Raw genomic sequence first — 251,885 nt, forward strand, 5'->3', positions numbered from 1 at the left:
TTGTGATCATTTAGTACTACGGTCTAATTATATTTTTTTTATGTGTAAATGAGAGGTCTTAGGTTTGATTCTCGCCAAAAGCGAATTTGAATCACATTATTACTAGCACATTATAAGATTAAGTCCACTCTCCTTCCTTATTAGTATAAATAATATTATTTATTAAAAAAAATAATAATAATAATAATTAGTGGCCCCTGTGACTCGTTGTGGATGAGATAACCACCTCTTCTTTATGTGTATTTGCAGATAGGGCTGGGTTCGGTTCTTTTCGGTTCGGTTTTTTGCCAAAACCGAAATCAAACCGAAATTTCGGTTCGGTTCGGTTCGACCCATATTTTTTTCGGTTTTTTTCAGTTCGGTTTTTTTTTCGGTTCGGTTTTTTCGGTTCGGGTTCGGTTTTTTTTCGGTTTTTTTTTTTTTTCCTCCAAAAAATGCAAAACAACCACAACATAAGATAGAAATAGAAAATATGACATGTTTCCATCTCTCCAGGACGGTTTTTCAATATTCATGAGGGAAGTTACTACTTACTAATTAATCTAAAAACATAAAGTCTCATAAAACTAAAAGTCTTCAAAAAATGAAAATAAACATTTAAAGTTCAACTAGAAATAGAATCAATCATCAATCAAGTTTAAGTCTTCAAAAAGTCCAAATTAAACATCAAAGTTTAAGTCTTCAAAAAGTCCAAATTTAAACATCACACAAGTCAAATAAACCTTCAAGGTTTCATCACTTCATGTCTTGCACAAATAAAATCTTCCAAGTCTTCAAGCTCAAGCTCATCGCATAGGCGGCCTAGGAGGCAACATAACAAATTGCATAAGCTCAGAAGTTCACAACCATGTAAAACAGGTAAGATTAATACAACAAGCATAACGCTATAAAGGACAATACTGAAGGCTAAGAAGAGATGAATGTAATGATTTAAAATGAACTCTCACTCAACCTAAGGCTATATACAATCTCCTTATTAATTTTGTTTAAGTGTCAGCGAGGTAAGACAACCATACCTCTTCAAACCGCTCAGCTTCATTAGCTGATTCAGTTTCAGCAACCACGGCAGGTGGTGGAGGTCCTATAAAATATTCAGAATCTTCTTCCAACTCAGCTTCTCTGTACATATGTAATAAAAACCACAACATTTCAAGCAGTCACAATGAGAAAATACTATAATCCACCACCACGTCAACAGGTAACCCAAATTATAACTGTAATTCAAAATAAACAAGACTAGAGTAATTGCAAAGTTGTTTCAAAATAATTTGCCAGCTGAATAATCTGTCAAATAAAATACCTTAGCTCAGCCTGTGCCTTCGTCAATTTGGCTGCTGCTGCAAGTAACTCAGTTGATGGCATTGCAGGGCCAATTGTCCTAAAATGTAATGCAAGCAATCAACCAAAAAATAACAAATCAAGGTTCTTTTCTTAAGCAATACATAAGTGTCATTAAATATTCGATCAACATATATCAAGCCCATCAGTACCTGATGCAATATGTAAAACTAAAGATAGAAGTATGGTTACATTAAAAACTTTTACCAGTATATTACTTTCAAGAAGAACCCAAATTATGGGGCTGTTTCTCACGAAAAATTACAACTATGCATGTCAATCTCTAACAAAAGCTATTGAAGAAAAACAGATCTCAACCTCATGGCTTGTCTTTAAAACAGTAATGTACCCAAAATTTGAGGAGCTTTTCTTTCTCAAACTCGTACTCTATCTTATGGTTGTCCAACTGCACAATTGAATGAGAAATTACAGTCAGTTACATAAGAAAACTCAGAGAAGAAAAAATTTGCATGTAACGGAAAGTGAAGAAAAACAGATCTCAACCTCATGGCTTGTCTTTAATTCCACATAAAACCTCCTTCCATCATCAGTTGAATCACAGCAATCCATTTCAGCACCCATCAGAATACGATGAGCCCCTAATTTTGTTTTGATCACAGAACAGTATTCAACATTGGCATCAACATTATGTATCGATGAGCCCCTAATTTTTCTTTCTGTTTATCTATTTTCTCAGCAACAAAAGAGAACCCAGAAAATTCACGAGAGAAATTACGGAGAGGAGTCAATACCTGGAGGACTTTGGGGCCGAGGAGGTGAGAGGACTTTCGGAGGGTATGCGGGTCGGGCAAGGACCTGGAGGAGATGGAAAAAACTATAGTCCGTTTTTCATCTTAATATTTTATATGGTTACATGAGTGAATTAATAACACAAAATGATTGTCTGGTTAGTCAAATAAAAGAATTACTGTCTTAAGCTTGATTCGAAAAAAAAAAAATCTATAATGAGTCAAAAAGAATTCGCTATCCTTCACTGACAATAACCTTATTACATGAATAACACGTGACAAATAGACATGAGGAAAATGATATACAAGGACCGCATCATAACCCTTCAAACCAATCTAACTCTCTCACCTGATTATTAAGATTGTTGTGGTGGTGTAGTCCTATGCACTACAAGCACATACTAATGTTTGATTCGAAGACATAATTTGATGATTTAAGCAAACACTTTAACGCTCAAGCCTCATTGGTGAAACGATTGGGAAAACAAATTGAGGGGAAAAGTTGTAGAAGTAAGAGGAAAAGTAATGAAAAAAAACACAATGGACCAATATGTGGGGATACAAAAGCATTCAAGGAAAATCCAGGTTCGGAATTGTTAATTATCATTTGATATCTAATACCTTAACCCTTTGATGTATATATACAATATCATTAAAGGTAATAATTTTTGCACGCTTTTTCTTCTTCTGTAAATTTTTATTTATTTGCGTCTCTTAATCTTTTTATTTATTTATTTAATTTAAATTATAAAAAAAAGAAGTAAAAATTATTTCCTTATCTCGAATTTGTACTCAGTTTTGGATTTTAACTCATTATTTCTTTAAAATTAAAAACTGGAGATCTTGGGTTCGAAACCAGTTGCTGGTGTGGAAGCTAGACTTGTCACAGCCCGTCCCGAGATTCTATTTATCGAGGTTGTGAAATGACGAAAGTACCCTTGACGGTTACTAAGGTATGTGTGTGGCATGTTTTGAATAATGCATATTTTCCTAAGTTTTGGAAAATTTAAGTTGGATTAAAGGATGTGTGTATATTTGTGTGGTTAGGGAATTAAAGAGTGACTTGTTTTGGGTGGACCACACACACACACACGGGACAAACCCTTTCCTTCCCCGTGCCCTCTTTCTCTTCCCTCATAGTTCTCTCTCTTCCCTCGTAGTTCTCTCTCTTCCCTCGCAGTTCTCTCTCTTCCCTCCTGATTCGAATGGTGTTACTTTTAGAACTGGAAACCTTAGAAATCGCGTCGAACCCGTAACCCATTTTGAAATCATTGTTCATGCACACGTGAATTGTTAAATTTCAGGGAATTCTAAGCTTACAGTGAGCTTAGTAAGGTCCTAAGTAAGCTTGGAGAGTTTAGTTTGAAGGTTTTGGACGTCGGGATCGTCGAGTTCGAAGTTGGCCGGTTTTCTTGGAATTTCTCCGGTGAGATTTCGTATGTTTTTTAACCTTAAAGTAGTGTAACGTGATTATACACGCTTAGGGCTTCAATTTGATATAAAATGCGTGAAAAATGGTTGAGAAATGACGGAGAACAAAGAGATTGAAAAATCTCCAGTTTTCCAGTGACTGGAGGAAGAAGGTGACGCGCGTGGGGGCACGTGGGTCTGTGCCCCTCCCAGCGCGTGCGGCCTCGAAATTTTTTTCTAAAAATACCTCGACGTCCGTGACGTCGAGTAGGTTACTGTGATATATTCATATACCCAAATTGAGCATCGTATGAGAAGTTATTACGAATTGTCGGTTATGTGCTTTAAATAACGTTGTTTTAGTTGTTTCGCATATAGGTGATACCTATCCCGAGGACGAGCGCATTCAAGGACGTCACAGGGGTTACGACCCTTCGACTTATCAGTGAGTGGGCAGTTATTTTCTATTATTACCTATATACTACTGAATTTCCCAGAAATTGAATTTAAATGAAAGTATGTTTTTAAAATGCCATGCATGCATATTATGAATTATATGAATTAGTAATTGATGCATATATATGTGAAATGGTGATGTGGACGCACATGTGAGTATCAGGTGAGTTTTATGTTATTCATGTGAACTATCGATTAAGTGAATTGTGTTGAAAGTTCAAACCTGCACCCCTGGTGTTAGTGCTTATATTATTCACCTTGCACCGCACGCTCACCTTGGATCTAAGTAGGTGCATGTCATACAGACCATGAGAAGGTTCCGACATGTCGTACAGACCATAGAGTGGTTCCGACTGTAGGTGATTTTAGATTATTATACAGCTGTTGATGAGATAAGCACTAGAGCGTATTCTTACACCATTCTTATCGTACAGACTACTTCAGGTAGTTCCGATTTATGTGCAGAGTAGTGCCGTACAGGTCACTGTGGTGACTCCGGTTGGTTTGGATATTGAGCTATGGAATTAACCGTACAGGACCAACTGCAGGGTCTTTAGTTGATTCATTATGTCACCTGTTATATTGATGCATTCTTAATCTGTTATTGACATTTATTGCATAGCATACTTTCTGGTTTTGATAAATATTGGTGATTTGAGATATTTGAAGAAGTATATGCATATTATGTTATTTTCTGGGAAAGTATACAGGTTTTACAGCGAGGGGTTAGAAATGTTATTAATTGAAATGTTTTCAAAAGCTTTGTTTTACTGACCCACTCAATTTTGTTTTACACCCCTCCAGGTTCTAGTTAGCAGCATTGGTGGCCCACGAGGATTCCCACGGCGTACTGACATACTACATAAATGTATGACTCACCTTCAGGTGTTGTAATTTAGTTATGGTCCTATTTGACTGCACCTAGTACTTATGCTCTGAATATGTGTGTTTCACACTTAAACTTACTCTAGCATGCCAGTTGGATATTATTGCTAGTATTTGGTTTTTATTTCTTCTTATTTATCTTATCTATTGCTTCCGCGTCGCACTTTTGGTTACGTCACACTCACGTGACGGCCAGTACGCCTTGATTCTAGGATCGGGTTATGTCAAGACTTGTGGCTAGGAAGAGGCTGAAATATCTATGTGAGTCTTTCCGACCTCCAGAAGAGGTGGATAACCGTAGCTTGCCACTAGTTATCTCCTTTTTTTAAAGAAAAAAAAAAGTATATAGTTATACCATGAAAATATATTATAAAATAAAAAAAAAAGGAGCAATTTTTATCTCTAATTCTATGAAGATAGTCAACTTTAGAGGAACTTTTGTCTTCAAGCTAATTCCCATGACAATATATTCTATTTAGTTCTCTCAAATTTTTATATTTGATTTTGTAAAGAAATATAAGAACTATTTTTTTTTTTTTTTTATTTTTGGCCAAAAAATTATTTCCAACATAATGTATTGATCTGAGCCTATCACTTATAGGAAAAATGCAAATGGAAAGTCCAATTTGATGAACCAAAATAGTACTGTGAAGATTTAACTAAATCAATTTGATAAACCAAAATATTACTGTAAAGATTTTACTAAGTCATCAAATGATTAAATATCAAAACACGAACAATTACATGCATGTTGCAACACTTGTCACATAGTTTATTTATTTTTCATTCTAAAATTATCTCCATTTCCATGAAACAAGAAAGATTTTGTAATACAGAAGTTGTAGTGAAGATGGCAAGAGAAAATCAAGAACAGATAAGCAGATTCCACTCCCCATGACTCGTTGGCCGACGTCTGAAGGCGATGCGATCATTGACCTTTTAGCGTAAAAATGTGATTTTTCGTTAAAATATACGAAAGCTTTTCGTTAAAATTCTTTTTATCAATAAATAAAATATCTTGATTTTTTTTATTAGTACATCAATATTTTTAGTCTTCTTTAAAAAAAAAAGATTTCATCCCTATTTTAGCTAATTAGGGACCAGAACAAAAGTTTTCCTTTATTTTTTTAACAAATAATAAGATAATTATATTGAATTCATTTAAACTACGAGAAGAGATATTCAAACACAGAACCTCATGCGCATGAACGAGAATGCTCTTAACCATCATATACTAATTAAATTCCAAATACACCATAGTCATCAACATTCCACAAAAAAATTTAAAAAAAAATTAAAAAGAAAGAAAAGTCACGATCAACACCATATCTTCCGTTCCTCATCATCTATTCAAGCTCAAGAATTGTATTTACAAGAGCCGTGGCTTGGGTCGGTGGTGGTGATTTGTCCGGACCCAGAGAAATCACAGTTGAAGTCGTGACGGCCGTTAGCCTGGTAGTAAGCATTCATAAGGTAAGACGCGCGGGCTCTAACGTCGTTATCAAAGCAAGCGCCGCCTGGCTGGATGGACTTGCAATCAACTCCGGTGCTACAGACGTAGTCAATGTTTGATTGCAATGCTTGGTTGCTGGCTGCTGATTTTGCCACGCACCACTTCTTGCCTCCTGCTACCGGTGTTGTCGGCGTCGCTGGTGTTGATGGTTTTGCTGGTCCGGCAGGCTTTCCTGGAGTTGCACCATCCTAAATCACACAACGATTTAGTATACATAAAGACTAACATCATTCTACCATAACAATATAGCATATGTGAGTTAAGTCAGAATGTTAAGGCAGTATATCCGCCACTCTGAAATATCGATAAAAATACATCTTCGGTACAAATTCAAAATTTGTATGATGAGAATCCAATTTGGTTAATATGTAGCCTAACAGAGAACATTAAGAAACTACTAAAATTATATGTTTGCATCAAATGCCAATTCTTGTATATCCACAAATTTTGTTCAACAAATAAGGTTTGAGTAGTACCGATGACACTACATTTTACTATATTAGCTAAATATGACAATGTTTTATTTGTTTCTTGACCATTATGATACATAATTATTACATTTAAATTAGAAATTTACACATAATTAATAACCGAAAACTGATTATGTCTCTCTAACTAGATGTAATTTTTTATTTTGTGATTCAATAAAGTTCACCTCGTTCGGCTTTAGATTTTCCTAAAAATCATAACTTAAAACTAGGAACATTTTTGCTCCCCACTCTAAACTTTTATGCATGGTTAATTATTTGTCATGTGTCACTTAATCATGATTAATTTTTTTCAAAATAAAAAAGTAACATTTAATATAAAAGTTTACTAAAATTAAATGAAAGAACAAATGATAAATGATTAGACGTATTCATGAACATGCATCTTAATTATAATGGCGAGCAAAAGTATTCGCCTAAAAGCTGAGATCATTTGTTAACTTTACACGTTATTTGGTGAACAATTTAATTCAATAAACAGTATGAATTAAATTAATTTTTTTTTTAATTGGATTTTTACCAATATAATTCATATCACTAGACAGATAATAAGATATGTATGTTAAAAAGTTAATAACTTATAAAATAAAATTTACCGCTATTCTTATTAAAATAAGTAATCTACCATCTATGTTCCTTAAAAATTTCTTGATTTGATGGGGTGCAGAAACGTTCCCTGCAACATTATTTAATTTAACACAAGAAACAAGACACCGAATCTAGAAAATTTGCTTAATCAACGGTGCATGTGACCGACGTTTTAAAGTAAAAAGCCTACGAATTAACAAATAAATATTTAATACAGAAAAAGACAAATAAATATTTAATCAAGAACCAACCTGTTGATTGCGCATAACCCCAGCATTGTAAACCGGAGTCATGTCCGGTTTGAACAGCCCAAAGTTCTTCTCAGCGGCCGAACCGGGTTTCTGGTTCTCATTAAACAAAGCAAAGATGTAAGTCTCGATCGTACGGTTCGGCATCAATGGCGTACCCTTACCGGACTCAATATGCTTGATCAAGTTACCGTTGTAGTCCGCAGCGTTCTGAACCGAGCAGACTGGGAGCTCGCAAGCCGAAGGCCAACCGGTCTCGCCCGCAATCAAGTTCACGTCACCGAACCCGATTGCCTTGGCAGCTGAGTAAACCGCGTCCATCAACCCATCGAACATGTTAGTGTAAAACTTGCCGGTGAATTTATCGCGCACACCACTGTTGGGTCTGAAGAGAGCGTAGTTCTCCTTTTCGGGTGACCACCCGAAAAACGGGTACGGGTTAACCATGAAAGGCGACTTGGTCTGGCGACAGAACAGAAGGATTTGGGCCAGAATTGGATGCACCTCCGGTCTGAACCGGCCTGTGCTGGGCGGGTCGGAAGACAACATCATTCCGAGCGAGTGAGGGGTCGAGACCTTGACGTCCTCGATTCCCTCACGGATCAAAGCGTTGTGGAAGGTCCTCATGGCAGGGACGAGGCTCGCCTTGAGAGCGTCGTCCCCCCAGTGGAGGACCTCGCTGCCCATGGCAATGTATTTGATTTTGGTTGCCGGGTAAAACGGCTTGACGTGATCAATGATCCAATGGCGAGCGGTGCGTAGATTTATGAGGCTCTGGATGTCTCCGTTGGGGATGGTAATCGTCAAGGAGATGTTGGTGTTGGCGAATGCCTTGATGATGTCGGGGTTGGCGTCGAAGAGTTTGACGGCGTCGATGTTGGTTTGGGTTTTGATGAAGTCGGCGACTTGGGCCGGTGGCGGGAGGTTGTCGGCGAGAGTACCGTAGTTTACGCCGATGGAGTAGGCTGTGGCGGCGAGCTGGACGAGGAGGAGAAGGGAGAGAAGGAGCTTGGTGGTGGCCATGGTTGCTTTTTTCTTTTTGTGGTGGTGCTTTGGGAAGGCGGTGGATCCTCTCCTTTTCCTTTGTAGGATTGGGGTGTCGGCAACTTGGTAGTCGTATTTATAGTGGGGAAAGGGATAGGACATAAGGGGAAAGGGATAGGACATAAGAAGATAAGGGACGAATGGGATTGCGACATGTAGTTGGGCAAATATCACTTTTGTTTGTGATTTGGGTAATGAATCTAATGAAAATTTAAAAGTAAAAAACATGTAAGATGATGATTTGTTTATTACTTAAATTTTGATAAATATACGATATATCATTTAATTTATAAATTTTGTTTTTAAATTTAGTTTCACTTTCTTTATCCTTATTATTTTTATTTACTGCTAATTATGTTGAATTTTCTTGAAGTAAGCTAATTGTTAAGATGAATTTGATCTTTTTATTGCACTTTCAAAACCTGAAAACAACAAACCCTAAAACGAATTATCTATTTGGTCATATTACCATATAGATGATAGAAAAAATTTATCAGACAGTTAGAATGGATATAATATCACTGTTCTTTTGATCTCTTGTCTCTTATTATCACGTAAAGAAAAAATACGCCATAACAAGTCTCAGAGCCGTTGTTTGAATCAAAAAGCTCAAGGTAGAATCAAGTGCAATGCATAGAGAAGCATCTCTAGCTGCTGAGAAATTGAAATGTTAACTTTTGACTTTGGGTGATGATACATACCAACTCACCTTTGGCAGTTGACTGGGACAAAACTAGCCGTTGTTGTAAGATTCAAACATCGTTGTATCATACCCCATGTTCTTTTGGCAAAGATGGAATATGATATGATTTTTATATTGATGGTATTGCCACATTGTTACACTGCAGTGTTGTGAGTTTCTTTTGGAATATTTGTTTAAAACATCATTCAGATCGTCCACTCACAATACTATGCCTATAAATTAGTAACACCATATATGATATTAATTTCACACTCATCAATTTCTGTTACATAATCCCTAATCATATATGGTTAAATATATAGGAATTGGATATGCTCCGGACCTTAGTGTTTGGAGCCTAATGATCAATCCATCTTAATCGTTGATTGGTGTGTAAAAAAAATTAGAATTGTTGATTTGTATGTAATGGATCGGAAAAATAAGTTAATAAAAACCGTTAAATTTAATTTGTGTGATCCAAATTAGTTAATCCTTTATGCTTCGAACATTAAGTTCCAGAGCGGATTCAATTCCAATTATATAAACATTTGAGTGGCGTGTTTGATGATGCGTAGTCAAAAACAGATGTCATACTTGACCAGGACCAGAAGCTTTGGCATCCGATACCTCATCGTCATCCTTCCACCATCTTTGATTCCACGCGTTTAAATCTCAGAGTGAGCAAAGCATCTCCAAAACTTCGATGTTCCAACTGGAAAGGATCTCTCCGGATCCTCTCCACCAAGTTTACCAAATCTACTCATTCGAGTTATTGAAATTTGATTTAACGATTAAAATTAGTATAATTTTTTAGAATTTCATGTTTATAATTGTTGGATTAAATTTTAATAATTTGGATGGATGAATTTGGTGAAAGAATCCTTCGTTCCAACTGGGAACACGACAGAAATCTTTTGACCTAAACTTGCCGGTGTAGACACCGTGTTGGATTTCCATTGGTTGCCCAGAAAAATAATTGTCTAAAAGATGGGGCCGCGACAGAAAAAAATGATGCGCTGGAATTGTGCACGTTGATTTTGTTGTCATTTTACTTTTCTTCTTTTGTTGTCAGGAAAGCAATAAAGTGATGTGTTCCGAGTCTGTTCACGCGGTTTCTAGTTTGTAACGTTGTAGACTAACGAGCGGGTGATGGTGAGGGCTAAAATGTCCAGAACACAAAGGTCGGCACGCATTTAGCACACAAGGCACTTACTCTTATTATTTTTCTGCAAGGTACCAAGAAACAGTTTCAATTTTTTTTTTGTCAAGTTAGATATTTTTTTACTACATTAAAAATAAATTTAAAAAAAAAAACTAGTACAAGGCCCCAAATAAAAAACCATGTAAACAATTCCAAATAAAGTAAAAGGTCAAAACAAAATGAGAGTTGCAGTCCAAGATACAACAAGAAACTCACACAAGCTTAGGCCCAAAGGTTGCAAAAACAAACAACAAAAAAAACCTAATCTCTACTAGCATAAACCACACTATCGCCGCCGTCACATTCTCAGAGGAAGCCAAACTCTGAACCTGAGAGAGTATACACCATATCAAAGTCTCATTCACGAACTCCTGCAAATATATACAAACAAAATATCTTATGTGTAGAGACTGGCGCTAAAGGGGTATTTTACATACCAAACACTTGGCCTTGATGGGGATCTGACATGCCAATTGGGGGAAGGACAATGGATATGATATCCAATTTCTTATTGAAGCATACTGATCTTAGCACATGGTGGGATGGGGATGAAGTATATCACAGCTAGGGAGGAGGGAGCAAGGAAAATTAAAAGACAGAAAGTAATAAAAGCAAGCCAAAAAGGCTAGATAAGGGGCATGAAGCCTAAATCTGAGACAAGTTCAGGGATAGTTGAGATCTAGCTTAGGAAAAACTGAGATAAAATTAAAGAGATAACCAATAATGAAAACGAAGGAAGGAGACTAGAAAGGGGGAAGGAAGAGGAGGTGGATGCAAGGAGGGGGAAGGGGCAGAAGAGATGATAAAAGAGGAAAAGGAAGAAAGGCCAAAGAAGAAACAAGGGAAGGAGAAGTAAAAAGAGGAATAGCGGGCTGCCACCTACCCCGAGCAAGAGCAAGGGGCAGCTTCTGAAACTTCAAACTAGGGGGGGTGCTTATGAATCTAGAATTTGGAGTTCACATAGAGAGAAACTGCGTAACTGCAGCCCGCTTCGCCTTGTTTTCTTGTTAAGAGAGTTTCTATTTAGGGTTTCATAATTTTGTAGCCCGATTTGGATCGTCAGCCCAGCTGCTTAATATAATGGGATTGATTGGGATGATTCTGGTTGTTTATATGGTTTTTGGATTTAGTCCAATGCTGCCCTTGACAAATAAGAGCGACATGGATTTTGCTTAAACGAAATGAATTACAATAATGCTCAAGAAATACAACTCCAAAAGAAATAAACTTTGATTAACCTTAAGTTTAGGCTTATAATTAGTTGTCTTCATTCTTTTTAAAGAGCATGAACAAATGGCTGACATGCAAACTATTCAGCTTGTTTTGGGGTAGCGCGTGATTATAGTAAACTTGGTGTGTATGACACCACATAAATTACATGCACACAATTTATGTCTTAGAAGGAGTTTATACCTTGTACATATTTGAATGACAAGGCATTTGCCTCCTTTCAAATGGAACATTAGTGTAAAACTCTAGCTTGGTTTTGTCTTTGTTTTTGATAATTTTTTAAGCAGTGTCTTTTTTATTTTATTTTATTTTATTTTTTAAATGTAGTTCTTGATTTTGACAATCACATTTGGAGTGAGTTCTATAATAATTGGTGATCCCGAATGACTTGTTAAGGATGAGTTAACAACTTCTTTTTAATGTGTAAGCTGTGAGCATGGTAAAAAGAATTAGTGAAGCGAAACTTCCACAACTCTCTCTCTCTCTCTCTCTCTGAAAAAGCTTCAAAAGAAAACCCTTCTCAGCCACCGACCCTAGCCTTTGGCTTTTGGGTCGGTGGCAGTCCTTATTCTCTCTTGCTTTCTTCTGCTTTTCCTTCTTCTCTTCATTTTCTTCTCTGTTTCTCTGTTTTTTTTATGAGCTATGTCTCATCTTTCTGAGCTCTTGTCTCAGTTTTGTACCCGCTCCTCAACCAACTATTGCTCACCGCCATCCCCCTTCTCCCTCCCCATCACACCCTTTTCTCCTACCTCATTCTTCATGCACTTCATCTTTTCCAACTCATAACCAGGAATTAGATTTCGGAGTGTTGGGCTCTATCTTGACACGAGGCCTAACCTTCAAAGTTCACTATCAATCCAGCTTACCGGAAAAATTGGGCGAAGTGTGGAACGATTCACGTCAGAATAAGGGTGTTTTACACACCCCATTCGCCCTTCCCTTTCCTCCTATTACTTGTGGTGACTTTTATTGCAGGCGTGGCTATGGAAACTTTGGCTCTTGGTGGATTGACTTTGCGTAATACTCTCATGTCTAGTTTTTGGTTCGGGTGCATTTTTCAATTTGGTGTTGTGGAGCCAAAAAATAATCAAGAGGCGACACGTGGATTTTTAGGTGAAGAGGACAAAATTACCCTCGAGACACACCGGGTTTCCTACACGCGAGTAGCGGAGAATCATCCATCAACCGAGTCAAGAGTGCCCAAAATAGGTAACAAGTTCAAATTTATCTCATCCATTTTTACTCCATATCCTCTACAAGGAAATCATTCCATAACCTTCAAAACCTTCCATATAAATTAAATTAATTAGGCTAATTAATGGATTAATTCTTAATTAATCCATCAATCACCAAATTAATCACCATTACACCCCAATGCTCTATACATAGGACTCCATTTTCTTTGAAAAACTAAGTCCACACTCTTGCAAAACTCCAAAAACTCTCTAAACACTTTTCTTTCTAAATTCTAACTTTGGCATCAGAGGTTTTTCGGCCAAAGCCCCCTCATTCATCGTGGGCGCGTGAGGCTTTTGGCCTTGACCCGAAGGTGTTAATTGTTTTGTAGGTGCAATATTGTCCAAGATGAAGGAGGAAGAAATTTGCATCCACAAATTGGTACTTTCATTGAGAGTTGACTCCACACTTGCAGAATACTCTCGCATCTAAGGTTTTCTATTTTCTTGTTCATTTGTAGATTTCTCGTACATTCTTATTATTAGAATTTTTTATTTGCAAAAATTCTTTGATAAAATGTAAAAGAGAAGTACAATGGCTAGAAATTTAGAGAATTCAACAAATGAAAATTTCAACATTCAAGAGATGGGACCACAACGATCCACGAGGCTAAATGTGACAATAGGTGGAGCGACACCACCACCATGAGTTTCCACCACGGGAACCACCACGATGGCCACCCACGGCGAGGTCCATGGTGTCACCACCATGACCCGAGACGTGCCATGCAAAACGTCTCACGGCACTAGGGCCACAACCCAAGCCATGTCACGCCACGCCCAATGCAAGCTCAACACGTTGCCAAGCCGAGCCCAAGCCTCGCACCCGCGTGCGTCATACGCCAAGCAACCTACTCTCGTGGCCTAGCCTGCTCCCGCGGCTCAGCCTACTCCTATGGCCCATCCTGCTCCCGTGGTATTCCAAGCAGCCCAAATCTGCCCAAGACTATCTCAACCATCCGAACCAACCATCGAGCCGGGGGCATTTTCACCATGTTTCTCTGCGGATTTGACATTTCCCAATTCAAATCTCGTGCTCGAAGCCTACCACACTTCCACTGCTCAAGGAGGCACATTCCTTCCAAGCTCTTCCAATCCAAATGGCGAACAACACTTATCTCGACAAGCCATAGAGTTGACAAGCGTTCTTGCACAACAGACGACCTTGGTGAATCAACTTTTGCAAAGCATCGAGATCCAATGTGCCCCGGACGAGGTGTCCCGAAGTAGGATAAGGGCAGACGAACCTTTCCAATAGCATCCCGGTAAGTAGCCACGAGCTGAACGTTCGGGTAGTATACATTTTTGATTAGGCTCTCGAGATAGCGTATACTCCCGTTTTAGCGTGCAGAGAAGCGTGCACTCTCGACTAGGCCCGATGAAAAGTATATACTCACGGTTGGGGCCACACTCCGATAATCAACATAAGCAGCCTTCCAGATAAAACATTCATTCGCGGCTAGGCTCGCAAGGAGTGTCCTCCACGTCACATCGGAGTAGGCAACATGATGGACAGAGAGAAGCAGTCACTCAATTCGGCTCAAGTTCAACCGGCAGTATGCGAAAAATTCCCTTGTTTGCCAGGTGTGGACCACATGCACCCTGCCATAGCGTAGACGCGCCGAGTACCAGAAAGACACACTAGCCCAACCACAAAAAACCGGGGGTAGGCTAAGGATTATTTCGGTTGTCCCAGCAATCCATCTTTCCTCAGCTGCACTCACGACAATGATTTCCATGCTCTCCAGTGCGAGAGGATAAACTAATTGCTCTCCAGTGCGAGAAGGTAAACCAATTCCCCGACACCTATATGGGTCTGCTCTCCAGTGCGAGAGGATAAAATAATTGCTCTCCAGTGCGAGAGGGTAACGAATTCCCCGACACCCATATGGGTCTGCTTACCAGTGCGAGAAGATAAACTAATTGCTCTCTAGTGCGAGAGGGTAAACCAATTCTCCGGCACCCGTATGGGTCTCCTCTCCAGTGTGAGAGGATAAACTAATTGCTCTCCAGTGCGAGAAGGTAAACCAATTCTCCGACACACATATGGGTCTACTCTCCAGTGCAAGAGGATTAACTAATTGCTCTCCAGTGCGAGAAGGTAAACTAATTGATCTCCAGTGCTAGAGGGTAAACTAATTGCCTCCAGTGCGAAAGGGTAAACTAATTTCTCGACACTTATCTGGGTAAGCTTTCCAGTACGAGAAGGCCACATAGTTTAAAAGATCGAATGTTTGAAGATCAACTAGGCAGCAAATGGTCATGGGGCAGCAGTTGAAAAGTGACATGTTTGTTACGTTATTGGAAAAAAAATTTAGATTTCCATATTTACTTGTCTTATATGGGAAACTCATTAAATGACCATTCTATTGCATGCGTTTTGGGGTGGGAAACAGGTGAAATGTGAGGTGCACGGCTAGCGTAACGTTTATGTGGACTGCTATTGTAACGGTTATGCTTGGTCTACATCAATTTATGTATTAAATCTTTACAACCGATTTTGTCCATATATGGAAATGGTGTTATCTAAATTTTGGATTCGTAATTATCTCTAATTTTGCACAAGTGCCCGTTAAGTATAAACAAATTAGCAATTTGCCCTTAATTTTCTCTATTTTCAAATAAAAACCGATATTGATCCTAGCTTCCAAAAAACACCCCTATGTTGGTTAAAGTGCCTTCTCAAATATTTTTTCAAATATATTCCTAATTACTAGGTAGAACCTATATCATGAATTTTTTTTGTTAAGTATATTCCTAATTTCTTAGGTAGAATACTATTCAGAGTAGTAAAGATTAACCCTAAAATAAAATTATAAATCAAACATAGACAGAGAGTGACAACAAGTATAGATTTAAAGCGTTTTTAAAATTTATTATTTTTTTCATTTGCCTATAACCGTACAAGTACTGTTTTGGAAGTTGTAAAACCGTACAAGTGGTTAGCCGTCAAAGCCGAGTGCTTTTATAATAAAATCTTACCTAGAAGTTTCAAATTGTTACATGTGAGCGTGCTAATATTACGGCATGCCATATGCATGAACTCTTTTATTTCATGTACTAACGTACGCTTACATTACTTATACTTCTGTAAGTACGCCAATATAAAAAAGTTTGGATCTACTATTCACTCATCTCATGCCACTAAGTTAAAGCTCAAAAACACTAATGTATGCTTAATTAAAAGCTAACATGCAAAGAGCAATAAGTGATTGAATAAACATATGTGGTATGTAGTGAATATTAATTTGTTTTGCCAATATATTTTCCAACCCCATATGTAATTTTCGTATGTATTATTCGTGGTAAATAAACACAAGCACCCATATTATGTAGGTTAATATTTTTCTGGCCACTTGGATATTTAGCAAATAGAACAATATACCAAGGGCATGAACGAAATCAAACTTTTATAAGGTACTTAGTGGCAAAGTTGACAACGAATGCATTTACACATTTGGATATAAATAGGGGATGGGGGTTGAGTAACTCAGAACCGCACCATAAGCTCTAAAAGAAGATGTGCACCAGAGAAGTTGAAGTAGAAGATGCACCATATAAACTGATCTGATCTTCAGCTTCAACTTCTACAGGTACGCATCTTTTATTAGACCTTACAAGAAAGATGCAGCGACTTCTATTAGACACAGACGGGATATAAATAGGGGAGGGGGTTGAGTTACTCAGCGAAGAACCAAAAGCTCTAAAGGAAGATGCACCATAAGCTCTGATCTTCAGCTTCCACTTCTTTTGGTGCATCTTTTATTAGACCTATAACAAAGGTGGATCGACTTCTATTAGATGCAACATCTAGACGCAGCAACCACATATAAGAAAAAGGAAGATATAGTAGTTAGGAAGTGGAAGATGAATCAATAGAGGAGGGACAATTGAAAGAAAAAACGGTGATGGTAAAAGTAAAGATGGAGACAGCAAAAATGGGGGAGCTAGAAAACTGTTCGATGAAGATGATGATTTACAGAGGCTGCTGTGCGGTGAATGCCCTGGACATCTTCATCTTCATTGAACTGTTCTAGCGCACCCATATTTGTTGTCTCCCTCGGTACTTCTACCATCACAGTGTCCTCTCTTAATTCTCCCTCCTCTAGTGATTCATCTTCCACTTCTCCCTCCTCTAGTGATTCATCTTCCACTTCCATTTTAACTACTATATCTTTCTCTTTTTATAGGGGAGGCGAGGAGGAGTGGCGCGAAGCCCTTTACGTACATCCACCCTCTACGTACGTATCTTATGAGTTATGAGGACTCTAATGGCCTTCTGAATTAGGGCAAGATTAGTTAATTGTTAGTGTGTTTTTCTGGGACGACAGGTGATAGTGAGTTTTATGTACTTTTGTACTCTGTAACCAAAAAAAGAAAAAGACTATGGTTTGTAGGCAGAAGCTAAGCCTGTTTGGTATCTTACCAAAAAAATTTGGTTGTTCTTAAAAATAATTTTCAAATAACATCACTTAAAAACAGTATTCTTTTAAGTCTCAAAATTTCAAAAATCTGTTTGGTTGAATTTTTAAAAATAATGTTTTTAGTTTGAATTCAAACTTCCTTGAACAAAAATTGGAGGAGAGAAAGAATTGGGAAAGAGAAAAGAAAGAGGAAATAGTTGGTGAGGGGAGAGAAAGACAGGGAGAGGACGAGGAGGATAGGAAGAGCAAAAAATTACGGTGAGGAGATGAGGAGTGAGAAGAAAGAGAGTGTAATGAGAGAGAGACAAGACAAAGGCTGAGGAGAAAGAAAAAACAAGGTGTGACGTGGGGAGAGAAGAAAGAGAGGGTTGAGAGCGAAAAAAGAGAGGGTTACGAATGAGCAAAAGAAGATGTTGAGGAGAGTATAAAAATTCTAAAAACTCACTTTTAGTGTTTTTAAAAAATAGCTTATGCTTTTAAGTTAGTTTTGAATCCAATTTTTAAAAAGAGTTCTACCAAACAATAATTCAAAATCTAAAACTCAAAAAGTGTTTTTGAGTTAAAAAATTGAACTTAAGTGGAATACTAAACAAGCCCTAATGTTCTTTTCCTTATTATTTCATCAGGACATCAGAATGTGAAGCACATGTTTTTCAGGTGATGGTTTTCATCACTTTCCTTCATTTCTTTGTTCTCTTTAATCTTTACTCTACAGCCGCATCATTTTTTTTATTTCTTGGATATGCAGGTGCATCTGTGCACATAAAATTTGACATAATTAAACTCATTTTTCTTCTTTTTTATTTCTCTCTCTCTCTCTCTCTCTCTCTCTCTCTCTCTAGTCTTCTTCTTTTGTGAGTTTTTCCTCCTGTACTGCCGCAGCTTTGAGATTTCCTGGTTCTTTTGGTTGTCCTCGCCCTAGATTCTTTTTGAAAAACCAGCGATCATGGACAAGCTTGTGGCTTCAGTTTTGGATGCCTCAGACTTGAGCTTATTCAATCCGTAAGGATTGAATTTCATTATAATTCTTACGGATTAAAAAATTATATTTAATGCCATTCTTTTGATGTACATTCATTGTTCTCAACATATCACAAATTATAAAATTTTACACACATATGAACTCAATCTGTCGTTTAACAAAGAATAAAAATGTAGTTGAGTTGGTGAATTGTCATTCTATCGCTTGTGAAGTCATGGATTCAAATTTTTCGATAGACGTTATTTCTATTTTTAATTGAAATATTAATATATAAGCCGCCACCAATCAAGGCAACCAGAAAAGTTTCCGGTGAATATTTATGCGGCCAAAAATTTCCTTGACAAAGATTCAGGTGACTGTGCTAGGTAGGTTGTGGTTTATGTGCAATGAGGGCAAAAATATTAATGTATTATTTTATAATTGTCTTAGCTCACAAAGTGTGGCTTTATCCAAATAAAATGAGTTGGAGTTGTAATCCTAATTCACTTAGATTATCTCCAACTCTTGGAGCCCAAAACATTTAGGGGGTGTATTCAATTGAGATTTTAATTCTTTTAATGAATCTAGGGGTATGCAATCAGGATTTTAAATAATTTTCTGAAATTCAAGATGTATTCAATTAGAATTTTAAGATAGTTTATTAAAATCCTTAGAAATCCGGGTGTATTCAATTAGGATTTTAAAGAAGTTTATAACATTCCAGATGTATTTAATTAGAAATTGATTTTAAAGAATTTGAGAAAGTTGAGGAATTACAGGGAATTTGAGAGATTTCGTAGTGTATTTTAAGCATCCATAAATCTTACCTCTCCCCATGAGATTTCGAGGGAATTGAATCAAAATTTTATATAGAATCTCTACAAATCAATTAAACTCCATAAAAATTCATGGATTTATAAATTCATTAAAATCTCTCAAATTCTCAATTGAATACACCCCCTAGGTTTTAACCCATAAACAACTTTTTTGCTCCAACCCTTCTAGGTTAAAATTTTAGCTCCAGATTATTAAAAAATAAATTTAGACTAATTGTTTTCTTATAAAAACTTTTCTTAAAACAACTTTTTAAAAAGAAAATAATTATGTAGACTATCCTAATTTAATTTTATGAACATTTTAACCTAAAAATATTTAGATTCAGATAAATATTAAAAAATCACTAACCGACACCATGAAACTCGTGAAATACTATGAAAAAAATATGAAACACATAAAAGGTTTTTTTTTTAATTACTTTAGCCGTCGGATTTAAATTTGGACTGTTAGATATTTTTTTACCGTTAGATTTGATCAAATTATATCTTAACTGTTGGCCCAAAAATAATTTTTGAGTTTTAACTCATATTTGCTTCAAGGGTTAGAGTAAGTTGGGGTAAGTTTAGAACCTAAAATTTGAGTTTTACTCCAAGGATTGGAGTAGGTCTTAAAAGAAGTGACACAGAAAGTTAAGGTTTTTTTCCTAAAGATATTTTACTATGTTTACAAATAGTGTGTTAATTATAATTAAGTAAACTTTTATTTAGAAAACTTCATTTTAATCCTTGACAAAGATGACTTTTTGATTAAAACCATGAGTAAGATCAAAATCTAATTTTAGTCCCTTGATACATTAATAACCTCATTTATTAATTATATTTTGATTTTTTAATTATTTATCTTTTTCTTTCTAATTTTTAATGTATTAATTTTATTTCATTATAATTTTTATTTTCATTTCATTCATCGTAATATATTTTGTTGTGAACATTTAGATAAACTAATTTTTGTTATACAATATATTTTGATGTACTTTATCTTCTTCATTTAGGTATATTAAATTCATTATAATACATTTTGGTGCATATATTTAGGTACACACATTTCGGTACATACATTTCGATACAAACATTTAGGTACATTAATTCAATATTAATACATTTCGGTGCATATATTTAGGTACATACATTTCTGTACTAACATTTAAATATATTAGTTCAATATAATATATTTCGGTACTAACATTTAGGTACATTAATTGAGTCTTTCAAGTTTGAAGAATGTTAAATAAAATTAATAAATTAAAATACTCTTTTTTGGTCAAAAAATAAATTAAAATTTGTGTATTAGTAAATTTAAATATTTAATGGGAGACATTAAATAAAATGCACATTAATTATTTTGAATTAAGGTCACATTAGGGACTAAAATCAATATTTAATCTAACACCAGGTTTTTTTTTTAAATTTTAATCTTCTTGAGGGATTAAAGTTCAAAAACCCCCCAATTTTATTCTTTCCTATATTTTTTTTAATTTCTTCTTACATTGAATTTCTACAAAGAAAACGGTTGTAACATTCGTTTCAATGAATTTGTAAGATTCCTTTCAATGTCAAGTAATTAATGTAAAGATAAGGATGAGCCCCTGTCAAATAAGTGCGAAAAAACAAAACTAGATATGTGTATCAAAATTTAATACCGCACACAGATTTTGACAAAACTGTCATTCTAGATTTTTTATCTTCATATATTTACCTTCTAAAGCATGTCGATTCACATCATCACCTTTCTTCTCCATCATATAAATTCACAAATATTATGTGGTCTTCTCTTGACAAAGGTTTTAGTTTACTCTCTCTCACCAAATGGCGAATAATGGTGGTCAAGAAGTTCATTTTGAATTTGAAAGTCATTGTTTGTTGCCAGTATCATTGGTAGCGGCACGCAAAGTGAGCAAGGGGCGAAGCCCTTTACATCCATCCTTAATAACCATATCTCTAGTAAATATAGTTGTTTGCTTTCCGGCTGGATTGTAAAGAATAGGATAATGATGTGAGCCGGCAGGCTCGACAGGTAATATGGAAAGTGAATGTAAAGGGTATCACATCATTACCCTTTCCTCTATAATCCACCCATAGTCAATTATTTATGAATGGTGTGGTCATAGAGGGTGGATGTAAAGGGCATTGCCTTGTGCCTCCTCCCCCTCCCGCGTACCTTCGGTTCAACTTTTCGTACAATTTCCAATGACATTGGCAAGAAGCAGTGATTCTCATGTTCAAAATTCGCAGGGCTGCAGCGGATTTTAGATCATATGTTGGAGTGGCGGATTTTGTGGCGTTGCATGTTGGAGCGTAGATGTGCAATTTTGTCTGGGTCCATAGACCCCCATCTTCGTTTGTTCATGTACTTAACAAGGATGGTCTCCCTTGCCCTCCATCATAGTTTTTTGTATAACGGGTTATAGGTGACAGGAGGATGTCTTTGTGTCGTAGCTTTACCTATTTCTTGTTGCTGTTCTTTGTTGGCCCGCGGTGGCTTTTTGTACTTCTTTGGTCTCAAGTCCTGGTTATGCTATTATCCAGTTTCCAAAAAAAAAAAAAATGAACTTCTTCACCATCATTAACCTCAATTTGGTGACTTCAAGTTCTTCTTTCTTCTCTATGTTTTCTGGTTGAAGACTTCCAAGTTCAATAAGACCTTATGGTCGCTCGAACGAATCATAATAGGCCTTTCATCACAAATTCAATAGTGGATCAATATGTTGAATTTTCTTTATATTTTTTCTTAGGAGCTAGGGAGGAGTGCATGATCACAGAGCTGATTTGGTTCGAGGAACCCCTCAATTTTATTAGTGATGTGTTGGCTAAGGATTGTATTAGTGATGTGTTGGCTAAGGATTGTAACAATTGTTGCTTGTACCCTACTGCCCATGCTAGCCTATTATCTTGTATTCATCTTCAATCAATGAAATTCGAGCAACTCTTCCTAAAAAAAAAAGGATGAGTGCATGATGAATTTTATAGAATGCTAATAACAATTTTTTTTCATGGTTTACAATTCAGTTGATAAGATATCTTTAATAATACATACGATATTTATTTATATCAAGGGACGGGAGAATGAGCTAAATCTCACAATAAACTATAATAATTTTGTTCGAACTGGCTTGGTGAGAATCGAATTTAAAACTTCTTACTTTTTTTTTAGTTTTGTTCGAATTCAACTTTCTAAATTTTTATCACCTCTGTTAAAATAAAAAATGGATCGATAGTTCTCATATATATATTCATCGATATTATGAGCCTCCTTTTTGTTGTGAGTTTGTTCAACTATTATGTCATTGAGAAAGGGAACCAGGTTTTTTATGCATGTGTGCGTTTATTTTGCAAAGTGCCCATTGACCAACTTCTTCAGGCATAAAAGAAACAAAATCAGCATGCTTGTGCTAAATAGCTGATTCTCTCACATGGTAAGGCCAAAAATAATATCATAAAATTACACATCATCAAATTTCATAATTGTGCATATTCTAATTGTCCTGGGGAAGTTATGCAGCTCAACATTTGCAGAAAAGAAAAACAAAAATAAGAAAGATAGAGTGACAAAACTTCCTTGGCCCAGAAAAATTAGGGAAAAGGGATACATTTAGAGGATATCTGTTACCGTTTGGTACGCAGACGGGACGGAACAGGATTGGACGGGACAGAACAGGACGGAACAGATGATGTAAATATTGAAAAAGATAAGGAGAAATTTGTCATAAAATATTATAAATTTGTGTTCCATGGATGTAGAACAGATCGTTCCAGGGGAAAGAGGTGGAACGAAAAATCAGCCAAATTTCGTTCCATAGGACAACCCGTTCCACAGTTTTTAGGTGCACCAAACGTGGGACGAAACGGCTCGTCCCGTTCCGTCCCACGTACTAAACGGTACCTCAAAGAACAAAAAACAGATACGATTGAAAAATTGTTGCACAGTAGTCAAGCAAGAACCGTTACCACCTTGATTGGCCATTGACGCTCTCGGACTTAACCAGCAGAAGTTCCAAAAACCCGATGGTGCTGCTTGATGCGAGTGCAAAGTAAAAGAAAATGAAAGGGCTCCCCAGCAAGAACGAACAGTGAAAAGTTATCAACTATATAGTATGCCTTATTGCTATTCATGTTGGCCTTATGAACCTGGCCATCTTTCTGAATCTCCGATTCACGCTTATTTAAGGTCTGGGAAAACAAAATTCTGAAAAGCCGCAATACAATTAGGGGTGTGATATCTACACACCTATTTTAACTTCTTCCACATCTTTTTAATTTTCGACCGTAGGATCGGATGAATTGAAGAAGATCAACGGACAAAAATTAACCAGTAACGTGTGACAAGTAAAAATAGGTGTGCGGATAGCACATCCCTACAATTAAGTCTCTTCACGATCTCTCACTTCAAGAGCAGAAAAATGTACATTCTAAGGAGTCCTGAACAAAGAGTGCCTCCGTCTATCGGGCTTGTGCCTTCTAATATGATCGTTACAGTCTATCTGCTTCAATTTCAGACTGAAGCAGAGACTGCAGCATCTTCAAATGTGCACTGCATTTCTTGTGGTCAAAATTGTAGGAACCATTAACATTCTGTTCTTCTAGATTAAACTGTCTCTGGTATGGTGACTGCCATTTCGCTTGCAGATATGCAAGCGATCTCCACGGAGGAAGAGGCGTCGAATTCTGCTTTAGGGAAGATCTAGCAGCTTCAGCCATAACTTGAAGGTACTGTTTCAGCCTAGTCAAGGATCCCACATAAACAACTGGTAGTGAATTCAATATTCTAGCATACGATTGGACAGCTCTAGCTATTTCAAAGTGGCTCCGGAAATCAAGATCAATTATGATACGCTCAGAGCTCCCCAAATTATTGTAGTTCACCACATCAATATATTCATGATCCCCTGCACAAAGATGATACGAAAACAAACTCTCAAAATGACTGAACTCGAAAATTCCTACACCTCAATTGCAATCAGAAACCTATCGGACCCAGTTAAATTGAGCGGACAAGATCTCACAAGCCTATGAGACATTTTCTGATGCATTTTCTACTGAATGCTGAACAAAGTTCGTGGGATCATAGAATCGGCATATTGGTAATACAGAAATAAACAGAAAGTGTTTTACGCACCCAACAAAGGAACAACTGCAGGAAAGAACAACCTAAAAATTCTAAAAATTAAGGTTTAGCAGAATTGAGATAAATGGCATACCTCCGGGGACCTTGCCACTGCCTTGCCACCGAGCCGCGCACACGGCAGCGTCATAACCTGAAAGCCTCAGGAGCTTAACCAGAGCAAACTTGATTTATTCTATCTCTTAACCTGTTATAAATAGGCAGTAGTAAGAGTGATAATCTTTGCTAGGAACAGGAACAAATATCACATTGTTTAGTTTCATAACTATAACACAAAAGGATTGCAGGTAAAGAGATGAAGATTGCAGGTAAAGAAATGAACGGAGGGATACTGATATTATTGCTTTCACTTCTTTTCATTGCTGAGTATTGTGTGTTGTGATCACACACGGGGTGCTCTTTAAATAGAACCACACATGTGAAAACTTACAAAGATGAAAAGATTGCTCTTTGAAAAAACTCATACAACAACAACATGGTCACTATTCTAAAGTCTTCCTCTCCTTTTGGCTAAAAATTGTGGGCATTCACTTCCACAATTTTTACAACACTCCTCCTTGGATGCCCACATATCAATATCAGTTGCCTCATTAAAACCTTGCTCGGAAAAATCCAATGGAAAAAACCGTAGCGAAGGAAAAAGAGTACAATAGGCATGTATCATAGATGCTCCCCCTAATATGTATTTCCTCCTAATTCTACACTTTTCAAATTTAATTGATTGGTAAACCGACGTAATCTGATACTATGCATTAGCTTCTGAAATGTGCACTTTGGTAAAGATTTGGTGAATAGGTCTGCCAAATTTTCATTGGAACGAATTTATATGACTTCAATAACTTTAACCTTCTGAATCTCATCTGCACTGAAAAACTTTGGAGATATGTGTTTAGTCTTATCGCTTAGTATGATTTCAGTGGCTACTATGAATGAGAACATGTCGTCAAAGATTATTTCATTTCGATCCCACAATTCATTAGTACATGCATAATTTATAAAAATTTCTTTGCTTTCATGTACTTTTGTCTCTTCAAAGACATGTGTCTCATCAAAGACATTTTGTTTTTTTGAAAGTACAAAATCATGAATTGTGGATTTGTCATTCATTTCCTTTTCCTGAATGATTTCATTTGGATTCAGTTGTGCCCTCATCTTTCTCTTTCGAGGGGCTGAATCTTTTGAACCTGGGAGTCTACCACGTTTCAGGCGTGCACCGGATGAATCATTCATTGCCACTTTATTTTGTCCAACAGGGACATCAATTCTTGCAGGCACATTTGCAGCTGGTATAAGTGATTTTGCCACTTTCGTAGCATCATTAAATACATATGGCATTTGATTAGCAATACTTTGAAGATGAACGATCATTTTCACTTCATTCTCACATCACGAAGCTAGAAAGTTCTTCTAATGGAGACAACCCGAAAAAACAAATAACAAAACCTTATTATAGTATGGCTTATACACAACGTGATAATGAGGATGATTTCAAATGATATCACAATTTCAATGTTATAAAAAATTTAGTGTAGTAAATAGAAAGTGGGAAAATGAAGAGAACAATATTAATAAATGAGAGGCGAGAGAGGGATTTTTTTGTTTAAATGAGGAAACAAGAACAGCTTTGCTAATGTAATATTTGATGTGAGGTATATTTGATAGTAGATATATGTACTTTCTTCAAATATAACAAGTTTATGTATATAACTGCAATCTGAAACTTAACAAATTGCTTGAATGAGGCAGTGGGCCTTCATTAGTTCCGTTCATGTCTCACACAAAATGGCATTGGAAACACTCACTTATACACAGGGCGTGCCTTAATACCATTTTGTGAACATTTCATCAACCCTAACAAGCGTAAGACAAATCCTGTCCTGAGGTCCTCGCCACTAATGCCATTTGATTCGGGAGGATGTTGTCCACAACCAGATTTGTCCAACAAACCAGAGAGCTAAGTTGAAAGAAAATTTTGTAGTGCGGAATCTTCACTAGCAAAGGCAAAAAGATTATCAATCAAGCTGTCATCCAAACCAGCATCGTTCGACATGAAACACAGAAGAGTTCAAAACTTGTACTCTTGGATTTGGATTTTCCCTTGAAACCAAAGTGTTGGAATTCGTTGGAGCCGATCAGGCCATTGTTTTGTGATCCAAATCAATGAAAGCAGCTGAGACAGTACCAGATAATTGGTAATGGGAGTTTAGGTTATTTTATTGGGAGCTTCAAATGGTGTTCTCAAACTTTTTCTTAAATAAAAACCATCTAATAATTTTATTTAATAAAAATAGCTTGAAAAAATAGCTTGAAATTTAATGAAAATGACAAAAAATATACACAAACAAGCCTAAGTCTTAAAACCCACGGGTTGAAAGCAAAGTTCAACATGCAATATATTGTCACATGTTGAAAACAAAATTCAACACGGAATACATTGTCACATCGTCGCTTGCGAAATCTTTAATTCATCAAAGTATGATCATCTTCCCTTCTATTACCATCATTTTTCATCTCATCCTCTCACACTCTTCTTTTTGTCTTATTCTTTATATAAAAAAAATTCAAAACAAGATGTAGATGTGACATAATTGCAACTGTTTAAATAAGAGGGGATAGAATCCTACTCTTTATTCATCACTTCTTTCTGGGTAATGTTAGGTAAACCAAATTTTTTAAATCAAATGAGCAAACCAAATGATGTGATTGTAGATAATAATTGGATTATTAATTAAGTGTCAATTAACGTATTTGTTTCTTATTAGTGACACATTATTTAATTTATAATTTGATTTAAAAATTTTGATCTTCCTAATATTATCTTTTTTTTTTTTTTTTTTTTTTTGGCTTCTTTCTTTGTATTTTTTCCTCCTCTCACTCTAACTCGTCCACACCATTATTTTCACCTACAGGTACTTGTCAGACACTCACTCCATTACTCCCCAGGCACAAACATCCATAGAGCCATAATATGTTTAAATAAGGAAAAAGGAAAATATAAACCTTATTATTTTGGACTCATCTTTTTATTAGGCCAACTACAACCCAGAGCTTAAAATTTATTTTTCCCCATATATTCCCCCCCCCCTCCCAAAAACCCAATCCATAGAGCCATGATATGTTTAAATAAGGAAAAAAGGAAAATATAAACCTTATCATTTTAGACTCATCTTTTTATTAGGTCAACCATAGAGCCATAATATGTTTAAATAAGGAAAAAGGAAAATATAAACCTTATCATTTTGGACTTATCTTTTTATTAGGCCAACTACAACCCATGGCCTAAAACCTATTTTTCCCCTTCTATTCCCCCCTTCCAAAAATCCAATCCATAGAGCCATAAAATGTTTAAATAAGGAAAAAGGAAAATATAAACCTTATCATTTTGGACTCATCTTTTTATTAGGCCAACTATAACCCATGGCCCAAAACCTATTTTTCCCCTTCTATTCCCCCCCCCCAACCCCCAAAAATCCAATCCAACCAAGGTTCTAATTTGGACCTAAAACCTAAAGCCTAAAATAAAGCCAAATACCAGCTAAGATTTAGTTTAGCCCAAAATCCATGATGGAGCCCAGCTATGCACATGGACGCGCTAGGAAAAAATCCAGTCTCGGCCCACCAACGTGCGCCTCATCTCTCACGTGTTGACACGCCATCAGCGCCTGACAGCCCACTGTCAGGGCAGCTATCGACCACCATCATAAGCCCAATGGCTCTATTTTAAATCAAACGGCTGATGTACTAGGACTGTTGGTTGATCCAACAGTCCAGATTCAAATTATTTTTTATAACAAAATCTAATTTTAAAATACATTGAATCTAACGGTTGAGATCAAATATAATCAAATCTAACAGTAAAAAAAAAGATCTAATGGTCCAAATTTAAATCCAACGGCTAAAATAAGTAAAAAAAAAAATTTAACTCAAAATTCATCCAAAAAAATCTATAAATACTTATGTATTTGTTCAAATATCCATACAAAACTCACTTTTCTCTACAATTCTTCCAATTTTTCTTTCTGCCATTTCTTCCCATTTCCAAATTTTTCAAGATGGCAAAAGAGCATATTAGAGGTCGTAATTGGACCTTTAAGGAAGATGTTGCTTTATGTTTGGCATGGGTTTCTATTAGCGAAGATGGTGCCGTTGTCACAAATCAAAATAAAAATGTCTTGTGGGGTAAAATCGTTGATAAGTTCCATGAAAACTCCAACGTTGGCTAAAGGGAAGGTGCTGGCGTTTACGATTGATGGAAGGTTATCAACAAAGCGTGCACTTTATGGAAGGGAAGCTTGGAGAGAGCTGTGGTTGACATGGCTAGTGGAAGGAGAGCCGCAGAAGTTGTGAGTTTCTTAATTTGTTGATATTTTATTTGTCATGTACATAATATTATTTTGCAATTAATTGTTTTTATGTATTTTTTGCATAGGGTGACAAATCAATGGTAATTTACAAGACAAGAACTACACCAAAAAATCAAGCTTTTAAGTTGCATCATGCTTGGAACATCCTCAAGGATTGTCCGAGGTGGGGAACCAATGCAGACCAACAATGGGGAAGATTATTCCACCGTGAAGTCGCACCGACAAATGATGTCAATGAAAGTGTCGATGAATTGACCCCAACTTCTTCTTTTGCAAAGGCCCCGGGAAAAGATAAGCAAAAGGAAGCAAAGAGAAAATGGAAGTCCCAAGATCTGATTAGTGCACAAATTGCTACCGGATTTGCAAGATTGACCGAAAGTCATAGCTCTCAGAAGGAAGAAGCGACCCGAATGCGTTTGGCCATGACGCAAGAAGGGGATAGGGAGAAAGAAAGGTTCAAATGTAATTTCATGATGGAGGACCTCAGCAAATACACTCCATAGAGGAAGAAGTTCTTACGTGATAAACAAAAGGAAATTTTGTGAAGGCATGCCACAAGGAGTATATTTCAAGATAATGATTCATCTCAAGGCTATATCCCAAGTCCACCACCAAGTCAAGATGGTGGATATCATTATTAAGTTTATATAGTTTATGAATTATCAATTGTATTAAGTTTATGTGCTTTATGTGGTTTATTAATTCTCGTTTGTATTAAGTTAATGTAGTTTATTCATTGTTATTTATATTAAGTTTATGACTTATTAATTATCGTGTGTATTAAATGTATGGCTTCTTAATTATTGTTTCTATTAATCTAGATGCCTTCAATAATTATTGTATTTATTATTACACACCTTGAAGTACAATAGATGCCTTCAATAAATCAAACGGTCTTCAATAATTTTGACAACATACTAGACAAAAGACTTGTCACAAGAAGACATTTCAATTTATTACTAGAAAATATCAACATAGTACACTTAAAATTATTACATAAAATAACAACATATCACACTTAAATTTAACACAAGAACACATTAATACAGCAACATCATCAACATTCTCCTTCTCAGGCCATATATGCTCAACCAAATCCTTGAGGAGTGTGTCATAACCTTGAGGAGCTTGAATTCTATTTAAACATCTCATATACTCACTCAGTGTGACCGTATCCTGTCAGGTCTCATATATGGTTGCAGCGAGATATTCAATATCTCTTGTCATAGCTCCCGTATATATTGGTTGGTCATTATCCACATCTTCATCAAAATCTTCTTCAATTTCTACGTACTCATCTTCCACAATCATGTTGTCCAAAATTATGCACGTCATCATGATTGAATGGAGGTCTTCGGCATGCCACAATTGTGCAACCCCTCTAACAATGGCCCATCGAGCTTGTACGATCCCGAACATTCTCTCCACATCCTTCCTGTAAGATTCTTGTTTCTACGAAAATAATTTCATCTTCGCACTATCGGGATGAGAATAACTTTTCACAAAGGTAAACCAACTAGGATAAATATCATCAGTTAAGTAGTAACCTAGCTCATACCTATTACCATTTACCTTGTACCTCCATTCTAGTGCCAATCCATTGACAACATCACCAAACAAAGGAGAAGATCAAAGAATGTTGATATCGTTGTTTGATCTAGGAGCACCGAAGAATGCATGCCAAATCCATGTGTCGTAAAACGCCACAGCCTCGAGCACGATGGTTGGCTTGTTGTGACGGCCCTTGATTTGGCCAGCCTAAGCAGTAGGACAATTCTTCCACTCCTAATGCATACAATCGAGACTTTCTGTCATGCCAATGAAGCCTCTTTTGTTTGCCTTGTGTAGAAGCCTCTTCAAATTTTCACGGTTAGGCTTGCTAAGGTATGTGGCTCCATATATGGCCTCAATTGCCTTACAGAAGCGCATGAGGTTCTCAATAACAGTATTCTCCGCAAGTCGACAATATCCGTCGGTTGAGTCTGCAGAGCACTCATTAGCTAGCATCAGAAATGCAGATGTGTGCTTATGATGAGGTGATAGACTTTGTCGGCCTACAACATTTATCTTCCTTGCAAAGTAGTGGTCATGATGGACAACTACATTCAAGATGCTTTCAAAAAGCTTTTTCCTCATCCAATATCGACTCCAAAAATCATGAGGAGGATATCTCAGACGTTTGATGAAATAATCCTTCATCATCCGATCATGACACTTTTCTCTACCACACTGCACAAATGAACACCCTGTGACAGAACCACGATAGCTAGATTCGGCATGGTGCTTATATTGCATAAGCGAGTTTGCAAATTCGACTTATTCGTTGTTCATTTCTGCATCCGCATTTGCAATGCTTGCTTGGTATTGTGTCATATGCATTGCCAAGCTACACCTTCTTCTATTACCCATTGATAAGAATCAGATATTGATGATTTTGAGGAAACAAAAACACTTTGAAATTTGGAAGATTGGTGAATATGTTGTGTGATGGTTAGATATTCAACCTATGCTTATATACAGGATGATTGAAGGTTTGCGTTTCATGTGTGTAGGTTTGTGTTTCATGCATTTCATGTGTTTTGTATGTATTTGGTATGTGTTTCCTGTGTGTCATATGTTTCACATGTTTGGTGTGTTATACATCTCTATCATGTGTTTTGTATGTGCTTTATATGTGTTTTGTGTGTCGTGTGTGTTTCATGTATTTTGTGTTTATACATCTCTATCATGATTTTCATATTCTTCCATAGTGTTTCATGTATCGATTTAATGATTTTTCAATATCTATCGGAATTGAAATATTTTTAGGTTAAAATGTTCATAAAATTAATTTAGGATAATCTACATAATTTTTATTTTTAAAAAAAAATTAGCCTAAATTCATTTTTTTAATAATCTGGGGCTAAAATTTTAGGCCATAATGGTTGGAGCAAAAAAGTTGTTTCTGGGATAAAACCTAAATTTTCTAGGCTAAAAATTTTAGATTTTAGGTCATGGGTTGAAGATGGTCTTATTAGTTTTTCTTTCCTTTTTCATTTTTTTCAACTTATTAGTTTTTCATTATACTAAGTATTTCATTTGGTGTTTTACCACATTTTTCTTCAACACATAATAAAAGGAGTGACATATAAAAATTTACATTTTTCTCTTTAAAGATATTTTCCTATGTTTACGAATGGTATGTTAATTATAAATTACGCTAAGTTTTATTCTTTCTTATTTCTTCGTACAATGAATTTCTCTATAAAAAAAACGCATGTAACATTGTTTCAATGAATTCGTAAAGATTCCTTTCAACGTCAAGTAATCAATGTAAAGATAAGGATGAGCCATTGTTAAACAAGTGTGGAAAAACAAAACTAGATACTGTGTATCAAAACTTAATACCGAACATAATTTTGATAAAAAAATACCGCACACAGATTTATGCCCACAATACTTTCAAAATTGCCATTCTAGATTTTTCCTCTCATATACTTACCTTGTAAAGCATGCCGATTCACATCATTCGCCTTTCTTCTTCATCATATAAATTCACAGATATTATGTGGTCTTCTCTTGACAAAGTCTAGTTTCCTCTCTCAAGGGAGTCACCAAATGGCAAATAATGGTGGTCAAAAAGTTCATTTTGAATTTGAAAGTCATTGTTTGTAGCTAGTATCATTGGCGGCTGCAGGCAAAGTGGAACCAAAGGTACGCCAGGAAAAAAGGAAGCATAAGGCGAAGTCCTTTACATCCACCCTTTATGACCACACCTCCCGTAAATATAGTTGTCTGCTTTCCAGCTGGATTGTAGAGGAGAGGATAATGATGCAAGCCAGCAGGCCCTACAGGTAATATGGACGATGAATGTAAAGAGCTTCACATCATTACCCTATCCTTTATAATCCAGCCGGAAAATAGCCAGTTGTGTTTATGAATGATGTGGTCATAGAGGGTGGATGTAAAGGGCATTGCCCTGTGCCTCCTTGCCCTCCGGCATACCTCTGGTTCAACTTTTTGTGCAGTTGCCAATGACATTGGCGACAAGCAATGATTCTCATATTCAAAGTGAACTTCTTCACCGCCATTATCCTCCATTTGGTTGAAGACTTCAAATTCAATAAGAGCTAATGGTCACTCAGACAAATCATAATAGGCCTTTCATCACAAGTTCAATAGTAGATCAATATGTTGAATTTTCTTTTTTTTCTTTTTTCCTTTTGGAGCTAGGGAGGATTGCATGATCACGGAGGAGATTTGGATCGAGGAACCCCTCGATTTTATTAGTGATGTTTTGATTGAGAATGGTAATTGCTGTTGCTTATTTTGGCTTGGGTTGTAGGTCGTTGTTGTTATAGTCTAATTCCCTACTGCCCATGCTGTCTAGCTATTATCTTGTACTCATCTTTTTTTTTCTTTTGGTAAACAAAAATTTAGGGGAGATTGACTACTCTTAGCATCAGCACCAAGGCATATCCACAACCTCAAGCCAGAAAGACTTACGTGTAGCACCCAATTTTCAGCTGCTACCGGTATAGATTTACGTAGAAATTTACAGATCACACACTAACGAGAACTGCTAATAGCGGGGAATCTTGTACTCATTTTCAATTAACGTAATTCGACCAATTCTTCCTCAAAGGGATGAGCACATGATGAGTTTTAAAGAAAGCTAATAACAATTTTTTTTTCATGGTTTACATTTCAATTGATAAAGATAATTTTTTCAATACATACGATATCATCTACATAAAGGGGTGAGGGAATAAGTTAACCCTCACAATTAGCTAGCCATAATAATTTTGTTCAAATTTGCATTTTGGTGAGAATCGAACCTATAACATCTTACTACTAAATCTTGTTTGAATTCAACTTTCTGAATTTTTATCACCCCTGTAAACAAAAAAAGAACAAGAAGAAAAAAAATATAAGCAGATAGTACTCGTATATATTCATTGGTATTATAAGCCTTTTTTCTTTGTTATGAGAGTGTTGAATTTATTATGTCGTTGTTTCTTTAACTCAATGGATTATGGCGAAAAGTAACCAGGTTCTTCATGCATGTGTGTGTTTTATTTTGCCAAGTGGCTGTTGATCAACTTCACGTATACAAAATTGTTGATCATTACTGGATGGCCGATGAGGTGTATTTAAGAATTGTTCAAGAAATATTCAAGAAAAAAAAGTAGATAAAACAAGGACCCAAAAAAATTTAGGCGTATTTACATTTAGTTATGATCGTTGGATGTTATAAGATTCAAAGGTTACAATAAAGTGTGAAAATATTTGTCTTTTAATCTTATCCCATTTAGGTATAGTATGTTAATTATAATTACGTCACATTTTATTTGTTTATATTTGTCTTATTTTTTTTGTACATAGAATCTATTACATAAAATGCGTGTGATCGTTTAATTTGTAAAGATTTCTTTCAACATACAATAATTAATATAAAGATAAGGATGTGTCATTACAAATAGGTTTGAAAGAATAAAATCTGATAAGATGTAACTTAAACGGCACACAGAATTATGCCCATTGTGTTTTTGAAACGTTATTCTAGATCTTTCCTCTTCATCCAAGACTAAGTTGTTTTATACATGATTAAGAAGTATCTTGATCAATAATTGCTTCATATTTTAAATTACATAGAGAAAATGATACAAAGTCTTGATACATGAAATAACCAAGACAAAGCGGAATACGATGATAGATCTCAAGAGCTTAAACCATGTGGAATTCTCAAAAATCGTACACATAATTGACCACAAGCACATTAATTTTTATAGCTCTTTTTTATTCAGTTTTCATTTTTATCTATTTATGTTTATTTTTCAAGTTTCATCGATTTATAAACCTTATCCACTTGTTCACACGTCTGCTTACACACCCTCTAATGCAAGTAGGCCCTATAGAGAGCAAAACATGCCATTGGAACCCAGAATCTGCTCCAGTACCTAAAGGATATGGACGCTGAGACATTCGAGAACTTTTACTCGCTTTCAGATCTGGATCTTGCAAATGTGATGAGCCTGAAATGCTAGGAGGTGGAGACGTAGAACATCCACTGCCACTTACTGGCAAAGTACTATCGGCAGTTTCTCTAATGGTGGTCACGCTGCTGTCCACAAACTTCGCTAACCCCACAATGTATATACTTAACTCTACCATGTTCGTTTAAACCAGATTCCAACTATAACCTTTGTACAAGCACCCCATTACGTTTTTTATTATTTATAAGTTTTCTCTATTTTTTTTCTAATAAGGGAACACTACCTCAACCTATATGCTCCACTCACAAAGCTTCAACATACAAGCTTCAACAAAAGAAAATTCAAAGAACTTAGCGAAGAAGGCTTTGGTGTATTTAACACAATACGTTGAAATGAAGGAAAGCTTATTTATTGATATCCCCGATAAGTTACAAATATGTACATATACTTGAGTCAAAATAAACAAAAAAGAGGGAGCCTTCACAAAGGTTGCTTAGGAGAAGTCTCAGCAGTCGGTAGAGCCCCAGAAAGAGAAGGCACCGGAGGAGGATCATTCGGAGCCTCAGTACTGGACAAAACCCTAGAAGGAGGAGGCATCAGAGGTTGATCATTTGGAGCTTCATTACGCGGTACAGCCCCAGAAGACGAAGGCAATAAATGCCTTTGGAACAAACCCACAAATCTTTGATGATCAAGTAAAACCTGACCATCAGATTCCTTCATCTGGTCAAGCTTCCTCTTCATGTTTGTAGCATAGTCATGTGCGAGCCGGTGCAACTGTTTATTCTCATGCTTGAGCCCCCTAATCTCCTGTTTGAGACTCATCACTTCAGCCGCCAATGATTCAACTTGGCGGGTTCGAGCAAATAGGCGTTGGGCCATATTAGACACAGAACCTGCACACTGAACACTGAGAGCCAGAGAATCCTTAACAGCCAACTCATCAGACCGTTTGGAAAGTAGTCTGTTATCTTTGGGAGTGAGAAGGTTCCTGGCCACTACCGCAGCGGTCATATCATTCTTCATCACGGAATCCCCAACGGTAAGAGGACCAGTAGGGGAGACGAAGGATGGGCGCCATATGTTGTCTGGAGAAGGCGGGGCTGCCTCTTCAACAAGGTTCAAGTCAAAACGACGGTCGGAGGGGCCAGACATTTTCAAAGGTGTTGAAGAGAGAAGAGGTCGGACAAATCAAGATCTTAGAAGTGCAAGAATGGAGCTTCTACTGGTGGATATTCAAGTGTGCTTTGGAACTTAATGTCAGCCCCTATAAAAATCTGCACTCGACGAAGCTTCAGAAATCGAAGAGGCGCCTGCTCAGAAATCGAAGAGGCGTTTGCTTTCTCAAAAGCTGGGCTGCTCAGAGACCACGAGGGTCGATCTCAAAAATCGAAGAGGCGTTTGCTTTCTCAAAAGCTGGGCTGCTCAAAGATCACGAAGGTCGATCTCAGAAATCGAAGAGGCTTGCTTTCTCAAAAGCTGGGATGCTCAGAGACCACGAGGGCCGATCTCAGAAATCGAAGAGGCACCTACTTTTCCAGCCTTGTCAGCACCTGTCACACGCACACTCAGCTTTGCGGAAATTATGGGCATTCTGTCGAAGATTTCTGACGAAGTAGAAAGCACATGAATCGTACTGTTCAATCACCCACTTCCCACACGCAACAGTAGCTCATGGGTACCACAGATAACTTTGCCAATGTTCTCTGACAAAGTTGAGACACGTGAAGCTTGCAGCTCCCACTACATCGCTCTGACCAAGAAGGGTAAAAGAATTGCAAAGAAACAACACTAACAAAGTTTAAACACATAAATTTTGAAGGTCTAGCTACCATATTATTACCCACAAGGGTAAAGGAACAGTACCACTGCTGGATAATTGGAAAGTCCCGGTGTGTCAACCTCTGTGCTTCGTGGCAAGGTAGACTAGCAAACATGCCCAACCTGTACTCACATTCGAGAAAACACTCCCAACAAGATTGCTTGCTCCAAAATCGAAGAGGCACCGCCCTCCGAATCTCGAGAGCCAGACTCCCAACATGATTACTTTCTCAAAAATCGAAGAGAGGGTAAAGGAACAGTACCACTGCTGGATAATTGGAAAGTCCCTGTGTGTCAACCTTTGTGCTTCGTGGCAAGGTAGACTAGCAAACATGCCCAACCTTTACTCACATTCGAGAAAACACTCCCAACAAGATTGCTTGCTCCAAAATCGAAGAGGCACCGCCCTCCGAATCTCGAGAGCCAAACTCCCAACATGATTACTTTCTCAAAAATCGAAGAGAGGGTAAAGGAATAGTACCACTGCTGGATAATTGGAAAGTCCCTGTGTGTCAACCTCTGTGCTTCGTGGCAAGGTAGACTAGCAAACACGTCCAACCTTTACTCACATTCGAGAAAACACTCCCAACAAGATTGCTTGCTCCAAAATCGAAGAGGCACCGCCCTCCGAATCTCGAGAGCCAGACTCCCAACATGATTACTTTCTCAAAAATCGAAGAGACACCGCTCTCCGAATCTCGAGAGCCAGACCCCCAGCAGGATTGCTTTCTCAAAAATCGAAGAGGCATCGTTCTCCGAATCTCGAGAGCCAGATTCCCGACAGGATTGCTTGTTCAAAAATCGAAGAGGCACCACTTTCCCAACTTCAAGAGCTGGATCTCCTTGGATAAAGCTTGTCTGTAATCTTCACACGCAACATCAGCTTTCCAGATACCACAGACCACTTTTTCAAAGTGCTCTGACAGAGTTAAAACATGTGAAGCTGGCAGCTCCCACTACCGTGCTATAACCAAGCAGGGTAAAGGAATAGCATTATTACTTGATGTTAGAGAGACTCCTATATATGTCGACCTCCATCCCTAACGGACAGGCAGACCTGCAAAAATGCTCAACCCTTTCTCTTATCTGAGAGGGCACTCCCAACGAAGCCTTTCGAAATATTCAGCTTTCTTTCCCCCCGATAATACCTCTGTAAACAAGCTATACTAGAGCAAGAATATCTCATATCATCAGGGTTAAAAGCAAGAGTATCCCATATCATGCTTTTTCCCTGTCTTTTCCTTTGGCCTTGTTCTTACCTGCAAGACAAGGAGAAAGAGAGCAATCAGTCAGCACTTGGAATCAAGCTTCCAGCCAGGAACTGACTGCCTGGAACCCCTTACCTGATTACTTACCTGGCATTGCTCTCGAGTACTCATCTTCAACATCTTATGCTTCCAGGGAAGATACCGCATCTGCCTGAGGAACAAATAGGGCAAGTGAGAAGGATACAAGGAAGCATGTGGAGACAAGCGTAACAGCACACGTGCCGATACATCCACTACTCTGTCAAAAGCAAAAGTATCCCATATCAGCAGGGTCGAACGTACTCTAGATTTGATGGACTTGTTTTGACCCTCAAATTCTTCAGTCGGCCTTATACTCTGGAGGAAACCAGAAAACCCTCCAGCCCAGTTCAAGAATAAGCCTGTGGAAAGTTACTTCTTCAAAAGCAAAAGTATCCCATATCATCTCTCCTCATTTTTCTTCTCTTTATCCTTCATGCTGCCTGCAAGATAGGGAGAATGTGAACAATCAGCCGGAGCTCTGATTGCTTACCTTGTCTGTCACCTCTTTCAGCAGATCCCCTAGCTCGGCGACTTGGGGGACTCCTACTACATGGTTTGTATCGCGCTTGACCAAGCATGAAACTACAAGTAAGCTTCAAGTGAAATTGATACATTACCTTGTGCATCTCCACCAGTTACAGATACCACCCCTGGATGGAGGAAGAGTACTTCCAGAGAAGATGCCACATCTACCTATGAGACAGATAAGGCAAGTCAAGACGATACCACACTCCGGTACTTAGAAGTTTCGTGGCTACGAGATCATTCTCCCACAATATTTCCTAATGTCATTTGTACTAAATCATTCACTTGTACTCACTAAAGGAGAGCTTGAACCTATGTACTTGTGTAAACCCTTCACAATTAATGAGAACTCCTCTATTCCGTGGACGTAGCCAATCTGGGTGAACCACGTACATCTTGTGTTTGCTTTTGTGTAAACCCTTCACAATTAATGAGAACTCCTCTATTCCGTGGACGTAGCCAATCTGGGTGAACCACGTACATCTTGTGTTTGCTTTCCTATCTCTATCCATTTATATACTTATCCACACTAATGACCGGAGCAATCTAGCGAAGATCACAAAAAGTGACCGTTTTCGCTACCTAGGATCTATCTTGCAAGAGAACGGAGAATTAGATGGAGATCTCAACCATAGAATACAAGCTGGATGGATGAAGTGTAAGAGTGCATCCGGCGTGTTGTGTGACCGTCGTAGGCCACTGAAGCTCAAGGGAAAATTTTATAGGACGGCAATAAGGCCAGCGATGTTGTATGGCACAGAATGTTGGGCAGTGAAGCATCAACGTACACAAAATGGGTGTAGCGGAGATGAGGATGCTTCGTGGGATGTATGGGCACACGAGAAAGGATAAGATTGGGAATGAGGTTATCCGAGGTAAAGTAGGAGTAGCCAAAATTGAAGGAAATATGAGAGAAAATCGGTTCCGGTGGTTTGGACATGTGCAAAGAAGGCCTACTGACGCTCCGGTTCGAAAATGTGACTACGGGACAGAGGTTCAGGGCCGAAGGGGTAGAGGAAGACCTAGGAAAACTTTGGAAGAGACCCTAAGAAAAGACTTGAGTACTTGGATCTAACGGAGGACATGACACAAAACCGAGCGCAATGGCGTTCTAGGATTCATATAGCCGACCCCACTTAGTGGGAAAAGGCTTTGTTGTTGTTGTTGTTGTTGTTGATTATTTATATCGAGAACCTATTCTGTATCAAATAAACATGCTAGAGGGCTCGCTCGCTTGCTTTCAAATGCAGGTTGGTGTTCTTAGCTTGTTCAAGTTCGGCACGAGCACGGCTGAACCCGGTTTGTTATCACGACTACCATGACGTTCGAATATCTTTGCTTGATCAGTCTTATTTGCCATTCGCAGAACCTTCGCGTTTGAGAATAATGTGGACGAAACTAAGATTTTCATTCCTCATGGTTTTTTTTTTGTTTGTCAAAACTGGAAATTCATTACCAGCAAAAGCCAATAAGGGAAGTGGTGAAGATAGAGAGATACTGCACCAAGTGCCAAACGTCACTCCACCACTTCCCCGTGGACTTCGCTAGGCGGAGTGCATGTCTGCCTCGCTAGGCGGAGTACATGTCTGCCGTGATGGTTTGAACAAGAAGCTGCGTACCAGATCCCCAAATGACATTGTTAGGTCCTCATCCATGACAAAGCTCGAGAAAACACTGGATGAGCTCTTCCTTTCGATAGTTCAACAATAAATTACCCCGATATCATTCATCTAACCAAAGAAAGTAAACGAAACCCGCCTACTCGCCCAATTCCCTTCTCTTAAAATAGTTTAGAACGCAGAGTAATGAGAAACGATAAGGGGTTCTGTCAAATGCAAGGCTCTTCGTGGACTCCCTGCCACCTTAAAGTTTAACATCAACTTCCGTGCAAAAAGAATGATGAAGCAAAGAGTCTATGGAGAGTTTCACTTTTGAGAAGTGCCCTTAGCATTTCTACAGAATAATAAGAACTTCCAGATCCAATACAATTACAAGAAACAAAATCTGCATGCTTGTGCTAAATAGCTGATTCTCTCACATGGTAAGGCCAGAAATAATAGCATAAAATAACATATCATCGTATTATTGGGGTAAGAACAAAATTTCATAATTGATTATTGGGGTAAGAACAAAATTTCATAATTGAAGTACATATTCTAATTGTCCTGCTGGGAAGTTATGCAGCTCAACATTTGCAGAAAAGGTAAACAAAAATAAGAAAGATACAGTGACAAAACTTCCTTGGCCCAGAAAAATTAGGGAAAAGGGATACATTCAAGAGGATATCAAAGAACAAAAAACAGATACAACTGAAAATTTGATGCACCGTGGTCAAGCAAGAACTGTTACCACCTTGATCGGCCATTGATGCTCTCGGACTTAACGTGCAGAAATTCAAAAAACCCGATGGTGCTGCTTGACGCGAGTGCAAAGTAAAAGAAAATGAAAGGGCTCCCCAGCAAGAACGAACAGTGAAAAGTTATCAACTATATAGTATGCCTTATTGCTATTCATGTTGGCCTTATGAACCTGGCCATCTTTCTGAATCTCCGATTCACGCTTATTTGGGAAAACAAAATTCTGAAAAGCCGCAATACAATTAAGTCTCTTCAAGATCTCTCGCTTCAAGAGCCGAAAAATGTACATTCTTAGTGAATCCTGAACAAAGAGTGCCTCCGCCTATCGGGCTTGTGCCTCCTAACAGGATCGTTATTTATGGGCCTCAACAGTCTTTCTGCTTCAATTTCAGACTGAAGCAGAGACTGCAGCATCTTCAAATGTGCACTGCATTTCTTGTGGTCAAAATTGTAGGAACCATTAACATTCTGTTCTTCTAGATTAAACTGTCTCTGGTATGGTGACTGCCATTTCGCTTGCAGATATGCAAGCGATCTCCACGGAGGAAGAGGCATCGAGTTCTGCTTTAGGGAAGATCTCGCAGCTTCAGCCATAACTTGAAGGTACTGTTTCAGCCTAGTCAAGGATCCAACATAAACAACCGGTAGTGAATTCAATATTCTACCATACGATTGGACAGCTCTAGCTATTTCAAAGTGGCTCCGGAAATCAAGATCAATGATGAGACGCTCAGAGCTCCCCAAATTGTTGTAGTTCACCACATCAATATATTCATGATCCCCTGCACAAAGATGATACGAAAGAAAACTCTCAAAATGACTGAACTCGAAAATTCCTACACCTCAATTGCAATCAGAAACCTATCGGACCCAGTTAAATTGAGCAGACAAGATCTCACAAGCCTACGAGACATTTTGTGATGCATTTTCTACTGATTGCTGAACAAAGTTCGTGGGATCATAGAATCGGTATATTGGTAAGCTCAGGGTTCAGTTTACAACTATTACAGATATAAACAGAAAGTGTTTAACGCACCCAACAAAAGAACAACTCGGGAAAGAACCACCTAAAAAATCCACAAAATAAGGTTTTTGCAGAATTGAGATAAATGGCATACCTCCGGGGACCTTGCCACTGCCCTGCCACCGAGCCGCGCACACGGCAGCGTCATAACCTGAAAGCCTCAGAAGCTTAACCAGAGCAAACTTGAGGCAGCTGGAATTGCATTGACCTGACTTATCAAAATTAAGATCGTTTTCGCTGATGGACAGTATCGAAGAATGAACCACTGAAGTCAAATCGCTTTCGTACTGACCCACTGAACGCTTGAAAAACTGCAATACAACCCAAAACCACCATTCAAAATTCTGGGCAAAATATGAAGCTGAACAACTCAGCACGTCAAATCAAATTGGGAGTAAAAATTATTGCTTTCGCATTCGAAAAGCTGAATTCTAACTTTGAACTTTATGCAATGTTCAAAAATTTGACTCAAATTACAAATTAGTCAAAACCCAATTAACAAACAAGCAATTAACTGCTCTGAAATTACCTTTCTAATTTTACAAAACAAAATAAACAACCAAACAATCGAATTCTTACCGGAATTTTATCGGCAAGGTCTCTGAAATTACCTTTCTAATTTTACAAAACAAAATAAACAACCAAACAATCGAATTCTTACCGGAATTTTATCGGCAAGGTGACCAAGATCGGAGAGAGCAGAATCGCTGTCGCTACTACACCACGACTCAGCTCCAACGCTACCGTTTTCCAAAAAATCAGTGACCATGAGAGCGAGGTCGTGCTCGCTCTCGTGGCTGAAACCCCCTCCGATCTGACCCCTCATCCACACGTCGCCGCCTGCCATGCACACTACCCGGCAGTCCATTCCAACCCCCAAAACGTCTTCGTTTCTTCTCTAACAACGATCACCACGACCCTTCCTCTTCCTCGCGGGTGGCAATCATCTCCTAAATCCAATGTTAGAGCTCGCCGTACCCGATCATATTCCTCCTCCCAAAAGCCCTACCTAGCTCAACCCCCAGCTGGAATTTTAACAACAAAGCCTCCTAATTTCTCAAAAAAGCCGAATAAAATTCCACAAATTTATAAAATTAAAATTAAACTGTTCCGAATTGTTGGGTTCTTTCCAAATTTTGATTTGGTTTTCAGAAACGTGATTTTTTGGCAAAATTTGATTTGATTTTTTTCGGAGGGAGAGAGAAAGAAGCCGGAAGGAAAGCAATGGGATAGGAAGCAAGAACTTACATATAAAGCGGGGGAGAGGGAGGTGTGAAATGACGGAAGTGCCCTGTGGAGTTGCTTTGGGACCAAGAAACCCTCGGGCGCTCCCACCGAAATAATCGAGGCAAAATGGATAAGGCGGAAACTGTATTTGGACGGTAACTAGGTGTGAGTTCTTAACTCGTTTATGGTATTTGGTTGGCTGCTGGATTTTGTTACTTAATTAACGTAAAAATTTGTCATTAGTAACCATTTGGTTCATAATTGGTGTATTTGTTTTGTTTTTTGTCTAAATGGTGTATTTGTGTCACTTCGTATCACGGTCTAATGATATTTCTCTTCACTTGAAAATCAGAAGTCTTAGGTTCTATTCTCGCTAAAGACGAATTTGAACTACATTATTGTTAGCCCATTGTGAGGCTAAGCCCACCTCTTTCCCTTAATGTAGATATTATCATTTGTTAAAAAAAAAAATTGTATTTGTTGGGTGCTAAGAATATTCTAACCTCTCCAATTCAAATCCTAATGGAACTCTAAAAATAAAGAATTATAGTTTTATAACACATGCGTTTGTAGTTAAGTTAGGATTATGCTAAATTCAGAATTCATATGAGATAACATATAGTGTTAAATGAGTAGAATTATTAACAGTTCTCACTGGTCCGCGATCTGTTAATTCTTATGTTAACTGTTACACGTAAGTCCTTCCAACTTGATGTTGTGGTATTTCATGATGCTATCGAATGTCCTTCTAAACATAAAAAATGATTGATTTTGGCCTACCCTTTTCATCAACCAATTGCTCTTACTAAAATTGAAATATAAAACACATACACTTTTTATTGTGACAATTATGTTGATAAGGACATGGGCAAAATGGGAATTCGGGAATACATATATTATGTATATCCCTTGGGCTCGGGGACCAAACAAGGGGAGAAAACGAAAGATGAAAACATAGGCCACGGTCGCCGCTTGAATGGAAGATGACGTGAGCCGCAAGTTACACGGAGATCCCTCCTTTTGTTGACAGCTATTAATTAACTAATTAATCAAATAAATTGCACAGATGTCTAGCATTTTTTTTTTACACCTTTTTACAGGATCAACTTCAAGTATTCGGAAATGAATTCTCTTCCGATGTCTTTCTCTTAATTCATTAAGTTTGGAGATTCGAATTATTAAAAATTAATCTAACAGTTAAAGTTATTATAATTTTTAAAATGAATTTCTGTTTGTAGTCATTAGATCAAATTTCAACGATCTGAATTCTAGAACTTAATAAATTATGAGAAAAGGATCCGAAAACAATTCCTTTCTCAAATAGCACTTGTATTTATTTATTTATTTTTCAAGATATCTATTCATATTATTAGGGGAATATCCTTTTCGGGACAGCGATGCATTTATTATTTGAAAAATATGTAATTATTAGAAGAAAGAAACTTGTGGGAAAAACGATGAGCGATTCAGAAACAATGGATGATGCGTTTGTTGTCGTCGTAGCGCTAGCTACAAACCGGCAGCACTTGGTTAGGTTAGTATGCTTAATTTGTCGAGTGAGAAATAACTTATATGGCACGAATGTATTATTATTATTATGATATTCTGTATCGATTATATGTTACAATGTGTGAGAGTCTTGGGAATTTTATTGTGTCATTAGCACAAAGTACATATAGTGTTGCAGAGTACATGTATCATGTGAGTAATTCCGTCTGGAGTCACTTTTTTTATGTGTGAGGTGGCTCTTGATCTTGTTAAGGTTCAGGACGTTCCTTTAGAGTATGTTGGAGTCTCATTCCCACTTAATATTACAGTTTAATAATATTTTTATTTACTTATGAAAAAAAAGTCTTAAGTTTGATTATCGTTAAAAATGAATTTGAACCACAACGAACTTAGTATAGTATTGCACAAGCCCAATTAACAAAGTGCTTTTTGATTGTCGAGCTCCTAACAATAGCTTCTTTGAGATGTAACGTACAATTAGTGTTTAAAATATTAAATATCAATGACAATACTGATATGTAAATTTAGGGAAGCATCTATGAATTGACAATTTTGTCGATATTAAACACTCTATAGAATAACCAAAATAACTATGAATTAAGTCAATTAGTTAAGACACTGTGTTTCACTCTCTTTGCATCAAGTTTGAGTTCAAAGTTTCCTTCTTGGTACAGTAAGGTTGGTTTAGAATGGATGCATTTTTGCTCACCACACTCAAATGGTGGTATGCTCCCCATCTTATTTATTACTATTAGATGATTTTAAATTTTAATATTTGTGCTTAGGTCAAATCGGATAAATGGTCATTGTGGTCATACAGTGTTCGGAAGATAGTCACTGTGATAAAAAAAATAAAAAAAATCAGATTTAAGCCCTTGTGGTGAAGTATGTTAGGATTTATGTCCCAAAATTAAAACTTTGGTTTTTCCTCTGTTAGTGTGAGGCTAAAACGGTCATTTCATTAATCAGTTTAGTGTTCATAACTAAAACCCTCAATCATACACATTCCCGATTCTAAAGCAAAGAAATCACAAACAAAAATTTTCGATTGAAATCATAACAGTTTGGTTCTTGTATGAATAGTCACATCGAAGTCTAAGAGAAGATTGAATGGAGACGTTGCACCAAAATATTTAGGTATTATTGCAATCTTGATAACCTGCAACACCCAAAAAGGGAAAAAATTATAAGTGACCCATATTTTTAAAACCTAGATGGACAACATCTTCGTGGGCTGGGAAATGGTGGTTCAGAAACCTCAATTGGTTAGAGGAGATGTCTATGGGTTTGGGCAGAGAGAGTGGAAGGAGTAGCTTACATAGCTTCCATTTGAGCTGGGGGAATTGAATCGACCATCGGGAAGATGAAAGTTGCGTTTGGTTCTAGTTCTGGTTATGGGTTCGACGGGTTGCACAGATAGAAGGAAGAAATGAAGAGGAAAGAGAGAGAGAGAGAGAGAGAGAGAGAGAGAGAGAGAGAGAGGGTATGTGTTTGGTTCTGGTTCTGAAATGACGATTTTAGCTCCGGACATGAGGGTCAAGTGCATGCTAGTAATAGAAAAACGACGAAAATTTTAATTTTGAGCATAAATTCTAATAGACTTCATCATAAGGGTTTAAATCCATATTTTTTTTACCACATGAGTTATCTTCCGATACCATATAACCATATGGACCATTTATCTGATTTGGCCTTGTGTTTATCCAATTCACAAATAGCGAAATTTAAACTCATCCAACAATAATAAATAAATAACAAGAATTGCTGATGTAGGTGATGAGCAAAAATATTTCCGTTTAAAATAACGGTTTGTAAAAGAGAAACGCAAAAACAAATCAAATTTGGCGCTAATAAGAGCAGATGAGCCAGCGTGGGACCACACGCGGCTGCAAGGCAGTATATTTCACTTTCTCGCCTTATGCAGGTTTGAAAGAAGATGATGAGGACAATTGCGACCGAGGGCAAGTGCAAATACTCATGCCTTACGTATTGGATGATCGGTCCGTTTTGGACCACCAAGAAGGATCCCATGGCTTTCCTTCCCTCTGCCCATATCCAGCCCCACTTTCAGCTACGTTCACGTGGCTCACGCGCTAGTAGCCATACCCTCAACTTTTTCATTGTCCATAGCCATTTTTATGACAATAAGGCCTCGTTTGGCAGTTCGGACTGTACTGACTATTTAAGTCGGATAGGATAAATAGTGACCGGATAGTACTGACTAAATTAATCGGGCGTTTGGTGAATATCGGACTAATTACTGTATTATTTATACTCTATTTGGTATTGAGCCGGATTTAAAAAAAAAAAAAAAAAAACCACTGATTATAAGTAAGGATGGCAATTGATGAGTATAAAGATGAAATTGATCCTTCCATCCAATTTAATAGATACAGATTATATATTAGAAACCTAATTCTATAAATTCAATGTAATTATCTAGAAATCCATGATTTTAAATCCTATCTTCACGATAAGAAGCAAATGAAAAAGCCCCAAATTAGAGCAAAACCTAATCCACATGCTTTTCAAATCTCATCTTCACGATAAGAAACAAATGAAAAAGTCTCAAATTAGAGCACAACCCAATTTGAAAAAATAAATTGCTCATCGCGGCGCATTGATTCGTCACCACCATAATCACCTTCAATTTCCTTCAAAAACCAATTAAAACCTCAAATTTGGAGAGACCAACCTCCAAATTACAGACTCGGTACTTGCTCACTCAACAAGCAGAAATTTGTTATACAGGTGACTCAGTGCAGCTCCATCTTTCGGGTTAAATTTCAAATCTGAAACACAGAGATATGAGGTGATTTTTTTTGGAATTCAACCTCCTCCATCAGGCCAAAAAACCCAGATAACATCTCTCTGATTCTAGTTCGATCCGCCATCATGGATGTCTGAATAGGGACGCCATGGCCTGGGTTTAATACGCCACCTATGATTTTCTGTTTATATGTGCTTGATGTTGATCGGAGGTGGGGAGGGAGAAAGGGAGAGAAGGAAACTTGGATGAGGATTTAGTGATGCGCAGGAACAAAGGTTGGAGAAAGAAAGAACCGACTAAATTATACGAAGGTATTGGAGTGTATAAATTAGCGGGTGTGAGGGGGATTAAAGTGGTGGGACCAGTTTTGTTTATCCGGTGCTTAATTAGTACGTTGGAACACCAAACGGCTGATACCGTACTACTAATACTATCCGGTCCTTTATACGGCGTGCCAAACGAGGCCTAAATGAGATAATTTATACTGAGCGCTGGTTTGAAATTGTGTTGTTTTAATAAATAAAAAAATAGCTTATTAAAAAATGTGAAACATCAAAGAATATCAGACTAGTCCTAAATTTATCTACATTGGAAAGAGAGATTTTATTTTTAATACAAAAAGAGGAGCATATCTTCGGCCAACTCGTCTAAGCCCAAATCCAACATCTATGTGTCCATGACTGTTTGGTTGATATTGATGACAAGTTACAAGTTCAAACTTTATGAATGGCATTGTTATTTGAGAAATTCTAAGAAGACTCTCTCAAATGTGACTCTTTATGAATTCTTTGAAACCTCATGTTTTTTGCATGATACTTTATAATATTTTCACGGGATTTGTACCAAAAACATAAGAGGACAGAAAGTCTATAAAGAGTCATACTTTTGAGAAAATCTCCGCAATATGAAAAACATGAAGAAAAAAAAAGGAAACTATTGAGACACAGTGCATTACAAATGTATGATCAACCAAATTATTATAGACATGATATATTTGAACACATGTTTTATCTCATTAAATTGGCACACCTTGACCCGAATATCGAAATGGATACCAAAATGAAAGCATGTGGCTAACACTCAGAGAGTGACAAAAGCCATAACTGCATAACATGCTAATGATGTGTAAATGCCACAAATAAGTTAGAAAAATCAAAGCAAAATGTATAAAAGCAGGAAAGCACAAATATCTCAACAATAACATTATGCTCATCAAAATTAGAAAGACACTCGAGTCCATACAGAAAGTAGTTATATGAACAATCTAGGTGTATTAATCTACACTCGAGTACTACATGCACGTGAAATTGACGCTAAGCGTATCACAAACGAGTTTTAATGTAAAAACAACTAGTACAAACTAGCATCTATAATAAATTGAATGAACAAAATTGTGCGATGTGAATAGACACGTTAAAAAACAACTGAGAACCAAATATGAATAAATAAAACGTCATCATCACTGTACATAGTTATTTCCCCCTTTGTTTGGTTACAGAACCAACTTTGAAATAAAAAAAGGTCAACCAAATGCCAAACTTGTATTCTTTTTCTTTCCAATTCAAATACTTAATTCTTGGTCACCATCCAAGACTTGAAATTCAACTAAAAGAAAAGGTCACCATCTAACAAAAAAAATAAAAAAAACGAACAAAGCATACCACACATTTTCTTCAGGATCAATTATTCAATAAATAAAAGTTAACAGCTTCGTTATAGTGTTGGAGGAATTGAGGAATTCGTCATCTCCATTTCAATGTGCCCCTTTCTACTTCTCTCCGCACATCACATGAGAGGAGATATCGTGAGGGGGACGCTAAAACGGGAATTAAAAAGTATTTTCCGTTAAATAGGAATGCAAAAGGTAGATTTTGACCAAATCCCCCTAAACAAATCACTACGCAACCTCCTTAAAACACAGCACACTAGGAAAGACCATGTTGCAATTTACAAACCATTGACTCGCATATCTACTACTATGTTCTATGATCTATCTAACTATTTCGACCTTAAAAAAACACCAACGAATTAAACCAGTGGCCATTTGCCAGGCTGGAAGCCTTGGTAAGCATATGCAACGGCTTACTGGAATTAAACATAATTTAAATACTCACCTATCAATCTGCAATCTCAAAGCTTTTCCCTTTCGGATAAGCTAATGAGCAATATAATAACATTCTTCTGTCAAAGAGAAAGCTAATGATTGCAAAATTGGGACCTCATAAGGGGGAATACAATAATTACCAATAAAATAAGACCTTGAAATTATTTATGAAAAACAACTAGACGTATATCATAATCATACGTTAATCTATGAAGACTCTTAAAAGTTTTTCTCGTAAGTCGTACGCGCTTTTGCTGGAGGCACTTTTATTAAAGACGTCAAACTTTCAATAAAAATTTAAGTACTTCCTAGAGAAGCACTAGTATGAAGCACTTCTAAACGCATTTACAATATACACACTATCAATTTTTTCTTGGTTATCTAAAAACGCTTTTAGCTATCGAAAAAGCACTTTCTAAGTCCCAATATGTCATTCAATTTAATTTTCTTTTCCTATAACTTGAGCATTAGACATCTAAAATCCATCGGTTCCCCTCTGTTTATGGGTTGTACTTTGGCCTAACATTGAACACAAAACTGGACAACCAAAATGCATGTGGCAAACAGACACTCTTATAAATTACCCCTTTAATATAGAGTGGGGGCAGAGGGAACAGGAGGCATGTTATGACCCAATCAACTTGGACCACTGAGGAATATCCAAATGTCAATCCAGTCATTTAGATTCCTATTTATAATTCTGGAAATAAAGATAGACATCAAGCAAATAATTAATTTTTTTTAAAAAAAAAAGTAGCAGAAACAATTATTTACAGTTTTCTATGTTTATTTCTTTTTTATTTGAGGCCACCACAATTATTACAGCTAATTATTCTCAAAACTACTTTTTAGACAGCAAATTGTTCTGTCCTAAAGATATTTCAAAATTATACATTTGGAGCAGTGATTCTCTCCAAAGTGCATGAGAAAGCAACCTATAATGCTATATAAAACTTATTCCCAACTATCTAGGTACACAAGAAAAGCATCAACAATAGAAACAGGCAGAGAGTCTTGATCCAATAGTTTATGCATCAAGCTAATATCTGTTCTTATATGTTTCTGAATACATGAGTACCATGAGAGAGAGAGAGAGAGAACTATAATTTCAACAAAATAAGCTTGCATCATGAGTTACAATCACTCAGTTATCGTTTTTGCAATGTTAAAAATTTGATTGGGAGACTGGTTAAAAGCTTCCAAAGTGCTGTTTGGTTATCAAACACCAATGAACTAGAAAAGGAGGAAGGCCCTAAAGAGATTAGTGGTCTATGGATCGAACACCAAGCAATCAACCAATCACAGGCCAATATTACATAAGCAAAGCGATCCAAAAAGCTAGATCCTAGGTGCCAGGATGAACTAGGCAAAAGAAGACCGGGAAACATGCACCTATGTGTACAATCTTTCTGTAGTCACAGGGTTATTACTAAAAATGGCTTTCGGTGAAAGAAGTACTTTCCTTGCGAGCATACTGAAATTAGTGGTTTGCTGAATTGAAAGGTACGTGTTGCCTCTACAAAAGCTTTTACCGTCTCCGCAGAGGGCGCTGAAAAAAAAGAAAATAGAGTTAATAAACCGTTTATAAACAATATGTGTCTTAGATACACAAATCAAATACAACCAGTCACAGTTGTTAGTGAGACAAATTGTCTCTCCCAACAAATAACACAAATAATCGCTTCACCTTCGCAATTCTACTAAACAAAGAAAAGAGAAGTATGGATCACATAGCCACATACTCTTGGTATATTGTCAGTCGCTTGTGGCCGTCTGGTGGACATTCCATCTGGATTTGGAACCAGCTCTGGACTGCCATGCTTATAAAATGCCTGTAAGGCTCTTCCAACAAATGGGCGAACTAAATTCACTTCCATGGCAGATAGATCCTTCACCTGCAAGTACAAATCAAATCTGCTCAAGAGCACCACTCAAAAGGGGTGTGCAGATGGATATATTACCAACATACATGAATTCCATATTATATAACATTTCATTCGAAGTAGTTCCGAATCAGCTCATCCAATTGCACCATAAAATAAATGCACATACCATCACTGCAGAAGAGTGAGCTTCCTCGAATGATTCTAAGCTACTCTCAACCTTATGAAACCTTACATCCTTTATGTCGTTAATAAGAGACCTCACCTATTAGAAATAACTACAGTGAGATCATTGCAAATAGGGTTGATGGTTAAATACAGGTTGAAAGAGTCCTGAACTCACCATATACATGTCAGGAATGTCACCAGGTGCACTATCATCAAAAAAGTTAGAGATGCCATCAACATATTTTACAATGAAATATAGAATATGTACAATGATTCACAACTTACTATTCAAAAAGAAGGCTAGAGATTTCAACATAATGGAAAGGTAGAACTTGAAATGCTGCCTGCGAATCACGCTCTGCTTCCAAAATCCGAGTCAAGTTTTCTATTCCCAGGACATAATAAGTTAAATGAATGGAATGCATTGGATTACTTGTAGCATATGGCTAGAGAGTTCAACATAATGGAAATTCGTTTGAGTTCCAATCCCATGTTAAGTAATAAGTACTACCAAATTCAACAAATGAACAGGTTCCAATTAATACGAATTATTTTTTTGGTAAAGACCGAAGACAATTAAATACGTATTATTTCAATATTGCATTTACACATTGAAAAAAAACACACGTTAACCTAAAAACTCTCACATATTAACTGCTGATGCGCAAGCATTTCCAACAAAATACCCCACAGCGGCAGCCAAAAGAAGCAAGACGAATTTTGAACTATTTGCAATGAAAAAGGCAGCATGGTAACCACCCAAATCCATCCATCATCAAAGCATAAAAATCTACTAGACATTAAAACAAATCAATCCATTTAAGCACATTTCTTCGACATTCTTAGATTAACATGTCACAAACACAGAACCATTAATCGAACTAACACCAAAGCAGGACTCACCGATAGACATCCACTCTGGGGGCTGAATTGTACATTTCCCTCTCTTCTTCATAGCAATTGCCAGCCACAACGGTACTTGGGTTTTCATTTGTGGGTGGAATGGACCGAAATCTCCCTGTAAATCCATGATACAAGTTACCCACCTGCAGTAAACCAGCTCAATCTTCCATACAATAACATGAACAGAGCGAAGAACATACACAAAGCATGTTGAGAGGGTCCATTCGCATATTGGGGACAATCTCCACCATTTCATCTTCGGCCATAAACTCGACCTGCGATTTCGAATTCAAATTAAATTCACAGAAATGATTGATATTAAAAACAAAACAACCACAGTAAGCTAATAAAACAGATGAACACGAAGTGGGAGAGAGCTGAACCTCTTCGCCGGAAAAGACAGACAGGCTGGGATCGGTTTGGCCGGCCATCCCTTGAAGTATCGACACCGGTGAAGAATTGATAGTGATAGCGTTGCAATTTGAACTCGAGTTAAGTCAATTGGGGTCAAATATTTGGGGATGCGGAATGGAATGGCGTGGACGCGTGTAACATAATTGGCGCTGCGCAATTGGGGATTTATAAACCCTATCTTTGGTGGCGGGAAAATTGGTTTTCATTGCTTAGGCCAACTCCAACGGTCCAACCCATGGCCTAAAACCAATAATTTCCCTTTTATTCCCCCTCAATTCATTCCAACTCAATTCTAGTTTGGACCTAAAACCTAAAACTTAAAAAATAAAAAATAAAAAAAAGGCAGAAATCGGCCCAAATTTTGCCCATAAAATGGTGTGGGCCCAACCAGCGTGAGTGAAACTCGGCGCTTGAGCGCCAAACGCCCCCAGGAGACGTGGGTGACGCGCCAAGGCTAAGACCGGCATGGCCCCACCCATGTGGACATGTCGGCCACTTGCGCCAGAGATCCAACGGCTCATTCTAATCCAACAGCTGAGATAAACAAGCCATTGGTTGATCCAACGGCCTACATTTGAATTTTTTATTTATTTATATATTTATTGAATCCAACGGCTAAAATAATTAAAAATATATTAAACTCAAAATTCACCCAAAAACTCTATAAATACCAATGTATTTATTCAAACATCCACACAAAACTCACTTTTCTCCTACAATTCTTCCAATTTTTCTTTCTACTATTTCTTCCCATTTTCAAAATTTTCAAGATAGCAAAAGAGCATATTAGAGGTCGTAATTGGACCTTTGAGGAAGATGTTGCTTTATGTTTGACATAGGTTTCTATTAGCGAAGATGGTGTCGTTGGTACGAATCAAAATAAAAAGGTTTTGTGGGGTAAAATCGTTGAGAAGTTCAATGAAAACTACAATGCCGACCGAAGGGAAGGTGGTGGTGTTTATGATCAGTGGAAGGTTATCAACAAAGCGTGCACTTTATGGAAGGGAAGCTTGGAGATAGCCGTGGTTGACATGGCTAATGGAAGGAGCGCCCCAAAAGTTGTGAGTTTCTTTGTTGATATTTTATTCATCATGTATATAATATTATTTTGCAACTAATTATTTTTCTGTATTTCTTGGAACACCCTCAAGGATTGTCACAAGACAAGAACTACACCAAAAAATCAAGCTTTTAAGTTGCATCAGCTTGGAACGCCCTCAAGGATTGTCCAAGGTGGGGAACCGATGCAGACCAACAATGGGGAAGATTATTTCATAGTGAAGCCCCACAGATAAATGATGTCAATGAAGGTGTCAATGAATTGACCCTAACTTATTCTTTTGTAAGCCCCCCAGGAAGAAATAAGCAAAACGACACAAAGAGAAAAGGGAAGTCCCAAGATCCAATTAGTGCACAAATTGCTACCGGATTTGCAAGATTGACCAAAAGTCGTAGCTCTCGGGAGGAAGAAGCGGCCCAAATGCGTTTGGCCATTATGCACGAAAGGGATAGGGAGCAGGAAAGGTTCGAAAGTAATTTCATGATGGAGGATCTCAACAAATACACTCCATAGAGGAATAAGTTCTTGCGTGATAAGTAAAAGGAAATTTTGCGAAGGCATGCCACAAGGACTATATTTCAAGATGATGATTCATTTCAAGGTTGTATCCCAAGTCCATCACCAAGGCAAGATAGTGGATATCATTATTAAGTTTATGTAGTTTATGAATTATCGATTGTATTAAGTTTATGTTGTTTATTAATTGTCGTTTGTATTAAGTTTATGACTTATTAATTATTGTGTGTATTAAATTTATGGCTTATTAATTATTGTTTCTATTAATCTATATGTCTTCAATAATTATTGTACTTATTGTTGCACACTTTGATATAGAATAGATGCCTTCAATAATTTTGACAACGTACTAGACAAAAGACTTGTCACAAGAAGACACTTCAATTTATTACTAGAAAATACCAACATAGTATACTTAAAATTATTACATAAAATAACAACATTGATGAGATATTGATGATTTCGAGGAAACAAAAACACTTTGAAAGTTGGAAGATTAGTGAATATGTTGTGTGATGGTTAGATATTCAACATATGCTATATATAGAGGATGATTGAAGGTTTGTATTTCATGTGTTTAGGTTTGTGTTTCATATGTTTCATGTGTTTTGTATGTATTTGATATTGTTTCATGTGTGTCATGTGTTTCACATGTTTAGTGTGTTATACATCTTTATAATGTGTTTTGTATGTGTTTCACACGTGTTATGTGTGTCTTGTGTGTTTCATGTATTTTGTGTTTATACATGTCTATCATGATTTTCATATTCTTCCATTGACACACCCCGACCCGAATCAGGGCATGCTGGTTGTCACGTGAGGGTGACGTAACCATGTGCACAGTGCAGAAGCAATAATGATAATAGAGAATACGAATAAATGAAAACCAACTCATAAGAGTACTAGTTAAGACAAGTGCTAGAATATGTGTGAATACACAATCAGAGCGTAAGTAGCATAAGTTCAGTCTAGAAAACAAGTACTAATTAAACGACACCCAAAGATGCCCTACATTTGTGATAGTCTGTCAGAACCTCCAATCAATCCTCGTGAGCCACAAACGAACAAGCTTATCTAAAACCTGAAGAGACGCAAAACAGAAAGTGTGAGTGGGCAAAAACAAAGCTTTTCAAAACCATTTCATTTATCAAGTGCTCTAACATCTCATATAACAAACATAACTCACTTGGTACTTACCTGAGCGTCCACAACACCAATTCATATTATGCATCATATACTAATTCATATGCTGAATATAAATTGATATGCATGGCATTTCAAAGCATACTTTCATTTAAACACATTTTCTGGGAAAATATCAAGTATATAAATATATACTGAAAACCAAAAGCCCACTCACTGGTATGTAGAAGGGTCGTAGCCCCAAAGTCGCCCTTGACTGCACTCGTCCTCGGGATAGGTCTCAACTATATGCGAAATAACTGAATAAACATTATTTAAAGCACATAGACAAAACTAGTTAATAACTTCTCATACATAAAATTAGTTAATAACTTCTCATACATTGCTCAAATGGGATGTTTGAATATACCAACTTGATCTACACAACCTCACGAACATCCCTATATTTTTAGAAAAAATTTCCAACGTCCCACGTGCCACCACACGCAGAGAATCCTAACAGAATCCCTAACCGCCGTTAGGAATTAGGAATATTCCCTCCAAATTACCTGACGCCGTTACCCTCCGTTAGGAATATTCCGTTAACTTTGACGGAATATTCTTCTTTCTTCTCCGGTGAACCTCGCCGGTCGCCGTCGTCGCCTAAAAACTGGAAAATGTTTAAACCTTCATTTCTCTTCCATTTCTCAACCAAATTTCATGAAATCTTAACCAAAATGAAGCTTAGGACTAGAAGAACACAATCTTACCAATTTCAAGCTCCAAAAATCACGGGATCTTGCTGGAGAAAGCATGATGATTCCGGCCAAATTTCAAACTCGCCAAACTCAACTTCCCGACGTCCAAAACACTTCGTTTTTCTTCTCTGAGCTTCGCGAAAACGTTCTAAAGCTTCCTAGAGGCTTAAAATCTTATAAAAACTTCACATTTACGTGTGCATGAACAGTACCTTGAATCTGGCTTCTCGGGTTCTCGGGAAATCGAGGGTTTCACATCCAAAGAAAGGTGTGGTTGTGATCCTTAGCTTGCCAAGAACTCAAAGACACAAACTTTAGCCTCGATCCATGAATGATCAAGGGGTTTTGAAACTGGTCCGTACGTTGTACGGAAAATGGAAAGAAACCCTAGAAGGAGGAGAGAGAGATAGTGTCAACGGGAGAGAGAGCGTGTGTGTGTGTGTCCATGTGGGTCACCCACCAAAATCAACAAAATCTTACTTCTAATTGGGTCCAATTAATTAGGAATAGAACTAATTGGTCCTCAAGCTTAAGTCTAAACTACACTCCACAATAAAACTTAACATCCAAGGGTATATATTCACGCCATTGAAAATAAATATTTCGGGACGGGCTGTGACATCCATAGTATTTCATGAGTTTCATGTATCGATTTAGTGATATTTCAATATTTATCAAAATTTAAATATGTTTAGGTTAAAATGTTCATAAAATTAACTTATGATAGTCTGCACAATTTTTTTTAAAGTTAATCTAAAAAAAAAAAATAGTCTAAATTCATTCTTTGATAATATGGGGCTAAAATTTTAGGCTAGAAAAGTTGGAGCAAAAAAGTTGTTTATGAGTTAAAACCTAAATTTTCTAGGCTAAAATGTTTAGGTTTTAAGTCAAAAGTTGGAGATGATTTTAATGAGATAATATTTAAATTTTGTTTACTTTCATAGTCACGTTGTATATTTTTTTGAAATATTTGAGCTAATTCCTCATATCTCATTGCTGGTAGAGTGATAAATCGTTATTTTCCTTTAAATTGTTATTTTTTGCTACAAAGTTGATGTATATAATTGTAAATAACCAATCCATAAGTGGTGGATGGACGATCACACTCTTCATCATCAACGCATTGCATCATGGGTTCATTTATTCTCCATTCTTTAAGATCGTTTAGATGTACTTTTAAAATGATTAAAATAGCTTTTGTTTAATATATTTTTTGTACTAATCTTTAGCAAAAATGTAAGTGAATTTTAAAAAAAGAACTTGAAGTGTTTTTTTGCAAGAAACACAAGTTTTGTGTTTCTTGCAGGAAGCACTTCAAATGCTTTTGAAATCCAAAAGTATTTTCTTTAAAACCGCTAATTATTGTTAAAACACTTCCAAATGAGTCTTTAATGTAAGATATCGCTTATAATAAAACAATTGTAAATAACAAAATTTGAAGATATTAAATTAGCAGATTTCGCAGGCCCAAATCATTTTAAATCGGGCCTAACTTAAAATTTTGGATTTAGAAGAGTTAGGCCCAACTCCTTTTGATCAAGGATGGGTGTGGAGGCCCAAATCCATTACGAAATTGCTCATTTCAGAATTAAAGATAATATTTGGTGAATTTTCTTGAACAATTTCACAAACGAGTTAAAAAAAAAAAACTAATGAAAAATGTTTGAAAACTTTGAGTTTTAATGATAAGGACAAAATAAAGGGTAAAGTGGATAGTATCAGGATTGACTTTTTAGTGTAAAAATATGGTTTTTCGTTAAAGTGAACAGTACCAGGAGCTTTTCGTTAAAGTTCCCTTAAAAAAATATAAAAATGGGTTTAACGGGTTTTGCTTAAATATGCGTAATTTTTTTTTTAGTACATGGATATTTTTACACTAAGGGGAGAGAGAGTTCGGCTAAGTCACATAATTGATAGCCTAATTTGGTATCGAATTCGTCATCCACAAGATTTGAATATAAGACCTCTCATTTTCAAGTGAAAAGAAAAGACCGTAGTACTAAGTGGCAAATATGTGTAATTTTAAAATTCTATTACAACGTGGTGTACTTCAACTCTTATTTTATACCTTGCACCAAAAACACAACGAGACTTACAGAAAACAAAAACTTCGAAGTTCTAAACTCATGGCCTAGACCGTTGGACTAGTCGCTTATACTTATATGGTCACATGGAGGCTCGGAGCTTGTGTCTTTGGCATAGGACCCTATACTCATACAATCCAACACCAAACTAATAGATATTACTTAACTCAGTCACATTCAAGGAAGAAAATATCGGTAATATCGGAAATATCGGTAGTCCGAAAACACGAAAATATCGATGGAAATATCGGGATAATATCGATATCGATAAAAATTACATGGAAACCACGGAAATTGTAAGAAAAACTTGGAAATTTTTATTGAAACTTTGCAGGATGTTTATTTAGTCAATTATCTATTAGTTTATCACAAAAAAATGGAAGGAAATGCATTGCATGATGGATTTAACTGATTTAAGTTGATTATATAGCGAGCTGGCAAACATTGTGAATGTAGAAAATATGTAGTAATTAATGAAAGAAGTTTAAATACACCATAATCATTTATATATAATGAATTAGTACAATATTTTACACTTTATACATTACATGGTAAGATACATAAGTGACTTAGTACCACATAGAGTTCCTATGAGGTTCAAAATTTTCACTATCTTCATCATCTCTATTTGTAGAGTAAGTATATTGTGAAGAGTAGTCAGCAACCAGGACAATAGTTTTTGTTGATGCACAAAATCAGCGAAGACTTTGGTACAACAGAAAGTGTCAGGTTTTGTGACCTTCGCTTGGTTGCTTCCGTCACTAGTGAGGATAAGTACGTAAATGAATAGAGACAGAGAAGCAAACACAGGATGTACGTGGTTCACCCAGATTGGCTACGTCCACGGAGTAGAGGAGTTCTTATTAGTAGTGAAGGGCTTACACAAGTACAAAGGATCAAGCTCTCAATTTAGTGAGTTCTTGTGAATGATTTAACACAAAATGGCATTAGGCAATATTGTGGGGGAATGACCCCTATTTATAGAAAAACTTGTAGCTTTGTCACATTGACATGTGTCATGTTATGATTGGTTCTTGATGTCGACACGTGCTGCGCTCTGATTGGCTTCTAATCTTGACACGTGTCGAGTAGTGATTGGCCTCCTGGTCGGAGGGGAACTCTTCTGGGTCCTTGACAGTATAGCGTTGGCCGGTGCTCGGTAGTTTCGGGATTGGTCAAGTATGGTACAAACAGTGCTCCCCTAAGTTCCCGAGTGAGGGAAACTCCTCGGTTGGGGACTTGCAAGATCCAATCCCTTGAGTAATCACGAAACTTCTAAGTACCGAAGTGTGGTCTGATCTTCATCTGCCCTTCTCTGGAAGTACCTTTCCTCCATCCGGGAATGGTGTACTTAGCTGATGTTGACGCACAAGGTAATGTATCAATTTCACTTAAAGCTTAGTTGTAGTTTCGGGCTTAGTCAAGTGTGATACAAACCCTATAGTAGGAGTCCCCCAAGTTGCCGAGCTAGGAGATCTGCCGAAAGAGGTGACAGACAAGGTAAGCAGTCAAACTTCCAAGTAAGCAACCCAGGATCAGAGGTTTAACTTCGGCTTCCGGTTGATTGTTCTCCTTCTCCTTGTCTCTCATTCAACTGCCAGGATAAGGAGAAGCAAATGGATAAGAGATGATATGAGATACTTTTGCTTTTGAAGAAGTAACTTTCCACAGGCTTATTCTTGAACTGTGCTGGAGGGTTTTCTGGTGCCCTTCAGAGTATAAGGCCGACTCAAAAATTTGAGGGTCAAAACAAGTCCATCAAATCTAGAGTACGTTCGACCTTGATGATATGTGATACTTTTGCTGTTGACGGAATAATGAATGTGGTATGGAAAGGTGTCGTGCTGTAGTGATCTGTTTCAGCTCACCGTTGAACCTTCTGCTTCAATCTTTTGCATGGCAGAAGTGGTGTGCAACCTTTGCATTTTAATGGTCCTTCAGAACATTCCTTCATAGTGACTCATCCACGCTTGGCAGCTTCAGTGTAAAGAGCCAATATCTGATCAACTGTCATGAGGTATTTGCCGGTGGAATTCGTGACTTTGACAGCAGTTGAGGATGAGTACTCGAGAGCAATGCTAAGTAAGCAACCAGGCAAAGGCTCCAGGCAGTCAGTTCCAAATTGGAGGTTTGATTTCAGGTTCCGACTGACTGCTCTCTTTCTCCTTGTCCTGCAGGTGTGGACAAGGACAAAGACAAAGATAGGGAGAAAGCATGATATGGGATACTCTTGCTTTCGACCCTGATGATATGAGATACTCTTGTTCTTGGTGTGGCTTATTTGCTGAGGTATTATCGGGGGGAAATAAAGCTGAGTATTTCGAGAGGTTATGTTGAGGGTGCCTTTTCGAATGCGAGAAAGGGTTGAGCATTTTTGCAGGTTTGCCTGTCCGTTGAGGAGGGAGGTCAATGTATATAGGGATTTCCCAATAACAAGTAGTAATGCTATTCCTTTACCCTTCTTGGTCACAGCAATGTAGTGGGAGCTGCCAGCTTCACGTGTTTTAATTTTGTCAGAGCACTTTGAAAAAGTGGTATGTGGTATCTGGAAAGCTGATGTTACGTGTGAAGATTACAGACAAGCTTTATCTAAGGAAATCTGGCTCTCGAAGTTCTGAGAGTTGTGCCTCTTCGGTTTTCGAACAAGCAATCCCGTCGAGGATCTGACTCTCGAGATTCGGAAAGCGGTGCTACTCCGGTTTTTGAGAAAGTAATTATGTTGGGAGTCTTTTCTCGAATGTGAGTAAAGGTTGAACGTTCTTGCCAACCTGTCTTGCCGCAAAACACGGAGGTCGACACACATAGGGACTTTCCAGTTGTCAAGCAGTGGTGCTGTTCCTTTACCCTTATGGGTAATAGTAGGGTAGCTGGAACTTCGAAATTCTCGTGCCTAAACTTTGTCAGAGATCTTTGACAAAGTTATATGTGGTACCCGAGGAGTTGATGGTGCATTTGGAGAGCGGTGATTGAACAGTAAGATTCACGTGCTTTTTACTTCACCAGAAATCTTCGACAGATTGCCCGTAATTTTCGCAAAGCTGATTGTGCATGTGACAGGTGCTGACGAGGCTGAAAAAACAGGTGCTTCTTCGATTTCTGAGATCGGCCCTCGTGGTCTCTGAGCAGCCCAGCTTTTGAGAAAGCAAACGCCTCTTCGATTTCTGAGATCGGCCCTCGTGGTCTCTGAGCAGCCCAGCTTTTGAGAAAGCAAACGCCTCTTCGATTTCTGAAGCTCCGTCGAGTGCAGATTTTTATAGAGGCTGGCATTAAGTTCCACAGCACACCTGAATCTCTACCAGTAGAAGCTCATTTCTTGCACTTCTAAGATCTTGATTTGTCTGACCTCTTCCTTCTTCAACACATTTGAAAATGTCTGGACCCTCCGACTGTCGTTTTGACCTGAACCTTGGAGAAGAGACAGCCACGCCTTCTCCAGACAACATATGGCGCCCATCCTTCATATCCCCTACTGGTCCTCTTACCGTTGGGGATTCTGTGATGAAGAATGATATGACCGCTGCAGTGGTGGCCAGGAACCTTCTCACTCCCAAAGATAACAGACTACTTTCCAAACGGTCTGATGAGTTGGCTGTTAAGGACTCTCTGGCTCTTAGTGTTCAGTGTGCAGGTTCTGTGTCTAATATGGCCCAACGCCTATTTGCTAGAACCCGCCAAGTTGAATCATTGGCTGCTGAAGTGATGAGTCTCAAACAGGAGATTAGAGGGCTCAAGCATGAGAATAAGCAGTTGCACCGGCTCGCCCATGACTATGCTACAAACATGAGGAGGAAGCTTGACCAGATGAAGGAATCTGATGGTAAGGTTTTACTTGATCATCAGCGGTTTGTGGGTTTGTTCCAAAGGCATTTATTGCCTTCGTCCTCTGGGGCTGTACCTGGTAATGAAGCTTCAAATGATGAACCTCCAATGCCTCCTCCTTCTGGGGTTTTGTCAAGTACTGAGGCTCCGGATAACCACCCTCCGGTGCTTTCTCTTTCTGGGGCTCTACCGACTGCTGAGACTTCCCCTAAGCAACCTTTGTGAAGGCTCCCTTTTGTTTGTTTATTTTGACTCATGTATATGTACATATTTGTGGCTTATCGAAAATATTAATAAATAAGCTTTGCTTCATTTCAATATATTGTGTTAAATACACCAAAGCCTTCTTCATAAAGTTCTTTGAATTTTTGCTTTTGTTGAAACCTGTATTGTTGAAGCTTTGTGAGTGAAGCATGTAGTTTGAGGTAGTGTTCCCTTAATTTCCCGAGTGAGGAAAACTTCTCGGTTGGAGACTTGAAAAATCCAAGTCACTGAGTGGTTGTGAGACTGCCGAGTATTAAGGTGCAGTAGCATATGGTGGGAGTCCCCCAAGTCTTCAGGCGAAGAGAGTTGCCGAATGAGGTGTCTCGCTTGTTACTAATTTGTCAAAGTAACGAATCCTTGTTTCGATGTCACACATTCGCATATGCCTTATCTAAAAATATTTCCAACTTTTGTGTGTTTGATGCTGCATGCTATTGACTAGACAAGATTAAGTGCAATTAGTAGCTTTTCTCTCTTTTTCATCTTTTCTTTGGTGGAATTGCTTTTCGTTTCCACTAATCAGCCTGAGTGGATGCAAGATAACACCATTCTCTATAGCTCAGATCGCAAAGTCGTCTTCATGAAAGTTGTTCCTTATCTTGTGAACTACAACATCTCCAAATTTGAGATCCATCGGAGTAGTACAACTCCAGAAATTCAGGTATGATGAGTAACTGTTCATCAATTTTCTGTTAACCCGTCAGACTTGTTGTGAGCTTCTAAACTCCATTGTTTCTTGTTCATCTCAACATACTTTCTTCATCGAAGTTGTTCCTCACCTTGTCAGCTACAACATATCCAAATTTGAGATCCATCGGAGCAGTACAAATCCAGAAATTCAGGTATGATGAGTGACTGTTCATCATTTTTCTGTCAACCTGTCAGACTTGTTGTGAGCTTCGAAACTCCATTTTCTCTTGTTCAGATCAACATACTTTCTTCATCGAAGTTGTTCCTTAACTTGTGAACTACAATATATCCAAATTTGAGGTCCCTCGGAGCAGTATAACTCCAGAAATCTAGGTATGATGAGTGACTGTTTATCATTTGTCTGTCAACCCGTCAGATTTGTTGTGAGCTTTGAAACTCTATTTTCTCTTGCTCAGATCAGCATGCTTTCTTCATTGAAGTTGTTCCTCAGCTTGTGAACTACAACATATCCAAATTTGAGATCCCTCGGAGCTATATAACTCAAGAAATTCAGGTATGATGAATGACTGGTTATTATTTTTCTGTCAACCCGTCAGATTTGTTGTGAGCTTTGAAACTCTATTTTCTCTTGCTCAGATCAGCATGCTTTCTTCATTGAAGTTGTTCCTCAGCTTGTGAACTACAACATATCCAAATTTGAGATCCCTCGGAGCAGTATAACTCCAGAAATCCAGGTATGATGAATGACTGGTTATTATTTTTCTGTCAACCCGTCAGATTTGTTGTGAGCTTTGAAACTCTATTTTCTCTTGCTCAGATCAGCATGCTTTCTTCATTGAAGTTGTTCCTCATCGTCTCTTTCATAACATATCAAAAATTCAGAATGAACTAATGGTTAAATATTTCCAGATCTTCGAAACATCACAGCAGCTTCGAAATCTGCAAGAATCCGACTGTCATGTTTGGAGCTTCAACACTTTAATTTCCGTCGCTCAAACAGAAATGGTTCCTTCTTGAAAGTTGTTCATATGCTCAAGAACTATAGGGTGTCCAAAATTCAGCTCCATTGGAGAAGAGCAGAGGTTGCAGAAATTTGATAGATGAAAGGAGGCGGAAGAGGGAGAGAGAGAAAAAGTCTCTTGGGTTGGATTTCTATTTTGGGGCAGATTCCAATTTTTGTAGCACCTTCATTATTGATGAATTGCTTGTACTTTTGTCCATTATGAAACTTGGGACTTTGGCTTGTTGTTGGATCTATTATAATATGTTTGGGAACATATATAAGTGAATAAATAAGAAGGAAAATTTTGGGCCCTTGTGGGTGTAAAACAAAAAATGTTTATGTTTACCCAAGTGTTTTTGTACAAGTTCAAGGGCATCTTGGGTTTTGTGAACAAAATTTGTTTATTTGGAACAAGGTTTTGTGTTGAAGCTTTGTAGGTGAAGCTTTGGTGTTGAAGCTTTCTAGGTGAAGCTTTGATGGTGAAGCTTTGTAAATGAAGCTTTGTAGATGAAGCTTTCTAGGTGAAGCTTTGATGGTGAAGCTTTGATGGTGAAAGTATGTAGAGGGAGCTTTCTAGGTGAAGCTTTTTTAGGTGAAGCTGTGTAGGTGAAGCTTTTTTAAGTGAAGCTTTTCGGGTGAAGTTTTTTTGGTGAAGCTTTGTGGGTGAAGCTTTTTAGGTGAAGCTTTGTGGGTGAAGCTTTTTAGGTGAAGCTTTGTGGGTGAAGCTTTTTTAGGTGAAGCTGTTTGGGTGAAGCTTTTTGGAGGTGAAGTTTTTTTTTTTTTTTTTTTTTTGGGTGAAGCTTTTTTAGGTGAAGCTTTTTGGGTGAAGCTTTGATGGTGAAGCTTTGTAGATAAAGCTTTTTTAGGTGAAGCTGTTTGGGTGAAGCTTTTTGGAGGTGAAGTTTTTTTTTTGGGTGAAGCTTTTTTAGGTGAAGCTTTTTGGATGAAACTTTTTGGATGAAGCTTTTTGGGTGAAGTTTTGGAGGTGAAGCTTTTCGGGTGAAGCTTTTTGGATGAAGCTGTTTTTTTTTTTTTTTTTTTTTTGGCGCTTGACACGGTCTTCATTTGCTTGTTTTGTAGCGACTGTGGAAGACGGATTGCTTTCTGATTGAGAAGGGTTCCGGCATCGCTTTGCACCATCTTCATGTGGGTAATATAGGAACTTCCTTATGTTTTGATCATGCATGTAGTGATAGAATTTGTTTCTTCTTATTGTAGATGTCAGAGCCTGGAAGTTCTAGTGATGAGGGCTCTTCTAGCTTTAGCTCTAAGTCTGAGTCTGCAATGTCGGAGTCTTCAGGGTCTTTGTTAGAGTCCTGTACTAGAGAAACATTGGATGATCTTCCCAACCGTCAAACTTTAGCTATTGCTAGTTCTTCCTCCATGGCGTTGGGTGAGGGGGTTTCTCCTGATATGTCTTTGCCTCGGCGGAGGCATGGTTATAAGCCTGCGCCATCACCTCAGAGTAAGTCTTCCAAGTATTGGCATTGATCATGTATTTAAAGAAACAATCACGTAGGCCTGCCGTGAAGGCTTTGAGGGCAGTCTTGTCGTCTGCCTCGGCACACCGGGAGTATTCATGGCTGAAGCGGCCAGCATACATACGTAATGACTCGTCTGGCCTCTGGCGGATAGTGTACAGGTCATCTGCAGAGTGCAAGCGATCGGTTTGGAAAATGTGTTGGGAAACAAATAGTTTCCTCAATTCCTCAAATGAGTCTACCGTCTCAGGTGTAAGACGACAATACCAATTTAGAGCTCCGCCAGAGAGGGTGGAGGGGAAGAGAAGACATCGCTCTTCGTCGGTGTGCATCCGGTATGCCATGGTGGACTCAAAGAGGTTAAGGTGCTCAATCGGGTCCTCTTTTCCAGTATAAAGTTGCAAGCCAAGCTTCTGCTTTGTCTTTGCTTGAAGGGGGTGTTGATGATCCTCCTTGTAAGAGGGCCAGGCCTGGGTTGGTTCCAGTCAGGTATTTCAGCCTGACGTTCAGCCTTCAACTTGTTTACTTCCTCAAGAAGTTGTAGGACAAGGAGGTCCTGAGCGGAGTTATGTGCCACTGGAGCTTTCTTTCGTAAATCTCCATCTCCTCTTGGAATTAGGAAGGTTTGATCAAGGGCATGTGATTTTTCCCTGGACTCGCTGTACTGGCTTCCAGGGTATGTCTGTCGGAACACCTCTGAGTCCCCTGTACCCTCATGTCTCTCTAGGACTTGTTGCACCTTCCCCAAGTTGGTGGCCGGCTCGGGCCGTGGCAGGGGACCGAGTCTCTCAGAAATCCTTGGGTCATTGATCTTTGAGCTTATATGGATGGAATTCTCTCGACGTTGCTTCAGGAAATCCCGACAATCGCGAAAGACGGCTTTCGATCCTTCTGCCCCTTCAGCAAAGAGGTGTCTCCCTCCGCTTCTCATGGTTCGGGTCGAAGCAACTGGGTTAAGAGAAGCCTCATGTTGATTATCAAATCGAGGGGTAATTTGTTCCCTATCAGGGATATCTATGTCGAATGCATGTGACCCTCCATGTTGGAGGGCACCCAGTTGATGGTTGACTTCCACGGGGGCAACAAGCTCGCGTGTCTGAGCTTGCCTAGCTTCGTGAAGTGTCTCGAAGAGCTTCTCATATTGCTCCTGGAGGACCTCATTCCTCATTGCTATCTTGTTGTTCTGAGCTTCCAACTCATCGACTTTAGCTTGAAGAAGAACTCGTTTTCCTTCCTTCTTTCGTTGTTTCGCACTATGTGCAAGGGGGGTGTCATTCTGTGTGCTGTGGCTTCCTTCGCTTCCCATGCTGGAGAGGGATGCCTGATTAAAAGAAAGTGTACGAATGATAGAAACCAGCTTGACACAGCTGAAGAGAGTAGGAATAAGTGTCGTTTCCCACAGATGGCGCCAAATGTTGATGCACAAAATCAGCGAAGACTTTGGTACAACAGAAAGTGTCAGGTTTTGTGACCTTCGCTTGGTTGCTTCCGTCACTAGTGAGGATAAGTACGTAAATGAATAGAGACAGAGAAGCAAACACAGGATGTACGTGGTTCACCCAGATTGGCTACGTCCACGGAGTAGAGGAGTTCTTATTAGTAGTGAAGGGCTTACACAAGTACAAAGGATCAAGCTCTCAATTTAGTGAGTTCTTGTGAATGATTTAACACAAAATGGCATTAGGCAATATTGTGGGGGAATGACCCCTATTTATAGAAAAACTTGTAGCTTTGTCACATTGACATGTGTCATGTTATGATTGGTTCTTGATGTCGACACGTGCTGCGCTCTGATTGGCTTCTAATCTTGACACGTGTCGAGTAGTGATTGGCCTCCTGGTCGGAGGGGAACTCTTCTGGGTCCTTGACAGTATAGCGTTGGCCGGTGCTCGGTAGTTTCGGGATTGGTCAAGTATGGTACAAACAGTTTTCAAGAACCAAAACCTAAAAGTCAATAGGAAACCGAATACTTCGTTATTTTTCGGGATTACCAAACAAATGGGATTTGGAAACCAATCCCATATCGAAAATTTCGGTATTTTTTGGGATGGGATTCCCGAACTTCAGGATGGTTTTGGTTTGGGATTTTTCGGTTTGGGTTTGGGACTTTTTCGGTTTGGTTTGGGATTTTCGAGAATTTTTTCCAACCCTACCATGTAAGTGACCAAATAAAAAATAGAAAAATTAAAAACCACATGCCATTGACTAAGTAATTAATTGACACAATTTAAAATATAATACCACAAAAAATTTGGAATATGTGCAAATTTGTAAAAAGAATTTAAAACAAAACAATATATATAAATATAGTAGCATATTATCACAACAACATAAGTGATATGGTGGTTAAGGCGTTAAGGAGTCAAATGGGAGAGGGTTCGAATCCCTTTAGTCTCAAAATTGAGACTTTTCAGAAAATTTTAAGAATTTTTGGATGTCATATCGCGATATTATAACTAATATCGCGATATTTTGACGAAAACTCATCGCCGATATTTTCGATATTTAAATCACTGGTCACACTTAATATATTGATAAATATATCCAACTAGGAGTATATCTCAAAGTTCACAGTGTATATCTTATTTCCAACAAGGATCGGATTAACCTAAATTTACTATTGAGATTGACTTCAAACTAAACTTAAATAAAAGATGGATAACGATGACAAATTCAAATATGCAAAAACCCAAACGAAATTGAAAATATCAATTGAACAAACACGAAGTAAAAGTGAATGAATTATGAAAAATTAATATATTGAAGCACTAGGACATCAGGTTCCTCATTCTCAATCCCATATAATCCCGTTATTCATATTAAACTCAATTTTTTCCCATGTTGCTAGCAATTATCCCTTGATTCGTCAATATTTCCTTTCAGAATATACTAACTGTGTTTCTAACTATCTACCATTGCTATGTCTAGCCACAGAAGTAGATAATCGAATCCCTTTACGCTAAATGGATAATTTCACAATACTACACAAATCATAACCAGTATGTCTACTCAATTATGTAATTCATGGTAATCGTTATGAGAAGCAATCTACTAAACTCAACCTGTCAGTCCCAATTTAGTTCTTCACACAAATAATGGCCAGTTATTTGATAACGATAAAGCACAATAACAATTACTCAACATGGAAAACAACCGAGATCAATATGAAATAATAAGAATTAGATGTTCATGATAAGAGTACACCCTAATCCTAGCAAAAGGACTTAGTTCATGATTAAACTAATCACAAACATGGATGAATTCGATAACATAAAGAAACCCCAAAACCCCAATTCTGGAATCGTATGCGATAAACCCCAAAACTGCCACCTTCTCTCCAGCGTTTTTTTCCACTGGAAGGCTGGAATCTCCTTATATCCCCCATTTGCGGCTGCTTCTCATCTACTCCCCAACAATTGGAGAGAAGGGTCGGTTCCGTACATCCCCCGGTTGGACTTTTTTTTCTTTCTTTTTTTCTTCTATCCCATCCCTCTTGTTCTCTAATCCACATGCCGTTTTTATGAAGCCCAAATTGGACTTAATTTGATAAAGCCCAAATTCCAGCACCACTCTCACATAGCATCAGTCCACTTCGTTATTCTTTCGTGCTTTCCTTGTAATTCTTCTAAAAAATCCAGTTTTCTCCGAAAAAATAACTTCTATAAAATTCACACAAAATACATCAAATCCAACTGTTTTATATCAAACCATGACTAAATTAATAGGTAAAAGAGATACAAAATATACCTATTATATCAACCTAACAAATACCCCCAAACCTATCTTTTGCTAGTCCTCGAGCAAAACATAAAATGAAAAACAAATAACATTAACTAAAAACAAAAACCTAATTAAGCCCACTTTCGCTGGCGAAACGATTGCACTGAGCATGTGCAACAAGCCTTTAAACCCCTAGGTGTCCCTAGTCGGAGGAGTTGTGTCTCCTGAGGGTTTACTAGTTACGCTACCCACAAACGTTTTACTGAAAAGCAAAGGTGTTACAGTTATCACTTCCATCAATTAATGAAAACCAATGCATGCCAATCATACTTCCAAAACTAAGGTTATGCCCTTATAAATCAATGCATCACAATGGAAAGTATGAAGCCAACATCCCAAGCACTCCGGCTTAAAACACAACCACACTTGGCGTGTGTACAAATTCGCCTCGACTCTAAGCCTCACAAGATATCACTCAATTTTCTCATAGAACCTAGGCTTTCTCTCTTAACAAGCATATGTGATGAGTTTATGCAAAAGGAATCAATATATTATCACATATGATCAACATTGAAAAACAGCAATTTCTGAAAATAGATCTCATGAAAGGAATCGAATACTAAGAACATAGGTATCAACCTTCACCAAATAAACTAGACTTCCCTATAAATCCGTTAGGTCTTTGAAACGGGTGTAATGTAAGGTTAGGTATTTGGGCTAAGAAAGAAACGATATGGAAAAGAAAAAAAAAACAAAAAAAAAAAACAAAAACTTGAGAAACACCAAGACTTGTCGTATGTAGTTCGGTTGGCACCCCTTTGAAACTTGATATATGATTTGTGGCGTCCAGGACTCATGTTATAATGAATGGTACAATTTCTCTTCTTTTTCTCGACTCTTTTCCTCTTTTTTTTTTTTTTTTTTTTTTTTTTTTTTTTTTGGAAATAACTACAAGAAATAATAATAAGAACCATGGTACCTCGGTACACGCCACTACTTTGATGTAGAACTCAACCTTGATTTCTTTTGATATCACCTTGGTATCTCAAGCTATATGGTATGGCTAATATAGGGTAGAGTGGATAAGAATTTATGTGAGTAATGAAAGATAAGGCTAAATGTTTGGCTTCAATGAGGTTAATGGAGCACACAAAAGGGTAGGGAATAGGCCTTTTAGTGGTGGAAAACATGCATAGCTTAACTTCGTTTCTATAGTTCCATCTAACCCAATGGCAAGAATACCCAACATATATTAAAGTTCTTTAGTACCCAATGCAAAATAATGTTAATGAGATCATGAAAATTAAAGAAAGAAATTGGAAAGTGTTTAAGAGTAGAAACAAATTAACCCTCTCAAGAAAAACTTAGGCACAACAACTCACATGGGTAGTCTCCACTATTTCTCCACATCATCCAAACATGGACAGTTTGTCCACCAAAGTACTTGAGACATGGCAAAATGAATGGTAAAAAAAAATGTGATGCAAAAACCTTCTAGGCAACCCTTTAGCAAAGGAAGAATTCTTAGCAAGACATATACATCGCCATTAATAGAATAAAGTGATAACCTTAACAACTGATGCTTCCAAGCTCTTATTGTTTCCAACAAATTCTAACACCCAATCCCAAAATTTTAATTCCTACCTCATCCTAAAAATTTTAACAAAACAATTCATCACATAAGGATGTATAAATATAAGCATGAAAGAAAGTAAGAGAATAGGAAGAGAATACACATATTTTTGGGCATCATGGAAGATGGAATGGCTTTAAAAATAATGAATTCCGAGCCAAAATTGTTGCCTTCATCATAGGATAAAAATCTGCAAAAATAAGCAAAATTGACTTTTAGTGACAAAAATAATTCCCAGAAACCGTCGCTAAAAGTATGAACAAGCCTTTTGTGACAGAGAAAATCTTTGAAGATCGTCACTAAAGCTCTTTTATGACAGAAAATCTGCAGAAATTATGCAGCAAATTTACATGTTTATTTTCACTTTTTGAGCTTCTAAACCTCCCAATTCACAATGTAGGTCGAATTTTTGTCCCAAAACTATTCCAACACATCATATTAACCATTCTAAACATGTTAGCATCACCAAATTAACTTGAAAAACATCCAAAATTAATTTAGGCAGATAAGTTGATTATGACCAAAATATGAACTCAAAGTGCAATTTTTCAATTTCTTTGGCACATAACAACAAAGCCGCTCCAAACACATTTGAAATGACAAACTAAACATGTTCAAATCATCATGTGGGTGAAGAATTCAATATTATTAAACTTGGAACATAAAAACCTTAGCTGTTGACCTTAAAAACAAAAATTCAAATGAATCAACCAAACTAACAAAAAAAAACTAGGCTCTCCCCCCAAACCTAAACTAAACATTGTCCTCAATGCAAAATCACAACAAAAAGATGCACAATGAGTAGTATGGAACAGAAAGGAAGAAAATGCAAAACTAATAAACAAAGAAAGGAACGAATGCACCTGGTTGGGTTGCCTCCTAACAAGCGCTTAGTTTAAAGTCCTCAGCCCGACTTGGCATTGCAATCAATTGGGAGAAGCAAGGGTCACAACATTCGTGTTTCGCTCAAAACTGGCAGCAAGATATGGCTTCAATCGCTGTCCATTAACTTTGAATGTAGCATCCGTTGTATGATCACGAATTTCAATTGTTCCATATGGAAAAACTTGAACAACTGTAAAAGGACCAGACCATCGTGTTCGCAACTTCCCAGGGAAAAGTTTCAGCCGAGAATTAAACAAAAGAACTTGCTGGCCAATATAAAACTCACAACGAAGAATATGTTGATCATGCCACTTTTTGGTACGTTCCTTGTAGATTTTAGCATTTTCATATGCATCATTCCGAAATTCTTCCATCTCGTTCAATTGAAGAGCTCTCTGTTCTCCCGCTGCGTCCATCTCAAAATTAAGCTTCTTCACTGCCCAAAATGCTTTATGTTCCAGTTCCACAGGTAGATGACATCAGAAAATTTTAAGAATTTTTGGATGTCATATCACGATATTATAACTAATATCGCGATATTATTGATAATATCGCGATATTTTGACGAAAACTCATCGCCGATATTTTCGATATTTAAATCACTGGTCACACTTAATATATTGATAAATATATCCAACTAGGAGTATATCTCAAAGTTCACAGAGTATATCTTATTTCCAACAAAACGATTAGATGATACAGTAAGTAAACTTTTATTATAATGGTGGAAATATGTTGAGCATTGCATGACATCGTGGGTTCAAACTCCGTCAATGATTAATCTAATATCTAATATAACAAAATCTATTGTCTAAAATAAACAAAAAAACAAAAATAAAAAAAGGTGACATGCTCCGCAAAATGTCAAAGATGCACTGCGATGCGCAAAACACATGGTCAAATAAAAACAGAGGAATATAAAACACCACGCATGCATATAACACTAGTAGGCATGACGTAAGAGTGTTAGGTGTGGTCTAAAATATCCATAGTATCTCGATATTTTCATCGAAATTTCCGTGTTTTTGGACTACCGATATTTCGGATATAATCGATATTTTATACCTTGCTAAGTCACTCATATATCTTACCATGCAATGTATAAAGTGTAAAATATTGTACTAATTCATTATATATAAATGATTATAGTGTGTTTAAACTTCTTTCATTAATTACTACATATTTTCTACACTCACAATGTTTGCCAGCTCGTTATATAATCAACTTAAATCAATTATATCTATCATGTAATGCATTTCCTTCTAATTTTTTGTGATAAACTAATAGATAATTGACTAAATAAGCATTCTGCAAAATTTCAATAAAAATTTCCAAGTTTTTCTTACAATTTTCATAGTTTTTATTCAATTTTTATCGATATCGATAATATCCCGATATTTTCATCGAAATTTTCGTGTTTTTAGACTACCGATATTTCCGATATCATCGATATTTAATACCTTAGGTGTAACTACATACGCCGCATTGTCGCAATTGGCATGCCCTAAAAGAAAATACCCCGCATGCAAATAGTCGTCAGGACAACATTAGAAATTTCAGGATTTTGTGTCAACCACCAAAATCGATTTGTAAGGTATGTGTGCCAGAGAGATCTAAAACCGCTAAAATTATGCTATTTTTACAGTGTGAGACAATTGAATTCGAAAGTTCCACCACGTTTCTATATTAGACATTCTCGTTGGTTTACTATATTAATATTGTCTCGATGAATTTTGTTTATCCAATCGTTCGACTGTTTCATTTATGCTATAATCGATATGAAATTTGTTATGTAACCTCTTTCATAGTAAAATAACAATTGAATTACTAATTGTCAAATTGAGTATCAGTGTATGTCACAATTGCTCTTCCTTTCCTTTGAGGCTACTTCACTTTGTTTGCTTGTATTGACGATTGCACACGCATAACATCGACCATTCTAATTCAGCTCGTAGGTTGCATCTTTCACAGAGTACGGGCACAGTTATGTGGTGAAACCGTGCTCTAATACTAGCTTATCAACTTTTAAGAGCTCATAAGTATAACTTACTCCTAAAAACCGACTTGTAAGAGAAGGGCGCTCAAAAACTTTTACGTCCCTCTAAGAAAGTGATGCTCTCATGCGCATCAAAATACAATAATGAGGATTCATTTATAGTAAATCGAAACCATTTTAAATATTTTTATTTAAAATTAAACATGAACCGTACTTGACGAACGGGTTCACTTCTTTTGTTAGGTCTCGACTTCTTCGCAATGATCTTCCTAGTAGTTCATATAGGAGCTATAACTGTTTCATTCATATTCGTTGTTATGATGTTCCATATTCAAATAACGGTGATTCATGAAGAATTGTTGCGCTATTTACCTGTGAGTGGTATTATTGGATTGATCATTTGGTGGGAAATGTTCTTCATTTTAAACTAACTGCAAGATATACGATGAATATAGACAATTCGAGAATCTCCGGAATCCTCACAAAGAGGATCCTCATTCAAAATACAAAAACAAAAATTAAATTAAATTTCAACCACAATGTGCGAACAAGGCCAACAACAATGACTCGTGCATTTCGATGGGTGGGCAGTGCTAGACCTGTAAACGGGTCGGGTTTATTGGGTTTGGATCGGGTTCAATCCGACCCGTTAAGTTAACGGGTCACCCGAACATGACCCGTTAAGCTGACGAGTCATCCGAACCCGACCATTTTCACCCATTAATAATAATAATAATTATTATTATTTTTTGCATATAATTTATTTTTTATTGTTAAGACTATACTGAAACTACTAAAACATCTTCAACTAACAGATCTAACGGATTGACCCAAAGTGACCCGTTATTTAACGAGTTGTTAACAGATTCATCAATTAACGACCCGACATGTTAAATATTCATCCAAATACTAATATGAATCAAGTTAATGGGTTGAGTCCAAAATACCCCAGGTCTAAGCAGTACCCATCTGAATGCGGTACACACTGAACTCCATGGACTCAGCTCGCCTTGGCTCCACCTAATCCGATAATACCCACCTACTTCTTGTGACACACAGGAAAGAAAACCCGTGGGCCATAACAGTCACTTTTAATACCACATCCGATAGACGAAAATACCCCTCATAGTTCCACATATGCCAATCAATGCGCCAAAGCATATTCCAAATTCCTAGACCAAAACCGTAATTTCGCTCTATGACGTGGGCCCAAGCAACTGGTATCCACATTTACCCCAAAAATCCGCTGTTAATCAGACCCCAAAAATCCGAAAGGCTCACAGACACAGTTTTACACTATCCTCTCTGCGATTTCGAGATTATCGAGAAAAGATGGGCAGGAAGTTCTTCGTCGGCGGCAACTGGAAATGCGTGGGTTTTGTGATTCGTCTCCTGTGTTCTTTTCTTTCAATCTGTTTGGTTGCTGAGAAAATCAAAGAAAGTCACGGAAAATAATCAGATTCCTGATATTTATCGTAGTTTCCATCGATCAATTTTACGATACTTTCTCATCAGCCAAACAAATGCTTGAATTTTCTATTCCGATCTGTTTTATGCTGTGATTTCGATCGAACCGAGTGATGATTTAGTTAATCTGAGCTGAAATGTGAATATGTGTGTAGAACGGAACCTTCGATGAGGTGAAGAAGATCGTCAACATACTGAATGAGGGACAAGTTCCATCGCAAGATGTTGTGGGTGAGTTGATTGCTCCGATTATTTACTTCTGATTTGGATTTGATTTGTTTGCGTTTTTCTGCTTTAATCAGCTCATGAGATTTACTGATCTGTGCGGGTTATCAAAGTGTTAATCTGTTCTGGGGTTTTTATGATTGCAGAGGTTGTGGTTAGCCCACCGTATGTGTTTATTCCAGTGGTGAAGAGTTTGTTGAGGCCCGATTTCCATGTCGCGGCACAAAACTGCTGGGTCAAGAAGGGTGGTGCCTTCACTGGTGAAGTTAGGTGTGTTTGTATATAATTTACTAGATTTCGATTCGTTGTGGCATTGGCATCTGGTTTTAATTTGGTGAATTTTGAAAATTGAGAATGTATGTTACTGATTGTGTAGTTGTAATGATTTAATGATGTGTTTAGATGTTGATAATTTAGAAAGAGAAAAAATTGAATACAATTAGTACAAAGCATCAATCTGTGAAGGTGGTTCGTTTTAAACTGGATGTGACGGAATTTAACGAGTTAGATACATTTAAGCGTGTCGAATGTGCATCATATATGTCTTGTCTATTGATATTTTTTTCCCGATTTGCATTCAACTCTGTATAAGTAAGCTTAAAAGTTGATTTTTTTGTGTATGTTCAGTGCTGAGATGCTAGTCAATCTCGAGGTTCCTTGGGTCATTCTGGGTCATTCCGAAAGAAGACTTATTTTGGGTGAATCCAATGAGGTATTCTCCTCGCCTGTATTTCTAATCAATTTGTAATGAGCTATTTCGTAACAGTTTCTCATATATCACACGCTTCGTTTCAGTTTGTTGCGGACAAGGTTGCGTATGCACTTTCTCAAGGTTTGAAGGTAATAGCTTGTGTCGGTGAGACCCTTGAGCAGCGAGAAGCTGGCACTACTGTGGAGGTTGTAGCCGCACAAACCAAGGCAATTGCAGGTGCATAATGCAATCAGAACTACGTTTTCTTGGCCTACTGTTTGTGTGAAGAATTTGTTGTGTGTTGTGAGACTGCTTAATTTTCTTTCTGTACTCATTTAAATGATGCTTTCTATTGCAGAGAAAGTGAAAGATTGGACCAATATCGTTTTGGCCTATGAGCCCGTGTGGGCCATTGGAACTGGGAAAGTTGCATCTCCAGCTCAGGCTCAAGAAGTAAGTGATGCCTTTATCTGATTATCTGGATGTGGTTTTTTTTATTAGCTTCAGTTTGAACTCGATGTTGTTTGTGTACGTTAGAGCAAGGTAAAAATGTTATTGGTAAAAAGTTTAAAAATAAAATGGGCACAGTTGAGGAGATTGTCTAAGCTTCTTTATCTCTAAAGTTTGATAAAACTGAATTAAACGCTGCTTGAATGAGCAATTCTTTCTAAACTGTCACCAACCCACTTTTGCGGTTGGGACTTCCTGTGTCAATACTGATATTATGCATGCGTTATACATTTGTGTGTGCATGTGTGTGTGTATAGTGTATACATATTTCACCGTCTGTTTTTCACACAAATGTTTCTCCATACAACAGGTGCATTCTGAATTGAGGAAATGGCTTCAAGCAAATGTCAGTTCTGAAGTTGCTGCATCAACCCGGATTATTTATGGAGGTATCTCTTTACACCCTTACCACATCATTTTGTTGTTTATCTGCTTGTACATCCCATCCTTTTCTCAATTACAACTTTGAAGCACCTAAAATATATTTATGTTGACTATGAGTATTCCCCCGCACCCCACCCTTCCAAGAGAAATAATATCTATAGAACTAATAAAAGAGTCAGCTGACTTTCTGAAAAGTTGTATAACTCTCCCCATAATGAAGCATTATGACATTTTGTATACATGATTCTTGTACCCTTGAGTATGGCCTTTCAAGTCTCAATTCTGCTTATAGTACAAGATTGGATGCTTACTAAAACACAATTTACCTGGACTTTGGAGAAAGATCGAAACTGGAAAGGGGCTAGAGGATAGGAATGATCTGTTGTACGGATGGAGGCTATCATCTGCCAAAATCATTTTGAGTCATAAATATATTTGTTCTCTTGCGAAGAATTCATTATGTCTTGTGTTTGAATTAAGGAGTCCACTTCTTTTTTCATGTCTTGTGTTTGTACATATGGGAAAGATAAGGAATCCACTTAAGCTTTCTCTGTTTGCTTTCACAACAATTGGCTGAATCGAATAATTTTTTCAGGGTCTGTGAACGGTGCAAACAGCAAAGAACTCGCATGTCAACCTGATATCGACGGATTTTTGGTTGGTGGAGCTTCTCTAAAGGTAATGATCATAGGTTATGCATACTAATTGTGTTCTCCCAGTTTCGTTAGTAAAAAAAAGTTTGCTTATCCCTGGTAAAAAAAAAGTTTGCTTATCCTCGTGTTCTTACATTTATGTTTTTCTCTCCAGCCTGAGTTCATTGACATAATCAAGTCTGCGGAGGTGAAGAAGAGTGCCTAGAAGACTGAAGAGTTGGACCTGGTGTGACTTTTAGATCTCTTATCTGTAAGGTAGCGAATATTTTCCGTACGATTTTACGCCTGGGTCTTTTGAGGAAATAATTATGCTTCTTTGTTTTTTGTTTCAGCACCTGGATATGGGTTTCTCTGTATTAATAAATATTCTCAAATGTTATTGCTTTTTTCGCTCTCAAGATCCAAATTTTCGAGTTTATTTGATGAAAGAAAAATGAAATTATTGAAGCTTGAGTAATTGCGGTAACACCTCGTTTAGTCAAAGTGGTGATTTCTGCACGCACATTTTCTTCTATCCACAATAAAGAGAAGTAGGAGAGTGAGGGGCGGAAATTATTTCACTCAAATTATAGAACGCACCAAGTTCGAGTGGGCTAAAAAAGAGCGCCACCAACGAACAGGGAGTGAGTAAAGCTTCAATGATTCCATGCATATGGCCATAAGGTTGAGGCTACATATCGATCATGTTGGATTGTTGATTGGCTCGTGGCCGATAACAGTTGAACAGTTGTTGAAATAACTCATTAAAAATGCAAACCTGAACTTTTGTTTATACGTTTCAAACTGTAATTGGCGGGTAAGTAAGAATGATTGCTTTCACTATAACGTTATGCCTTTGCAGTCACGTCCTTGAATTACTTCATATTTTAGTGATCCTCAAAATATTTTCCTATCATTTCGTGTATCTTTGCTTTAGTTTATTGATATCCTTTATGTTGCGAGTCCAAAAAGGTCCCCCCCCCACCCTCTCAAATGAACTAGGATTCTTTCCTCTCCTCTTCCATCCCCTTCTCTTATATTCTCTATTTTGTCTATAAGATGTTGACACGTGATTTAACCGTGACTGTTCAAATAGGAGAAAAAAAAAGAGGAGAGAATCTAACTCCTCTATGTACAGATTTTGGAGTTGACTTATGGCACGTGAGACGGAAACATTTGTTCTTTTTCTATCTCTTTGTTTTGCCTTTTGGAACGGGCTTTCACGTGATCCAAATGGTTCCAAAGAAATTCATACATGCATGAACGTTGCAATTAGAATGAAAAGGGAGTGCTAAGATAACTCGTGAGTAAAAAAAACTCTCTCTTCCTCTGAGAGTTCTTCCCTCTGTTTGAGGGTGCTTCTCACCTTCTTGTGTGAGTGATCCTGTTCGAGCTTCTGTTTGCTGCAGCCGATTCTAGCTGTGGCTAGAATCGGTGGGTGGCTTTTTGTTTTTGTTTTTTTCTTTCTTCTCCCCCTCCATCTGCTGATGGATCTTCCAATTTTCCTCTATGGCTTTCCCAATTCTTCAACCTCCGTGGGTATCTTTTTTCATGGCCCTTCCTTGCTTCGTTGTTCATCCATGTTTTTTGGTGAGTTCATGTGTAGAGTTCTGGTGTTGTATCCGGCTCAGGTGTCTCCCACACCACCACGTTCTCCTTGTTGTTTGCCATTTTCGGCAGTGTTGCTTGGGAATTTCCCAGAGCTTCTTTCTTATTGTTGGCTTCTCTCTCGCCGACTGTCTCTTGTCGATGGCTATGTGCAGGTGGCGCATATGGAGGGGATGATCTGCAGTGGACGGAGGATCGGGTGGCTGGCTGATTCTCGGATAGGCGGTGGCGACCACAGTGGATGGTTCTCGGTTGTTCGTTTTTGTTTGGGCTTCACTGTTGTTGGGCTCTTTTTCTGTGTTTTCTTTGTTTTTAGGCCCGTTCATTGTTTGTTTCTGGGAATAAATTGGGCCTTTGTTTGATTTGTAAGTGTGTGTTTGTTTTAATAAAAGTTCCTTGTTGGCGATCCTTTTGGATCCCACTTTTCAAAACAAAAAAAAAAAGATAACTCGTGAGTTGTTAATGTATATAAGTCTAAATCAAAAGCTCATAGTGGTTCATTGGTATTGTCGAACTAATTTATGTGTGAGGATTGAGCTTAGAATCTTAGAATAGGAAGATTCTCGATTGTATTCAGGGATACGTCTCTCTCTATGATCACGTGATAAATGCTACCAAAAGAGTCGGTTGATATAACTGCCGTAAACAACTCAATAAAAACGTAAAAAAAAAAAAAGGAGCTTTCACAAGATCAAAGTCTTGCAAAGATATTATATATTCATACAATTCATGAATGTTGTGATTACAATGAGACGAAATAGGAATTGCTAGGCTTAATCAATCATGGTTAAAAGGTGATTGTGAGCCGTTAATGCAAATGAACATCACACTATACATCGACAACTCGTAGTTATGACTGATCTACACGCATTACGGAACCGAACTACGCACGGGGACTGAGCCTAGCACATTTCTCACAATTGGAAAGATTCTTGGCTGTGCTCAAAGATATACCTCCCTCCTCTACGATCACATGATGAATGTTATGAGCCAAAACGGCATATCTTCGACTGTATATAAGAATCTCGCTTACGATGGATAGATGAGGTCGGTGGCACTGGTTGTACCGCCTCTGTCCGGAAAAGCATGACAGTCGCCCGTGAGCCACATCTCTCGTGAGTTGATGTCGTTGCTCATATTCTATATGTTTGTGACCCCTATTTTGTGTGCCTATGACCTTTCCAATCATAATTTTTCAATAAGTTTTCAACAACAAAAAAAATATACTTTTCGATAATATTGATCAGAATCTGATTAGGGGAGTTGGGTGAGTACAAGACTAAAAAAAATAATTATAATATTAGAAAAATGAATGAAAATGACTTGAAAATTTTGAGTTTTAACGATAAGGACAAAATAAAAGGTAAAATGAATAGTACCATAATTGATTTTTTGGTATAAAAATGTGGTTTTTCGTTAAAGTGAACAGTATCGGGAGCATTTCGTTAAAGTTCTCTATAATATTAGCATGGGGTCAACGATTACCAAACATTAACAGACTTTAATCAATCTTTAATCACAATTATGTACTTATAAAATTGAATCACAATATTTAACATGTCTTTTGCACCCTTTGGAAAGACAAAACTTTAAGCTAAGGCTAAAGATCAAAAAGTCAAATAATCACTAATTTTCTTGGCTTTTTTTTATACGTTAAATTCATCCACTCATTATATAATGGCCTCAACTTTTATTTTTCCGCTACATTAGAAACGTTATCATTACAGCCGCTGTTCATCTAAACTTCGGTTGCCAGCTTTTTATTGAAAAATATTATATTGCTGAATTAGGGCAACCTAATAAATTGACCCCATAGAAAAATTAAAACAAATATTTGACTGTTTATTTCTAATTTTCTAATTTCTACCCACTTGTTCTGACCGTACGAAATGGGGACTTTTATACGTTTGTTCATCATTTCTTTAACTTGTAGAGTATAGACAATACACAAATTAAATCTAAATAAAATTCAATTTTTTTAATAATTTTATTAAAAATGTCATTTTCATGCATCGACTTTGGGTAGATTTTGTTTTAAGAATTGTTTAAGAGTCGGGGTGCCAATAGAAGAATGAGATCCTCTTCTGATCCTCTTTGTAAGAATCCTAGAAATCCTCACATAGTGTCCGTTTATCGTACATCGTGCTACCAGAAATTATTTTAAATACTTTTATTTAAAATTAAATATAAATAGTATCTGACAAAAACTAATTACACGATATACAATAAACGAACACAATTTGAGAATCCTCAATATCCTCACACAGGATTAGGATTCTTATTCCCAATAGAAGAAGCTTCACAACAATTAAGGTACAAATACAATATCTATTTCAAAGGAGGGCCCACTGTGACACATCGGCTGATCAGAGAAGCGCACTTATATTATTAATTAATCAAGATAATTGCACTAGTCAAACCCTCTCAAAAGCAAGAAATTTGTATTTTCACACCAAAAAAGCAAGACATCTGTAGTATTTCTTATTCCTTGTGTATTAATGATTAATGAGCTACAAGCGACGGCACATTTTAAGGCAAAAACCATGATGTCAACAAAGAACACTTTCGTTTGGGAAATATTAAGAAGACTTTGAAAAATAGATTTTTTATAAATTCTTTGTCACCTCATGTTTTTTGCATAATATTTTATGATGTTGATACTAGAATTGACGTTAAAGTAAGCTGACAAAGAGTACAATAAAAATCTCACTTTGAGAGATTCTCTTCAACATTTCTCCTTTGACGTATATGATATAAGAAGTCATTCGTATTTATTTTATATATCAGTCAAATACATAAAAAAAAATAAAAAATTTCAACACAGAAGTTTTCATGCATATAGCATTGCGATTGATATTTAAGAAGAAATTATTTCTTTTATATAAAATCTTAATAATTGTCGTTAGAACATTGTGCTTGGAATTGCTTTTAAGAAACTGACGTCGGAAAGTTGAAATTTCACTTTATAATAATAGTTCTAGTACTCTAGATATTGATATTGTATATAATAAACTCACACTTATCGCGTTATATGTAATAATATGTAAGTTAAAAATAATACAAGAGTAATTATTAGTCAGCTGATGATCCGTCGGTCAAAATAATTCTCATGCTTAATCATTATCATCAACATGATTAACCCAACATTAAACCTGTAACCTGAGTGAGAGAGTCGGCTTTCATTTTTCCTTTTAAAAAAACTGCATTGCCGATGATCCAAGGCTGGAAGAGAAGTAAAACGCACAGCAGTGGATGCAGCCATGCAAAAGCTGCCTAACGCACCATGAGAGAGAGAGAGAGGAGAGAGAAGAGGTGGATTGCAAGATGGCAAAGAAAAGAGTGTTGGACCTTATCCAAATTAGGCATCTCTCTCTCTCCTCCCCCCGCCCACCCCCAAAAAAACAACTCGCAGACAAAGAAAAGTAAAACTCAAATGGGATATGTCAAGCTTTGGTTTGTCATACCCAGTGCACAAGGCTCTCGCTTTACGCAGGATCTGGAAGAGGTGAATGTCGGTTAGCCTTACCCCCATTTTACGCAGTGCACAAGGCTCCCGCTTTACTCAAATGGGATATGCCAAGCTTTGGTACTTATAAAAAAATTAGTATAAAAAAAAAACTAAGCTAAAAAATGTTTTTGATAAACACTGAAAAATAGCTTATTTTTACAATTTTAAATGTAAAAAAAACTAAAAATGTGAAGCAGTAAAAATGAGTTTATTCTCATAACATATAAACAATTTTTTTTCAAAGCACAGCGATACCAAACCAGCACACCGGCTTTTGTCCTTCCCGAAGGTCTAATAAAAGAACCTTCCCAGCAACCAAACACCCCCATATACCTCCAAAATCTTCCATGTTCAAAGCAAAGAGCTTTCTTTGATTCCTTCAATTTTTTTCCGCTGTTCGATTAGTGGGTTATTGCGTGCTCGTGACAGCTAGGTGCTTGTGAAAAAGCCTAGCTGAGAGAGCTTTCACACCGATTGGTGAGAACATCATCTTTGATTCCCGGGCTTCTGCATCTGCTTGCGCTTTTCAACTTGTTTGCAAACTTGGGTTTCTATTTCTTCCTCCTTTTTCTGGCAGTTAGGTCCGGAAAGACCCGTTTTTCAGGCGTTTTCTAGTGATGGGTTCTTGCCTAAGTTCTAGAATCAAAGCTGACAGCCCCCTCCATAATGGTAATTAAGTTTAATCAATTAGTTTCTGATTAACTCTGTTAATTAAAAGTTTTGAACTTTGATTGAAGTTGGTCGGATTTGATTAATGAAACATGCAGTTCTGGAGCTTATAGCAGCTCAGCTAGCTGTTTTCTGTTTTGTTTTTGCTGAAAGAGTTGATTTTGTTTGGAATTTTTGTTTTGAGCAATTCTGAGTTGGGTTCTACTTCTGGGGTTATGTGATATTGTGATTGTTACTGCTCTGATTCTCCCAAATAAGAAAGTTATTCAAAGTTAATAAGAAACTTGAATTTTATTGGCTTCCATTTCTTTTGCTATATAGAGGCATATCAAAGGCTAGAGCTTTTTAAACCACAACCTTTTAAGTTTGTTACGATCAAGTTTAACTCAGATTTGCATGGACTTGCTGGTTTTTATTACACCCTTTTGTTGTTATGTTTTGGATTAGTTTCTAGGATTTAATGGAGCTTATATGTTTTCCCCATCAATTGGGGAGTGGGGGACTAGAGGTTTCAAATCAAGACCTCTTGGAACCGAACCTCGAACACCATGTTAGATTACCATTGTACTTCATAAGCTGTGGCATCATCAAAAGCTAACCATTTTGTTGTTGAAAGTCGATCGATCAAAATTGAGATTTTAGTTTCTGTACTGTATACAGAAGCAACTAACTTGGCCTTACTCTTTTTTATTGTGATGTTATAGATTATTTTTAGAACTTTTATATGATGACTAAATGTTGAGCATTATTTACAAGTTATATGGTATTTGAAATGTGTAGGTTTACATTCAAATAGCAAGGTGTCGTCTGTCTCAGTGCCTTCAACTCCTCGGACAGAGGGCGAGATCCTGCAGTCCTCCAATTTGAAGAACTTCTGCTTTAACGAACTGAAAAATGCCACCAGGAACTTCCGTCCTGATAGTGTGGTGGGTGAAGGGGGTTTCGGTTGTGTCTTTAAGGGGTGGGTTGATGAGAATTCATTAACAGCTGCCAAGCCTGGTACTGGCTTGGTTATTGCTGCGAAAAGGCTAAACCAAGAAGGTATCCAGGGTCACAAGGAATGGTTGGTGAGTATTACTTCTATCCTTCTTTAGCTTACATGCACTTTACGAATATTTGATTGATCTTTTTTCGGTGCAATCAAATATTTGAAAATCTAAACAGATGTTTTTAGTTCAAACAGCTAATATATTGAACCAACCTGAATGAATCTTCCTCCATAATAGTTTTTGCATGTATATAACGTTATATGTAATATTTTCAGAGAATAATTTATTAACTTTGTGGAGCCTCTTGAACTATAGACGGAAATCAACTACCTTGGGCAGCTGCATCACGAAAATCTTGTAAGGTTGATTGGTTACTGCTTAGAGGATGACCACCGTATTTTGGTGTATGAATTTATGCCTCGCGGAAGCTTGGATAATCATCTATTTAGAAGTGAGTTATGAACTTCCTTCACTTTTTAGCCGTTTCTTTTAGAGTAAGCAGTACCATTGCTAAGGAAATCAAATATTTCAATATGAACTATGGAAGTAGTACTTACTGCTTAAAATGTTATTGGTGGAACAGGGGCGTCTTACTTTCAACCACTTTCCTGGAACCTTCGTATGAAGATTGCTTTTGGTGCGGCTAAGGGTCTAGCATTTCTTCACAGTGACGAGGCAAAAGTGATATATCGGGACTTTAAAACTGCTAATATCCTACTGGATTCGGTAAGCGAGACTTTTAATTGTTGAGTTTCATTGCTTCTAATTGAATTCTGGTATAAGACTGTCTGACACAAAATTTCAATTGAAAAACAACAGACGTACAATGCCAAACTTTCTGATTTTGGACTAGCCAAGGATGGCCCAGCCGATGATACAAGCCATGTCTCAACAAGAGTCATGGGGACATATGGGTACGCAGCACCTGAGTATATGGCCACAGGTACGTTTAGTTAACAGGATTGAGTTCACCATACAAAAGCAACCTAATATTTGTTTACAGCTTCATCTACCATTCACCAATTCAGTCTAATTGTGATCACTTAATAATACTAACCAAATAGTTCTAGGCTCTAACCACAGCCAGGCTCCGATCAATATTAGAAAGAAGAAAAGGCTAATTCCATCATAGACGATGATCATGAGATTATCCAGTCTTTGTAGGTAGTACACCAGTCTGTTTCCCATTTACTTCATTTCTACTCAATACCTATGTTGCATCTGAAACCTCTGCTACATATTACCCTGGCCTTGCTGGAATATTTCCCTTCAGCAGTCCCCTAATGAATGACCAGCATTTGGTTTTAATTTTCCTGTTCATTTGTTTCACCTCCATATAGTTGCAGAAAGTTTCGCTGTACTTTTAGGATACATGATTGACTTACTCCTCACTTTGCTGTGGTAGGTAGATAGAACTCTTGTTGAAACAATTTGTTCTCCTTAGATTACTTTGTTTTCCTATCACACTTCTGCTTTATAAGAGCTACGTTCCTATGTTTCATCGTCTTAATCGTGCTGCAGCTACCATAATGCTTTATTTTCATCTTAAATATGGTCAAGAATGCATGATTGTTCCCTGCTGATCCTTATTTAATTTTTTTTAGGTCATTTAACTGCAAAAAGTGACGTGTATAGCTTTGGGGTTGTTATGCTCGAAATATTGTCCGGCAAACGAGCTGTGGACAAGAACCGGCCAACGGGAGAACAGAATTTAGTTGAATGGGCCAAACCTTACCTTGCAAGCAAACGCAAATTTATCCAAATATTTGACGTTCGTGTTGAAGGCCAGTACTCTTTGGGTGAAGCCCTCAGAGCAGTTAGCCTTGCAATTCGATGCTTAGCTGTAGATCCCAAGTCTAGGCCAAACATGAATGACGTGGTAAAAGCGTTGGAGCAACTTCAGGAACCCATTGACTCGGAGGGTGCAGGTATCTCTCCAAATGAACATCGCCCGAACCCTCATGCAAATTCAAACCACGCTCCCAGACATCGCAGGCGCAGTATCAACGGAGTCAACAAAGCATCAACTCCTCACCATCGCAGGGCATCCGCTTCCCGCACCCCTACATGAGACATTCATCATCCATGCATGCTTTTTCATTAGTTTTATTGGTTCAAAGGAAGAGGGGGATCCAGTCTGAAAGGAAAGGGAGGGAAAAGAAATAGGAACAAGGCGGCGGCAGATGGTGAATATTGAAATTTGTACGTAACTGCAGACAGAGTTGATTATTGTACAGTTTTGTTTTGTGAATGTCTTCTTGGTTGCTTTTCTCTGGAGCATTTTTTGTGTCTGCCTGGAGAATATGAGGAACATCCAGGTTTTGTTTTGTGAATGTCTTCTTGGTTGCTTTTCTCTGGAGCATTTTTAGTGTCTGGCTGGAGAATATGAGGAACATCCAGGTTTAATCCTACATTGACATGCTTCTTGGTACTATGTGATTCTCCGGACTCCCACGCAGGATTCCAAGTTGATAGGTTAACACAATGCAGACCAATAAATTATGAACTAGATTTGTAAGGGGCACGCACAGAGGTGCGCCCCTCCAAAAATAGGCGTATGCCACTTAAAGCGACGAGCACACGGTATTCTTTAGTAAAAGGCGAAAGAATAGTTCGCTTTGTGCTCAACGCATGGCTCCGTGATTTGGTTTAGTTTCGGCTGCCTTTTCTTATAGTGCCAACGCTAGCTCGCTCTATCTGGTCTGGTCGATGTGGGACTCGCCTACCGCTTATGACTCAACAGTTTCAGTTTTCAGCACTCGGCATAAAAAACCCACAACGTAGCTCGCCCTTTATTTTGTGCCATTCCTCCCCAAGTCTTTTGTGGATTTTTCAGCATCGATCATGAAGGACTTGATCCAACTTGATCACCTAACCAGGCTTCCATATGGTATAGGATTTGCCATTCTTTACATCTACACTTCAAAATGTTGCTCTCCATTTGTTTCTTTTATTTTGACTTACTAATTGAAGCTCCACGATTGCAAAGGACTTGTAGCTCCGTTGGTTAAGGGCTTCTATCAATGCACCTAAAGACTCAAGTTCAATTCTCCCTCTCTCAATATCGCTTATAAAATAAAGTAAATAAACTGAAGATAATTATATGAATGATAAGCATAGGTGGTTAAGTTATAAACAATATCAATGCTGAAACTAATCGCTTGTGATTGTTAGTTTCTTAAGATCTCAACAATCATTCTCATAGTTATGTACAAGAATCGAGGTGTATAGTGCATACAATACATAATTAAACACACGACTAACATTGTTCAACTAATATTATATTACTAAAAAAAAAAATTTCTTGCTTATGATGAATAATAGTATGTTATACTAGTATATTATTGTTGACCCTAAAAACTACCAAGCCTATGTGGTGCCCATGCCGAGTAACTAATAAACTAACTACGTCCTTCAGTTATGTGCGGGGCGTGCCAACTCGACGGTCGAGCTCCGCCGGTGAGTAAAATGTGTGGATGCGGCTTTGGGCGCTGCTGACTTCTCGATCTTGCGATTGCGGCCAAGGAAGGAACGTTCTCGACCTTCGGGTTCTAGAGTTTAAAGACAAGGCTGCTAGTTCTGCGAAGTTCACGGATCGTTGGCGCCAGCCTTGGTCTCAGTTATATTAGTCGTGAGAATGTAACTACGCTGAACCGGTACCAGACTACATAGACACAAATACTCGAAAGAGATAAATGTCTTGATGGTGAATGTAGTTCGACTGTCAGCGTGCCGAACTCTAAAATGTACTTGTGAGTATCCAATCATAAAACAACTCGGTGTTCAATATGCCGAGCCCTGGTAAACTGTCCCACCTCACCTCGCCAAAAAGGCTAATGAGATAACCTCTGCCAATAAAGACCCGAAAGTTTTTCTCGACCGAGACTTGGATAGATAACCAGTCGGCCTCGACGTAGTGCTGTTTATCCAAACTGAAGGTGTTCCGCGGTCGGCTGGTTCTACGGCGATAATGCTGTTTATCCAAACTAAAGGTATCACTGGTTGTCTTTACAGTGCTGTTTATCCAAACTGAAGATGTCTTGGTGGAAAAAAAAATTCTCAAGGTTGTTGAGAGAGTTTGCGCAGGGCAATTTGTGTGTTGAATTGGAGGGGGCTTGAATGATGCACTCATCCCTCTATTTATAGTAGCAAACCTGCTTCTGATCGAATCAAAACTACACTTGGATTAGGACTCCTTACCCCGATCCAATCTTATCTCGGCTAGTCCTACTCCTATTAGGACTTTGAACTCAACCCTTTATCAAGCCGCATTCATTCCCAAGTTTCCGCATCCTCATCCTGCTGAGACTCCTTATTGTATCAAGATTTAACTACCCATTCTTGATAGGACACGGCCGGCCCCTGAGCAATGCTTTCGGGCCAAGAAAAATTCTAAAATCCGCCCAAACCAATATTTTGGGCCCAAACAATTATTTTATTAATTCTTATATCATTCACATATTAATTAATTGACACGAAACAAAAATACGATCATGATTTGTTGCCACCCTTTACCATGTTCAGATATGCTAAGGGGACTCTTTACCACCTCATAGTTTAAAACTTTAACGTCAACTATTTTGCCAACATTATAAAATATTGTGTAAAAAACATGAGGTGACATAGTTCCACTTTTAAGTGAGTTCCTTTAGCATTTCTCTTACCATGGTTGGGGGTCAAGACCCAATTTATTGTCTTGATCCAACTTGGGCCTAAAGCCCATATCAAGTCCAATATCAGTAAACCGCTGAGGTTTTAGCCACACCACGCTCTTTCTTCCTCTGCTTCATCTTCTTCATCTCGCGCGAAAGCCAAAAACCCAATACAGCACAATGATGACAGCCTCATCAACATCGCTAATTCAGCGCGTCTGCGCCGTTCCTCTCGCACGCGCGGCCCGCACTAGTGCCATGGTAGCGGCGAGCATGAACATGTCCACCACCTCCACCACCACCACCACCACTACCACCGCTCCCTCCCTAGCCAAACGGGCCGACCCCCAAGTCCTCCTAGGCTTGTCGGAACCGGAGCTCCAGCAGCTCGCAATCGACTTCAGTCAGGTAAACAAGCACAAAATGCTCCCAATTTGTTTGCGCAGAATTGAAAGTTACTGAATTTATTTACTTAATTTCTGTTTCTGAAAATGTATTTACAGCAAGGCTACAGAGGGAAGCAGCTCCATCATCTTATTTACAAAAGAAAGATTAAAGATATTCAGGACTTCAATCAGGGTAACTTTCTCTCTCTCCATCTCTCTCTCTCTCTAGAAAAAGATTGTTTTTTTTTTCTGGGTTTTTTGTGTTTTGTGGGGCAATGCTAATTACTGGGGGGATTTGTGTTGCAGTGCCTCTGGCATTCAGAAATGAGCTTGAGGAAGCTGGATGGAAAGTTGGGAGGTCACCCATTTACCAGAGCGTCACTGCTGCTGATGGCACTGTCAAGGTAATTTCTTGGAAGATGGTTACTGGATAATTCTGAGACTTTTTTTATGGAATATTTTTTGTTGGGATATCCTTTTATAACTCGATTTGAAGTTGAATGGTTCCCGTGGATCATGATTGTTTGTAAAAGGGGGCCGTTTGATTGCCAGTAAATAATTTGTGGGTTAGCGTATTAGCGGTTAAAAGTTGTGCCCTTGATTCTTGCAGTTGTTGATAAAGTTGGAGGATAACAGATTGATTGAAACTGTTGGCATACCAGTTAAAGATGAGAAAGGTGTGATGCGCCTTACAGCGTGTGTCTCATCACAGGTGATTTCTGAGATGAGATTTAGCCATTGAGATAAAATTTCCCTGCAGTTATGTTTTAGTATTGGTTTTGTGCATGGTTCACTGCAGTGCAGTTCGTATAGTATTTCTTATTAATTTGGGTGAAACAGGTGGGATGCCCTCTTCGTTGCTCTTTTTGTGCCACGGGAAAAGGAGGATTTTCAAGAAACCTCAAGAGGCATGAAATTGTTGAGCAGGTATCAACTGTCTTTTCCATTCTTCAAAATCCGTTATGAGTAAGGTCTGTTTGCATGCTCACTTGTTTATCTAATTTGTGCGCAGACATGATTGAAATTTTATGTAAGGGTTACCATTGTTGTATGCTAGTAAACTCAATATACATTGTGATTCTGGATACCTTCATATTACCAGGTTTTGGCTATTGAGGAAATCTTCAACCATAGGGTGACTAATGTGGTGTTCATGGGAATGGGTGAACCAATGATGAACCTGAAGGCGGTTCTTGAAGCACATCAGTGTTTAAACAAGGTGCCCTACTTGTGCTTTTTAATAGCTGCTTCGTTTCCATGTTTTATGTATAGAATCAAGAACTCGACTTTGTGACATGAAACTCCTACTAGTATTAAAGTGGAATGCTATTTTATAAATATGCAAAAATTGTTAGCATTATGATCTAAGTGAAAGCTTATTTATGTTGGACTTTTTTTTCTATAGGATATTCAAATTGGGCAAAGAATGATCACAATTTCTACAGTGGGGGTTCCGAATACAATTAAAAAGCTGGCATCTCACAAACTTCAGTCGACATTGGCTGTCAGGTATATTATTTTTAAACGGGAATGACTTATTTGTATTTATTGGGGCATTTTTGTTGAACTGCTTGTTCAGAAAAAAAAAGGAAGAGTTCTGAAGTTAAATCAGTGCTAAACTTTTCTCATATTATTGTGCATCAGCCTGCATGCTCCCAACCAGAAGCTGAGGGAAACAATTGTGCCAAGTGCAAAAGCATACCCTCTGAGTGCACTGATGAGGGATTGCAGGGACTATTTCGCTGAAACCGGTAGACGGGTTTCCCTTGAGTATGCACTCTTAGGTACTGGAATAAGATTTAGAAAAATTATTTTCGTCTCTTTTGATCAGTGTGCTTTCTTTAACAACCTGACAATGATTTTTATTTTGAGCAGCTGGAGTCAATGATGCAGTAGACCACGCAGTAGAACTTGCAGAGCTACTCCATGAGTGGGGACGAGGTTCTCATGTGAACCTGATACCATTTAATCCAATAGAAGGCTCTGAGTATAAACGTCCGTCCAAGAAAGCAGTATGTAATTTTGTTTTTAAACAATTTAAACACAAACACCTCTTTACTCCAATATTTGCTTTTTTATTAGTTTAAATCTGTTTTTTATTCACCTGATTTGTTGTGGTTTCTGACAAAATTTCATTTGGCAGGTACAAGCATTTGCAGCTGCTTTGGAGAACAATAAAGTAACGGTCAGCACACGTCAAACAAGGGGCTTGGATGCAGATGCAGCTTGTGGTCAGCTAAGAAACAAGTTCCAGAAGAGTCCTTTGCCCGTTGACTCTGATAACTTTCAAACTGATGAAGATGCTGCAGTTGCAGTTGCATGTTGACGTCGTTGTCAACTGTTTGCTCCTCTGTGCGGTGGGCTGTACGTCACACATTGCGTGTTCTTGCCCCTTCATCTCTAAGAACTTGTTAGAAGTGTTGTTCGAAGTTGGGGGTGGTCTGCATCATCGACTTTTGCTACTGGTGGAGCTATATTTTCCCTATATGAAGTGTGTTGGTGCGGAAACCAACTTTCTCCTGTACAGATTCGGAGGGTTGGGGAGAAATGTTCCGCGTCTCTGATAACGCAGTGATGTTGGTTATCTACGGCTCGCGAAGGCACAAGTTTATAGCTCTTTCTCCTCCTTCTCATGGATTTACTAAAAGATGGAAGGTGGTCATTTTGCAGTTGTAGACAGACTGGCTTAGTTTCTCTGTATAAACTTAAACATAGATTTGTATCGTCATACCGATCTTCCCTATTTCAATTTTTTTTTTTCGGGTTTTTGTTTTGATTTGTTTTTCTTTCCCCTGCCATAACACCAATTTGTCGTCTTTATGTTCTACAAAATATATTTTTTGGTGCAAAATCTCTTATAATTCATGTTTAAACACTCGAAAAACAATGATATAAAACCTAAATCTGAACAAATGAGTTGAAAATGGCTTCAATTAGTATTACCATATATAGGGGCCTTTTCGATCATTTAGTATTACCATATGTAGGGGCCTTTTCAAGTAATGGGATACGGCCGGCTATCCACTAACAAAGGTGCTGCAAAAGCGCTGATATTCAACATGGCTTCAATTGTCAGAATACGATCACGTGGTTTTGGAAGAACCATTCGATCAACTCGATCATTCCATTCGCTGACAACATAAATTACCGCAAATTGTGGTATTCTTGCCACTTGTTCATTGTTGTGTCTGCATTGCGCATTCTTTCATGTCTTTAATGGTTTTTCATTGCCCATCATAAAAGGAATTAGATCCTCTCCGGATCTCCTTACTAGGGATCCAGGGGATCAATGTATAATAACCGTTCATCAAAGATAGTGCGGTCACAATTGAATGCTTTTTATATTTTTAAAAGTAAAACAATCTCGTTTTGCGTGAAAAATATAAAAAATAAAAAAATTATGACCGCACGATCTTTGATGAATGATTATTATGCATTGATCTCCAGGATGAATCCAGAACAAAATCGCGCTAAAGCTAGGGCGTCACCCGTAAGTGGCGCGCTGTGTGGCCCGAGCACAGTGATAAGTGAGCAAGGGTCGCTGTATCCCCATCGGCACCCGGATGCAGTGTTAAATGAGCAAGGGGGCCATAGAAACTTCTTTTCGAACGACTCCACTCAAAGTTGTTTGGGAGCATATGCTCCTATCAACTTTACCCGGGACACACAAAAGAAGTACTTTGATCCTATTAGACGGGGGAGGGTGAAGAAGCTAGGACAGAAGGGTAGAGTTCAAGAGAGCAAAATGCGTTTAGGAACGTGGAATATAGGAACCTTAACGGGAAAATCTATGGAAGTAGTGGAAGTTATGGTGAGGAGAAGGATAAATATTATGTGCCTACAAGAAACTAAGTGGGTTGGTAGTAAGGCAAAGGATCTAGAAAACTCAGGGTTTAAACTTTGGTATTCGGGCACAAATAGAACGAGAAACGGTGTTGGCATCATCGTGGACAAGACCTTGGTACAAGATGTTGTAGATGTCAAGAGGGTAGGAGATAGAATCATGGCAATCAAGATTGTAATAGGACAAGAACTTATCAATGTGATTAGTGCGTACGCACCTCAAGTAGGGTTGGATACGAGTTCGAAGGAGAAATTTTGGGAAGATCTTGGAGACTTGGTGCAAGGAATTGCTCAGACGGAGAAGTTATTTATAGGAGGAGATTTAAATGGACACGTGGGCAGGGAGACAGGCAACTATGGAGGTTTTCATGGTGGCCATGGTTTTGGGGAGAGAAACGAGGATGGGGAAGCTATCTTGGATTTTGCAATGGCATATGATCTCTTCTTAGCCAACACCTTCTTTAAGAAGAGAGAAGAACATGTGATCACCTACAAGAGTGGGTCGTCAAAAACACAAATAGATTTTCTTCTAATGAGGAAAGGGGATCGTATAACTTGTAAGGATTGCAAAGTTATACCAGGAGAGAGCGTGGCTAATCAACATCGCTTGTTGGTGATGGATGTACATATCAAAAGAGTAAGACAAAAGAACAAGACTTGGAAGTGCCCAAGGACTAGATGGTGGAATCTAAAAGAAGAAAAACAAGTCATTTTCAAAGAGAAGGTAATCACCCAATGTGTGTGGGATAGAGAGGGGGAAGCTAGCCAAATGTGGGATTCCATGGCTAGTTGTATCCGAAAAGTAGCAAAAGAGGTATTAGGAGAGTCCAAGGGCTTTGCCCCACACCAAAAGGAATCTTGGTGGTGGAATGAGGAGGTACAAACAAAGGTGAAGGCTAAGAAGGAATGTTGTAAAGCCTTATACAAGGAGAGGACCGATGAAAATGGTGAAAGGTATAGAAAAGCGAAGCAAGAGGCGAAGAAAGCTGTCAGAGAAGCTAAGTTAGCGGCTTACGACGATATGTATAAACGACTAGATACCAAAGAAGGAGAGTTGGATATCTATAAACCATCTAGAGCAAGGGAAAAGAAGACAAGGGACCTAAACCAAGTGAGGTGCATCAAGGATGAGGATGGAAAGGTTCTTGCTACAGAGAACGCGGTTAAAGACAGATGGAGAGGTTATTTTCATAATCTTTTCAATGAAGGACATGAAATGAGTGCTTCTTTAGGGGAGTTGAGTAACTCAGAAGAGTGTAGAAACTACTCTTTTTATCGTCGAATCCGGAAGGAAGAAGTGGTTGTAGCTTTGAAGAAGATGAAGCATAAAAAAGCAATAGGCCCAGACAATATACCAATCGAAGTGTGGAAACTTTTGGGAGAGACAGGTATAACATGGCTCACTGACCTTTTCAATAGGATTTTGAAAACGAAGAAGATGCCAAATGAGTGGCGAACGAGCACTTTGGTGCCTATCTACAAGAATAAGGGCGACGTACAAAATTGCATGAACTATAGGGGTATTAAGCTAATGAGTCATACAATGAAGCTCTGGGAGAGAGTCATTGAGCATAGATTGAGGCAAGAGACACGGGTTTCGGACAACCAATTCGGGTTCATGCCAGGGCGCTCAACCATGGAGGCAATCTATCTCTTACGAAGATTGATGGAAAGATATAGAGATGGGAAAAAGGATTTACACATGGTCTTTATAGATTTGGAAAAAGCGTATGATAGGGTCCCAAGAGACATTCTTTGGAGGATTTTAGAGAAGAAAGGAGTACGAGTAGCATATATCCAAGCTATAAAGGATATGTATGAAGGAGCAAAGACTGCCGTAAGAACTCATGAAGGACAAACCGAAAGCTTTCCCATAACTGTAGGATTACATCAAGGCTCATCCTTAAGTCCTTACCTTTTTGCGTTGGTAATGGATGAGTTAACAGGACATATTCAAGATGATATTCCTTGGTGTATGCTTTTCGCAGACGATATAGTGTTGATAGATGAAACTCAGGAAGGGGTAAATGCAAAGCTTAACCTTTGGAGAGAAGTGTTGGAATCTAAAGGTCTTCGCCTAAGCCGATCAAAGACAGAATATATGGAGTGCAAGTTCAGTGCAAATGGAGGCCAAAACGAGTTAGGGGTGAGGATCGGAGATCAAGAAATACCAAAGAGCGACCGTTTTCGTTACCTAGGATCTATCTTGCAAAAGAACGGAGAATTAGATGGAGATCTCAACCATAGAATACAAGCTGGATGGATGAAGTGGAAGAGTGCATCCGGCGTGTTGTGTGACCGCCGTATGCCACTGAAGCTCAAGGGAAAATTTTATAGGACGGCAATAAGGCCGGCGATGCTATATGGCACAGAATGTTGGGCGGTGAAACATCAACACGTACACAAAATGGGTGTAGCGGAGATGAGGATGCTTCGTTGGATGTGTGGGCACACGAGAAAGGATAAGATTAGGAATGAGGATATCCGGGGTAAAGTAGGAGTAGCCGAAATTGAAGGAAAGATGAGAGAAAATCGGTTACGGTGGTTTGGACATGTGCAAAGAAGGCCTACTGACGCTCCGATTAGAAGATGCGACTATGGGACAGAGGTTCAGGGCCGAAGGGGTAGAGGAAGACCTAGGAAAACTTTGGAAGAGACTCTAAGAAAAGACCTAGAGTACTTGGATCTAACGAAGGACATGACACAGGATCGAGCACAATGGCGTTCTAAGATTCATATAGCCGATCCCACTCAGTGACTTGGATTTTCCAAGTCTCCAACCGAGAAGTTTTCCTCACTCGGGAAATTAAGGGAACACTACCCCAACCTACATGCTCCACTCAGAAAGCTTCAACATACAAGCTTCAACAAAAGAAATTTCAGAGAACTTAGCGAAGAAGGCTTTGGTGTATTTAACACAATACGTTGAAATGAAGGAAAGCTTATTTATTGATATCCCCGATAAGCTACAAATATGTACATATACATGAGTCAAAATAAACACACAAGAGGGAGCCTTCACAAAGGTTGCTTAGGAGAAGTCTCAGCAGTCGGTAGAGCCCCAGAAAGAGAAGGCACCGGAGGGGGATCATTTGGAGCCTCAGTACTGGACAGAACCCTAGAAGGAGGAGGCATCAGAGGTTGATCATTCAGAGCTTCATTACGCGGTACAGCCCCAGAAGACGAAGGCAATAAATGCCTTTGGAACAAACCCACAAATCTCTGATGATCAAGTAAAACCTGACCATCAGTTTCCTTCATCTGGTCAAGCTTCCTCTTCATGTTTGTAGCATAGTCATGTGCGAGCCGGTGCAACTGTTTATTCTCATGCTTGAGCCCCCTAATCTCCTGTTTGAGACTCATCACTTCAGCCGCCAATGATTCAACTTGGCGGGTTCGAGCAAATAGGCGTTGGGCCATATTAGACACAGAACCTGCACACTGAACACTGAGAGCCAGCGAATCCTTAACAGCTAACTCATCAGACCGTTTGGAAAGTAGTCTGTTATCTTTGGGAGTGAGAAGGTTCCTGGCCACCACCGCAGCGGTCATATCATTCTTCATCACGGAATCCCCAACGGTAAGAGGACCAGTAGGGGAGACGAAGGATGGGCGCCATATGTTGTCTGGAGAAGGCGGGGCTGCCTCTTCAACAAGGTTCAAGTCAAAACGACGGTCGGAGGGGCCAGACATTTTTCAAAGGTGTTGAAGAGAGAAGAGGTCGGACAAATCAAGATCTTAGAAGTGCAAGAATGAAGCTTCTACTGGTGGAGATTCAAGTGTGCTTTGGAACTTAATGCCAGCCCCTATAAAAATCTGCACTCGACGGAGCTTCAGAAATCGAAGAGGCGCCTGCTCAGAAATCGAAGAGGCGTTTGCTTTCTCAAAAGCTGGGCTGCTTAGAGATCACGAGGGTTGATCTCAGAAATCGAAGAGGCGTTTGCTTTCTCAAAAGTTGGGCTGCTCAAAGACCACGAAGGCCGATCTCAGAAATCGAAGAGGCGCTCGCTTTCTCAAAAGCTGGGCTCCCCAGAGACCACGAGGGCCGATCTCAGAAATCGAAGAGGCACCTACTTTTCCAGCCTTGTCAGCACCTGTCACACGCACACTCAGCTTTGCGGAAATTATGGGCATTCTGTCGAAGACTTCTGGGGAAGTAGAAAACACATGAATCTTACTGTTCAATCACCCACTTCCCACACGCAACAATAGCTCATGGGTACCACAGATAACTTTGCCAAAGTTCTCTGCCAAAGTTGAGCACGTGAAGCTTGCAGCTCCCACTACATCGCTCTGACCAAGAAGGGTAAAAGAATAGCAAAGAAACAGCACTAACAAAGTTTAGACCCATAAATTTTGAAGGTCTAGCTACCATATTATTACCCACAAGGGTAAAGGAACAGTACCACTGCTGGATAATTGGAAAGTCCCTGTGTGTCAACCTCTGTGCTTCGTGGCAAGGTAGACTAGCAAACATTCCCAACCTTTACTCACATTCGAGAAAACACTCCCAATAAGATTGCTTGCTCCAAAATCGAAGAGGCACCGTCCTCCAAATCTCGAGAGCCAGACTCCCAACATGACTACTTTCTTAAAAATCGAAGAGAGGGTAAAGGAACAGTACCATTGCTGGATAATTGGAAAGTTCCTGTGTGTCAACCTCTGTGCTTCGTGGCATGGTAGACTAGCAAACATGCCCAACCTTTACTCACATTCGAGAAAACACTACCAACAAGATTGCTTGCTCCAAAATCGAAGAGGCACCGCCCTCCGAATCTCGAGAGCCAGACTCCCAACATGATTACTTTCTCAAAAATCGAAGAGACACTGCTCCCCGAATCTTCGAGAGCCAGACCCCCAGCATGATTGCTTTCTCAAAAATCGATGAGGCATCGTTCTCCGAATCAATCGAAGAGGCGCTCGCTTTCTCAAAAGCTGGGCTGCTCAGAGACCACGAGGGCCGATCTCAGAAATCGAAGAGGCACCTACTTTTCTAGCCTTGTCAGCACCTGTCACACGCAACAATAGCTCATGGGTACCACAGATAACTTTGCCAAAGTTCTCTGCCAAAGTTGAGCACGTGAAGCTTGCAGCTCCCACTACATCGCTCTGACCAAGAAAGGTAAAAGAATAGCAAAGAAACAGCACTAACAAAGTTTAGACACATAAATTTTGAAGGTCTAGCTACCATATTATTACCCATAAGGGTAAAGGAACAGTACCACTGCTGGATAATTGGAAAGTCCCTGTGTGTCAACCTCTGTGCTTCGTGGCAAGGTAGACTAGCAAACATGCCCAACCTTTACTCACATTCGAGAAAACACTCCCAACAAGATTGCTTGCTCCAAAATCGAAGAGGCACCGTCCTCTGAATCTCGAGAGCCAGACTCCCAACATGACTACTTTCTCAAAAGCGAAGAGAGGGTAAAGGAACAGTACCATTGCTGGATAATTGGAAAGTCCCTGTGTGTCAACCTTTGTGCTTCGTGGCAAGGTAGACTAGCAAACATGCCCAACCTTTACTCACATTCGAGACAACACTCCCAACAGGATTGCTTGCTCCAAAATCGAAGAGGCACCGCCCTCCGAATCTCAAGAGCCAGACTCCCAACATGATTACTTCCTCAAAAATCGAAGAGACACTGCTCTCCGAATCTCGAGAGCCAGACCCCCAGCATGATTGCTTTCTCAAAAATCGAAGAGGCATCGTTTTCCGAATCTCGAGAGCCAGATACCACAGACCACTTTTTCAAAGTGCTCTGACAGAGTTAAAACATGTGAAACTGGCAGCTCCCACTACCGTGCTATGACCAAGCAGGGTAAAGGAATAGCATTACTACTTGTTGTTAGGGAGACTCCTATATATGTCGACCTCCATCCCCAACGGACAGGCAGACCTGCAAAAATGCTCAACCCTTCATCATATCTGAGAGGGCACTCCCAACGAAGCCTTTCGAAATATTCAGCTTTCTTTCCCCCCGATAATACCTCTGCAAACAAGCTATACTAGAGCAAGAATATCTCATATCATCAGGGTTAAAAGCAAGAGTATCCCATATCATGCTTTTTCCCTGTCTTTTCCTTTGGCCTCGTTTTTACCTGCAAGACAAGGAGAAAGAGAGCAATCAGTCAGCACTTGGAATCAAGCTTCCAGCCAGGAACTGACTGCCTGGAACCCCTTACCTGATTACTTACCTGGCATTGCTCTCGAGTACTCATCTTCAACATGTTATGTTTCCAGGGAAGATTCCGCATCTGCTTGAGGAACAGATAGGGCAAGTGCGAAGGATACAAGGAAGCATGTGGAGACAAGCGTAACAGCACACGTGCCGATACATCCATTACTCTGTCAAAAGCAAAAGTATCCCATATCAGCAGGGTGGAACGTACTCTAGATTTGATGGACTTGTTTTGACCCTCAAATTCTTCAGTCGGCCTTATACTCTGGAGGAAACCAGAAAACCCTCCAGCTCAGTTCAAGAATAAGCCTGTGGAAAGTTACTTCTTCAAAAGCAAAAGTATCTCATATCATCTCTTCTCATTTTTCTTCTCTTTATCCTTCATGTTGCTGCAAGATGGGGAGAAGGTGAACAATCAGTCGGAGCTCTGATTGCTTACCTTGTCTGTCACCTCTTTCAGTAGACCCCCTAGCTCGGCGACTTGGGGGACTTCTACTACATGGTTTGTATCGCGCTTGACCAAGCCTGAAACTACAAGTAAGCTTCAAGTGAAATTGATACATTACCTTGTGCATCTCCACCAGTTAAAGATACCACCCCTGGATGGAGGAAGAGTACTTCCAGAGAAGATGCCACATCTACCTATGAGACAGATAAGGCAAGTCAAGACGACACCACACTCCGATACTTAGAAGTTTCGTGATTACGAGATCATTCTCCCACAATATTTCCTAATGTCATTTGTACTAAATCATTCACTTGTACTCACTAAAGGAGAGCTTGAACCTATGTACTTGTGTAAACCCTTCACAATTAATGAGAACTCTTCTATTCCGTGGACGTAGCCAATCTGGGTGAACCACGTACATCTTGTGTTTGCTTTCCTATCTCTATCCATTTATATACTTATCCACACTAATGACCGGAGCAATCTAGCGAAGATCACAAAAAGCGACCGTTTTCGCTACCTAGGATCTATCTTGCAAGAGAACGGATAATTAGATGGAGATCTCAACCATAGAATACGAGCTGGATGGATTTAGTGTAAGAGTGCATCCGGCGTGTTGTGTGACCGTCGTAGGCCGCTGAAGCTCAAGATAAAATTTTATAGGACGGCAATAAGGCCAGCGATGTTGTATGGCACAGAATGTTGGGCGGTGAAGCATCAACACGTACACAAAATGGGTGTAGCGGAGATGAGGATGCTTCGTGGGATGTGTGGGCACACGAGAAAGGATAAGATTGGGAATGAGGATATCCGAGGTAAAGTAGGAGTAGTCGAAATTGTAGGAAAGATGAGAGAAAATTGGCTCCGGTGATTTGGACATGTGCAAAGAAGGCCGACTGACGCTCCAGTTCGAAGATGTGACTACGGGACAGAGGTTCAGGGCCGAAGGGGTAGAGGAAGACCTAGGAAAACTTTGGAAGAGACTCTAAGAAAAGACTTAGAGTACTTGGATCTAACGGAGGACATGACACAAAACCGAGCGCAATGGCGTTCTAGGATTCATATTAGCCGACCCCACTTAGTGGGAAAAGGCTTTGTTGTTGTTGTTGGTGATTTTTTATGTTTCATAGAAATCTAGAACCTTGGAAAGGGGGGACTTTTTGATAAGCAAGAGGACCGCCAAAGGATTAAAAATCTTTACCCTTGTGATGTTGAGGAATTGAACATGCATTGACGATTGACGAACCATTCCAGCTAAATACCATCAAAGGTATCTTCAAATAATTGAAAACGCAGCCAAGATTTATGAGTGGAGAATGAGTGTAGAACCCTAGAAAGCGAAAAAAAGAAAGAACAATTTAAAGTATATCCCATGAACTACATCTTCTTACGATTTGTGAAGAAATAAACTATCACTTGCCTTCGCACAGTATACCTTTCTTAGTAATTTTTTTATTAATTTTCTTTAATTCATTCAATCTCACGATGAAAAATTGAAAGAGATGCATGAAAAGACAGGTAATAGTACGAAATGAAATAAGGGCCCGGAAAAACTGGTCAGAGAAAACCCGGCCCAACGGCCCATCAAAAGTACGTCATCAGATGGAGTGTCCGAACCGAAGAGTCGAAGCTGCGAGCCGGCTCTTAAAATCAGGGTTGCGATTCGATTGTTTGAAACAGTCTCTCTCTTCAGAAATTTCAGATCCAAAAAGTACAATTTCTTCGAAGCTCGCCCGTTGTCAGTACGATTAACCGTCTTCAGGAAACTTACAGGTAATTTCTTCGCTTGAATCTTCAAATCTTCACCCGATCAGAAAAATTGGCAAAACCCTAATTCCAACGGTTGTTTCTTCTTCGTGCTATGTGATCTTGAAACCAATCGAGTTGGGTACTTTTGTAGTGTTGGATATGAGGAGGTACAGCCCACAGTACTATAGTCCTCCGAGGAGGAGCTACGGCGGCGGTGGAGGAGGAGGAGGTGGGCGAGGAAGGAGCCCCCCAAGAAGGCGCAAGGAGCAGAACAATGGAAGTCTTTTGGTCCGGAACATTCCTCTGGATTGCAGGTCCTGTGAACGACAAGTTTGGATTTTTTTGGTGATTTTCACTGCTCTGTTTTCTGAAACTGGGGTTTTGTTTAATTTTGCAGAGCTGAAGAGCTGAGAGCTCCCTTTGAAAGATATGGGGAAGTTCGGGATGTCTACATTCCCAAGGACTACTACACTGGGTGAGCTTTACTTTTGTCAATGCTTGTTCGTAAGTCGATAATGGTTTCGTAGGTGATAATCTTGAAAAATAAACCTGAGCTTGCTGTGTTTGATAAGTGAATGAGCACTATCCATATCATATAAAAGCTTCAAACGGATGAATTCGTTTGTTTGAAGTCGACATCTATTTACATATCGTGCTTGTAGTTCATGCTAGTGAAACTCGGTTGATAAGCATGCTATTTGAAATTTTAGTTCTTTCAGATTCCATACATCTACGTTGTTGCATCCTTCCTTACAATGTGCAATGTATGTGGAATTTCATAAATTATTTTTTTTTAAATATTTATTTTCCACTTTCATAGTGAATTTTTGAACTGGTTTGTCAGGGGTTGTGTTGGTTTGAAGTTTGAAATTTGAAGTTAAAACAAGCCCAAGCCTCACATTTGATGAAGGCCTACTGTTTATCATTGCATAACATAGTGGTACTCCAAGCGAGTTAGGAGTAATGTTCAAATGAAGAATCCTTCTTTTTTATGAAGCGAAATTATATAATTACAACAATCCAATAGAAGTTTGGTGAGGACAACGTTGATTTCAAGTGCTTCTTATAATCACAAGAATGTGAAGAATTTGTGGCCAACGTTGATTTCAAGTGCTTCTTAAAGAATGGGAAGAATTTCCAAGTTACTTGCATGTTTTGAAGTTGCCTTTCATACTTGACTATAAAGAAAAGGTCAGCCACTAAGCTTCAATTTAACCTGCTTTACGTAAATTCAGCATCCACTTAAGTGGAAGTGCTCCAGAGCTGATGTAAGATGTGTGAAGAAAGGTATACTGAGTAATGACGTTGTGGTGGTAACTTACCATGCTTAATTTGAAAAGTCACTGCTTTATATATTCTGTCTTTGCTCACTCTTGATTTCTGCTACTTTGTACTGTACTGAGCTTTTTTGAACTTCTATGTAGGGAACCTCGGGGATTTGCATTTATTCAGTTTGTGGATTCTTATGAGGCCGCCGAGGCTCAGTATCATATGAATGGGAAGATTTTTGCTGGGAGGGAGATATCTGTGGTTGTTGCAGCAGAGACAAGGAAAAGGCCGGAGGAGATGCGGCAAAGGACTAGGGTTAGGTAGTTTCTGCTATTCTCTCTCATTCTCACTCTCTCGGTATCTTTCTTATTAACTTGGTTCTGTATGTTTGGAATACCAATTTCCTGTTTTACCTTTTTCAGAGAGCCATCAGATCATGGGGGAAGACGATCATCTTATTATGGTATGTTTCTTCTGACAGTACAAGTTATATTCATTATGAGTAACGCTAGGGAGACTAAATTTTGGAAACTAAAGGACATGTAAGCCAATGATTGGTTTATTACTTGAGCGTTGATAGACGTGCTCATTTCTATTGGTGACACATCATTTAGTTTGCAATTTTAGTCTTTAAATTTAGTCTCCCTAGCATTACTCTATTCATTATGGTATGCTTTTTCTTGACCACCGGAAATCCAGGGCCATATGATTTGTTATATCTAGGATGCCATTTCTGTTAAACACTAATCACCATTCTGTACCTGATATGTCACAGGACGTTCACATTCTCGTTCACGCTCACCACGCTATCCATCAGGTTCTAGAAGTCGGTACCGCTCAAGGTAAGCTTTGAAGGTGGCGGATTTCCCTGATTTCATTTAATATTAGTTTTGGGACACCCAGTGATGCAGGTGGATGCATTGACAAATAACTTTCTCAGGTCCTATTCTCCTGTTCCAAGACGCCGAGGCGACTCTATTTCACCAAGCAGAAGGCGCCGAGACAACCCAAGATCACCCCGAGATCTTCCACCAGTGCGAGATGGTGATCGCAGACCCTATTCTCCAGGTTATGACAATGTTGCTGGACCAAATGACAACGGTGATGAGTATGACAAGTGAGTTTCCAATTGCTTCACTTTTCTAGCTTATACTGTAGGTCTCTCAGTATGCATTATCTTTTGGACGATGCCGTCATTATAAAGTGGTTGATTTTTATTTAGCATGCATCTGAACGTAATGCTGATCTTTTATGTTGGCCGTGCGTTCTTGTTATGCTGTTGTAGGAAACCTATGCGCGAAGAAAAGGACGGAAGAGATCACTGGAGGTCTCCTGATAGAGCATCAAGATCGCCATCGGGATCTAGGTCCAGATCTGCTGAGTTATCACCTGCGCGCAGCAGATGAGGAAAAAGGCTGTCGTGTGAATGTATCAACTTCGTTCAATGATGTTTGGAAGATTTTTGAATTTTTCGGGTTTGTAAGATCAGTATGATGTGCTTGAGTAGTAGGCTTGTGTGCGAACATTTGGAACAATTAAAACCTCGGTTTGGTGTCTTTGGACCGCGAAAGTTCTATGGTTTCATTTGATGCGTCTTAAATTGAAACAAATAATAATAATATTAATTCGTACGCTGGTCAAATCCGCTGCTCGATTGATAGAAGCATGCTTATGTAATCAAGAAATTTGAAGAATGAGAAACTGAAAATGGCAATGTGGGTTCTATCAAGTAGAATATCTGTTCGAGCGCGGGTTGTACAGAATCATGGTTGTGCCACGAGAGACAAACACATGCTTGTACAGAATCATGTCGAGATATACAAGTATATGGTTGTGACACATGCTTGTACAGAATCATGTCGAGAAATACAAGTATAGGGTTGTACAAAATCATGTCAACGTCACGAGAGATATAGACACATGGTTGTGTGAATATTGATTGGGCAGAAACCTGATTGTGCTTTCATAGTTTTAGTAAAATTATTGTTAGCAGTATAATCTTCAGCGCAAAACACAATTTTGGTAAGTCACTTTGACCAGGGGCGGATCTACTTTGAGACAAGGTGGGTCATATGACCCCGAGCTTAGAAATCCTCAATGGAAGATTTGGGACCGTTGGTGCTTCCATTTGAAATTTGAGATGCCATTGAAATATGCCCTCTAATTGCTCGACAAATTGCCTCTATAGACTATGAACATACTCATTTGGCATATGTTGGTATATGCTATTACGTTCAAAAAAATTTGCGCTGTCTTACTAACCCCTTCAATAATATTTTATAGATCCACCAGTTTTAACTAATTATGTCCATAAGCAAATGGATTATGAACATAACCCTAAACTTACATATAAACGAGAAAAACAAATATACTATGATGTAGTTGTATTCTTGTCGATGTTTTGGGTTGGAGAGGCCAAGCCCTTATTTTAATGTCAAGGTTGTCCGAGTCAAAAAGTGCACCCGCTTTGCCAAATCCATAGCGTATATTATTTGTTTTCTCCCCATAAATTCAAACGTGTATCCATAATCCACTTGAGGTTTGAGATAATAGGTGGCCTTGAGTTGACCGCCCGTCGTGGAAGAATCAACAGCCCTCTTTTTTGTATTATATATAACTTGGAATCCTTCGTTACAAATACGTCAAAGCATTCAACTCCATTGAAATTCCCCCATTTCTCAGAAGTGTGTGTGTGAGAGAGAGAGAGCGAGAGAGAGAGAGAGAGTTAGAGAGAGAAAGATGGCAGTTGGGTTACTGGAGGTGAATCTTGTGAGTGCAAAGGGCCTCGGAGACACCGATTTATTCAGTATAATTTTCTCTCCTCTTTCTTTTCTTTCTTTTATTAGCAATATGTTGTTCAAATTAAACCTCAGTGATTTGTTCATTTGTTTGAGATCGTAATTAGTTGAAAGCGTTCATAAACCTTGATGGGGTTCTTCAAAATTTTGATTTCTTGTGTTTTCTTCCTAACATGCTCAATACTTAAAGCTGTTTTTTTTTTGTTTTTTGTTTTTTGTTTTTTTTTTATTTAGTCAACCATTTTGTTCTCCACAATTTGCATTTTCCATCTCCAGCTCATTCGTGAAACGTTCCAAACTTCAAACAATTTAAAATCAACTTGTACATGTTTCAAGCAACCCGAAATTTTCCGGGATTATTATCCAGATTGCTTCAAAAATTTCAGTAGCAACTGTTAAAATGTACTCATATTTACCAGGAGAAGTTGTTTTTTATGTTTTTGCTACGAGATCTGCTAGACGGCATCAATTTCTGCATGAAAAATTACTTCTTTTTTGTTGGTTGTTGTTGTTCTGAGTCTGGAATGATTGTATTCTAACACAAAGTACGATTTCGCAGCTCGTATGGATCCGTATGTTGTGATCCAATACAAAGGCCAAGAGAAAAAGAGCAGCGTCGCGAGAGGTAACTTCTAAAGTTTCTAATGCACCTCCACTTGCACCGACCATTTGAACAAAATGCTCTTCGTAAATCTGGTTTCTTGAGTTTTTGGACGAACAAGGCAAGTCAACTAAATAAGACCAATTATTGGTATAATCTTGTAACAACAAATTCAAATCTTAATTGCAAATACATTCTATGCTTTGTTGCGTAATGCATCGAACTTAACTAACAGTAGACTTTTTCTGGCACAACTAGAGCAGATAGATTAATATTAGATGGCAAATCTCCCCTATACTCTACGCTGTTTAATCTGATAGGCGTATTAATATGTTGGTCAAAGCTTTCTCCTTCCCTATTAACTTGTAATTAATTAAAACGGCGTGGCCAAGTTGCTGAAGTACTTAATAAACTCACGGCCTGCAAGTAAACGCTTACATAATTAATCAATTACATCAGATGATCACGGCACGAAAGCCCTGCTTGTTATATTAAAATTCACATTGTGATGCATAATCATTGTGGCAACTTCAACTTTCGTGTTGTGTTGTGCATAAACAACAAAGAGTAGATGTACTGATTTGGAATGGTGATGCAGAACAAGGAAGTAATCCGGAGTGGAACGAGAAATTTACATTCAGGGCAGAATATCCAGGGTCAGGGGAGCAGTATAAGATCACCCTCAAAATCATGGACAAAGACACCTTCACTTCTGATGACTACATCGGCCAAGCAACGTAAGTCAAAATGTTATTATTTCATATATAATTTGATTTAGAGCTCAGATTCTTAATTACAATAGATTACTGTGATCAGTACACATGTGTGTTTTTGTTTTTATTTTAATGAATCTCAGCCTAAACACGAAATTTTTTTAGTCACGTGATGTTACTAATCCATGTGTTATAACATGAATGGTTGAAACGTGGTGCAAAGACCTATCTATTACTGAAAATAGATATGTTCTCCTTAATTCGTTATGACTGATATATATGGAAGATCAAATTTGGTCTTAATTTGCAGGATATATGTGAAGGATTTATTGGCACAGGGAGTGCAGAATGGAACTGCAGAGTTACATCCTCTTAAATATAGCGTTGTTCGCGCTGATAATACTTATCGTGGGGAGATTAAAGTCGGTCTAACTTTCACTCCGAGGGTAACTTCTTTTCGCTTCATCTTTTTCCCCTTAAGTTTAGTACAACATTTTCAACATAACCAATTCTTGTTTGATTGATGTGTGTGTGGTTTTTTTGCTGCATTTTATAGGTAGAACAGGATTATGGGGGACAGACGTTTGGAGGATGGAAGCATAGTGCTGCATATCAGTAGAGAAACAATACTTCTGCTGATGGGATTGCATAGCAAGGTAGAGTTTCAGCTTGAATCTGGGCTGACTCCCGATCCGTGGGACTCACGATGACCGTAGTTAAGCTCCTTTAGAGAGGATTTTGGGGCATAGCAAGGGCTGGTGTTGCTATGCCTAGGCTTATTTCCACTTTAGTATTTGTTTGTTGGGGGGTCTTGAGCCTCCTTGTGATCTCTCAAATTCATAGGTTTGGAAGCAGAATTTATCGAGTATTATGTCATTTCTCTTTTTTTTTTTGGTTAGTTGTACTCTGTAATCAGTTCGTAATCGAGGATTATGTTTGAAATTAAATTTTCGACAACGACTTAGGCCGTAATGATGTTATTTTTTTACAAATACCGGTCTCTGAGTTTATGTATCTGATTTCCATCCTCTACCAGCGTAAGGGCTGGTTTGGTATTCCTGTGCTTTGAAAAAAAGCTGCTGTGAGAATAAGCAACTGTGCTGTGAGAATAAGCGGCTGTGAAATAAATCAGCAGAGTGTTTAGTAAACTTTTTTGTAAAAGTGCTTTTGGAAAAAAAAGCAGTCTGATAGTGAGTTTTTTCATTAAAGGAGCACTGTAGCTCTCTATGCTTTGAAAAAAAACCAGTTTTCCAAAGCTGCAAATAGCAGCTTCAGCTTTTTCCTTTGATTTCAGCTTATTCTCACAGCAGCTTCCAAAATAAGCTATTTTTTTTTCAGTTTACCAAACACCTAAAACCCTCACAGCTTTTTTTCATGGGTGCTTTTTTTTTAAGCACCTCACTCCCAAACCGCCCCTAAGAAGAGTCATTTGGTTTGCTTTGTGCATTAGTGCAACTCCCCAACTGTCTCACACACACATTTCCAAAGTCATGTAATAACTCATGTGAAGTAGAGATTTTTTAATGTGCTCTAAACATGGAGTAGTATACGATTTGTCACTATACCAGTGGTGCAATACTTGTGTTAAAAAATTAACAATTTAAATTATAAAACTTTTCTCTACATGTGCTGGCCACAATGAAAAAAATATAATTCAAAAGAAAGGGTGGTTTTGGTTCGGAAACCGAACTTAATTGGGCTTTACTAAATTTAAATGGTTTTGGTTCGGAAACCGAATGGTTTAGGAAGGGGAAAAAACCAAAATCGGACCCGATTATTTCAAGAGAATTTTAATGAAAAACTCTCGGTACCGTTCATTTTAACGAAAAACCACATTTTTCACTAAAAAGTCAATTCTGGTATTATTCACTTTATCCTTTATTTTATCTTTATTGATAAAACTCAAAATTTTAAAACCATTTTCATTAATTTTCCTTTATTTCAACTTAAAGAAATTCGGTAAAGGTTCTTCGGCCCAATTTTAAGTTGCTTTTTTTTTATTTTATTTTTTATGTTTTTGGTAAAACCTTTCCGAAGAAAGGAGAAGATTTTATTCCATGCAATATATTACAAACAGATGCCCACAAACAAAATAAGACCATAAACACAATTGGACCTCCCAACTAACCAAACAAAGCTCAACCAAGAGCCCAACATTATTAACATAACAAAAGAGACTTCTCGACCCCAGCATCCGCCGCCGAATGGTTTCTCAATCAACCCAAAACAATCCTCCAACAATTTGGCAAATCCAAACAAGCAGCTCCGCAGAAACCAACCACGAACACCTTTTCAGCCTAATTTTGTTTGGCTTCTGAAGCTTTTTTATTTTTTTGCCAATTCACATACAAAATTCTACAACTCTTTTTTCAGTAATTTCTTGTAGACTTTGCCACTTTGCTTCAAAACATTGGCACAACTTAGAGTTCGTTTTGAAATCAATTAACTAACTTAGTCATGACAACTCTTAGTTCAAAGTTCAAGCAGTTGATGAGTATTGGCCCTTTTAGGCCTCTTTCCCTCGTACATGGTCGACCCCTTCTCCTTGTAGAAGCTTGACTCATTTAGATGATTGACCCCTACCACTTGATTTTGAAATGGCTGGTCGTGGAGGTAGTGAATGGCGTCATTGAATTTGAGGTGGCGGAGGCGATGGAGGAGCTGCCATTTCACTTTGATTCAGATACTCACCTTCAAAATTAGGCACCCCTACATGTAGCAACAAATCGCAGACTATTTCAAATTAGTATATTGTTGTTGTTGTTATTATTATTATTATATAGCGAATTCAATGTATAGAATAAAAAATAAAAACATGAAATTAAATACTTACATTTTTCTAACTCTTTAAGTTTCTTGTATAATATGAGATTGTCAATTGTAGGCTCCTTGTAGAAACAAAATTCATTCCCTAAGCGAATCATTAGTGCACACTAATGTCTCAATCGTTGTAGGTGTTAAGGAAACTCTAAAAGGATCAACAACCCATCCACTAAGACTAAAGGCATTCTCACTAATAACGGTCCTACTAGGAAGAGCAAAAACATCTTTAGCAACCTTATTAGGTGTTGGATCTGTACCATAATTTCCTTTCCACAACATCCTTTGCAAGTTTGCAACCTTCTACTTGAGGTTGAGGGTGTGTAGGTGTTTGGCTTGTTTGTTTTCGGTTACCTAAGACCTTAGATATACTAGATTGGCTGCTAGACCCTTTCATCCGAAAAATGCACAATAATATATCACAACAATCAGTTTAACGTATATAAATATCATATTATTAATTAAAGTTAAAACAATCAATAATAACTATAATTTTTGCAGCAAGCATAATGTTTCACTAATCTTGTATTTTTGGCACCAAGCATAATTTTCAATTTGGAACAAGAAGCAACAGCTAGCTAATGACAAGAAGCAACAGGAAGTTCAGTTTTTCAATCTAATGTCAGCAAGCGAGCAACAAGAAGTCTAATGGCAGCAAATCCAATGGCAAGCATAGTGGCACAATCAAACAAGATGTCTAATCTTGGTGGCAAGCAACAACAATTCAACGACCATAATTTAAAACAGTTGGCAGCAAGTAAGCAACAACAATTCAACAACCATAATCTTGGCAGCAAGCAAGCAGCAACCATTCAGCAATCAAATCATCAAATCATAGAAACCTAACCTCAATATATCAAGCAGATCAATTTGCAGCACATCAGTTCTTCACTTGTCAGCGGTCCAACTGTAGAAGATTTTGGCGATGCCATTGGAACTGAGTTGTCGTGTTGTGCTCAATGGTCTGGTGTCGCCGGCGTTTTGATAGCCGGAGAAGTTGCAGAGCTGAGGTCGAGAGAGAGATGGCGTCGGAGTCGAGAGAGAAATTGTGAGGTCAGAGTCGTCAAAGGGTGAGGTTGAGAGACGAACAGTTGAGATTCAATCTCATCCGAATCCAACGGCTACTATTAATTTATTTAAATATAAAATTATATTAAAAACATTATTAGTTCGGTTTGGGATTACCAAACAAACGGTCAAAAGAAACTGAATAACAACAACAAAACATTTTTTCACTAAATAGGGTCTAAAGAAACCGAATACCATACTAAATTTTTTGATGTTTTTCTATTTTTGGTATGCTTACTAAAACTTTCGATGTTTTTCTATTTTTGGTATGCTTCAGTTTTGGGGGTTCGTGTTCGGATTTTCGGTATTTTTTCCAGCCCTAGTTAAATATATTCTCCGCAGTTCTTTTACTTTTCCAAATTTTTTTATTTTTTTAATTTTTTTTAATTTTTTGATCATGGACTTCACGCCCCCACCAGCCTCCTCCTGCAGTTGAAATTAAATGAAAATTCAATTTGTAGAAAGAGCATGGGATTGCCATGCACTTCCCTAACAACAACAATAATGATAAATAATTCCAACTGTATACAATCACTGATTCACAATCTTCAAAGATTATTCCACCCCTGTCAATTGGCTTTCGGTCAAGTAATATTTGCCTCCATTCAGTTAAAATAAGTCACGATTTAAATACATTAGGAAAATAGTACACAATATATATTTGTGATAAGTTCGATACCTAATTATGTCAGCAGAAAAAAAATTCTTACACGACCACATTCTCATTTCTCATGGATTTCAATTTCCCAATTTTCCCTCCTCCTTCCCTCTCAATCTTCTCAAATCTCAACCTCCCGCTCTTGCTTTGTTACCAACCATTAATGGCACCCACGACGTCACCTCACTCTCTCTTTTTAAGCACCTCTCCGTGTCTCAGTAACAGTATAACTTCCCATATTCCTGCAGCGTGCAGCCCTCAAATTTTTACTTCCAAACTGTTAGTAGTAGTGATCTTTGCTTCTGGAAATAATGAAATTAGAAGACTTTCTAATGCAACGAAACGAGGAGAAGCAGAGAGGACTTGATCTTGAGGAAGAGGTGATGATGATTATATAAGTTTTTAGCCCTTTTCCGACGTAGAATTTTGTGAAACATGTTAGGAATTTGTCACATAAGCTTGACACAGTCAAATTCTTGTGTGTTTATACAGGTTAAGAAATTGCAGGCAAAGTTGGAAGGAGAACAAACACTAGGCAGGTTTCTGCGTTGTGCACTTCATGATCCCGTTCAGTCACATCCACGTCTTTTTTCCTTGCTTCCAGCTCAGGTATTCTTCTGTTGTCAAACTGTGAATCTGCCGGTTCGGTCACGTTGATTCTTGCATGAACATGCCGGTCTAAATTCAGTCTGACAATGGCAGGTTGAGATATCAACACATTTTTCATGGCAGGTTCAGGAGCTGTTTTCGGAGCTTGCAATGGTAGAGGAAGAGATAGGTCAACTTGACAGAAAAGTCGAAGAGCTGAAACTGAGGTTGTACAAAGAAAGGGAACAAACAAGAGAATGGAAAGTGCATATGTGGCAATTAGGGCAACAGAAGCAGTTGTTGTGTAGAGTGGGAAACCAGTCAGTGCTAAACGAAGAGAGATGCAGATCGCAGAACTATGAAGCTTTGAGAAATTTGAGAAAAGAAAGAAGGTTGAGGGATAGAAGAGCATCTGTGGGTTCTGCAGCAGATATCCCAAGGTGGAATTTCACCAAGTCCGATGGTAAACTGCTTGTTTAACAGAAAAGGCATCAGTGATATTAGTAATCGAACCACTTAACTTACGTTGTATTTTATTTTGTAAGATTTCCGATGTGAGACTATATGTTATTCAACAATTCTGATCGGGATTGGATTGTACCAATAGTCCGATTTTACTAGAGACCGACCCCATCAAAATCATGTATGCAAGACGTCTATTCTTTCTTAAAGGATGGACGCTTCATGAAAATCTCACTTATTATCATATTTATTCAACTTTAATTTGATCTCATTTATTGATATAGTTGATCGTCAAGTGTATGGAATCGCCCTTCGACCGATCCGAGACTAGAATCCTGAAGTTTTAGATCTTAATGTCGATTGAATCATCGCAACACCTTGAAAGGCTAAAACAATCAACCCGTGTCAATAAATAGGATCTAAACTTAAGATTACTAAGTAGAAATGAGCGTTTCTCAACGTGTCCGTTTGTTTGAACAGGAGAAGCTGCTGAATTGTCAAGGAGGGTAAGTGGAAGAAGCAAAAACCAGGGCCATGGAGAAAATGATCCGAAACCAAATGAACTCTCAGAGGAACTTCTCAAGTGCCTTACATGCATATTTCTTGAACTGAAACAAACATCACTGGACAAAGAGGGATCATTTGTTGTCCCAAAGCTTGCTCTCTCCTGCATGAACTCGAAAGGGCTCATTCCGAAGACCTCAACATCCACAATTTCTTCAACTACAACACCTCATCCAATGCCGACCCTTATTGCATATTGCCTGACTTAGACGGCGCTGTCAGGGATGTTGGCCCGTATAAGAACTTAATCCAAATCACGAGGAGCTCGTTTGATGTCAGCCGCTTGTCTGAGTATTTGAATGGAATCGAAAAGTTGAGGTATTTACTTACTTGACCTACAAGCATTGTCAAAACTGGACAGCATTGTTTTGATGACATTTTTTTTGTGAATTCAGGAATTTGATGCATCAGCTGTGTGATGTGGACTTGACTTTCTTGACCTACAAGCAAAAGTTGGCATTCTGGATCAGCATCTACAATGCCTGCATCATGCATGTACTGTAAAGATCTTAAGCAACGTCTAGTAAAAGACCGAAAAATCCGAAAATGATATGTAATGGGTGCTTCTATTTCTTATCAAATTTCCGGCATTTCTGGAACATGGGCTGCCTTCCACACAGGAGAAACTGCTGGCTTTTATGAACAAGGTACACCGATTCTGGTATTCGTAGAAAAAAACGTAAACCATTCAGTTGGGAGTGCAGATGGCTAAAAGATGAGTTTAAATTTATAGTTTTCAGATAATACTGAGACTAAATGATCCTGTTTTCGTCTGGCTACAGAGCATTTCATTCTCCGTCATCCATCTGAATCGAAACATGTACGTGAAACAGATCAAAACTTGAGCTCTAACTGCACCCTCTCTTTTTTTCATATGTTTTTTTTCCTGATCAATTTACATCCCACTGGGTAGGGACCTGCCTATGGGAAGGAGATGCTACTAAGACATGCCTATGGTCTTGGATACCCCGAACCTTACGTCACATTTGCCCTTTGCCGCGGCAGTTGGTCCTCACCGGCAGTAAGTAGTGCCTAGCTCTCCCCTACTTTATTTCACAACATTTTTCTCCCTAACTTTGATGAAATTAAGCTCTGATGTGCGTGCAGTTAAGGGTTTATACCTCCGATGACATAGTCAATGAGTTAGAGAGAGCGAAACTGGAGTACTTGGAAGCTTCAGTGGAAGTCACAAGCAAGAAAGAAAATTGTGGTGCCCGAGCTTCTTCAATGGCACATGCTCGATTTTGCAGACAGTATGGAATCATTGCTGGAATGGATTTACAGCCAACTGCAGCGGTCTGGTTCACTGAAAAGATCGATAATCGAGTGCTTGAACGGAGAAACAAAGTCTCCGATCAGCAAAATGGTGGAAGTCCAACCTTATGAATCTGAGTTCCGGTACTTGTTGCCATTGTGAGCCAAAATAACAACTGCAGGAGGGCATAGCGTAGCATGAATGTCATCGATAAATCGCTTAACTTCTGTGTGTTATTCAGATGGATTTGAATTACACCAACTTTTATGTCCTATAAATTACAAATAGTAGACTGAATATCCAGAAAAACACTTTCCGAGCGAAAGAAAACGAACTCGAGACAAATCTGAGAATGAGTATAATTACAGTGCTTTTGCCCGCTGTACAGACAATACGTTAAACATCCGGATAGCCGGAATAGTTGGCAGTACACGGCGGGTTTTCTATTAACTCCAAAACTTGATTACTGGTTTCCGATGTCCTTACTAGCTACCTATGGGCATGAGAGGGTTCGACTGAGAAATTTACGATCCTGTTCAGAAGATTCAACCCAAATACAGTTTCTTCACAGTTCACTTTAACTGATATTTCCAATGGTTCTGTACATCTACCTTTGACAGTAACGGTTATCAAGCAGGGGACAGAGGTGCTCAAAATCTTGCTGCTGAATCGTAAGCACAAACCTGTTGCATCATCAAGCTTCGCTGCAACTGGCAAATCGATGGATACAAGATGAAGATTTGCATTGCTAAGCATCTTCAATGCAAGACTTTGACAGATTACGAGAAATTTGTCTTCTACCAATGAGTTGTCCTTGTCGAACTCCTTGATGTGATCAGTGAAGGTGCACCTGTTGAAGAAAACACAACACTCAATATAGAATACACAGCAAAAGACCAAATGCGAAGGGTTGTTTTGGAAACTATGATTAATAAGTTAGAAATTTGTATATACGACATTAGAAAAACAAGCCAGTTTACCTTCTTACGCATTCAAACATTCCACGCAGTTGAGACTCCTTATTTGTAAAGGCTTCAACATCCATAGGAAGAGCTTTTACAATGTATCCAATGTCAGGCCGCAATTTAATAGGATGCTTCTTGCCGTTACAATATAAGGTCAGTTTTAGAGGCAAGAGGTGGTGATGGAAGCGGACCTGGATGCTTCTTGTCACAGTCTGGCCAGGTTCCAGAGAAGTGATTTCTTCTATAGAAACCAGATTTGGCTCATTATTTTGAGGTATCGTTGAGCTGTGGTATCAAGATAATCGTAACAAAAGGTATATGATAACTGACATAACCAACATCCATCCAAGAATAAAATAAAATAAATTCAGAAGAAAACTGGAATTTTAGATTAGCATCATATCAGACAAGTACAGTTAAATTACCTTTCATCTGAAAACGAAGCTTGGTCTACAGAATCCTTGCCTTTGCCAGCCTCCTCGTCAACCAAAGTCACATCAGACACGGTCTCCTTTGAACAGTTCTTGAAGGAAACTTCTATACATATAAATAGAGGAGAGATACTTGATATCTCAGATGAAAACGAATAGTCAACCTTTAAGCCGTTTCCATTCACAGGGTCTAAGAGTGGATAGCTTTTATGTCTAACTTGACCTCCGATGTCCCTGATGGAGATTCTTGCTGAAGACGTACGGACTTGACTTTGTTCTGAAGTATTTGGGTTTGAAAAACCAGGTTGGTCATCTAACCATGATTCTAAAGCTCTATTTGACAACAACTCCCCAAAATCAGAAGCAGACTGAGAAGCTCCATTTGTCCTTTTATCTGAAAACTGAATCAACTGATGAGAATTACCATCATCTTCACGTGCAGAACCAGCTGAGTCCTCATCATCTGTAACATATTGGTCACCATTAGTGACTGCCTCTCCAAATTCATTGAGTTTGGGGCCATCACTGCGCAAACTACAAGGCTTTGGGAGAGGTTCGTACCCAGGAGCAGCATGAAGTACTATCTGCGATAAAGAGCCAGGAAGGTAAAACCGTTGATCAATGGGCTCATGGGACACTGGTTTCCTTTGTTTTCCAAACAAGATTTCTGCCAGGAGACGTGAACTATCTTTATCTTGGGGCGGACGGTTGTTTTCCTCCTCCAAGCCTTGAGAATCTAGATAAGTTGAAAGAAGTTTCTTTAAGAAATGAGCTCGGTCACAAATGTCATAGTTTAAATCGCATTTGGCCAACTCCAACACGTAGATTAAAACCATTTTGATTGTCAACAGGTCATTCCCTTTTGTCCCTGATAAAACCTACAGAACAGATCACCTCAACATTTAGAAACAAACATAATGATATTTACCACATTTACTTAGAGAAGACCACTCTTGGGAGCAGCCTCTCCATAAATGGGGGTAAGGCTAGCCGACATTCACCTCTCCCAGACCCTGCGTAAAGCGGGAGCCTTGTGCACTGGGTACGACCTTTATTTTATTTTACTTAGAGAAGACCACTATGCAGTAGTACCTTAACAGCGGTATTACAAATCTGAAGCTTTGTTTCCACTTCTTCGGAAGCAAAGCACCTTGCAAGATACTTGAGCACTGTAGCTAACATCCTTGGGATGAGATCACCTAAAGAGTTATACTCCCCCACCATCCAAACAACCATAGCACGCACATCAGGCACCTTTATTGAAGTTAAACTTCGAACCAATTGGATAATAACCTTGAAAAGGCATAAAAGTTTGTTAATAAATGCCCCAAAAAAAAAGAGAGAAGAAAGACAAGGTAACAAAGAATCGCATACTACACTAGTAAATCACGTATCTAGCCCTGACTACACATCTAATGGCAGCAACTTGGCAAAAATTTTGAAAATACCTTTTCATGACTGGGTGGATCTTGCTGAATGATTGACTTTATGGACATTATTGCTTGAATCAGTATATCTGCTTCAGCATCCACAGACCCAAACTCACCTGTTGTAAGTTCTGCAAAATTAGATAATAATTCAGAAATCAAAAAGCAAAGTTTTTTCAACTTCTACACACAACAGATAGATAGTCACAGACGCTGTCTGGTCAAAGCCAATAGAAACTCCAAGCATGAATTTGACATTTCTGGAAGTCGTTGCGCACATATTCCAATTCTAGCAACAGTATCAGCAGCAAATCTCCTGTCTGGGTCTCTAATATAATCCTAGCAACAAACAAAAACAATAAGCAAAGCTTACATGCCTTTCATTTTATAAATTTTAACAATCATAAAAGCTTGCAATTCTCAAATAAAGTTGATGATGCATAGCGAAGTCCGAAAGCCAACTAGGCAACTAATAAATCAAACATAATGACTGAAAAACTTAAAATACACCATCCACACACATGCACTTAAAGTATGAAAAATCTAGTACATATGAGTCTCTGTCATAAGAGGAAAGGCAAAATATAATTTCTTCAGGAAAAAAAAATACCTGAAATTCTTTGAGTATAAATGAAATTGATGAATCTGTAGCAATGTAAGCCAGTATATCCAGTTTCAAAGCTTTAATTTGATATGAATCCAAAGAGCATATAAAGAAATCTTCAAAGTATGGAGAGAAGAGTGAAGGAATTGCTTTGGCCAACACTTGAATGTTACATAAAACCTGCACTGATCAATCAATAAAACAATCTTCACCGTCTTACCAACTGTTAGGTAAGAAAAGAAAATTCAAACAGGACAAAAGAAAGTTTATGAAATCTTAACAATATATGAATTCACACGGTCACATGCATGGGGGTAAGGCTAGCCGACATTCACCTCTCCCAGACCCTGCGTAAAGCGGAAGCCTTGTGCACTGGGTACGACCTTTTAAACACGGTCACATGCATGCATCAATAAAATTAAAAAGTAGTTCTTCAATACCACATACAAACCAATTAAACTGTAAGGAAATGTTAACTACCACATATTTTGAGGCATTAGATGATCTTAGGACGAACAAGAGTGGCTTAACGATTCTTTTCAAATCCTCCACCGGCGCCATAATCCAATGTACGCCAGCAGCGGCTAGTACAACTGCACTGTTATTACTCCACAACAATGGCGATGTACATTGCAGCAGGATCTTCACATCATCATTATTTTTTCCAGATGTAAAACGAGCACAACTAAATTCAGAGGAATCTTTATTCATGAAACTTAATCGCGATAAATATTCAGCTGGTCCTTCAATATAACAACGGGATACAGCATTTGTTAATTCAGACTCATAAAGATCATTCATGTCACCGTTGTCATCCAACGCAGAGTTGTTATCCAAGCAATACTTTTCAGATCGAGAATTCTCAGTTCCATGCAAAGAAAACATAATGGAATCCTTTACAAGCCCATGCCTTGCAACTACATAGCGCAAAAGGATTCCAATTAAGACTATTTTACCCCATTCTTCCACATCGGGAAGAACCTCGCATAACCTTTTATAGTTCCTTCCAATCAGTGACAAATTATTCGGACAAACAGAAGAGAAAGCAGCAGCAGCAGCTCCAACAACACAAGGGGAAGTCATTCAACAATATTCCAATAATCTGCATAGAGAAGACCATTATTTAAGAGATAGCCAGTAGATCATGTAATAGAATCAAATGAACATCAACATCTTAATGATAAGAACTCCAAATAAAAAACCGAAATCAAACCTCTTCAATCCCCGCAGTATTCTCCTCAAGGTGCAAATCGTGCAGCTTACGAAGTGCATTGGCCGCGCATTTTCTAACATACACAGAGGGATCTCTAGCACATTTTCCTGCTGCAACAAGAACCAAAGGTGCAATAACGTGTAGCCGAATCCCTGCCATTGTTCTCAGTGCCCACGCCCTCACTAACGGATTCGGATCCCCTAAATCCTTCTGGAAATAATTAATCGACAGCAATGCTTCGTTTGGACGCCTGAATGCATGTAAACATCGATGATTTCGAAAACAACAGCAAAAAGATAGCTCAAATTTTGAGTAAAGATTCAAATGAAATCAAAGAGTATTGAATTCAGCTTACTTTTGAGCATAATGCAACAAATACAAGTAAACGAGCTTCTTCACTTCCAACGACTGCGACGCTACATTCTTCACAACCTGCAATTCCAATTCAACCGGAACGAAATTCAAATTACAAAATTGATTGCTCCGATTTTTCAAATTTTTATCAATTTTCGGATTCGTATTCGAGAGTGATGGAGTTGGAGAGCGACCTGAGGGAAGAAATTGGAGACTTCGAAGCCCTGGGCGATGAGAGCGAGCAATCGCTTGAGAGCCTCGCACTTCTCGGAGTCGAACCTGCTGTCGAGGAGAGGAGCGATGCTGACGTCGTCGGGATCGTCGTAGAGGTGCGCGTCGGTGCCGATCCGGAACACCATTGTCGACGCCTTGCTTAGAGAACTCCGCCGTTGCTCCGAATTGATTGAACATCTTCCTCCACGGTTTTCTGGTGCTCCTGAAAGCTCACTCGTCTCTGTGAGCGTGTCTGAGTAACGAGATAGAGAGAGAGGTGGGGCTGCGAAGGCGACCTGGCAAACGGATCGGATCCGGCGTTTTAAATTTTATTAGCGGGTTGATGCGCGCCTAACCGATCAGGTGAAACAGTATATATTGAATTTTTTAGTCAACTTTATAACTGGTTCTTGACTTGCACTTTAGTTTGATCCCCTTCAACTAAAAATTCATTAATTGAGATCGAATTTAATAAAATGTGTAGTATTAGTCTTTTTCGTTAACTAAAAGTTTTACTAATAGACTAATGTTGCATATTTTGTTAAATTCACCGTTCTTAATTAACGAATTTTAATTGAGGGATGAAACCTAAACTAAAGCGTAAATTCAAGGACTAATTCTATATTATATTTTTAGTAGAGTGATACGGTTATTAGGTTAAATACTCAGTTGTTAGGAGGAGTTTGTGACAATCAAACCCACATCATGATTGTTTTTCGCAACTGCGATTAAACGCTAGTTACAGTAAATATTAAGTGTTACTATGTCATTCATATGTTATATTTCTCACTCACTCTATATTTCAAATATGGAGTAAATTGTAGCAATAATCCCTCAACTTTAATCCAATTGGAGCAATGGTCTCTCAACTAAAAATCTATTACCACTGGTTCCTCATTTTGATAGAGTTCTGACAAAGTTGACGAAAATGACTATAGTAACATGTTTTGATGAGTTTAGGTACCAATGTTGATAGATTTTTAGTTGATAGATCATTGCTCCAATTTGATTAAAGTGGATGGACTATTACTACAATTTACTCTTCCAATATGAGAAGCGATAACCTACAAGCAACATTTGCACTCCACCCACCCACAATGTAAGTGTTTCAACACATGAAAATTTAAGTATGTAAAGGTCACAAACTCTTGAGTCAATGTAAAAAAACCAAACATTGACTACTAGATGTTACATTCACAAGTGCATGGTTTAATAAACTAATTAAGGAGATAAAAAATGTTTTGCATGTGAAACACAACTAAAGATGTCAAACGCGTGAGTCAATCTCAAGTTACTTGCACCTGGCTTACAAAGTTGGAAAACGACAAACCTAGAACGCACATAACGTATCTTTTTTACTATAGCACTTGCTCTCTCTCCTATGCCGTGAAAAAATAAATAACTTGAACTCTTTTTTACAGCAACGATCACATTTGGTCGGAAACTAAAATTACACACATCATAATTATATACAAACAATGAGTAAATCAACTTTGAATCCAATATATTATACATACATCTTCGTCATTAGAACAAAACTACTTACTTCAATCGGACATGAAAATGGGATGCGAAAGAGGATATGCATCCCCTATTAGAAATGCTCTAATTAGGTGCTCACTTAATCCTTCCCACACCATTTCCATTGCTATTACGTATGGATGACAACATAGCGGATTGGGCTCAGACGTTCCACCCTACACCTAAACTCGTGTAGCCAAATCCAAAGTTATAGAATTTTCGCCACTTAGTACTACGGTCTAGTGGTATTCTTCTTCACTTGTAAGAGAGGTCTTAAGTTTACTTTTCGTCAAAGGCGATTTTGAACCACATTATTGCTAACTCATTGTGAACCTTAGCACACTTCCCCACCCCTTAGTGTAGATAATATCATGTGTTAAAAAAAAATCGTAGAATCCCCAAACGAGTTTTCCTACCTGTTGGATAATATATTTTCCATATAGTAACTGGTTTTTCCATTACAAATTTACAATAGTTATATATTATATATCTATTTATATAATTAAATAGAGGATTTTGCATAAAAACAAAATAAAATAGACTATTGATGTTAATACAACTGATATAATGCATATACTGAATAATATTAAATATCATCTTTATCATAAAAATATTTATACTATTAATAATTAATAAGCGTCATATAAATCATAATTAATAAAAATAAAAATATGATTATTGATAATTCGCTTCCCCATATAATAAATTTTTATTAAAAGATGAAAACGGTTTAGTTTCATGTATGGGTTCGGGGTGGATACCTCAATAACTATAATCAAACTTGAAATCGAAAAATTAACACAACAATTATTCGTAACCGTGAAACACCCAAAATTTAATCTTTGAAACCAAGCTATTCAGAACGGTTACCTATGTAAATTAGGTTTGACGGATTAAATAATTTTATTAAATTATTTCTAAAATTTTATCAAAATAAATTATTTCTAAAATTGTGTAAAACAACAATGATGAAATGCCGTAGAGAGAAATGCTAAGGCCTAAAGTGGGACTCTCATTGTGTTAAAAAAATAAAACAGAAGAAAAGAAAAAAAGATGGGACTCATTATAACCTATTTGACAATTCAGAGTTTAACGTTAATTTGTATACAAACATTATACAAAAAGTTTTATAAAAAAATCTCTATCACATTTCACATACCATAGATTAAAGAGAAATCCACCTGAGCTAGGTAATTAAACATGTCAGGAAAATTAACAGATTGGATAAGACATGTCCCCACAGGACCCGTCAAAATTTACCCCAAATCCATAAATTTTAACTCGGAAATCCATAAATTTTCGCCAACTTTTATAACTTTTACCAACTCATCTCATCACTCCCGATTCAGTCAAAGGGTCGTTGACGTCTCCAACTTCATACATTTGTCGCCTTCCCGATGTTCTCACTTGTCACGCACACCACAGTGCTCCAATTACCAATGTCCTCTTTCGCTTTTAAGTTTATGGCCTCTTCTGAGCACTGAGCTGCTGCGAATCTCTCAGGGCCCTGCCCCCAATTCTTCTTCCCCCGCAAACCCTAATTTTGGAGCTCAGGAGCTCCGATTTCCGCAGGTCAATCTCTCTCTCCCTCTCTACAATTTAGCTGATCGCTGTTGGGTTTGCTTGTTCCGCTACATGCACGTGCTTGTTTGGTTGAAATGTTGAATGTACAGCATGCATTGTTAATTTTGGGTTTCTGGGTTGTTTGGGTTCGAGTTTTGCAGCTTCAGTCTCCGTTTTGTTCTGTGTTTTCACTGATCTGCGGCATCTGCTTGTATAATTTTTGTGTGTGTGTGTTTGGTTGCAGGAATAACAATTAGGACACTATTTATGTACTGTTTTCTTTCAATTTTTGACGATTTTTCTTTTCGAGTTTTTATGATTTTTTGGGCTTGTGTGAATTTTGTGTACAATGCGGTTTCATATAGCAAGATGTTTCTTTTAAGGCAAAAATGGATGATTATTTTGGAAATTGTGTTATGAGGTCTAAAATATCAATGATATCGGAAATATCGGTAGTAAAAAAAACATGGAAATTTCAATGGAAATATTGGGATATTATCGATATCGATAAAAATTGAATAAAAATCATGGAAATTGTAAGAAAAACTTGGAAATTTTTATTGAAACTTTGTAGGATGTTTATTTAGTCAATTATTTATTAGTTTATCACAAAAAATTGGAAGGAAATGCATTGCATGATGGATTTAAATAATTTAAGTTGATTATATAGCGAGCTGACAAACATTGTGAGTGTAGAAAATATGTAGTAATTAATAAAAGAAGTTTAAAACACACCATAATCATTTATATATAATGAATTAGTACAATATTTTACACTTTATACATTGCATGGTAAGATACATGGGTGACTTAGTACCACATAGAGTTCCTATCAAGGTCTAAAATATCGATGATATCGGAAATATCGGTAGTCCAAAAACACGGAAATTTCGATGGAAATATCGGGATAATATCGATATTTTAGACCTTGGTTATGAGTGATTTTACTGTAGAGAAATGAGGAATGATGCGGAGACCGAACCCGAATTCTATATATAGAGCTTTCACTGCTGTACAAGGGCTAAACTTGTGAAACCCAAAGCCTTAATTTGTGTGATTTCTTCATGTATCCTGAATGTTGGTTATGCATGTCCTTCTTTTTATGGGTTCGATCTTTCAGCTTGTGACCTGTAACTTGTAAGTTGCTTTTAATTTTGAAACCCCTTGATTCTCTGCTTCAGGGAACAACAAATTTACCCATATGCCTTTCTTTTCCATGAACTGTTTTGGGGACATTTATGTTGGGGTTTTTGGTGCAAATATTGTTAAGTTCGAAAGAAATTAGATTAACAGTATCCTGAACTCTCCAAACTGAACAGCGGCAACTAAACACCTGCTTTTTCACTTTAACCGCGGCTGCACATGTTCATCTTGCCAGAAAATGAACTATTCAAAATCATCGAATTCACATAATAATGACTAGTGGCATTGATATTTCGTATTTTCTGTTTTCAGGGTTTAGTGCTTTTTAAGTACTGTTCAAATGGGAAGCGTGGCGGATCATAGCTCTGAAGATGATACGGACATGAGCGAAACAGAACTGGATGAGGAGGTAGAAGAATATTATGAAGAGCTGAAGAATGGAAAACACAGTGTGAGAAGCTCAGATGGGAGATACACTTGCCCTTTCTGCCCGAGTAAGAAAAAGCGGGATTTTGTTCTCAAGGAACTTCTCCAACATGCTTCTGGGGTGGGAAAGAGTACTTCAGATAAGAGAAGCACAGAAGAAAAGGCCAAACACTTAGCTGTGGTGAAATATTTGGAAAAAGATCTAGCAGCTGAAGGTGGTCCATCTAAAACTGTGGCTGAAGAACCGCCAATTGATTGTGACCAGGATGAAAAGTTAGTGTGGCCTTGGACAGGGGTTGTGGTTAATATTCCAACCAGACGGGCCAATGATGGGCGATTCGTCGGAGAAAGTGGATCGAAACTGAGAGATGAGCTAAAAAGGAGGGGATTCAATCCCTTAAGGGTGCACCCTTTATGGAATTATCGGGGTCACTCGGGAAGTGCCATTGTAGAGTTTAGGAAAGATTGGCCTGGTTATGTTAATGCCATGTCATTTGAGAAGGCTTATGATGTAGACCATCATGGAAAAAAGGATTGGGAGGCTAATAGTGACCAAAAATCTGGACTTTATGCCTGGGTTGCTCGTTCAGATGACTATAAGGCTTCCAATATTGTCGGAGAACACCTCCGCAAGATTGGAGACCTTAAATCAATTTCTGAAATTACGGAGGAAGAAGCCAGGAAGCAGGATAGACTAGTAACTAATCTTAACAACATCATTGAGGTCAAGTACAAAGACTTGGAAGAGATGGAGCTGAAATGTAGTGAAACTACAAATTCCATTAAGAGCGTAATCACAGAGAAAGAAAAGATCGTTCAGACTTATAATGAAGGTAAGATTTAGTTTAATTTATTAAAAAAACGGAAGAGTGCTACTTATCAAATGAAAGAATGAGTTTGCATTTTATTTATTTTTTTGCTTGCTTTTCTGATTCCTCAATAGAGTTGAATCCCGAGTATCTATTACATTTGTTATATTCTATTTCTGCAGCTGTACAGTGTCCGTATGATTTGGATAAAGTGGCTTGGTTTTCACCATTTTGGATTTATTATATTTCATTATCATTTTTTACTGGTATGATGCTGTAGCAACCTTAATTCATGCCATACATTTTTGTTGTGATAGAGATTAAAAAGATACAAACAAGTGCTCGGGATCACTTTCAGAGGATTTTTGGCGACCATGAAAAACTGAAGTTGCAACTCGAAACTCAAAAGAAAGATCTAGAGTCCCGCATAGAAGAAATGGAGAAGCGTGCGGTTGCTAACGAAGATGAAAGTAGGAAGCTCGCTGAGGAGATTGAAAAGGTTTACTAATTTGTGCTTCATTGTTTCACATGTTCTCTTAGATTTCATGATTCAATTCTTGTGACCTTATATAAAATTATGAATATTGATGGGATGGAAACTAGTTTGTTGAATGTTACAAAAAATTAGCATGCTATTCAAGTGTCATCAATTCGGATCATGAATAATTTGGGTTTTATGCACTTGTGTTTAATTTTTTTTTATAGTATGTGATGTTTTTGTCTTGGTTACGTTTCGATTGCAACATGAGTTGCATTTATTTGTGGTCAATGTTGTTGAAGCCTTGAAAGATGGTTTCGAACACTTGATAACAGTGATATTGTTTGTTCTTGTAGAATTCCATTAAAAATAGTTCACTTCACTTGGCTTCTATGGAGCAACTGAAGGCTAATGCAAATTTATTGAAACTGGCCGAAGATCAAAAGGTTTGTTGGCTATTTTTAAGTGCATAAAAAATGATCTAAAAGTTATTTATAGATTTCAGAGAAGATCTTTGATGTATGCGACAACCATTTTGATCCAGAGGCAAAAGGAACAGCTCCACAATAAAATAATTAAACTGCAACAGCAACTGGATACAAAGCAAACTCTTGAATTGGAAATTGAGCAACTAAGAGTGAATTTAAATGTTGTAAGGCGCATGGGAGATGACGGTGATGTTGAAGTGCTGAAAAAGGTGGACAACATGATCAAAGGCTTGAGAGAAAAGGAAGAATCACTAGACGACTTAGAAGCTTTAAATCAAACTTTAATTGTAAAGGAGCGCAAGAGCAATGATGAGCTGCAGGAAGCCCGGAGGGAATTGATTAATGTAAGTTTTTTCTGTTTGATCTTTAATATAAATGTTGCTCAGTTACTATTCTTTATACTAAAAAAGACGTCTGACATTTCAGATGATCTTACAAGAATTTAGGATATAATTATGTGTCCGTACTTGTATGTTTGCAAAAACTGGTTGATATTTGACTGAAAGTGGGATCTTCAGTTTTGTACTATAATGTGGAATATGACCCTTTGTGCATCAGATATTTTTTAAAGTTCTGTTCTTAGTTTCTTATGCTTATGATAAGCTATTAATATTCTTAATCTGCAGGGATTGAAGGAAATATCAAGTAGTGCACATATTGGTGTTAGGAGAATGGGTGAGCTTGACAGTAAACCGTTCCAAGAAGCAATGAAGAGAAAGTATAATGAGGAAGAAGCAGAAGAGAAAGCAACGGAGCTGTGCTCCTTGTGGGAAGAATACCTGAAGGACCCAGAATGGCATCCTTTCAAAGTTACTACGGTTGACGGGAAACATAAGGTACTTCCTAATATCATTATTTCATTGTGTTGGGGTTCTTTTGCTGTTTTTCTTAGCACAAGAAAGCATCTGACGAAAAAAGTATCCAATATGCTGACATAATTAAAAATATTTCTTAGATTGAAGTAGTTTGGCTATCCCTGTGAGTTACTTATAAAACTAGTTGTGCAAAATATGTGATCGTGGTGGCAAAATCCTTTCCCAGTGGCGTAGCTGATGTTCATCACATACGATCTCCACTCACATGCTTAATTGGTTTGTGTTTTAATGTCATTTATAATTTCTGGTTGGAAATGGACTCTCCGCTGTCTTAACGCATTATGCATTACAATGTGAGCATATATCAATTACTTTTGTCGATAAGTCTGCCTTGAGAGCAAAGATATTTGCAGCGTTATTGAATCGTGTAATTCTTTTAATCATAATCTAATGGATCTCAGTGCTTTTCCTTGTGAATCATTGGCACTTGCTCGCTGTCCCCTTTGCTTCCTTTTCACTAGTTTATGTTTTTATGTTCAGGAAGTTATATCCGTCGAGGATGAAAAATTGAAAGATTTGAAGAAAGAACTGGGTGAGGAAGTGTCCAATGCTGTAACATCAGCTTTAACAGAGATCAATGAATACAACCCTAGTGGGAGGTACATAACGTCGGAGTTGTGGAACTATAAGGAGGGACGAAGGGCTTCACTAAAAGAAGGTGTTGTATTTATTCTGAATCAGTGGAAAACAAAGAAGCGGCGGATGGAGCTGGAATACTGAAGGTCAGCATTCGATGTTTGTAATAGCTTATCTAACGATTTGACATAAATTTATTAGTCTGAATGATGATTGATTTGCGTATTTTCCATTTCTGTTTCTGCAGTTCCATCTGGCCAGCTTAATGGATCATCCTCTCAACACAGATTTGCTGAATAAGTGGTTAACCTGAAGGAGGACTCTACCTTTAGATGTATTCGTTTTCGTTGATCGTGAACTTTGCACTTCAAATAAAGCATTAGTAGTGTAAGCTTTCCCAGTCCATATGTGGACAGGACCCAACTTCTTATTCAAACTCTCAGGGAACGGAATCGTTTCATCACTATAAAAATTTATGGCTGAGAGCGAACTGCCGGTATCTGACTCTGGGTGTATCAGTATTTAACAATGTACAATAGTACTGCAAGCTTTTCAGTTCCTTTGTCTTATCAATTGGTACCTGAATCATGAAGCTGGTCCCGACTTGTCTTCGGGTCGAGAAAAACTTGCCTGTAATGGGGTGTATACACCTTGTTTCTCACTCTCCGCAATGTCCTTGCGGATAAGTGTATACACCTTCCAAAACAAGGTTTTCTCCATCTAATTATAATTGAAGCAGTTTTCTTTCTTGGTTAATGATTAGCTAAAAATGGCAATAGGGTACGAGCGAATAAAAATTTATCAGCCAGTCATATTGTAACGCGTGAATTGCTAACCATGTAGTTAGTACAAATGAAAACGGAGAACTTGTTTACTCATCAATTAATCATTTCGAGGTCCCGAGTTCAAATTCACGTTATGCATCTGAGGTCTTGAGTTTGACGCTCAATAATCATTATCTTTTGTTGTACAATAAAGAGCAAACAGAAGTAAAATAAAAATAATAATTCCGTCAAACTGAACGGGAGAGAGAATGCTGCAAACGACGTCGGCCAACATGGGAAAATTCTTTTACGCAGAACGACGCCGTTTTCCTTTTCCACTCTCCAAAATTAACCCTAGTGCTATATATATTCGTGTTCTGTCTACCCAACGCCTCAGATCTCCATCGCCTACGTCTTCTGTTAAAAATTGGGGCTGTGATTAGAAAGAGAGAGGCTTGAGCGGCCGTTCCTCTAGACAGACGCTGGAAAACCTAATTGGTCAAAAGTTTCAAGGAGATCAAAGAGAAAGCAGAACACTCGCCGCCGCTTTTCACCTGAATTGCAGGCTTTTGGCGTCTCTGCCGAAACTGTTGCGCTCCTCGACTCTTTCTACCCGATTGGGTCCGACCCGCAATGACAGGCCATCCAATTCTATACACTTGATATGAGCCCCCCAGCCCCCTTTTCGGTACAGAGGGATTTTTAATTTTTAATTTTTAATTTTAGGGTTTTTTGTGTGTGTGATTTGAGGGTTTTGGGAATATATGGCACTTGTTGGGTTGTTCAGAGGAAGCGATTTTGATTTGCTTTCTCGCGGAGACCAACGGTGCTTACAGTGAAGGCCCGATTCGCACCGTTTCGGTGGGAGTCGGGCAGCGGCCAGACAACCGTAGCGATGGTATCCACAGATGGCGGGTTCTCTCTGTCCCGTTTTTCTACTAAATTCCATCTCACATTTTCTTATATTTCAATTAATTTTACCAAATTTTGTTTTTTTTTTACTTGATTTTTTCTATTTCTTTGGTTGAAAATTGAAATATAATTATCTAATCAAGGGTTCTATATTATGTTTGATCATTGGTTGATTTTTGAGTTTTGGATTGGACATGATGATTAAAGACCTGGACTGCTTGAACCTGATGATTAATGACCCTAAATCCTGTTTTATTAAACAAATCATAAACCCTAAACAATAAATCTGAAACAAAGGAGAACAATGCCCCCAAGAGATAGAAGGACTTGCATGAAGCGAGGACTTGAAAATAATTATTAAGGATTCGAGGACTAAAACAAATCGTGGATGATATCATGATAAGAGGGAGAAAAACTTGAATGAAACAGCCACATTAGGGTGTGGAAAAGTGAGAAAATTGTGCTGAAATTTTCAGCTGGCTTAAAACCCAAGACAATGAACAATTGATCTGGAATATACCACGAATGGGTAAGATCATAGGATCACTAGGAAAAGGATCCGGTAATGATCATTTTCCCCTCGCCGGATCATTTTTCTGGGGATCCTAGAGATCCCGTAATTGTAACTGTTAATCGTATATCGTGCGATAAAAAATCATTTCAAATTTTAAAATTTAAAATTAAATATAAATAATATCTAATGAAAACAATGAATGATCACGATACAATGCTCTTCTCCGTTCATCTAATTTCCTCTCCAAAACTTGAGAAAGTTACAATCAACTGAATTAAAAAATTTACCAAGTTATATGACTATAGAACCTAATCCAACCTGATGTCAGTGACGTGGAACCAACTTAAACCTCATTTAGACTTCAACACAACGAATCCAACAATAGTAGAGCATGTAGAAAAGTAGTCACAGTTTTCAGTTTAGTGGTGTGTGAAAGAAATAAACTTGGCTTAGACTGCTTGACCACGTAGCATGTCCGACAATCAAATATCGACATATCATGCATATTACTGGTAGCATCGATACCTCGATATTGTGTCAATATGCTTGTCAAGATAAATCGATATGAAAGTAAGTAACAATTTAATAATATTTTATTAGATGGTCGGACAAGACACGTGATCATGCCGCCTAATCTAAAATCTTCCCGATTGAAATGTGAAACAAACACGAATCGGTCAAAATGTTTATTCTTATTCCGCCGCGGGTGGCAGACATCCGTTCAAAGTCTATGATTGCCGGTAAAACAACACCCCAAATGCAAAGTTGCAATTTGCAGAGCATCCCACCGAAAAGCACAAAACGCAGAACAAAATCAAAAGCAAAAAGCAAAAAACAGAAAACAGAAAAATACTTGATCGTGTCTAATTGTCTATGAAATTAAAGTATATTAATTATAATTATAAATTATAATCATGATCAGATAACCAAAGCAGCGGGCTACACGACCTTTACAGCCACCTCAGCTGCTTACAACTTTCACTTTCCGGCTTTGAGCTTTTTTCACTCCACCACCACCAGTAAAAAAAAAAGTTTTAACTTTAACCCCACCCTCGAAGAGTACTTTTACTTTCTCACTCTCTTTTACCGACACCGGATATATTAAAAAGCGGGAAAATTGAATAGTTAGACCCTGAAGTTCTTGCCGGTGAAGGTTTGGCCGAACTGCCAGTTGGAAGGGACGATGTTCCAGGAGGTGGAGGTGCGTCGGTCACTGCCTGTCACCCTGAAGGAGAGCGACTGTCCAACCAGGACTGAGTTAGACTGCCAGTTCTGACCCCAGTTGCGGCTCAGGCTCATCCACGGAGTGTTCGTCCCTTTAACGTACGCCTTCACTATATCCCCCGCGCCCGCGACGTTGTGGATCAGAACCAAGTTGAAGTACTTGTGACCGTTGATTGTGAACCTGATTCCACCTTGCTTCCGGCATGGCACTCTGCGCAAAAAAGGCCATTTTAGTCAATTCGCTATTTACAAACGGCGAGATGTCATTCGCTTTACAAAAAAAAGAGGAAAAATTAAACAATGCCCCTTAAACTCAAAACCTTCTTTTTTACCAATTTACCCTCTCCATCTTTAATTTAGTCCAACTCTTATAATTTTCTAAAACGTGTTAATTTGTTCAATAAACTTAAATTGTCAATTTTAACTAATAACGGGTTGTTTTTATTAGGGAATTTTAACGAAAAACACCATGTACTATTTACTTTAACAAAAAACCATATTTTTACATTCAAAAGTCAATCCTGGTACTATTCACTTTACCCTTTATTTTGTCCTTATCATTAAAACTCAAAGTTTTCAAGCTCTTTTCATTAGTTTTCCTTTGTTTTTATCATTCAATTAAGAAAAACTAACAAAAAATGTGATCAAAATTTGATTCCGACTTGTCTATTCAACTTTCAATTTGATTAATAGACGTTAAACTTATCACATTAACTTTTAAGTTTCCGTATTTTAATGGACAAAAATAGTCTCAATTTGACAGAAAATTTGAGAAATTTTATAGTGCGAGCCTAATCGTCGTGTTTTAAAACATTAAAAGGCTCAGAACCAAATTAAAAGTCGAGGGCAAAATTCAAGACGCATTGCTAAAGTAATTTCGAACAAAAGAAAAATAGAGAAACAGAGAGAGCGAGCTCACCGGCGGTAAGAAACGGGGACAATGCCGGCGCGGTACTCAGCGATCTTGAGGAACATGGGCATGGCGAGATCGAAGTGGGTGCGAGGCGGGTTGCACCAGCCGCCATCGTCACTGGGCTGGGCGAAGTTCGGCGGGCAAAAGTTTGTGGCCGTGACAAAAATGGAGGGACTGCCAGATTTGCACCACTGTGGCTGATTGGCGCACTTGAGTTCGAAGCAAGCTCCACAGCTCAAGCCGCTGTTAAAGAGAGCCGTGCTCAGCGCAGCCGTGTTCACTCCGTAGCCCTGGCTGTACAGATTTCCGTACCCACAAGCTCCTCCTATATACACACAAAAACAATCAAAGTGAGTGGACTAAATTGAAATATTGTTAAACAAATTAGGAAATTTTGATGTGGGTCTTTGAAATTGGGGGTGTAAATCCAGAAGGAATGAACTTTATGGTATGTTATGCTTAGAAAAATGCATGGGGTCATGAAATGTTTTGGGCTTACCCATAGTTCCAGAGGCATCACTGCCACCATAGAAAGTAGCATGAGCATCCTGCCACGCGCCGCCAGTGTAAACACCAGGAATTCTGGCGTCGACTACAATGGTACTCGCCAGTGCCATGAGAGAAACAATGCAGAGCAGAGGAGCCATGGCGGCCATTGCTTTCTAGAGAGAGAGAGAGAGAGAGAAATGGGGGTTTTCGGCTGTGGAGGGTTTGGGTGTGAGGAGAAAGCAGAGGGGGTGGGGTGGTATTTATGAACAAAGTTGAAGCGAAACAATTGTCAAAAAGTGACCAAAATTATCACCTTAATTAATGCGGCTTTGGCGGTAATTTCGTTCAACTCCTTTTTTATTCTCAACTGACGTAAATGCCTTTGGGTTGATTCATTTTAGGTTTTTTAGCTTAAATAGTTGACGGTAGACAATCTCATAACTACTTTTATCGATTTTAAATTTTAGAGATTCAAGTGAGAAGTTAAGCTAATTTCAGATATCATTTTGAATATAAAATAAAAAACAAAAAACAAAAAAAAAACTTCATTTTAACGAGTTTTATGGTGAGGATTGTACATCGTACATTATGATCTTGGTGAATTTGAGGAGATAAAAGTTTGGCTCGCTTCAATTGCTCTGAGCGGAAAAAGAATATGCTGCTTGAAAGAATAGTAGTAAGAGATTAAACCTTATTGTCTAAATTTGTTCGTCCCATATTAACTTATTATCAGATTGTTATGTTCCGTCAATAAAATTATTTTGATCTTTCTATAAAGAAAAGATAAGAAAAGAAAGATGGGGGGTTTTGTGTAAAAAGGGAGGGTGGTATATGTAGGGTCAACAAGGTCGGGGCTCAAGGGAGTCGTGATGATATTGGATGAAACCGGTTTGCTTGGTTTGCAAGTTGTGGCATCAACTGCGCCCTCTCTCTTTGGCTACAAAGGAAGGATTTTCTTTCTTTTTGTTCCCTCCTTTTTGCCTCTTGACTTTCTAGATAGTGGGTGCATTGTGGACTGTATAGTGAATAGGAGGGAAGACTTTGCCTGCCCTACTCAATGGTACGGATACAATGTTTTTACTTGAAAATTTATTTTATCGCTGCGGAGTTTGATTGATATGTATTGTGGTTTGGATAAGTGTGGTTTTAGTGTTGAATTAAGGGTTTCTCTATGTGTTGATTTGCTCGCAGTTCTCTCCTTATCATTTAAATTTTGAGTTCTTATTCATTATTGTTGCCATGTTTGCTCCTTAAATCAATGTCTCTTGCAATTAGAGTAGAGCAATGCATGTTTATTCGTATTGTATTGATTGAGCATTGTAATTCTTTTATAATTCATATAAAATGATTTCTTTGGAAAATAACATAAGGTTGCCAATAGTGCGAACCTTGCATTTAACGAATATGATATAATATGGAATTCAGTCCAATACTATTAATCAACGGTGAGCATTACTTATCATATTATGAAAAAATATATTAAATCACTCTACGAATATGATATAATTTGGAATTCAGCCCAATACTATTAATCTCACAGCATGACACGTCGGTATACATTTGTATTGTCAAAAGTAATCAAGAGTGAATCTAGGGATTGATGGGGAAAATAGCTTCCCACTTTCCTAAAAGAGGAAATAAGATTCCAATAGGCACAGGCCTTTGACGCAGCTACAATTTATCCACAAATTGTCTTCTTTTTTTTTTTCTTTTTTCAAAGGGTGCGGATTGGGTTTTATCCTTCAACGGGGCCCAATCATTTCCGCATTCGTCGGTGCTCGTATTACGCCGTGCATCCGTCGTACAACTGCGTACACAGCACATGGGTACGGTGGACCTACGCATTTGCCTACGTCACTCTGACTTCCAGGTCAAATACTCAGTATTTGCTTTGTGACACCTACTTTAATCCAACATATATATATATATATATATATATATATATATAGGAATTGCTTAAGGGGAGGGATCCCCATTTTTTCAAAAAAATGGGGACACGCTCCCCACCGTTGGATTTGAATTAAATGAAATCCTGTGGTTGAGATTCTATGGCCTGTGTTTTAATCTCAACCACACAATTTCATTAAAGTCAATCTAACGGTGGGGAGCGTGTCCCCATTTTTTTTGAAAAAATGGGGATCCCTCCCCTTAAGCTCCTTGTATATATATATTTATATACAAGGATTGTTTTCCCTTCCTTTTTTCATACTCTTCCATACACTCTTGTTTGTATGGTTACGGTTAAGCCACATCAATATTTTATATTACTATTCATTTTTTGTCTTATTATATTTATAAAAAAAATATAAAATGTTGACGTGATTTAACCATAACCACACAAAACAGGAGGGCATGAAAAAAAAGAGGACATATAATCCTTGTCCTATATATATATATATATATATATATGTGTGTATAATTATTACATGTAACCCAATTATCCATCATGTTAAGTGATTTGTTTTATCTAATTATAATTAACCTAACTCAGAAATGAAAGAATATTTCTAACAAAAGCAACCAATAATTGTAGGGATTTTGGACAATATTATTGATAATTAAGTCCATGTATCACCTGATCTTATGGTGGACACTATTATCAAGGATACTTGATGACATGTTTACGTCTTGTTTTCCATTTTTTATTTTTATTGATTTATAATAGAAGAGTGATTTTTACACACAACTTTTCACTTTCTGCATGTTCATATTAATTTTTACCCTCGATTCATTTGTGATTTGTTTAATCCAATTATAAAGAGAGAGGGAGAGAGAGAGAGGGATATATATGAGTGAAAAAGAGTACAGAAATCATTACCATCGAACTCCCTAAGAAACTCTCTTGTACTATCACCATAAGTTCTATCATATTACACAATATATTCCCAAAAAAAAAAAAAAAAAATCACTTGGTATGAATGTTACTTTGCATGTAGAACATAATTTCTAATTCATTGATACAAGAAAAAAAAAGATAGGAAAAACTTTTTTTGTAGCATTGAATTTGATCTTGCACTTAACTACATATATAGAATTGTTGACAATATGAATCTCACATTAGAGAAGAGAAATATTCCTAATAGTTTAATAATCATGGGCTTCTCTCTTTTATTTCAGTTAATTTAGGATAAGGGAATTGCTAAAGAGACTCTTTCAAAGTCGGACTCTCTATGGATTTTCTGCCACTTATAATTTAACATCAATTAATGTGCCAACATTATAAAATATTGTGCAAAAAACATAAGATGACAAAAAATTCATGAATAGTCTCATTTTTGAGAGAGTCTTCTTAACATTTATTCATGCATTGAATCCAATAATCCACGTACTTTCACGTCACTTGATATATATTGTCACGAATGGTCGCATTCTATTAGAAACTCAAGATCTAGAATCGCACAATCATGAATTGGAAGGGGGAGGACAAAGGAGAGGGTGGCATTTCTATTCGACAACACATAGCTTTTTACTAAAGAAAGTCGGCACAGAAAAGCCACAAAAACGGTTAGGAAGGTAATGCCTTGCTGCCTTTTTGGATCAAGGATGTCGATTTGGGTTGACAGAAAGAGTTTATTTCGTACCCATCAAAAAAATCTAAGAGAGATATTCACCACGTCATCGCATCTCGCAAGATCATTTAGCTGTGTTGTTCAACAACACATCACCAAACCCCTTCGGTCGCCCAGTCACCCTGTGTTGGATTCAGTCCCATGAAAACACCATCTCAATGCATGTGAATATTTTCCACGACTAAAAGTCTTGTTTAATTATTTTCTAGGTCTTTCGTTTGTGTTTTACGTGTTGTGTATTGTAGAGAGAGAGAGAGAGAGAGAGAGAGACAGAGAGAGAGAGAGACTTAAATTTTACTTTCAGCGTGGCTTGGTAGATAGAACATATGACATAATTATTGATCTCCTTTGAAGCTGGGAAGGATGTTGATGTTGTTGTTTACTTTGTCTGTGATTCTGTTAACTGTGACACTTACTAGTTTCATCACCCATAAGTACTTTATATGTAGTAGTAGTTGATATGTAACCCGGTGCATGTCTTGTTGTGTGCGAGTGTGTGTTATGCAGTTATGCAATCAGATATGTGAGTTTTATGAGATTCACTCGTTTTACTGTATATAGCTGTATATAGCGGAGAAATTTAATATTTTTAATAAGAAGTGATTATAGCAATAGAGCCAAATGGTCCCTAAGGTTGACATATATAACTCTTCATTTTGGTTCCTGGCAATAAAAATCGATAAAACTGGTTACTGAGTTTGTTCACCGTAAATCATTTTGGTCTTTTTGTAAAAAATCTGTCAATATTCTCATTAATTAGAGGAGTTGGTTTGATAAAAATACTCTTAAACGGTGGTAACATGGTCGCTCACGTGACAATCTAATGAGGATATTGACTGATGTTTCATGAAAGGACCAACATGATTTACGGTAGACAAACTTAGGGACCAATCCTATCGATTTTCATTGTCAGTGAACAAAGTGAAGAGTTATGCTAATCTTAGAAACCATTTTGCCTAGAAAGCCGAAAAAAATCTCTCAATAAAGTAATTTTTAAGAGAATTGTAGATCACTAACTAGCTTTTCAAGTATGTAACATCATTTCTCACTTGGCAAGCAATTCATATGATTATGTAGTATAATAACTGAATACCAAAAAGTTCACTACGTTTCTTCAAAGTTTGGTAGTTGGTACACTCCATTTAACACTTTTTTTTTTTAATAATAATAATAAAACAAACCATTATTTGAGAGATTGTTAAATCATAATATATATATATATATTTTTTAAAGAGAACAGCGGGTGGTTCGCCACGACAATCCACATTTTGGGAGGCCAAAAAGACTCATAAAAACATTATAGTCTCGATGTGCCAAAAAGGACGCCAAATCAAAAGCTTATATCTCCAACGAATCAAAACAATTTAATCACTCAATGTGCCAAAAATGTCACCAAATGCATGTGGTGGTTGTAAAATTACAGTCCTAAAACAAATTAACCTAATTAATTAATTTTTTGCTTACTATTAGAAAGCTCATCATGCTTTGGAATTGGTTGAAAACTTGCCTCATCTTTATTAGACCTAGCAAGGGGACCATTTACTATATTTTGATGTCTCATCTTTATATGAAAAAAAGAGGCATGCAACTATATGTCTAGGCTCCATTGAGTTTTACGCAAAGCCCCTACCATGGAAAAAAAAAAAAATTAAATTCCAAGTTTCTCAAGCAAGCAAATTTAGAATCATATCTTCAACTTTCTTCCTTTTCATGCACCACACCACCACCACTAGGTTTATTATACTCAGCTTTTATAATTTTATTCTATATACAGTAATACAAGTGAGAGGATTCGCAAAACAGGGTCTCGAGTGTAAAAAGAATGTTCTTAACCAACTGAGTCATGCACTCATTGCAGTCATAATCAACTTTTTTTTTTTAAGGTTTTGTCAATTGATCTTCTTTAACCCATTCGATCGATGACCATAAATTGAGAGCGGTGTGCGAGAGATATATATAGGTGTGTGGATAACATCACCCTTCTTTTATATATATACAATGATATACTTACTATTAGGGGTGAGATGAAAAAATTAGTATTAAACTCGTTATCTATGAGATTTGAATCTAAAATAGTAAGACCTCTCAGTAACAAATAAAGACCGTAATACTAATTGGCTGCAATCATATTTAATTTTAATTTCTTTATTCATTGTTTTCGTTTTTGTAGGCGAATTGGTAAAGATAAAAGTGCCTCATGAGGACTATAACTACCACATCAACTAGTCTAACTACCACCCACATTTATAGGGCAAAGGACCAAATTACAAATCATTTTGAGAGAGTCAAGTCAATAATATTCAAGAATTCTAATTTTATTTTCCATTTTTTGGGCATTTGGGGTCAATTTATCTATCTTATTTTAAAATCAATTGGGCACGTTGAGAAGGAAATTAAACATTTTTCATATTGCTAATTACGTCAAATTTTCAACGATGAACATGAGCTAGCTAGCCAGCGCTTTACGCTACGAAACCACATGGTCCACATGGCTTTGTTGCCAAGAGAATGTATGTGCATATATACTTTAGTACTTATGGGGCAAAAACCCAGTTCATAATTAAATTTAAGTTTTTTTATGGGAATATTTTAAGGTTTTTTTTTTGTTCAAGTCAAAGGGATTTTGTACGTTAATATATACATTTGTTTGAGATGACCTGCTAGCTGATAAACCATATATAATGGCCAATTGAATATGACCTGTCAGGCCCTGAATTTGAAGTCGGTAGTGAATTAAAAATTTGAAACACGAGCTAAAAATAAAAATAAGTAAATAGAAAAACATAGTAAAACATGGCAAAAATTAAATTTCTCTTATAAAAAAATAATAAAAAAAAATTCTTTTTTATGTTAGTGAAAAATTATATCCCCAAAAAAGCCACATTCAAACTCAACAAAAGCACCCAAGAAAGGATGGATTAGATGAAGGAGACGTGAGCTCTTATCCGTTTCGAAGATAATGTGCCTGCAAGTATGTCAATTTTCTGGGTCGAAAGAATATATACAAATATAGAGTAGGTTGGTGGATCACTTTACAATGAAAGAGTTGAAGCTTTCAGAACCATTGGGCCAATGCACTTGAAAAATTGAATGAAGTTATAAGGATTGGAGGCTTCATCAGGAATATAAAATATTAATGATCATCAAAAGAACTACGTTAAAGGAAAACTAATGAAAATGGCTTGAAAACTTTGAGTTTTAATGATAAGGACAAAATAAAAGGTAAAGTGAATAGTATCATGATTGACTTTTTAGTATAAAAATGTGGTTTTTCGTTAAAGTGAACAGTACCGGGAGCTTTTCGTTAAAGTTCCCCTAAATTAAATCATGTAATTAATTTCCTTGCTTTTGGATTAAGAGAACGTAATGCAGTTTAATTAGTATATAGAACTAGTGTTTGCTTGTATTAAGTATATGGTTGTGTTTTTTTATCTACATAGCTGTGATATTCTGTTTTATTTTGTCATGAAATTTCTCTAGCTTAGATTTGGTTCCTGAACCAAAAGTCGGTTTGGTAATCATTTGGTTAGTTTTTTTATATATATATATATATTTTTTTTTTTTTGTGCTTTAGATGCAGGGAAAGTGTATGGAAGAATAAAGGAATACATAAGAGTGGTCTGAGGAAGGAAAGAAATAAAGAACAATGAATGAAAACAAAAATTTAAAAGTGAAAGTAACGTAAACTAATGTTTGGTTTATGATTTGTAGTTTTCATAATTTGTGTTATTTTCCTTATACATGTCTTCAATATATCTCCTAGAATCCCATCATCAATCTTCCATTGTTCTGTACTCATTTCTTCGATGTCTTTCCCTCCATCACTAACACAAGTTTACAAACTAAATTGTTCTCAAACGTGCCCTGAGATATTTAAATTCTACAAATACGAAGCATTACTTCCTTCCAGAAACCAATTTGCTTACGTGGTCGGACTAAAACCAAATTGTTCTCAAACGTGCCCTGAGATATTTAAATTTTACAAAATGTGAAGCGTTAGTTCCTCCGCGAAACCAATATGCTTACGTGGTAGGACATGGAACCAATGTTATACAACAACTTTGATGAAAAGGATTTGAAGTTGGGTTGGTCTTCCCAAATTACCCTGGACCACCTCATCCAATTGGAGCCCAAAAACATTTTTGGGCAGCTTGAGAGAACAAAAAGCTACTCAACTATCAAGGCTTGGGTTGGGCTTGTTAGATTTTAACTAAGTAAAGAGCCCCAAAGAGAGAGGCATTTCACAAAAATCTGATTGGCTTCCAACTTATGAGAATGTAAATCTCTAGCCACGGAAAATTGACAAAATAAATGATGATAACAAAGAATGTTTTTGCTCACCCCTTTATTTATTATCGTTAGATGAGTTTAAATTTTGAGATTTATATTTATTCGCTACAAAAAAATTGATATTTAAATTCATATAACGTTGATAAATAAGGTAATGAACATCATCATCACTACTTGAGAGAGTGGTGAGCAAAAATATTCTTGATTACAATAAGGCATTTTGTGATAAACATCATCTAGAGATGTGCAGGTAGGAGGTAATAATAATATCAATGTTAGTAATGGGGGAGGATTCTCTCCCCTTCTATTCCCATCCCATTCCCTTTCCTCCTCTCACATATTGTTTTTTGTCTCTATAAAAAAAAATTAATATAAGATATTAACGTGGCTAAACCATAACCGTTCAAATAAGAGAGGAATGAAGGGGAGAGAGATTAGGAGAGGAGGAATCCTCCTCTATAAATAGGCCGCATATCCATCTATCATAAACATTGACATAGAATGATAGCATGCAGATTAATCGGGCTCAAGTTAGAGGGCCTTTACTTGAGTTGCCTGAATTAATAAGAATGATTTATGTGAAATTGGTTGTGAGTGTGGCCCACTATTTAGTGATCTTACTTGTAGATACTTGTCGAAAAATCTAAAAATTTCTAATAAAAAGTTAACAAACTAAAAAAAAAAATAACTGTACTACTACCTGTATACCCACCATTTTTAATAAAACTTCGTTATTAGTAGTCGACTTATACAAGAATTTCTTGTAGTTTAGGCCATTGAGAGACAAATGCTAATTAACATAACTCTTATATACAAATACATCTAATAAAGTAATATATCCAAGAGTTTCATTTTTATGCAGCATAATTCAAGATTCTAAGGAATTATTCACCGATGATCCTTGTTGTTGTGTTGAATCTTGAAAAGCAAGCATATATATATATATATATATATATATATATCAGGCCTTTTATCTAAAGAGATCCTCATTTTTATTATAAAAAAAATAGTGATTAGTTGTGGGGGTCATCATACTTTAACGATTCAGATGGTCTATTTTTCAAGTTGCATCTCATAAATTGTCCTTGCAAAATATTAGCCAAAAAAAAATATTTGAGACATCTAGTTGAGTTCAAAGAAATTGACGAATACTTTGTTCTCTAAGAAATAATGAATTTTATGGTGATAATTAAATAAACAAATGGTTCCCTTCCATCCCGCCGCCCACCCTTCTATCCCTTTTGTTTTAGCTGCAACCTGTCTCTCTCTCTCATGGGACATGGGACAATGGCACAGCTAGCTAACCAAATTTTGGGCGGAGCTACCAAAAGGCAACGACGATAAGGTCTATCAACAAGAAAGGAATATTGCAAACAAAAGATTTGATGGATTAAAGATGAAAATTTATAAAGAATTACGTGAAATGTATGGTGCATAGAAAGGTGATATGTCCCAGAACAAAAGAAAAGGGCACGTGATTGCTAGCTAATTGAGCAAACACACTCCCACAGTCCCACTTGGTTCCCGATTTGTTGGCGAGTCATTGGCTTAATCCATTTGTTTAGTACACTAATCACCCCTACTTTATTCATTTACGTAGTGTCTTTAAGTGACTTGACAACTATCACTTGCATTATTGATGATTACCTATTTGTGAGTATACTATTTCTATATATCAAGATTTCTAATTAGAATTTTCTTTAATATGTCGCCACTAAATTCTAATTACGAGACAAAAATTACGATCTTTATAATCACAAAATTAATGGTTAATAATGTCGATTTTAGCGATATATCTTGAGACAATATTATTCGTTTGTTAGTGTAACTAAAATATTTCCACCTTCACACATGATCAGTATGATAATAACTCAATATAACATGTGTATGCTCTTTCTTCTTTTAGTACTCATCCCGCTCGACGTGCATGATGAATGGTATAGAAATGTCACAAGATTTATATTAAAGAAATAAGGGAGTGTAAGGGCTACACTCCTCATGACATTCAAAGTAATTTTCCTCTATGAGTAGGAGAAACATATTGTGTCATCATGAGTAAATCTTTTAAGGCAAATTGAGACTAAACCAATTTTAATAGAAGTTTTAAGGAAAACTACCAATCCCTTCCCATTCTACTTAGATTAAGCCCCAAATTGTGGGCAAATGTATACGCTTATAAGCATAAGACCATTTATATTTTTATTCTCATTGCAGATGACCCACATATCACCAATGCCTGTGTCAGAAATTGTCGGCCGACCACAGTCATTGTGAATGAAACTTTTTTTTGATCATCGAAAAATTTCAAGTCATGGTTCAACAATGACTTAAAAAACAATATGCGGAACATTTTCATCTTCAATTATGTTCTGTTGTGTGGGTTTATTGTTTTTTAACATGTATACAAAATAAAATTAGAGAACTTATGAGAAAATTCATTACTTAATATGTTTCCTTTGAAGGTCACTTTTGGACAATGACATTGAAACCAGAAAATTTGATCAGTCGGTTGTCGAAAAATTTGATCAATTAGTCACAAGGAAAAGTTTGGTGGATTGAAAAACGCGGTAGGATTGAGTGACAATCATGTAATTATTTTCGATTATAGTTGTATTTATAGAATTGTTTTGGTTGACTCTTTTATTGGTACCTACGCTAAAAATATAGTATTTTAGCTAAATAAACTAAAAACATAGTACTTTAGCTAAAAAAATTCTTATAATTGGTATTTAAACTAAAAAATCACTATCTATTATCTACAAAACTTACCACATGACCATAACTTGTGTTGTGGATACTTAGGACATGTTTGAGGTTCGTTCTCTAAAAAAACACTTATTTTCATAAGTGCTTTAATTATAGTTGCTTTGATTTTTTTTTATTAAAAATCAATTACTTAGAAAAGCACTTGAAAGTTCTTTCTTGAATGAGCATTTAACATGTGTTTCTTCAAACAAGCATTTTTTGAGTCATAAGCACTTCTAAGTCTGTCTACCAAACAAATTTAGAAGTGATTTTGATCTAGTTTGGGAGTGAGGTGCTTAAAAAAAAAAACACCTATGAAAAAAAGCTGTGAGGGTTTTAGGTGTTTGGTAAACTGAAAAAAAAGGGCTTATTTTGGAAGCTGCTGTGAGAATAAGCTGAAATCAAAGGAAAAAGCTGAAGCTGCTATTTGTAGCTTTGGAAAACTGGCTTTTTTTCAAAGCACATGGAGCTACAGTGCTCCTTTAATGAAAGGACCCACTATCAGACTACTTTTTTTTCCAAAAGTTTTTTTACAAAAAAGTTTACCAAACGCTCTGCTGATTTATTTCACAGCCGCTTATTCTCACAGTACAGCTGCTTATTCTCACATCAGCTTTTTTTCAAAGCACAGCAATACCAAACCAGCCATTTGAATGTTAGAAATCGAAATCAATTTAGCCCTTTTAGAAACAGTTTCGAACATACTCTTAATAAGCCTTGTAGACATAAAATGATACATCTTGGTTGTAGACAAATTCTCTCCTTACGTAACTCTTCAAAATGAGATTTGCTTGCTACTAGTACTATAACTAGTAGTATGTCTTTTCACTTGACTTATAAATAAAATGTTTTATGTTCGATTCTTATAAATGTTTAATTGATATCAATTAATTATAGGGAACTTTAACGAAAAATTTTCGGTACTGTTTACTTTAACGAAAAATCATATTTTTCACTAAAAAAGCAATCATGATACAATTCATTTTACCATTTATTTTATTGTTATCTTTAAAATTCAAAATTTTCAAACATTTTTCTTTAATTTTGCTCTTATTATATTGACGAGTCAGAGGCATTTAATTCAAATCTTCATCACTTTGTTATAAAAGTAAAACTATCGTTGCATACAAAAAAGATTGACTTGCTTAAATCACACGTAACATCAATCAAAGCACATGAATCTCAAAAAATAAAATAAAACAAAAGCACATGAAGCCCATTTCACATTAAAAATAATAAAAAAAAAGAGAGTAGGTGAAGCCCAAACTCCGGTAGACCATAAACCCAATCCACTCGCAGCCACTCACCCACCAACCAGTCCAAAATGTAACCGATCAGCGTATAAAAAGCAAGAGGGTGACCGGCTACCGGATACGTTGGCGGGCGTGGCAGGACAGTTACTGTGGGCTTCCCGAAGAAAGTGAAGGAAACGTGTAAGACAACTGATAACCCGATAGTTTTGACGGGATAACCGCGAAACCGCATTTGGCCACTCATTCCGTTATCTTCTATGCCTTTTCTGCGCGCCACCCAATCAAATCCCCTCCTCCTAGTAACTAACGCCGTCAAATATTCTCTGCCTCAATCCGTGTTTTTTTCCACCACCATCACTTCTACATCTATCTCCGACCAGGACAGACGACAAGTCATGTAAAAGTGTCGCACTAATTCCACGTGGCGAAACATCGTAATCTTAATCGGTCGTTTGGTGTTAGAATTATGGGTTTAGTTTAAGTTGTTTTAGGCCATTGATTTGTTCTTAGGGTTACGTGGTTTTATTGATTCATTTTACAAACCCCACTCAAACCATTAAACAAAATATTCTCAAAACATGCCTAAGCCTCTGCAGCGTCCCTTTATCTGAGAAATATAATCACTTTTTCTGTGTCTTTCGTCAAGTGATTTATTTACGCAATTTAAGAGATAGAAATAAGGCAAATTGTTGATTGTATACTTGTATTTGTATGATAGCTAGAATTTCCTCTTAGGTGATTACGTGTAAAATTTGGGTGGGAACTTCATGCTACGTTAAATGAGTTGTAGTTAAAATATTTTGATAAATAAGTCGGAATCTATAACATATATTATATTTTAACTCTCATTTTGCCATGTCGCAAGATAGTTGCCAAACAGACCTCAAAGGTTTTAAATAATCTCTCTACGTAGAAGTGTATAATCACTTCGTTTCTTTTCTTTTTCTAGAGACAAAGTAATGCTAATAAAAATAATCTTATTAGTGACCGGATAAATAGTGTATAAACCATTAAAAGCTGTTGCTTAGGAACACACTAAAGTGTTATTATATAAACAAGTTGGCATCCCATGTATATGATAGTCTGAATCTGTTCTTTTATTTAAATAAAGGAACTTTAACGAAAAATTTTCGATACTGTTCACTTTAACGAAAAATCACATTTTTACATTAAAAAATCAATCATGGTACTATTTACTTGACTCCTTATTTTGTCATTATTGTTAAAACTCAAAGTTTTCAAACTCTTTTAATTAGTTTTCCTTTCAAATAATGGGTCATATTAGAATATAATTAAATATATTTGTGAGACCATAATTTCTACCTTCCTGGAATAGTGAATCCGTCAAATCAATATGTCGATCTGTTTTGGAGTGAGTCACGCAATCCAGATGTTACTATAACAACATGTCAACATAGCATGGTTCCATGCTAGATTCTTGAAGCAACTCTATTGTTGGAGCCTTAATGGGACTACACGGTCAGCCGCCCGGAGGCTCTCTAACCGGAGTGGGTATCGTGGATACTCTACATTGTGCCTAACAACTCGCATTCAGATACCATCAATCACCAAACATATCCTAATTGCCAAATCCTAACTGCATGTATGATTGGGCAGACTAATGGTACTCTAACCCATGATGTGCCTACTACAAGAGAATGAGTAAGATTCTCTCTTCTCTTTTTTTTCCTCCCATTTCCTCTTCTTCTATTTGAATGGTCACAGTTAAGCTACATCAACATCTTATACTAATTTTTTTTTTTTATAGAAAGAGAAAGACAAAATAGAGAATGTGAGAGAAGGGATGGAAGGGGATGTAAAGAGAAGGAGAGAGAATCCCAGTCCGTTGTCTTGCCCCATGTTGTTGATGCAATATGGCACCAAGCCTTATTTCTAACGACTCAGACATTTGGCATAGCACTCATAAACTAACTCCCGAACACCTATAAGTAGGCCCCTCGACTCTTAGATTAGACACTTCCATCCATCTTAGAATATACAACTTACCATCCATCACTCATTTCTTACTTGATCGTCGGAGCACCTACGCCGAGAACTATCCTCCCCGATGTCTAGTTTCATGATCCTTCCCTTATCTTTGTTCTTGCAGGTTCACTCGCCAACCTGAGTAGAATCTGGTCCAACAATATTAAAGAAAAACTAATAAAAATGACTTGAAAACTTTGAGTTTTAATCAAAAGGACATAAAAGTGTTGTAAGTGAATAGTACCATGAGTGATTTTTTAGAGTAAAAATGTCATTTTCGTTAAAAGTGAACAATATGAAAGTGTTTCGTTAAAACTCCACAATATCAATGGATAACAGTGAATTGTTTGAAGTGTATTTTCGTAATTTGATTAGACAGTTTACTTTAGAATATACAATTACACATTATTGGGGGTAAGAATCTATGATCACATGGCTATAGCCCATAGAGATGTATGTGGGTGATGTCAAGGGTTAAATATTTTATTCTTTTGCATATTCTAATTATTCTAAGATTGATCATCACTGATTCATGAGTGATATAATACTACTCTTCAGTTTAACTGTTTACTAGAGATTAAGAGTTCGTCTGGATATATTTTTAAAATAACTGAAAGCGTTTTTAAAGAAAATATTTTTGGATTTTAAAAGTACTTTTAAGTGCTTTTTCGGGATTTACTTGCAGTTTTACTAATGATTGGTTCTAAAAACATTTTCACTAAAAACGCTTTTAATAATTTTAAAAACACATCTAAACGAGTTCTAATTCTATGGTTGTAGCTAACTGTTACAAAGCAAAAGGGTTAGACTTAGCTTTAAGAAGATGAAAGAATAAATTAACAAATACTCCATCTTCCTCTTTGCAAAATAAATCTGAGTGAGTGATGATAAAAGAAGAATAAACATTTTGTCTCGGCTTCAAACTATGTAGTTTGAAGAGAGTCTACGAAGAATCACATTCTGAGAAAGACTCATTAGTATTTCTTTTTTCATTTTCATTGCCCATTCCAACAAAAAAAATTATCGTTCGAAAATAAGAAAATTGTTATTAACATTATGAAATTCTCATTTTGCACTCCAAACATTTTATATTTAAAAAAAAAACAACATTTGTGACAAGTATGAAATAAATTTTTCGGAGTGGTAATAACAGTTCTCGAAAATATAAGGAAAACAAAATATGACTTGGGAGGTATACGTGGCAAGAGAGCTCTATCTCCACCTCAGCCGGTGGATTGATGAATGTAGAAGAAAAGGAGGAGGGAAGGAAGAAGAGGAAGAACTGGTCCAAGAGATAGAGAGAGAGACAGAGAGAAAAAAGAAGGAAAAAGAGAAGAGGGGGTTTAGGGAGCCTGCAATTACCCGGACATTATTGCCCTTTTACTGGCTCGCCTGGTTTTGTGGTCAGAAAACCATGAAACATATATAAGAAGGGGTTTAAGGCCACTGTTTCTTCTGCATGGTTTTTGTATGTACAAAATCGTTAACATTTTACAATCCAATTGGGTTTTTCCTTTTCGCAGAGAGATTTAGAGAGAGAAACTACCAATTCTTGCTTCATATTCTCGCAGATCTCTTACACATTTCCCAGATTTTCTGTTTTTTCTTTCCCTGAAAATTTGTAGATATATTGGTTTTAGATTTAACCCAGAAGAAGATCTTTGTCCAAGAGGTGAGTAAATCGAGCTTCTCTGCTGGGATTTTGGTTTGATGCAATTTGGGTTTTAGTTTTTGAGAATTCAGCGTTGTTCTGGTCAATAACTATGGGTTTTGCTTCGGTTGAGCAATTGGGTGTGTTCAATTACTGCATGCAATTTTGAATTTCGATTGAGATCGGGATCTGATTGGGGAATTTGGGTTGTGTTTAGATGTGCTGAATTGGGTTTGATTGAGAATTTGTGGTCGTGATCAGAATCATGGGTTTTGTTTTGCATGAAGTCCATTTCTTTTGATCTGAGGTTTATGGGATTTTAGTTTTGCTTTGAATTCATTCATCGCTGCGTAAAACAGATTACAGAACTAAGATCGGAATTGGCGTTGGATTTGTAATTGCTTTTGCTGAATTGGATTTGATTTGGAATTCTTCTTGTTGTGTATTCAATTTTTCAAATGGGAATTCGTTTTCTGGGTTTTGGGTTTATGAAGTTAAATGCAATTTACTTTTCTAAGTTCTTTTTATATTAAACAACTAGTTTCAGATGTGATCGGAGCCTTGACTTCCAATTTGGTTCCGGTTCATGCTTGATATTGTATCTGTTCAATTACCTGAAATTTTCTTTTGAAAAGACCTCTGATTAGGGTTTTAAGATCTGGTTTATGATTTTCTGCATACCGCGGAGCAGATTAGTTTAGTTTTTATTATGTTTTCGTTTCAAGCTTTGGTTCAAGTCTTTCGAGTAGTTTTATATTCCAAATCTTACCGTGTTGGATTTTGCTATTGTTCCTCAATCAATCTGAGGGATCTGTTTGATTTCTAAGAATTATAGGAATAATTAGGCACTTAAACCTAGAGGGGTGGTTTGGTGGTTAGGAGACTTGGAGGGCTAATCATGAGTTTTACGTTATGGATCACGGAGGCAGTCTATTCTTGCTATATTTTTAGTTAATATATGCATCTTTAAAGAGGGAACATTATATCGCTAATTCGATCTCATTGCGATCTCATTGTGGGATTTTATTTTATGTTGGTTTTGATATAGTAGTATGACTTAGGATTCTGAATTTATTGTTATCTTCCTTTTGTGATCAATGAGATTTTGTTTTGATTATACAAACACATTTTCCCCAAGCTAAGCCTGACACGTGTTCTTTCTATGAAATGAATATCTTATGACAGTGAACTGAATGCGGGGTTGATGCTTCTTTGTGTTTGATGAGTTCAAACTGCCATGTATGCTTGAGATATGGTGTTGAAGAAGAGGCTCGATTTTGGATTTAATGGCTTCCAGGTCCCTACTATACCTAGAGCTCCCAGATCAGCTAGGGTAAGCATTCCTGAAATTCTAGGGTTGCCTCTTTTTGTTTTCTCCTTACCTTTTTGGTTTTGGATGATAAACCCTGTATTGAATTCATGAATTTCGCTTACTGGTTTCAGAGGGGCCCACATAGGAAGTCGGTCGAGGATGGCCAATTCTGTGCATTTGAATTATTGGCCTCTTTAGCTGGAAAGTTATTGCAGGAGAGTGAAAGTTCTGCCTCCAGTAATGCTTCTGAAGGAAATTTGCAGCCTGCCTTTGGCATAGACGTTAAGCAGGAAAGACAAGATGAACATAAACCTCTGAAAGAAGAGTGCCCTGATCAGGGAAGCTCCGAAGAAAGCGTTTCTTTAGGGCTGACATCCCAAAACGTAGATCAGAAGGGCATTCTAAAAGAAATTCCGTATGCCGACAGTGATACTGTTTTGGAACGCACTTCAGTTATTACAACTTCAGACAGCTCTGCAAAAGCTGGGCGCCGGGCAAAGTCTGTAATTTCCAGTAGCAGGCCCACATTTCAAAATTATTCTGGTAAGGTAGAGGGGGGATCCCTGGGTATTGTGGAGTCCTGTTACGGTAATATAGCAAATGGAATTGAAGTACAGGAAGATAGTAAGCCGTTAGAAACTGGAGCTTTGAAGATAGCTAACCCATGCAGTTCCAAGGATCCAACTGAACTGCATGCAAAATATCCTGCAATGCTCAATGGAGACAGCAATGTCAAATTGTCATTGTTCAGGGATCCTGTTTCTAATGCTTCTTTTTCCAGGCATAGGAATGATATTGAATTAGGTAGTAGAGATGATGACGAAAACTTTACTAGGTGCATTAAACCTAGCAACAGGGTGAAGGTCTTTAGGCCTCCACCACGTGTTGGAGACCGAAGAATAAGGAAGTTACTGACATCCAAGTACTGGAAAGCGGCTCCAAAGTTGAGGGAATGTGAGCACTATAGATATGGTAAGTTTCTTATCGTGCTTTGGTTAGCATCATAAATCGATGCAAATTCATTTAATGTTGAGCTTGTGTTTTTGGTTTTTCTAGATGGGGGAGTAAAAACTATTTATCACAAAAGGAAAACCTTTTACAACCGTGAAAGATCTCAACGTGACACTCTTTATAAGAGGAGGAAACTGGTTGATCGGAGTTGGGTAGTGACTTCTGATGGAGGGTTTAGTGGTGAAAGTGTTTCTAACTCACCCGATAACGGAGATAAAACTGGTCCAGCTGGTATGCTACTTTGGCACAATTATGTAGATATTTTGTTGTTACTGTTTCTTTATGTGTTCTTGGGACTTAAGGCTTGTGGTATTGGTTTTTCTTAATAGTTATTCTTCTGTGCAGCAAACGGAGTGTCAGCTTCAGTTATTGGTCATCTAACATCTTTCCGCTCTGAGGAATCTCACGGTAATTAAAGTTTTGAAGATTTGGTGTTAAACACTTTCCTTATTCGATTGTATAACCAGTATCATTGTGCATTATATTTCCTTCTGCAGTGAAATTGAGAATCAAATCCTTTAGGGTTCCAGAGCTTGTCATTGAGGTCCCAGAAACTGAAACAGTCGGTTCATTGAAGGTATTAATTGAGACGCATTATTTTATTTTACGTGCCATCGGCCATAAAATAATGTACAGGTCGCAGGTTTTCTCCTTCCTCTTTACAATAAGAATTTTCCTCAATGGCATGGAATATGCTTGTTTATTCACTAGTATTGAGTCTTGTTTAGCAAGTAGTTGTTGACTATTCGTCACTTTGGGCCTGAATATTTTACATTTGTGATATGAAATTTTACAGAGGACAGTCATGGATGCAGTGAATGCCATACTTAGGGATGGTTTAAGTGTTGGAGTACTAGTTCAAGGGAAAAACATAAGAGATGACAACAGAACTCTAATGCAGATGGGAATTTCTTCCAAAGACAGTTTGGATTCTCTGGGTTTTATGTTGGAGCCAAGTCATGTGCAAGCTCCTCCATTTTTGTGTTCTGGCGATCCTCCATTTTCATGCAAGATGGTGGCCAGGTAATTGATGTGTTGTGAGAAGTCCCTTGTCTAAAGTTGGAATATTTTTTATTGCCCATTTGGGTCGACTTTGTTTTCTTTCATAGTTGTTGATATGCATGCTGAGATGGTATTTTTCTGCTGGAATTTATGACGTTTGTTTTCCGTATTTAATTAAGTCTATAGCTGCTTATACAAAATATTTGAGGCTGGTTGGACAATTAATAGATGAATTTCCCTCCGGTATGCGTTATTTGATTTAGTATCATAAATTCTTAATTAATGCAATTTTGTTGGCAATAGTGTGCTAATTATTCATGATGATGGTGTTATGATGCATATGTGGAAAAAAAAAATTGTTCAGCTTTAATCTAAATGGATAGGACAAGTTTTGCATTACGGTTCTGCTCTGTTGACTTGAGGAACAGCTTTTCACGTGTGTTCTCATTACAGCAAATATGCATCGTTGTTTCAGGTCCCCAGGCTTACCTGTCTTGGACTCTCCAATGTCTGATGTGTTGTCTGACGTTCCTCCTACAACCAATTCAGGCAGTCTTGCTGAAACTAAGCATGAACCAGTTTCCTCTCATATTGACATATTGACCAACAAAACAATGCTGGAATCCCAGGCGCTAGTTGCAATTCCAGAAATGAGCATGGAGCCACTAGCCATAGTTCCTGTGAGCCAGAAAACTAAGCGATCTGAGCTTGCACAGCGTCGAACCAGGAGACCATTCTCTGTCTCAGAAGTCGAAGCATTGGTGACAGCAGTTGAGGAACTTGGAACTGGAAGGTGTGATGTTCGTTACCACTTAAACAGGATCAGTGTGAGATGCATGATTCCATTTTGAAGCATAATAGTGGTTTAACAATGTTATGAATCTGCAGGTGGCGCGATGTTAAATTGCGCTCATTTGAGAATGCAGATCATCGAACTTATGTGGACCTGAAGGTAAACTTTGTTTGTCTGGTTATCTTGTCCTACATCACTCGATCATTATTTTGTTTGCAGGTACATTGCCATTGAGTGCTTCTCTGGAAAGCACAGGTTACATGATTTGTGTTGTATTTGATGTGCTTTGTGGTGGTTTTATGCAGGATAAATGGAAAACCTTAGTCCACACTGCAAAAATCTCTCCTCAGCAAAGAAGGGGAGAGCCCGTTCCTCAGGAGCTTTTGGACCGAGTGTTGGCTGCCCATTCTTACTGGTGCCAACACCAAGCAAAGCAACACAGCAAGCACCCGGCCTTGCCAACATTCTGAAGATCACAGATGCACCCGACCGAGAGGCATGGAGCTGAAAGGTATCCGATTGTATGATGTAGAAAAAAACAGGAAACGTTGACAGAAACAGGGAAAGAAGAAGACAACTGTACAAATGACCCAAAATTTGTGTAAAATCCTCACCCCCACAGTTTAAATTCAATTGCCGGCGTCTCTGTCTGAGGGAGGCCGGCAAATGTAAATGGTTCGGCGGAATAAAGATCAGTCTAACAGAAACTCACAGTCGTTTGAATTCAATTTGTTTTTATTTCACCAACTTGTAATGTAGAGAAATGTGAATGTTCATAAACAGGAATAAACTTGTCTTAATTATCTTCAATTTGTTGCTTCTGTGTTAGTAACTTCCATGTGAATGTGATGCGTGTTACTTGCATTGCAAGTCAGTCAACGTCATTGTTTTCGATTCAAAGATGGGTTGCAATTGCATGATTGAGTTGCGTATAATTTACACCTTTTTGGTTGGACTAATTATTTATTTAATTTTTTTGAATTGGCCAACTAACTTGGGCGGTGGCTCTGACATATTAGCACATTTGGCACGTGCAAAACCACGTGTATAGTTGAGAAAAAATAAATTTATCTTGTTGAGTTGTTGCCTGGCAAAGTTTGTAGTGTACGCAACTTCTTCTTGCCTACTTACCTACGTATTTTGAATTGGTCAGCATATCACCAAGGAACTAAATTGGATCTAAAACACCTCAAAACGGTGTTAAAGTATCTTTGTAAATATTTGTTGTGAGTAAAATTTCATCGGTTATGGATATATGTTCGTGGGTACCTTCGTACCCAAAGTGTTACTGTCAAAAGCCCACATTAGGTATGCACGAGGGTCCCGAAATAAAAGTTGAATTCTTGAAACAATGTTGTTCTGTTCACCTATATGAAAGGAGCTGATGATAATATGATCTCCTCACTCTTGATCACATGGCCATATTACCTTTTGGGCATTTGGCCCAAAATTAAAAAATTAAAACAAAATAACACGAAAAAAGAAAGAGTAATTAAAAAAATCAAAGACTTAATTTGAGTTGAGCTTGGTGTGTAACTAAAGAGGACATTAAATGTAATTGGTTGTGATGAAGAGGGAGGAAAGGGCTAATTAACATGCACGCGAGTGATATTATTTGTTAATACTTTATGAAACTCACATGCATCAACAATTGACAGTCACTTACACGCTTGTGAATACGAACTTTGAACGATATAATGTATCTGAGACAACATGTTGTGTTCAGAAATACTAACCAGAATTTAGGTAATGTATCTGAGATAATGTATATGAGACAACAGGTAAGTTTCTTGATCCAAATTGTGCACCTTCACATCCAATTTCGAGTAATTTGGGCCCGGATTTGAGCACGAATTCGGATGGGGAATCATCCGAGGACTGCGATTTTAGTGATGTGGTTCTCAAAGTACATTAACCAAATTCCTATGGAAGAAAAGACCGAAATATATCATGAGCCTGCAGCATTTGAAGCTGCAGAGCAATCATTTTATGAGCTTCTTGGAGAGGATCACTCTCTATCTCCTCCTTGTGACATGACTTCGTATGCTGATCAAAACAATGAAAGCCGAGATGAATGTCATCCTTGGCTTTCTAGTGATTACAATACTACCTCTTGGATTGGCTTCGGGGTTGCGATTTGCGTGAGTACAAATCCTTGCATGTTTCTTCTCAGTCCAATTCTTTGTCATTCCATGCCTCATCGAATGGAAGTGGTAATATTGTAGACAGGGTGTGAATTCTTTTCCGAGCACTCTTAGAGTTCCTCACTTTTTGAATTGAGATTGTGTCGGCTGTGCAATTTAAAAGAGGCTCTGAGGAAGCAAGTAGGTTTCTTCCGAATGGTAATGGACAGATTGTTAATTTGGAAAGTAACACGATGTTACTTAACGAGGGGAAGGCAGATGCTATACGTATGGGAGCTGAGGTAAGGAAGTGGTGGATTTGATAACTCTTTTGACTCTTTGTGCACGAGCGGTTGCAGCTAATGATAAGAGGACGCGCAATGAGTTGCTTAAGCATATCAGACAGCATTCTTCTCTTCTGGCAGTGGAAAACCCGATGCAAAGACTAGCTCACTATTTTGCTGATGGTCTTTGAGGCACGCATGGATGGATCCGGTGCTCAGATTTACAAACATCTTGTGTCCAAGCCAGCATCAGCTGCAGATGTCTTGAAGGCTTACTATCTATATCTTGTTGTGTGTCGTTTAAGAGGCTATCGTTTTTCTTCTCAAACAAGACAATAATGGAAGTAGCTGAGAAAGCAACAAGGATGGTATGCGGAAACTTATAAAGTTCCATTTCAGTTCAATGCAATAGCACAAAAGTAGGACACCATTCAAATCGAGGATCTTAAAATTGATCGTGACGAGGCGCTTGTTGTGAACTCGATACACAGTTGTTTTAAAACTCATCAGGAGTCAGGACCATAAATCCGGATATCTACACATTGGGGATTTCGGGAGGGCCTCTTCCACTTTTCCACATTGTTCGATATGCTTGAGATGAACGTCCCGCATGATGCTCCAGAGAGGATTTTGATTGAGAGGGAGGTCTTCGGTAAGCAGGCAATGAATGTCATTGCGTGTGAGGGTTCGGAGAGGTTGAGAGACCAGACATACAGGCAGTGGCAGGTGAGGAATCTGAGGGCCGGGTTTACGCAATTTGAATCACGAGATTTTGCGAAGGTTAGCAAAGGACATCCTCCCTCTGTCATTTGCGGCATCCAGCGTTAGGGACAATCTTGTAATTTTATTAACATAATTTACCGTATTTGTATTTTCCGCTGTACATATAATCTTACATCGAGTAATTATAATTTATACCCCTATTATTTATTTTAATAAACCATCGACTGCAAGAAATTTGGACTAGGAATTGTAGGGCTTTACCCCGAAGGGAGCCCTTCCAGAAATTCTCAGAGGCCAAGGCTGAGCCCAGGCCAGTGAGGGGGTTTGGAAATAGTTTTCAACCAGCAATAGACACGCCTCGGTTAGAACCTCATAAGCTGCGTCATTGCCCCAAGCGCAAAGATGGTTTCAACAAACGGCTTCTGTTCCATTTTATAGTCTCTCCAGCAGCTTCTCATCTATCTCTGGGCGATGTGGGACAACAGCAACAACTTTATCTCACCAATTGTATTGTATTCCTCGCTTTCCCCGTTCAACAGCTAACCTATTTTATCCAACAGAATTGCGTTTTCTTATAGGCAATAACCCACCAAAGAATTTAGCGCTACTACGATTTACACCTTCTTAGGTTGGGAATGAGTTGTAGAGTTTCAATTTCCTCACAATAACATTGTATTATGAGAGTTAAAAGTCGTACTCATATGCTATTTGGTATTACGATTTAGTGATATTCCTTTTCACTTGTATGTGAGAAGTCTTAGGTTTAATTCTCATCAAAAACAAAATTGAACCGCATTATTGCTAGCTCATTGAGAGAGTTAGCAACTCTCCTACCTCTTAGTGTAAATAGTATCGTTTGTCAAAAAAAAAAAAAAAAAACTTGTACTCATATATGTCTTTTAGCTATTTGCTAATTTGATTGTTTGTCAAAATAATGACGTGATAAGTATCGATTCATTTGTGGGTTGGCATGGAAACCAAACTAGCACAACATAAACAAAAAATTGTCATCATGGAGCTTCGTCTTCTCCTCGGTTAATATTTAGTAGAATGAAAAGAAAATCAATCGCACAATGTGATCTCAATGATGTAAGACGTTTATACTTCAGTTTGAAATGTTATATCTACCACGTTATCAATTTAATTAACGAGATTAAGAGTGATATTTGGAATAAAAACGAGTTCACCTCGGATGACGTTTTTGGTCATGTATAAGTTTATTTATTTATTTATTTATTTATAAACTCGCTGTTGGTTGGGGTTTAGGGTTTTATTGCGAAGAAGAAAGCAGGGAAAGAAACAGAGAGGAAGAAAGGGGTAAAAGATGAGTGGGGCAGGAAAACCAGATTTCTTCTACAGAGAGGCTCAACGCCTGGGCTATGTGGCTCGCTCGGCCTTCAAGGTATTCATTGATTTACCCTTTTACCCAACATTCATGTCTCTAATTGCCACTAACCCACCCACATCTTTCAACAGCTGCTTCAGATGCAGAAACAGTACAAGCTCATAACCCCTGGCTCCTCTGTTCTCGACCTCGGCTGTGCTCCCGGCGCTTGGCTTCAGGTCCTTTTTGGTCATTTCAAAATCCTAACTTTATACTCAAATTTCGATTGTCTGCTCATAACATTCATGGGTTTTTGTTGAAATTTGCAGGTGGCTTGCCAGAGCTTGGGTCCCCTCAAAAATGGCGGCCTTGTTGTTGGGATTGATCTCAAGGTCTCATTTTTCACTATCCTTTCGAGTTAAATTTTCGTGCTCTTTCTGTTGATTCGATAATTTATATAGAGTAATTGGGTTGTGAAATGCGGAATTTGCAGAACAGAAGGTGAAGGTTCCAGCTGAGCATTGTGATTCGAGGGTTCAAACTGTTTGCGCCGACGTCATGAAACTCCCCAGAGCCCATGTCAGGGAACTATCTCCACAGGTATTGTTGTCTTAGCTTCTTAGCTTTAATTAACAATGGTTCAACATGCTTGTGCTAATTTACGTCTTTCGATTGTGAGAACAATTCAAATCTTCACAGCAACTTTTTATGTCCAAGAATTGTTAGAAACTTGATTAATTATGCTGTTGTTTCGATTTATGATCACGTTGTCCTTCAACCCTGTTTCAGGATGTTTCAAGGTGTGAAACAAATAATATTTTGGTTCCTTGCCAACTTTTGACATTGTAGCATGTGCACATGAATTTCCAACTTAATAAAAACCAACCTTAGCTTTTTGCGAAGGAAAACGTTTATAGGATCCTCTTGCAGATGCAGGATAGGAATAGGGAAGAGATTCATGGTTTTGCCATTGTGTTTGTGCAGCAGAAAGGGTTTTCTGTGGTACTCTCGGATATGTGTCCCCTCGTTTCTGGAATCTCAAGTAAAGATGCAGCTTTATCGCTCGAGTTAGGTATGCAAGCACTGAATTTGGCTGTTGGTGGAGCTGCCTTAGCTCATTCCAATAACGAAATTCAAACAGAGGAAAGTAATGATGGGACAACTACAATTTCAGATGATAATGGTGTATTGCGAAGGGGAGGTAATCTTGTGATAAAGCTTTTAGAGAGTGAAGATGTGCAAGGTCCTTTTCTTAGTTCCTTTCTTGTTTTTCCCCTTTGTTCTGGTAACATAATAGCGGTAATTGCTCCATTGAAGCTCTGTATGGATATGTTTTTTTACCCGTCTTCTGGCTGTTTGTTCTGCAGAAATCAACAAGATTTGCAAACCGCTGTTTAGAAAGGCATCGTTGTTGAGGCCTAAAGCTACAAGATCATCGTCAAGAGAGATTTATTTGATATGTCAAGGTCTGCAGTCGCAGGCAAAGACTTAGAATGAAGATTGCACCCAAACAAGTAGAAATCCAACGTTTGTGAACATTGTAGGCGTATTGCAAGACGAGTAAACTGATCGATTCGCGGCTGTGAATTATTGTGTCCTGAATTGAACCATACCACATTCCTTTGAACAATCTTGTACTAAATGTGTCTTTCAAAAGATTACGATTGACTGTTACTGATGTTGTTATTTGGTTTTCACTTCTACTTTATGAACCAAGTTGCGATGTCGTACACATTTCTCAGATCTTTGAGCTAACAGAAAGGAACTGATGAAAATTATGAAGGTTAGACAGGAGGCTCTGGAAATGAACACTGAAAATGTATATTATTGAATTTCTTAATCAGACGAGAACACTTTACAAAATCCAAAACTTCGTGTGGGGTAAAAGAACCAAAGAAAAAGAAGAAAATATGTGCTTTCACTACTGATAAATTACAGTATTCTTCTGACCACAAAGAAAATAAGCATCTCCATTTACAAGATATCGCTTCATGTATATGTGCAAGAGAATCATCGAATCTGAGTTCGTCCTAGTGACCAAAGACCTGTATCCTTCACTGATGTCTGAAATAACAAACGAAATGAAAAGGATCAGAAAAGAAGTCGTAACAGATTTGGGAGGGAAGATTGGATCATGATATTCATGCTTACATGTGTCTTCACAGATGGGAAGACGTTCCAGAATCTTAGAGTCTCATCCCCAGCGCCCGTCACTATTGTCTGCAGTAAAAGGAATTTTTATTTGAGTTAGACAGAAATTTAGGCTTAAACAAACAAGAACTTGTGCGTATACGGGCTGGCAAAAATGGTGCAATACCTGACCATCTGGTGATATTGCAAGGTACAGAACTCGCATGCTATGGCCAGTTAAAGTGGCAACCTATACAAGAGGACATTCCAGAAGGAATTAGATAGAAGGCTTGCAACCAGGAAAGGTTTTTTCTGCATTTTCTTATGCTTTGAGTCGATATGAAGATTTACAAAGTTTAAAATCACTAGAAAAGGCTAACCTTTCCCATGGATGGATACTTCCAAACCATAATTTGATTCTGGGAGTACCCATGAGTGCTGACTATCTCATTCACATTCTTACTCCATGCAAGATTGCAGACCTGTAAGTTTAAGTCGACTTGAGTGAGTTGAGGGTATTCTCTTTTATGCTTGTAGGAATAACAGAACTGAAATGTACCTGGCTTCCTGTGTCGATACTGTTCAATTGGTGGCCGTTTGTAGTGTTCCAGAACCGAATACATCTGTCAGCAGTTCCTCCTCCAGATGCGAGAAGGCCACTCTGGTGAGGTGACCAAGATATGGCCTTGACAGCAGCTGTGTGCTCTGTCAGCCTCAAAGCCGGTTGCTGAGAATGCTGGTTCCAGACCAAGAGCTGGTCACCAACAAGCCACTAAGTTAGCCATTGACTAAAACAGAAGATAGCAAGAGAACAACATGAACAGGAAAAATAAATAAACAACTTAGTAATGGCTACCTGATTATCATTGCCACCGGATGCAAGTTCCCTGTCATCATTGGACCATTTCAGCCCACATACCTGAAGAATTGAAATTTGAAGAAAAGTTAATTTTGTTTGCAGTTTTCCAAGAATCTCATTTAATCACAAAGTCTTTTGAAGTCTTCATACCTCAGACTTGTGGCCAACAAGTTTGCTGATGTAATTATCTGGGACTCGAAGATCGTGTTGACGTATGTTCCGGTCTCGGCTTCCTGAAGCTAATATGCGTGAGTTCCATGCCAAAACTCCAGTCCTTGTTTGATGCCCGCCCATCGTTCGAACCCTCTTGCACTGCGTCCCATCCCAAACCTAGAACAAAACATCACAATTAATGGCCATCTGTCTATCAAGTGTATAAAATCAGAGGACAATCGATTCAAACAAATAGCTACCTGAACTCGACCAAGACTTGTGCCAATTGACAAGTATGACCCCTCCCGTGTCCACTGGACAGAGCACACGCCGTCATTAGGCCCCAAGTCGCACAGTTTTGTCACCTGAGGAAAAACAATGCATCACAAACTACTACAAACTGAAGAACAGTGGCAGAGACAGCTTTTGAATTAGACTTCGAAACCACGGAATCAAAAAGTTGGAAATCCATGTTTAAACTCACCTTGCTGTTTGTTGCACTCCAAAGATAAACACTGGTCCCCAGTCCAACTGCAAGGACATTTTGGGAAGACCAGTCCACAAGGTTCAAGTAAAAGTCATCTTGTAGTGATGGAGCATCCAGAACCTGCAACCCATCAAAGCCTTTTAAGATCAACCATTTTAATTTTCCCCTATAATTCCCTTCTTAAGAGGGATTCTGCTCCACTGTTCATGAAGCGGGATTATCAACAATATACAACTTATCAAAAAATAAAATTATGACATATATTGAGTAATCCTGCAAACTAGCATAGGAAATGCAGCTTTTCAAATCAACCATTCTCGTAATCTAATCCATCAGATCAACTTGCTACTGCATTACAATTAAGCTAATTAAGCTAAATTGAGCTGAATTAAGCTATATTTAGCTAAATTAAACTATTTTAATCACTTTTTTCTTAGCAAGGTTCTGTCTTTCATATTCCTAAGCTGCCAAAATTTTCAAAATTAACATTAAAAATTAAAGATCTAAAGAGGGAAGAACAGGTTACAGGGGATAATTAATTACCTTATGGGGTGTCTTGGGGACCTTGCGAGGAGGCTTGGGAGGCGTTGTCTCGCTGGAAAACCCACTGTCATTTCTCAGAAGGGAAGGCGAATACGGCGAGTTGGGTCCAGAGTTCTCCGTCTTGAACCGCAGCATGTTCTTGCTGGGACTCATTGGGGACGCCGCACCACCGCTGCCACCACCTGCAGGAGAAAAAGACCCGAAATCAGACCCGAAAAGCTCCGATTTCAACAATCTGGCATACGCCTCGTTGCCGCCTTCTTTCACCGGCGAGGCCTTCTCGTTGAGCCCGAATGTGTGAAGCCGCGAAGAGGATCTGCAGGGGATGAATCTGTCGCTGCAAGTCGAGGACTTGGACGGCGAGGACAGGTTCGAAATCGCCCGACAAGAACCGGGGGACGCTGAGAGGCTCGAAACCCCCCGAAAGGAAACCGGTACGGAATCAAGGCGGAGCAGTGTCTCGGACATTCCGGTGGGGAGGTTAAGCCCGTATTTCCTCGTTTGAGGTGACTCCATTGCCGGGTTTTCTCGGATGCGGTTCTTGGTTGCTTGGAGGAGGAGGTGCTGGGTTGCTGGGTCTGAAGAATGTGACGATATCATACAGGTATAATTAATGGGGTTTTTGAAGGGAGAAAGAGGAGGCCAAAGGACCAGCAATGGAACGAAAGTCCGGCCTCTCTCTCTCTAGAGTTTCTCTCTCTTGGTTCAGTGTGGAGGAAGACTTGTAACGGTCGAATAACAGTGGGGTTTATAGGAGCGGTGCTGGGCTTTTTTCTTTTAATTTAATTTTTTAATTTCTGTAAATAAAAATGTAAGATGTGCAATGTGCAATGTGCATGTATAGAATGCTACAACGGTCATTTTTTTCGCATTGATCGAGCTCGTCTAAAGCTGGCAGTTTGGTGTAGTTACCAAAAGTAGGCCGTTGCTTTGAAGTTAATTGTTTATTGTTTGGCCTTTGAATCTTAATGTGATTCAATGCACTGAATTTTTTTGTCGTTGGATGATATCTTTATTTATTAAATTCATAACTGTACATCCAATACGTGTTGTATACTAAAATATAGTAGAGTTTTTGGCAATAAAGAGCTACCGCGTGCCTTTTACCATATATTCTTTCTATTTTTTATGGAGGGATCAAGTAATTATGGACCAGTAATGATACTAACCCACGTGTTATGATATGACTAACAACGAATTTATATCGCAGGCAATAGTTTATTAAATACAATGTGTTATAATATTAAATATTGATGTATTTGTAACGCAACATTATTGTGTCATTCCTTACCAAAAAAGTTCTTTTAGGGTTGGGTTTGATTTGAATGAGTACAATTGTCGCTCGACTACCGCCTATGAGGGCAACTCTTACAGCAAGAGAGACAAGCGCGGAGTTTTAAAAGTGAGAAGCTGAGTTTAGTGCCATTCAATGGACATCCAGTAAGAAGGGTGACCAAAACAAAACAACTACAATGTATAATACCGAAACTGGTATCTCCGGACAGAGTCTTCACCCTACTCAAAATACTCTTCCTTGCTGAAAGTTTGTGTCGGGAAATGGGAGGCGGCAGCGTAAGCGGAAGCCCCGCGCCATGCATCCAATATCGGATCCAATGCTTTGGCTATCCTTATGGGAGAACCACAAGGCCGAGTCAGCCGGATTCCAGCGTCCAAGCGCCCGCTCATGCCAGGAAAAAGACTACTCCCACTAGTCATAAATATTAAACTGGTTAGCCTCTCCTCCAGCTCTTGGAACTCAGTTGGCAGCCTCCTCAGTGACACCCCAGCCATCTCAGCTAAGCCTGCCTGGTCGATCCCAATCCAGTTGGGACGAACTGATATCTCTGGGCATCTGAACCTTTCAATGCTGAAAACAATTTGAAAATCTTCCTGGGTAAGAGGACGAAACGTGGTGCTTCAACAAATTGAGGGTTTGCATTATCTGATTTGGGAACAAATGTTGGGTCTACTTCCTGTCAAAGAAATGATCCAAAATAAATAATCAGGATCGAACAACAATGGTAATTTACAGCCAATACATAAGTGAACCAGAATAAACAGACCTTGAGCCTAGAAGATAGACGTGCTAGCTCTGCTTCATCAACATCTGGTCCCTCATCATCATCATCGTTATCTTTGCTCATGAGTTTGTACGTTGCCAATCTTCATCTTTGGCACCGAAAATATCCTCACCCTTGCCACGATAAAAAGCTTCTGTTGTCAAAAGGCGCATCCTTTCCCTTTCTGCAGCATTTAATCTCTCCCCACGGCCATCATTTCCAGAAAAATTATTCCCATTTGTATGAGCCCCGCCATTTGTCTTAAGTCGTTTTTTCTGTTCAACTTTCTCAGAAAGATCTTTATATTTAGCATGCAACTGCTCTAAATAAAGTTCTGGGTTTTCTCTACAATAAAGAGAAAAGGAGAATAAGAAACTAATTGATGAGGAGAAGGTACACATTCCAAAATTTCTAAAATAATCAAGAGGAATCTAGCATGATAAACAGTGAACCACACAAAATCTTAATTTTTAAAAACATGAATTAACCCTTCTCTCCTTAAAAGTGTGACCACAATAAATCGATTTTCATTTTCAGGTTGAGAAAATTAGAAAAAATCATGTGTCAGCACATACAATCGTTTTTTCTCATCTTGTTGATTTCTCTTTTCCAGATCTAATTCTTCTTCATGACGTTTCTGTTTAGCTTGCTGCCGGCCTTCAGATGTGGTTTTTAGGAACAGCTGCCTCTTTTTCTCCTTCAGCTGTAAAGAGAACAATACCAAAGGACTACATTAATGACGAAGAGGAAACCTAAAAGTAAGATGAAATAAGGAGAAAGCTCTAAAGCTCTCTGGTTGACGCTGTCTTCAAATGTTGGGTTTACCGAGAGGACTTCAGGTTTTTTTAGTCATAAAAATAAGTTTCAGAGCAATGAATTGTGCATAGATTATGCATGCATCTTAAAAGTTCAATAGACAACGACTTCAAAATGGTGGGGAATGTGAAATAGAGTTGGCAAATACCTGCTCAGGTGTGAGCATGTTGTCAGGTACATTTAAAAGAGGAAACCTTTCGCTTCCTGCAGGATCTGTCTTCTCCTCAAGCTCAGCTTGTTCACCCTTTGATTCACCTTTCGTTGTCAGTAAAGATTGTCTTACCTTCACAAGTGCAGATTCTACTTCCTTCTTGGAGACATAGCTCGTGGCTGACAAGAAAGATGGTATATCAGGCTCTTCCACCTGTTCAAGCTGTTTTAGGAGAAACTCCAACCCATGTGATTCATTCTCTAGTTCATTTATCCTAGAAGATCTCTTCGCCTCAGCCATTTCTCGCAATCTTTGACCTTGTTTCTCTTTAATGGCTGCCTTTCTTGCAATCTCTTCTTCATAAGGGGGCTCCTCAGTAGGTGGTGGAACACATGGCAGCTGTCACATCCTTGTTTCATCTTCAGCTTCCTTAGCCTCCTTCTGTGAAAACAAAAAAATATATCAACTGTTAACTCACGAGATCGGGACAGGTGAGCAGATTGGAAAAGGCAATCATCAATACCTGATATAACTGAGATTCTGACACATAATCTGGAGCAATGTAACAGTGCTCCACCTTCAGGTCTTCGACCTTCTCCCATGTAAACCTAGCCCTGTTGCATTAGATACACATATCAGAGATATTACTCAATCGGTCCCCATTCAAGTGAACTGGAAACCAACCAAATTATACTCACATGTGATGGGGATACTTAAGTGAGAGAAGTTGCTTGCTTGAGGCCAATAAAATTAGATAGTTTTGCATAATCCCAACCTAGATGTCCCACAATGAATCATGATAACATACTGAGCAACCAAATATGAATGCTCATTTAAAGAGTTACTAATGAAGGTATTCATGGCAAACAAGAATCACATCAGAAAATTCTAAACTACAGCATATTTATCATTATATTCACAATCAGAGATGTAATGCATGCTAATACACACCTACTTTGGCACGCACACCTTAGTCCTGGATATTTTTTCATTGCTATATAAGTCATTACTTAAGCAATTACCAAGACCAAGAAAGCATACCGGAATAACATAAGTCGTGGTAAAGCCAGGACAGATAGCAAGACCATCTTTATCACAAAACCCATGCCGCTGATTATACTTGTAGCTGAATGCAGCATCAACACCATATGCTGTAAGTATGGAAATGAAGAAAAACTAATAACTGAACAAAAATAGACATAATAGAGGGAGCAAAAACTACACAGGACCAAGGGCTTAATGTGGAAGCATGTCTGAACAGATGTAAAATTTCAAGTTACTGTTGATACCTATAGATGGAACTCCATATGTCTCAAACAGAAGTTCAGCCATTTTACTGCGAGAATGAAAGGGGTTGCATACGCATTCAGTAATCAGGATCGGATGATCAATCTGTTCTGCCCGCAAATGAACACAAACTTAAGGAAAAGGTCTTGTGAATATATAAACTGATCCGAAACCTTGCATAAAAAAAATTAAAAAAGCATTAAATTTAAATATGCTTGTAACGATCTAGAAAAACAAGAACACACTATTGCACACCATTCATGCAAACTGATATTCGCAATCTATCATTAAAAAGAACTGGCTTCAAGATAGACAAAATCATGGTAGAAAAGAAATCTGCTTTTAACAAAAAGAACCTTCATAATCAAAATCTAGAGCTTCAGCAGGTATAGTAAAACGAAGAAACGAATGGTCCATTTGTGATCCATTTGCACCCAACCGATCAAAGGCGAAGTCAAGAATCTACAGACGAAAAAGACTAAGTATGGCTAGGCTACAATTCTAATCGAGGCGGTAGGCAAGCTAAATACGAATTGAGTGCGGCTACCAATATAGAATACAATCAACAGTAAACTGAACTTACATATTCCATAATTTCAAACTGGAAAACAACATTGTTGTTTCAAACTGGAAAACAACATTGTTGTCAAAAGCGGAGCGAGGTCCCGACCGCGTGCAATCAAAGTATTTCAACAAGGCAGGATCATGGTCCCAAACAATGGTCACAGTTTCCCCTGAATACAGTTTTTTTAATTTTTTGATATTTTTTTGAAGTTACTACCTTCGATAATAATACAAAATTATACACGAAAAAGCTTCCTGAATCTTGCAAATTAAGCTCCCAAAAATACATAACAGTGAGAAAATCAACCGTACCAGTGGCTTTGTGTCTGAACAATGTTGCGGAAAATAACACGAGGCTCGGTCTCTCCTGCCCACCTGAAAATTGCTCCCAAAATGAAAACGAAGAAGTGAACAAAAACAGCCACAAATTTACGCACACAGAAGTTGAAATTAGGGTTCTTGCGAGGCTATACCCGATGCGGAAATAGGAGGCGCCATTGTCGATGACGATGGGAGTGGAGGAGGGGAAGCGTCTGTAATCGGACTGCCGTTGAATTTTGGGGATAAACGGCATTTCGAATGGAGGAAGTCGAGGCCGTGCCTGCGTTTTGTGCCCTAGCTTTCTCTGCTTCTTCTGTTGCGGTTCGAGTGTTCAACCATGGTAAAGAAGAAGCAGACATGCACGGTACCAGAATTGAACCGGGTCGGGTTTCAAGCTCACTGAAGTTTCGCTCGAACAGGTTTTGCCGCCAAAATATTGAAGCCCACTCGGAAGTTCCTCACGCTTTTCTACTCTACTGGGCCCCCAAAAGACTGGGCTAAATTGGGCTCAGACAAAGCCCATAGTATTGTTTTGTGTCCCTCTGGCGAATTTAGTTGCATGGAATTTTCCTCGAGCATCATAACGCTATATGCCATTTTTAGGAATTTTAGTGATTTGTTTCTCTTTAATACGAAATGTTGTAACAAATTTACATTCACGTTGTACAAGTGATGTTGGAGAACATGAACCAAGAATCGAACAGAATACCTAAAGTGCATGAAATTATGAATAAACATACGTTGTGAATCACTTTAATTACAAACTCTTCGCGTAAAAATAAAATTAAATAAATGATAATGGTAATAGTAATAAATATGAAAATTTTGAAATTCCACCATCAAATCTTACATCAACTTTCACAGTATCATTGTCGGTGGGGCCTAACTTATTGTTTAACGAAACTCAAAACCAAAGAGTTAAATATCTTAAATGCCACTTGAACGTGGTTGGTGTTATTTTTTAGGGATAATTTGATTGCGGTCCCTAATCCTTAACATTCTTTGATTAAAACCTTAATAGTATTCAAAGTTTGATCAAGGTCCATTGACTTTGTACACCTCATTATATTACTATTAATATTTATATTCTTATAGTTTTGCAATTAATTGTTTGATATTTTATGAGATTTATAATCCTATAAATTTAAAATCCTTCATTATAATACTATTAGAAACGGTTATAATAAAAAAATTCAAACATTTTAATTGAATAAATGGATAAAAACTATGTAAAAATAAGAAATAATAAATGGCAAAAGAATGTATCCATAGTGTTAAAAAAATTGGTACATTTTACAAAAAAATTGGTACATTTCACATATAACAAAGTGGTACATTAATAAAGAAGAATGGGTACATCATAAATAAATTAGGGTACAAATAAAAGATTAAAAATTATGAGTACAAATGAATTTTTAAAAATATAGGTGCTAAAAGAAATTAATAAATGGGTACAAAATAAAACTAAAAAGAAAATACTACAAATTTAAAAAAAAAATGTTGCAAATTAAAAGTGGGTACAAACTAAAAATATAAATATATGGTACAAAGTTTAGGCATAAAACATAAATATACCATATGTAATTTTTCTATCATTGATTAAATATACAATGTCACGTGATGGTATACACATGGGTACAAACACAAATAAAACTTTAAAAAATATGGGCACAAAAAGAAACTAATATATGGGTACAAATTAAAAATGAAAAGAAAATTGGTACAAATTAAAAAATATTTGCAAATTAAAAATTGGTACAAACTAAAAATAAAAATATATGATAAAAAATTTAGCCATAACTATAAATATACTAATTGTAACATTTTTAACACTAAAGGAATATATTTAAAAATAAAAATATTTTATTATTCAAATAATTAATGATGTTATTAATACCAAGGACCTTGATCAAAAATTGAAAATGAATAGGATTTTAATCAATGGAGTAACAAAAAGAAGGATGTGAACCTAATTTTCCCTATTTTTATCTCATTTTACCGTTCCGCCGAAAAATATCCCTATCTGAATCGTAGTCCAACTTGTTAATTTCTCCATCACCTGCCTAGAGTTGAGCCCTGAAATTTGATGACTAGTGATTTGAGAATCATGAAAATTGGTTTATAATTTTGGAAAATGCAAAATTAACATTGGATATCACTCTATTAGTGTAGATAATATCATTTGTTAATAAAAACACAATTAAAATCGTCTAACATTTACTTGTTGAAACTATAATAACAGTCCAACAGACATAGAGTTCACATGTGAAGGGGAAGGACAAATAATAAAAGTAGTGATAAAGGCATTGAAACTAAGGCGTGGTGATGAAACATTGCAGGTGAGGATATCGTCCTTTAGGGATTGAATTATTGTACCTTTGGCAATGGCACTGGCACAGCCAAATCTCACTCAGTAAAGAACATTTGGAGTACAAATGGTCTGTCTAATTGTCCTACTAGGGAATCATTGAGGTTTGGGATCGATATATGTGCATTGTTATCTGTTAGACATAGATATCTCGCATTGGATACCACTCTTGTATACCACTCTTCAGGGGGTACTTACCGATCTTCTTCAATTAAGTAATCCATTTTGGTTAACTGAAAGCACTTTTGACTGTCTTCAAATTAATTAAACATACCATTGAAATTCTTAATCTTTGAAGCCCCAAATGCTACATCCAGCTTGTACTTTGGAAGTGTGAAATTAGGGCTTACTCTTTTAACCAGTTTCCTTTTGCCACGCGCAAAATCCCAAAGAACATGATCACTTTCGTACCATACCATGGCAAGTTGTTGTACGTAGCAGCCGAGAGAGAGAGAGAGAGAGAGAGAGAGAGAGAGAGAGAGAGAGAGAGAGAGAGCTAATTGAATAAGATGACTCAGAGTGACAGGCCAATAAGACATTTTCTTAGATATGTTATGAGATAACATGGCGTCATAGCATCGCATCTGATGGAACAAAATGGCCAGAGAAATAGGGGAATATAAAAGATATTTCCAAACCCTAGTTTTTTTTTTTTTTTTTTTTCGCAGAGATGAAACCCTTCCCTATGTGGCTATATAGCTATGCCATGAGGTTGCATTGCATGGCATCACGAACAATTACAAGCCAATGTATACGTACTTTTACTTTTACCCATCCATCATTGCTCTGGTTGAAACTGTTGGATTTGATTACTAAAAAGTAAATCTAAATATAAACTAAATATATAAATATGAGAGAGAGATATAAAAAGAGCAGTTCAAGAACTGTGTAAAAGAAAGGACCTACCAAAACGGGAAATCTGAACCTTACGAGCAAGAGCACCGCATGGCACAGTTCGTGTCTTCCACCACAACACAGTTCATATTTATCTACATACGTATACTCAGTCAGAGTCAGATTGCTCCTAAACCCAGAAAGAAAAGCCAATTAACCTTTTGTCCTGTGACCATCCATCTGTCGACTCTCGATGCATGGGATCACTGATTTGATATAATATCTTTGTCACCACAGCACCTAAAAATTCTCCATTTGCAAACACACAAACAAGTCAAGACTTGTAACTTATATCCTAATTAGTTGATCTAAAGTTCTAAACACATGGTATTACTACAACAATTAATAGTTTTTTTTTAATATACTTTCAATTCGGTTGGGACAAGTATTTTTCCCTCAATGCCTCTTAATTAGTAGAGAGCAAGAGCTTAGGATTTTTCGGGTTTAGGGTTGAAAAAGTAGAGAGCAAGAGTGTAAGACACAGAGAGCCGTTAAAGATTTCTAGCCAAAATCATTTGAGATTCACATTTAACCATATAGTTAGAAATTTCTTAATCATCAAACTGCACTGAGCAATGTTACATGTATATACTTTTGCTGGTTCGTGCAAAATTTGTAAGTCTAATAATTGGTTGATTCTTTCTAAAAGCGAATTTGAAATTCATTATTGCAAGTTCATTTTGAGACTTAACCCACTCTCTCATCCCCTTGGTGTAGATATTATTGTTTATTGAAAAAAAATTAACTGGTTGATAGTCTTTGTATGGTGCTCTCAAAGGGTCTCCTGAATCTGGAAGTGGAGGGAGACTCGAAAATTCTTATCGATGCTTTGAATGGTGTTTCTCCAACTCCCTGGCATCTTCTCACCCTTGATTTTCAACGTCCAGAAGTTGGCGTGCAGATTTCATAATATATAATTATATGTCTAACAGGAAGCAAACTTAATTTGTTGTTGATGTTTAGCGTCTATGGGTCATTCGTCTTCAATCCCTTCTATTTGGTTGAATTCCCTTCCTGCTGATCAAGGCGAGACCAGCGTGGCTTTGGGATTTCGTTCATTTTTGTTGCCTTAGAGGCTTCACTCTGTAATCTTTATTTTTCGTTTAAAAAATACACCCACTAAATTTAGTGGTTAGTTTTTTTTTTTTTTTTTTTTGGTACCATTAAATTTAGATTATTTAATGATATATAGTAGTTTTCATTTATTCATAATATCTTATTTATTTAAACCTAAGGCTTTCATTTATTTATAACATACAAAAATTAAGATCTATCACCCATGGTGACAAACACTTAACAATTTTTTTTCTCTCCACCTATATTATAACACGTGATGTGCCAATTTATGTTCCAAGTACACTAAAAGTCTCTTGTGTATTGGGTCTTTTGATGAATTACTAAGTGAACAAAATTAATTTTGGTCGAAATATAGATGACTCCGGATGATTAGGTAGACGAAAGAAAAAGTTGCTACTTAAAAGTACACATATATATACGTATATATCTAATACATCTGAGCTGAGCTAACGTACAGATATATACACCAAAGCTAAAAACAAAACAAAAGGTGGGAAAGAAAAATGAGATAGCGTGTTGAGAAAAAATGAAGAAAAAAGGGCAGCTGAAATGAGGCTATACGATGTGCAGAGCGAGGACATTGTAGTTTCCAAATGGGGTAAGCTAAGCCTATACATACAAGTGCAAATTGTAATGCAACGTAGCTGCCTGCAGTTGTCTTGTGTCAAAACACAGTCCAAGTCCTCAGCGAGATTTCAGGGCTTCGTTTTGACAAATCATTTCGAAAACCAGTTTAGGCCGTGCGCCCCAAGAGGGAGCAGAATACTAGGTTAGGGTTTTGTGGAAAAAATTATTGTGCTCCATTGTATGTATGACATTTACCGGACCACCGGCGCAACTAAGGTTTAACTAGATATGCGGTCAAAGATTTAATGACAAACATCTAAGTATTTTTGTTTATATTAACTACTGATGCATACTAAAAAACTCTAGGATTTATGATGTTTGTTGGTTTCTCTAACGAAATTAAAATATCAGGGCATGGTAAATAAATTTTGTGTGATTCAAAAATCCTTAATTGCATCAACTTTTAAGTTAATAAAGTATTTCAATCAAGTTTTTGACATGGTAAACATAAAATATCGGAAAAGTTTCTTCTGAACACTTGACCTGGAAAAAGGTCTTAAATCGTGCCTCTAAGAAGACGATACATCGTAATTAACACTTTACCAAGTAGTTAAGCATAAACTATGCATTCTAAGATGGTGCTCATTAACAAAAGAACAAAACAAAAAGGAAAAAGAAAATTGGTAGACTTGTTTGGAGGTAGTGCTTACGAAAATATATAGCAGGCTTTAATTTCGTTTTAAATGAAGACAAGGTTGTAGAGCACGAGAACAGCACGTAGTCCCCACTGGCCACTGGTTTAAAAGGAATATTTCTCAGCAGATCAAAAAACAAAACCTCTCTCTCAACACCCAGCTGATAGCTAGATATTTAGATCCTTATGTTTTTCCTCTCGAACTGTGGAATTGGCATTGGCATGTGAAAATGATCCAAGTCACCATACTTGGGCTCCTAGAGCTTTCTGAATATATATATTTTAATTGGCTAAATTTACATTTTGCATTTTAAAGTTTATGTTCTATTGCAACTTCATACTGTATCTTTAAAACGTTACAATGTCATACACAGACTTATGATTTCATTGAAATGTCATACATTTATTAGTCAAACGGCTATTAGTCAATCCGTTTGTTTGACGGTTAAATAATAATTTGGGAAGCTTAGAACCTAAATTTATGTTGATGTAGATGTCAAAATTTTCACACACATGGAAAAATGAATTTAGAAATAAAATAAAAATAAAATAAATAACATAAAGTCAAAAAGTGTGAACCCTCCCCCTAACAATCCACCGCTAACCCAGACCCATGCATCCCCGATGCCTCCTTCCCCAGCCTAACCTACTCGACATACAACCGCCGCCAGTCCACACCTCTTCCCAGATCCGCTCACCATCCTCGTCTCCAGCTTCATATGTTTTGCTTCTCATAAAATTACAGTACGAGGACAATAGTGAGCACTTAATTCTACTTTTCATTTTTTTCCCATGTGGCAAAATTATGACATCACACCAGCATAAATGTAGGTTTTAAGTTTGTCAAATCATCACTTAATGGTCAAATAAACGGATTGATGAACAAATGTATGACATTGCAATAAGTCATAAGTTTGTGATGACATTGCAATACACTAGTAGGAAAAACTATTTGCGCGACAGATGTTTGTGCGACAAAGCAAAATCGTTGCGCAAGTGTGTTTTGCACAACGAACGCGCAAGGTTGGTGCCAATTTGTGCGACGAAGAACTTTGTTGCGCAACAAAGTTTGCACAACGAAAAAAAGATACTCATCGTGCAAAGTTAGTAGGAAAACTGCGGGTAATTTTTTTTTGGCGTGAAAAAAAATGTGGGACGAAGATTTTCCCACAGCTACCTTGGGCGGTAAAGGCGTCGTCGCGCAAAGTAGCATTCAGTGGATGGTAATCAGCAGAACACTTGTGCAACAAAGGCTTCATCGGGCAAAGTCCAGTCAGTTTTTGAGTCAGAGCATTTAGTGCTTGTGAATCAGAGGAATCAAGATTGTATTTAGTGCAGAGGTTTGCACGACAAAGGTTTTGTCTCACAAAGTCCCTAACCTTTCTATAAATATGTGCTTCTGCTCTCCTTATTCTTCACAATTCTCTTCACGGAGGATAAAAACCAGGAGCAGAGCATGCCTTCGGGGCCATATAATATGAGGCAATATGTGGAGTTTACGTATGCGATAGATGCAACAATGCAAAATAATTGTCTTACTGCTAAGTGGTGTTCTTAGAAATATGTGCCCGAGAATGTGAAGAAGGCGGTGATGGATCAATTATTAGTAAGTGTGACAAATGTTAAAAATATATAGTTTTGTTAAATTTTTTGTTATATGTTGGAATTAATTATTTGCATAAATGTGTAACAATGTAACTATACACTTGATGATACGAACGAGGAGTTGATGAAGTTGATGGAAGAAGCGTTGAAAGGGGGTTACAAGCGGTGGCGTTATGCCGTGGAGCAGAATGGAGGATCATCGAAACAGTAGTTTTAAATTTATGTTTTTGAGGACAATATTTAATTTTAAGGTAATTTTATCAGTTATGTATTTGACTTAATTAGGGTTTAATTCATGCTTTGTTGTTTAAATAATTGCATGTAATATTAATTCAATTTACTTAAGTTTTTAATTATTTTTAGAATAAATATTATAACTAAATATTTATTTGTAATGATGAGGTTTACGTAAACTTCATAATTACAATCCATTACATGCGTCGCGCAAAATTTTTAGCGACAACAGATTCGTCGCGCAAAGGGCGTAAAAAACGCAGATGACCTTACGGCCATGTTTCGAATCTATATGTTTTGCGCGACGAAAGATTTGTAACCCTAGGTGATAAAACCTTGCTCGACAAAGGCTTCGTCATGTAAAATTCGTTCAGTTTTTAGGTTAAAACAATCAGTGCATGTGAATCAGAGGAATTAAAACTGTATTTACAGCAGATGTTTGCACGACAAAGGCTTCGTCGTGCGAAGTCCCTAACCTTCCTATAAATATGTGCTTCTACTCTCTTTCTTCTTCAGAATGCATTTTAGAAATACTTTACAATTTTGTAGATTATAATCAATTTGTTCTTTGATTGTTTGTGCGATGGCCGACGGTGGTGTGTGTTCATCAAAGACAATGGATGGCGAAGGTTCTGGAAAAGGTTTGCGTTGTAAATTTTGCATTTTGTATAAATTTTTTATTTAGCTTCAGTATTATGAATATATATTTTGTTGATAGACAAGAAGAAAAGAGCTGGGGTACGGGTCCGATACACTTATGGTGGGAGCCGTTAACTGAATCACTACTGACGAATTAATGGGGGTTGTGAACTCAGATATGCGCGCCAGCTTTTGTCCGACGTTGGAGCATTGGTGTGTGACAAATGTGTTATGGATTGGGAGTCTTGTAGAGCCATCCCCGAGAAGCTGAATATGCACATGATTGATGAGTTAGCTGTATGTGTTAAATTATTAGTTAAATAATAATTATGTTTGTTAAATTTAATATAACGGTGATGTTTTAATTTATTAATTTCCACATGACAGCCTAATTGGGACATTGACAAAAGTAACCCAAATATAATGAAGGCAATCGATAACATGTTCAAGTCTCATTTCCGGGAGTGGAAGTTTGATAATCAATGTGCGGTAGAACTACAGTAAGAACCAGAACTACTGGCGGAGGAGTAGAATAATGTTTTTTATTTTAATTTTAGTGCTTATTTAATAATGAGATATGAATTAGAACTTTTATTATTATTATTATGAACGGTTTACTTAAATATGTACTTAATGTTTATTTTGAATAAAATTAATGTATTCTAATAAATATTTATATTAATTAATTATGCAGAAATGGTTTTATGAAATAAGTTCTTGATTTATTAAGTATTTATGTGGTTTGAAAAAAATTGAAGACTGAATGAAAAAATTCATTTTTTTTTTCAAAAAACGATTTTTTTAATATTTTATTTTATAAAAAATGGTAATGCACGACGAACCAAAACTATGGTTCGTCATGGAAAGGGTTATAAAAAATGCGACAAAGTGTAGTTGGATGGCGACAAAAGTGGAAGCAGCATGTTTTACGTGACGGTGCTTTCGTCGCGCAAAGTCTTATCACTTTATTGAATTTAACCAAAATGTAGGAAGGCAGAAGCTGCAAAACAATTGCAGCAGCTGCCTTCCTGTTGGAATTTCCAACAACGTTGAAGCTGAGTTGCTGTTAATCTCAGAGGTATATTTTCTTAACTAACTTACTTAATTTCCAATCATTTAAATTGTGTTGTATGTAGTTTATAATTGTTGTGAGTTTATGTATTTGTATGCAAACATTTTTGTATGGATGTACAAAAAAATGGTTTGCAATGTTCATATGAGCTTAGTTTCTCGTTTGAGAATTAGTTGGATTTTGCGAATGGATGCGAAAGCATGACTGCGGTCCAATTAATTCTTGAATTGTCCAAAATTTTGGACAATTTGAGAATGCACAGTTACATGTTGTATTTTGCGATTCACACATTAGAGTTTGAATGTGGGAAATTTGGTAGCATCTCTTTGCGTTCTTCGGGTGCATCGTAGTTTTTTGTATATACGTCGCGCACTTAAAGAACTGCAGGGAGATGTTGCTGAAGTTTTCCACGATCGAACTCTAATGTGTTGGAACCGTGAATTACAACATGTAACTGTGCATTCTCGAATGAAATAGGACCCGTACCGGAGGCATAAGGTGACATGTCATAATTGAAGTTATTGTAACCCATGTAAAATTTTTATGTTTGCAGGTGATATGGACAAACAGTGGATACATAATTCTAATAGATGTGTTGATGATTATTTGGATGGAATAAATCAATTCATTGATTTTGCAATTGCAAACAACCGGGGTTCAACTCAAATTCGGTGTCCTTGTAGAAAGTGTAACAACTCAATGATTGAATATTAAACTGCTCGATACCATATAGTCAGAAATGGGATGATGGAGACCTATACTACGTGAAATCATCATGGAGAACAAATACAACATGCTTTATCCTTACACAGTACCCGAATAATGGAGACAGTTGAATCTGTTGTGGACCCAAATGAACAAATTATGGACATTATCAATGATGCTTTTCCAAACACTAGTTCGAATACAAATGAGGAAATAGAAGATGATGTCCTTCCCACCATGAACAGTGAAGCATTTGAAAAATATGAAAAACTATTAAAAAGTGCCACACAAGAATTATACCTCGGTTGTGAAGGACTTTCGGAGCTCACGACCATTGTTGAGTTGATGCATGGCAAAATAAAGTTTCATATGTTGAACCAGTATTTTGATTACTTTTTGGGGGTTTTCAAGAGGATGATTCCAGAAGACAATTGCCTACCTAAAGATCATAAAAGTGCAAATAAGGTGTTGAGTGGTCTTGGATTGGGATATGAAAAAATTCATGCGTGTAAAAATAATTGCATTTTATTCTACAAAGAGAATAAAGCGTTGGATAAATGCCCAGTATGTAATGAGTCACGGTTTAAAATGACCTCTCATAATAGAACAACGAAGATTCCACAAAAAGTAATGCATTATCTCCCATTAAAGCCCAGGTTACAACGATTGTATATGTCAATGCACATTGCAAACCACATAAGGTGGCATAAGGATAGGCGAGTGGATGACAATGTTATGAGACATCCTGTAGATGAAGATGCTTGGAAAGAGTTTGATCGACTATACCTCGATTTTGCATGTGAGCCCCGAAACGTTAAATTGGGACTTGCGACAGACGGGTTTAATCCGTTCGAGGTTCTAAACCAAAATCACAGGACTTGGCCAATCTTCGCAATTCCATATAATTTGCCGCCTTGGAAGTGCATGGAAAAAGAATATATGACATTGACATTGTTGATAACGGAAGATCCAGACACGTCTATTGATGTTTATTTACAACCGTTGGTCGATGAACTAAAAGAATTATGGGAAAATGGTGTTCCCACATACGATAAATCTACCAGAAAGATGATCACTTTAAGAGCAGCAATGATGTGGATTGTAAACGATTTTCCTGCATACGTTATAATGTCTGGGTGGAGCACTAAGGGTTATTACGCATGCCTAGTTTGCAAAGAGAACTCAACGTCTGGTTGGCACGCGGGAAACGTTTGTTACATAGGGCATCGTAGATGGTCGCTGTAGGACTACGAGTGGCGTCAGAACAAGATAGCCTTCTTCAACGACACAAAGCTTCAGCCAAAACCCAGAAAATGGTCCGAAGATGAAATTTTGGCTTAGGTGAATCATTTGGATTTGCTCCATTAGGCAAATCCGTAAATAGGACAAGACCAGATACACATCTGGATTGGACACACAAGACGAGGTTGTTCGAGCTCCCCTATTGGTCCAAATTAAAATTGAAACACAACATCGGTGTAATGCGTGTTAAGAAAAATGTGTTTGATACATTGGTCGGAACTATACTAAACATCAAGGGAAAAACAGAGGACACAATAAAAGCTCAGATTGATCTGGAAAAAAAATGGGCATTAGCCAGGTTTATGGATGACAAGGGACGAATACATAGGCAGAAATAAGCTTGCATCGTTTTTGGTGAAATCGGATAAGAGGAAAGAGTTTTTGGAGTTTCTATCTTTTGTACAGTTTCCAAATGGGTATGCTTCAAACATCGGCCGCTGCGCAAACATACATGGAGGCAAAATTTCAGGCCTCAAGAGTCTTCATCGTCATGTGATACTTCAACGCATTCTCCTAGTGGGAATTCGACACCTCTTGCCCGAAGATATGGTGAAGCCGATTATGTTGTTGGCGAGATATTTTTCTCAATTAACTGCAAAATCTTTGCACAAGTCCAATGTTAAACAGTTGTGCGACGATATTATTGAAGTGATATGCAAGTTTGAACAAATATTTCCTTTAGCTTTCTTCACAAGCATGATTCACTTGCTGGATAAGGCACTTCTAGCCAGACCTATCAACTATCGATGAATGTATCCGATAGAAATATATTTAATTGCCATAATTCCTTTAGTTCGTGATGTATGTACTAATTGACTAATTTTACACGTTATTTTGTTTATTGATGCATACTATAGGGTGAATTAAAAAAAAAAGTGTACAGAATAGGGCAAAACCCGAATGATCAATCGTGGAGGCATGGGTCACATTCGAGTCGGTTACATTTTATGCAATGTACCTACAAGACGTTGAGACTACGTTTAATTGACAGCAACGCAATAATGATGATGGTGTGAGAAGTGAAAAACTTTATGGTTTTGCCTAAATTACACAACACTTTGGCAAACCAATTAGAGGGGAGTCATTTAACAAAATAGACATGGAGGTAGCACATTAGTTTGTACTTAACAATTGTGACGAGACAATTACCTACCTAGATGAGCATAAAGAGTTGATGAAGCGAGAACATCCTGCACATTTATATGCCAAGAAGCACCGTGAATTGTTTCCTCGTTGGTTTCGTGAAAATGTAAGTTGTTTGTGTTTTGGGTTATTTGCATAATGGTAAACTAACACGTCAATTTTTTATCATTAACTTAGGTGAAGAAATTGAAGGACATGAATTCGCCCGTTTACACTGAAGAATTGTACAACTTGGCTATTGAGCCCCTAAGCACAGAATTGTACTCCGGTTATCATGTAAATGGCATCAAGTTTTTGGCAGCGGATCACGATGAACAACTGTGTACATAAAATAATGGGGTACATGTCTTCGGTGCGGGCGACATTGCAAACATTGATTTCTTTAGAAAACTGACAAATGTTGTGCAATTGCTTTACAAATACCATTGTCAAGTTATCCTGTTTAAGTGTTGCTGGTTTGATACAAACTCACGTAGGGTTGGAGGTGTTAAGCGAGACGATGGTTTGCTATCGGTCAACACTAACAAATGTTGGTATAACGAGACATTTTGGCAATGATAACCAAACAAATTTTCTATATAGATGACCCTAAGGCCGGGAATGGATGGAAAATAGTTTAGAAGATTGAGCACAGAGGGCTGTATGATATTCCGGATTGAGATCCTGCTGACAATGATGATTACGGTGACGTTGCTGACAAAAAACTAGAGACTTCAACGGAACTTGGTGCATATACATTGCGGGATATGACTATGTTACAAGAACTGTATCAGGTAGTCGGAGGTCCTAAAATTGAAATACTGATCGACTCCATTATGATTGACCTCGGGGAGACGATGTTGATGTGCCTACAGACGAGGAGGAATGAGAGTTTAAATCTGACAAAAGTGATGATATTTATACTAGTTCAAATGAAGATTATTGAAAACTTGTGATGTAAATGTAATAATATTTATTGAATGGTATTTATTTTGTAAACAAACAAAAGTTTCCTTTAAATTTTGTAAAAAAATTAATCAAACAAAAAAATAAATTAAATTTACAAATATGAGCGATGATGTTTTGGAAATGTTTGTCGCGCAAATATTTAAAATTCATTTTTTTTTATTTAAAAAACTGGTCGCACGATGAAAATTTGAACACCCTCGTCGCGCAAACATGTAAAAATTTCATTTTTTTTGTCAAAATTTGGCGTGTTTTTATTTCGGTGTCTTCACTCTATCTCTCTCTATCTCAGACACTTTAGCGCTCTTTCATTCTCTGCATGCGAAAAGCTCAATCTCAGGTTCACTCTTTTCTCTCTCTCGAATCTGTCTGAACTCACTCTCTTCTCTTTCTTGATTCTTTCCAGCTTTCGCTCTCATCACTCACTATCATAGTCTCTCCCTCTCTCTGTTTCTTTGTCTTTCTTTCACACTCCCTCTCACTTTCATCACTTGGACGCCACACCATATCCCTGCTGCCACAACATTACTAGGTAAGCACCCAGTATCCCTTAATTCACTCTCCCGTAATTCAATTATTTATTAGTGCAATTTTTCATTTTTTATGTTGAATTGTTTTAATTAGAACATTTAGGGATTCAGGGTTCGAATTGGGAATCCTAGATTAGGGATTTAGGGTTTGAATTGGGAATCTTGGGTTAGGGTTTTCGAATTGAGATGAGATTTGGACCTTCATTTCAAATTGGAACTCTTGCTCTCGATAAGGTGAGCATTCACATTATGAGAACCTTGTAACTTACTAGAGAAAAAGGATCAAAACCTGACTTATAGGATGCAACTGCTCCACCTATCATGGTAGCATTTGCTGTCAGTTTCTTCAAGTTTTGTAATTGTCTTCCATTTATAATTTGTACAAGTTTTGTAACTTTCTTCAAGTTTTGTATCTAATTAGTCTTGAGCTTTTACAAATGAATTACATCGTCGTGTAATACAAGTGAACATTATAAGCACAATTTCTAATGAAAACACATACTTAAGATAGTGGAAAATTACCTTACTCCCACATTTAAACATAATCTATAATTGTTTGTATTCCTATATTTGGCAAAATGCCTTTGAAATGTTATTACATGTAATGGTTTTGTCAATGGATGTGCAACCATATGATAAGTACCAATATGCTCCAAATCGTTAGTTCATTTTGTGATTTCATCTCGGAGCTTCAAATACTTAATATATATGATTCTTGAAGCTTCTAACCTTCTATTATTCTTGCCAAAGAATACAGCTGAGGAATTGTCACAGAAGCTTTTGACCTTCTGTTGAAAAACCAATTGGTTTTTTATCACTTCTCACTATCTTCATGTCACAGATCAGGTTTCTTAACCACACATCTTGCCTCATTGCTTCAAAACATCCTATATGCTTTAGTGGTTTGTTTTCTACTTCTCCATGAGACTACACCACCAGCTTATATGAAAACATACCCAATTTTACATCAATATGACAAATCACTTCCAAATTCTCAACTCGATGAAAACCGAGGACAGAAGCTTGTGTCTTCTTTAAGTATCTCAATACCTTTTTTCAATGCCTAATACATAATAAGCTTCACCCAAACCCTTCATGTCAAAGCTATTGGACAACATTTGCTTGGTCTCATTCATGATTGTTTTTTCTTTTTTGAACTTTGTCTACAACTGCTGAACAAAACTTTATTCATATGTGGAGATGTGGGCTGTCCGCCTCTCCCTTTGTCCAAGTTATGAATATGATACATAAGTACACACACACATTCATCCTTACCTTAAGCCAAAATAAGTACATGATTGCCCTTTTCCATCATTCATCGATTCCTTGCAAGTTGCATTGCCTTGCAAACTGTTTTTCAATACAAGGTTTATTGACTGCATGCTTCCTTGTCCTTGAATTTGATAATTCGATTCCTTCTTTAATGGTATAATGAAATTAAAGATATATCTTATTTTGCTTCAAGGTTAAGATATTTTTTAGTATATCCAAACCAGATTAAAGTAGTGGAATGTAACTTTTTTTATTAATTGTTTTTGTAGATGTCAAACTTAATTTCAAACCGCAGGGCAGCTAGTAGGGTCAGTTAGACACCTTATCCAGCAGGTAGTGCTGCTGCCACCTCCCCACCTGATATGGGCATGACGGGTGTCCTTCCGATCACGCCTTTGGGGCCAACGGTGTCTACAGCTCCTACATCATCGACTTTTTCAATGACGCACCATGTACTAAGCACCCAGCGGACTCGTCGACAACCCCAAAGTTCTGATGAGGCTGAGCAATCTGGTGAGGCTTCCTCTGTCCATAGAGAGGTCCCAGACAAGTAATGCATCTTTCTCATAGTATAATTGAAATTTTGAACGTGTTTTTTTTGTTGTTGTGAAAGTCGAACTTTTAAATTATTTGGTTTTTTGGGTAGGTTCATAAAAAGTCATTAGTTACAACATACTGTCAAGGAGGATACTGAAATATGTTGGTGGATAACAAAAGAAGATCCCCAATCTTCTTGAGAAAAAGTTGGTTGATAAATTCTTTGGTTACACTCTTAAAACGTTATTTTTCTTATTCTTTTATTTTCTCATTAGTGAAAATCTTTAGTATATTTTTCAAGTTACGAATATGATGTGTTAAAATTTCGAAGAGATGAGACTACTCACATCGATATTGTTCTCAACTTACATAATTACATGTGCAATCCAATATGTGTGTAGTTTCTTCACAGATTCACGGCCAATGATGCAATTAGAAGTGAAAACAATTGATACAAGTTGTAAATTTTGTTTTAAAATCCCCAATTGGTATAAACTGTTTGAATTTTTGGGTGGATGCGTTGTTTTTGTTGTTATATTGTTTGTAGGTTTTAGGAAATGTTATAGTTTTAGTGGAGATTTTGCCAAATTTTCGGTAGAATAGAAATTCATCTAATGTTTACTTTGTTAATTTGGTAGTTCAAAAAAAAAAAAAAAAACCAGGCGCCCATGTAGACTTCTGAAGACGTCACAAACCATTCGCACCATGATCGAGAATATCACCATTACGTGGGATCCTTGACATCGTGCGGTTGCAACAAAGAAGCAGCATAATGCGTTGGCCAACGACATTTGCTCGGTTATCAGGAATCATTGCCTCCTCATGTGAGAGTCATGGAAAGCTGTCCCACCCGAAGTTAAGGAAGCCGTTCTTCATGAATTATTGGTAAGTATTTTCAACCTCAAATACTAAATTTTTATTAAAGTATACAAATTATTAAAAATTTTAACTGCTATTTATTTGTTGAGTTTTGCAGCATCACTATGAGCTCTCCAATCTCAATGCCAATAAAAACTAGTACATCAACGACCTTTGCGCCGGTAGGTTCACTCAATGGAAGAGTGATCTCCACAAGCATTATGAGAAATATGACGGTCCGGAGGTCGCTCTAGCAGTTGGGTGTCCTATAGAGTTGGTGGATTGCCAAGATGAATGGGAGTCGCTCTGCGGCCATTTTCTAGACGAAACATACCTCATAAGTATAATATATATTTCAATAATATTTAATCAAAAATTTTATATTGTTAAATAATATGTTTTTTTTTCATTAATTTGTTATAAATATCTAAACTAATACGTTTTTTTTAATTCAACAAAAAAAAAGTGAAGGCAAACTCAATCAATCAGTCGAAAAAGAAACTTCTTCACCACTTCGGCCCTTAGTCGTAGGCATGGGAATGTTCACTGGGGAGTTGGAAAAGCCTGCCTTCGGGAACCATCTGCCTCATCCTCCAAGCAAAGAATAGAAGAGGTCGAATCGCTGACATCTAAAGTGGCAGACCTAAAAGAGCAAATTGTCGCCCACCAGTCTTAGCTTGGGCCCAAAGCAGTTTGATCAACCAAATTTGTCTCACCCTTCAAATCTCTGGTATTCAGTTCCCCGACGTTGAACCACCTCTAGCAACGACCTCTCAGCCACCCAATGTAGCAACAACACCATCAGCAGGCGATTTTGAAGTAGAAGACTACATATTCTAGTTTTTTTTTTTAAAAACTGTTTTCAAATTTTAAAATATTTCTTTTCATTGTATGTACATTTTCAATAATTTTTTAATTCAATATTCTTCTTTACATTTCCTGTTTTGATTTCATTAAATTAATTTATACATAAAACAATATTATCAAAATTTAAAAGGAAAAAATAAATAAAAATGATTTAAAATTTTAATTTTAAAATCTGGCTGCGACAGCCTTATGTTCGTCGCTCGGAGTATCACGCGCAACGAACAATCATTCATCACTCTTAGTTTTGCGCAACAACCACCTGATCCATCGCGCACTTTTCTTTGTCGCACAATGTCTGACATCACGAGCTTTGCGCGACAAAATTCGAGCGACGTCTTCTTCACCGCCCAATGTTTCCAGCTACCGTATTTGCCTTTGCGCAATAGATGTCCCTTCGTCACCCAAGCAACTATGCTTGGTAGTGTTATTTTAAAAATAAGATATGAAGTTACAATGCGATCCAAACTTGAGCGTGAAAATGTAATTTACTCATTTTAATTTCATTAGAATGGTTCCAAAAGCTGCAGTTTAATAATTTCATTCGATAGATCCACTATTTATATTTAGCTTGTTTGAATGTGCTTTTAAAATGATTGAAAACGTTTTTGCTGTAAATGTTTTTGGAAATAATCCTTAGTAAAAATGCAAGTGAATTCTGAAAAAGCACTTGAAGTGTTTCTCATAAGCGCTTTTAGTTATTTTAAAAACACTTTCCAAACGAACTCATTGTATACCAACATAACTCTCCTGAGTTGTTGCACAAGATATAGCTAACGTTAGATTCAATATATATACCCCAAAGAACGGTTGAGAGAGACATCCAACTGATATGATTAAATATGTGATGTCATATTAATTATAATTATAATTGTTGAAACTATATATTGACCAAGTCACTGGGAATATACTTTGAGGCAATTTTTTCTTTTTTTTGAAACGTTAATGATCATATGTTGAAAAGATATAAAATGTTGAGCATTGCATGATTAAGAGCTTGATGGTTCAATACTTCAAATAAAACAGAGCCATCAATTATATGTAGACCCAACATGGACCCAGTATATGTATATGAATATATTGTAGACTTTATAAGTTCATGCTAATCAAAACACAGAAGCTTTATATATTTGGAGAAGACAGACATGATGAATTGCTAGACGATCAAACACGAGGACTAGTTAGCTTGAAGCATTTCTATTTATTGCTGCTTCTGTGGATGCAAATTTCTTCGTCTTTGATCTTAGACAAATTGCACCTACAAAACAATTAACACCTTAGGGTCAAGGCCAAGAGCCTCAAGCGCCCACGATGAATGGGGGGGGCTTTGGCCGAAGAACCTCCGATGCCAAAGTTAGAATTTAGAGAGAAAAGTGTTTAGAGAATTTTTGGAGTTTTGCAAAAGTGTGGATTTAGGTTTTTAGAGAAAATGAGTTTCAATATATAGAGTATGGCTGGTCCCCTTTGGAGAAAAGGTGGCCGGCCTTTGGAATGTTTTTTGGGTGTATTTTGTGGTTCAATGTGTGATTTATTTGGCAATTAATGGATTAATTGGGCAATTAATCCATTGATTAGCCAATTAACACATTTTTAGAAAGAAAGTTTTGGAGGTTATGGAATGAATAAAATAAATAGCTAATTGATTAGCTAAAAAATGGAAAATGAGGTAAAAGATATATGGAATGAAATAGGTTTTAGGAGTTACCTTGTAGAAGGGATTTGATGAGATAAGTTTTGAATTTGTTACCTATTTTGGGCACTTTTGATTTAGTTGAAAGATGATTGCCCGCTACTCGAGCGTAGGAATTTCATTGTACCTCAAGGGTATTTTTGTCCTCTTTTGTCCAAAAATCCACGTGTCGCATTGTGATTATTTTTGGCTCCACAACTTTTTATTCATAAATTGATGCTGAGTTCTAGAGTTTGTGAAGTGTTGTAACGTGCATACCGACCTCAAACTTACATAGGCATCTGTCTCAAGGATCCTAGAAATCAACGGATTCTAGAAACCCTAATGTGCGTATAACTAGAATACTAAAGCCCATAAAATTGTATTCCACGCAAGTTTCCTTAGCCTATAGAAATTAATCTGGGTTTCACTCTTCCTTGTGGCATAAGGAATAGTTCACTAATTATAACTCTAACCCTAGTTTATTTCGGTTACAACTACATAAACTAATCAGAATACATAGATTTTTTTATATATTTTATTTGTTATATAAGTGATATTAGGAGGTGAATTTGAACTAAAGACTTTAAGTGCTAAAGTGAATATCGAGGCTACAAATCTTTAAACTTTTATTCGTTGGTAGGTCATAAATAAACTTCTTTTAGAGGAAACATCAGAAAAGATGTGTGTGTTGTAATTAGGGTAATGCTATTGACACACATTTTTTTACCTCACACATATCCTTGTTGACTTTTGTTTTTTATCTATTTCAATTAATTCGATTCAATGATAGAAAATTAAAAAAGTATGCGAGAAATAAAAATAAAGCTAAAAGCTTGTGAACCAACAAAATCTCAGGACTCCATTTTGAAGTATTTTCCTACTAAAGAAAAAAAAAACAGTAGTTAGAGGGACATGATTTAGGATTAAAGAACAATAAACTTTGCCTTGATCTAAGAGCTGATTAGCAGAAACCTCAACAACCCGTACGAGGTGGAGTCTCAGGACTCGAGAGATCAAGAGTGTTTTCTGTGCGCACGGGTTATTGCTTTGATCGAGTCCGGATTCTTGCACGATTCTCTTTGTGAGATTCTAGAAATTTATGAATTAAAAATTATTTTAAATATTTTTATTTAAAAATAAAGGAGACTTTGGATGCTGTCTTTAATTATGAATATTCTTTAATTGAAGCCTTGTTGGTTTTTAATTTTTGATCGAAGTCCCTAAAATTAATGTGATAATTTATTTCTATGTACATTACTATATTTTTAAATTAAAAATTAAAATTTTTAGTTGTTTGTATAAATGAGATTTTAAATAAAAAAATCATAATTTGTGGGATTAAAAATATTAAAATATAAATATACTATTGTGTGTGTCTGTGTATAAACATGGGTACATTCATCAAAATTAACCAAAAAATTATTGTATCAAAACACGGGTACATTCTTCAAAATCACAAAAAAAAAAGAAAAAAAAGATATTAGGCTTAATAACATTAGTAAATTTCTTCAATTAAACTTAACATGGATACATTTTAAAATCAAAGAAAAAAAATGTACCCATATAAGTTTAAAAATGAATTAGAAAAAAAAATGAATAGATTTTATATAAAAAAATGGTACATTTTACATATAACAAATTGATATATTTACGAATGAGTACATTTTAAGATTAAAAATTTGAAAAAATTACATGAATGAGTACATATAATTAGCATGGGTACATTTGGCAAAATAAAAAATGGGTACAAATAATTTTTTTTAAATATGGGTATAAATACAAATAAAACTTTAAAAAATATGGGCACAAAAAGAAATTAATATATGAGTACAAATTAAAACTGAAAAGAAAATTAGTACAAATTAAAAAAGGGTTGCAAATTAAAAATGGGTATAAACTAAAACTAAAAATATATGATAAAAAATTTAGTCATAAATATAAATACACTGATTGTAACATTTTTAACATTAAATGAAATATTTAGAAATAAAAAATATTTTATTATTAAAATAATTAATGATGTTATTAATATCCAAAGACTTTGATTAAAAATTGAAAATAAATATAATTTTAATCAATGGAATAGCAAAAGGAAGTATGAGAACCTAATTTCTCCTAAAAATAAATATAAATAGTACTTAATAAAAATTGATCGCACGATTTACGATTAATGAACACGATTCACGAATTCCCATAATCCTAGTAAAAAGAAGACCGTATTGGCTTTGATCCACTTCTCCGTCTTCGACGCCATGTCCCTCTCTCTCTCTCTCTATCTCTCTCTCTCTCTCTCTCCCCTATGCATCCGTACAATTTCAGTCACATCAACTCTTAATATATATATGGATCTCACTGCTTCACACAGTCGATAGATTCCCGCACCCTCCGCCCAATAAAAAAGCTTTGTAAAATTATAGTGGGACTTCTACCGCTTTGTACTGATCTGAAACTATTGTTCTTTTACTGATTGGACCGAAACAGTTGCTTTATGGTCTTTGTATTATATAAAATATGAATTGGCGACCCTAATGCAAATTTATCAAAATCTGTTTGTTCAGTTGGCTTTGTTTTCTTTTTGAGGGTTAGGTATATTTATTATTAAAGGGTTGAGAAATTTGAGCTAATTCATATAATAAATTAGTCATAACAAGTTCACATCGAACTCGCAATCTAAACTAATCGAACTTAAACCTTTTTCAAGAAAGGTTCTTTAAGCTAGTGAATTTCAATTTGTTCCTTTAATAAAGCTTATCTTAGACGCCATAATTATGATTCTCTTCCAAATCCTTTTTCTTTGGTTGAAAATGATATCTTACCCCCTGCTACGATGCACTGCAGATTCCCATTTATTCTAATTTTGGACCATTGCAGCTGTCCACTGAAAATGGGAAAAATGCTTATTCAAATGACTTTTGAGTCGTGCAAAATGGCCGATTCAAGTATACTTACAGGTCACCTAATAATTAACATGAAACGTGGTTAGTGTCATTGTGTTAAGGACTCGAGGCAGACAGTCAGTAGTAGTAATTAAGTTATTGTTTCTTGTACGTCAAGTATCACGCGTGTATATAAACGCACCTTATGGTATCAATAATATTCATTCAATTTTACAAATCTACATGGTTTCAATCATCCCAGTCTCCTTTTTGTGACACCGTTACCAAATAGGGATGGACACGGTCCGATTTGATTTGGTTTGAGCATAAGCTTATTTCATTACCCTTTTTTTTTTTTGGGCGTTATGAGACTAAAGCCTAATTAAGCTCACAAGCCCAAAACAAAAGAAAGCCTCCCTTCATATGCTTCGAACTTGCCCATCTAACTCGCCAACTCGCCCTGATCCCCGTCATCGCTCTCTGCCCTACTAGTCGCCACCGCCCCTTCCTGATGGTATATACAGTTGGAGCTTTAAACCGAAATCTGTTGGGTTTACGGGCATATTATTGGGATTAATTTAATTTAAATAACTAAATAAGCAGCTGAAAATAATAAATAACATGCAACATGTTAACTCAATTATATATCCAATTGATTGTAATTGGTAAATCAACAAACTAAGAAGTCAAAGAGATTAACTTACTTGAATCTTTAGCCACGTGCCACATGATTGGATCACCCCTATGCTTGTAATCTTCCTCTTCATGATTAATCACCCGAAGCTTCTCAAGTGTTGAGTCTCCAATAGTATCCACACTAATAAAATTAGCAATGGATTATGGAGTGATTGATTTGATGTGCTAGTAGGATCTCTCACTTGGATCAATATGGAATGGGTGGCACACAAGAATGATTTTTCTATCTTTTCTCTGAGGGACAAAACCGAACAACTTTTGCATTGTGGTTACGAGAGAAACACAAGGAGTATTTATAGACTCCTTGCCACACCTCCCTAGGGTGAGGCGGCATGAACTTGTTCCATGCGCCTAGCCCAATCACTTGCTCACTTTGAGTTTGTGACTTAGACCCTTTTTTAATTACATAAAGCTCAATGTCTATTTAGTTAAAACTATGTCCAATAAACGCAAATAATTCATCCAATATGATTAGCAATTAATTATATCTAATCAACATCCATATAAAGTTACTAGTACTTATCATATGTGTGTGACCTCTTAGGTTCTAACTAAAGCTGGCATTGAAATTAATTAACAAAATAATTTAACTCCATAAACCATGAGTGACATTTAGTAGCATTTCATGATTGCCGAGATTAGTAGAAGTATACGCGAACTAATCATGATACTCTTTCGAACATTGATTGTAGTTACATTCCAACTTGGTTCTTCTATCATCCATATCCCGCTCAAGATTTATGTGATATGAGTTTATGTCAAATCACATACAGAAATTTATGATCGCCATGATGAATCTCATGTTAAAGCAGTTCTTACAAATATAGCTTGATCAACAGTTACTCTGGCTAGAGATTTCCGAGACGAATCTTCAAGTGGCTTCGAGGGATATCTTCTTTTATTGAACAGTTGCCAGAAGGTGATAAATTCTTTATTGCACATGCATGCACATGCATGCACCTTCATACTTTTACATGTGAAGCCCACTTGCTACACTCATGGCGCGTTTACGTAAGGGTAATGGGAGTCGAGAAACAGAATTGAATTCTGATTACGAATTACACTGGTGTTTACTAACGTGAGAGGAATAAAAAATCGTGTGGGACCCAGATGAATTCCGGAATCACACTCCGGAATTTCCAAGAGTTGGATTCTCTAGCAATAGGTGGTAATTGAATTCCTTGAATTGGTGTCCTCCAAGAATCAGACTTTTGTTCCTAAATTGCCCTCTGAATTCGTCTTCTGCAAATCCACCCAAATTGGGAGGTGGCAGGTGTGGTGGGAGGATGTGAATATGGGAGGCAGTGGGTGTATATGTGAATATGGGAGGTTGTGGGGGCTGGGGAAGAAGAGGATATGGAAGATTGGGGGAGCATGGAGGACCTGTGAGTATGGGTGGTGGGAAGGGTTGTGCGAGCTGGGAAAGAAAAAGGCAACAATGCCTAAAGTCCTTTCCATTTTATAACTTGAACATCTGAAAGAAGATTTTCTGAAATTCTTTATGGTGTAGAAATGTACATTTGGATGGTTTTGGTACCCGAAGCCTTTCTAGACATAGCTGCAAGCTTTTCCTCCAATTCCTGCTTTATAGATGTAAGGGTGGATGCCTAGGCTTGCTGCTCTGCTAATTGTTGTCTCTCTTGCTACCTCAAGTGTGACTCTTGCTACAAGAAATTTGCCACTACTTAAACGAAGAGGCGTGGGAGACTGGAAATGCTCTGGAAGTCGGTGAAGAAAAGATGGGGATGAGAGGATGGATGGGAGAAAAGATAAGATAAATTTAATTTTATATAGATAAATAATTATAGTATAAAAATAATTTATTTTTCAACAAGGACAATTTAGTAATCAACCTAATTTTAATTCCGATTCTAGTGAATTAGTAAACAATATATATGGAACCAATATCATTTGTATTCCGATTCCAGTTTAGTTTAGTAAACAACTTTAACAGGAATCTAATTATGTTTCCTTCTCAATTCAGTTCCTCCTCAATCCAATTCCTCCTCAATTCAATTCCCTTCAATCTGATTACGGATTAGTAAACGAGCCATCAAGCAGTTCACTTTCCTGAATGGAGTGCAGCCATGATGATGAATTTAATGCTCTTTTGAAGAACCACACATGGCCTCTTGTTCCATCTCAGCCCTTTCAAAATACGGTTAGGTGTAAGTGGGTAATTAAAAGCAAATGTAAAGCCGATGGCTCTATTGAGCGCTATAAAGCGTGACTTGTTATGAAAGGCTTCCATCAACAACATGGTTTTGATTATGATGAGATATTCAGTCCCATAATGAAGCCCACAACCATTCATTTTGTACTTAGCTTGACTACTTCTTGAGGGTGGTTTTTTCGTTAGTTGGGTTCAAGGATACAGTTTTACATGGGGTTTCTCAAAGAGGATGTGTATGTGGCTCAACCACTAGGTTTTTATGACCCTAGTTTTCCTTCTCATGTTTGTAAATTGCATGTATCTATGGGCTTAAGCAAGCACCTCGGGCACAGTTTCATTAGTTTAGCTTATTTATTAATTTGCAATGGATTTCGACAAAGTCAGGCATATCATTCCCTTTTTATTTTTCATTAGGGAAATTGTTTGATGTACTTACTTTTATATGTTGATGATATTGTCATCACTGGAAACTTGCCTTCTACCATTGTCTCGTTTATTTCTTTGTTTAGCAAGGAATTAGAACTCAAGGATCCTGGCCCGCTGCATTACTTTTTGGGCATTAAAGTTCAACGGTCTTCTACTGGCCTTCATCTCACTTATCAAAAGTATATCGTTAACCTTCTCCATCGCACTAACATGCTTGACTGCCAACCAAACATTACTCATATTGCTTCACGCTTGCAATCTCCTTTCAAATCCCTTGGAGTTTCGAAAAATTCTTAGCTCCCAGCAATATCTTACCATGACGCGTTGGACATTGCTTTCAGTATCAATCATATTGCTCAGCTTATGTCTTGTCCCACCATGACTCACCTTATTGTTTCAAAAAGGATCCTTCGCTATGTTATGATTTCTTTGGAGCTTGGCTTGTTTTTAGGCCTCATAAGGGTCCTCTTCTTCTCCGTGGCTAATGATGCAGATTGGGCTGGTGGAGCTCTACTAAACAACCAACAGTGTCACATTCTAGTGTTGAATCCGAGTATTGTGTTCTTGCTCATGCCTATGTTGAGTCCATTTGGGTCTCTTATTTTCTTCAAGAATTGCAATTCTCGACTCTTCCACCCATAACTTTGTTTTGTGATAATCTTAGTACTACGTATATGGCAGCTAATCTAGTATTTCATGCTCGTAGTAAGCATATTGAATTAGATTACCATTTTGTTAAAGGGTTAAAGTTGGGACGCAGAAGGTGTTCTTTATTCCTTCTTTGGATCAACCTGCGGATATTCTAACTAAGGGGCAATATCTCTAAATAGCGGTTACTCTTTCTTCGTTCCGAACTTGCCTTTTCTCGACCGTCAAGTTTGCGAGGGCATGATAAAAGTAGCGGGATACTCAAGGAAACCAGCTCTTCTTAGTTTTAGGAATCCTTTCATAATTGTATTTCTTATGTATTAAGTTACTATTTCTTCTATGTCATAAACGCACTTTGTGCTATCAATAATATTTTCATTCAGGTTTACAAATTTACAATAACCTTATAGAAGTGGGAAGGGGTGGGGCTCAGAAACCTCTCATCACCATGCGCGTATTGCATGAGTTGACAAGATATAATCATGTAAATGTTCCATATGATGAGTGGAATGGGGTTTGGAAGAAAAAAAACCAAACAATAAAACTTGTTTACTAGTGAAAAATTATGTGACAAGTTCCATCTACTTGGGAAAGATTATGTGATAAAGCTTTTCAGTGTATTTGTCGTACCATCACATAATTAATGTCTTTAGCAATACTAGTCGTCACGTTAATAAAACTAGATTTCCCAAACAAATAACTAAGCTCAACTAAAAACATAAAAAGGAAATCAATGGGATTGCTTATTATAAATTATTAATAGGAAAACTAATGAAAATGGCTTGAAAACTTTAAGTTTTAACGAAAATGACAAAAATGTGTTCTAAGTTAATAGTACCAGGATTAACTTTTTAGAGTAAAAATGTGATTTTTCATTAAAGTGAACAGTGCCGAGAGTTTTTCGTTAAAGTTTCTATTATTAATAGGTGCGTAGTGATTGATGGGAAAGTAATTAGCCATCAAGAATTGGGGGTGACTTGAGCGAAAGTAAACATAAACATAAGAGCTAGACATGTAGGTTACTGGACATTAAGGGGCATAAACTTGTAAAACTCGGTCCCTCAAAAGAAACCAAAAGTGGAAAATGAAGGATCAACACAAGGATCCTTAAACCCTAGCTAGAATTAGATATATAGGGTCTCAATTAATTCACGAAGGTCAGGGGTCTGGTTGAAGGGGGCCTGTCAATTGATCCCCACCCTCAAGAAAAAGAAATAAGCTTGTGGAGGACGCAACATATTTATCTTCCAAACCTAAACGCCATCCCCCACACTACCCTAAACATCAACATCAATAATATTTGAACGGGATCACCATCACCAAGTGGACTATTACTGGTTAAGTTTTCATTTTCCAAGCCACTTGTACTATGGTCTAGTGGTATTCATTTTCACTTGTAAGTGAGAAGTCTTAAGTTCGATTATTGCCAAAAGCGAATTTGAACCGTATCGTAGTTGTGGAGCAAAAAATAATCGAGAAAAATATGGAGGCGACACGTGGATTCTTGGGTGAAAATGACAAAATTACCCTTGAGGCACACCGGAACTTCTACGCGCAAGCAGCAAACAATCATGGCACAATCAAGGTCAAAAGTGATCAAAATAGGTATTTATTCAAAACCTATTTCATCCATCCTCATCAAATCCTCCCCACAAGGTAACCTTCAAATTATTTATTCAAAATAGGATTAATTACATAAATTAATTGATTAATTCCCTAATTAATTAATTAATTTCCTAATTGATTGCAAGATATTATTTTGACATAATATCTTGCAATTACACCCAAAAACCACCAAATGTGGCCGGTTCCCATCTTTCCAAAGGGGGTCGGCCACACCCCTATAAATACCACCTTATTTCTCCAAAAACCTAATTCCAACTCTCTTGCAAAACTCTCCAAGTTTCTCTATACACTTTTCCCTCAAATTCTAACTTTGGCATCGGAGGTTCTTTGGCCAATGCCGTCGGCTACTGGGGGCAGAGGCATGATGATCGTGACAACCGATTACTTCGGCAAATGGGTAGAAGCAGAGCCCATGACGACCACGACTCAGGCGGACATAGAGCGCTTCATATGGAGGAACATCATTTGTCGATTTGGCATCCCTCAATCCTTCATCACCGATAATGGCCCGCAATTTGTGGGCAAAGTTTTAACAAAGTTCTTCCAAAAGTGTGGCATCAAGCAGCACATGTCCACACTGAGATATCCTCAAGGCAATGGGCAGGCCAAAGCATCCAACTAGACGATCCTTGACTGCCTCAAGAAATCCCTCACTGTTAAGAAGGGAAAATGGCCAGACGAACTCCCCGAATGTCTATGGGTGTATCACACCACCAAATGACGAGTCAGATTCCTTTCTCTTTGGCATTTGGTTCAGAAGCAATCATTCTTCCCAATGCTATTGTGCCAAGTATCAGCACTCTATTACTAAGCATTGAGCAGAACAATAAGGAGATGGCCACAAGCATAGATCACCTGCATCGCAGCGTACCATCAACAATTCCTCTCTAGCTACAACAAAAGGGCCAAGATCCGGCAGTTCAAACCTAAAGATCTAGTCTTAAGAAAAGCCTTCATCACTGCCCACAGGGAAGGCTACAAAAAGATAGATCCCATCTGGGAAGATCCGTACAAGATTAGCAAAGTAGGCGGCAAGGGTAATTACACTATCGCTACCATGAACGACAAAGAGATCGAAAAGTAGTGGAACGCCTACAATCTGAGAAAGTACCATGTGTGACCTCCTGCTATATCAAAGCCCGAAGAACACAAGCAGTTCAACGGGCACCACCTTACAAGCCGAGGATTATCCAGTTGTTATGCAATTTCTACTTTACAGCTAAATTTTCGTTCGTTTCACTTGTTTTTCAATGAGGAATTCAGATGTAATTTACAACTTGGCTCGACTACATGTCTACAACAACTTACCTCTCATACACTTCAAAAAGAAGACCACGCCCTTCTTAGGGACTCATCACAGGAATTGCACCCCCCAAATGACCAACATGCTCTCTAGTGCGATAGGGTAAACTAATTCCCTAACACCCACATGGGTTTGCTCTCTAAAGCGGGGGGATAAACTCTACACTCTGAATATCCAGACGCGGATGAGCCAGGCTGCCTTAGTATAACTAGATGCACAATGGCTTACGTCGAGATTCCCAGAAGTAGCCATAATGGTCTTTTCAAGGCTTAACTAACTGAAGGATTTTGGGTTTCTTGGCTTAATCCGCGAGGAACCGGGCCCTAGGGATGGAGGGAGCACATTACACAGTACACCTTATGGATGGCTGCCTTGGAACCTTAAAGTTGCTACTGAGTGCACTAAGGTAGCCTACGGTTTCCAGAAGACTGTCTACAGCTTGCCCTTCGAGCAGTAAGTTGCGCTAAACTTATACCACCACACGTTTCTGTGAAAGGTTAAACAAGTCAGCGCGCACATACCAAGCTCCATCAATTGCCGACATGCTACGTAGTCGATGGACTTCACTTCTGCCAAAGAACGGAATGACCTATGCCAAGTCCTCAAGTGTTGTGATACTTGCTACGCAACCCATAGAATTGAAGAAAGCCAAAGTTAACAGCCAAGTGGTCACACGGACTCGTCTACTTCTGTAAGTAAGGCATCTGGCTGATGACCCTATGACTAACAACTTTGCAAAGTTCTACACCAACACATACAGCTGCATGGGCTAAGCAGGCCTATTTGCTTATAGAAAAGTAGCACGACTGCCACTGGTCTATAAAGTTTAACGTTAGGTTATTAACAAAAGAAGCAAAGATGGAGAAAAGCAAAAGACGCAAATTTATTAAATTTTCTACCAAAATTGATAAACAACTAGCAAAGACCGAATGAGTTCAAGCAAAAAAACAACAAGAAAATCCTAAAGACTACTTAGAAGACTACACTTCAACAACTTGGATGATCCACGACTACTTGGTCGCCATACCTTCAGCAGTCGCAGCACCCTCAGTAGCGACACCATCTGGCGTTTTATCCCATGTTGCTCCAGCCTGGGCATCAGTTTCTCCGACTAATTCACTAATGAAAGCCTCAAAAGTAAAGGTGAGCAAATCTTTCGGAGAAATGAAGAAGGTCTCGAAGTCTTTACCAGAAAACTCAAAGTCAGACGGTCACCTAAAAAGATGGTCTACATAACCCAGCTTGTAGAAATCAGCTTAACTAAGTGAAACCTCAAACCCAGCCTTCTCACTCTTCAACTGCTCATTCTCTTCGAGCAAACCAGCACAGACCCACTGCAACTCTTCTATTTCCTTCTTTAGACTGTCGTTGATCTTCAAATCACCTTGGAGTTCCAACACTTGAGGTTCAAGCCTATCAACGACCTTCTTGAATTGGATCACTTGGTTATAAATAGCAATCAGTTCTTCATCCGTTGTGTAAGTAGCAGAGTGAAACTCAGAGATGGCATGCTCAAGGTCTTGAATCTGAGGTATGTAACACTGGATTTCCTTTTCTGCACTTTCCTACTTTACTTAGATCGCTTTAAGCCTAGTCTTCAAATCCATAATCTTCTAGCGAGCAGTCTCAAGCTGCAGAGAAGTGGGGGCAGAGATATTAGACCCATTCAAAGCGGCAAACTCAGATTCTAACCTTTTGACCTTCCCAATCGAAGAGTAAGCCTCGGCTGCCACAGTCCTTGCCACCTCATTGGCAGCCTTGGTGTCATTTTAATCAAAGAGCATAGACTCGGCTGCTAGAATCATCGTTTTCTGTATCATAGCCAGCAGAGCAGTCATTCTATACTCAATCGTGTGTTTCACGAAGGAACTTGGGCTAACAACCCATTTGATGCCATCAATAAACTTGGCACACACATCCATGTCTTCAAGCAAATATGATTTCAATAGTGCACAAATCTTAACAGTTTCTCCAGAAGCAGACTTAGTGGATTTCTCACAACTGCCCACACGAGCAATCTCATTCTTCTCAGCAGCTGAATCAGTCTTAATAGCAGAGAGAACGGGTTTTGGCACCACTTTAGCAGGCAAAGGCACCTTGTCGTTCTTCATAGGACATTTGGGCATGAATTTCAGCATTGGGGGCACGGCGGAACTCCTACGCTGAGCAATCTTGTCAGCAATTGAACTAGTCGTATTTGGAATGACAGGCATCACTGGCACAAATCTAACAGCCTCATTTTTCTTGCCCTTGGAGGAAGTCAAGTCAATCAAGAGCTTGGGAGCAGCTGGCGAACCTTCGCGAGTAGCAAAATAAGCTTTTGGCTTTTTTCTCAGCCAACACCTCTTAAGCAGGCGAGGAAGATCATTTTTTCCCACCTTCATTTGCAGCAGGCTCCACAATAATGATTGGGCGAGCCAACGCCTCAGCCTTGATTTGCTTTATCTCCTCTCTCGAGGGCAGTTCACATTCTCCCGGCGAAGAGGACTAAGCAGCCAACACCATTCATGATACTTATAAGGGATACCTAGTGCAATATACGCATTCTATATGTCTGGAGAAGTCCTAAGAGTCGAGCCAAATTCTGAGTCTATAATAACAGAGGAAGATAATCAGTAAATCAGATAATAGCTTAGTAAAAGTACAAGGCACCCGAAGGATTGAGCAGTCTACTTACCGAAGATGAAAACCGTTAAAACACGTAGCTCGAGGGAAGAATCAGACTCCCATTCTCTGCTTATCTCCAAAGTCTCATTGGCCCAATCATGGTCTTCTTTACTCGAGTAATCAAAGAGCCTATGGCGAGATCGCAGCTGCCCAACTCCTTCAGTGTGGCCAATGTCAAAGAAATACCAAATTCTTTGATAGTCCAATCCAAGTCAAAGAATTGGCTTAGATTGTGAAATCTCACTATCACGCGAACTGCATTGGGAGAACATTGGGCAGGGGCACACTTCATGAGGTAGAGCACCTCAAGGAAGTCTCTAAATGAATCATTGTTGCTAATTTTGAAGTGAGCAGCCTTGAAGTAGTTCACCTTGCTCAAATACCAGCCCTGACGATACAATGGTGGCACACCATCATCATTCTTGTGGCTCAAGGAAGACATGCTTGAAGAAATTCTACAAAACGTGAGGAAAATTCGTTAGATGGTTGCATAAAAAAAAAAGAAAAAAAAAGAAGGGGCACGGCACAACAGACCCCATGACCCAACAAGGCTCACGGCCTCTCTCTGCCTTTCTTCTCATAGATAGGGCCAAGCCCAGCAAAAAAAAAAAAAAGGGGCATTTAGGCCCCGCGGTCCCCCAGCCCACATTGGCTCCCTTCTCACCATCTTGACCCATAGGCTTAGCGATCCCATCCAACCACAAGGGGGCTGGCGCCCCCACATTGTCTCTCACCTCTCCCACACGGGCCCAAGCCCAGTGGTCCAAGCGCTGGCCCAGGCACAACGGCCCAAGTCGTGGCACCCCAGCGCCTAAACACGAGCCAGCCCACGGCTCGAGCCAACTTGACGCTACGTCGAGCCACTCACGGCCGTGGCCCAACTTTGGCTTCCCAACCACCTTTTCATACATTCTCGATCCCCATCGAGCCAAATTTCAAGCCCTGAGGCTCCAAAAAATTAAGAAGACAAGGAAAATTATTTTTTTCTTACCTTGAAGTGGCGAGGAGATGAAGCAAACAACAAAAGACGATCCTTTGTATAGGCAAGATGTAGAAGATTGCTAGGGGAAGGGGAACAAATATCCTCTAGCTTTCTCTTTCTTGTAGGGTGGAATAAATTGTTCTCTAAAGTTGATTTAATAATCTACTTAAGGTAAACTTAAATAGATTTTGGGAGAATTTTATTTCCCTTTCCTAGAATGATCTAATTTCATATTAAATAGGGAATCTACATCAAAATAGGAAACAATCCTATGTTTCCTAAAGCAAGAAGATCTCTATACCTTCTGCCTTTTCCTACGAGCAACCCAACAAGTGTGGGGGCATTTGTGGAGTAAAAAATAATCGAGAAAAATATGGAGGTGACACGTGGATTCTTGGGTAAAAAAGGATAAAATTACACTCGAGGCACACCAGAACTTCTACGCACAAGCAGCGGACAATCATGGCACAATCAATGTCAAAAGTGATCAAAATAGGTATTTATTCAAAACTTATCTCATCCATCCTCATCAAATCCTCCTCACAAGGTAACCTTCAAATTATTTATTCAAAACATGATTAATTACCTAAATTAATTGATTAATTCCCTAATTAATTAATTTCCTAATTGATTGCAAGATATTATTTCAACATAATATCTTGCAATTACACCCAAAAATCACCAAATGTGGCCGGTTCCCACCTCTCCAAAGGAGGCCGGCCACACCCCTATAAATACCATCTCATTTCTCCAAAAACCTAATTCCAACTCTCTTGCAAAATTCTCCAAGTTTCTCTAAACACTTTCCCTCAAATTCTAACTTTGGCATCAGAGATTATTCGGCCAAAGCCCCCTATTCATCGGTGGGCGCGTGAGGCTCTTGGCCTTGACCTAATATGTTAATTGTTTTGCAGGTGCATTTTTGTCCAAGAAAAAGAAGGTGGAAATTTGCATCCACAGTAGTGTAGACAATATCGTTTGTTAGAATAAAAAAAATCATTTTCCAATATCATCTTAATTTAATTAATTGATTGTAGATAGAGAGAGGTGGCTCTTTTAATTCTTTTTCTGATTTTTTTTCCATCTGTGGAGCACAGACTGGGTCACAGAGGATTAAAGTTTTTGGTCAATTTGGTACCAAAGATTACGATTGATAACTGTTACTCCTCCTCATATCTCTCGTCACCAACCAATCTCTCTCTCTCTCTCTCTCTCTCTCTCTCTCTCTCTCTCTCTCTCTCTCATCAAATTACCACCCTACTCGCTCTGCTGAATCTCTATATATTCATGCCCTCCGACTCTCATCACTCCCTCAGTCTTCTTCTAAATCTACTTCCCTTTGAGCCTTCAAATGATTTCTTTTATATTTTCACTTTTTCATAGCCTGTTTAAGCACAGAGAACAACTATACAAGGCTTTACCCTTTCTTTTTTTCTCTTTTCACCGTGTGGTCAATGGGTCTGCATATATAATTATTCACATTACTATACCTTTACTTTCTCTATATAAAGTCCTTCTCAGCATCCCTCCTCCTCCTCCTCCCCCTCCCCCTCCCTTAATTTCTCTCTCGATGAGATTTAGGGTTAGATCGATATCTAGGGTTTCCTCTACCTCCTGTCGACTCGATCGATTTTTTTTTTTCAAACCTCTTTAGCATGGGAGTGATGATGGATGCCGATAGAAAAATACCATCTAAATACAAGAAAGAAAACCCGGTCACTTTTTGCGGGTGGAGCATCATCAAGATTCACAATCTTACTTGGGTTCTAGTTTTAACCCCATTTGATGATATGAGAATCTTGATGATGCTGCAGCAGCAATAAATGACTAATATCATCATATGTTTTAGGGTTATGGTGGATCATCAGCATCATGGGGTGCAAACTGGATACTTACTACTAGAGGGTAACTCCTTCAAATACGGGGCGAATATTTATTTTTACAATTTTTAGGGTTATGATGAATTTGTTATTTATATGAGAGAATGGCATTATTATCGTTTTAATTTGCTTTTAAATAACTCTAATCTATGTTTAAGGTCATTAATCTTGACATTGCTGCTTTGTTTTGTGTTCCTATTTCCTATTCGCATGTTGATTTGTTTAACCGGCTAACCACACATGTTTATGGTTTGGGTTCTGTGTCGGTTTGCTTGGCTTCCACCTGCACCATTTAGAGTTTTGCGATGCTGTCATTTTCGAGTAAAAGAAAAATAAGGGACTTTTTTTTTCAGATGGGGTTTGATTGTCTGAAACTGTAAACATTGTCCTGATCTGAAGACTGTCTGTACTTTGGTCGAAAATGGTACAAGAAATCATGGGCACCTTTTGTTTATTGGGTACTTTTGAGCTCTCTAAATATCCCGTTTTATTTTGCCTTTGGTTTTCCTACTCTAGATCGATTTTTACCATCTCCTATGGCGTTCAGATTTGTGGCCAGCTTTTGCCCTTATAGTTAGACATGATTTACTTGGAATATGAAAGAAAGTCACACATACCAATCATGGTTTTGCATCCTTACGGAAAGATAGCTGAATTTTAGTTTGTCTCGTTCTCAGGAGATCTTTCTACATATGTTTTGCGATCTTTTCTATATTTTTTGTTTGAGTTTATATGGTGTGCTTATGGGATCCTGAGGTTTAGAATATAAAAAAATTTGACTTCGAGTTTTCATTATAGATATGGTACTTTAGGGTTTGGAGAAGCCAAACCTATCGCTATATATGTGACTTGTTTTGTTTTCATAAATGTATAATTTACATTGCTTAGAACTGTCTGCCTTGTTTATCTTTATTAATTGGGTTTTAATTTACTTACTGTTACTTCCAAGTATGCTGAATATCTTGTTAATTTGATGCAATATTTGTTTGAAGTACGTCATTAATATGATGCATACGCTTGTTGGAATAATTATTAGGGAGGTGAATTTCGCTCACCCGTTTTGGCTTCTCACAGACCCTCTTAGTTTATGGGCATCATATTGGATAAATCAAACAAAATCAACGAACATATGATGTATCAAGAGTGTGTGAGTAGCTAAAAAGAGTGTTTATCATTTTCCTAATTATTACACACTTTTTAGGTCTCTTGATGTTGCAGGAGTTTTCATTTCTGAAAGTGTGTTGTTCTTATTTGATGGGGCTCATTTACACAAATGGTACGTAGCATATATTAACATGTCAGAAATTGTTATAAACGTACTGAAGTAATTTTTTAGCATTACTTGTTTGCATATTGTTTTGAGAGATCCAGAGCAGCAACAATGAGTAGTGATCATTTATTCATACTTCAAGAAACATATAGAGCCAGAAACCTTTTAATGTGCGTAAATGTTTTAACATTAGGACATTTAAACAGGGGAAAATTTGTAACGAATAATACATTACTGAGCTCACCTATCTCAAGCGTGAATTTCCTTTGTACTTGAGATATCGTGTGTGTGTGTGTTCTATGCGATTATGTGCATATATGCTTAAAAAAATTGTAAATTTATGTTGTTTTTGTAAGCTGTTTGGAAGAAGATTTGAGTGCCATTTTGTGTGTGTGTTTTTTTTTTTTGGTATAACAGTTAGATAGCTAGATGACATTTTTGTTTAAAAGGGAAGCCTTATCCAATTTGACATGACAGGATATAAACTGACGAGGCACCGATAGGCACTTTGAGAGGTGGAGTAGCCGAGATAGAGACAAGGGCGTGAACTAGGTTCTAGTTTATTATAGTTGTAGGGTCTTAGCCATGGAAAACATTGGCACCCAAATACACGAAGTTTGTGATAATGCAGATTTTGTCCAAAGAGAGTTGTGTAGGGTGAGACGTTGGTAAGTGTTTGTGTAGGCATACGATTGATAAGGTAAACAGCGGTTTGGAAGGCATATGACCAATAGGATAGAGGTCTGGAGACATGGAGGAGTGATAGATGGAGAGGATGAGACTTCCCTTTTATTGTTTACCATTGTGGAATGGTGATTCAATCTTTCGAATCTCTTCCATCATTGAGAAGAGGAGTATCGACATGCCAAAACTAGTTCAGTAGGTTTGATGACACCATGTACATGCAGCTGATCACATGCTTGGAGGAATTTTTAGGGTTATATGTTTGTGTTAACAGACAGTCTTGAGAGAATCCGCCTTCTTTTATCATGTTTGGTTCTTGTACAAATATAAAAACAGAAATAAACTGAAAGAAAAAACAGTAAAAAAACTGTTGATATGTTTTTCTCTTCCACATCTCCCTCTGAACCAATTAATGATGCGTTTTGATTAAATTGTAATCTGATGCATGCCTTCCAATCAATACGTTGGTGGAAAGTACCTTTTAATATGGTTTGGCCTTGGATCAGTACTGGAGGCAACTTCTATGAATTCCTCTCTTAATTTTTCTTCTGAGGAATATTTTCACTCTTTTGCATCTTCACGCTCTCCACTCTGTTTCTAGGCACAAGATTAAATTACGAACTGTAAATTAAGGTATAGAAACAAGTCGAGGAGTAAATCGGTAGAAAAAGAGAGTGAATTTCCCTTCCCTTTCAATTTTACTGCATTTATTTTTGCCTTAATCTTTAGAATCACAAATTGTACAGACTGGACTCAAAGTTGTTTGTCTTGTTGAGTGAGGGTAGAAAGCCCAACTGATTGGGTGAGGGTAAATTTATTGGGCTATATTTTAATTTGGTCTTTTTGTACCCATTGTATGTTTAGGGAAACTCATTCTTTGTATCCAAATCTCGGTGATTGTATATCTACACCAACTTAGGTCGTCTCTATCCAGAATAGCTAAACATGGCTCGAAATTATATAATCATGCAAAAAATTATTTTTAAATGAACAATGTCAGACCATACTTATATACCGTATCCAACTGGAGGGGTTAAATATATTTTCCTTCCTCAATAATTTATTAGTTTTAAGTTTATATTTTAAATTTATTGGCTAATTTAATTAACTGTTGAATGTTTTCAAATTTAACCGTTGAATTTGAATTAATTATTGAAAATAAGGAGATGCCCCCCCCCCCCAAAAAAAAGAATGGGCTAATTAAGAGGGGGCTACATTTGGTCCAGCCAAATGCTCATTCAACTAAATAATGGTATAGTAGGCTCCATAGAATTATAAGACAATCATCAGCGGAAGATGAGTTTTTAGACAAATCAGGCCATTTTTTGAATTTTGGACATTTAGTCATTTGCATTGGAGATGGTCTTTATGCTCACAAGTGATTTTTGTTGAAAGTGTTTTTTTTTTTTTTTCAAGTACCTAGATTTTTTTTTTAATTTGTCATTTTTAAAAAAGGACTTGAAAGAATATAATTCTTTAGCACACAAAATTACTTTTATAACTCAAAAAATATTTGTTATATGAAAGCAAGAAACACTTTTAACTATTTTAAAAAGTCCTAAACATGCCTTAAAGGGTATTTGAAACAGAAAGATCGGATTAGTTGCAAAAAGCACGAGGAATCAACATTTTCATATACCAATTCGCATGTTCTTACCATAGGACAATATCATTTTTGCATCTAATCTGAGGAAGGGGAACAATATCACTTCCAATCATGACCAGAATCAACCTAAGATATCAGAAAATATTAACCAAGAACAAGAACTAAAATTAAAACATGATAAGGCACTAAATCGCCTTAGTCGATTCCTTGTCGCTCTAATTAATTCTCCTAATTTGATTCGTTAATTTGTTTAGAATTCTCTCTCAATCTTGCTAGAAAGTTGAATGAGTTTTGGTTGCTACTTGGTTGTTGTTAATTGTTTTGGTTTATATTGTGTTTGTTTTTAGTTTTATGTGGGTAGTGGTCATAAGCACATGTAACTCACATGGAGATAGATAGTTATCTCTTCCCACTTGATCAAATTAGACAAGGATCTAAATGTAATTTAATCACCATTAGAAATAAAATCTTGCTACGCTTATACAATAATACCAATCTTCCCAGGCCAGAAGCATATTCTTGAACTTCTGATAAATAGATACTATTCTTAATCTAATTAATTAAATTGCTAAATAGGACGCGACCAAATAGGACAACAAATAAATGTTAATTCATTTGAATCAATCACATTGTTACTCAGTCAAACAATCCTAACTTTGTAGAAAACCGTGTTCTGATATAAGATATCTTGTAAATCCTGGATATATAAAAGATCATTACTATTATCCACTGCTGCAATTACTTTTCAAGTTTGCAAATATGCAAATCAATCTCAGGGTATACGTATCTTTCGTTTAGCTGTTTGAGTTTTTCCAAGTTGATAGCATGCAGTAAGCATAAGCAACTTTTCTGTCAATCATTAGCCCTAATCACTAATTAAGCAAAAAGAAAGATAGCATGCAGAAAGATTTGAGGGGTATTTATCATATGTTCCCTCATCCAATTAGTAACATGGCATAACTTAAGGGAGCTGCTAATGATTGAGTTTGGTGCCGGACAAAAGGAGGGTCCAACGAATTGTTTGCATCGTATCGAACTTTTGGTCCATGGAAAGTAATCAATGCAGGATTTCTTTGTTATAATCAAGAAGAAAGTGTTGCTCCAAAAGAAGATAAAGATTTGTTCAAATAGAGATTCATCAACTTGTTATTTGTGTGTGCGTTTAAAGCTATTGAATAAGTATAAATCTCTGTTTGGGAATAGGTCCATGTGAGTAAAAGTAATTGATCTTAAAAATATGGAGCGCAACTGAATCCACTTGGAGGGACACAACTCAATTTTTATGTAGGAGCTGGTAATGATTGAGTTTGCTGCGGAAAATGGTTCATGGAAATTAAGAGTAGTCTATGCAGAAAGTGTTGCTGCAAAAGCAGATAATAATGTTTGTTCATAGAGAGTCATCAATTTTTGAGTGTATAACCAATGAGTGGAAAAATTATATACATCTTTGTCTGGGATTTTGGTGCATGTGTGTTAAAGTACCACTAAATCAATCAATCAAGATTCCCAAAAAAATCAGACTCTTGGAGGGAAGCAATGGAAACTTTGCTTTGCGGCTTCACTGAAGCTTTGACTTATAAACAAATAGTAAACCACGAAGAAAGTTAGGTTTCTCCGTATGGAGAACAGCTCAACTTATTTTAAGCCTTTTAGGTCTCTCGTGCCATCAATGTGGAACTCATTCTCAACACACATCCTCACGTGTGAGGAATTTTTAAGTTTTACACATAGGACAACCCTCTCTGATACCATGAAGAAAGTTAAGGTTCAACTATAAACCCAATTGGCAATATTAGGTGTAGCACAACTTACTTATAAACCCATGCAATGTCCCTCTTCCCATCAATGTGAGATTCATTCTGCACAAACTAATGCCTCGCCTTAGAAAAGACAATGCGTTCTTGTTTCATAATTCGGAGGAAATTTGAGAATACTTTGAGTTTGAGTACATTCAATTTCACCCCCCCCCCCCAAGTGCTGCAGATAGTCACTTGTTTAATCTGCTTTCTTTTGCTCACTGAACCAAAGGTGCCTGCTTATGCTTTGGAGTGCAGAAATTGCAGTGTTTTTATTAGTTCTTGTTGCTTACAACTGGATCAATTGCTTTGCCCTGGCTTCTTCAGAAAATTATTGAAAAGTAATCACATTGCAAATATTGTCACAATATTGGCCACAAATATCGATGAATTTCATAAAAAAAATAAATTAATAAATTGAAAAGAAGAACATGCAGCAAATCTTAGTGAGAATTGAATTAGGAGACGATACAATGAACATAGAAATTAAAAATTTTAAACAAATCATTTTCGTGATTATCATTAAGTCCCATAATCAACCTTGAAAATGAAGTTATCGGAATAGAAAAATTGTCTGCAGTCGACTTAAATGATTTCCTGCTGATTCATATGTTAATTTAAGCAAAGATAAGTTAATCGTTCTCTTACTTTCTTTGTCTCTCTGTAAAGGATTTCAGTATCTACATGGCTAAACACAGCAAAGGAGGTAATGCTGGAAGCTTATTGACCCAAGACAGATTTTGCAGCACTAATTAAGAGAGAATTATTAGTTTTTTTTTCCTTGCAATTAAATCTTTCTTGTTTTGTGGTAATTTGTATAGCAGACAGCTATAAACAACATAAAGATATTATCATATATATATATATATGTTGGAGTATGTGGCCAAGTGGCCAACTTTTGGCTATAAAAAATTATAAAGAAAAAAAGTGGACAACAAAACAAATTAAAAAAGGGAAAGGACAACATGATTATGTTTCCTTGTTTTGTGGCCTGTTTTGTGGCTTTTTTAAAGCCATAATTATTTGGTTTTCGGGTAGAAGAAAGAAGGAGAAGAAAAGAGGGCTTATTTTTTCTGAAGAGAGAAGTTAGAGCTACCGAGAGCAAGGAGAGTTGCAGAGAGCCCAAAAAGAAAGAAGAAGCTGATGCTTTGTTGGTTAGTAATCATCTACCAAAATATTGTTGTTGTAATAGCTTTGAGCTATATGTATAGAGAAGAAATTATTCATTATATTTCTTCCTCTATTTGTATCTTTGGTGTGTGAGAGCTATTGGGTGTATTGGGCTTTTGGGTTGTGAGATTGCCAATACTTTGTAAACTCCCATTTGGTTGATAGTGGATTCTTGGGTGAGCTCCTACTGCTCCGAGGACGTACTCCAGTTACACTGACTGTTGAGGAACCTCGTTAAAATCTTGGTGTCTTTAATATTTTGTTCTTGCATTTTCATTTGATAAATTTCATGTGGGTTAGCTTGAGTTGGTTTAGGTGCTATCCTAGCACAACAATTGGTATCAGAGCACTGGTTGCTCTTGGGTACCGTCTAGTTGCCAAAGATGTCAGACGGGCAAGATGAAAATCATTTTGGAAGCAGCTCTGGGTTTGCAAGAACTACGGTGCAAAATGCAAAGTTCAAAGTGGAAAAGTTTGATGACACAAACAACTTCGGGATATGGCAATGTGAGGTCAAAGATGTGTTGGCTCAACAAGATCTACTTGCCGCTTTGGGAGAGAAGCCGGAAGCTATGTCGAAGCCGGAATGGGAAAAATTAAATTTGTGGGCTTGCTCTTCAATTCGGTTGTGCCTTGCAAAAACTCAGAAGTATTTTGTGATGCGGGAGACATTAGCAAGTGTGTTGTGGCAAAAATTGGAAGACAAGTATATGACAAAGAGTGCAGAGAACCGGCTACACTTGAAGAAAAAGCTCTACCGCTTCCAATACAAAGAAGGTACAAAAATGATTAGACACCTTGATGCTTTTAATAAGTTGATTGCCAACTTGTTAAATTTAGATGAGGATATTAAGGATGAAGATAAGGCCTTAATATTGTTGAATTCATTGCCAGACTCTTATGAGCATTTTGTTACCACTATTATGCATGGTAAAGAAACTGTGAAATTTGAAGATGTGCAAATGCCTTGATGAATTATGAAATGAGGCATAGAGATAAAAATCATGATAGTACCTCTGAAGCTTTATTTGTTAGAGGTAGATCATCAGAGAGAAGATCATCTTCTAGTAGGAAAAAATCACAGTCCCGACCTAGAGGAAACTCTAAAGGTAGAAAACCTTTGGAAATGGATGAATGTGCCTTTTGTCATAATAAGGGCCATTGGAAGAAAGATTGTCCTAGGTTGAAGACCAAAGGCAAAGAAAGTTCTGAAGCTAATGTTGCTGAGGTTGAAACAGATTTTTCTGATTTTGCTTTAACCACTTCCTCATCATTTGATTGTGCTACTAAGTGGGTGTTGGATACGGGTTGTACTCATCATATGACTCCTCACAAGGATTGGTTTTCAAGCTTGAAAGAGTTTGATGGTGGAGTTGTGTTCATGGGAGATGACAATCCTTGCACAACAAAAAGGATTGGTACAGTTCGGTTGAAGTTGCATGATGGCATGGTTAAAGAGTTGACAGGTGTTCGGTATGTACCGAATTTGAAGAAAAATCTTATTTCTTTGGGTACTTTGGAATCCAAGGGTTTTAGGTTTCATTCAGATTGACAGACATTGAAAGTTACTTATGGTGCACTTGTTGTGATGAAAGCTCCTAGATGTGGCCATTTGTATTTATTGCAGGGAAGCACTGTGACAGGTGAAGCATCTGTAGTCTCTGAAAATATGGGCACATCTGATTCAGATACTACTAGATTGTGGCATATGAGATTAGGCCATGTCGGTGAGAAAGCTCTACAAGGGCTTGTGGAAAAAGGTCTTCTAAAAGGTGCCACGACTTGTAAACTTGATTTCTGCGAGCATTGTGTCTTGGGGAAGCAAACTAGAGTGAAGTTTGGTACTGTTGTACATCAGACGAAGGACATTCTTGATTATGTGCATTCGGATGTTTGGGGTCCTACAAAGACTCCCTCTTTGAGTGGTAGACATTGGTTCGTGACCTTTGTTGATGATTATTCAAGAAGGTCTTGGGTTTACACTATGAAGCACAAGAGTGAGGTATTGAGCATTTTCTTGAGTTGGAAGAAAATGGTTGAGAACCAGACTGGGAGAAAGATTAAGATTTTGAGATCGGATAATGGTGGTGAATACACATCCGACCCTTTCTTTAAAGTTTGTAAAGAGGAAGGAATTGTGAGACATTTCAGTGTTCGGGGAACTCCACAACAAAATGAAGTTGCAGAAAGATTGAATCGAACCTTGCTTGAAAAGGTTAGATGTATGTTGTCTCAGTCGGGTTTAAGCAAGTCATTTTGGGCAGAGGCAGTTAATTATGCATGTCACATCATCAACCGGTTACCCTCAGTTGTTGTTCAGGGTAAGACACCAATGGAGGTATGGACTGGAAAACCTTCTTCTGATTATGACTATATCCGTATTTTTGGTTCACCTGCTTATTTTCATGTGACTGAAAATAAACTTGATCCTAGAGCCAAAAAGGCTATCTTTCTTGGCTTTAGTAGTGGTGTCAAAGGTTACAGGTTGTGGTGCCCAGAGATGAAAAAACTTGTAATCAGCTGAGATGTGACATTTGATGAAGAAAGTATGTACAAAGTCTCTGAGAAGAATGTGAAAGATGTCCAACAGGTGGAGCTTGAGAAAGTTGCCTCTGGTACTTCAAATCCTATTTCCGCTGATGTCGAAGCCACTACAAGTGAAGAAGTTGGAGACCATGAGGATGTTGAAGAAGTTGAACTTGAAGATTCTATTCAAGTTGAAAAGCAAGTTTCACCTCAAGAGTCTATTGCCAAGAACAGAGGAAAGAGACAAATTACCAAGCCAGCTCGGTTTAGTGACTATGTTGCTTTTGCTCTTCCTATTATCATTGATGATATTCCATCCAATTTCAAGGAAGCCATTGAGAGTGAGGAGAAGAAGAGGTGGTGCAATGCCATGGGTGATGAGATGAATTCTCTCTTGAAGAACAAGACTTGGGAGTTAGCTAAATTACCTAAGGGTAAGAAAGCTATCAGTTGCAAATGGGTGTATGCCAAGAAGGAAGATGCTGATGAGAAAAGCAATGTGAGATTTAAAGCAAGATTAGTTGCTCAAGGGTATGCACAAAAGGAGGGCATTGACTACAATGAAATCTTTTCTCCGGTTGTGAAGCACTCCTCAATTCGTATTATGTTAGCTCTTGTTGCACAATATGATCTTGAGCTTGTGCAACTTGATGTGAAGACGGCTTTCCTACATGGTGATTTGAATGAAGAGATTTATATGTGTCAACCGGATGGGTATATAGTGAAAGGGAAGGAGAACTTGTTTTGCAAATTGAAGAAATCACTATATGGCTTGAAGCAATCTCCAAGGCAATGGTATTTAAGGTTTGATAAATTTATGAGAGGCCAAAATTATTCTAGAAGTCAATATGATCATTGTGTGTACTTCAAGAAGTTGCAAGATGGATCTTTCATTTATTTGTTGATATATGTTGATGATATGTTGATTGCCTCAAAGAATGTTGAAGAGATTGAAAAATTGAAGAAGCAAATGAAGAATGAGTTTGAGATGAAAGATCTTGGTGAAGCAAAGAAGATCCTTGGCATGGAGATCACTAGAGATAGAGCGAAGGGTTTGGTTAGTTTGAATCAAAGATAATACCTTGAGAAGTTGATTCGGAAGTTTGGAGTTCATGATTCAACCAAACCGGTTAGTACTCATTTGGCTCCTCATTTTAAATTGAGTTCTCTACAGTGTCCTAAAATTGATAAAGAGAAGCTACAAATGAAAAATATACCATATGCAAATTTGGTTGGTAGTTTGATGTATGCAATGGTATGCTCTAGACCGGATATTGCTCATGCAGTTGGCATGGTGAGTCGATATATGCATAATCCAGGTAAAGAGCATTGGCAAGCAGCTAAGTGGATATTGAGGTATCTCCATGGTACTCGAGACATTGGTTTATGCTTTGAGAGAGATGACTCTGGTATTGGTCATTTTGCAGTTGGTTATGTTGATTCAGATTATGCAGGTGATCTGGATGGAAGAAAGTCTACTACATGTTATGTGTTTACTATGGCTAAAGGGTCAGTTTGTTGGAGGTCCATTTTGCAGTCGTCTGTTGCCTTGTCTACTACAGAGGCTGAATATATGGCAGTTGCTGAAGCTATAAAGGAGGCCATTTGGATACATGGGCTTATTAGAGATTTGGGGGTTGATCAGAAGCAAGTGGAGATACATTGTGATAGTCAGAGTGCCATTTATTTGGCTAAGTATCAGGTTCATCATGCGAGGACCAAGCACATAGATGTGCGTTATCACTTTGTTCGTGAAATTGTTGGTGAAGGGGAAATCATTCTCCAGAAGATTCCAACTAAAGACAACCCCGCTGATATGTTGACTAAGGTTGTTGGTGTAGCCAAGTTTGTTCATTGCTTGAACTTGGCTCACATTTTGCCTATATAATGAAGACGTTGAGCAGTAGGAGTTTTGGAGTATTTGGCTCTGCATGAGTTGTTCTCTTGCTAGTGTTTGAGAGTGTTTTTGTGTTGGTTGGCTTATCATGGTGATTTCGGAACTTGGCCAAGGTGGAGATTGTTGGAGTATGTGGCCAAGTGGCCAACTTTTGGCTATAAAAAATTATAAAGAAAAAAAGTGGACAACAAAACAAATTAAAAAAGGGAAAGGACAACATGATTATGTTTCCTTGTTTTGTGGCCTGTTTTGTGGCTTTTTTAAAGCCATAATTATTTGGTTTTCGGGTAGAAGAAAGAAGGAGAAGAAAAGAGGGCTCATTTTTTCTGAAGAGAGAAGTTAGAGCTACCGAGAGCAAGGAGAGTTGCAGAGAGCCCAAAAAGAAAGAAGAAGCTGATGCTTTGTTGGTTAGTAATCATCTACCAAAATATTGTTGTTGTAATAACTTTGAGCTATATGTATAGAGAAGAAATTATTCATTATATTTCTTCCTCTATTTGTATCTTTGGTGTGTGTGAGCTATTGGGTGTATTGGGCTTTTGGGTTGTGAGATTGCCAATACTTTGTAAACTCCCATTTGGTTGATAGTGGATTCTTGGGTGAGCTCCTACTGCTCCGAGGACGTACTCCAGTTACACTGACTGTTGAGGAACCTCGTTAAAATCTTGGTGTCTTTAATATTTTATTTTTGCATTTTCATTTGATAAATTTCCTGTGGGTTAGCTTGAGTTGGTTTAGGTGCTATCCTAGCACAACAATATATATATATATATATATATATATATATATATATATTCCTATTCAAACAGATTAAGACTCCTAATCAAATCAAAACGTTTCTGGTGCAGCTGCTGACTTGTTTACCAAGTCATCTTATATCAAGCCAAATGATGAGGTATGCATACACCATAAGTCCACATGAAATTTAAATAAATAAGATAATCTCAATAAATAGTTTTTATGTACTAGTGTTCCCCATCCTATTAACATGGCATGGTAAAAGGTGGCTGGTTGGCTGCACTTTATTAGGTTACTGTTGAAATTAAAAACTGATTTATAGGAGGGTTTGTTGATTTGGATCCTGTTAATGCTGTTTCTTTTTTGTTATTGGTTTCAGAATTCAATGCAAGAATCAAGCACCTGTTTAACAATTTAATCAGAAATATATAGAGCTAGTAAGTACATATTAGAATAACGGAGAATCTATAATCTTTTTGCTATTGCTTCCGACAAAACTGAAAATCTAGCATTATTAGTGGTCCCAAACCTTGAATTTAAGAAAGAACAAGGGGAATTAAGCAAAGAGAACCAAGTCGGACAAACTGGTTTAATCAATTCAAAACTTGATTAATTGAGGATACACACACACATAACTAATTGAGAAAATTAATCACTTGTCTCGGATTCCTAGCGTCCTGGATTTTGTTGTTTGAGAAAATTAATCACTTGTCACGGTTTAACAGGCTCTTTGTCAGCGGAAGGAAGAGTGGCAGTAGGGGCCGGATTTGTGCCATCAACGTAACCAAATAAATTGTGACCCAGAAGAAACGACTTCATCTGACTAAGCCAGAGAAGGTAGTTGGAATCAGTGAGTTTTAGGAAGTGAGCGACATACGGACCAGAGAGAGGGTCCATTGGTGGTAGAGGGGGAAGAAGTGTTAGTGGCCATGGGTGAATGGGTGAGGGGGGGTGACGGCAAAAGGAAATAATAGGGGGAAATTACTTGGGGAGGGGACGGCTAGTCAACTGGCTTCATAGTACAAATATATACTAGTCAATTGGTTTCATACGTGGGACAACTTACTTTGATACCATAAAAAATGTTGAGATTCTACCATAAAACCAATTGGCAATATAGGGACTACCCCAACTTACTTATAAGCCCATCCAAGATCCTTCATCTCTTCAATGTGGGACTATCTCTTAACACGCCCCCTCATGTGTGGCGAGTTTTCAAGTCAAACACGTGAATAACACAACGGGATGACGTGGAGTGCATGTGCTTGTAAGTAAGTTGGGCTAGTCCCCATATTGCCAATTGGTTTTATGGTGGGACCTCAACTTTCTTCATAGTATCAGAGTAAGTTGTCCCACGTGTGAAGCCTAACTGACATAAGCACTCCACGTCACCCCGTTGTGTTGTCCACATGTTAGACTTGAAAATTCACCACACGTGAGGGGACGTGTTGAGAGTGAATTCGACATTGATGAGATGAGGGATCTTGCATGGACTTATAAGTAAGTTGAGTTACTCTCCATATTACTAATTAGTTTTACTGTAGGACCTCAACTTAATTTCTTCAATTAGATGTCGCGCTCATATGGTATAGATATGAACATCGACATGTTCTTTATGACATGTTATCATACAATGTTAGTATTGTCGCGATATGTTATATGTATGTATATACATACTTTGCGCATATTAAACATGTATGCCTTGTCCAATTCACATGTAGTAATAATAAGAAACTATATATGACTTCCGCTTAAAATATTCAAAGATGTGATTTGCAACGATTAGGAGGAATGACATCTTTAAACACCTAGCTATATATATGCATGACTTAGCAAAAGATGATCTAAGAAAGGGGAACAAAATCTCCTTCAATATGATCATAATCAACCATAAGATCACGAACTAAATTAAAATATTATAACGCATTCACTTATATTAATCATAATTATAAGATGATTTCTTGTTGCTCCATTTCATTCTCATTTAAGTTAATATGTTAAGTAGTCGACAGCAATATGAAAATAAGTTTTCATTTCAACAAAAATATGGGGAAAGGTGTCTCATGTCCCCTTAACATCTCTCTCTCTCTCTCCCTATATATATATATATATATATATATATATATATATATATATATATATATCTATAAGTTGACTGAGTTTTGGTTGGTAGTTGTTTTAGTTCTTTTGTGTTATGTTAATCCCCAGAGCAATTAGTCGCCTGCATCTGGAGAGGTTTGGATTCTTTGGAACATGTAGCTCACATGGTGTCGTCTGAGATATTCTAATCTTTTCCCATTTGATTAGAATCTTAAGCAAATAACTAATGCAGCGAAGTAAATTCTAACTTGAATTCATGCATCATTAGGAAGAAATTTAATCTTCTTCTGGTAATTAATTAAGCTCATGTAAATTTCAGCACCCTTTGCTTCTGCGAAGTTAAACACTACTTAAACTGATTAAAGCATGCATGGGAATGTCCTTTGCTAGCTCGTGACTAATTCACTTACAAACAAAAAGACAAGAAGAGGAGGAGAGAGCACATGATGTATGATTATTTATTTAAGTAACAATTATAAATAATTAATGAATCTGCTATAATATTGCAACACGAGAAACATTCATCAACTTCTGTTATAGTAGAGATGATTCCAAATAGCCAAATAGGACACGACCAAATCGGACAACATATATGGGTGCTAATTAACTTCAATCAATCAGAATATTTAGTCAAAAAATCCTCAAAACTCTGTGGATCAGTTAGAAATTAGACTATTCTGGTATGAGAGATCTGTTTATTAATTTTACAGTCTTCACAGCACTATGAAAATCAAACTCATGGTACGTATCGATCAGTATATTTCATTTAGCTAGCACTATGAAAATCAAACACTTGGTACATATCGGTATCTTTCATTTAGCTAGCTGCTCTCTTCCTGTTCCTAACTCCTCCTAGGGTACGTAGTTCCCAATATTTGCCACTTTCCATACTTCGTGGGTGCAACATCAATAAAAATTCGCTCATGATCAAGTTACAGCTGAGATCTTTCCAAGTTGATATATAGCATAAACAACTCCGGTGTCATATATATGTCAATGATGAGCTCTCATCACAAGCAATAAGGAAAGATAGCAACACATTTGGAGCTGCTATTCCATTTGATTTTGATGGAGGAAAAAGGAAGGATCAATGGATTGTTTGCAACTTATCGGACTTTTGGTTCTTAGCGAAATAGTCTAATCAAGATTTGTTTGCAATAATCAAGCAGAAAGATAAATGTTTGTTCAAAGAGAGAATCGTCAATTTGCATGAAACTAATCAATGGTGGAAAAAAATCACCGTTTGGGATTAGTTGCATGTGTGTAGAAGTATCATAGTGCAATTAAATCAATCTAATTAGAATTCCAAGTAAAATCAGCCCCTTGGAGGAAAGCAAGGAAACTTTGCTGCTTCACTGAATAAACAAATAATCAACTAATTATGCCTGGCTTCACACAGACAATGTGTTCTCGTTTCGTCCGGTACATCCAATTCGGACGAAAGTTGAGACTACGTTGAGTACGAACATAATTTCACACCCCAAGTGAATGCTTTGTTGGATTTGGCATTAAATCCACGTACCTAAACTAAAATAAGAATCAAACAAGGATTAGGATATCTTGGACGCAAGATATTTGGATTTGTGTTTCCTAGTTGGTTTGGGATTTGGTTTTAGTATAGGATTTGATTTCCTATATTCTAGGGACTTTGTGTAAACCTATGACATCTATTAGTATAAATAGATAGATGTGGGATAGAGTTTTGTGTGTGAAAGTTGTGAGAGACATAAGTTTGTATGCTTGAGAGCACTTTGTGTTTGTGAGTTCTCTTGCATTTGTTGGTAATCAATAAAGCTTCCGTTGTTAGAGAGGTACTCCTATATTGGAGGAACTCTGAAATTGTTGTGTTTTGTTTAATTGCATGTTTGGTTTTTGGTTTAGTTTACAACATGCTTCAGTTGTTTAGTTTGCTCTCTTTTATTTGCTCACTGCACCAAAAAGTTGCACTTCTTTTATAGGTAAAAACTAGATCAGTTGCTTCTCTAGAAAACTAATGAATCAAGTAATGACAACGTTGTCACAATATTGTCCACGAATATTGATAGCTCAATCAAGTTAAAAAATGAAAGAAAAAAAAAATCAGTGATCTATAGAAGAACATGCAGCAAATCTAGTGAGAGCATTTCCATCGAGTCTATGCACATGGTTTTTAATTATGAAAAGATACAAATGAACATGGAGATTCATAATCTCAACAAATCATCGTCGGAATTATCATTAATTAAGTCACGTAATCAACCAAGAAAGATAAGTTTCACTTATGCATATGGTATTATGTATATCTGTAAGGTTAAACACAGCAAATCTTTTATTGTTTGGGGGTAATTAAAATTGTAGAGGTGTCTGCAATTTGTATAGCAGACAGTCAAACAACGTAAAGATACCAATTTCATATATGTATATATATATAACTAAGAACTGAGTACAGTAATCTATTTCTGTTCAATAAATAGAATAAAAATTTGGTGGAACGATCATACATGCTAATAATCAAACAGAAAAATAAATATTAATTTGATGAGAAATGGAGACAACTGAGGATCATATCAACTAGAAAACTCTTAGCTAATTAAGCTTAAATTAGAGGGCAAGAGGCAGCAGATTAATACATTAATCAAATCAAAGATTCTAACTCTTCATTTGTTAAATTGGCTCTTGGAGTACTATCCGCATGTGCATGGCATCTTTGTCATAATTAAAACGTTTTTTGGTGATGAATACTTTTGACTGGCCTCGCGGCCCTCCCCACCAAGTTAACTATTTTCCAAGTCAAAGGATGAGGTATGCTTAAGGTCCATATGAAAATAAATAAATAGATAAGAAAAATATTTCTTGATATATATTTTTAGAGTTCTAGTGTTCCCCCTCCCATTAACATGGCATGCTAGAAGGTGGCTGGTTTGGCTGCACTTTGTTTTGCAACTGTTGCATATTGTTTTTGCAGATATATCATATATATATATATATATTTTGGTATTAATTTTCAGACTTAATAAAAGACTTTGATAAGGGTTTTGTGGATTCATATATGACAAGAATTCTCTCTAAGCATGGCCAATTTATCCGTAATTTTTTTTAAACAAACGATGGTATCTACACTAATATGATGGGGGAGTGGACTAAGTCTTACAATAGGCTTGCCATAATAATGTGGTTGAACTTTGCCTTTAGCGAAAATCAAATCTAAAACATTTCACTTACAAGTGAAGAGGAATACCACTAGACCGTAATACTAAGTGGCAATTTATCCGTAATATTGATATTGAAAAAATTGATAAGATACTGATAACATGTCGAACGTTTTGTTACTGAAATATTAATATATTATCAACTAATGTTAATGGCAATTTATTGACAGTCCACCCATTAATTAAGAACGGAATTATTGATTATAATTTGTATTTTACTCTCTCACTAATTTGCAGCTACCTTGTCCCTATTAATACTGTTTTTCATTCTTATTATTGGATTCAAAATTCAATACAAGAATCCAACGCACATGTTCAACAATTCGATCAAAAACAACAGCAATATACATAAGCACGTCTTAGAAGAGAGGAATATATAAAATCTCTACTACTATTTGCCTCCACGAAAATTGAAAAGCTAGCATTATTAGTTCCCAAACCTTAAATTAAAAACAAAAAATTAAATAGTAACAGAAAGGACAAAGGACCGAGTAGGACAAACTGAGTTAATCAATTCTAAAACTTGATTAATCAAGTCTAATAAGGATTGAATTGACTAACCCATGATCCTAGATGCCCTCCTACTGGTTGGTGATTTAGGTTCTGGAATCTAGACATTTTCATTGGGTTCTTATTTCATGTGGGAGGTGTATGGCTGCATGCATGTTAGCACCTTTTTGAGCGGCGGCATGCATTAATATATAACAATTCTTATTATTTACTGGTTAAGTTAATCTGTTTCATGGAAAAGCAAAACAAAGATACTCATGAAATCCAATGGAAGAAAAGCTTAAGAAGTATTTTTATAGCAAGCAGTTCTTGTAACATCCCACATCGTTCAGGAGAGTGGATCTTTAAGCCTTATATGTATATTTTCATCTCTACCTAGCATGAGGCTTTTTAGGAGTTCACTAGCTTCAGGTTCCATCTTAACTCCGAAGTTAAGCGAGTTCGCATGAGAGCAATTCCATGATGGGTGATCCATTGAAAATTTCTCGTGTGAGTTCCCAGAAACAAAACTGTGAGGGCGTGGTTGGGGCCCAAAACGGACAATATCGTGCTATGGCAGAGTCGAACCTGGGATATGGTGGGGGCCCGAACCAGGATGTGACAGTTCCCCATTTCATGAACATGGCATGTTTAAAGAGGGGTTCTGCATGTACAACAATCAGAATGGTCATTGGTTAATTATGGTACTTCTGCGCTTAAAAAACCTGATATATGTCGATATGTATTTTTTATTGTGTCGTTCATGTATTTTGTTATTATCTCATATTGATTGTGCTTAGCAAGGTCTAAAATGTTGCTGATATCAGAAATATCGATAGTCCAAAAATACGGAAATTTCGATGAAAATATCGGGATATTATCGATATCGATAAAAATTGAATAAAAACCACGGAAATTGTAAGAAAAACTTGGAAATTTTTATTGAAACTTTGCAGGATGTTTATTTAGTCAATTATCTATTAGTTTATCACAAAAACTTGAAAGGAAATGCATTGCATGATGGATTTAACTGATTTAAGTTGATTATATAGCGAGCTGGCAAACATTGTGAGTGTAGAAAATATGTAGTAATTAATGAAAGAAGTTTAAACACACCATAATCATTTATATATAATGAGTTAGTACAATATTTTACACTTTATACATTGCATGATAAGATACATGAGTAATTTAGTACCTTATAGAGTTCTTATGAGGTTCAAAATTTTCACTATCTTAATCATTTCTATGTGTAGAGTAAGTGTATTGTGAATAACAGTCATCAAATGATAAATCCCCAAAATAGTTTTGCATGTAATTGTTAACATGTCACCCATATGGATCCGAGATTGGTTGACGTTGTCCATAAGCAAAATCATTTGAAGATTGAGTCTCGGATTCTTTCCATGAGTCACTCGATTCCATCCCAACAGGAATGAGATATGAAGGGTAGGGAAATGGTTGGTTATGAGTATAACCATAGTTACTACTTCTCATTCCAACATAGTCTGAAGTTATAGATAATGAGTCATCTTCTTGACTTTACAAAGTCCCCTTGCCTCTTTCTCTATGAGTATAGTCATTCCCTATGGCACCAATTCCTGGTCCTGCCCGCCTATTGCCATGGTCCTCATCCTGTGTTGCATGAGTGAAGTTTGCCTCACCAGTGAAAGGGCTCATAAATCCGGGAGGTGGTCCAACATAGTTTCCATATCCACTACTACCTCTAGCTCCACTATATCCTTCATCATTCTCACCTATGGTGGTAGATGAGTCTCCTGATCTTGTACTAGAGCTATCATTAGTATCCGCAAGATCTTCTGGTTGTGTAGGATTGGAAGAAGATGGAATTCCAGTGTTTCTTGGTCTTGGGCACAAAAGTTCTTCGAAAGAATCAGCGCTGCTAGATCCCACCTCCTCCTTATATACTCCTTCTACATTTATCCCTTCATTACATGCTTCTTTAGCAACTCTTAGAGCTGGGTTGCCTTCATCATCATCTAAATGAAGAGGTATAATCCATTGATAAAGTTGGCTACCCTCTGTATCATCATCTTCAACAACAATATCAAACACATCTAGTGGGTCACCACGGTCGACATGATCTATTTCTGCTTCCTTATCTCGAATTTGAAGCTTCATGTTGTAGTAGCAATAAACTAATTTTTCCAACCTACTATGAGCCAACCTATTTCTTTGCTTTGTGTGTATGAGTGCAAATGTACTCCAATTTATTTCACAAGCAGATGAGGAAGTTGTTTGTGATAATACTTTGATTGCTAACTTTCTCACAGTTAGTGCATCAGTCCTATACATGATCCACTATTCAGCTATAATGAAAAACAATGTTAATAAGCCTAATAACTCCAACAAATTCTATTATAAACTGATAGTGAAATATGTTTACACTCACTAGGAGTCATTTTTGTTCGATCAGCAACTGATGTTGGTTTTCCAAAAGTTCTTCTTGCATCTTTAAACCATGTTAGCTGAATTCAATAAATCGTGTTAGTTTAACCCAACAATGTAATTATTATAATTTAAGTAATTGTGTACCTCATTTCCAAATTGGCCAACTACTGGTGATGCAGGGTCTAATTTAGAGTATACATTATGTACAACACGTATAAAGGTACCATCATCTCCAACACCGGGTCTGTATTGGTATCGAGGATTCAAATAATATGCTATTCAAAAAAACACATACTCTAATAAAAGAAATAATACTTATGCAAGTAAAGAAATGAATTGCAAATTATGACATAATTTATACCTGCTGCATGCAAATCGTGGTATAATGTTTTATACCATCGGTCATCAATTATCTTTATGACCCACCTTGCACCATGTTTTCTTTACAAGTCCTCCTTCACTACATGCATCAACTCATATATTGCCCCCATAGTAAGATACACTTTTGTGTGAACAATCCGTAAAACTTTGTAAAGAGGTTCAAACAGTTGGCACACATGTTCTGATTCCAAAAAGCATGATCAAGCACTATACTTTCCACCATACGACCTGTATTTGAGCGGTTGAAATTGTGGTTGGCCCAATCATCACTACTGAATAGTTGCTTCAACCCTGCTTTCTTATTAAGTAGGTTGTCTAATGCAATATAGTTGGTGGCGAATCGAGTGGTAACTGGACGAATAATTTCTCCTTTGCAAAATGCACGCATCTTTGCCGACAACCAACCATGATTGTAAATATAATTTGTAATCGTTCTAGCTCTTTTTACGACATTAGCAATATTCTCTCTCTTCCTCATTGCCTCAAACATGACATCAATACAATGTGCTGCACATGATGTCCAAAACACATTATGATGCTTCATTAACTTTTTTCCAGCTTTGACAAATGTAGAATCGTTGTCGGTCACGACTTGGACAACATTACGCTTTCCCACCTCCATGATTACATCCCTCAATAATTTGTAAATATACTTGTAGTTCTTTATATGGTCTGAAGCATCAACGAACTTAAAACAAATTGTCTTTCCCTTGGAGTATACCATGAAGTTTATGATAGACAATCTGATCGGGCTAGTCCATCTATCACACATGATTGTGCAACCATTAGTTTCCTACTTTGACCTCAATTTGTTAACATACTCATCAATGTCTTTATACTCCATTTCCAAGTATTTGTTTCTTACCTCATAGGGAGTGGGAGGTTGTACTCCAACACCGGCCTGTTGACATCCCAATACCATATTTTTGAAATGATGTGATGATGCCTTCTCAGCAGAGACATTTTCATAGATAAAGAATTTGCTAGTTAGACGCCTCATTCCCTCTTTCACATTACCTCCAGTGAAATAACTTCAAACACTCGACGTGCTTTGGATGACTTATATAAACTTGGGGCTATTGGTGGTGTTGGTTGTGATTCTCTAACACTTGCACCCCGTCTCATTTGTGCACCACCACTTGTCCCGGAACCTTGTGCTCTATTAGGAATTTTATGAAGGCGCTCTCCTTCCCATGCTGACTGTTTGGAGGCACGTAATGCTTGTTTGAAATTGCGTCGTTCTTCATGTCCTATGTCATCATCATCACTGTCAACCGCTTAGCCAATGACTTCTCCTCGTAGCCCAACTCGAATATTTTTCATTCCATGTGTTTTCTTTTCCTTATGGTGTTTTTTATTTTTTAATAATGTGGTAATGAATGCCTTCACTTCTGGGGGGACATTATCGCATCGTTGGACATTATTTCCTGGATCTAATCCACTAAGATGGTACTTAAGTCATGTCACTCCGCCACTCTTCATTACCCGACCACAATATTTGCAAATTGTGCCATATTTGTTTCCGTTTATTGGATGTCCATGTTCCCAAGCTGGATCACGTTTAGTAACTCCACTAGATATCTTAAACGTACCTATATTTATTTTTCATGGAAATTAGGCAATTATTTTTTTGCCAAAAAGTATAGTAGTGATGATGGTTATATAAGAGAACCTAAATAATAAAGTTATTCTACAGAAGAATTAAATACGAAGTAAAGAAAATGATTGTAAGAATTTAAGTAATTATAAAAATAATATGGAATAATAAAACCTAATATTAATGAATAATAATCCAATTTGATAATAAAATAATCCTAATATTAAACATATCAATGAATAATAATTCAATTTGATAATAATCCAATTTAATGAATAATAATCCAATTTGATAATAAAAAAAAACCTAATATTAATGAATAATAATCCAATTTGATAATAAAACATAATATTAATAAAATAATAAAATAATAAATAACATTAAACATATTAAAATTATCCTAGGGAATAATTGTACAACATTACTTAATTACTTCAAAAAATTAACATGCAAGTATTATTTGGTTCTTAGATCACATGTACAGGGGTCCACACAAATTTTTTTGTTGTTGTATAAATTACAATAATATAAATATAAGTTTTTAAACTTACCTTAAATATGAAACTCTTTGTGCTGAAGCTCTGAAAGGGCTCTAGAAAGGCTCTGAAAGGGCTAAGGGAAGAAGAAGAAACGAAAAGGTGCAATAGAGGTGTGATGATTTGATACTCCGAATGTGAAAGAGTTGGAAATGGCACACGGTTTTGAGTATGAAACCAACCACCACTACTTTTTGTCTTGTCAAAAGTTGTCAAAAGTTGGCCTGTTTGGGGGATTTATATTATCTATATTATATATTATATTATATATATTATATATTATATTATGTAACTTATCATAACACACACACACCGACACACACACACACAGAATTATTATGTTTATTTTATCGATATTATCCCGATATTACCGATATTACCGATATTATCGATATTATCCCGATATATTGACGAAAATAAGGTAGATACGTGTGAAAATATCCCCCTCTCAAAAAATGATAATATCGACGAAATATCACCGATAATATCGATATTTAAGGCCTTGGTGCTTTGCAAGATATAGGGTTTGACAAATTCACTCTAATCTGTCACTATATATTATTTGAATGAAACTGTAAACATTCAATTTATCGATCATAAGTTCAATTATTTCTCAAATTTCTTTGTTGTTTGTGACTTTTGAGTTTCAGTATATGTATATCATAATAAATTCAATATGGTTTACAATGCTATATATTGAGTTCAGCCTTATATTCTTCTAAGTACAAAGCAATATGAGATAATAACAAAGTACATGAATAACATACTTAGATAATTAACAATCAAGGATAATAATCGTTTATCATGAAAGAGTTCAGTTGACCTTTTGTTGATGAAATAGTTAGAGAATGTAGAACGTGGAGACATTTATCACTGTTCATACGGTAGCAAATGTAACAAGCACTAGCAGGTAAAGATTTTCATGTTTTGGCCATGAAAGGTATGTGTATATATATATATATATATATATATATAGAGAGAGAGAGAGAGAGAGAGAGAGAGAGAGAGAGAGAGATACTGCTTATTCATGAGACGTAGATGTAACTTTTCATACAGCATGAATATGTGAACACTGTTCGTCTACATGCACTTAACTTAATCAACGAACTCGACCAATATGTATGAATACAATGATTTTGTTGTACACTAATATTAGGGCAAAGCAGCCTTTGATATTTGGGTTTCTATATCTAACCCTAAAATAAAATGAAAAATAAAATTACCAAATTGTTGAAATCAATGAAATTGGAAAATAAAGGAGTTTTACCTATCAAACAAACTTCATAATGCACCAAATGCCCCAGTATTAGGGTAAAAAAGCCATTTCCTTGTATCTTCAAAACAGTGTATTTTGCATTTAAATCGAGCTTCGGACTGGAAGACTATAGAAACTCAAAATATGATTTTTAAACTTATGCTTGTTAAACTACTGTAAAATCTGATACCCTAATTGTTCCTATAGATTTAGATTGAAAGTTTAAAATTTTGACTTCATCGTATGGTGGTTGTATGTAATCTATTTTTCTCAAACATATACGATCCATATGCATATGCATGTTGGGAGAAAAAAACATTATATAGAGAAAATTATAAGTAATTTAAAAAAATAAAAATAAAAATAAAAAAAAGAGATAATTGGTGGCAAGTCAAAGTTATTCACCCATTTCGAGGGCCGGGAAAACTCACAGAGGCATTTTAGCATCCCCTAGCCACAAGTTTAGCTTCCACACCAACGGATTTCGAATCTGAGACTTCTAGTTTTTAGATTTAAAGAAGCCTTATAATCCACCATTTACCACGTGACCATCAGCTCATGGTTACAATTATAAGTAACTAGCATGTGCATACACACTTTGTGTGTGAACATATTTTTTTAGAAAATGAGAAGGAGAGGGAGGGAGAGAGAACGTGGGGGGGGGGAGTGGAAGGTTTTTGTTTTTAGTTTTTTTTTTTTTTAATATTGGAGATATTTTAACATTACTTGTAGGTGAGGTTTCAATAAAAAAAAAGTAAAATTTGAACCTATAAAATTATATTATTGCCTATCATTTTTTTGTGTGATAGAAGATTAAGTAATCTTTAATCTTCTTTTGGTTGACAAAAAGAATTTCATTACTTAATGAAAATTAGAGCTTACAGACTTTTCTGCAGCTTTAGGGTTTGACAAATTAGAGCTTACAGACTTTTCTCCAGCTTTAAGAGCAACTCCAGTGTAGGAGCTCTCCCCCCAGGCTATTCACTATTTAATTCACCCAGTGAACAGTAACTGCCCTTAATGAATAGTGTATTCCCCTGGCAATTGCCTTTTGCATCTCCACCCCTGCACTAAATAGCCCTAGCAATTGGCAATAAAATATTATTATTTTTTTATTTATAAAATAATACAATAATTTTATTTGTAATTTCGGATAAGATTTTTAATCGTTCTCGTTGCGCCACGTGTCATTATCCGAAAAGCCAATAGCAATAAAATTTTTGTATTTTTGTATTTATAAAATAATTCAAAAGAATTTTATTTGTTATTTCAAATAATATTTTTAATCGTTCTCGTTGCGCCACGTGTCATTATCCGCAAAGACAATTATTGGTGATGGATTTCCGATAATATTTTTAATCGTTATGTCAAGGCACGTGTCATTATCTGAAAAGACAATTATTGGTGATGGATTTCTGATAAGATTTTTAACCAATCACATCGTGCCACGTGTCACAATCCGATTACAATCTTTGATGATAGATTTCCACCGGATTTTTAACGAATGACGGCATGCCACGTGGCATTATCTACAACTTAATCCTTTCTGAATCCTCCATATAATCCACCATCCATCCTCATAAATCTCACACCAATTTTCTCAAGATCTCTATCATTATTCATAGTTTCTGCTTCCTTCTTCGCCAAAATCCCTATCATTATTTATAGTCTTTGCTTCCTTCTTCACCAAAATCCCTATCATTATTCATAGTTTATGCTTCCTTCTTACAATGTCTTCTTCTTCTTCTTCAAAGATGATGTGGGAAATCGATCAAGAAGAGGAAGAATTGTTTAACCAATCAGAATGAACGTTCAATGTTGGGGATTGGGCCCAAAATGATATGGAAGAGGATGACGAGCGTAGACGGAGAGATGACGAATCAAGAATGGCAGGAGCCGCACAATCCTGTCGAGTCATCCAAGCTGTGGCTCATATCTGCAGGCCCAATCGTGCTGTAAACATTGATAGAAATAGGCAACGACGAGGTCAGGAGCTCTTGGACGATTATTTTATCTGTAACAGTGCATTCCCTGATACATACTTCCGACGTCGTTTTAGAATGAAACAACATTTGTTCAACAAAATCATGGGCGCTGTTTGCAACCATGATTCTTACTTTATGCAAAAGTCGGATGCTTTTGGTGCTATGGGTCTCCTGCTTGAGCAAAAAATTACTACTGCCTTGCGGATTGCATATGGAGCAGTTGCAGACCAAGCGGACGAGATAACGAGGATGGGAAAATCAACCATTCTTGAGTCCCTGATGAGGTTTTGTTCGGCAATCGAATCTATCTACACTGTAGAGTACCTCCGAAGACCTACTCATATGGACTTTCAAAGGCTTATGAAGAAAGGCGAGATGCGAGGTTTTCCAGGGATGATTGGAAGCATTGATTGTATGCACTGGACTTGGAAAAATTGTCCAAGTGCATGGCAAGGCGCTTATGGGGACAGAAAAGGATCAAAAAGTATCATTTTGGAGGCGATGACATCTTTTGATACATGGATTTGGCACGTCTTTTTCGGAGTTCCGGGAACTCAAAATGACCTCAACGTCCTTGCCCAATCCCCAGTGTTCAACGATGTCCTGCAAGGAAAGGCACCAAAAGTCACGTATGAGGTCAACAGACATATGTACGACAGACCATACTACCTAGCTAATGACATTTACCCAAGGTGGTTAACATTTGTCAAAACAGTGCCAAGTCCACGAAGTGCAAAGGAAAAACACTTTGCAAGATGTCAAGAGGAGTGCAGGAAGGATGTGGAGTGTTGTTTTGGTATCCTCCAAGCTCGTTGGGCAATCATCAGGGGTGCTGCCAGATTGTTTGATGTAGAATCGCTTCGATCCATCATGATGACGTGCATCATTCTTCACAACATGATTGTGGAAGATGAGTACGATTATGAAGCCGTTGATGAATATGAACCAAACACGATGAACAATTCAAGAACACGTATATATTGTGCTCATAACGCCACCGATGAGCCCATGCAACATGAGCCATTAGAAAGGGATGAACATTACAATGAAAGGATCATTCAACGATATACTGCACTTCAAAGGCCATATATGCACAATGCCTGCCAAATTGACTTGATAGAGCACCAATGGGAATTGAGGGGTGCTAAAGATACTTAAGTTCATTAGTGTTTGTTTTTATTTGGTGTGTTTATTTTATTTTATGTAGTGTGTTTTTTTAGTTCATTTAGTGAGTTGAAATGTAATTTTATTTGGTGTGTTTATTTAATTTATGTGGTGTGTTTTTTTAGTTCATTTAGTGAGTTGAAATGTAATTTTATTTGGTGTTTGTTTTTATTTGGTGTGTTTTTTTGGTGTGTTGATGTTATTTTATTTGGTGTGTTTAAATGTGTTTTGAATAAAGTACTAAATTCAATAAATTACCAAATGAAATAAATATACTTTTAGTTTAAATAAAGTACTAAATTCAATAAATTGGAAACAACATAAAGTACTCTATTCAATGAATAAGAAATTACAACCCGAATTGATTGGAAAATTATGGGTTCGTGAATGGATAATCATCACCTAACCAATTTGTGGTGCTAGGATGATCTTCTCTTGTCGTGCTAGGATCATCTCCTCTTGCTCTCGCTTCTCTTGCACGCCTCCTTCGCACCACGTTCGCTTTCTCCGACTTCCAAAAATATTTAGAGTCTGGAGACTTCCCTTCTAAAGGCTCCTTCATAATGTCACGATCTTGTTCAGCCATTCTTTCTTCTCTTCTATGTTCCCTTTCTTGCCGAAGTAGTTCTCTTTCTTTCTTATTAGCTTCAAATTTTTTCTCATAAGCTGCAGCTTTTGCATCCTCTCTAGCCTTATCAGCCTCAAATTTAGCCATTTCCCGGGCCAAATTCAATTCACCTTGGTGGGCAAGTTCTTCCATATACTTTGCATAATCATTCTTGGAAGCATTACCTTTTCTCTTTGAAGCCTTCTTACCTTGAGGCTTAATTGGACAACGGATCGACCCCGACGCTTGTTCAACAAGGGGTGTTTCAGGCACTTTTTCATAATCATCTTCATCATGATCATGCGAGGCATGCTCGGGTGTAAAGTGTAGAGGGGTGCTGTTCATGAAAACTTCTGGACCGACATGCACAACTCTAAATTTAGGACAATCTTTGATAATATTCCAACATTCAAACCGGGTGAATGTTTTGTTTTTGCTTTTGGTTTTGGCACCATACCAAGCTTGTGCTTAAAGTTCCTACACAATGCGGGAGAGTAAATAATTATAATGAGAATAGGTAACAAATAAATAATACAAACAAATAATTATAATGAAAGTAGGTAACAAATAAATAATACAAACAAATAATTATAATGAAAGTAGCTAACAAATAATTATAATGAAAGTAGGTAACAAATAATACAAACAAATAAATATAATGAAAGTAGCTAAAAAATAATTATAATGAAAGTAGGTAACAAATAAATAATACAAACAAATAATTATAACGAAAGTAAGTAACAAATAAATAATACAAACAAATAATTTTAATGAAAGTAGGTAACAAATAAATATAATGAAAGTAGCTAACAAATAATACAAACAAATAAATAATATATTGTTACCTGATCCGCTAAATTTTCCCCACTTCGAAGATTACCACTAGCTTGTGCCAAGGCGTCTCTCCACGTACTAAATGATTGCCTAAGTAATTTCCAACGACTGGACATCGATTCTTTAGTTCTTTGCCCACCCATTTTCTCAAAATAATTGGTATGAATAAGACTCCACATTTCTCGCAATTGCATCTCATTACCCGTAATTGAATCATGAGTAACTTGAACCCAACTAGTACACAACGCAACATCTTCAAGAAGCGTCCAATTCGTACTTGCTTGAGTAGTCATTTTGTTGGAAAAAAAATTGGATTGAAACTTTGAGAGAAAGATAGGAATGTGGTTGAAAGTAGTTGAGAAAATATGAAATTGTGGTGTAGGGTAGAAGATAATGAGAAAGTATTTATAGAAAAGTAAAATCAAAATTTTTTTTATAATTTTTCATAATTTTTTACATTTTTTTTTAATTTTTATTCACATAATTAATCTCTGCCGTTGGATTTAAAAAAAAATTAAATTCCAACACTCCAGATTGTGCCACGTGTCACAACGGTAACATTTTAGATTTTTAAACTATTTTTTCTTTTTTTTTAATTTACAAAGCCTAATAACGTGGACCGTTGATCTTAGATCAAACGGATGAAATTAAATGAGATTTTTAAATGTTTTTTACCGTTGGAAATCCAACGGTCCATAAAATAGGACTGTTTCAATCGAACGGACATGGGTAAGCCACGTGGCTTCCCCAACGGTAACTTTTCACAACTGACGTCACGGGCCCTAGCCTTGTTTTTTTGTCGGAAGACTCGTGCCCACGCGCGCGTGAAACGCACGCACTTGATGCAGCCCTCGGGCTCTTGGGCTGGCAATCCTCGCCGGGCCTGCTCCTCGGGCCTCGCCTGTGGCTCGGGCTTCCCAACGCTGGAGGTCATCCCCCCAACAATTTGCTACTGTTTGGAGGCCTGGCCCCTGAGCAACCTCTCCCGCTAGAGGTGCTCTAATTGACGTAGGAGCCAAGGAGGAATATACGGTTTTTAAAATTTAATTTTCATGCCCTTAAAAATAAAAACTAATCTCAAATCTCCAAATCCATGTTACCGTTTATGTACACGTGTAGGCAGCAGATCATCTCTCAGATGAAAACGTTGACGTTTGACCAAAAAGTAAAGCCCAGGAGGGAGTTTTGGTCCGAGCAACCGGGGACATAGAGCTCCCATTGTGTCAACCGACACGTGTGCAAAGGACATGAGCAAACTCAAATTTTAACATACAAACAACCGTAAAAACACGGGCCCACTCCAGGACACTGTTTCCATGTGCAGCATGTGATCGCACCCTATCCTTACAACTAAAATAGTTAACCTAATCTCAATTTGCTTTGCACACATTTTCTTATCTAATTTTTTGGAGGTATGGGCTTGTGGGGTAAACAAATCCGACCATTTTCAAACAAATCATTTGCCCATAAAACGAAAAACCCAAAAAAAAAATATATATATATATATCTAACCACCATGAGATGGTTTAGTAGTTGAAGACGAATTTTAGGTTTGTATTCTACACAGTACGTCTTGGGTTTAATTTATTGCACTGGTGAATCACACAATGGTGGCTAGTAAACTGAAATGCCTCTGTGAAAATCTTTGGACCACTAAAAAGAATGAAATATCGTGACGAAGCCACCAACTGGTCCTCTTAAAAAAGAAAAAAAATATGTAATATGTTACCGGTAGAGATTGTAAATTAATTAATTAATATCATCAATTACTATAAATCTCTACTAATTAATAAAATACCCTTTGTCAACCAAAAGAGGATGAAAAGACAAATTAGTCTTCTATCACACAAAAAAATGATGGGCAATAATGTAATTTCACATGTCCAAATTTTACTTTTTTTATTAAATCTTCACCTACATATGATATTAAAATACCTCCAATGTTTATTAAAAAATAATAAATAAAAAAACCAAAAACAAAAACCTCTTACTCCCTCGCGTTCCCTCTCTCTCCCTCTCTCCTTCTCATTTTCTAAAAAAATAGGTTCATACACACAAAATGGGTAGGCAAATGCTAGTGTGTATTATGCAAAGATAAAGAAGTAAAGTAGTTCAAGGGATGACATATAAAAAAAGTAAAAGATAAAAGCCCCAACCTCCTATGCGAAAAGGCCCAACCCACTATACTCTACTATATGCCATTTATAATAAAAATTCCGTTGTATCATTTACACTAGAAATTGTACATATGTTGTCTATAATCTATAAATAATAGTGTAAAAGAAGGCTACATTGTAAGTGGTCGATTGTTCTAGTAGAAGGGATATTCTTTTTTAACTAATTGCTTCTTGAATTCAAAGTCATGTCCGCCTCTTAGTATCGTTTAAAGTAGTATCATCATTCGTAATAATAAAATTAAATGACTACATTGGACATATCATCTATGTGACAACTGATATCGTTATATATCAACTTCGCTCATATAAATAAATTTGAACTACATTATTGCTAACTCATTTAGGCTAAGCATATCCCCTACCCCTTAATGTAGATAATATTGTTTGTTAAAAATAAAAATAAAAAGACGTAGCTCATATGGTAGGAAAAACTTTCAATGACATTGTTGTGGTTAAAGCTTGTTTCAAAACCAGTACAAATCGAAATTTCCAACAATTTTGTGTTTACCTATTTGTTCATCCCCTGTAATTTGTAAAGGTAAAAGATCCTTTAATTAACAATTTTTATCCCTGCACGTGATGCACGAATAGGCTTAAATTGAACTGAATTTTGACTGAAAATCCGATTCGGATTAAGGCTGGTTTGGTATTACTATGCTTTGAAAAAAAACTGTTTCTGCTGTGCTGTGAGAATAAGCTCATTTTTGCTGCTTTACGTTTTCAGCTTTTTTCACCCAACAATGTGAAAATAAACTATTTTTAAGTTTTTACCAAACACCTTTTTAAACTCAGTTTTTTTTATACCCACTTTTTATAAAAGCGTCTCAGTACCAAACCAGTACTAAGACTAGTTTGAGATTGCAATGCTTTTTAGAAAGAAAAATAGAACTGTTTTTTATGTGATTTAAGAATAATTATATGTAAAATAAAACAATTGATCATTTGATAAACTATTTTAAAAGTGGTGTAAGTATAAAAAATTGAATAAAATCATTTTATAAATTAATAAAAGTGATATTAGTGTGTGTGTGTGTGTGTGTGTGTGTAATGATAGATATAGACATGGTAGTGAGGGTGGTAGCAGTGACAACGATAGCGAGGACCGTGATGGTGAGGGTAGCGGCAATGGTGATGGCAACAAAAAAGGTAGGAATGCGGTGGTGTCAATAATGGGAGGTGGTGATTGGGGTTTAGAGGTAAACAATGATAGTAGAAACGACGACAACAACAATTGTGACAGTTGTAGTTGTGTGGCAGTGGAAGCGACTGTGGTCATGATAGCAATGAAGGCAACGGTAGCAACTGTTGGCATGATGGCAGTGATAGCAACAACGGTGGTGGCAACGATGATGGTTGCTCGATCGTAATAATAAAAGGAGAGTTCTAGAAATACAAAGAAAGTTGTAGGTCGATCGTCGAGAGTTCTACTGAAAGCAGTCGAATGATATCTCCCATCAGCTGACTAGACTTACGCTGGATTGCTGAATTCAATCAAAATGTATTTTGCATGCGGTTAAGCTGGATCTGCTGATTCATCAGACCTTACCTGATGATACGTCGCTACAGGTGATCTCAAAGCCTTTTTTTTCATTCATCCAGCCATACAAAAGGACATATGTCTGGACCCCGACTCTCACGTAAGAGCAATTCCACCCCTAAGGACTTTGCGTCAGCACCCAGCGCATTTATCCACTCAAATGAACAGTAACAGACTCCAATGAACAGTAATAGGCCAAGGCATCTCCACCCCTAAAAAAATGGGCTGGCACAAACGATCTCCATCCCTACAAAATGCGCTGGCACCCAGCCCATTTAAGATATTTTTAAATTTTGTCTAAAAGAATAAAAAAATAAAATAGTTTTAATTTCGGATAGGATTTTTAACCAATCTCGTCACGCCACATGTCATTATCTGAACGTACTATTTTGTGAATAGATTTCCGCTAAGATTTTCAACCAATCCCGACACGCCACGTGTCACTTCCGTTTTACAATAATTTAGCCAAGATTTCGATAAGATTTTCAACCAATCACGTCATGCCACGTGTCATTATCTGAACGTATTATTTTGTGGATAGATTTCCGATAATATTTTCGACCAATCCCGACATGCCACGTGTCACTTCCGGTTTACAATAATTTAGCCAAGATTTCGATAAGATTTTCAACCAATCACGTAGTGCCACGTGGCATTGTCCAGAACCTCATCCTTTCTTTTTTTTGTCCATATAAACCCTACATCCCTACATCCATCCTCACACCAAGCTCAATCCTTCTTTTTAGCTCAGAATCCTTGTTCATCGTTTTCAAATCTTAAGTTCTTATTACAATGTCTTCTTCAAGAAGGGTGTATAAACAGTTGCAGGAGCAACAACAAAGGTTGTTGGCACAACAGGCAGAATTGGCCAATCTCGAGGAAGGTGGAAGTGGAGGTGGAGATGAGGCTTTCTTCATGGAGGAGGATGAGGATGATCACCATAGAAGGCAGAAGGCCTCACATTCCCGCCGTGTCATGGAAGCCGTGGGTCAGATAGCCAAACCACGACGTGTTGCAAACCTCGATAGAAAAAAGGGAAAAACGAGGTAAAAATCTATTGGAAGATTATTTTATTCCCAATAGCATATTTCCTGATCATATTTTTAGACGGCGTTTTAGAATGCAACGAAATTTGTTCAACAAAATCATGAGTGATATTTGCAACCATGATTCATACTTTGTGCAAAAAGAGGATGCTTTTCATGTTCTAGGTCTCATTCCCGAGCAAAAAATTACGGCATCCTTGCGAATGCTTGCATATGGAGCATCTGCAGATCAAGTGGATGAGATCGCGAGGATGGGAAAAACAACTGTTTTGGAGTCCCTGATGCGTTTTTTCTCTGCAATTGAAGCCCTCTACACCAATGAGTACCTCCGGACACCCACGCCAAGGGACATGCGAAGGCTTCTGAGGAAGGGTGAGATGCGAGGCTTCCCTGGCATGATTGGAAGCATGGACTGCATGCACTGGACTTGGAAAAACTGTCCAAGTGCGTGGCAAGGAGCATATGGCAACAGAAAAGGAGCCAAAAGCATCATTTTGGAAGCGGTGGCTTCATTTGATACATGGATTTGGCATGCTTTTTTTGGTGTTCCAGGAGCTCAGAATGACTTAAATGTCCTTGCCCAATCCCCAGTGTTCGACGAACTGCTGCAAGGAAACTCACCGAGATGCACATATACCATTAATGGTACCCAATACGAGGGATCATACTACCTTGCAGATGGCATTTACCCAAGGTGGTCAACATTTGTCAAAACAGTGCCACATCCACAGACTGAAAAGGAAAAACACTTTGCAAAATGTCAAGAAGGGTGTAGGAAGGATGTCGAGCGTTGTTTTGGTATCCTGCAAGCTCGTTGGGCGATTATCAAGGCTGCAGCTAGAATGTTTGATGTCGAGGCTCTTCGATCCATCATGATGACGTGTATTATTCTCCACAACATGATTGTTGAAGATGAGTATGATTATGATGGCGTCGATGAATATGAGCCGGATCCGATGAACAACTCAAGAACACGTATCTATTGTGCTCATGATGGGACCGAAGATCCAGTGCAACACGAGCCGTTGGAAAGCGATGGACGTTACAATGAATTGATCGTTCAACGTTACACTAATGTGCAAGAGCCATACTGGCACGTAACCCGTCAGAATGACTTGATTGAGCACCAGTGGGGATTGCATGAAGGCAAAGATAATTAGAATGAGGCTTGTGGTTGAAGAATAAATTGTATTTTTTTTAAGTTTATGTAATTCTATGTAGTGTGTTTTGTTTTTAAGTTTATTTAGTGAGTTTATGTAATTCTATGTATTTGGTGAGTTTATGTAATTCTATGTAGTGTGTTTTGTTTTTAAGTTTATTTGGTGTAATTCTATGTAGTGTGTTTTGTTTTTAAGTTTATTTGGTGAGTTTATGTAATTCTATTTATTTGGTGAGTTTATGTAATTCAATGTAGTGTGTTTTGTTTTTAAATTTATTTGGTGAGTTTATGTAATTCTATTTATTTGGTGAGTTTATGTAATTCTATGTAGTGTGTTTTGTTTTTAAATTTATTTGGTGAGTTTATGTAATCTTATTTCATGTGTTTAAATAAAGTACAAAAGAAATAAAGTTTTAAAAATAAATAAGAAATAACATAAAAATTACATAAGAAATTAAATAAAGTTCAAACCTAAAAAAAGAAAAAAACATAAGAAATTACATAAGAAATTAAATAAAGTTCAAAAGAAAAAAGAAAGAAAAAACATAAAAAATACATAAAAATTATACAAAGTCTCTCGAGTTAGGATATGTGAAGCGAGGATCTTGGTTGTCACAAAAGTTGCTAGAACCCCCTTGACTTGTTTCCGCATCTCTTGCACGCCTCCTTCGCATGACATCTCTTTTTTCCGATGTCCAAAAATATTTAGAATTCGGAGACAGTCCTACTAGAGACTTGCTCATAGTGTCACGATCTGCTTGAGCCATCCTTTCTTCTCGAAGCAATTCATTTTCTCGATGAAGTGCTTCTCTAACCAGCTCGTTCTCTCGATTAACTACTTCTCTTTGTCTCTCAGCCGCCGCATCACGGGCCTCAGTAGCTGCTAATATTGCTGCCATAGCAGCAACTTTTTCCTCATCTCTAACCTTTTCTCGTGCCATGTTCAGTTCACCTTGGCGAGTAAGTTCCTCCATATATTTAGTGTAGTCATTCTTGGAAGAACTACCTTTTTTCTTTGACGCCTTTTTACCTACGGGCCTGAGGGACTGACGAGTCGGTTGGGTCTCGGGCACTTGTTCAGGCATCCCTTCCGTGTCTTGAAATGTGTCGGCTTCTTGTTCGGCCATGTCTGGTTCTGGAGAACTATGTAGACCCATACCGTGCATGACAACTTCTGGACCAGTTGCGACAATTTTGTATTTAGGGCAATCTTTGACAATTTGCCAACATTCCCATCTAGTGAATGATTTGTTCCCGTTCTTTGAATTGTAGATTGCTTGAGCTTGTAGTGTCTCTAAAAATGTGGGATAACATAGTGTTAAAAAATGCGGGTGTAACACAAATAAATAAATTCAAAATATTAATACGGGTGGAATGCATATAAATTACATAAAAATGACATAAGAAATTAAATAAAAATGACATAAGAAATTAAATAAAAATTACATAAGAAATAACATAAAAATTACATACGAAATTAAATAAATCAAAATATTAATGTGAGTGGAATGCATATAAATAAATAAAAATATTGTCACATGATCCGCTAAACTTGTCCCACTACGGAGGTTACCGGAAGCATGAGAGATGGCGTTTTTCCAACAAGTAAAGGATGCGTTGAGTTTTTTCCAACGACCTTGAAGACCTTGACTAGTTCTGGCGTTTTCTCCATGTACATCACAAAACGCTTTCGTAATTTTACTCCACATTTCTCGCTTATCCATCTCATTACCCGTAATCGGATCATGAGTAGTGTGAACCCAACATTCACACAACGTAACATCTTCAATGAGCTTCCACGAAGACATTTTTTTCTCTTAAAGTCTAGAAAATATTGAAATGTAGATAGTATAGAAAGTGTAGAAAATATTGGAATGTGGTGTAAAGGTAGAAGATGAGGGTTAGGTATTTATAGAAAAAAAAATTAACATTTTTCAAAATTTTCTGTATTTTTTAATAATTTTTCTGTATTTTTTTAATAATTTTTAATGAATTTTAATATAGTTAATTAATCTGGACCGTTGGATTTGAAAAATATTCAAATCCAAGAGTTAGGGAGTTGCCACGTGGCCAACGGTCATATTTCTAACCGTTGGGCCCTTTTTTTTTTTTTTTTTTTTTTACTTTTTGTGAAAAAAACGTGGACCGTTGATCTTTGATCCGACGGTCTATTTTAAAAGTAAAATTTAAAATTTTTTTACCGTTGGAAATCCAACGGTCTAGAAAACTAGCCGTTGGAAATCCAACGGCAGAGAGGGAGCCACGTCGCAAACTCGGGGGTGGAACTGACAGCGCCTGCACGCGGGCCCGGGCTCTGAAAGCTTGTCGGGCACTCGCGCCACGGCTGCGTGAAGCGCACGCGCCAGGCTTCCTCCCCGGCTTCTGTCTCAGTCTCTTTTGGGCTGGGCTCTTGCCCAGCTCGGGCTGGGTACCAGTTCATTTCATGGGGTGGACTTGATTGACAGAGGCCCGACACGTTTTTTGGACTGAGGGCTGGGACATTTTGTCCCCGCTGGAATTGCTCTAATGTCACATCCCTACACAAGCATTTTAATTAATTTGCACCCACTTCAATTTACTTTTGAATAAAAAAATAGTAACTTTTTTTATAAATCAATGAGAATTAATAAATATAAATTAACAATAATGTGTAGAAGAAAAGAGAGTGTGTGCAGAAGTCATTTCATAAGAAAAATAAAGATTTTAAAGCATCTACAAACAACTATGCATACTCAAATTTATCGTGAGGAGAACTTTGTTGTTGTACGCTTGTAGCGGTTGGACATAATTCCTCGAATGCTTGTTTATGGGTGCAGTCTCTTCATGTGAAAGCTCAGTCGGTTTGGTATTGGGATTGTCTTTCTTTTGTTTGTTCTATAAGTTTTTCGTTGTAATTTTTCTTAAGAAAAAATTACAAGCAATTATTTATGTTTTTGAATTCTAAATTTCAGGAGAATGATATTTTAAAAGGAAAACCAATAAAAAATGTCTGAAAACTTTGAATTTTAACTGTCACGGCCTGTCCCGAATTATTTTGTCGTTAGTGTGAAATGTCTATTTTGCCCTTGGACGTTGAGGTGTGTTATGTGTGTCGTGCTTTTAGAGGTGGACCAATATGTTAAGTTCCTAAGTTTTTGGACCCAATTAGAACTTAAGCTTTTGTTTGTTTTGGTTGGTAGCCCATACTAGGACCACACACACACCCAATCAACCCGTTGACTCTCTCTCTCTCTCTCCTCCCTCTCTCGAACTTCTTTCCATTTCCATACAATTGTACGGACAAACTTCAAACCTTCAATTCTAGTCACGGATCGAAGTTGGGGAAGTGGTCTTTGTGCTCCTTCATCCATGCTATTTGTTTGACGTGAAACCTTTGAGAACCCAAAAACCAGATAACCCCAATCGTGATCACTATTCATGCAGTCGTTAATGTGGACATTTCAGCGAGTTTTAAGGTCATAGGAAGCCTTAAAACATCTTCACCAAGCTCGGGGAGTAACTTTGGAGTGATTTGGACGTCGAGAGGCTCGGGTTCGACGAGTTGCAGAGGTGGCCAGATTATCGTGCCTATTTTTGGCAAGATTCCGTGGATTTTAGGGCTTAAAATTGGTAAGGTTTTGTTCTACTCATTGTAAGCTTCATTTTGGTACAAATTTCATGAATTTTGGTTGATAAATGAAGAAGATATGAAGTTTAGAAATTTTTTCTAGTTTCCGGCGACGACGACGGAATCCGGTGACTAGTCGAAGAAGAAGACGAATATTCCGTTAATTTTGACAGAATATTCCTAACGGTGATTAACGGCGTCAGGTATAATTAACGGTATATGCTTATATTTAACGGAATATTCCCTAACGCCGTTAGGGAATCCGTTTGGTGTGCCAGGCAAGTGCCTGCGCATGAGCCGCGCATCTGGCCGTGCCTTGGTCGGCGGATGAGTTCGCGTGGGTGATCGGAAAATTTTTCTAAAAATATGGGGATGTTCCTGAGATTAAGTAAGTCATGGTGGTATATTCAAATACCTTATTTGAGCAATGTGTGAGAAGTTATTTCCTAATTTTGTTTATATGCTTTAAATAACGTTTATTTAGTTATTTCGCATATAAGTGAGACCTATCCGGAGGACGAGCGCCATCAATCGAGGCTTGGGGGCTACGACCCTTCGACATATCAGTGAGTGGGCTTTTGGTTTTTCGTATATACCTATATACTTGAGATTTTTCCCAAAAAATGAATTTGAATGATTATACGTTTTGAAATGCCATGCAAAGTATCTGCCTAGTTTATTTATGCATTCGTAGTTGCATATATTTATGATTGGTACTGTGGACGCAACGGTAAGTGCCATGTAAGTTTATAAATTAAAGATACGAGATTACTTCATTTATGTGAGATATGATGTGATGTATTGAGAGCTCAGAAACCTACACCCCGGTATTAGTGCTCCCACCTAGAGTTAGGGCACAGTCCTTCACATGATGTTCACCTTCCAGACCATATGCTCACCTTGGATCTAAGTTAGGTGCACATGCTTGTCATACAGACCATTTTAGGTGGTTCCAACTCGTATGTGACTCGCGATCATTCGTACAGTCTTCACGTGATCGTAGCACTAGAGCATATTTATTTTACACCTAGTCTTATCGTACAGACCACTTTAGATGGTTGCGACTCGTGTGCAGAATTTGATATGATTGAGATTGGTTATGAGCTATATACTCAGCCGTGCAGGTAAAGTTAGTTGGATCCGACTAATATGATATCTGGCATTGATATATTTTAGTTGGATTATTTATGGCATTTCATTGAGATACTTTGGCATGGTATATTTCTATGGATTTTCATCCTGAGCATGATTTTTATATAGCATATATTATATTTCTGGGAATCTATACAGGTTTTACGGCGAGGGTTAGAACTTTTGAGAAATGAAATGATTTTGAAAAGCTTTGTTTTTGCCCACTCACACTTTCTGTTTTGCGCCCCTCCAGGTTTTAGGTAGAAGTGTTTTGGTGGCTCACGGGGATTTCGACGGTGGTTCTGACAGAACATCATAAACGTAGGATCACCCTTGGGTGTTGTATAATTAGTATTTGTCCAGTCGGACTACACTTAGGCTATTTATGCTCTGATGGTGTATCTCGCACTTGCACCTTATCGTAATTAGTACTGCTAGTAGTTGGATTTTTTTATTTACTCATATTTCTCTATATCAATTTTTGCTTCCGCACTGTGCACATGGTTACGTCACTCTCACGTGACGGTCAGCATGCCCTGATTTAGGTCGAGGCGTGTTATTAACGATAAAGACAAAATAAAAGGTAAAGTAAATAGTACCGAAATTGACTTTTTAATGTAAAAATATGATTTTTTATTAAAATGAATTCTATCGGAAGCTTTTCGTTAAAGTTCCTTATTTTAAATTAGAGAAATGAATGAAGTGAACTCAAATGCAAAGTACGAACATATTAAGTTTTGGATCTTGGATTTAGTGTGTGAAAGGAACCCAAAAATGCATCTGTCTTTGGCAATAAAGATGTTGGGGACTCTCAGATTTTTGTGGATCCCATAATATGACATAAATGGTGTCAAATTCACAAATTTTTAGGGTTCGTTGTCTCACACTATATAATTTTCTACATTAGAAGAATTCATAAGCGTAGACACAAATCATACATATGCACATGAATCTTGTTTCTTTGTTTACATTTTCTGCATTATTTACAAATTATCATCAAAATTTATTATAATAAAATCTCCATTTTTCTTGATGTGTTATATCAATTGGCCAAATAAATGTGCTGATCTCCTTTCATGCAAATTCGAATTGAATACCGTCATCTAAAAATTCACTTTTCTGCCAAATAACTTAACTTTTAGGAAAGGTGTGCCTCTTATTTGATCTACATTGTTTTTTTTTTTAATTTTTTAATTTATTATATTAGGAGAGTTCGATATTATTCTAACAATTTTAAAAAGAAAGAGTTTTAAATTCAAAAACTCATGGATAAAAACTAACATCTTATCCACTAAGATCATCTTCAATGGTTAGGCTAAAAACCAAATATTTAGCCGGGATTATTAAAGAATAAACTTAGACTATTTTTTTTGTTAAATTAATTTTTTTTAAAATAAATATGTAGATTATCGTAAATTAATTTTATGAACATTTTAATCTAAAAAAATTTGAATTCTGATAAATATTGAAAATTTTAAATTCTGATTTTTGGCATAAATTTTGAGAGGAATCTAACCTTGGTTCAGCATTTAACCCGAATTTTTCCTTTGGATTGGATTGGATTTGGGGGAAAATTTTTGAAGAAGGTAATTTGATTTTTAGCCCAAGTTTTTAGCTTTGTCCGCAAAGATCTTATTTTCCCCAAACCCTAGAAATTCACAGTTTACTGTGACAAGCTGAGATTTGCTGCATTTAAGTTCCCTTCCTCTCCTCTGTTTCACTGACCTAAACAAGTCCATGACGTGTGCTTTGGGAACCCACCACATCACAATAATATTATCTTCCTAATAAACAGCCAAAATATATTATTAAAAAGCAACAAAAACTTCCCAAAATTGTAACTTTAGCAATAACATTTTCCCCAATTTTATAATTTCTATTAATTAATAAAATATTCATTATCAACTAAAATTTTATAAAATTACACAGTTTAACTCTCTAATTAAAAGAGAATAAAAATAAGAAATATAAGATAGAAATGTAATTTCACACAATCAAATTTTATTTTTTTTAAAAAAAACCTCATCTATATATAATCATAACATATCTATAATTAAAAAAATAAAAACTTCTTAATCTCACATTTCCTATCACTCTTTTCCTACCTCTTTCTATTTTAAAAACAAAAATTTAAATTTAAATTTAAATTTTTTTCACATAATTTGTATGTGCTCGTATACTAGTTTGCATTAAGAAAATCAATTATGGTGGACCTCTCGAGGCACAGAAGGCCCCAGGTGATGCCCACTGCCATACTCGTCTGCAACCTCCTCATTTTTTTCTCCTCCACCTCCATATAAATACGAATCTCACTCACCATTCCTTCCCAAATTTATTCACAAAACCCACTGATTTTTCACTTGTGATATACTTTTTCTCTCTTTCTCTAAAAACCCAAGTGATCAAAATCACAAAAGATACCAGCTTTATAGAGAAATGGCTTCTGTTTCTGTACCTGCTGCTGGCGGCAGTGCTGCTACTCCAAGCTCTTCTCATCACCATCCGCCTCCCTTTTACTTCGACGAGAAGTGGAAGCTGTCGAAGAAAGAAGGGTCGTCGAGATCGAGCCGTTCATCGTCTTCTATTCATCTGATGAAGAATTCATCGCGGTCGAATCGACGGTGCTCGTTTTCCAGAAAGTGTGCGAGGTTGGTGAAGGAGCAGAGAGCTCGGTTCTACATCATGAGGCGCTGCGTCACCATGCTCATCTGCTGGCACGATTACAGCGATTCATAAGCAGAGGAGGGAGAAAGAGGAGGTCTAGAGAGAGAAAGTCGCAATCTTTTGCCTGTGTTTTTGTTAGATCTTTCTGGGTTTTGTTTGCTGCAGAAACCCAGTTCAGAGTCAGCTTTTTTTCTTGAGGAACGAGCAGGAGGAGAAAGATTTATACTTGTACATAAATTTTTGCTCTGTTTTTGCTTTTATTGATTAGAATTTAGATTTTTTTTTCTTTTTTTTGGCCTCTGAATCTGAAAGCAAAGAAGATGAGATGGCTTCTTGAAAATTATGAGACATATTTCAATGAAAATAGAGCTTTTGAGGTCTAATTCTAATTTCTTAGTCTTCCCTTATTTTCCTTTTGATTTTCTTGCTATTTATGGTAAAGTTCTTGCTTTTTCTGGGTTTGGGCTAATCAGTTGATCTTGAATTTTGAGTTTGAAGTGATGGGGTTAGGGTTGAAATATTTTATTTAGCATAATGAGAGGGGGAGATTCTTTTTTTTCGGTAATTCAACTGTGTTGCAGGCTTTGTAGCTGATGCAATTGTGGATCTGGTGAGCTAGGCTGACACAAGTAGGATTAATTTTTCCTTGAATTTGTATTTTCTTAATTGTTAATGTGAATCATGGATGTTAGAGATCAATATAAAAATGGGAAATTCTCAGTAGAAGATGGACCAACATGCGAGAGAGAGAAGATAGACAGGGTACAACAACTCATGGAAGACGGTGATTTTCACACTTCTGTTTTCTTTTTGTTCGGTTGTTTTTTGCTCTTGATTTACATGTTACTGTTTGGTACGTGGGACGAGACGAAACGGAATAGGACGAGATATTTCGTTCTACGTTTGGTGTGTCTAAAACGGATGGAACGCGCTGTTTCACGGGATGAATTTTAGATGAATTTTCGTTCCGCCTCACTCTTGGAACGATTCGTTCCACATTCATGGAACACAAATTATAACTTTTCCGTCTCCTTCTTTCTTCTTGTTTTCATCTAAGGACATATTTACTTCCTCTTCGTTTCATCATGTCCCGTCTCATTCTGTTTTGTCTCGTCCCATCTGCATACCAAACGATATCAAACAAATAATTGAAATTCTAAACTACGGAAAGAAGATTTTGAACTGGAATGTAAGAGGAAATTTTGAATTTTTTTCTCATATTACAATATGATGGTAAATTGTAAACTACTATAATTTTCAGACAGTCTCAAGCTCGAACGTCAAACAAAATTTTGAATTTAGATATAAGAGGACGAGCACACTAACGTAACCACAGTTCACTTTCTATATCAGAATGCACAAAAGATGCCCTATTTTTCTTGCACTCCAATTTAAATGTCGTACGAAATGTGGTAAAAAAAAGTTGTGTGCAACCAAAGCATAGTGCAATCAGCCTGTCACTTCTACCTCCCATGCTTCTGCAAGTAAAATGACCCATTTGTCCCTAGATATTTTAGATTTTTGACCGGTGGAGGACCACTTTGACCACTTTGACCACTTATCTAGTATGGCTGGACAGGGGCAGTCTCGGAACCTTCTCCTGGCTTCGTCGTTTGTGTGTGTATATATATATATATATATTGCTATTCAGATTCTCAAACTGCACTTCTAAACATGTGAGGGAGTCTGATTACCATGCATGTGCGTGGGCATTTTCGTCAATTCAGAAGTTGACAGCTGGCTTTGTTCCTGGTTTATTTCGTTTCAGTGGTGGTAATGATGTCGTCATGGATCGGACCGTTCGTTAAAATGGGAAGGGGAAGCTACAGTTAAATACCTGGCTTTGAGTTTGACAGAATTTTTCTAATACGTTGTGTGTTTTGTGCATTAAGATTTTTAGGTGTTAAATCCGTAGTCAATGATTTAATCGCAAAAATTTAACAGCTAAAACTCCTAAAGTATAAGTTATACTGGGTGCAATATTTAGTGACCATGCCTTTGATACAGAAGTAATTCACACAAACAAGCATTAATAATAATCCCCACACACAACACAAGCACAAGCATCACTTGTACAAATCTGTTACAAAGACGGAATATATAAAAGTCATATACTAGAGTACATGTAATATCACTGTCAGAAAGCGAGACCACATCAAACCACTACTGACAAACAAAACCACATCAAATTATCGTTAACAAACAAATCTACATCACATAATCACTCACAAGCGTGGTCAAATCGAACTATCACTCATAAGTAGGGCCAAATTTTTCTAATCAAGCAGGAAACTTGAATTAGAAAAAAGCACGAATATTGTTTCTCTTGTGTTCCTATACACATCGTTTGAAAAGCAAAGATGTTTACGTTATATTTTGAGGTAGGGTTTTGTAAAATAGTAAACCTAATCATAACTCATGCATTACCATTTCCCACGCTTCTTTCCATCTGCTTTTTTGCTATTTCTTAGGCTTTTCTCTTCCTCTATCTCTATTTTATTTTTGTTCTTTTTTTCCTATCATTGTCTTTTATTATCATTATTTTCTGATGGTTGTGTATAATCTATATATATTGGTCGAGGTGGTCAAAGAAAAAGCTTTGCTTTACTAAACCGTGATCCTTTTTATGCACTTTAATTAGAGGCAATCAAACAACCATCAATTCAAAAGATCATGTTTGATTAGGGTTTTGACTGTTAATCATTGGGATTTAGCTTGGCGTGCCGAAGGAGCCGAAAACGGATTTGGATCCTCTCCTGAGCAGAGGGTCTGAATCCTACTAACCAAGCAACACGGACCGTTGGATCAAAATCCAACGGTTACAAACAGGGAATCCTTTAAAAGTTGTAATAATTATAGCCGTTGGATTTTGATCCAACGGTCCATATTGCTTGATCAGCAGGATTCGGACCCTCTGCTCCGGAGAGGATCCAAATCCGCCGAAAACGAACAAAAAGAAAAGGAAAAAAAGGATCTCGCATTGGACTATGGAGAGGTAATCCGAAGGACCCAAGAGATTAAGCAAAGAAAAAGTGAGAATCAAATCTTCACACAAATCTAAATCTTTCGTATGATTAGAAATGCTAGTGGATTTTTGGATGTCCCTTGGACCATAAACTGAATGATTCTTCCTTTTTATTCCATCTCGTTAACTTTTGTTTTACCATACACATTTGATGTGGGTTTACTTAATGTGAAAAGAGAGCTTTATGATATCAAAAATATGTTAGTAGTTTTAAGCAGTTCTTGCGTTTACTTGGTTCACTTGCACAAAATTGGTTAATACCATTAGGCAAAATGTAATGCATGATAAAATGTATATATGTGCCAAGAGGATTGAAGGCTCAAATGTTCTATACGGTCATGCAATTTCATGCTAATTTTATTTATATTATATGTATTAGTAGTTAAGCAAAGTTTTAATTAATTATCATGCCACGTCAAACAAGCAATTCCATGCCAAGCAAAAGTGGTGCAGATCTCAAATGATAAGGGGAAAATGAAAAAGTCTATATTCACAATAGAGCCCAAGTTGTTATGTCGATGTTCAACGCTGGAGAGTGTACGCAACTCGATGCCGGAAAGTTAAAAAGTCATTCTTGATGGCCGTTAATGACTGCTAGACCTCAATTGTGTGACTTATGTCTATTTGAAAAGATAAGAAAAATCTTGAAACTTTAGGGCCTGTTTGATATCTTATTTGAAAATTTTTATCATTTCTCAAAACATTTTTTAAGAACATTTCTTGAAAACAATTTTTTTTAAGATTCAAAAACTTGATTGGTTTGCAATTTAAAAATTTTAAATCTTACGACTTAAACTATACAAAGAGATAAAAAAGAGGGGGTCGTAGGAGAGGGAGAAAAAGGAGAGAGAAGGAAAGAAAGTAAGAGATGATTGAAGAAAAGAGAAAGAAGAGAAGATCAGAGGAGATAGAGAGGACAATAAGAAGAGAAGATCAGAGAAGATAGAGAGGAAAATGAGTGAGAGAAAAAACCGAGAAAATGAAGAGAGCGGATTAGAGGAGAGGTGAAAAAGGTAAAAAAAAAAGTGGAGAGAGAAAGAAGAAAAGAGAGAGATAGATTTGGAGTGAGAGGGGAGGAGGGAAAAAAAAGAAATGAGTGAGTTTAAGTTTAAAAACTCTAAAAGCTCTTTTTTTTTATGTTTTTAGAGAATAGACTATATTTTTTAGTTAGTCTTGAATTCAGTTTTTGAAAATAGTTCTACCAAACAAGTTTTTAAGGTCTAAAACTTGAAAATTGTTTGAGTTTAAAAAGTTGGATTCAAGTAGAGTACCAAACAGACCCTTATCTTTCACTGATTTCATTTCATTACCATATGTTTACACAGTCAATTGAATGTCTATCTTTAATGCATAAATTGCTCAATATACATGCAAAGCATGCTTATAATACAAATTGCGATCATGTTTATAATTATGAGTAATGATATTCATACTATGTTTTTATACCACATTTCTATACCACCTTATATGACATCTGATGTAGATAGCCACATCATTTGAAAAATTTGTAAAACCCAAGGAAATGAAGGAAAAAGACTCATCGTATACCACAATAATCATTTAATTAACTAATTTTTCTTAATTATTAGTTTATTAAACAATGAACTAAATTTAAAAATCTAATTAATTCAAATGATGTGGCTGTACACATCAAATGCCATTTAAGGTGGTATGAAAATGTGGTACAAAAACATGGTATGAATAGCATTACTCTATAATTATACATGTCATGCCATTCATATGAGTTTTGATCTGGAGTGTATTATTTTCTTTTGTCAAGAAAGTGCTTAAGCCTGCATTAATTAGTTCTAGACGCATACTTATCATGCCTAAATATCATTGAATAGTGAAGTACGAGACTTGCATTGCTCGTTCTATAGATGACCCCAACATAAATGCGACTTCACTGGGGACTAGGCCATTACTCCTACGGTGGTTCTCTGCCTGTCAAGCTTCTGGAGCACAGGCTGCCAAGAAAATAAGACAAGAGATGTTTCTCTCAAATTTTATTTTAGCTATAGACTATAGTTTCTTTCAAATAACTATGCATAAAGATTACTTACCCTTTATATGAGTTTATGCTTTAGATGTCTACCCTCAAGAAAAACGAATTTCTTGACAAGTCCATTTAGTGGTTTCAGAACTCATGGCACTTAGGTGCCGAAAAACTCTTAAGCAATATCCTCCTTGAGTCACAAATTGGAGTAACGTTGGAGCAATTCGTTGTATGTTCTACCACTGACAGACCCAAGCGAGCATATACTGTCACCTGCACCAACAATTTCCGAACTCAATCTTCAAAGCACAAGACCAATGAAAGTTACAGACCCAACAACTTGGGGGCTCCGTGCCTGTAACAAAAATTTCAGCATGCTCATCTCACTCTTCTACAACAAGATCCAAGGACACCACCATCCACGTCTCCTCCGTCATTGTTGTTCACATGCTTCAGGTCCTTTTGGGACATTGACACCACGACGTCGTTGCCGCACTTGGCGTTTCCTGCAATATCGTTGGACTCCGTTGAACTATTGAGACTGACTAATTTCCTTGCCATGCTATTTTAAACTGTTATATTTATGTTTTCTTATATTTTGTTAGCTTGCTATGGAACACTGCACAAGCATATTGGTTATAATTTCTTGACGAGTATTTGTTTTTATCTCATATAGACTTGAAATAACACAATAATATGATTGTAAGATTTTGCTAAAGACAATTGCTTATGAACAATTTAGCGTCTGTTTGTTGTGCATGTGCATGCATTAAAAGTTACCGACGCAAATTATCCAAGGGGTGTGATATCCACACACCCCATTTTACTTCTCACACACCCTTCTAATTTTCGGCCGTCGGATCGGATGAATTGAAGAAGATCAACGGACAGAAATTAACAAGGGGTGTGTGGGAAGTAATTTGGGGTGTGTGGATAGCACACCCCATTATCCAAATGTAAATTTTTGGGTAAAGTACAAAAAACTACCTCAACTATTGGTGTCACGACACTTTCATACCTCATCTTTTAAAATTGACAATGTCATACCTCATCTTACGAATTTGTGCCAATGTCATACCTTCCGTCAGTTTCCCCAGTTAAATGTTGACGTGGCTTCTTGTGACGTGGCACACTTTATATTAAAAAACTAAAAAAAAATATTTTTAATAATTAAATATTCCCAAAAAAAAAACCCAGAAAGGAAGAAGAAGAGGAGGAGGAAGAAGAAGAAGAAGGAAGGAAGAAAAAAAAATATTCGTCCCCCCCCCCCCCCCACCCCCTTGCAACCCCTTTCGTCCCTCCCCCCCCTCTCTTCTCCCCTTTCATCTTCTTCCCCTACCTGCTTAATCTTCAACAAAAAAATAAAATAAAATAAAATTCCCTCGCCCAGATCCCGTCAAACCCCTTCCCCCTCCCCCTCCCTCTCTCTCTTCTCCCGTCAAACCCCCCCCCCCCCGGCCCAAATTTGAAAACTCATCTTCTTCCCCTACTTGTTTTTTTTCTTTCTTTTCTTTTCTCTCTCTCTTCTTCTTCTTCTGCAGGTTGGGTGGGTTGGGGGGGGCGGACGAACTGGGTTTTGGGTTTCCTATTTTTTTTTTCTTCTTCTCTCTCTTCTTCTTCTTCTTCTTCTGCAAGTTGGGTGGGCAGGGGGGGAAGGAACGGACAAACTGGGTTTTGGGTTTCGGGTTTCCTTCTTTTTTTTTTTTTTTAATTTTTTCTTCTTCTCTCTCTTCTTCTTCTTCTGCAAGTGGGGTGGGGTGGGGTGGGTGGGGGGGGGGGGACGGACGGACGAACTGGGCAATTTGTTTTTCTTTTCTTTCTTCTTCTTTTGCAGGTGTGGGAGGGATCTGGGCGCGGAAGGGGGGGTTGGGTGTGCAGAGTGGGTGCGGGGATAAGATAAACTGGGTTGATTTTTTTTTTCTTTTTTTTTTTGGGTTGCAGGAAGGGGTTTCGGGGGAAGGAGAAAGGGGAGGGAGGGAGGGAGGGTGGGTGGGTGCGGGTGCGGAGGGAAGACGAACTGGATTTTTTTTTTTTTTTTTTGGGTTGTGGGAATGAGGATCTGGGGTAGAACATGAACATGGGAGGATGGGAGGGGTGGGGGGTGGGGAGGGTAATCGAATCTGATGGGTTTTTTTTTTTTTCTTCTTCTTCCTCCTCCTTCTTTCTGGGTTGCAGGAAGATGGGGATGGGAGGGATGAACAGAGGGTTTTTGTTTTTTTTTCTTCTTCTTCTTCTGCTTCTTCTTCCTCCTTCTTTCTGGGTTGTAGGAAGATGAGGAGGGGGAGAGACAAATAGAAGTTTTTATTATTTTTATTTTTATTTTTTACTTTTCTTTATTATTTTAATATTTAAAAAAATATTAAATAATTTTTTTTAGTTTTTTAATAATATTTTATTAGTTTTTTAATATAAAGTGTGCCACGTCTGCATTTAACTGGGGAAACTGACGGAAGATATGACAATGGCACAAATTCGTAAGATGAGGTATGACATTGTCAATTTTAAAAGATGAAGTATGAAAGTGTCGTGACACCAATGTTGATATAGTTTTTTGTACTTTACCCTAAATTTTTATTACTGGGGACCAATTTCATTAAAAGCCCAGTAAATGAAGTTGGTCCAAAGAGCCATAGGAATCTTGTACGAGATTCTTCACACTCTGCAATTACAAACGCTGACCCACTCTTATCCTTTCTTTGGGCCACTCTATCATTAAAACCATACTAAGTACTTCTTCTATGGCGCGTTTACATAACAGTAATGAAAATATGAGGAATTGAATTATGGAGGAATTGAATTGAGGAGGAGGGAGGAGATGAAATGAAGAGAAGTCAGAATCAGATTCCTGTTGAAGCTGTTTACTTAAATGTTTTGGAATCGGAATAGAATTCCATAAAGCTGTTTACTAATTTAGCAGAATCAGAATATAAACCAGTATGATTACTAAAATGCCCTTGTCCCAAACCAAATATTTTATATACTTTAATGAGTTTATAAAGGATAGTCTTGGAAATAAAAAAAAAAGTAAGTGAGGACATAAAGGGAACAAAAGTGTCATTCCGATTATCCAAACAATCAGGAATTGGATTACCACCTATATCTAGGGAATCCAATTCCACTAATACAAAGAATTGAATTCCAAAATTTGTGTGGGCCCCACTGCTTTTTTTATTCCTCCATGTTTAGTAAACACCGGAGTACTCCGTAATTGGAATTCAATTTCACATTCTCATTCCGATTACGGATACGTAAACACGTCCCTAGTATAACACTTGGAGGGAAAACAATATTGAAACAATAAACACATATTATTTTTAGCTCTTTATATAATTTTGTTTGATGTTATTTGTCGTTTTTATTTATTCAATTTAATAACGGTAAATAAAGAAAAGTTACCCAAGCATTGTTGATTATGCTTTTCCCAATCCAAATTCCTAAACATAATATCCAAAATGTAATTATCAGCAATTAGCATGGCTTTGACTTATGCGCCGGCAGAAGAAGAACAATCGGGAGTGAAACTACGTTTGGTCTAACAGCTAAAAACTATAATAATTTTTAGCCATTGGATCAAATTTTAAAACTCAGATCACTTGATCCTTAGGCTTTGGAGAGAGAGATTCAGAGAGGATCTATTTCCCTGAGCCATTTTGGACCGTTGCACACGTGGAGTCTTTTTAGGACCCCACAATCACGCGAGAGTGGAACTCCTACTTGGGTCTCTGACTCTCTGCCATCTCATTAACTATAGTTTTACCACAAACATTTGATGTTGAAGCATTGTTTACTTAATGTGAAAAGAGAACTATATGATATCATTAGTCATCACATGCATGCTATGGCGAAGCCAAGAATTCTTGTGAAGAGGAGCCTCTCACAATGTAGTAGGAAAAAGGGTAGTATCTATAAAATCACTAACCAAAATACCATATAATATGTATCCAACGTAATCATATTCATCTTCGAGGAGTTTTCACATTTTGAAACAATAACATGATAGCCTCGTCATCTATACTATTAAAAGAATTATTAAACTCAATAGGGATAATCAAGAAAAAGTTTAGAAATCCTAACACTAAAGTAAGAGATAGAATAGAGTAGAAACAAATAAAAATTATAGACAATAATAGCAATTTACAAATCTTATTGTTACTTATTGAATAAATTTGTAACCTTTTTTATTAGTTGAATGAATTTGGAATTTGAAATGACAAAAAATATGAAATCAGAAATTTCGAGAATGAGATAGGGAATAACTCTCGAATCTCTGCATTGTAACTTGAAAGAAATCAGATTAGAGTGTGAGGCAAGGTTTTTTATTTTTATAAGTAAAAGTAAATGATGGGTTTGATTTTAAAGGTTTGATTTGTGATAAAGGACCATAACAAGAGATGATGATTGAATTTATCTGAAGTGTTGAACAATAGGAGGGTTTTAGAGCAAGAAAAATAGGTAGACAAACACATATATGTTTTTTTCAAGATCAGGATAGGCCAAAGACCACCATGGTCCCTTGATGCCTCCGCCAGTGGTTTTAACCGGTTCATGCATTGTACAATTTACTTGGTTCGCATGCACAAAATTGATTAGTAACATTAGGCAAAATGTGATGCATGATAAAGTATAGATAGTTGTAAGATTTTGCCACGGACAATTGCTTATGCGCAACTTAGCTAATGTTTGTCGTGCATGCAAGAGGCATATCCAGTGCCCAGAGTTGGGTAGCTTGTACGAGATTCGTGACACTTCGCAATTATAAACGCTGACCAACTCTTATCCTTTCTTTGGGGACACTGATCAAGATTTTTCCATGCCTTATGGGTCCATCATAAAAACTTTCATAAGTACTTCTGCTAGTATAACACTTAAGCGAAAACAATATCGAACGGCAAAAAGAGAAAAATACATGTTTTTAGCTTCGCATACACTTTTGTTCTAGATTTATAGTGTGTCAGTTTCAAACTCTGAGATCTTTAACAACTAACATCCTCCCGCTGACGGGGGAAAAGACTTCACATTTTGACTATTCTTGTTGTTTAATTTATCTAATTTGATGATTAAAAATAAATAAATAAAACTGTGCGTCAAAATCGCTTTCTTGTCGAATACTATTTTCTACTTTTGTTTATACATTATGCAACGCATATTAGTCACTTTTGTCATTTAAAAAACAAAAAAAAAAACATGCGTTACATTATTTATGATTTTTATTGAGGTTACCCAACCATTGTTCATTATCCTTTCCC

General features: G+C 37.3%; 17 protein-coding genes, 5 long non-coding RNA genes, 3 other non-coding genes and 2 pseudogenes across 33 annotated transcripts; 14 read left to right on the top strand and 13 right to left on the bottom strand.

Moving 5' to 3' along the window:
• Positions 1–6,053: 6,053 nt before the first annotated feature.
• LOC103435067 (glucan endo-1,3-beta-glucosidase-like) lies at positions 6,054–8,898 on the bottom strand. Its single transcript, XM_008373468.4, has 2 exons — positions 7,679–8,898; positions 6,054–6,539 (listed from the first exon to the last, which is right to left on the bottom strand). The coding sequence occupies exons 1-2, from the start codon at positions 8,840–8,842 to the stop codon at positions 6,195–6,197; spliced, it is 1,509 nt and encodes a 502-aa protein (XP_008371690.2). The 5' UTR covers positions 8,843–8,898; the 3' UTR covers positions 6,054–6,194.
• Positions 8,899–10,733: 1,835 nt separating this feature from the next.
• On the bottom strand, positions 10,734–11,799 carry LOC114825797 (uncharacterized). Its single transcript, XR_003774588.2, has 2 exons — positions 11,040–11,799; positions 10,734–10,931 (listed from the first exon to the last, which is right to left on the bottom strand). It is a non-coding gene; the product is annotated as an uncharacterized lncRNA (long non-coding RNA).
• Positions 11,800–23,354: 11,555 nt separating this feature from the next.
• Positions 23,355–25,742, bottom strand: LOC139187693 (uncharacterized). Its single transcript, XM_070825775.1, has 4 exons — positions 25,592–25,742; positions 25,254–25,327; positions 24,484–24,571; positions 23,355–24,171 (listed from the first exon to the last, which is right to left on the bottom strand). The coding sequence occupies exons 1-4, from the start codon at positions 25,740–25,742 to the stop codon at positions 23,756–23,758; spliced, it is 729 nt and encodes a 242-aa protein (XP_070681876.1). The 3' UTR covers positions 23,355–23,755.
• A 6,589-nt stretch (positions 25,743–32,331) lies between these two features.
• LOC103435076 (uncharacterized) lies at positions 32,332–33,461 on the top strand. The gene is made up of 2 exons (XR_529357.3): positions 32,332–33,060; positions 33,191–33,461. It is a non-coding gene; the product is annotated as an uncharacterized lncRNA (long non-coding RNA).
• A 6,977-nt stretch (positions 33,462–40,438) lies between these two features.
• On the bottom strand, positions 40,439–42,988 carry LOC103435083 (uncharacterized). The gene is made up of 3 exons (XM_008373480.4): positions 42,424–42,988; positions 41,857–42,073; positions 40,439–41,520 (listed from the first exon to the last, which is right to left on the bottom strand). The coding sequence occupies exons 1-3, from the start codon at positions 42,628–42,630 to the stop codon at positions 41,030–41,032; spliced, it is 915 nt and encodes a 304-aa protein (XP_008371702.1). The 5' UTR covers positions 42,631–42,988; the 3' UTR covers positions 40,439–41,029.
• Positions 42,989–50,386: 7,398 nt separating this feature from the next.
• Positions 50,387–52,898, bottom strand: LOC103435093 (DNA replication complex GINS protein PSF2-like). 2 transcript variants are annotated; one of them, XM_008373496.4, is made up of 8 exons: positions 52,710–52,898; positions 52,527–52,601; positions 52,327–52,441; positions 51,709–51,781; positions 51,599–51,629; positions 51,425–51,520; positions 51,115–51,267; positions 50,387–50,921 (listed from the first exon to the last, which is right to left on the bottom strand). In XM_008373496.4, exons 1-8 carry the CDS (start codon positions 52,755–52,757, stop codon positions 50,901–50,903), a joined length of 612 nt encoding a protein of 203 aa, XP_008371718.1. In that variant the 5' UTR covers positions 52,758–52,898; the 3' UTR covers positions 50,387–50,900. The 2 variants fall into 2 exon arrangements, with proteins under 2 accessions (XP_008371718.1, XP_008371710.1); XM_008373488.4 differs by having other exon boundaries at positions 51,709–51,808; positions 52,710–52,897.
• Positions 52,899–62,861: 9,963 nt separating this feature from the next.
• On the top strand, positions 62,862–64,328 carry LOC139197447 (uncharacterized). 3 transcript variants are annotated; one of them, XR_011582879.1, is made up of 6 exons: positions 62,862–63,024; positions 63,151–63,205; positions 63,289–63,386; positions 63,470–63,567; positions 63,651–63,748; positions 63,924–64,328. It is a non-coding gene; the product is annotated as an uncharacterized lncRNA (long non-coding RNA). The 3 variants fall into 3 exon arrangements; XR_011582878.1 differs by lacking the exon at positions 63,151–63,205 and having other exon boundaries at positions 62,881–63,024; XR_011582880.1 differs by lacking the exon at positions 63,151–63,205 and having other exon boundaries at positions 62,946–63,024; positions 63,475–63,567.
• Positions 64,329–74,916: 10,588 nt separating this feature from the next.
• LOC103435138 (triosephosphate isomerase, cytosolic-like) lies at positions 74,917–78,109 on the top strand. The gene is made up of 9 exons (XM_008373530.4): positions 74,917–75,103; positions 75,355–75,430; positions 75,571–75,694; positions 76,052–76,136; positions 76,220–76,352; positions 76,474–76,568; positions 76,936–77,014; positions 77,605–77,687; positions 77,817–78,109. The coding sequence occupies exons 1-9, from the start codon at positions 75,065–75,067 to the stop codon at positions 77,865–77,867; spliced, it is 765 nt and encodes a 254-aa protein (XP_008371752.1). The 5' UTR covers positions 74,917–75,064; the 3' UTR covers positions 77,868–78,109.
• A 4,808-nt stretch (positions 78,110–82,917) lies between these two features.
• LOC103435121 (receptor-like cytoplasmic kinase 176) lies at positions 82,918–86,666 on the top strand. Its single transcript, XM_008373513.4, has 6 exons — positions 82,918–83,426; positions 84,207–84,493; positions 84,731–84,866; positions 84,999–85,141; positions 85,235–85,358; positions 86,020–86,666. Exons 1-6 carry the CDS (start codon positions 83,375–83,377, stop codon positions 86,484–86,486), a joined length of 1,209 nt encoding a protein of 402 aa, XP_008371735.1. The 5' UTR covers positions 82,918–83,374; the 3' UTR covers positions 86,487–86,666.
• Positions 86,667–86,935: 269 nt separating this feature from the next.
• Positions 86,936–87,052, bottom strand: LOC114826202 (U5 spliceosomal RNA). Its single transcript, XR_003775123.1, has one exon. It is a non-coding gene; the product is annotated as a U5 spliceosomal RNA (small nuclear RNA).
• A 2,109-nt stretch (positions 87,053–89,161) lies between these two features.
• On the top strand, positions 89,162–92,202 carry LOC103435111 (uncharacterized). The gene is made up of 10 exons (XM_008373504.4): positions 89,162–89,475; positions 89,571–89,646; positions 89,760–89,857; positions 90,064–90,165; positions 90,294–90,380; positions 90,556–90,672; positions 90,859–90,962; positions 91,098–91,237; positions 91,329–91,465; positions 91,597–92,202. The coding sequence occupies exons 1-10, from the start codon at positions 89,248–89,250 to the stop codon at positions 91,777–91,779; spliced, it is 1,272 nt and encodes a 423-aa protein (XP_008371726.2). The 5' UTR covers positions 89,162–89,247; the 3' UTR covers positions 91,780–92,202.
• A 9,274-nt stretch (positions 92,203–101,476) lies between these two features.
• Positions 101,477–104,511, top strand: LOC103435148 (serine/arginine-rich SC35-like splicing factor SCL30). Of its 2 annotated transcripts, none has more exons than XM_008373540.4 (8): positions 101,477–101,696; positions 101,824–101,986; positions 102,070–102,147; positions 103,097–103,261; positions 103,364–103,404; positions 103,717–103,783; positions 103,882–104,049; positions 104,227–104,511. In XM_008373540.4, exons 2-8 carry the CDS (start codon positions 101,832–101,834, stop codon positions 104,345–104,347), a joined length of 795 nt encoding a protein of 264 aa, XP_008371762.1. In that variant the 5' UTR covers positions 101,477–101,696; positions 101,824–101,831; the 3' UTR covers positions 104,348–104,511. The 2 variants fall into 2 exon arrangements, with proteins under 2 accessions (XP_008371762.1, XP_008371759.1); XM_008373537.4 differs by having other exon boundaries at positions 101,505–101,696; positions 103,882–104,058.
• Positions 104,512–105,672: 1,161 nt separating this feature from the next.
• LOC103435157 (elicitor-responsive protein 1-like) lies at positions 105,673–107,769 on the top strand. Its single transcript, NM_001294005.1, has 5 exons — positions 105,673–105,747; positions 106,299–106,364; positions 106,939–107,077; positions 107,364–107,499; positions 107,610–107,769. The coding sequence occupies exons 1-5, from the start codon at positions 105,681–105,683 to the stop codon at positions 107,670–107,672; spliced, it is 471 nt and encodes a 156-aa protein (NP_001280934.1). The 5' UTR covers positions 105,673–105,680; the 3' UTR covers positions 107,673–107,769.
• Positions 107,770–109,032: 1,263 nt separating this feature from the next.
• On the bottom strand, positions 109,033–111,103 carry LOC103435167 (uncharacterized). The gene is made up of 2 exons (XR_529363.4): positions 110,721–111,103; positions 109,033–109,762 (listed from the first exon to the last, which is right to left on the bottom strand). It is a non-coding gene; the product is annotated as an uncharacterized lncRNA (long non-coding RNA).
• Positions 111,104–111,787: 684 nt separating this feature from the next.
• Positions 111,788–114,630, top strand: LOC103436131 (uncharacterized). The gene is given in 10 exon segments (XM_070825776.1): positions 111,788–111,979; positions 112,092–112,208; positions 112,302–112,661; positions 113,130–113,155; positions 113,334–113,531; positions 113,609–113,708; positions 113,801–113,860; positions 114,127–114,234; positions 114,321–114,410; positions 114,412–114,630. Coding segments are annotated over 10 exon segments (1,347 nt in total). The 5' UTR covers positions 111,788–111,910.
• A 51-nt stretch (positions 114,631–114,681) lies between these two features.
• On the bottom strand, positions 114,682–120,024 carry LOC103435172 (AP3-complex subunit beta-A-like; annotated as a pseudogene).
• A 2,463-nt stretch (positions 120,025–122,487) lies between these two features.
• On the top strand, positions 122,488–128,109 carry LOC103435181 (protein INVOLVED IN DE NOVO 2). The gene is made up of 8 exons (XM_008373582.4): positions 122,488–122,768; positions 124,215–125,161; positions 125,455–125,636; positions 125,972–126,061; positions 126,160–126,447; positions 126,730–126,939; positions 127,459–127,700; positions 127,802–128,109. The coding sequence occupies exons 2-7, from the start codon at positions 124,243–124,245 to the stop codon at positions 127,696–127,698; spliced, it is 1,929 nt and encodes a 642-aa protein (XP_008371804.1). The 5' UTR covers positions 122,488–122,768; positions 124,215–124,242; the 3' UTR covers positions 127,699–127,700; positions 127,802–128,109.
• Positions 128,110–130,611: 2,502 nt separating this feature from the next.
• On the bottom strand, positions 130,612–132,641 carry LOC103435191 (expansin-A4-like). The gene is made up of 3 exons (XM_008373591.4): positions 132,381–132,641; positions 131,888–132,206; positions 130,612–131,179 (listed from the first exon to the last, which is right to left on the bottom strand). Exons 1-3 carry the CDS (start codon positions 132,535–132,537, stop codon positions 130,870–130,872), a joined length of 786 nt encoding a protein of 261 aa, XP_008371813.1. The 5' UTR covers positions 132,538–132,641; the 3' UTR covers positions 130,612–130,869.
• Positions 132,642–147,421: 14,780 nt separating this feature from the next.
• On the top strand, positions 147,422–152,792 carry LOC103435239 (telomere repeat-binding protein 3-like). 2 transcript variants are annotated; one of them, XM_008373632.4, is made up of 10 exons: positions 147,422–147,885; positions 149,050–149,197; positions 149,308–150,148; positions 150,233–150,418; positions 150,533–150,595; positions 150,685–150,764; positions 150,984–151,210; positions 151,665–151,982; positions 152,078–152,141; positions 152,288–152,792. In XM_008373632.4, the coding sequence occupies exons 2-10, from the start codon at positions 149,117–149,119 to the stop codon at positions 152,450–152,452; spliced, it is 2,025 nt and encodes a 674-aa protein (XP_008371854.1). In that variant the 5' UTR covers positions 147,422–147,885; positions 149,050–149,116; the 3' UTR covers positions 152,453–152,792. The 2 variants fall into 2 exon arrangements, with proteins under 2 accessions (XP_008371854.1, XP_028961725.1); XM_029105892.2 differs by having other exon boundaries at positions 147,746–147,885; positions 149,029–149,197.
• A 2,185-nt stretch (positions 152,793–154,977) lies between these two features.
• Positions 154,978–155,516, top strand: LOC139197802 (scarecrow-like protein 34). The gene is given in 2 exon segments (XM_070825777.1): positions 154,978–155,169; positions 155,344–155,516. Coding segments are annotated over 2 exon segments (312 nt in total). The 3' UTR covers positions 155,464–155,516.
• Positions 155,366–155,516, bottom strand: LOC114826201 (U4 spliceosomal RNA). Its single transcript, XR_003775122.1, has one exon. It is a non-coding gene; the product is annotated as a U4 spliceosomal RNA (small nuclear RNA).
• Positions 155,517–156,284: 768 nt separating this feature from the next.
• Positions 156,285–158,110, top strand: LOC103435221 (uncharacterized). Of its 4 annotated transcripts, none has more exons than XM_008373608.4 (6): positions 156,285–156,514; positions 156,589–156,675; positions 156,766–156,828; positions 156,935–157,036; positions 157,421–157,679; positions 157,804–158,110. In XM_008373608.4, exons 1-6 carry the CDS (start codon positions 156,437–156,439, stop codon positions 157,926–157,928), a joined length of 714 nt encoding a protein of 237 aa, XP_008371830.1. In that variant the 5' UTR covers positions 156,285–156,436; the 3' UTR covers positions 157,929–158,110. The 4 variants fall into 4 exon arrangements, with proteins under 4 accessions (XP_008371830.1, XP_008371842.1, XP_008371835.1 ...); XM_008373620.4 differs by having other exon boundaries at positions 157,421–157,637; XM_008373613.4 differs by having other exon boundaries at positions 157,424–157,679.
• A 131-nt stretch (positions 158,111–158,241) lies between these two features.
• On the bottom strand, positions 158,242–161,431 carry LOC103435212 (protein FIZZY-RELATED 3-like). Its single transcript, XM_008373603.4, has 10 exons — positions 160,609–161,431; positions 160,063–160,185; positions 159,839–159,943; positions 159,576–159,755; positions 159,423–159,485; positions 159,126–159,320; positions 158,947–159,048; positions 158,754–158,816; positions 158,588–158,656; positions 158,242–158,500 (listed from the first exon to the last, which is right to left on the bottom strand). Exons 1-10 carry the CDS (start codon positions 161,206–161,208, stop codon positions 158,447–158,449), a joined length of 1,554 nt encoding a protein of 517 aa, XP_008371825.1. The 5' UTR covers positions 161,209–161,431; the 3' UTR covers positions 158,242–158,446.
• Positions 161,432–162,002: 571 nt separating this feature from the next.
• On the bottom strand, positions 162,003–166,184 carry LOC103435201 (actin-related protein 5-like; annotated as a pseudogene).
• Positions 166,185–187,850: 21,666 nt separating this feature from the next.
• Positions 187,851–188,597, bottom strand: LOC139197403 (uncharacterized). The gene is made up of 2 exons (XR_011582777.1): positions 188,366–188,597; positions 187,851–188,205 (listed from the first exon to the last, which is right to left on the bottom strand). It is a non-coding gene; the product is annotated as an uncharacterized lncRNA (long non-coding RNA).
• Positions 188,598–199,896: 11,299 nt separating this feature from the next.
• On the top strand, positions 199,897–200,011 carry MIR172C (microRNA MIR172c). Its single transcript, NR_120919.1, has one exon. It is a non-coding gene; the product is annotated as a microRNA MIR172c (primary transcript).
• A 33,249-nt stretch (positions 200,012–233,260) lies between these two features.
• Positions 233,261–234,217, top strand: LOC139197803 (uncharacterized). Its single transcript, XM_070825778.1, has one exon. It carries the CDS (start codon positions 233,261–233,263, stop codon positions 234,215–234,217), a length of 957 nt encoding a protein of 318 aa, XP_070681879.1.
• Positions 234,218–251,885: the final 17,668 nt, after the last annotated feature.

Source organism: Malus domestica, chromosome 07 (assembly GCF_042453785.1).
Source record: "Malus domestica chromosome 07, GDT2T_hap1".
NCBI lineage: Eukaryota > Viridiplantae > Streptophyta > Magnoliopsida > Rosales > Rosaceae > Malus > Malus domestica.

Bases quoted from the DNA above. Each gene is read 5' to 3' on its own strand.
- LOC103435067 (XM_008373468.4), bottom strand. From the start codon at position 8,842: ATGTCCTATCCCTTTCCCCTTATGTCCTATCCCTTTCCCCACTATAAA. The intron at 6,540-7,678 runs GTTGGTTCTTGA...TGTGTGATTTAG, and splicing joins GGGTTATGCGCAATCAACAG to GATGGTGCAACTCCAGGAAA.
- LOC139187693 (XM_070825775.1), bottom strand. From the start codon at position 25,742: ATGCCATATGTATTTAATGATGCTACGAAAGTGGCAAAATCACTTATA. The intron at 25,328-25,591 runs GTTCAAAAGATT...CATTCATAGTAG, and splicing joins GAAACGTGGTAGACTCCCAG to CCACTGAAATCATACTAAGC. The intron at 24,172-24,483 runs GTATGCCATTTA...ATCTTTGTGCAG, and splicing joins CAGTGGCAAGGTCCCCGGAG to GGGATCATGAATATATTGAT.
- LOC103435083 (XM_008373480.4), bottom strand. From the start codon at position 42,630: ATGGACTGCCGGGTAGTGTGCATGGCAGGCGGCGACGTGTGGATGAGG. The intron at 42,074-42,423 runs GTAAGAATTCGA...GTTGTATTGCAG, and splicing joins ACCTTGCCGATAAAATTCCG to TTTTTCAAGCGTTCAGTGGG. The intron at 41,521-41,856 runs GTATGCCATTTA...ATCTTTGTGCAG, and splicing joins CAGTGGCAAGGTCCCCGGAG to GGGATCATGAATATATTGAT.
- LOC103435093 (XM_008373488.4), bottom strand. From the start codon at position 52,757: ATGGCCGGCCAAACCGATCCCAGCCTGTCTGTCTTTTCCGGCGAAGAG. The intron at 51,630-51,708 runs GTAAGTTGTGAA...TTTTGATGATAG, and splicing joins TCTAGCCTTCTTTTTGAATA to TGCACCTGGTGACATTCCTG. The intron at 51,268-51,424 runs GTATGTGCATTT...TTGTACTTGCAG, and splicing joins CTCACTCTTCTGCAGTGATG to GTGAAGGATCTATCTGCCAT.
- LOC103435138 (XM_008373530.4), top strand. From the start codon at position 75,065: ATGGGCAGGAAGTTCTTCGTCGGCGGCAACTGGAAATGC. The intron at 75,104-75,354 runs GTGGGTTTTGTG...ATATGTGTGTAG, and splicing joins TCGGCGGCAACTGGAAATGC to AACGGAACCTTCGATGAGGT. The intron at 77,015-77,604 runs GTATCTCTTTAC...TAATTTTTTCAG, and splicing joins AACCCGGATTATTTATGGAG to GGTCTGTGAACGGTGCAAAC.
- LOC103435121 (XM_008373513.4), top strand. From the start codon at position 83,375: ATGGGTTCTTGCCTAAGTTCTAGAATCAAAGCTGACAGCCCCCTCCAT. The intron at 84,494-84,730 runs GTGAGTATTACT...CTTGAACTATAG, and splicing joins AGGGTCACAAGGAATGGTTG to ACGGAAATCAACTACCTTGG. The intron at 85,359-86,019 runs GTACGTTTAGTT...AATTTTTTTTAG, and splicing joins ACCTGAGTATATGGCCACAG to GTCATTTAACTGCAAAAAGT.
- LOC103435111 (XM_008373504.4), top strand. From the start codon at position 89,248: ATGATGACAGCCTCATCAACATCGCTAATTCAGCGCGTCTGCGCCGTT. The intron at 90,673-90,858 runs GTGCCCTACTTG...TTTTTTCTATAG, and splicing joins CACATCAGTGTTTAAACAAG to GATATTCAAATTGGGCAAAG. The intron at 91,466-91,596 runs GTATGTAATTTT...TTCATTTGGCAG, and splicing joins AACGTCCGTCCAAGAAAGCA to GTACAAGCATTTGCAGCTGC.
- LOC103435148 (XM_008373537.4), top strand. From the start codon at position 101,832: ATGAGGAGGTACAGCCCACAGTACTATAGTCCTCCGAGGAGGAGCTAC. The intron at 103,405-103,716 runs GTATGTTTCTTC...GATATGTCACAG, and splicing joins AAGACGATCATCTTATTATG to GACGTTCACATTCTCGTTCA. The intron at 103,784-103,881 runs GTAAGCTTTGAA...TAACTTTCTCAG, and splicing joins AGAAGTCGGTACCGCTCAAG to GTCCTATTCTCCTGTTCCAA.
- LOC103435157 (NM_001294005.1), top strand. From the start codon at position 105,681: ATGGCAGTTGGGTTACTGGAGGTGAATCTTGTGAGTGCAAAGGGCCTC. The intron at 105,748-106,298 runs GTATAATTTTCT...ACGATTTCGCAG, and splicing joins CGGAGACACCGATTTATTCA to CTCGTATGGATCCGTATGTT. The intron at 107,500-107,609 runs GTAACTTCTTTT...TGCATTTTATAG, and splicing joins GTCTAACTTTCACTCCGAGG to GTAGAACAGGATTATGGGGG.
- LOC103435181 (XM_008373582.4), top strand. From the start codon at position 124,243: ATGGGAAGCGTGGCGGATCATAGCTCTGAAGATGATACGGACATGAGC. The intron at 126,062-126,159 runs GTTTGTTGGCTA...ATTTTGATCCAG, and splicing joins AACTGGCCGAAGATCAAAAG to AGGCAAAAGGAACAGCTCCA. The intron at 126,448-126,729 runs GTAAGTTTTTTC...CTTAATCTGCAG, and splicing joins CCCGGAGGGAATTGATTAAT to GGATTGAAGGAAATATCAAG.
- LOC103435191 (XM_008373591.4), bottom strand. From the start codon at position 132,537: ATGGCCGCCATGGCTCCTCTGCTCTGCATTGTTTCTCTCATGGCACTG. The intron at 132,207-132,380 runs GTAAGCCCAAAA...GTGTGTATATAG, and splicing joins TGATGCCTCTGGAACTATGG to GAGGAGCTTGTGGGTACGGA. The intron at 131,180-131,887 runs GTGAGCTCGCTC...TTTTTTGCGCAG, and splicing joins GTCCCCGTTTCTTACCGCCG to AGTGCCATGCCGGAAGCAAG.
- LOC103435239 (XM_008373632.4), top strand. From the start codon at position 149,117: ATGGTGTTGAAGAAGAGGCTCGATTTTGGATTTAATGGCTTCCAGGTC. The intron at 150,596-150,684 runs GTAATTAAAGTT...TTCCTTCTGCAG, and splicing joins CCGCTCTGAGGAATCTCACG to TGAAATTGAGAATCAAATCC. The intron at 150,765-150,983 runs GTATTAATTGAG...GAAATTTTACAG, and splicing joins AAACAGTCGGTTCATTGAAG to AGGACAGTCATGGATGCAGT.
- LOC103435221 (XM_008373608.4), top strand. From the start codon at position 156,437: ATGAGTGGGGCAGGAAAACCAGATTTCTTCTACAGAGAGGCTCAACGC. The intron at 156,676-156,765 runs GTCCTTTTTGGT...TGAAATTTGCAG, and splicing joins CTCCCGGCGCTTGGCTTCAG to GTGGCTTGCCAGAGCTTGGG. The intron at 157,037-157,420 runs GTATTGTTGTCT...GTGTTTGTGCAG, and splicing joins TCAGGGAACTATCTCCACAG to CAGAAAGGGTTTTCTGTGGT.
- LOC103435212 (XM_008373603.4), bottom strand. From the start codon at position 161,208: ATGATATCGTCACATTCTTCAGACCCAGCAACCCAGCACCTCCTCCTC. The intron at 159,486-159,575 runs GTATGAAGACTT...TCAATTCTTCAG, and splicing joins TTGTTGGCCACAAGTCTGAG to GTATGTGGGCTGAAATGGTC. The intron at 159,049-159,125 runs GTACATTTCAGT...TTAAACTTACAG, and splicing joins GTATCGACACAGGAAGCCAG to GTCTGCAATCTTGCATGGAG.
- LOC139197803 (XM_070825778.1), top strand. From the start codon at position 233,261: ATGCTTGCATATGGAGCATCTGCAGATCAAGTGGATGAGATCGCGAGG.